Here is a 288,358-nt window from a genome sequence, read left to right on the forward strand (position 1 = left end):
ATTAAATGCACTCCCATCATTAATGCGGAAAAACTCTCGAAGTACTAAGTTTCTTGCTCACTGTGAAAATAGCATAATTTTAAATGCTACACGCAGCCCCCAGTTTCACAAACAATACCGGAGTCAGAAATGGTAATCTAAACTAATTTGATCTACCTGACTCCAGCTTTTTTGCATCTTCTGATAACCCAGAAGATGAGGCTTGGCTAAGAAACCTGACTTTGTGCAGTGCAAGGGACTTTCAAGGTAAGCATGAATGGGCTGGAGGATTGGCTAGTTACAGAAAGAATATTTTTGGCATTTCATTACTGCTATTGGTTACATGTGGACCATCAGTGAAATATCATATCATTGCTGGTTACCAGGGCAACTCGGGTGTAAATGTGGATCCAACACAAATGGTGAGACAGAAAACACGAATGATAAAAGATGATCAAAAAGGAATGCTGGCTATTATATCTAAAGGACTAGAATATTAGGTTGCAGAAGATATGCTGCAGTTATACAAAACCCTGGTTAGACCCACTTGGAGTACTGCCAGCAAATCTGGATACCACACCTTCGGAAGGATAAAATGGCTCCAGAGGCAGTACAATGTAGATTTACAAGAATGATACCTGGACTTCAGGGATGGTGAAGAGAGATTACACAAAATTGGGCCTGATTTGTCTAGAATTTAGGAGGTTAAGGGGTGATCTGATCGAAGTCTTCAAAATATTAACAGGAAAAGGCAGAGTAGATAAAGATAAACTATTTCCAGTCGGGGATTCTAGAACTAGGGGCGTTGTCTGTGAATCAGAGCCAGACAATTCAGGAGAGATGTTAGAAAGCACTTCTACACACAAAGGGTGGTAGATTCAGGAACTCTCCTCCACAAATGACAGTGGATGTTAGAATAGTTGTTAATATTAAATCTGGGATAGATACGTTTTTGTGAAGCAAAGGTATTAAGGGATATGGACCAGAGGCAGGTATATGGAATTCAGATCAACTACGATCTCATTGAATAGTGGAACAGGCTTGAGAGGCTGAATGGCCTACTCCTGTCCCTGTGTTCCTATGTCACATTTCCTTGTGAACAGAGGTTATTAACTGCTCATTCTTACAGCTCAGTCCATTGCCAACCTTTCTGTTACCTTCTAGAATGTGCCAATTAATTAATCAATCGTCTCCAATGGCATTTTCAACTACTTACTGTGTTAATACCTAATGTTATCAGTGTTGTTGAATTATTACAGTAGGGTGGTGGAATTAAAATTCCTCTCACCTCAGGTTTCCCACTGTGAACCCTGCTCCTTCCTTTGATTTCCCTGCTAGCTTGGCTTCAATAATCCTTCTTCATCTTCAAACAGAAGAGCTGCTAGAACAAAACTAGATAAGAGTCTATGTCACACAGGAAAATAAGAATACAGAACAATGACGTTGAATCCACAGTTTCATCCCTTTGGTGTTCATGAAAATGTGCTGAAGTCAGGAATTTGGTGCAAGTGGAAATTCAGTGCAAAGAGGGAAAGAGAAGTTGATTTTGTAGTTGGTGAATGTTTCACTTTTGTCTTTAAACTAGAAGATTGTAACTGGCTATTGCTTTATTACAATGATGGGGATGTCATAGAAACCTATAAAATTCTAACAGGACTACACAGGACAAACTCAGGAAGGATGTTTCTGATGACCAGGGAGTCCAGGATCAGGGGTCACAGTCTAAGGTTATGGGGTGGGCTAATCAGGACTGAGATAAGAGAAATTTATTGACTCAGAGAATGATGAGCTTGTGGATTTGTCTGCTACAGAAAGTGGTTGAGGCCAAAACACTGAATGTTTTCAAAAAGATGATAGATATATAGTACTTATTAGAGCTTAAAGATCAAAGGTATGGGGAAAAAGTGGGAACAGGGATGATCGGCTATGGTCATATTGAATGGTGAGCAGGCTTGAAGGGCTGAATGGCCTCTCCTGATCCTATTTCCTATGTTTATATGTTAATCTTCACAGGAGATTGAATTTAAGTTATCCCAAATTCAAACAAACAATCTTAGTGGGTCATGATGTCTGTTGGCTGGAGCAAGATACAATCCCAGAAAGAAGGTACAGTGTGCAGAATCCTTATTGAGCTGCAGCATCACAGATGAGATAATTGTTTCACTGTCACATCAATTCTTTCATTCACCTTGATGTAAAGGGTTAGGCACTGAATATTTAACAGTAAAATTATCGAAAACCATGCTGCCAGCATGGCCAGGTTTCTATTTATGGTTTAGGTTTCACATTTAGGTGACGAAACATCTGGAAATGAACCTTCCAGCTCAGTGAGCAAATCTAAATCCAGAACCTCAACCTGAACTACAAATCTTCTCAAAACCCAGTAGATAATGTTACTGTGAGTAAATTACAGAGGAATCTCGATTATCCGAATTACACGGGCGGGGAGTATTTTGTTTGGATAATCGAATGCCAGATAACACAGTTTAACCAAGCATCAGGACCTTGCAATCTTGTTCAGATAATCCGAAATTTGGATAATTGGATGCCGAATAACCAAGGTTCCTCTGTACACTAAATCTGATAAGTTTGGTTAGTCAATCACTGGATGTACTCACAAGGCTGCCAATCTAACAAAAGAACATGAAAGAAGTTTTAAAAAAGCTATCGGTAGAACAATTTTGGAAAATCTTATCATGAAAAGTAAAATGATTCAAATCTTTTTTTCCCAACAATATCCTTTCAATCCCAGTGAACTATAACTCATGGTTTAAACTCTTTAATTTCTTACTGTACTGACAAGGTTGCAAGCTTTTCCTTTTGGACTTTCTGTGCATTTCCCAGATGCAATTCTTTTAGTCTCTCCCAAAGACACAAAAAAAATGCACATTAACATATTCATGTTTTTCACTGATCCTTAGGAGAAACTGCGTGTCTTTGCCAGCCCTTCTCCTTGGATTGTTAAAAAAAGGTTACTTTAGGCAATAGACTTCCACAATCTCCCCACTTTTCTGTTGATGTCAACTTTTTTTTGTTCTAAACTAAACCTGCTATTGACCAGCTATTCCTCTGCAGGCCATAAAACACAATTTAGCAAACATTTACAGAGGAACCTCGATTATCCGAAAATCAATTACCTGAATTTCAGATTATCTGAAGAAGACCTCAACATCCCGCAAAAACGTTACCTCAAAGCGGTAAGTGTATTCAGATTACCTGTACTGAAGAAGATGTGAAAACGCTGGCAAAAACAAAGAAACACAAGCACCTCAAGCATCAGCGACTGGATATTTTTTAACTAACGGTTAGTTATACAGCCTTTTGCAAAAGTATATGTTTTACAGTATTCCCGATACTTCACCGGGCCGTTCATGAAAAGAATAGCTGAGAGCGTAAGCACATGTGTGAGGCGACACGTCTGTCTTTCTATTGCGACACTGAGCTCCCAGAAACTGACAAATGCTCTTGCACTTGTAGAAGCTGTTCAGGACTTTGCTTAACGCTGGAATTTCATATACAGCGTTTATGTGATGGTAAGGGTTTAGTCCTTCTCAGTTTAACCTGTCATTTGCAGAATGCAAAGATTAGTTTGTTTAAATTACAGACTCAAAATTATATATTTAAACAAATTCTTTGGTAGAGCACAGCGTTAGATCAGTATGGTTTTCCTTGTTTAAGCGAATAATCAATTCTCTGAACGAAATAGTGCCCGCCCATCTCGTTCGGATAATCGAGGTTCCTCTGTAGTCAGTTAACTTCTCAAGTAACTTGCTAGTCATTTTGACTGAAGTCACATGCTTTCTTGAAAATGATGTTTGAACTCACTGTTTAAAAAATGACTTTCTGCCCTCTTAAACAAAAATGAAACCCCTTCACAGAACTAACATCAAAAACCCATTTACCTCTATTTCAGAATCCAAATCTCCACATTACAATAACACATTATAAACCTTTAACACACTGCACAGGGACTGACCTATTAAGCCATGGAATGAAAATGTCATATCTTGTTGCCTTATGAAATAATTGCTAGCAGTTTAAGATACACCCCTTTAAAGGTTCAAGCACTTCAGACCACAACAATCAGAAGCAAAACATTTGAGAGATGTGTTATTAGGGATGTGGTAACAGGGTACTTGGCATATCATAATGGTCCAGAGAGTTACTGAAGCAATGTAGACAGGACTCGGGTATCACAACCATGTGGAATCCCTGATGCAACTGACTCCATGAGAATTGCGTGGGATATTGAATTTTATGTTGGATAATTCCACTCCATAGCGTCTGCTTTTCCCCGAAAAAGTCCTTTAAATTTGGAGAGTACAGAGAGTTCCGAATCACTCTAGCTTAATATTTACCTAGGAAATTTTTAGATGATCAGAAATCTATCTTGTAGTATAGTAATTTATTGTTACATGCATTTATGAAAATATAGTAAATTGTGTATAGCTCACCGTAATTAACCTGGCACCATATTAATTATGTAAATTATTTTTAAAATGCATACAAAGTTATACAAATTTCATTTGTTATTCCAACCTTGACTCCTTGATTCCACAGGTGGCTAGGGGTCATTGCCGTACTCCACCAAAGCTAATTCCAGGGCAATTATTTAATTAAATCCCGACTCACCACTGATAAACCCTCCCAAAAACAATTATACTTGCCCAACCAGTGACACCTCCTGGATCAGATAGTCAAAGACCTGACCCTGATACTATACTCCCCCATCCAACTCTGCCAGACCCAACATCTACCTATGGTTGACCAGACACAACCCGTGGGAATTAACACATTTCACCAGAGATAGTTTCCTGAACCAACATCCTCCCTTGGCCTAATCGAACAAACCCACCTTCAGAACCAAACTAACATACCTCCCCCTGCTGACCTGAACTTCACCGCCCACCTCCACAGGCAAGCTCTCCCCACTCCCACTAGTCTGTTGGACCATGAACACAACAACTCCCACCACCCCCTTCTGTTTATATCTGACACCATGACCAAAACCCAACTTTATATACTTACCCTTTCACAGGAGCTCTCAAAGCGGCTGCCGGAGACACATCAATTCTCTTTACTCCTGGACTTGTGGATTCCTGGACAGGTTGCTAACAGGAGACTCCTTCCAGGCATCTCAGCCGATATCACGTCGAGGTAAATGATTAATTTTTAACCAATCAAGGTTGAAAATGGGGTCTCCAACCTGACTGGAATCATTTGGGCCAATATGATTTGTTGAGTCGACATAGAATTAAGGAAATTATGTTTGACAAATTTATTGTTTTTTTCATTTGTTCATAAGACATGGGCATAGTTGGCAAGGCCATCATTTATTACCCATCCTTAATTATTCTTGAGGAGATGATGCTTAGTTACCTTCTTAATCCAATTCAGGTACACGCATAGTGCTGTTCAGGATGGAGTGTGAGGACTTTAATCCAGCAATAAGGAAGGAGCAGTGATATAGTTCCAACACAAGATGGTGTGTGATTTGCAGTGAAACCTGCAAGAGATGATGTTCTCATCTATCTGCTATTGTCCTTCTGGATGGTACAGCTCACTGGTTTAAAAGGGCCTTGTTGAGTTCCTTCCAAATTGTAGGGATGGCATTTTGAGGGCATAACAAGTGTTATAAAGATGTTTATCAAATGGAATTTGAATTTAAAAATAGATGTAGTTTCAGTTCTGTGAGGTGTTTCAAAAGAAGGTCAGAAATCATTTTGAATAATGAACTAAAAATGTAATTTTCAAGAAGACATATGACTTATATAACTAACACAATGCTGTGGAGTTAATTGATGAAGTGTTTATGAAGGGGAATTTTTATGACACAGAGAAAACAGCCCAGTATTTTACTTCAGTTCAGATTCAGGTTTTAGTTCTGGTCCAAAAACAGAAATTGCTGGAGAAATGCAGCAGGTCTGGTAGTGTCTGTGGAGAGAGAAACAGAGTTAACATTGAGTCCAGTGTTCCTTCTTCAGAACAGCTACTTCACCCGAGCAAAAGTTAAGTTTAATTATGTGAAGACTTCAGGCTGTAAGAATTGGTGTAGAAATTTTTCAGCCTTCAGAACTGAAAAACACTCTGGGTGAAGAAATTCCATGTCAGTCCTAAATGGCCAACTTCTTATTCTGACTGGTGTCCTCTGGTGATAGGCTCACCAGCTCAGGGAAACATCCCATATAATCCACCTGATTCATCCTGTAATTGTAAGTTTCAATGAGATTGCCTGTCCTTTTAAACACTAGAGAATAGAAACCCAGTTTCTTTAAACTTCCTCATAACAGAATCCCACCATCCAATGCATTAGCCTGTTGAATCTGTGTTCTACCATCCCACAGGAAGTATATTCTTCAATAAGGAGACTGAAATTAAATACAATGCTCTCGATGTGGTCTCGCCATGACTCAACTCAAGACAGTTTATTCCTCTAATCAAATCCCCTTGTGATGAGACAACATACTACTTGCCTTTCTGATTGTTTGCTGCACCCATATAGAGTGACTCATGATCAAAGACACTCAGATTCCTTTATATCCCCTTATTTCCAAACCTCTTATTGTTTAGGAAGTTTTTAGTCTTCCGGAGATCTTTTTTGACCGAAGTGGATAACTTCATACTTATTCAAATTATATTCCATCTGCCACCTTCTTGCCCATTTGCAAATGCTTGTTCCAACCTCCTTGTGCCTCCTCACAACTTACATTGCCACCTGGTTTGGTATTAGCAGCAAATTTGGAAAGATTACATTTTGTCCCTAAATCCAAATCACTCAGAGACATGCCTCTAGCACTATGGTCCACAATTGATTTCTGATGGTATCTACCCATGAAAATGACCTTGCTCCTGAGCTATTTGTTACAATTAGACTGAAAGAGAGCCTATATATTGTTACTATATTAGACAAAAGGTTAATTTTGTCTTACCTTGATGACTATGATGACTTAAGAAAGGTTCTGGTGCCATAAATATCCTTTATCTGAATATTTTTTCTTGATTTCATTTCACCATGAGGTTAACTTCCACAGTCAGGATAATCTTCCATCAGAAACTTTACACTTTCACACAACTATTTCTCTGAGGAATATAAATCAGCCAAAAATGAAAAATTTGTTGCAATATTTTCATATCAAATTCATTTTCAGTGAATCATATAGCAAAAAAGGATTTCACTCAAAACCTGGGGGAAGAAAACACTTCCTCAGTATTACATGCAACATCAAAACTGACCTTTCTTTTTTCTTTTACTCATTCTTTTATTTTTACTCAGTCTACATCACTATAATAAAACAAACAACTGTGGATGCTGGAGATCCAAAACAAGCAAAAACAGAAATCGCTGGTGAAACTCAGCGGGTCTGGCAGCATCTGTGGAGAGAGAAACAGAGTTAACACTCCAAGTCTAATCCAGTGAACCCTGTAGTCTACACCTGAACTACACCTCCTCCCACCCTGCCTCCTGTAAAAACACCACCATTATTCCCAATTCCTCCGCCTCTGCCACATCTGTTTCCATGATGACCAATTCCACCATAGTAAATCCCAGATGGCCTCCTTCTTCAAAGACCACAATTTCCCCTCCCATGTGGTCAAAAATGCCTACTAGCATATTTCCTCCACTTCCAGCACCTCCTCCCTTGAATTCCAGCCCCCCCCAGCGCAACAAGAACAAATAACCCCGGTCCTCACCTTCCAACCTGCCAACCTTCATATACATTCCACCATCCTCCCCCACTTCCACCACCTACAAACAGACCTTTCCACCAGAGATATATCTTTCCCTCCCCACCCCTATCAGTGTTCCGGAGAGACCATTTCCCCCCACGACTCCTTTGTCAGATCCATGCTCTCTACCTGCCGCCGCCCCACTCCAGACACCTTCCCCAGCCAATGCAGGAAGTGCAAAACCTGCGCCCACACCTCCCCCCCATCACCTCCATCCAAGGCCCCAAAGGATCCTTTCGCATCGGACAGAAATTTACCTGTATTTCTACAAATGTCATCTACTGTATCTGTTGCACCCGGCGTGATCTCCTGTACATCGAGGAGACAGGACGCCAACTTGCAGATCGTTTTAGAGAACATCACTGGGACGCTCACACCAACCAACCCCACCACCCCATGGCTGAACACTTCAACTCCTCCTCCCACTCTACCAAAAACATGCAGGTCCTGGGCCTCATCCATCGCCAAACCCTAACCAGCCTATGTCTGGAGGAAGAATGTCTCATCTTCCACCTTGGACCCCTGCCAACCAGATGGGATTAATGTGGATTTCACCAGTTTCCCCATTTCCCCTTCCCTCTGCTTTATTCCAGTCCCAAGCCTCCAACTCGGCAAGACTCTCTTGACCTGTCGATCACATTTCCCCTCTATCCACTCCACCCTCCTCTCCAACCTATCATCTTCTCTCCCACCTTAGGCTACCTATTGCACTCGCAGCTCCCTCCCCCCCAGCCCCACCCCTCTCCAATTTATTTCTCAGTCCCCTGGCCCACAAGCCTCATTCCTAATGAAAAGCTTATGACCGAAACATCACAGCAGGTCAGGCAGCATCTGAGGAGCAGGAGAATAGATGTTTCGTGCATAAGCCCTTCATCAGGAATGTGTGCCGAAACGTCGACTCTTCTGCTCCTCTGATGCTGTCTGACTGACTGTGCTTTTCCAGCACCACTCTCTTGAACTCTGATCTCCAGCAACTATGGTACTCCTTTACAGTTACTGCCTGGATAATCCAGCACCATGACAGCCACACTTTCACTGCCGTGCTTTTTGAATTCATGGAAAGTTAGAAAGTGTGATACAGGAAAGCCATCATTGGGTAACATGCATCCTTGAATATCAATTAGTTGGTCAACGTCTGAAAGACCTGTTGTCGAGTCAACAGGCAAGCTGAAAAGTCCTGCCCTTTTCAAAATCTTCCAAAATCGATCCTCTTACTTTTTCAATCATAAACTGGATGAGCACATTTTTTTAAAGATCTTGTGTCAGGCTTTCCAGATCCACTGCTTCCATCATGTTTCACACAGCTGGCTTCATTAGTTACATGTCTGCATGAAAATAGTCAGAAGTCACACAACACCAGGTTATAGTTCAACATGTTTATTTGACGTAACTACAAAAAAAATCAAAAATAAAATGATGTTAGAAACAAACCAAATGGCTGGAATAACATGATAGGTATCAGAGTCGAATGATGAAGGTCTAACCAATGTAACAAGTAGCATACTTGATTATTTGTAACTATCTCTATGCCTTAATTAATGGGTTCATGGGTCATCCCTTCACTTGCTATTCAGCTGTTGACACTTTACTCAGACCGTTTGACACTTCTGATCACCTGTCAACACTCCACTTATTGTATTTGTACTTATCTATTGACACTCCTAATTACCTGGAATTATCTTGCTATTATCTCTCCACCTATATATTCTGTGTCTGTGCGTTTCCTTCCATTTCAATTAATGAAGGAGCAGTGCTCCAAAAACTTGTCATTTCAAATAAACCTATTGGTGTCATGTGACTTCTGTCTTGAATATAGATGATTTGGAGTTGGGGACCACGTGTAGTATGTCACAGTTTGCAGGTGACACAAAATCAAAGTGTGCAGAGGACTGCGAAACTTTTCAGGGGAACATAGATACTTTAAATGAGTGGACAAAGGTCTGGGCGATAGAATACAATGTTAATAAATGTGAAGCCATCCAACTTGGTAGGAGTAACAGTAAAAAGGACTATTAATTGTATGGTAAAAGGTTGCAGCATGCTGCTATGTAGAGACATCTGGGTGTCCCTGTGCATGAATCACAGAGGGTTGGTCTGCAGCTACAACAGGTAATTAGGAAGGCAAATGGAATTTTGTCCTTCCATTGCTAAAGGGATTGAGTTTAAAAACAGGGAGGTTATGTTGCAGCGTACAGGGTGCTGGTGAAGCCACACCTGGAGTATCATATTCAGTTTTGGTCTTCTTACTTAAGAAAGAATGTCCTGGCACTGGAGGGGATGCAGAGGAGGCTGAGGGGTTTGGTTCATGAGGAGAGACTGAGTAGGCTAGGATTATATTCATTGGAATTTAGAAGAACGAGAGGGGATCTTATAAAAACATATCAAATCATGAAGGGAATAAATAAGATAGAAGCAGGGAGGATGTTTCCATTGGCAGATGAAACTAGGACAAGAGGAAAGAGCATCAAAATTAGAGGGAGTAGATTTAGGACTGAACTGAGAGGAACTTCTTCACCCAGAGGGATACAAATCTATAGAATTCCCTGGTCAGTGAAGCAGTTGATGGTACTTCAGTTAACGTTTTCAAAGCTAAGATTGATTTTTTTTGAATAATGAAGCAATTAAGGGTGACGGTGAGAGGGTGAGTAATTGGAGCAGAGTCCACCAAAAGATCAGCCATGATCTTATTGAATGGTGGAGCAGGCTCGAAGGGCCAGATGGCCGACTCCTGCTCCTAGTTCTTATGACTTTGTCCACCCAGTCCAACACAGGCACCTCCACAGCCTGCATGAAAATAGAGATAGGTCTTAAAGATTAGTTAGCAATTCCATTCCATACACAATTTTGGTCCCATCCCTGTTTTTTAAAACTTGGGCAGTAAGTACACAAAAATTGCCACCAACATGTCAAAATAAACCTGCAAAGCATGTTCCAAAAGTACATTTAAGGATAATAGGTTGACTTAATCATGAGAAGACAAAACTAAGGCTCGTGACTCAAACTAGATGCTGACTTTCTGACCATTCAAAACTAAAAAAACAAAATAAACTACGTTGTCAGTCTGGGTTTCAGGGAAGAGGGACAGTGAATCTACTATATTCAGCATTAAAAATTGAAAAATGTTAACTTTCAAATTTTATCTTTTAAATTTAGAATTATTTACGGATTTTGTTAACTCCACTTTAATAGCTCTAAAATCATACAATAGTCTTAATTTTAGTCACAGATCTAATATGTCACAGCATTTTGTTCAATTAAAAAATACATTTTGCATTCATATTCTATCAAATTCACTTTGTTTTAAACCTAAAGGAAATCCAGATAGTTATTACTTTAAGGGAACTTTTATTCTTGGCTGCTTCAAACTGATCCAGATTCATGTTATGTACTTTCCCTTGTACTAAAAAGCAATAGGAAAACCAATGTTAGAATCCGTTTTTTTTTAAAAAAAAAGGCCATTTGAACAAATGTACAGGAAAATGTTACATTCCCAAATATGTTATCCAGATGGGCTGCAGGAATAAGAATAGAGTTAAAAATGAGGTCTGCAGATGCTGGAGATCACAGCTGCAAATGTGTTGCTGGTCAAAGCACAGCAGGCCAGGCAGCATCTCAGGAATAGAGAATTCGACGTTTCGAGCATAAGCCCTTCATCGGATTCAGGAATAAGAATGTCTACTAGCTATCAGTGGTTGAAACATTATACGACTTCTCAGTCTCATTGGTCTCCAGGCAGACTGGTGACAAATGTTTTATTAATTCTCTCCTAGGTTTTATGATTGGAAGGCCAATCAAATACTCGCTTGAACAAAATAGGGAATACAATCCCAGTGACCTGTTTACCTGTGCACCGAGGTCTGAGAGCAGCTGCTGTATCTTCACCACAGGTAGACTCTATACTGACAATGTAGCTTAACTCATTAATTTGGTATTCTATAGCCCTTGTTATAACAGTACTTCACAGATCGATGTATGACAGTATTACAAATATAATGTCTGTGTGTAGCTGGAAGATGACACATCATTTAACTAGCTGTTAGTTACAGCAGACTGTGCGGGAGAGTTTAGTTACATCAACTGAATGTTTTTAATATGTAAAGTTCAATTTGGCAACTCAAGTTTACAGATCTAGTGAGCTTTCCCTTGAAATGAAATGTGTGAGAACTTATTTTGTGACTATTGCATGTAGTAATGTTTTGAAACAGATATGATGCTAAAATGGAAGTGTGCTAGAACAAATTTCAATTACTTTCCTACATCTTTACCTAATCATTGCACCATCTTTGACACAGAATTGCAATGACGAAGTGAATATGCTTTTCATAAGAGTTGGTTCTTTGAATGAAAATTTCCATGTTTTTAAGGATTACATTAGTTCCTTTAATAGCCACAGGTAATTGCATAAGGTCCTATTTGTAAAGACAATTTTATTTCCACCTGCTGACAGAGTAAACAGTAGAAATACAAACACGTAATGTAATACTACAGATCTGTTCCAAGGTGAACTGCTGTTTCATGTGACAAAGTCGTAGGTCACTTACCTCTAACTTTTTTTTAAATGTACTCCACCTTCCTTTTATGATCATGGTACTTTAATTTTATTTTGTTGAAAGCCCTAATTTAAATTTATGTCTTTTGGGGTTTGTTCTTCCTGTTTAATTTCCCTACATTTAGAACCCTTAGGGTTTCACAAGATCAATTTGATGTGTTATTCAAGTTTATTTCTTCTTGAGTAAATACCTTTCATTATTTGACAGCTGCTTATTTGCTGAAATAAAGGTGCTTTGGGAATCAGTTCAGTCTGTCTTCTGGGTGAAGTTTTGAGGAAGGGTCACTCGACCTGAAAAGTTAACTCTGCTTTCTCTGCACAGATGCTGTCAGACCTGCTGGGCTTTTCCAGCAATTTCTGTTGTGTGTCTTTTGGGTGGACTGCATGAATTACATCAACCAGCATTGTTGGATGAAATCACATGAGATTTTCGAATGTGAGCTGTACATTTTGTCATGATTTCAAAATATAAATTCTGATGAGAAAAAAGGAAGGGTTTTCAAAATAAATGCATCATTCTGATAAATAAGGCACCGGGGGTCCCTGGTTTATGGGCGTCTGACTTACAAATGTAAGAATGTAACCGTCCCATACACGGTTTCAATTTTTAAAGACCTGACATATGAACATTTCCTGTACTTACAAATGGCTGCTTTCCATTATCTGCATTCTGCTCCAACCTGCGCACAAATTAATTTGCAGAGTCCAGAACAGAACTTGTTTGCAACCCTGTAGTTAATGGAAGTATTAAATAGAAGGAATCACTGTATAAATCTGCAAAGATCAGCGATACATCAGAGAAATGGGCAGACTTTAAGAACTTGGATAATTGAGAGCTGGAAAGCAGAACACTAGAGAAAGCTGCTAGTGATAAAAAACAGATAGGAAGAATTGCTACAAGTATTTGAATAGAAAAGATGTGACTAAAGGTAGTATCGGTCCTCTAGGGTGAATCTGGGAATCTAAAAATGGGAAACAGTGACATAATGAAAGCTATCATCACATATATTGTGGCGAAACTTCCCAAAGATAATTGAAGATCGAGAGTGATGGGAAGCGTTGAGTAAACACTATCACCATTGTAAAGGAGCTAGGAAAACCATTAGACCTAAAGGGTGACAGGTCGCCAGGACCAGATGACTTGCATTCTCGGGTCTTAAAAGAAGTTGGAGATGAATTAGTTGCAATATTCCAAAAATCCTATGATTCTGTAAGGGCTGCAGAATATTGGAAATTACCAAACGGAATACATTTATTCAAGAAGGGAAGGATTCAGAAAGCAAGAAACTACAGGTCAATTAGTCTAACATCTGTCACAGGGAATGTGCTGGAATCCATTTTTAAGGAAGTTGTGGCAGGATACCTAGAAGATCATGATATATGCTACATGGTCACCTGAGCAGTCATTGATGGATTGATTTTCATCCTTGAGATAGTAGTAGGAGTTGGGAAATTTCTTAGCTTGGTGTGCCCATCTTAGAAGAAAGTACCCACCAAGATGGAAGTTTCATTGTAAGGAATAAGGTTTGTGGAGGGGAGACACTGGCTTTTGGTCTTCCCAATATTTAGTTGGAGGCACCCTCTTGTCATCCAGGATTGGATATTAGAAAGTAGTACGTAAAGTCAGGTACAATGAAAAACAAGAGACCTGGTGGTTCAATGTAACAGTGTGTCATCAGTGTTCACATGTAAACTATGAGAGTCAAAGGACCCAAGCCATTCAGTAGAAAAACACACCCATGTCACAATATGCTTTCTGTAAACTCAATCTCAATCAAAACCCTGCTGCCTGTATTTCCATACACACCATTCCCTGCATTACGAGTACTTGCTGCCCTACACTGGCTCCAGCTTATGAAAAATCTCAACTTTACAATTCTCATTCTTGTTTCCAGGACGTCATCCTCCTGTTTCTGTAAACTCTTCCAGTCAGCAATCCCCCACACTACTCTAATTCTCATCTCTTCAGAATCTCCCCATTTTATCATTCCACCATTGTGAGCTATGCCATCAGCTGCCAAAACCTTAAGATTTGGAATTTCCTCTCTTTACTTCTTTTTCTTCTTTCAAGAAACTCTCTGAAACCTTTCTTTGACCAAGATTTGGGTCATCTGCCCTAATGACCTAGCTGAGTGTCAAACTTGTTTAAGATTACTCTTGTGAAATGCCTTGGAATATCTTATTGTGCTAAAGGTGCTATATACATACATAATTTGTTGTGTAGTAAAAGAAGCCATTTCATATAACTTTTTAAATTTAACCACAAGGATTGGTGCTGGGTCCTCTACTTTTCGTCATTTACATAAATGATTTGGATGCGAGCATAAGAGGTATAAAGAGTAAGTTTGCAGATGATACCAAAATTGGAGGTGTAGTGGACAGCGAAGAAGGTTACCTCAGATTACAACGGGATCTTGATCAGATGGGCCAATGGGCTGAGGCATGGCAGATGGAGTTTAATTCAGATAAATGCGAGGTGCTGCATTTTGGGAAAGCAAACCTTAGCAGGACTTATACATTTAATGGTAAGGTCCAAGGGAATGTTGCTGAACAAAGAGACCTTGGAGTGCAGGTTCATAGCTCCTTAAAAGTGGAGTCGTAGGCAGATAGGATAGTGATGAAGGCGTTTGGTATGCTTTCCTTTATCGGTCAGAGTATTGAGTACAGGAGTTGGGAGGTCATGTTGCGGCTGTACAGGACATTGGTTAGGCCACTGTTGGAATATTGCATGCAATTCTGGTCTCCTTCCTATCGGAAAGATGTTGTGAAACTTGAAAGGGTTTAGAAAAGATTTACAAGGATGTTGTCAGGGTTGGAGGGTTTGAGCTACAGGGAGAGGCTGAACAGGCTGGGGCTGTTTTCCCCTAGAGTGTCAGAGGCTGAGGCATGACCTTTATAGAGGTTTACAAAATTATGAGGGGCATGGATAGGGTAAATAGACAGTCTTTTCCCTGGGTTGTGAACACAGCCCAGTCCATCACTTATGTCAACCTTCGATCCATTGATTCCATCTTTCATGCCTTATTAAATGTTGCAATTGTACCAGCCACCACCACTTCCTCTGGCAGCTCATTCCATACACCTTCTATGTGAAAAAGTGGCCCCTTAGGTCTCTTTTATATCTCTCCCCTCTCACCCGAAATCTATGCCTTTCAGTTCTGGACTCCAATGAAGGACGCAAAACAACATGTGGAAAACAAATCATGTAGTGAGTGGTCAAGGGCTGGAATACAATGCCTGAGAGTATCATGGAGACAGATACAATTGAAAAATAAAGTAGATTGTTATTTGAAGAGGGATATTGTGCAGGGTTACAAAGAATGAGTGAGAAAATTGCATTAGAACATAGAACATTACAGCGCAGTACAGGCCCTTTGGCCCTCGATGTTGTGCCGTCCTGTCATACCAATCTGAAGCCCATCTAACCTACACTATTCCATGTACGTACACATGCTTGTCCAATGACGACTTAAATATACTTAAAGTTGGCGAATCTACTACTGTTGCAGGCAAAGCATCCCATATCCCATATCCCATATTAGGGCGGCACGGTGGCACAGTGGTTAGCACTGCTGCCTCACAGCGCCAGGGACCTGGGTTCAATTCCCGCCTCAGGCGACTGACTGTGTGGAGTTTGCACATTCTCCCCGTGTCTGCGTGGGTTTCCTCCGGGTGCTCCGGTTTCCTCCCACAGTCCAAAGATGTGCGGGTCAGGTGAATTGGCCATGCTAAATTGCCCGTAGTGTAAGGTAAGGGGTAAATATAGGGATATGGGTGGGTTGCGCTTCGGCGGGTCGGTGTGGACTTGTTGGGCCGAAGGGCCTGTTTCCACACTGTAAGTAATCTAATCTAATCTAAAGTCCACATGATCAATTGTAATCTAATCTAATCCTTACTACTCTCTGAGTAAAGAAACTACCTTGGACATCTGTCCTATATCTATTACCCCTCAATTTAAAGCTATGCCCCCTCATGCTCACCGTCACCATACTTGGAAAAAGACTCTCCCTGTCCACCCTATCTAACTCTCTGATTATCTTATATGTCTCCATTAAGTCACCTCTCAACCTTCTTCTCTCTAACGAAAACAGCCTCAAGTCCCTCAGCTTTTCCTCGTAAGACCTTCCCTCCATTCCAGGCAACATCCTGGTAAATCTCCTCCGCACCCTTTTCAAAGCTTCCACATCCTTCTTATAATGTGGTGACCAGAACTGTACACAATACTCCAAGTGTGGCCGCACCATTAATTAGTCATAACTAAAACCAGTCCAGATATGGTGGCTGAATTGCCTCCTTCTATGCTGTAAAAATTCACAGATTCTATGAATGAAAATATCTTATCAATGAGACTAGCATCTTGAAATTCAGTTCAATATTTCTGTCACTATCACTGCTTACTACTTTCTTCAGCTGGTTCCAGACAAAAATCCATCTTCCTGAAATACAAGCTGATTTATGTACTTCTATAAAAGCAAAATCCCTGCGGATGCCGGAAAACTGAAACAAATACAAAGAATGCTTGGAGAGACTCACGAGGTGTTTTCTGAGTCATACCAGATTCGAAACCTTAACCTTTCTCTATACAGATGGTGCCAGACCTGCTGAGTTTCTCCAGCATTCTCTGTGCGTGTTATGTATTTTTGTGAGTGAATTTACTGTTTTCTAGTTTGATAACTGGAAATGATGGCTTTTATCTCCAATATATGAAATTTATCAAACGTGTGTAAATCAAAGTAGGAGACAAAGAATTCTTTATTAAAACCAAAAGGACTGCTGATGCAGAGACAAAAATAGAAATTACTAGAAAAGCTCAGCAGGTCTGGCAACATCCATGGACGGAAATTAGAGTTAACATTTTGGGCCACGTTACCCTTCTTCAGAACTGACCTACAACATTAAATCTAATTTCTCTCTTCAGATGCTGCCAGCCCTGCTCAGCTTTTCCATCAATTTCTCTTTTTGTCAAGGATTTCTTTATACCTGAGAAGGTTGACTGGTTTCAGTGCCTTTTGTCAATTTCAGGCTGCCTTCCTTTCTCATGACTATTTAAGTCAGTGTTTGTTTACTTTTTTTTCAAACCATTTCATCTATGGACGTTCCAGCTACTTGACGCCATATGATATAGGAGCAGAATTAGGCCAGTCAAATCACACAGCCATACTCCTCAACCTCATTTTCCTGGCCTCTTCCCATAACGCTCAATCCCCTTCATGATCATTAAGCTATGTCTCACTGTCTTAAATATGCTCAATGATTTGGTTTCAAAAAAGTCCTGCGGCAATGGGTTCCAAAGATTCAACACCCTTGGGTGACCATATAGAGGTTTACAAAATCATGAGGGGCATGGAAAGGATGAATAGCTAAGGTCTTTTCCAGAGTAGGGAAGTCCAAAATGAGAGGGCATTGGTTTAAGGTGAGAGAGGAAAGATATAAAAGGTGGCCTAACAGGCAACTTTTTCACACAGACAGTGGTGCATGTATGGAATAAGCTGCCAAAGGAAGTGGTGGAGGCTGGTACAATTACAACATTTAAATGGCATCTGGATGAGTATATGAATAGGAAGGGGTTAAAGGAAAATGGGCTAAATGCTGGCAAATGGGACTAGATTAATTTAAGATATCTGGTCGGCATGGACGAGTTGGACCGAAGGGTCTGTTTCCATGCTGTAGAACTCTTATGTCTCTGGCTGAAGAAATTCCTCCTCATCTCAGTTATGAAGGATCATCCCTTCCCTTGAGCCTGTGCTGTCAGGTCCCAGTCTCTCCTCCTAGTGGAAATACCTTCTCCATGTCCACCATATCCAAGTCTCTCAGTATTCTGCAAATTTCAATGAAATTCCACCCCTCCCTCCCATTCTTCCCAATTCCAAGTACAGACCCCGGGTCCTCAACTGGTCCTTATATGATAGCTGGACAAAAAACCCAAAGAACTGTGGATGCTGGAAATCTGAAACAAAAACAGAAATTGCTGGAAAATCTCAGAAGGTCTGGCAGCATCTGAAGAGAGAAATCAGTTATTTTTTTCAGGTCCAGTGACCCTTCTCTTATTTTATTTCTGTTATTTTATTGTTGGGATGATCAAGATGCCACAGTTAAATGAGCATGGATTTCCTCGATTCTTCGTTCATGGAAGATGGCGGTCACTGGCAAGTGTAGCATTTAATGCCCATCCCTATGCCTTTGAACTGCGTGGCTTGTTCAGAGGGTGTGAACAGGCCCTGAAGTCACATGTAGGCCAGACCAGGTAAGCATAGATTTGATTTGTTGAAAGGCATCCATGAACCAGTTAGGTTTTTACACCAATCAAGAAAAGTTTTTGTAATTTCATTTTATTCCAGCATTAATCAAGCACTGTATTCCAGATTTGTTAATCAAATTTAAATTACACCAGGTGTTGCAGGGTTTAAAACCCATGTCCCTAGAACACTAGCTTGCATTCCTGAATTACTAGTCCAATGGCATGACTGTCTTTCCTCCTTGGAGGTTTGTGGAACTGGAGCAGATTAAAGAGAGAAGGAGGAACAAGGCTGCACATGGATTTGAATTCACCGATAAGAACTTTAGTAATGAAAACTGTTGCTTGACCGAGAGCCAAAAAAGCACAAAGTCATAAGTGACAGGAGTTTCCAATAACCTCATGCTTAGAGGGTAGAATGTGGGAGGCCAGCCTGTAATGGGTTAGAAAAAGGAGGTAACAATGGATTTCAGCACAGATTGGAAGAGACACAGAGAGGTAATGTTATAGCAATCAAAATAAGTGATCTCAGTGATGCCTTAGTGATCAATACGTAGCAATGATTTGAACCACTCAGACAAAATAAGATATGCACTTTTTCATGCGTCAAAGAGATTTGAAGTGTCAGCCAACAGATTGAAAGTGTGACACACATAGAATTTCTAAGATCTTTCGTGACAAAGATTGATGCGTTCTTTCTCTTACAAAATGATGGTTGACCCAGATAAATAAATTAATGCACAAGTCTGAATTTAATTAAAATTTTAAAAATCTCGATCTTTCCAGTATATTGTTTGATTTCACAGATAAAACACAGGATTGTATTATTTTCATGTTTAAAAATACAGTACCTAATTCATGATGGTTGTATGTCAAGTCATACATACATTTATTGTTTGAGCAATCTTGGCTCATAGTTGAAATTGAGTTGAGACCTCTTGTGGCACAATAATATCTCTGAACAGGTTGATTAGAAAATGAACTAACGGTTCTTGCGGCACAACATTACCAACCTTTGAGCCAGGAATCCTGGGTTCGATTTTCACCCTGCTCCAAAAGTGTGGAACAACATTTCTGAACATATTCATTTCAAAATATTTACCCAGAAGAACTAAAGGCACTTTTAGCACAGTGATAGTGTCTGTAGTCCCAGGTTCAAGTTCCTTGCTGGACTGATAAGAAAGTATCTTGAAATTCAGTTGAGTTGGGAGGTGGGGGGTGAGTTGAGGGGAGCGAGCTGAGGTGCGAATAGGTGTCAGTTAAATTGTTAGTGCGATGAATTGATGGGGGGAGTAGGGAGAGTTGAGAGTTATGGGGGTGGGGAGATGAGTTAAATTGTTAGTGGGGTGAGTTGGGGTGATGAGGCAACGGAGTAGGGAGATTTGGGGTTCAGGAGATGGATTTGTGGGGTCTTAGCAGGGAGAGAAAAGAGTTTTCAGGGTGAGTGGGGGTTGTGGAAGGTGAGTCAATTGGGGGGTGGGGAGAGTTCAGTTTTGGAGGTTGGGGGTGAGTTATGGGGTGTGGGAGAGGAGTCAAGTTGGGGGGTTGTGGGGAATGAGTTGTGGTGTGAGTTGGGAGTGAACTGAGATGGCGGAGAAAGCAGAGGGATTTTGGGGGTGCTTGGACAGCAAGTTGCGACGGAAAAAATGAGTTGGGGTGGGGAGAGTGAGAACTCAACTCATGGAGCAGTGAGTTGGGGTGGGGAGAGTGAGTTGGGGGTGGGGAGAGTGAGTTGGGGTGGGGGGGGATGGATTAATGAATTGGGATGGGGGAATGGGGCAGTGAGGTGGGGGTTGGGTAATGGGGAGTGTGAGTTGGGGGTGGGGGGAATGGGGAGAGGGAATTGGGCTGGGGGGAAAGGGGAGAGTGAGTCGGGGTGGGTGGGGAGGGGAATGGAGCAGTGAGTCGTGGTGGGTTGGGGGGGGAATGGGGCAGTGAGTCAGGGTGTGGGAATGGGGCAGTGAGTTGGGGGTCGGGGGTTGGGGCAGTGAGTCAGGTGGGGGGAATGGGGCAGTGAGTTGGGGGTGGAGGGTTGGGACAGTGAGTTGGGGGTGGGGGTGGGACAGTGAGTTGGGGGTTGGGGTGGGGGGGTTGGGGCAGTGAGTTGGGGGTGGGAGAATGAGGCAGTGAATTGGGGCTGGGGGGTTGGGGCAGTGAGTCAGGGTGGGGGGAATGGAGCAGTGAGTTGAGGGTGGGGGGTTGTTGGGTTGGGGGATTGGGGCAGTGAGTCAGGGTGGGGGAATGGGGCAGTGAGTCAGGGTGGGGGGAATGGGGCAGAGAGTTGAGAGTGGGGTGGTTGTTGGGGTGGGGGAACGGGGCAGTGAGTCGGAGTGATGGGGAATGGGGCAGTGAGTTGTGGGTGGGGGGGAATGGTGCAGTGAGTCAGGGTGGGGGGTTGTTGGGGTGGGGGAATGGGGCAATGAATTGGGAGTGGGGGTTGGAGCAGTGAGTCAAGGGTGGGGGGAATGGGACAGTGAGTCAGGGTGAGGGGAATGGGGCAGTGAGTTGTGGGTGGGGGGTTGTTGGGGTGGGGTTGGGGCAGTGAGTCAGGGTGGGGGAGGAAACAGGGCAGAGAGTCAGATGGGGGAGAATGGGGCAGTGTGTCTGGGTGGGGGAATGGGGCAGCAAGTTGGGGGTGGGGGGGGTTGTTGGGTTGGGAGATTGGGGCAGTGAGTTGGGGTGGGGGGGAATGAGGCAATGAATTTGGGGTGGGGGGTTGGGGCAGTGAGTTGTGAGTGGAGGGTTGTTGGGGTGGGGATTGGGGCAGTGAGTCAGGGTGGGGGGGAATAAGGCAATGAATTTGGAGTGGGGGGTTGGAGCAGTGAATCGGGGATGGGGGGATGGGGGAATGGGGCAGTGAGTTGTGAGTGGGGGGGTGTTGGGGCAGTGAGTCGGGGGTGGGGGGAAATGGGGCAGTGAGTCGGGGGTGCGGGAGAATGGGGCAGTGAGTTTTGAGTGGGGGGTGTTGGGGTGGGGGTTGGGGCAGTGAGTCGGGGGTGGGGGGAAATGGGGCAGTGAGTCGGGGGTGCGGAAGAATGGGGCAGTGAGTCGGGGGTGGGGGAGATGGGGTAGTGAGTTGTGAGTGGGGGGGTGTTGGGGCAGTGAGTCGGGGGTGGGGGGAAATGGGGCAGTGAGTCGGGGGTGCGGGAGAATGGGGCAGTGAGTTTTGAGTGGGGGGTGTTGGGGTGGGGGTTGGGGCAGTGAGTCGGGGGTGGGGGGAAATGGGGCAGTGAGTCGGGGGTGCGGAAGAATGGGGCAGTGAGTCGGGGGTGGGGGAGATGGGGTAGTGAGTTGTGGGTAGGGGGTTGTTGGGGTGGGGGTTGGGGCAGTGGGGTGGGGGGATTGGGGCAGTGAGTCAGGGTGGGGGGGTGGGGCAGTGAGTCAGGGTGGGGGGGTGGGGGCAGTGAGTCAGGGTGGGGGGGGATGGGGCAGTGAGTCAGGGTGGGGGGGATGGGACAGTGAGTCAGGGTGGGGGGGGATGGGGCAGTGAGTCAGGGTGGGGGGGATGGGGCAGTGAGTCAGGGTGGGGGGGGTTGGGGCAGTGAGTCAGGGTGGGGGGGGTTGGGGCAGTGAGTCAGGGTGGGGGGGATGGGGCAGTGAGTCATGGTGGGGGGGGTTGGGGCAGTGAGTCAGGGTGGGGGGGGTTGGGGCAGTGAGTCAGGGTGGGGGGGGTTGGGGCAGTGAGTCAGGGTGGGGGGGGATGGGGCAGTGAGTCAGGGTGGGGGGGGTTGGGGCAGTGAGTCAGGGTGGGGGGGATGGGGCAGTGAGTCAGGGTGGGGGGGGTTGGGGCAGTGAGTCAGGGTGGGGGGGGATGGGGCAGTGAGTCAGGGTGGGGGGGGATGGGGCAGTGAGTCAGGGTGGGGGGGATGGGGCAGTGAGTCATGGTGGGGGGGTTGGGGCAGTGAGTCAGGGTGGGGGGGGTTGGGGCAGTGAGTCATGGTGGGGGGGTTGGGGCAGTGAGTCAGGGTGGGGGGGGTTGGGGCAGTGAGTCAGGGTGGGGGGGTTGGGGCAGTGAGTTGTGGGTGGGGGGGTTGTTGGGGTGGGGGTTGGGGCAGTGAGTCAGGGTGGGGGGGTTGGGGCAGTGAGTTGTGGGTGGGGGGGTTGTTGGGGTGGGGGATGGGGCAGTGAGTTGTGGGTGGGGGGGTAGGGGTGAGAAGTGTTGGGGTGGGGGGGGTGAGTTATGGAGTGGGGATCGCGGGTGAATTCAGTTTGGGGGGGGGGGGGGTCACTTCCACCTTGTTCCTCGCCCCGGGCCCTGCAGGGAGTCTCACCCTCCGCCCCCCTCTCCGCAGGCTCAGGGGGTTTGGGGCCCCCTCCCCTCGGGGAGCCTGGGGCCGGGCCAGCGGGAAGTCCCAGGGGCAGCAGCCTCCTCCCGCCCACACACGGGGTCTCTCCCGCCTCCTGTCAATGACTGTAATGAAAACATTTATCTGTTTAACGGTTTATTTACCTCAGGGTGTTGAGGAATTCCAGGCGGACACTCTCTGTCTCTGTCTCTGTCCCTGTCCCTGGGCCGGTTAAAGGGGGGTGTCACCGCGCGCTCTGTTTAAAGGGGGCGGTTTCCATCCAGAACATTCCTACTCCCCCCCCCAGGGCCTAGTAACTACTGCTTCACTACCTCATCCTTCACAAACATAAAAAAACAAACATATGAACTTTAACAAGCTCTGTACTTATGGGTGTTCATTTTTTTGTGGGAGCCAATCTGCTAATTGAGGTCATTTTTACAATTCACAGTCACATAATTCTGTTAAACTGACATGTGAAAACTTCCCACTTGTCATTGTTGCAGCCAGACAAGTATTGGGTCTGTTGGTATCTTTGTTTAAACTGTTAAATACATCGTCCTGTTTTATTTCTGTCTGATCACAGCTCCATGGAATTGGCCTCACGAACTTAATTATTGTTTTTCAGAATTCTGGTAAAGGCAGACTTAAGTTAAAATGGCTGAACAAAGACAACGTGCACTTTCTACATCTGGAGAAGCACTTTATCAAATTCTAGGCCTCGAGAAAGGAGCTTCGCATGAAGAGATAAAAAAATCTTATAGGTATGTAGAGCGGTTCACCAAATTCCACATCCAAGTCTTGTATACATGGAACTAAAGTTGAAAATGTGTTGCTGGTTAAAGCACAGCAGGTTAGGCAGCATCCAAGGAATAGGAAATTCAACGTTTCGGGCATAAGCCCTTCATTACATGGAACTAAAGTTTGGGTCAATGGTATCTTTCATCAGACATAATATAAATAGCTCAAAATAAAACCTCTTTTATAGGTGTACAGGATGAATCAGATCAGATGGATGAGAAAACAATAAATAGTGGTTATGTGTTCAATTGCATGATCAGAAAACTATTTGGAGCAGTAGCATATTGCATATAAAGTTTATGATGTGGAGGTGCAAGATTTGAACTGGGGTTGACAAGATCAGAAGTCACATGACACCTGGTTATGGTCCAACATGCATTTGAAAGCTTGTGATTTCATATAACCTATTGGACCATAACCTGGTGTCGTGTGACTTCTGACTTTGCAGTTTGGAGTTTTGGTTAGGGTCAGTATATGCTGGCAAAAATCGACATAAACATCACTTTCCTGCTTCTCAATGCTATGCTCTCGTCCAGTGATGCTTGTATCTAGGTCTAGCTGAAAGACCAATCACTCACTGCTGCTAGTATTCGTCTCTAGGGAACTATAGCGTACAAAGATCCAGTATTCCTCATCTTTGGTGCTAATAGCAATTTGGATGGAGACTCTGGTCTGATGTGTTAATAATCAGAGTCAGTTACAAGAGCATAAGAATTAGGAGCAGGAGTTGATGACGAATCTGGGTGGAAGGGTGACCTGTGAGGAGGATGCAGAGATGTTGCAGATGATTTGGACAGGAAGAGTGAGTGGGCAAATGCATGGCAGCTACAGTATAATATGGATAAATGTAAGATTGTCCACTTTGGCAGCAAAAATAGGAAGACAGATTATTATGTGAGTTGATGTAAGTTGAGAGAGAGGAATGTTCAACAGAACCTGGGCATGTTCGTGCACCTGTTGCTGAAAGTAAGTGTGCAGGTGCAGCAAGTTGTGAAGAAGGTGAACTCGATGTTGGCTTTTGTAGCAAGAGGATTCAAGTACAGGAATAAGAATGGTTTGGCTGGTTATACTAGGCATTGGTGAGATTGCACCTGGAGTATTGTGTGCAGTTTTGTGTGAAAAATAGTCTTGCTGTAAAGGGAGTGCACCAAAGGTTTACCAAATCGATTCTTGGGATGGCAGCATTGACATATGAAGAGAGATTGAGTCAGTTAGGATTACATTCACTGAAGTTTAAAAGAATGAGGGGATCTCATAGAAATGTATGAAAATCTAACAGGACTAGATAGGTTAGAGGCAGGATGGATGCTTCCAATGGTGGGGAGTCCAAAACGAGGGGTCATAGTTTAACAATGAGGGGTAAATCATTTAGACCTGAGATGAGGAAAAATCTCTTCACCTTGAAACACCATAAGCTCAATTTCCTACCCACACTGCCCTATCAATTTCCTCATTCTCACACCTACTACTGAGTTGATAACAACATTTCTTCCTCTCTCCGTCAATTCAACTAGATATCATCCCCTCCAAATCAGCTAAGCATTTCATACACTCGTCCAATTCAATTCGACATTACCTCTTCACATCAGAGTTCATGCTAACACTGCCACCTTCCTCAGTTCATTCTTAACTTGCCCACTTTGAGGATCTGAAATCTGGATACAGGCTGAAGTAACTAGTTGTGGTCAGAAACAACCATTTAATACATGCTCTTGCTTACATAGGCAGCAATAAAATGGCTTTTTGATGCATAACAAAGTGGCTTCTTGGCTGCGAATTGATAATTCTGCTTAAAGCTGTTTTCCTGAACTAACCTTATTGTGCCTCAATAAAGATTAGCAGATAATGCTTCCTTTATAGTATAGAAATAACTAGACTAGATAAGACATTACTAGCCATTCTAACTGATCTTGCAAGTGCAGGTGCAAAGAATAGTTTTGCAGATAGGGGTGTTTCAATGTGGAAAGTAAGGTTGGATCCCAGGAAATACCATTGGGCTGTGAATAAAGTCATTTTAGTAAAATTGATTGGTAATTGTCTAAATGTGCTCTGGAATGATGCCCTGTACTTCCCTCAAAAAGTGTATAAAAATCTTTGTCTGAAGCCATTTGTCTTAAGCAGTTTCTCCTAGGACACAGAAGTGTTTCACCTCTGTGTTATTGGACAACCCATGCCCAGCTGAGATTGAATGAAGTGTGAAATCTTCCAGAACCAGACCGAATTGCTAGTGTTTATGACCCATCGCAGGAAAGAGAGAGACCATGCCCCCCCACCGGGGCTCCAGATCGTCAACTTCATTCTGTTAATGTTGACATTTCCCTTTCTCCCTTCGCCAAAATGCTACTCCAAGTTTCTCTCACTTGTGCATCTTTCCTGTTCTCTTCATTACCATTAATGTTTTTACTTTATTTGATATTTTTTACATCCAGCAGTGCTTTTACACACAACTGAACATTATTCCCCCATCACCAATTCACCCATAGCACTTTTTTTCATCTATTACCCATCACCAGTAAATCACCCGTGCTTCACAACTGATTAATTTACATGCACAGCCCATTAAAGGCAATGCCTTATGACCGTTAATTTATCTCATCTTCAGTTGCTAACCACTTCCATGTCATTGCCCTCTACTTTTCCATTTTAGTAACCAGCTAAGATCCTCAATGAGTGGCAAGTTGAGAAGGCAGTCCATTGTCTTTACAGGCATCCTCTTACTTTCCATCTGGGACTTGGGATAGAGGATGCTGCATGCAAGAGAATCATGTAACTGCAGATTGTGGCACTTCACCGGCTCCCAGGCCAACTGTTTACTTTAGGGTGCAGTGGAGTCTGTGGGTCATGTTTATGTTGGTTGTGAGCATTTGCCCAACCTTTTTGATTATTTGAGAAACCTTTTGTTGTGTTTCTGATTGCACTTCCGTCCTGTCCTCCTGATCTTCGGGCATCTGGTACGGAGGGGTGTGGGCAGATCGAAGGACCTCCTTATGGGTCTGCTCCTGGGTCTGGCCAGCGGGCTATAACCAGGTCCAGGCAGCGGGCTGATGGGGGGGGGGGGGGGGGGAAGGATCAAAACTTGCTGACTGCCTGCACATTTACCGCAGTCACGTTTGAGCTTGGGTGACATTGGAGAGGGAACTTAGGGTGTTTATCAATGTTCTCAATGCCTTTATAGGGAGTGGGCACCTCAGGGGATACTGCTTTATTTCTTCCTCCAAGTCCATTTTTATTTAGCCCCTTCCTGCACTCCCTACCCCTCCTTCATGTCTGATGCTTCATATTGTCTTTAATACACTTCATGTCTCAAATCCAACATCAGACTGAAGCTCTTCATCACCAGAACTATGCTTCTGCACCCTCTCTAATGCCTTCACAACCTTCCTAAAAGTGCGTATCCAGAACTGGATGGAATATTCTGGTCGAACTGGTATTTTATATAACTTGATAAACATCTTGCTCTTGAACTTGATGCCTGTACCCTTTATTTTCTATTGTATCTCTCATGGTGTTACACACTTCTCTGCTTTGAACGTCCTTTGTCACCTTTGTCAACCAGCAATTAATCTATTCCTGATAAAGTTCACCACTTAGGTTATAATGCTTACAAATTTTAAATCATCCACAAATCAACGATCTCTGTTAGATCAACAAAAATTCAAGTAAGATTATTAAGATTCTCAAGGACTAGAGGACATCAGTTTAAGATTAGCCGAGAAAGAATCAAAGGGGACCTGAGGGACGATGTTTTTACACAGAGGGTGGTACACATGTGGAATGAGCTGCCAGCGGAAGTGGTTGAGGCAAGTACATTAACAACACTTAAAATGCATTTGGACAAATACATGGATAGGAACAGTTTAGAAGGATATGGGCCAAGTGCAGGGAAATGGGGTTGGCGTTGATGGACATTTTTGTTGCTATGGACCAGTTTGGGCCAAAGGGCCCATCTCCGTGCTATAGGACTCTATGACTCTCTGACTTTCCTTTGCAAAATCCATGCTGGCTTTCCTCAATAAATCCACTTTCGCTGATGTGACTATTAGCTTTGTCTCAAATTACTAATTTTCTTGAAGTTGCTCAATTAACAATGTTAAGCTGACTGGTACATAATTGCTTGGCCTAACCTTATACACTGTTTTCTGATCAAAGGTTTTAAAGTTTACATTTCTCCAATCCTCTCAACTTGGAGTGGAAAATTAATGCCAGCGTCTCTGCAATTTTCTTCCTTTTTGTTTTACAAGATCTGTGAATGCATCTCATCCAGCCCTGTATATTATCAACTTTAAGTACAGACAACCATCCATTTTAAACCCTTCCAGTGACAGCATTTCCTTCTCTTTTATCATGGCCTGGGTAACATCTTCCTCCTTGATAAAGACAGATGCAAAGTATTTAATTAATACTTCAGTCATGGCTTCAGGTTTCAGGTGTAAATATCCTTTTTGGTCCCTATTCAGTCCCACTCCTCCTTTAACTATTCTTGTATTATTTAAATGCCTATGGAAGACTTTATAATTATCTTTTATGTTCAATGCCATATGTTCATTTCTCTTTTCATATTCACTGGTAGAATATTACAAAAGGGTATAGGGACCGGCAGACACTGTGATATCCTATAAGTCCATTGAACACTGGATTGATAAAGTCCCACCTTCTCAATATCTCTATTAGAGAGAAGTTCTAGGAGAATATGGTGACTTTACCTCTAAGGATCACCACACCTTAGGTAAGGGGAGAGGTTAAGAAGGAGAATCCTTCATGGTAATCTCAGCCAGTATAGGAATTGAACCCATACTGTTGGTGATACCCTACATTGCGAAGCAGTCATTCATTCAAAAGAGCTAACCAAACCCCCAGCATCAGTTTACACTTGCATAGCTAGTAATGCTGTATAAACAAGTTTGGTTCACTAATGCCTCTTAGAGAAGGAAATCTGCTATCCTTACCTGGTCTGGTCTACATGTGACTCCAGACCCACTGTGTGGTTGATTCCTAGCAATTTAGGATGGGCAATAAAGGTTGGCCTAGACAGCGATGCCCACATCGCATGGACAAACTTTTAATAATGACCTTGTCTAAATGCTGCAATGAAAGCTTTTGGGTGATTGATGATTGTGTTGAAATCAACGCTTCAATATCACCCATTATGGTTGGGTCTACAAGTAAAGCAAATGTGTTGCCTAAGCTATAAGCCAGGTTCTATGCAAAGATTGGCACTGAACCTGTTCATGCTCCTGGACATTAACTACTGTTTTCTGGCAGCCTTCCCAATGTACAACTTCTCATTGTACAGGCACATGAGCCCTCCCATGAATGCTTCCCATTCACCATCTCATGTGACTCCTCTGCAGTGGGCCATCTGGCAAGCTGACACTTGGACTATCCCTGCCCTCTGCCCTGGTTATACCCCTCATGCCCTAAGTCCCACCACACAGAAATCCCCAGCTTAATCTATCCCCTAAGATTAGTGTCAGTGTCATTTGGTGGCTGTGAATGTGAAATCACGTGATTGTGGTGTCTCCATCATCACTGGCTTCCATGTGCTCCCCCAATGCCTGGCCAGAATGAATCTTTCAGATAGCAGACACAATGGCAGCATTCAAGAAGCACCTGGGAATAGAGGGATACGGATCCTGTAAGTGACAACAGTTTTAATTTGAAAGGGCAAAATATATTGGTACAGCTTGGAGGGCTAAAGGGCCTGTTCCTGTGCTGTTTTGTTGTTTGCTTTTGCTCTTCGTTCTTGATCTGAAAGTGCAAAGGCACAAGGGTGATAATTATATATTAAATGGGTGTTTGTGTATTTAGGTCACAGGTCATCGTTGGTGGATTTAGTCATTCTCATATACAAGTGCAGGTTGTAAGACAGGTTGGAGGAGAAGGGGAAGGTTTGATAGTTGAATGACCACAAAACACACATGTCCCTTTAAATAAGTGAATAAAGACTAGACTCCAGCATTCTGCCTCTCCAAGTTCTAAAAATTAGCAAAGTTGTGGTGTGGGAAGAAGTATATACGTGCCTGCTTATACCATCTTCATCTTGCGAATCAGAAGGGGTTAGGCTGGAAGGATAATTAGGTTTGGAGTTTCCATCACTTTCAATGGTTTCAGTCCTGCCTATGCCCAAAGCCTCAGCAATGACTGCCCCAATATTATCTAGCAGCTTGTCCTCCATCCTGACATTAGCTTAAAAATGTGTTGCTGGAAAAGAGCAGCAGGAATTCTCCAGCTTTCTCATTTCCCCTCCCCCCACATTATCTCAGTCCCAACCCTCAGACTCAGCACCACCTTCTTGACCTGCAATCCTCTTCCTGACCTCTCCGCCCCCACCCCCTCTCCGGCCTATCACCCTCACCTTAACCTCCTTCCACCTATCGCATTCCCAACACCCCTCCTCCAAGTCCCTCCTCCCTAACTTTTATCTTAGCCTGCTTGACACACCCGCCTCATTCCTGAAGAAGGACTTATGCCCGAAACGTCGATTCTCCTGTTCCTTTGATGCTGCCTGACCTGTTGCGCTTTTCCAGCAACACATTTTTAACCTCTGATCTCCAGCATCTGCAGTCCTCACTTTCTCCATCCTGACATGCCTGGCCCACTTTGGCTAGCTCCTTGTATGTTATCTTGTCCTGCAATCCACTGGAGTACAAGGATTATAAGGAATACAAATCAGAAAGCAAAATAAACTAATTAGGTGTGCTGTGCAAATACTGTGCAAAGATTACCCTGACAATTATTACAATTGACACAGTAACTAAGAGGCGGAAAGGCAAAAGAAATCGCAGAGATGCCAAGGATCAGGCAAGAGAAGACATCAGAATAAATGCAAATTACTGTGGATGCTGGAATCTGAAATCAAAAGAGAAAATGCTGGAAAATCTCAGCAGGTCTGGCAGCATCTGTAAGGAGAGAAAAGAGCTGACGTTTCAAGTCTAACTGACCCTTTGTCAAAGCTTTGTCAAAGACATCAGAATTGTCAATCTTCTAAGTTAAACATCACACAACACAGGTTATAGTCCAACAGGTTTATTTAGAAGCACTAGCTTCTGGAGCACTGCTCCATCATCAGGTAACTGTAGAGCAGGATCATAAGACAGAATTTAGAGCAAAAGATCATAGTGTCATGCATGCAACCGATATAATATATTGAACAAACCTAGAATGCTGTTAAGTCTTTCATCTTTTAGAATGGGTTGCAGGTTTCGGTTCATTAATACATAAATCCCAGGACTTCTTTCAAGTCACATTTTCAAGATAACTTAAAGTTTCATTTAAAAAGGTGACACCTCAGCTCAGACAATGCATTAAAGGTTTGGAGTTAGAGTCTGTCTGTATTCTAATCTTGAATCAGACTGGTTCCATTTCCAAAACAGGAATTTATAAAATGTTACATGGATTGACTGCCTGCGGATTGTGTGCTTTTTGAGCAAAATAGAATGTATCTGCAAATACAATTCTACAAATGCAAATTCACCCTATAGACTTATATGTGTGTTTGGGTGCTGTGTGGGGGGGGGGGGGGGGGGGGGGGGAGAGAGAGAGAGTGTGTGTGTGTGTGTGTGTGTGTGTGTGTGTGTGTGTGTGTGTGTGTGTGTGTGTGTGTGTGTGTGTGTGTGTGTAGTGGAGTCACCTGTAGTGTGACATGAACTACTCAACTCCTGGTTGAGGCCATTCTCATGGATAGTAAAAAGTGAGGTCTGCAGATGCTGGAGATCAGAGCTGAAAATGTGTTGCTGGTTAAAGCACAGCAGGTCAGGCAGCATCCAAGGAACAGGAAATTCGACGTTTCGGGCCAGAGCCCTTCATCAGGAATGAGGAGAGTGTGCCAGGCAGGCTAAGATAAAAGGTAGGGAGGAGGGACTTGGGGGAGGGGCGATGGAGATGTGATAGATGGAAGGAAGTCAAGGTGAGGGTGATAGGTCGGAGTGGGGTGGGGGCGGAGAGGTCAGGAAGAAGATTGCAGGTTAGGAGGGCGGTGCTGAGTTCGAGGGAATCGACTGAGACAAGGTGGGGGGAGGGGAAATGAGGAAACTGGAGAAATCTGAATTCATCCCTTGTGATTGGAGGGTTCCCAGGAGGAAGATGAGGCGCTCTTCTTCCAACCGTCGTGTTGTTATGTTCTGGCGATGGAGGAGTCCAAGGACCTGCATGTCCTCGGTGGAGTGGGAGGGAAAGTTAAAGTGTTGAGCCACGGGGTGGTTGGGTTCGTTGGTCCGGGCGTCCCAGAGGTGTTCCCTGAAGCGTTCCGCAAGTAGGCGGCCTGTCTCCCCAGTATAGAGGAGATCTCATGGATACCAAACTTGGCTATCAGCCTCTGCCTGGTCACTTTCATTGTTGCCTGTCCAGATGTCTGTGGTGGAGGATGGTCACCCAAAAATCCGAGGCCGAATGTCCCTGACTGCTGAAGTGCTCCCCGACTGGGAGGGAACATCCCAGTCTGGCGATTGTTGCGCAGTGTCCATTCATCCGTTGTCGTTGCATGGTCTCGCCAAGAAACCTTGCCTACAGCGTATGAGTTAGACAATGTTGGGCAACTCCACGATCTTCTAAGTGGCAAGGTATGAAATGGAATAGCCTCCTGGACATAGAAATTTGACAGATGCAGTAGCAACAATGTAGTAGCAAATGAATGCTATTTAATGACAGACATGCTGTAAATCAGTGAAAATATCCTGCAAAAACAATCCACGGAAATAATTTTCATGGAGAAAGGCATGCTTTCTAAAACTTAATGTGCTTAGAATCTCCTGTAGTTCTTAATACTGTTAAAACCTAGCAACAACATAGTTCCATAAATATTAAGATGTTAAATGTAAATAAAACTTAACAGTGTTAATAAATCTTATTATCTTTCAGATGCTTCTAATCAACATCCTGCTTCAAATCCCTTAAAAGTATCTTTGAGTTATCAAGTGAGATTAACTGATTTCAGAGTTTTTTGTAGAAACATGGGAAATGTGCCTCGAATTGTAAAATGGCATTTGCTTAACTAATTAATGCAATGAATTACTAATATGACACAGCTTTCAAGTGACATGGGGATTGGTACAATCAGTGGAATGCATGATTATCCATGCATGTGAAATTGATCATACTGGGTGCATCAGAAGCAAGATCTATAATAGCTAATAATTTTCTTTTCTCTTTTATTGAGTTTTTTTGTCACTGCCAGTTGCTTTCAACTTGATCATGATTTAGTTCAATTATATTTATCTTTATACATTAGTTTCCATTTTTCCAGACACATTCCGTCACATACTGCATTAATTTCTCCTCATTCTTCACCATTCCTATTAGTCCTGAATTGGAGGAAAGATACACTGGCACTGGAGGCAATCTAAAGAAGGTTCTCTAGGCTGAATCTCACAATTAGGTCGCCTCTCACTTTTCTATATTCCACAAATACAAGCCCAATTTAGTTGACCTATCTTTATAAGACAGTCCGTCGATACCTTCAAAAACACATTAAGGTCACTCAGTTAAGACTTCTCCCTCACAAGTTTATGTTGTCTCTGTTTGATTTGTTCATGCTTATTCAAATGCTCAGTGATGATAGATTCCTTCTGTACAAACTGCATCAAACAACAGAAACCATAGTTTCATGATTCTCCCTTTCTTCTTTGTTAAATAATGGTGTGACTTTTCCAATTTGCCAATCCAAAGGCGAACTTGCTGAGCTTTAGAAATTAAGAGAAGAAAGAATTGAGGAGAAGATTGTTTTCCTCATGGAAGCTTGTGAGTCCTTGGAACTCAAGCAAAATCTGTGAATATTTTTCAGATCGGGGTAGGTAAATCCTTACCAAGTAAGGGCATGAAGACTTATTGTGGGTTGGTGGGAATGTGGTGTAAGCAGATTAGCCAAGGTCTAATTGAACGATGGAGCAAGCTGAATGACTGAATGGCCTACTTCTACCATGAAGCATAATTTCCTCAATTTGGAATTTCAGCTCCCTAAGCCAGAGATTAATATTACATTAAGCCTTTTTGAATTTTTTATGTACCTAAACACAAGCTTTTACATATTTTTGACACCAATCATTTTTCTTCTTCCTATCTCCTAGTATTTCTCCATTTAAAGTGATTTGATCTGGCCATCTTGGATCCAAAATGGATTACCTCACACTTCCCAACATTGAACTCCATTTGCCAAAGACCTCTCTTACTTAGCCACTTAATCTTTCAATATGTTCCTTGTAACTTCATGTTCCCATCTCAATAGCTGAGTGTTCCTTAGTGTCTTATGCAGAGTTTGATAGATAGCTCTTCAAAGTTTGTGAGAAGGTTTGTAGCTCGTTGTTGTGGTTCTGTTTGCTGAGCTGGGAGTTTTTGTTGCAGACGTTTCGTCCCCTTTCTAGGTGACATCCTCAGTGCTTGGGAGCCTCCTGTGAAGCCAGGATAGCTCTTTCTTCTAATTCATAAATTATAAAATCATGGGTTTAGTGGTGCTAGTCAACAGAAGCCCCAAGGAAATTCTTGGCAATGGATTCACAGTTATGATTTTGTCTAATTTTGAGTCATAGAGATCCTACACCACAGAAAAAAGTCCTTTGACCTATTGAATCTGTGCTGGTCAAAGTCAACCACCTAACTGTTCTATTCCCACTTTCCAGCATTTAGCCTAAAATGTTGCATGTCTTGGTATCACAGGTCCATATTGTACCTAAGATGGCACTGTAAGTGGCAACTTGTAAACTTTTCACGGTACTCATGTGAGTACGTGATAATAAAGCTAATTCTAATTATAAATACTTCTTAAATGTTATAAGGATTTCTGCCTTTACCACCCTTACAGCCAGTGAGTTCCATATTCCCACCGTCCTCTAGGTGAAAAGGGTTTTCCTCAGATCTCCCCTAAACCTTCTGCCCCTTACCTTAAATTTATGCCCCTATCAACGATCCCTCCAGTAAAAGGAAATGTTTCTTCCTGTCTACCCTAACTATGCCCCTTACAATTTTATGCATCTCCACCATGTCTCCTGTCAACCTTCTCTGCTGTAAGGAAATCTTTCTTCATAACTGAAACTGTCCAGTCCAGGCAATATCCTGGTAAATCTCCTCTGCACCCTCTCCAGTGCTATCTCATCCCTCTTATAATGTAGATTCTAAAATTGCATATAAGACTATAACTGTGGCCTAACTAATGTTTTATGCAGTTCATGCATAACCTCCCTCCTCTTTGACACAATGCCTCAGCTAATAAATACCATATGTCTTCTTAACAGCTTTATCCACCTGTGCTGATACTTTAAGCAACCAGTGGACATGTATACCAAGGTCTCGCTGATCTTCGATGCTTCCCAGGGCCCTACTGTTTCATCATATATTTTATTGCCTTATTTGTCCTGCCCAAGAGCATCACCCTCGCATTTATCTGGATTGAATTCCATTTGCCACTGATCAGCCCATCAAACTAACCCGTCTATATCCTCCTGTAATCTAAAGCTTTTCTCCTCACTTGGTCCTCTAGTCCTTCATTCCTATGAAGGGATCAACTGAAATTTCTCCAGAAACAGCAAAGGAAATATTACCTTTAAGTTCTTTTCAATTTGGATCTGCCCTAAGAATGGCCAACTTGACAGAAATCTTTGAACAGGTTGTAATCCTCTTATAGCGTGCTGCATTGGGAAAATGTGAAAAATTGCAATAAAAATTTTTAGTATGCTTGAATAGTTTACACTATTAAGATATGCACTGTTCAGCAGTCTTGAGACAAATTCAAATCTCTTTGTTATTACATTCCACAGAAAACTTGCTTTGAAACACCATCCAGACAAAAATCTTGATAATCCAGATGCGAGTGATAAATTCAAAGAGATCAACAATGCTCATTCAATACTGTCAGATATAACCAAACGAAACATTTATGATAAATACGGTTCACTGGGACTGTACATCGCTGAACAGTTCGGTGAAGAGAATGTGAACACATACTTCATGTTGTCTAGCTGGTGGGCAAAGGTAAATTTGATTTCTGTTTTATTCATTTTCACGAGCAGTAACATTTTGTGGTGCTGTAAGTTGCAGTTCGAAAAAGTGAGAATCCAGAAAATTGAAAACTGAAACTTTCACAGTAAAAGTGTAAGCAATGTGTTAGAAAGGTTCATTGTTCTGCATATGTGTTATAAAAGTCTCTTGCCTATTCTGAATGTATCACTTGACTCAATCCTTTTTTTTTATGTAAAACAATACAATTTTACATTAAAGATTTAAAAGACTCTAGGTGATTTTCTAATGCACGTATCACAGGATCTCTCCTAATCTCTTGCCAAAATTCTAACAGGAGGCCAATGGAACCTTTGCAGAAAGTGAGTGGGGGGGGGGGGGGGGGGGATGGTGGTGAAGAGGTTCCATTATGAACTGGTACCTGGCGGTTGGTGAGCTCATCGATCAAGTGGCAGGGTTGGGTAACCTCAGCAGAGGCCTCAGCCATTTTCAAAGTCAGTCTCTTCCGCATTTGAATTGGAAAGAGCAAGTCCAAACAAACACTGCAAGTTGGCTCACAATCCGGGTATGGGAGGTGCAGGAATTTCACCAGATCTCCCATGAACCAGAGTCAGGCATTATCTCACTTCCCAAACTCTAATCATGGAAGGTAGATGGGAAGATATTTTAGGGGCCAAGAAGATTATTCATGCTGCTCCTGACAAAATGCCTGCCTTAAACTAGTGTGATCTGTATGCCTGTTCGCATGACCAACTGGTAGTGGTGACCAATTTTTAAAGTGGGTGGAGATTCAGGTTCGTTTAATATCTCAGTAAGTTGGGTAGTAACGACATATAATGAATGTAGGCCTTCTGCTACTGTGCAGGAGATTTGACTGTCCATTAAGCTCTTAAGAAATGAGTAACACATGCCGTTGGATTTCTTGGATCCAATCTTTCTACTTGCATTAGCTAGTGCTCACTAAGGAGACCATATTATCCTTCCTACAAAGAAAAAGTATATGTTTTGAAAAGGGTTTGGACAATGTCACTAACAAAATTGCAAAGAGAAATGGTCTTTGAATGTGGACCTCTGCAATCCATCTATTATACCATCTCAAACCCCTCTTTTCTCTTGATGTATCAGTTCTGTGCCCATCTCTCCAATCCAATTTCATTATATATACCAGCAGCAGCACTAAGACTGCTTTGGCCAAAGTTGCAACCTACACCCTTTGTGAATGTAGCCTTGGGTCATTATCTTCCTTGATCTCACACAGCATATCATTTGTTTACTGGATGATTCTTCAATGACTGCCAACTCTCTCTGCTTTGTTGCACAGTTGTGCTAAGCTGATCTTGTATGTTTCCACTTCTACTCATCCAATTCATTCAGCATATCATCTGCAATAGTTATTCTCACGTTTCTTCGCCTCTGGACACCAACTTTTAGGTCCCACATATTTCTTCATCTGTGTGCCACCCTTCTCTGCCATTATCCACAAGTATGTATTTGATTTTCATGTATATGCTGTTAACATTTTCCACCACATCTTTCAACCAAACGGCTACCTCATTGCTTTCTATCTGATGCCTATCTGAGCTCAAGTCATGGATGATTCATAATTTCCTTTGGTTATTCATCAGAAGAACTGGAGGCATCATTCTCCATGCTCATTACAAAACCTTACTACAGCGTGCAAGATTGAGACTAATCTGAGGGATCTAAACAGTAACAGATAGTAGTTTTATAATTTTTATCATAACAGCTCACCTGGGAATTTTAGTATTTGTAAATAGTGTAATAGTATATTAGCATTTTCTACATTTTTATGAGCTGATTGCATGGCAAATCTTGTCCACTTTGTACAAAGATCAAACTTTTTGATTGTGAAACCATTGAAGAGTTATTTCATTCTGTCAGAAGTGATAGAAGAGCATTGTACTATTGTGTCATTGTCCAGTCTTCTTGGTAAAGGGACTACAACTTGACCAGTACAATGACAACCACTCACCATTTTCACTATAAAATTGTCAACACTTCTTTAGTAAAAGAGAGAAATTAATTCTCGCAAGGTTATTGATTGTCAGTAATGCAGTAAATTATTACATTATTTTAATTCTGTCTGAGTGCACAGTGAGGTATATTTAGTAGCAGGCTGGCTTCCATTAAAAGGAACAGGAAATTTTGAGAAACTGAAGGAAAAGAGAGATTCAATTTTTCATATTGACAACCCGCCCTCCACCCTGAGTCAATTTAAGCTATAGCCTTGAGCCCGAAAAACTTGCATAAGCAAAATATACTCTTTTAAAAAGACTTAAATAACCTGTGAAATAGTAAACTAGACATTTGCACAGGAATATGCAGGACAGGTCATCACAAAGTCTGCTGTGCACCCTTCCAATTGCTAGATTTCAACCAATGGAAAGTCCATAACTCTCAAAATCAACAGCCTAGAAGGACCATGCAAATTCTACCTTCACTTCTAGGTAATTGTTTTTGTCTGTTCTCTGTATTTTACTCAGGGCCTTTTTGTGTTCTGTGGGTTGATCACTGGCTGCTACTTCTGCTGCTGCCTCTGTTGCTGCTGTAACTGTTGCTTTGGTAAATGCAAGCCCAAGTCCCCAGAGGGTGAAGAATATGAGTACTATGTCTCACCAGAGGACCTGGAGGAACAAATCCGCACAGACATGGAGAATGGTAAGTGCTAAATTCAAGGTTGAGCTTTCCACAAAGAAAAGGCTTTTGGGTTGTTCCCACATCCGTGGTTGGCGTGCAAATGCATATAATTATGGCCCTGCTATTTGTCATCTTAGTGCCCAGGGAATGCAACTGGAGAAGTCATTGATTTCAATTGCAAAATACAACACTCATCACATCCCGACAGACAAAGTCCCATTTATGCATACTCTCTGTTTGCTGCGTGCCAGCCAATCTTCTATCTATGCTAATATGTTATCCTATACACCATGAGCTTTTATTTTCAAAATAACCTTTGATACATAGAAACACAGAAGATAGGAGCAGAAGGAGGCCATTTGGCCCTTCGAGCCTACTCTGCCATTCATCATGGTCATGGCTGATCATCCAACTCAATTGCCAAATCCTGCTTTCTCCCCAAAACCTATGGGACACATGTCCCAAGTGCTATATCTATCCATTCCTTGAATACATTCAATGCTTTGGCATCAATTACTTCCTATGGTAATGAATTCCACAGGCTCACCCCTCTTTGGGTGAAGCAATGTCTCCTTATCTCCATCCTAAATGGTCTACCCCGAATCCTCAGACTGTGACCCCAGTTCTGGACACACCCACCATCAGGAACATCGTCCTGCATCTATCCTGTCTAGTCCTGTTAGGATTTTATAAGTCTCTATGAGATCCTCCCTCATTTGTCTGAACGCCAGTTACAACAATCCTAACCTAGTCAATCTCTCCTCATATGTCAGTCCTGGCATCTGGCATCTCATCAAATGTCTTCTGGAAATCCGAGTTTTCTGTATCTACAGGCTGACCTTGCATGGAAAGAACTCCAGTAAACTGGTTAAATATGATTGTCCTTTGATGAAACTATGCCAACTCTTCCACAGTGGCACAGTGGGCAGCACGGTGGCACAGTGGTTAGCACTGCTGCCTCACAGCGCCTGAGACCCGGGTCCAATTCCCGACTCAGGCGACAGACTGTGTGGAGTTTGCATGTTCTCCCCGTGTCTGCGTGGGTTTCCTCCGGGTGATCCGGTTTCCTCCCACAGTCCAAAGATGTGCAGGTCAGGTGAATTGGCCATGCTAAATTGCCCGTAGTGTTATGTAAGAAGTAAATATAGGGGTATGGGTGGGTTGCGCTTCGGCGGGTCGGTGTGGACTTGTTGGGCCGAAGGGCCTGTTTCCACACTGTAAGTAATCTAATTATCTCAAGTTTTTTTTAAGTGTGCAGCTATAATCTCTTTAATCTTTCTCCACAATAGATGTCCAATTAACTGGCCAGCCTGTAGTTTCCACTTTTCTGCCTCCCTTCTTGAATAAAGAGGTTGAATTTGCTACGTTCCTATCCAATGGAATGTAAGGAATTTTGGAAAATTAATACCAATACATCTAGTACCTCGTTAGCAACCTCTTTTAACACTTTAGGATGAAGTCCATCTGGGCTCAGAGATTTGGTACTCCACAGTACCATCATCAACTTGCTTTGTACCTGTTCCTTTGTGGTTGTAGTTCTGTTAAGTACCTCTAGCCTTAAGACTCCCCAATTTACTGCTATTACTGGAATGTTTTTTGCATCCTCAGTAGTAAAGACATAAGCAAAATATTTTATTTTATCCACCATTTCCTTACTATCTACTACCAATTCCTCATTCTCATTCTCCAGAGGACCAATACTTGCTTTACTTATTATTTTCCTTTGTAAGTACCTGTAGGAATTCTTGCTATCCATTTTTACATTGCTAGCTAGCTTCTTGTCACATTCTAAATTTTTCCACCTGATGAGTCATTCTCAGCTGTTCTTTACATTCTGACCCGTCATCTGACCTGCCACACATCTTTGCGTAGTTATATGGTTTCTCCCTAAAGTATGGTACTTTCCCTAACTTTTATTTTAATTAACCAAGGGTGGTAGGACCTCCCTGTAGAACCTTTCTTTAGTGCAAGCATCAACTTATTCTGAGTATTCTGAAATATCCTCTGAAATGTCTGCCATTGCTTCTCTATTGATCTATCCCTGAGCATAATATATATGTTCATTTAAGCTAGTTCAGCTTTCATGCCTACACAGTTGTCCTTAGTTAGCTTTAAAGTGTTAGGGCTTAGAACCAAACCTCTCACTTTCAAAGTGGAAGTCAAATTCAATGATCAATTAATCCTGTCACATTGCACAATACCAAGTCGAACATAACCTGCCTTCTTGCCAACTTTGTGAACAATATAGCGTAGAAATGTGGAGAGAATGGAATGAATTTTGTGTCTAAAAGAATGGGCCCAAGCCCATTTTGATCCCAATTTTGTCCTCAAGCCTCATCATCATTGAGCTTGTGTACAATGAATCCCAAGCTGCTTGCCAAGAAGTAGCCTTGCAAAGGTGGCAATAGCCTTTGAGTGAGTTTTTAAAGAAGAGAGATCATAAAGGGTAAGAAGGTGAATAACAGTGACCACAATTTTAAAGTTAAAAAATCACACAACACCAGGTTATAGTCCAACAGGTTTAATTGGAAGCAATTCCAATTAAACCTGTTACACTATAACCTGGTATTGTGTGATTTTTAACTTTGTACACCCCAGTCCAACACCAGCATTTCCAAATAACAATTTTAAAGAGTGGGTGATAGTATTATGGGTCTTTAGCACTGGGAAAGGCAGTGACAGGATTGGGGAATGCACAAAGCAATCAGATTTAGGGGGGAGCGGTGGATTGGTGATGTAGTGAGTAGTGGTGGCCTTCTTTGGAATGATGTAGAAATTGTGTTAAAGGTTATAGAAAGGTTGAATGAGTTACCTTCATTTTGAAGCAGACAGGAAAACCCATCCAGGATCCATAGCAGAAACACGACTTACTTGAATATGGAAAGAACCTGAAGCTGTTTCAAATGAGATAATTATTGATTTTTTTTTGTCTAGTTATGATGTCAGATGTCCAACATCTATCTCCCTCTGATCTCTTTCTCTCTCTCTCTACCTTTGTGCTGTTAGATTGTTTGTCCAACACCAAGGCTTGGATAATCTGTAATTTCTACCAGGTGAACATCAGAAGATGAGGGGTTATAAACTGGATAAGACACTGAAACCCATGGCACTAACAAGCCATCCCTTTATCCATGAGGTGTTACCTTCAGGTCCCACCATAAAACCTGTACCTGAGCTACCAGTTACATCAAACTCCAGTATCATAATCTGGTTCAGCCTGCAACAGTTCATATCTTCTGTATTGTATTCATTTCTGAGCAGAGTTTCGGGGCCCATATCTGCTCCACCAAACAGACTGTCTCTTTTTTTTTTGCCTCTGTGCTCATCTCCACCTTTCCACAGACAATTGACTGATAGAGGCTTTACTTGTGTTTGGTCACCTCTGGGCTCAACTATTCCATCCTGTCATTTAGCCTTTGTAAACAGCAAACCAGGGAGTCTGTATGCTATCCTGCACTAAGTCCCTAAGTCCCCTTCATCCATGTCCTCGTTGACTTACATTGACTCCAAAACCATCGATCTGAAATATCATTCTCACATTTAAATGTCTTTAATGGTGTACTTCCCTGGATCTCTGAAACTACATTCCCATCCTGCCTTCCTCTCACTCCGGCTTATTCTGTATTCACTCTCACTTTGCTGTGACATTGGTGGACATAAAAGGTCTCACATTCTCTAAACTAGCCCCCGTCCCGACATCCTTCTTCACTTTTAAAACTATCTTTTTGACCAAGTTTTTAGTTGGTCCTCCGATTGCCTATTTTGTCTTGGTACCAATTCTTGTTAGATTTTGCTTCTGTGAAATGCCTTGAGAAGTTTTTGACAATAAAGGTGCTAACTTCAGGTTGTTGTTAAAGATAATGGAATGCTGCAGTGAATATGATGAGCTGGATTTTGAAGTCTCACCCATCAATCAGAGAACACCCCCATTGGTTATAAGGGAGACCAGCAGATGCTATTAATGTTGCCACTTTTCGGCCTCACTGTAGTTGAGATTGTTGGCAATGGAAGTCCTGCCCACTGAGTTGCTAGCCAGTCAGAGGTCAGCAATTGCTTGTTGCCAATAGTGGGAATAGTGGCTGTGGGTACCACTAACCCACCAGAGGCCAGGAACGATGAGGGAGTCCAAACCACAGGTTGGTGAGTGCAAAACGAGGCTCACTGGGAAAGGGGCTCAAAGGCAAGTACATGGGTGGTTTTCAGCACACCCCAGTCATGACTGTCTGATAATAATGGAGTTTTCACCATCCCCTCAGACCTCTCCCTCACTGAGGATGAACGATCAGTCCTCCACTCTGTCTGCTACAATCCCGACCTCACCATCAAACCAGCAGATAAAGGGGGTGCAGTGGTAGTTTGGCGCACTGACCTCTACACCGCTGAAACCAGACGCCAACTCGATGACACCTCCTCCTACTGCCCCTCGACCATGACCCCACCCCACATCACCAAACCATCATCTCCCATCACCTCAGGAGATCTCCCACCCACAGCTTCCAACCTCATAGTCCGGGAACCCCGCACCACCCAATTTTACCTCCTTCCCAAGATCCACAAGCCTGACCACCCTGGCCGACCCATTGTCTCAGCCTGCTCCTGCCCCACTGAACTCATCTCTACCTACCTCGTCACTGTCCTATTCCCTCCTAGTCCAGGAACTCCCCACATACGTTCGAGACACCACCTACATCCTCCACCTCCTCCAGGACTTCTGTTTCTCTGGCCCCCAATGCCTCATCTTCACCATGGATATCCAATCCCTCTACACCTTCATCCGCCATGACCAGGGCCTCCAAGCCCTCCATTTCTTCCTCTCCTGACATCCCCAACAGTATCCTTCCACCTACACTCTCATTTGTTTGGCTGAACTGGCCCTCACCCTTAACAATTTATCCTTCAAATCCTCCCACTTCCTCCAGACAAAAGGGGTAGCCGTGGGTACCCATATGTGCCCCAGCTATGCCTGTCTCTTTGTTGGCTACATAGAACAGTCCATCTTCCATAGTTACACCGGCACCATTCCCCACCTGTTCCCCCGCTACATTGATGACTGCATCGGCGCCACCTCGTGCTCCTGCGAGGAGGTTGAGCAGTTCGTCAACTTCACCAACACATTCCACCCCAACCTTAAATTCACCTGGATCATCTCTGACACCTTCCTCCCCTTCCTGGATCTCTCCATCTCCATCAATGACAACCAACTCGACACTGACATTTTTTACAAGCCCATCGACTCCCACAACCCTACCTGGATTACACCTCTTCCCACCCAACCTCCTGCAAAAATGCTATCCTGTATTCCCAATGCCTCCACCCCCGCCGTATCAGCTGTATCCCAGGAGGACCAGTTCCATCACAGAACACAACAGATGGCCTCCTTCTTTAAAGACCACAATTGCCCTTCCCACGTGGTTGAAGATGCCCTCCAACGCATCTCATCCACGTCCCACACCTCCACCCTCAAACCCCACCCCTCCAACCGTAACAAGGACAGAACGCCCCTGGTGGTCACCTTCCAACTCTACCAACCTTCACATAAACTGCATCATCCGCCGACATATCCGCCACCTCCAAAAAGACCCCACCACCAGGGATATATTTCCCTCCCCACTCCTTTCCGCTTTCTATAAAGACTGTTCCCTCCGTGACTACCTGCTCAGGTCCACGCCCCCCCAACAACCCACCCTCCCGTCCTGGCACCCACCCCTGCCACCTCATGAATTGCAAAACCTGCGCCCACACCTCCTCCCTCAGCTCCATCCAAGGCCCCAAAGGAGCCTTCCACATCCATCAAAGTTTCACCTACACATCCACCAATGTCATTTATTGTATCCATTGCTCCCGATGCGGTCTCCTTTACACTGGGGAGACTGGACGCCTCCTAGCAGAGCGCTTTAGGGAATATCTCTGGGACACCCGCACCAATCAACCCACTGGCCATGGCCCAATATTTCAACTCCCCCTCCCACTCTGCCAAAGACATGCAGACCCTGGGCCTCCTTCACCACCACTCCCTCACCACCTGATGCCTGGAGGAAGAACGCCTCATCTTCCGCTTCAGAACACTTCAACCCCAGGGCATCAATGTGGACTTCACCAGTTTCCTCATTTCCCCTCCCCCACCTTACCCCAGTTCCAACCTTCCAACTCAGCACTATCCCCATGACCTGTCCAACCTGCCATCACCCTTCCCACCTATCCACTCCATCCTCCTCTCTGACCTTTCACCTTCATCCCCACCCCCATCCACCTATTGTACTTCTCCCTAGCCCCATCCCCCTCCCATTTATCTCTCCACCCTGGAGGCTCCCTGCCTTCATTCCTGATGAAGGGCTTTTGCCCGCGACGTCGATTTTCCTGCTCTGCAGATGCTGCCTGACCTGCTGTGCTTTTCCAGCTCCATTCTAATCTAGACTCTGATCTCCAGCATCTGCTGTCCTCATTTTTGCCTAGTTGATAATAATGGAGCCCCAGCCCATCCCTGGACTCACCGAATTGTAATGGGATCAGGGATAATGGGTGCCAGTGTGCTGATTTAGTGAGGCCCATTGACATACCAGCTGGGAGACCTATGACAGTCCCATGCCGGGGGAGCGGGGAGAGGTGGGGGGGGGGGTTCTCCCTTTACTGGCAGACTAAAGGAAGGCCTCTCTCATGACAACTGAGTCGAGCCATCGTGGTTCTTGTTGCAATGGGTAGCATTGAATCCAGCTGTGTATGTGAGAATTCAAAACATTTGGAACCTTTTCACTAGTGAGAGCCTCATGATAAACCTACTCCCCTGTTTCCAATCAGTCACACCTATGAAGCAATTACATTTGATTCAAATTCCATTTATAATCGCTTTCTTTGAATTCTCTTTCTGTTCTGAAATCCAAGTCACACCCTGAACTGTAAATGAAAAAGGTCTGTTTTCATGGCATGTATAAAAGACTGGTCGGATTTTTGAAAAAAAATCCTAGCAGTAATCAACCAACATAAATTAAACACACTGGGAAGAGTTAGTTCACTGAAACACACTCAACCCCAATAACTGAAAGGGAACAAAGTTCTCACGGTGGCTTGGTTAGAAAAGTACATCACCCAGTACAGATTCCTGCGATAAATGTACTGTCACAATGTCTATGAACCCAAGACATCTGTACAGTTCGGGATGTGTTGCTGCTTTGCTGAAAGATTTGAAATATCTTCGGCAGCTTGCCACACTGCCTTTCTATTTTTAAATGTTGGAAGGTTATCGCAGCACTGACATCTTCAAATCATCCTGGATTTCAAAGGCATTCAGAGGTCAGTGGGCAGAGCTCCATCTACAAGCTTGAGTAAGCATGCACAGATATCCATTGACTGAATAGGATGAGAAACTATGGTGTGACTATGCCCGTATAAACTCGTGCTGCTTCTACGGATGTCTGATTTTGCTATCTAAAATGCATACATTTTATGATGTACATGGTTAATGAAAGTATCTTTTGATCACTCTTTCAGAATGACATTTGTGCCAATTGCTTACCATTTTTGAGAGTAATTTTTTTCCTACACCCCCAACTCCCAGTACTGCTTCACACTGAGTCTGGGAAAATGTCTTCACTGAATTCCAATTTCACAGCAGCTGGCAATTCCCTGCCCCCAGTATTTGTTCAGCACACGTGAACCTAGACAGTGTATATCAGCAAACCCTTCTAATATGAGGACATCCCTGGAAAACTTAATCCTGTCCTGATCAAACATACATTCAGAGTTTCCAACAGGGTTAATGAAATGGGGGTTTCTTTCAAGAACAGACCAAACGTTGAACTTGGGAATTTGGTGGCTGGAATTTAATCAAATGGTAAATACACTTGACAAATCACATAAAGAAGCAAAGTAATGTATTTTTAAAGAGGCATCATCTAAAGATAGCAACCATGGAGTGCAGCTTATCATATTCCTTCCACTGGAGACCTATGTCATCATGTTCAGCTGATCACATTTCAGTATTCTGAAAATCCATTTGAATTTAAATTCTGTTTTCCTAATGCACTTATTGTTGAGACACTTTAACAACCGCACATTTGTTGATGCTGATCCAGCATAGTCCTACTAGTAATTTTCATATATTTCAAATTATGTGAGCATTTCCAAAATAGGAAATAATATTCCATTCTGTAATATACATTTCACTCAGCAGCTGATTCGAGAGAATGTTTCTCCAGCTGCCTCCCTCTGCCAAAATAAATTCTATCAATGGTTCAGCAGTGGACAAACACTTGAAAACTTGGAGAACTGTTTGCACTGTGTATTGTTTATTTGCACAGTGAAAGCATAATGTTTTTCTGACAAATTAAATGCACATTTATCACATACATAATTATTGCTAGTTTCTGGTTTCCAAGAGGTGAACTGAATTAATTAAAGATCAAATAATGCCCATTTTTGGGGAACAAAAGGATGTACATGCCATAAAACAGAGCAACAGTAACCAACTTGCTAATTGATCAGAAGGACTGAAATTTTCAGAAATATATGTTCAAAATGGTGCCATATGCTCTTCTGTAAAGTTTTGGTTTGTGTTTTCATTGAGTTGGGTTAAATCAGGATGGTTTTAAAAATTTTAAAAAATAAATAACTGTGGATGCTGGAAATCAGAAACAATATCAGAAATTGCTGGAAAAGTTCAGCAGGTCTGGCTGTATCTGTGGAGAGAAAAGTCAAGTTTAGAGTGTTGCTGGAAAAGCACAGCAGGTCAGGCAGCATCCAAGGAGCAGGAAATCGATGTTTTGGGCAAAAGCCCTTCATCAGGAATCCCGCACTGTCCACACATCAATGAATTCAATATGCGCCATGACGTAAATTCCTGCTCTTTGGATGCTGCCTGAACTGCTGTGCTTTTCCAGCACCACTCTAATCTTGACTCTAATCTCCAGCATCTGCAGTACCCACTTCTGACTTCTGTAGAGAGAAATTAGAGTTAGCATTTTGGATCCAGTGACCCTTCCTCGGAATAGCCTTCAGAAATGCTGGGCAGGTCCTAATTCTCACCGCTATTCCACTTCCCTGGAATTTTCTTTCTGGCATGAGATAAAGGTGTGATATTGAACATGCACATAGCCCCCCTGCTGTTGCAGACTCCATTGTGAGGGTGGGTATTGTAGAACCCCAGCATGTTTGATGGAGTTGGGCCTGTTTTGTTTATAGATGTGGTAAATGCAAATTCAAAGGAGTCATTAAACATGAGGAAACCCTACTTCTGAATTCGGAATAATGAAAAGAAACTGCCATTCACCAATTTCTCAAATTATATTGTTGCTCTTACCTTCTCAAAAAGCTGTCAATCCTGCATGCCCCCTCCCCCCTCCAACCCAGGCTCTGTCCAGGATGAAAATATGGCAGGCAAGGACCTTTTCGATGGAAATGTGTTGGCAAAATTGGGAACTCACCTACTTCCTTCTCCCACCTCCTCCAGTCATGGAATCATACAGTTTAGAGGAGGCCCTTCAGCCCATCAAGTCTGTGCCACCAAAAATATAATACTATCTAACACTAGTCCCACATTCGTTCACGAGGCTCAGGGCCTTGAATGTTATATTTCAAGTGCTAGTCCTCATACTTTTTAAAGGTTGTGAGGTTTTCCACCTCCAATGCATTCCCTCTGGGTGAAAAGATATTTTCCTCAAATCTCCTCTAAACCTCCTGTCCTTCACTTTAAAATTATCTCCCCATACTATTGACCCTTCAAGAAAGGGGAACAGCTGCTTTGTACTCCTCCATCCATTTTTTTAAATTTCAAAAATATACTTTATTCATAAAATAATTTGATGGTCTGTACAGTTGGTCATGCCATACATATGTAAACATTTACATACAGAGATCAGAATTTATCATTTTTATACAGGTCTGTGCATTTCTCATTCATATGCCCATATATTTAGCTGAGGCATCAGCAGAGTCCTAAACGACTGCATGGGCCCTCTGTTCTTCTTTAGGCAGGCAGATGTTACACGGTGGTCTTTCCCCACCACGCCTTGGCGGCAGCTGCCCCAAGCTTCAGCGCATCCCTCAACACGTAGTCCTGGACCTTGGAATGTGCCAGTCTGCAACACTCAGTCGGGGTCAACTCCTTCAGCTGGAAGATCAACAGGTTTCGGACCACCCAGAGAGCGTCCTTCACCGAGTTGATGATCCTCCAGGCACAGTTGATGTTCGTCTCGGTGTGCGTCCCGGGGAACAGGCCGTAGAGCACAGAGTTCCATGTCACGGCGCTGCTCGGGACGAACCTCGACAAACACCACTGCATTCCTCTCCAGACTTCCTCTGCATAGGCACATTCCAGAAGGAGGTGTGTGACAGTCTCTTCCCCCCCGCAGCCGCTTCGAGGGCAGCGTGCAGTGCGGCTGAGAGTCCGGGCGTGCATAAAGGATCTCACAGGCAGAGCCCTTCTCACCACCAGCCAAACCATGTCTCGGTGCTTGCTGGAAAGTTCTGACGATGAGGCATTCTGCCAAATGGCTTTGACAGTCTGCTCAGGGAACTGCTCGATAGGATCCACCCTCTCCTTTTCCCGAAGGGTCTCGAGGACACTAGTGCTGACCACTTCCTGATGGACTTGTGGTCAAAGGTGTTTTTCTTCATAAACTTCTCCACGAAGGACAGGTGATACGGAACGGTCCAACTACTCGGAGCGTTCTGCGGTAGTGAGGCCAGGCCCACCCTTCGCAACACCGGGGACAGGTAGAACCTCAGTACGTAGTGACACTTGGTGTTTGCGTACTGGGGATCCACGCACAGCTTGATGGAGCCACACACAAAGGTGGCCATGAGGGTGAGGGTGGCATTGGGTATATTTTTTCCCCCATTGTCCAGATCTTTGTACAGTGACTCCCTTCGGACCCAGTCCATCTTTGAACTCCATACAAACTGGAAGATGGCCTGGGTGACTGCAGCGGCGCAGGTTCTGGGAATAGGCCAGACCTGTGCCACGTATAATAGCAATGACAGTGCCTCACAGCTGATGACTAGGTTTTTCCCGGGATGGAGAGCGACCGTAGCTTCCATCTGCCCAGTTTATGCCTCACTTTGTTGATACACTCCTCCCAAGACTTGGCGCACGCCCCAGCTCCCCCAAACTAAATACCCAGCACCTTCAGGTGGTTTGTCCTGACGGTGAAGGGGATCGAGGATTGGTCAGCCCAGTTCCCGAAGAGCATGGCCTCGCTCTTGCCTCGGTTTATCTTGGCCCCCAAGGCCTGTTCGAACTGGTCACAAATGCACATGAGTCTGCGCACGGACAGCGGATCCGAGCAGAAAACGGCGACATCATCCGTGTACAGGGAGGCCTTAACCTGCAGGCCCCCGCTGCCAGGAATAGTCACCCCTCTCAGGCTCGCATCCTTCCTGATGGACTCGGCAAATGGCTCTATGCAGCACACAAACAAGGCAGGAGAGAGAGGGCAGCCCTGCCTGACTCCAGATCTGACTGGGAAGCTATCTGATTCCCACCCATTGATTGAGACTGCACTGACAATGTCGGTGTAGAGCAGTCTGATCCAATTGCAGATTCCCCCTATCCATGGCCTTTGTAATCTCATACACCTCAATCAGGAGTCCCCTCCACCTATACTGTTGTAAACAACCTGAGCTTATCCAGCCTCTTTTCGAATCAGATAATGTATTTTTGCTTCAGAACTTCAGGCCGAGACAAATTGAGACAGTATTTTAATGTATTGATTCAGACTTTGTTTCAGACTTCCTGTTGCTTTGTTGTTGCAGATGGGGACATTCCAGTTGTGCTGCAGCCTACAAATGCAAATGAGAAAACTCAGCTCATTGGCGATGGCCGACGTAGCTACAACACAGATGGGTAGAATTTAAAAGAGCAACAAGTTGTGCTGAAATTCTCAGCAACTGTTACGATGTGGACATGCCATGGAGCGTGGTTGTATTTTCTGTTTGGTAAATAACATTATCAACTATGGTCTTGATATTACACAAACAACCACCATCACTAGTTACCACACGGTAAAAAGCAATTTGAAAACCCTATCTTCAAGCAAAGCCCAGTATTGTTGTAAAAGCTTTAAATTATATTCATTTTTTTTCCTCATTTTACTTTATAACATCATCTGGAATCAAACACTTCATTATTTGAAAAACTGCTGATTCTCTTTAATATGTTTTCTCTGTCAAATATGTCATATTTTGTATACCATGTAACCAGATTTCACCTTGGATAAGCAGATGTATTTTATTCAATAAACTCCATCTAACATGTGAGGCTGGAGATGAAAATTAACTCTCATTTCCACTTTATTAGCGATTCATTGCCTCAACAATTAAAAATTAGAAATAATATTTTACTACAAAATTTTGCAGTAATTCTGATACTTGCTCCTGAATTGTTTGTGGTTGAAACATTTTCATTGCACATCTGAAAGTAATAGACTCACTGACCTCGTAACCACTGTGACAAAGTCTGGGTGACAACAAGGAGTAAGGCAAGCACTTTTATTATTTATAGCTTATCAACTCTTTGTGGAATACAAGTGAACTGTGCTAGAAATTTTAGCAAAGTGTCTTAGGTCAAAAAATCATTAAAAGTACTTGAATAGATACTGTATGAGAATTGTTTAATATTGAATAGAGGGTGTAATATATTTCCAACTTCTCTGAATCATAACTTCAGATTAGTCATCTCCATTTTAGCTTTCTGATTACTGGGTATACTTTCATAACTTGAATAAGATATGTATTTCTCAAATAAACACCACCTCATTAACCAAATGTCTATTTTAGTAAGCAACAGAATTACAGAAATCTATAAAACTATAGCACTCTTGGAAGTAAAAATATAGTTTTGTTAGTTTATAGTGGTACTGCTTTCCGCTTGCTAATGGACCAGATGTAGATATATAATAAAATTGTACTGAATTGTCATACAATCCTCAATTTCTTTCCTCACACCCACTGACATCAAAAGCACTGATAACCAGATTGCACTGTAGAATATTTACAAACCACTTCAAGCACAAAGTTGTAAAAGAATCCCTTTTGTACAAGTTCCCCAGCCTATGAAATTTTTCAATTTGTACCCTACATTGAAACTGTAATTCTAAATGTAATTCATCATACATGATGTTGATGGTACAGAAATTATGTCACAATGAAAGTTTCCATTTTTAATGTGCCCCAATCAGCAGAAAATCTTGATGTCCATGAACACATATTAGACTTGTACTGGGGGTAAGATTCCCCACTTCAAGCGTTCAGATAATCTAGCTATTTTTGTCTCCTCACACGAAACAGAGTAACCATGTTTGTGTATATCTCACAAAAATATAACATTTTGGATTCATGGACAATTTAATTACTTCCTACTTAAGACAAGACAAACAAATATTATAAATTAGATCCTCAACCCTTGAGTGGTAAAGGTTACTAAATAGCAATATGACGTTTTTAGGAAATAAATTACAGGAAGTTTTTCTCAAGACAAATAAGCAATCTTAAATGTATATTTCACTTTAGAAGATGATCTGTTTAAAAATAAATGGTTTAGAAATGAGCAATTGATCTATTTAGTTTTCACTTGCAAGTTGCTGTAGTTAATGCATTAAGATATAATAGCTGTCTGTGTGTGATGCTACTTAAATTTTGCACAAACATTTTACTTGGTAAAGACAAAAGCTTTGCATGGTTAACCATTTTCCTTTGTTAAGTCCTCTGTGACAATATTGTTTGCACGCTGCATTTAAATCACTTGTGAAGAAAGTGTAATTTTAAGGTTTGATTGTTTTGATATCAGCCTGGTTCATATTTCAGGTAGTTTCAGGTGTTCTTTGTTCTAAGTTACTACCTTTGGCAACTGTACTTGCCTGGAACAAATATATATGGCATTCAGGTTATCTAGTTTCTCCTTACTTACCTAAATGTACTGAAGTGAAACTCTTGAATGTATATGCAAACTCACAGCCTGCACTATTCTTGACCACTTCCTTGGCATAATTTCAAGGTTCCAATGATCAGGAACTGTTGTATTCGATAGAGGTTAACGTCACCTTCATTTTTGCAGGCCCCCTAAGATTCCCTTACTTGTTTGTAACCAGATACAAAGTGCCCTACCAATATCTGTCACTGTTGAGGGAATGTTAGCTGACTACTTGATTTCTTTCTTGTTTGCCCATCACAGTAGGATACAATGTGTAGGTGGTGCGAATGAGAAATGTATGGGAATATAAGAAAACATTATTGTGAACTATAATGTTACCATTTTCTCCACGTCTTGCTGTGAAACCACAATATTAACAATGTTCTTTAAGAACAACCTAAACTCTGTCCATTACTCAGAATGATAAAAGAAAAATCAACATTCCTTTTACCTTTTGTATTTTATGATTTCCTCATTTTTCTTTATGTTCTTTTTGACAATGTGTATGAACCCAAATGTGCTGAAAGAAAAAATACAATAATTGATTGAGAAAACCTCTGAAAGTGTATCTTTGCACTGGAGCTAAACAAAATGAAAACAAGCAAAAGTGTTAGCAGAATGTCTGCAATCAGAAAAGCATTTAAAGTTTGTTTTGTGTATACACTTGTCAATGTAAAAGAAACAGTATGTTATTAAAAAAATGTACTGTTCTAAAAAAAATGTCTGCAATTGATGAATGGTGGCTTGATGTCTGATTTTCCAACATCTATACCTCTGTTTTAGGGTCATAGAGTCATAGAGATGTACAGCACCGAAAGCCTTCAGTCCAACTCATCCATGCCGACCAAATATCCTAAATAAATCTAGTTCCAAATAGCCAGCATTTGGCACATATCCCTCTATACCCTTCCTATTCATATACCCATCCAGATGCCTTTTAAATGTTGTAATTGTACCAGCTTCCACCACTTTGTTTTGATTAAGGTATAGAGTAAATTTTATGAATTTGCTTTCTCAAGTCTCAGCTCCAAGTAGAAATACATATTGGGATTTAGAATTGAAGCTTTATTCTCTCATCCTCTTGTGGGACTGACTGGGCCAGCATTGTTGCCCATCCCTAGTTGTCCTTGAGAAGGTGGTAGTGAGCTGCCTTCTTGAACTGCTGAAATTCACATTGATATAGGAGTAGGAGTAAGCCACTTGGCTTCTTAAACCTGGTCAGCCTTTAATAAGGTCAAGATTGCTCCACCTTCCCATCTACCCCTGATAACCTTTCATGCCTTAGCAAGAATCTATGTGTGCTGAAAATGTGTTGCTGGAAAAGTGCAGCAGGTCAGGCAACATCCACGGAGCAGGAGAATCGACATTTCGGGCATGAGCCCTTCTTCAGGATCTGCAGTCCTCACTTTCTCCAACAAGAATCTATGTGTCTCTAGCTTAAACATAGTCAAGGTCTTTTATTCCATCTCCATTTGAGGAAGCAGTTCAAATGACTCACATTCCTCAGTGGGAAATAACATTCTCCTTATTCTTTTAAATGAACGACTCCTCATTTGTTGACTGTGACCCCTAGCTCTAGATTCTCCCACAGAGGAGATATGCATTTCACATGCACCCTGTCAAGACTCCTCAGGATTTTAAATGGTTCAATCTAATCACCTCTTACAAAGCCCAAGGGTAACTTGTCTTTGGCTGACCCTAAACATGAGTAGATGGAAAAATTGTGTGAATCCTCCGACTTTAACCTGCATTTCTAATGCCTAGTGCAAATTTCTGAAACTTGCTTTTGTGTCTTATCTTTTGTTATTTTTTCACCCAAAAAACTGAGAAAATGTTCCAGACAAAAACAGAAGTTGCTGGAAAAGCTCAGCAGGTCGAGCAGCATCTGTGGAGAGAAATCAGAGCTAACGTTTCAGGTGGAGTGACCTTTCCTCAGAATGAGAAAATGTTCCATTCTGCGTGAGCACTGTACCATTGTGAAATGGATGAACGTGGCTAAGCATTTGATTAGAGGTTCATTTTGCAGGACAATCCCTTGTGTTTGTTTTTCTGAACAAAAATGTAGAAGCTTGCACAATTTGCAGAAGCACAATCCCAATTTTCTTCCAGGAAATTCCGAGCTCAGATCATCCGTATGAAACTTGTTAGCCTGATTCAGCACTGGTGAGAAGTAGTTTTCTCCAGGAGCACCAGTCATATTCTTGCCAGGATTACATCCTCAAAGCAGATGTTAAAGAGCCAGCTTGGCAATGAATATACGAAAGTGACAGGCAGGAAAAGACTCGCTGGTCAATCACGACCGATATGTACATCGGGCCTGCCATTGACAAGAATGCAAATATTTTTACAGGCCATATTTGGCTGTTTTACCATTTGTTTTGGGCCAGTTTCCAACATTTTTATTCTACAAATTAGTACTGTATCTATGAATTCCTAAGGTGGAATTCATTTTGTGTTATTTAGAAGGTACGAACAGGTGAGAAGACTGATGGGAGGTGGACACTTCACAAGTATAAGTCAACGCCCTGATCTGAAAATATCTGAGGAACACTGACTCATTTCTGTTTCATCATCGAGGGAGTGGTGTCATCTATTAGAATCCACAGATAACCATCAGAGAATGGCATTGTCAGTGAAATTCAAGGAAATCACAGCTCTGAACCTGTACAGTGTAAACTCACTAAAAGTTACAAAAACAAACGTCAATGAACTTACAACACGCCAATGCAACAAACAGTTCACTGAAGCATTGTTCTTTCATCAGTCCCCCAGAGCTTATCAGGATATACCCTGAGCATTTAATTCCACAGGGAGTCAGCTGAAAATGACCATATCTGTGATGCTTCTTTTTTGATATACAGAATTTATGAAGATAGCTGGAGGTTTCCTGCACTCAGCTCCAGGTGATATTTTTGACTCGAGCCTCAGGGTCTATGGAAATTAACAGGCTGCTGTGAAAGAAGATTCTTGCAGGCATTTCTAACTTTAACAAGTTTGCGTGTACACTTGGTGAATCATTTTCTGAAAGATTTTGCTTTTTCTGTGTTATGTTACACTATCTTACTGAAGATGTGGAGGTACCAGTGTTGGACTGGGGTGGACAAAGTTAAAAATCACACAACACTAGGTTATAGTCCAACAGGTTTATTTGGAAGCACAGGTAAGCTACCTGACGAAGGAGCAGCACTCGGAAAGTTCGTATTTCCAAATAAACCTGTTGGATTATAACCTGGTGTTGTGTGATTTTTAACTTTATCTTACTTAATGCATTCCTCTCTGATGAATGAAGAAAAATTGCATTGAAAATGGTAACTAATTTATTTGAACAATTTGATGTGTTGGCTTTCTGGGACTTAATGGTCATTTAATATTTGCTTTGAACAACATCTAAAGGATTTTATTGTTTTGATTTCGGCTATTTATTGTTCCTCATTAATATATTCGGTTTACTCACATTCATTTTCAGATAATATATAATTTAATTCATGGAAACCAGTCACTCAATTTCTGCTTCATAGATTGCACAGAATTGCACAGAAACAGGTCTTCTGGTGTAAACTTTTAGATCTGGTGCCAGACAAATAAGTATTTTTTACATCTTCTCCAATTTCTCTACATACTTTTAGTAATATAGACACATAGAAGGTAAACGCTGGACAAGACCCATTTAGCAAACATGAGGCTTAGAATGCATGATTACCTCATGTTGCTAATCCTCCTGTACAGCAACATTGTGTTGCAGGAGAAAAACACTCAGGAGCACTCCATCCAAAGCAATGATAGTCTGGATGCCTCCTTCAGCCTGCTACTCCTCCTCTACTACAGTGTTCACTGAAGGCCGTGTGTATGGGCCGAGGCTTTATGATTAAAAGAAAAGTACTGCGATTGCCGTAAATCCGAAACAAACACAGAGAATGCTGGTCTAGCAGCATCCGAAGAGAGAGTTTGAGTTAACATTTTGAGTCTGGTATGAGTCTTCTGCTGGATTATGTACAGCCCACATCACAAGACTTGGTCCAGTGGGTGTTGAGGATCGGTAAGCCTTTGGAAACGTCCTTTTGAGGACACTAATAGTTTGCAACTGAATTCTCCTATCTGCAGCAAGGTGGACATTGTAGTGGTGTTAGACACTTGTTGGAGTCAATATAACCTCGTGCATGTGAGTACGTATTCCTTGTTAGCAATCTTCTGATTCAACATTAAAATGTTCAACAAAGAACGGAGGTAGTGGAAATCTGAAACAAAGTCAGAAATTGCAGAGAAAATCAGCATGTGAAGAGATAGAAACAGAGTCAACATTTGGAATCCAGTGACATTAACAGAAATTGTTGAAAAAGCTCAGCATATCTGTGGAGAGATCCACCTGATTCCCTATCCCTGCATCCCAAGCTATCTTCTGAATAATCATGATTTGGCGATGCTGATGTTGGACTGGGGTGGTCAAAATTAAAGATCACACACCAGGTTATAGTCCAATAAGTTTAATTGGAAGCACTAGCTTTCGGAGCGCTGCTCCTTCATCAGGTGGTTGTGGAGTATAAGATTGCAAGACACAGAATTCATAGCAAAATTTATAGCTATTTATAACTATTCTTTGTTAATTGCTATTTATAGCTATAAATTCTGTGTGCTTCCAATTAAACCTGCTGGACTATAACCTGGTGTTGTGTGATTTTTACTTTTGTACACCCCAGTCCAACACCGGCATCTCCAAATCATAATATTTTCCTAGCTACTGTCACTTCTGAGGAAGGGTCACTGGACCCAAATATTAACTCTGATTTCTCTGCACAGATGACCTGCTGAGTTTTTCCAGCAATTTCTGTTTTTGTTTCAGATTTCCTGCATTTCTTATCGTTTTTATTCGGAGTTCAGTGACGCTTTTTTCTGATTCAACATGGTGGCTCAAGAATGGGGGTTGATAAATGTAATTTATACCCGGGGGGCTAAAGAAACTCAGCAAGTCTGCCAGAAAAATAAAAAGCGAGTCAGGCAGGAGTCGAACCTACAATCTTCTGATCCGTAGTCAGACGCGTTATCCATTGCGCCACTGACCCATGTACCAAATATGTTTTTGTAACAGAACATTGCAACAAATTGAGCTACTTTGATGTATTTCCTACAAGTTTTTGCATTTACCCTTTTACTGAATCCTCAGAAGTCCCACCACTGAAAGGCTGCTGACTCTGGAAATGCAAGTTTACGGGAACAGAATCCGCAATTAACACGCAAAAAAGTGCAACAAAAAGAGCTGCGGATGCTGAAAACCTGATATACAAATAAAAAAAACCCACAGAAATTGTTGGGAGAATTGCAGATATAAATTCAAACAGAGTCTAGCAGCATCCGAGGAGTGAGAAAACACGGTGGATCCTGAAGAAGGGCCACTGGACTCGAATTATTTTCTCAAACACAGCTGCTGCAGACCTGCTGAGTCTCTGCAGTAATTTGTGTTTGCAATTTTTAAAAAACATTATAGCTAGTGAGCGCCTGGACCCCAACTTATTGGCAGCTTAGCCCGGACAGAGAGTCTTCCGTGAGTCACAGACTGTACTTTGTTATTTTTTGCAAATTAATGCCGGGTGACTGATAAGTGCAATTCTTTTGACATGATTATTTGGAGTTAGAGGAATAGTCTGGCTTTACAGGAACACTTTCTGTTTGACTTGGGTAAGGGATTTGAACTCTAAAGTGAGGGAGCGCGCTGGAGTGTTCATCAAGAAAACAAAACCGAAAACAAACACCGGCATCTCCAAACAAGTATTCTAACTCACCCTCCCACAGCCTGTTCATTTGTTACTGGGTCCGGTAGGGTTAGGTTTCCAGCGCCTTCGACAGCTCAGCTGGTAGAGCGGAGGACTGTAGAGGCTGCAACTGCAGGGTATCCTTAGGTCGCTGGTTCGATTCCGGCTCGAAGGACGGTGTGTTTTACTTTCGGTTTCTCGATATTTTCTGCTGAGAATAAAGCCAGTTTTTAAAAAAAAATTGCAGGCGATAATTTACATTTCTGCAACAGCAGTCGTCTTCACAAGATTTTTACACAGGGGAGGGAGATGGACGAATAGATTTAACCCAGAAAGGAGCTCTTGTATAACACAGGGACTCGGCACACACTCATTGTGTTTACATGTCCAAACATCAAAACCCTATTCTCTGTCTGGCCGCTGGGTGTGTGACATGGGAAGGCTAGGTCCAGATCAACTCGGAGACTCACAGCTCAAGAATTACCAGCTCCAGCTGGGATCTAAGCCTGACCCAGAATCATAAGGCTTAGAGGAGGCTATTCAGCCCATCTCTCTCTGTCCAATTTAATTGCAAACCCAACTTCTTTGCTCATTGCGTTGAAAATTATACCCATATATGTACATGCAAAACTGACCACCAGATTTAAGGCATATTCCAGATCTCAAAAACCCACCTGCGTGAAAATTTATTTCCCTTCAGTTCCTTTAACTCTGATCACTGACTCACTAGCCAGAAGAAAGAGGTGTCCCTTTACTTACTTGATCAAAACTCCTCAGAATTTTAAATCTCTGCATCAGATCTCTTGATGTTCCTTGGTCTAAGGAAATCAATCTCAGTTTCTCTAACACAAAAACATAAAGTGCTGGAGAACCTCAGGAAGTCCAGCAGCATTTGTGAAGAGGGATACAGCGTTAACTATTGAGTCCAGTGATGAAGGACTTTGCTTTATCTCTATAGATGCTGCCAGACCTGTCGAGTTTCTCCTGCACTTTATGTTTTTGTTTCAGATTTCCAGCATCTGCAGTTCTTGTTATTATCCCTCATTTCTCAAATCTCTCCACACAACTGAACTGTCTCCTCCCTGGCATAATTCTGTTAAATCTCTCCTGTATCTTCACCAAGGTGTTAATATTCTGGTGGCCAGAATTGAACACAATGCTCCACCTGAAACCTAATTGGAAACTTTATAAAGTTTTGTGATTGGTTTTTATATTCAGTAAGACTACTTACAAAGTCAAATATCCGGTGCGCTTAACCTCAATTAGCGTTGTCACCTTCAAAGATTTGGGGTTGAGGTTTCCCTTTTCTCAACCCTTCCTTACTAGTACCAATTAGATTATACCACCCTGACTGACCATGTTATTTTACTCAAAAATGTGTCACTTTACACTTACATGTATATATATATAGTTCTATGTCACTCGCCTGTCAATTCCATCAGTCTGTTAGGACCTCTCCCGAAGTCTGCTACTATCATAATCTTGATTTTGTATCATCTGCCCGTTGTATTTCCTAAACTCCAGTTCAGATCACTCAGAAGGAGAGCAATGGTCCTAGTACATTGTTCTTTACAGTCAGTAAAACATGTAATGGCAATTCCAGATCTCACATGATTAAGAATCACATGACCACACATGATCAAGCTTCCAGGGATGCATCCAACACCACTGGGAAATACTAATCATTACATAGAAATGTAGAAGCTAACAGCAGGAGTAGGCCATTCACTCCCTCGAACCTGCTCTGCTACTCAATGTGATCGTGGCTGATCATTGAACTCAATACCCTAATCCCACCCTCTCCTCATATCCTGACCCCTCATATCCTGCCTCCTTCTTGAAAGCATATGATGTTTTGATTTCAACCACTTTCTGTGCTGGAGAATTCCACAGGCTCACCACTCTCTGGGTGAAGAAATTTCTCATCTCAGTGATAGAGTCATAGAGTCACAGAGATAGATGTTCAGCACGCAAACAGACCCTTCGGTCCAACTCGTCCATGCTGACCAGATACCCTAAATTAATCTAGTCCCATTTGCCAGCACTTGGCCCATATCCCTCTAACCCCTCCCTATTCATATACCCATCCAAATGCTTTTTAAATGCAGTTATTGTACCAGCCTCCCCACTCCCTCTGGCAGCTCATTCCATCACACACCACCCTCTGCATGAAAACGTTGTCTCTTAAGTGCCTTTCAAATCTTTCCTCTCTCACCCTCAACCTCTGCCCTCTAGTTCTGGACTTCCCCAGTTCAGGGAAATTTACCCTATCCATGACCCTCTGGTTTACCCCTTATCCTTAAACTATGACCCCTGGTTCTGGACTCCAGCACCACTGGGAATGTCCTTCCCCCATCTAACCTGTCTAGCCCTGTTAGAATTTAATAGGCTTCTATGACATACCCCTTCATTCTTCGGAACATCAGTGAACACAATCCTAATTGACTCAATCTCTCCTCATATGTCAGTCCTGCCATCCCAGAAATCAATTGGGTGAACCTTCGCTGCACCCCCTTCAGGTTTTCATAGATCTTGTCAACATAGTTGTCTTGCTTTAGTAATAATACTATCCAGATCATACAGTCATAGAGTCATATAGCATAGAAACAGACCCTTTGGTCCAAACAGTCCGTGCCAAACATAATCCCAAACTAAATGAGTCCCACCTGCCTGGTCCTGGCCCACGTCCCTCCAAACCTTCCTATTCATGTACTTATCCAAATGTCTTTTCAATATTGTAATTGTACCCATATCCACGACTTGATGCTGCTCCACTGTGATGCTCCTGAACTAAACCGATTTTAATTCTGTTATCTTACCTACAACATCATTCCAAACATTGCTTATTGTGTGTATAGGTGCTTCCTGACTTTCACGCTGAGTTAATATTTTATTAATATATTAACAGATTAGATTCTGTTACTAGTGTATCCCTATCAGTTTTCAAATAATTTTGACTTTTGATCCAATAGCTGTGAGCAATGGTGAGGCACTTCAGTGATAATGAAACTTACAAAATTATCTACACGGTTTTTCAAAATCACCCGCTACTCCAATGAAGTCCAATGAGAGGTCACTGTTTGCGATACTGTGTAGTGCACTGCTAGCATTCTACCAACATTCTTCAGGATACATTGCAGAGCACACATTAACCTGATAATGTTTTTGCTAATTTACTATTGTCATACTCCTAACGTCTACTTAAATTCATTGCATATTATTTTGTCTCTCAAAATGTCTTCCTGAATGTGTCACATTACACTGATTATCTGCATGGGAATGACAATTCGGCAGATCCGTGATTGTATCTGCAGTAGACCACTCCTCATTGAGAATGCTATGATATGTAATTCAGAATGAACTGCAGTGACACAAGAAATTTGTGTTTCAGACACGTTTGAGGACCACAACAAATCTAATTTAAAAATCACTAATGAGCTGCTAAATGAACAACACTAATTAGCTGCCAATGTCAAATGAACACAAAACTAGAGGGCAATGGTTTAGGGTGAGAGGGGAAAGATTTAAGAAGGACCTAAGGGGCAACTTTTTCACGCAGAGGGTGGTGCGTGTATGGAATGAGGAAGTGGAGGAGGCTGGTACAATTACAACATTTAAAAGGCATCTGGATGGGTATATGAATGAGAATGATTTAGAGGAATATGGGCAAAGTGCTGGCAAATGGGATTAGATTAATTTCGAAAATCTGGTTGGCTGGCCTGAAACATCGATTTTCCTGCTTCTCGGATGCTCCCTGACCTGCTGTGCTTTTCCAGCACCACACTAATCTAGAGTCGGACTGAAGGTCTGTTTCTGTGTTAGATGGCTCTGTGACTATGACCACTGCAATAGTTTGCTGGAAACATGACCAGATCCTACACTGACTAAGATGTGGAGGTGCCAGTGTTGAACTGGGGTGGACAAAGTTGAAAATCTCACAACGTTAGTTTATAGTCCAACAGACTTATTTGAAAGTACAAGCTTTTGGAACACTGCTCCTTTGTTAAGTAGCTAGTGGGGAAGGATCATATTTGGATGCTACTGCTTCCAAACAAACGTGTTGGATCATAACCTGGTGTGTGTGATCTGTGCTGACTAAGCCAGTCAAAGAGACTTGTCGATGTGGGTTTCGAATACACTGGTTCCCTCTGTTAATGCTCAACTATTCCAATTTCTTTCTGACCAACATCCACTCCACATCAACCTGTATAAAGATCAGTTCATCCACACCTGGACTGCTTATACTCTATCCTACTGCAAATCCTACTCAATCAACACTTCTTGTTGGATTACATTTGGCTGCCAGTTTCTCAGATCTTGCAATTCTGATGCTTCCGTTTTAAGTTCCATAAAGGCCTTGGCCCTTTCTGTCTTGACAACTCAGTGTTTTCTGTGTTATATCTCCCTGCAACCCACTAATCGCTGCTGTGTTTTCAAGCCCAGTGCTCCAGAATGCTTTCTCGGTCAGTGAATTGATGGGGAATGGAATGCACTTGAAAAGATGGTTGCAATCAGTCCAATTACTGCATTCACCGTGGGCGGCACGGTGGCACAGTGGTTAGCACTGCTGCCTCACAGCGCCTGAGACCCGGGTTCAATTCCTGACTTAGGCGACAGACTGTGTGGAGTTTGCATGTTCTCCCTGTGTCTGCGTGGGTTTCCTCCGGGTGCTCTGGTTTCCTCCCACAGTCCAAAGATGTGCGGGTCAGGTGAATTGGCCATGCTAAATTGCCTGTAGTGTTAGGTAAGGGGTAAATGTATGGGTGGGTTGCGGGTCGGTGTGGACTTTTTGGCCGAAGGGCCTGTTTCCACACTGTATGTCTAATCTAATCTAAATCGGGCATTGGATGTTTTTAATTGGCTGGTAATGGTATGTAGGGACATGGGGAAAAAGCAGCAGATTGACACTTGGCAATAGAGTCAGACTAGATCTTAGAGGTGGGCAGGGACAGTGGACTGAATGACCTCCCTCTGCGCCATAATGATTCTGTGAATTCTATTCTTAACCCTGACCACCTCCTTCACCAGCCTGCAATGTACACCTTACTGCTTTCATTTTACCATGTTCTAGTCCCTCTTTCTAATATCTCTGGCTCAGAGTCAGGATAGCACATTTCCTAACATACTTTTAGGCAAAGATAGATAGATGGATTTATACAGTAAATGAATTAAGGGTAATGGTGGGAGGGCGGGTACGGGGAGCTGGATCCACAAGAAAGATCAGCCATGATCTTATTGAAAGGTGGATCAGGCTGGGAGGGTCAGATTACCTATTCCTGCTCCTATTTCTTACAGAGTCACAGAGATGTACAGCACAGAAACAGACCCTTCGGTCCAACCTGTCCATGCCGACCAGATATCCTAACCCAATCTAGTCCCACCTGCCATCACCCGGCCCATATGTTTTTATATTTCTTAAATACAAGTTGCTGTAACATTTCTCAGGTCATGAATAGACATTTTCAGAACCTGAGCACTGAGGGAGTAGAATGCTATTACAAGGAAGGAAATCCATGAGTTTGGTACAAAAACTTCATCAGTCGCACTTGTGCTTTGGGGAATCTAGTTTCGGAGAGAGTCAGGACTACAGACGCTGGAGATTCAGAGTTGAAGAGTGAGGCACTACAAAAGCAGAGCAGGTCAGGCAGCATCCGAGGAGCAGGAGAATCAATGTTTCGAGCATAAGCTCTTCATCAGGAATGCCTGATGAAGTCAGAAGAATACCCCCTATGTCTCATTAAAATACTTATTCATTTTATTTCAAACCAACAAGTAAGTTATACCAGATCATGGATGCCCAGTTTGTGGTTTAACCTGAGGCCTTCAGGTGATGGGAGAGTTTGAGAAAGAGAGTCCTTCACAGTTACCTCAGCCAATGCAGGAATTGAACCCACACTGCTGGTATCACTCTGCAATGCAAGCCAACTAACTCACCCCTACCACTCCCACATGCACAGAGTATTGAAAAGGAACAAAAGCAGCAATTGCTAAAGAAACTCAGCATGTCTGACAAACTCAGTGGACAGAAAGCAAGGTTTATATTTCAGAAATCTGCAGATGCTGTAAATCAGAAGCAAAAACCGAATTTGCTCCAAAATTGCTTGCAAAGGTCACTCGACCCGAAACATTAACTCTGCTTTCTCTCCACAGATGCTGCCAGACCTGCAGAGCTTTTCCAGCAATTTCGGTTTTTGTTTGAGAGCCTTCTTCAGAACTTTTCTGGAATGCTGAAACGTTACGTCTGATTTCTCTCCACAAATACTGCCAGACCTGCTGAGTTTCTCCAGCAATTTCCTCTTTTGTTTCAGATATTCAGCCTCCACAGTTCTTTGTTTTATTCAGTAGGATCAATTTCATCTCTTTATCTGTAAAATAAAAAGTGTGTTCTGTTTCATCGTGGAGATAAGTACAAGCTACGTGCTGCACTTCTTTTCTATTTTAAACTTTGGCTGGGGTTATAGTTTGAGTGAGTTTGGACAGAGCTATCAACGTTGTCAGCACTCATTGTCATGATCCTGAGCTATTTTAATAAAACACAATTTACATATTACGGCATTACTACTTTGAGAGTCTGTGAATTTGGCAAAAGGCATTCTATTTGACGTTGTTTGTTTCAGCTTGGTTAAGGAACATTTCTTGCTGAATGCCAGTGTCCAGAGAAGCAGCTGTTTTGAGCATGAGTGCTGACAGGTGTTAAGTTTGGAGATAAAGAATGAGACAGGCAGCGGCTTTGGCAGTCAGTGTCATTTAGTGTCAGTTTCATATAAGGCCATAGCTGTGCACAGCAAACATAGCAACAGCTGACATACTGCTGCTAAAAGCAACATTGAACCCACCAATCCAATCCCAGACAATGTCAGCCATGCAGAAACAGTAGGATGTGTTCCAATCAATCGGGTCAAAATCTCAGACCAAGCTCGGCAAAAAAAAACAAGAGAAGAAGCTGGGAGGTAGCTTCATTTCTGAACGTAACTTTAATAGTTAGCCCTGATTTTGTAAGCTTTCTGTCATGACCACTTCCATGGACTACAACTTTCTGGCCAAAGATCGGCAAACCATGGACAACTTGGAAAAGCAACTGATTTGCCCGATCTGTTTAGAAATGTTTTCCAAACCCGTTGTTATTCTCCCATGCCAGCATAACTTGTGCCGGAAGTGTGCGAGTGACATGTTTCAGGTAAGTTAAGAGCTATGTGCGGGTCATGTCTGAGAGTGAGAAAGCATGAAGTGAACTGATTTGTTGAGCTGTGACCAGAAAGTGAGTTTTGTACTCCTGACCCAAAGGAGAGAATGGCCTCACCCATCAGAAAACAACTCAGGAGCATTTACCCCAGCAACGGGCTGGAATGGCATATGGTTTTAACTGACGTGCTGTGTAACATTCTTCTCATTATACAACATTTTTGCAGGAATTTCATGGGAAAATGCCTTTCTTGGTAACGTGGTTTAAGGAGGTTTGTTCAGGGGAATAGATTGATAAGCATCACACTTGAGCAACTTAGGCCTTTGGAGAGACATAGCTACAGGAGAAGGCCATTCAGCCCATCGAGGCTCAATGAGTTCACAACTGATTTATTGTCTAACTCTATATCCCTGCCTTTGGTCCCTATCCTTAAATTCCACTGCTTAACAAAAATTTATTTATGAATTCTGGATTAGTGGTGCTGGAAGAGCACAGCAGTTCAGTTCAGGCCTGATGAAGGGCTTTTGCCCGAAACCTCGATTTTACTGCTCCTCGGATGCTGCCTGAACTGCTGTACACTTCTAGCACCATTATTCCAGAATCTGAATTCCAGCATCTGCAGTCATTGTTTTTACCTAAAAATTTATTTATGTCAGATTTAGATTAACAACTGATCCATCATCCACTGCCACTTGCGGAAGAGAGTTCCAAACACTTACCACCCTGTGTGTAATATTGCTTCCTAATATCTCTCCTGAATAATTTGGCCCTAATTCTCAGACAATGCCCCAAGTGCTAGATTCCCTTGTCAATGGAAATGTCTATCCTGTCATTTCCTGTTGATATCTAAAGACTTCGATTAGATCATCCCTCAAACTACTAAATTCTCAAGAAAGCAGGTATAATTCATACAATCTTTCCTGAAGTCCAGCTATCATTCTTATAAACTTACGTTGCACTCCCTCCAAGGTTCAATGTATCTTTCCTGAGGAATGACACCCAGATCTGTTAATAGTACGACAAGTGAGCTCTTGGGGATCAGTGCTTCAGTCACCCTGAGGTTTGATTACTCAGTATTCCTGGATAGTGTCTCATCTTCTACCTTTTGTAAATTTCAGGTCATCCAAATCTCCACTGTCCATATTCTAAAACAGACTGCTGACCCATTATCCCGTATATGCTGGGGGCTCTCAGTTAAGATTTTAAATTTCTCAGCTTCCTATATAAATCGCTCCACGTCTTAACTCTCGCTCGCTCCACAACCTGGGAAAACAACCATCTGATTCACTGATTTCTGGTTCAGGGAAGGAAGCTGCCATCCTTACCTGGTCTGGCCTATATGTGACTTCACACTCACCATAACATAGTTGACTCTGACACGCCCTCTGGGCAATTAGAGATTGACAATAAATATGGTGGCCTATCCAGTGACACCCAATTTGAGTGAATGAATGCAAAGTTGCCCAGGCTACAAACTCTGGCATTCTTGTCCTATATATCTGTAGCCCACTCCCGTCCATTGAAGATGCTTTGTAAAAACCCAAGTCACCTGCTCTGATGTTTCTTTATGTGGTTTGGTGGCAAGTTTTGTTTCATAATGCACCTTCGAAGGGTCTTAGAATATTTAGCTGAACACACCAGGGACCTGGGATCGATTCCAGCCTCGGGTCACTGTCTGTGTGGAATTTGCACATTCTCCCCACATTCTGTCTGCGTGTGGGTTTCCTCCGAGTGCTCCGGTTTCCTCCCACAATCCAAACACGTGCATGTTAGTGTGGATTGCCCATACTAAATTGCCAATAGTGTCCAGGAATTTGTAGGTTAGATGCATTAATCAAGGGACATGGAGAGTAATAGGGCAAGGGAATGAGTCTAGGTGGGATGCTCTTCGGAAGGTCAGTGTGGACTTGTTGGGCCAAGTGGCCTGTGTCCACACTGTAGGGATTGTATGATTCTATGAAATATGACACAGTATTAATGCAAGCTATTTATGGTTTTGAAAATGTTTGTCCATTTTCTTGTGGCTTGATACCGTGTACTGTACTTTATATTACTGGACACAGCATTCCAAATGCTGATCCAAACACTCCTCAGGACATGACCTGAACATTTTGAGTGCGATTGAATTTCCTGCCAGAATTCCAGGCTCACTAGAAAGACAGACTTCATTACACATTAATCCCTGATACTGTCGACCCCCAGCCAGTGGGTGAGCAGGCTGATGACCATTCTCCATCAGCCTCATGTGTGACAGCACATGGTCACTTCTCCTGGTGCGGGAGAAGTGGGGTCAGATCTTTGTCTTGGAGACCACCCACTGGAAGTCATTTCCAATCCAGTGGAGACTAATAAAATTTGACTCTCTGCAATTACTAACTGCCAAGATGTCTGAATTCCAAAAGAGCTGATAGGAAGAGTACTCTTGGTGTGGGGTTTCCCTGTCTTGCCTCTTTAGCTCAATACCATTTGTTGTAAAAGCAATTTCATCTGTCGTGAAATCCGTTGAAAGGGGCTGGTACAATTGACTCTTCACCATTTCATCTACGAGACTGTGATGCTGGAAACATACAGCACGTCAGGCAGCATCCGAGGAGCAGGAGAATCGGCATTTCGGGCATAAGCCCTTCATCAGGAATCCAGATTCACTCATGCCTGAAACGTCGCTTCTCCTGCTCCTCGGATGTTGCCTGACCTGCTGTGCTTTCCCAGCACCACATTCCAGCATCTGCAGTCCTTACTTTCTCCCATTTCATGTACGTCAATTGCCATAACTATGATCAGAAAACAATGAAGCCTCTGAGAAATTTTGTTACTGCCGGATCTTAAGGAGTTTCTCACATGCAGCCCATGGCATATTTCACTTTTCCTCTGAGTTTAATGTGAAACCTATTTCCATCATTAAACCATGCACTGGGTTCTGAGACCCTTTCACTTAACCCCATGCACACCATCGCCATAAAACTCACTTATCCCCAACAATGGAATGAGCTGCCAGAGGATGTGGTGGAGGCTGGTACAATTGCAACATTTAAGAGGCATCTGGATGGGTATAAGAATAGGAAGGGTTTGGAGGGATATGGGCCGAGTGCTGGCAGATGGGACTAGATTGGGTTGGGTTATCTGGTCGGCTTGGTCCGAAGGGTCTGTTTCCATGCTGTACTCTCTATAACTCCATGAGCCTAATACAATCGCCCATACAACTTACCTACCCCCATGCACACCATTGCCCATGCAACTCACTTACCCCCATGCACACCATCGCCCATACAACTCACTTACCTCCAGGCACACCATCGCCCATACAACTCACTTACCCCATGCACACCATCGCCCATACAACTCACTTACCCCCATGCACACCATCGCCCATACAACTCACTTACCCCATGCACACCATCGCCCATACAACTCACTTACCCCCATGCACACCATCGCCCATACAACTCACTTACCCCCAGGCACACCATCGCCCATACAACTCACTTACCCCCATGCACACCATCACCCATACAACTCACTTACCCCCATGCACACCATCGCCCATACAACTCACTTACCCCCAGGCACACCATCGCCCATACAACTCACTTACCCCCAGGCACACCATCGCCCATACAACTCACTTACCCCCATGCACACCATCGCCCATACAACTCACTTACCCCCAGGCACACCATCGCCCATACAACTCACTTACCCCCAGGCACACCATCGCCCATACAACTCACTTACCCCCAACAATACCACCCTTGTTACACTCCCCGCTCCCCCAGACATACATCATTGTTACAGCTTATAATCCTGCCATCAAGCAAACACAAATATTACATGAAGAATGCAGAGCAGATGTTTAAATCAACATTATTGCTATGATTCTCAATAAAATTAATATATACATGTTTTTGTATCAAGTTTGCTCTCTATCTTTTTGTATTTCCTTTTACTGTTATGTACTCATCTATCATATTACAACTATTCTAAATAACATGCTTTTCTCTTCTGCTTCCTGCTCCAGCTAACATTTTTGAAATCAATACAACTTTTCAAAACGATACTAATTGTTTGTCCACGATCTGCCTCCAAAGCCGATTTCCTCAGCCAGTTAAAAAGTAAACAAGTTGACAGAGTCATAACATAGATATTATCCCAAGTCATCCTGCTAATCCTAGAAATGGACAAATGCCAAACCTTGTCCATGAATCTTGTAGGAATAATAAATGGTGCCTTATTATATTGATAATGTTGTTGGCAGTGTTACTACATGAATACTGAAGTGCTTGTATCAGATTTATAGAATCATAGAATCCCTACAGTACAGAATCAAGTCTTCCAGTCCAACGATTCTGCACCCACTCTCCAAAGAGCATCCCATCCAGACCCATCCCTGTACCCTATCCTTGTAACCCTGCATTTCCTATTACCAATCCACCTAACCTGCACATCATTGGAGTGTGGGAGGAAACCGGAGCGCTGCGAGGAAACGCACACAGACACGGGGAGAAAGTGCAAATATTTTCTCTCCATTTTTTTACTAGAGGTATTAAAACAGTTAAAATAAATGGCTTGAAGCATTGTTGCATGATTAAACAAGGACTTTAAGTAAGCATAACAAGTGCTTGTATACTTGCCTTACCAACAGCTCCATAATGCCTTTATATTAAATGTGCAAAATAGCCTTTAATTTCTTCTATACAAGAATCATATGAACTAACCTAACAAGGAGAAATTATCCACAGTAGTAACTGAAATGTTATTCATTCTCCTGCTATTCATGTGCACAGTATCATGATTGTTTATTTTCTTTCTGTACAAGATGTTTAAAATTGAAGGAGAATTCTGATATGGATTCATTTTAAAGATGGTGTTAGAACTTTGATTTATTATTGTCACACGCACTGAGATACAGTGAAGAGTATTGTTTTGCTTGCTATCCAGATAAATCACACCTTAGATAAGGAAAGCAGGGTAATAGAAGAGAATGCAGAATATAGTGTTACAGCTACAGAGAAGGTGCAGAGAAAGATTAACTCTAATACATGAGAGGTCTGTTCAAAGGTTGGATAACATAGAGTCATAGTCATAGAGATGTACAGCATGGAAATGGACCCTTTGGTCCAACTCATCCATGCCGACCAGATATCCCAACCCAATCTAGTCCCACCTGCCAGCACCCGGCCCATAACCCTCCAAACCCTTCCTATTCATACACCCATCCAAATGCCTCTTAAATGTTGTAACTGTACCAGCCTCCACCACTTCCTCTGGCAGCTCATTCCATACACGTACCACCCTCTGTGTGAAAAGGTTGCCCCTTAGGTCTCTTTTATATCTTTCCCCTCTCACCCTAAACCTATGCCCTCTAGTTCTGGACTCCCCAACCCCAGGGAAAAGACTTTGCCTATTTATCCTATCCATGCCCCTCATGATTTTATAAACTTCTATAAGGTAACCTCTCAGCCTCCGACGCTCCAGGGAAAACAGCTCCAGCCTGTTCAACCTCTCCCTATAGCTCAAATCTTCCAACCCTGGCAACATCCTTGTAAATCCTTTCTGAATCCTTTCAAGTTTCACAACATCTTTCCGATAGGAAGGAGACCAAAATTGCGCACAATATTCCAACAGTGGCCTAACAATGTCCTGTACAGCTGCAATATGACCTCCCAGTTCCTGTACTCAATACTCTGACTGATAAAGGAAAGCATACTAAATGCCACCTTCACTATCCTATCTACTTGCGACTCCACTAGTGGGGAAGAAGCTGTTCTTGAATCTGTTAGTATATATTTTCAAACCTTTATATCTTTTGGGAGAGGCTGGGAGGTGTCTTTGATGATGTTGGTTGCTTTCCTGAGCAACGGGAAGTGTAGATGGAGTCAATGGATGGAAAGCTGGTTTTGGTGGTGGACTGAGTTGTGTTAACAACTCTCTGTAATTTTGTGTGGTCCTGGGCAGAGCAGTTGCCATACCAAGCTGTGATGCATCTGGATAGGATGCTTTCTATGATGCATCTATAAAAATTAGTGAGAGCCACTGTGGCTGGCTGAATTTCCTTAGCCTCCTGAGGAAGTAGAGGTGTTGCCGTGCTTTCATGACCGTAGCATCAATGTGGGTGGACAGGGACAGATTGTTGCTGAGATTTACTCCTTGGAATGTGATGCTCTCAACTACCTCCACCTCAGCACCACTGATTCAGACAGGGGAGTGTTCTCCACTCCTCTTCCTGAAGTCGATGACCAGCTCCTTCACTTTGCCAACATTGAGAGAGAGATTGTTGTCTTTACACAATGTCTATCTTCTTCGTGTGTTCTGTCTTATCATTGTTTAAGATCCGACTCACAACAATCGTATTGTAAATGGAGTTAGAGCTGAATGTGACCACGCAGTCGTGAGTGTATAAGGAGTACAGGAAGGGTGTGAGTACGCAGCCCAGTGAAGCCCTGGTGTAGAGTATTATTTTGGAGAACGTGTTGTTGCTTACCCTCACTAATTGCGGTCTGGGGCCTCATAATTTAGAGGTATGTTTGGTTGGAAATAGGATGTTGAAGGTGAAAGCAAAGTCAATAAGTTGTTCCAGAGATGAGCGTAGGGCTAGGGGTTTTGGCACCTGCCGTGGACCTCTTGCGACAGTAGGTGTTTATGGAGGATCTGGGCAATCTGGGAGTTGATGTGTGCCATGATTAACCTCTTGCTTCATAATGATGGATGTCAGAGCCACTGGGAAATAATCATTAAGGCATGTGGCCAGGTTTTTCTTTGGCACTGAGATGATGGTGGTCTTCTTGAAGCAGATGGGAACCTCAAATGGGGATAAGGAGAGGTTTAAGATGTCAGTGAATACTCCCACTGGCCAGTCTGTGCAGGATCTGAGTGCATGGCCGGGAACTCCACCCAGGCCTGTCAATTTCCATGGTTTCACCCTCGAGAAGGTTGACTTGGCCTCTATGGCAGCGACTGTGAGTACCCTAACTTTTGTTATGAGAGGAATTTATCCGAGATGTTATGTTCAGTTATATAGTACTACATCTCAATTCTGGTCACTTTTTTTTTAGATTAGACTTACAGTGTGGAAACAGGCCCTTCGGCCCAACAAGTCCACACCGACCCGCCGAAGCGCAACCCACCCATACCCCTACATATTACCCCTTACCTAACACTACGGGCAATTTAGCATGGCCAATTCACCTGACCCGCACATCTTTGGACTGTGGGAGGAAACCGGAGCACCCGGAGGAAACCCACGCAGACACGGGGAGAACGTGCAAACTCCACACAGTCAGTCGCCTGAGTCGGGAATTGAACCCGGGTCTACAGGCGCTGTGAGGCAGCAGTGCTAACCACTGAAGAAAGGACGTAAATGCATTGGAAATGGTGCACAGGAGGTCCACTAGATTGATCCATGGAATGAATGGGTTGATTTCTGAGGATGGGTTGCTCAGAGGCTGAGCTTGGAGTTTGGAAGAATGAGGGGTGACTTTATTGAGGTGTCTAAGACCCTGAGTGATCTTGACAAGGTGAATGTAGGAAGGCTGTTTCCTCTTATGGTTCATTCTAGAACAAAGCCCTTTCAGGACCGAGATGAGAGGATTTTTTTTCTCTTTCAGACATCTGTGCAACTTTGGAACTGCCTCGGAATGCAGTGTCGATAGGGTCAGTGAATGCTTTCAAGAGAGAGATGAACCTATTCTTGTTACCCAGAGGGACCAAGGGTTATTGAAGATAGATAGGAATGTGCAATTCAGATCAGAAGCAGATCAGCCACAATCTTATTGAAAGGTGGAGCAGGATGGAGAGGCTTCATTGTCTACTGCTGCTCATATTTCATATGTTTGTATGCACACCCCCTTCATAATCCTGTCAAAAAAGAATGACATTCAAAAGGTCACATGGAGTAATTTTTAAGTGAACAGAAGACAATTTAGTTTATTTTGGTGTTTATTGTCCCATTTATCTGTTTGGTTTGGAGCTGGAAGGTGGAGTATAGCAGAAACAGAATTCGCGTTGGCAGAACGCTGCATTATCGGTTCATTAACCATCAGCACAGCCAACTACTCCCTTCCTATTCAGGTAACAGGAAAAGATTTGGATGCTGTGATTTTCAGGGCAGAGAGTTTTCTTCTATTCGCTTGATCGATGTTCCTCCCTCAGCCACTAAAATGGATTAACTGCTCATTCATCTACTTTGTGGGATTTTGCTGTGTGCTACTCAGGGTTTCCTGAATGTGTTAACATACTGAAGGCGATAGTTGGGATTTGTTGCGCTTTGGAATGAAATGACACAACATTTATACTTATAGTCTTTCTTCACACCTACTTTTTAAGTCAAAACTAGGTTTATCAATTTTCTTGCACCTATTTAAATGTGGGACAGAGAATTTCTCTTGGCGTTTAGTCTCCTGTTCAGAGATCAGAATGCAATGATTTCATGGCCTTCAGCATTTACATGGCCCAGGGGTGTTCAGGAGCAGGTACAACTCTTGCCTGGGTCTGGATTAAATGAAACTGTAAGTGGGCCTGCAGTTGTAAATCGAGCCTCCAAGATTGAAGTCTCCTACCTCCTGCCTTCTGTGGTGTCTCATACAGCAATCAAAACCTTACTGGAAACAACCACAGGAAGCCCTGGAGAAACTCGGCAGATCTGACAATATCTGTGGACAGAGAAACAGACTCAATGTTTATGAGTCAATCAATGATAGGACCAGGAGAAAGTGAGGACTGCAGATGCTGGAGACCAGAGTTGAGAGCGTGGTGCTGGAAAAGCGCAGCAGGTCAGGCAGCATCCAAGAGGCATTTTGCTCATGCCCGAAACGTCGACTCCCCTGCTCCTCGGATGCCGCCTGACCTGCTGTGCTTTTCCAGCACCACACTTTTGAATCATTAAGAGTGTTGGCAAAGACAGGTTAAGGAGGGCAGCTGGGATTTACTCCTTTCATTGGCAGTTAGCTGACGTTGAGGGGGTGGATCAGGGTCAGGCGCTAACTGAAGGATCTGGGTGCCAACATTTTTTAACACTCATTCGTGAAATGTGGGCATCCCCAGCTAGGCCAGCAATTAATGCCCAGACCGCAATAAGAGTCAGCAACATTTCTTACATGTAGTCCAGACCAGGTAAGGACGGCAGTTTCCTTCCCTAAAGGATGTTAGTGAACCAGATGGAGTTTCCTGACAATCAACAATGGATTTGTGGTCATCATTAGACTCTTAATTCCAGTTTTTATTGAATTTAAATTCCACCATCTGCCGTGGCAGGATTTGAACCAGGATTCCCAGTACATTACCTGGGTCTCTGGATTCAAAGTCCGGTGATAATGCCACAAGGTCACCATCTTCCCTTATGCTCTGGGCAGTCCCTGATGTTGGCATTGTTTACCCGGGTGGAGATACAACTAAAGACAATCCTGCAGAAGGTGTTCACTCTCTCTTTGCATCCACAGGGGCTGATCACTCTTCTTTCATTGAGATTTTTAAAAAGCTGGGTGGGATAGACCCAGCTGGTTGACCCTGCTTGGTTACATATCTTAAGACCTAGCCACAGGAATAGGCCATTCGGCCACTTGAGCCTGTCCCACCATGGCTGATCTCATCTCAGCTTCAATTCCACTTTCCTGCTCTCCATAACCTTTCAACCTGTTACTCATTAAAAAACTGTGTATGGCCTCCGTAAATTTACTGAATGTTCTAGCATCCACTGCACTCTGGGGGAATGAATTCCACAGATTCATGACTCTCTGAGTGGAATAATTTCACCTCATCTCTGTTTTAAATCTGCCCTTTATCCTAAAACTAAAACCTTCCATTCTAGATTGCCCGACATGAGGAAACATCCTCCCTGCATTACTTTCTGATTATTTTTAGTAGCTTGTACGTCTCAATGAGCTTTCCTCTCATTCTGCTAAACTACAGGCCTAAACTGTTCAACCTCTCTTCATAAGACAAACCCCTCATCTCTGGAATCGAACCAGCGAACCTCCTCTGAACTGTCTCCAATACAACTACATCCCTCCCCAAGTAAGGGGACCAAAACTGTAGGCAGTATTCACTAATGCCTTGTACAGTTGCAGCAACCCTTCCCGACTTTTAGACTCTGTTCCTTTAGTAATAAAGGACACAATTCCATTCACCTTCCTTATTACCTGCTGTTCCTGCCTACTTTATGCTCCAGTTAGCTGATCCTCTGAAACTCAATGGTCTCTGCTTTGAGAACCCACCCCCCTCCCTTACTAGTCTCAATGTCAATTAAGGGGCACACTTGGTCAAAACTCTGAATGACTGGGCATGGGTCTGAGACCTAGATAAGTAGTTCTGACTCCTGTTTCCCACCCCCCGTGTGGCAAATCAGCCCAGTGGCTCTGATATTTTATTATAGACACCCTGTTATAGACAAATTGTTGATGCTTGGAATTTCTCTAAGACGCAAAACAAGGACTGAAACACGAGTTAGTGCACGCTGATTAGCAGAAAGACAAACTCACGTTGATATGTAGCACCTCCAACATCCCATTGTGCTTTACAAACAGTGAATTATGTTGGAGATGATATCAGTGTGAATCTGTCAACAGATATAGTCACCAAATTTGCTATATATATACACTTGGATGTTTTGCGTAATCTGTAACTTGCCCTGATGAGAGGGAGGTGATGGCTTGGTGGTATGATTGCTGGGAAGTTAATCCAGAGACCCCGGAATGGCCTTTGTTCAAATCCTGCCACAGCAGATGGCACAACCTGAATCCAATAAATATCTGGAATCAGACTCTAATATGACCACGTGTTAATTGTTGGGAAAAGCCCATCTGGTTCATTTTAGGGAAGGAAACTGCCCTCCTTACCTAGTCTGGCCTACATGTGGCTCCAGACCCACAGCGATTGTGGTTAACTCTTCACTGCCCTCTGGGCAATTAGGGATGGGCAATAAATACTGGTCTGGCCAGCCTCATCCTGTGAATGAATTTTTTGGAAATGCTTCCACCAGCAGCAAAAATGGACTATTAGCCTGTTTTGAATCCTACAGCTGAAATACTCAAGTGTATCCTTCCAGCTAATGCTTTCCTGACCTTCAATTCCTGGGAGTGTGTCTGATTTACCAGGAACGCTGAATTGTAGAATCAGTCCATTATATAAACAGTGACCTTGAATTTCCTTGGGCCTTTTGTAGCTGTAACTTTGCAGAAAATTGAGCAAGAATCATGTTTCACCAAAATTTCCAATGCCCTTCAAAACATTTCTATGCCAAAAATTCCAAGGAAATTCAGAACCTTTGAAATTATTCTGCTTTTACCCATCCGTCTTTTGCTTCATGAGACTTTTAAAAAAGCCTACATTAACATTCAGAAAACATAAACACCACAAGTTTAAATAATAATTTGATACATATTTATTTTAAATGAAGTAGCCTTGAGTATCCTTGGACGAATGCTGTTGTGCTGTGCATGAAGTGGAGATGCTGCTGAGGGACTGTGGGAAATTCTAACAAGTCCAAGGCCAATCCCTTCAGTAGTAAATGTGACAGCTGGCATGTTCATTCACAAATACATTTTTTTTGCGTCTTCTGCCACATTTTCACACTTTGGTGAGTCAGGATTTGTTATAGATGATACAATATCTGCAAAATTCCAAATCACCACTGGGCAATACTTGAGAAGTTTTATATACGCATGAGCGCAGTTGGATTTCTTCCTTGGATAGAGACTTACCTCATGCAGGGCTGAATAAGAAACCCCGTAATTTTCTGTGTCTACTGCACATTGTATATTCATAGAATTCCTACAGTGTGGAAGCAGGCCATTCACCACATCAGATATTACGAGGGGGCATAGCTTTAAATTAAGGGGTGGTAGCTATAGGACAGATGTTAGGGGTAGATTCTTTACTCAGCGAGTTGTGAGTTCATGGAATGCCCTGCCAGTAACAGTGGTGGACTCTCCATCTTTATGGGCATTTAAATGGGCATTGGATAGGCATATGGAAGATAGTGGGCTAGTGTAGGTTAGGCGGGCTTGGATCGGCACAACATCCAGGGCCGAAGGGCCTGTACTGCGCTGTATTTTTCTATGTTCTATCAATTCCATGCCAACCCTCCAAAGAGCCATCCCATCTAATCCCTGGGCCCCTTGCATTTCCCATGGTCTAACCTGCACATCCCGTGACACTATGGGTAATTTCCCATAGCCAATCCACCCTAACCTACACATCTTTGGACTATGGGAGGAAATCAGATCATCCCACTCCGACACAGGGAGTATGTCTGCATAGGCAGTCATCCCGGGCTGGAATTGAACCCAAGACCCTGGCACTGTGAGGTAACAGTGCTAGCCACTGAGCCGTCCCATATTGAACATGTGTAGAGCTGACTCAGACAGAGCTTTGCTGAACAACGGAGACAAGGGGTAAGGAAAATGATTCTAGGCCATGGGAGCTGGGAGAGGATGGTGTCTTCCATTCCATCTCACAGAACATTCTGGATCCAGCACTTCCTCACCAGGAAGATGAAGCAGAACTGGCTGATCCCACAGTGGTCTGCATGAAAAACTGGGATCAGGTAGAACTCTAAGAGGAGATCCTGGAGAAGAGCCAAGCTGACCCTATAGAGGGATTCACCATTTCCAGTCACCTTCCCTGATCCGTCTCTCCTGCAGGAAGGAGTCATGGAAATGCAGAAGGTTGACTTTTATACAGTTGCATTTTTTTAATTGTGGAAAATAAATATCGAGATTGATTTTTTTTAAAAAGTGATATTAAGGCCACAGTCAGATCAGCTGCTTATCAAATGGCAGAATAGGTTCAATGGGCCAAATGGCCAACACCTGCTCCCATTCCTAATGTTCTTTATAAAAGCAGATAGGAAGAGGTTTTGATTTTTAACTTTATTAGCTGTCTCTCCTCTGATTAAAAACTCCCTGTGTCCCCTCTAGTGTCCAATTAGATACATTACACCCTTCCCTTCCCTCCACCAACGACAAATTCATTTTTGATAAAGCAGACTTTCCAAAACATAAGATACAAACATTTAGACAATATAGTCATAGATATCTACAGCACAGGAAAAGGCCCTTTAGCCCACTGTGCCCACACCCAGTCAAAAACAACCCCCTAACTATTCTAATCCCATTCCTCAGCACTTGGCCCATTGTCTTGTATACCTTGGTGTCACAAGTGCACATATGAACACTTCTTCAGCGTTCTGAGGGTTTCTGTCTCTGCGACCTTGACAGACAATGAGTTCCGGGTTCCCACCATTACTGAGTGAAAACATTTTTCCTCATATCCCCGTTAAACCTCCTGTCCCTTACATTAAACATAATTGTTCAGGTACAATGAGGATCTTCAAAAGGTGTGCCATACAGTCATACAGCACGGAAACAGACCCTTTGGCCCAACTCATCCATGCTGTCCAATTTCCTAAAATGAACTAGCCCCATTTGCCACATCCGTCTAGATCTTTCCCATCCATTCATCTGTCCAATTGTCTTTTAAATGTTGTATCTGCCTCCACCACTTCCTTTGGCAGCTCATTCCATATGTGCACTACTTCCCCTCAGGTCCCTCCTAAATCTTTTCCCTCTCACCTTAAATCTATGCCCTGCAGTTTAGGACTCCCTGACCCTGGGGAAAAGACCTTGGTTGTTTACCTTATCTCTGTTCCTCATGATTTTATAAACCTCCATAAGGTCATCTCTAAGTCTCTGACACTGCAGGGAAAGAAGTCCCAGACTATCCAGCCTCTCCTTATAACTCAAACCTCTCAGTCTTGGTAATGTGCTTCTAAATCCTTTTTTGCACCTTTCCAGTTTAATAACATCCTTCTTACAGCAGGGTAACCAGAATTGTATGTATTACTCCAAAAGTGTTATCACCATGTGAATAGGAGCCAGTTAATCTCTCATTATCACCACCTGGTATGGCAACTGTACCATACAAGATCGGAGACGGTTACAGAGAGTGGTGAACTTGGCCTGGACAATCACAAAGGCCAACCTCCCATCTATAGAATCCATCTACTAGGCCCCGCTGTCAAGGAAAGGTCGCTAGCATTCACTAAGATCCATCCCAGCCTGGCAATGCTTTTCTACAACCTCTACCATCGGGGAGAAGGTACAGAAGCCTGAACACACGCACCAGCCGGTTTCACAACAGTTTCTACCCTCCTGTTGTTAGAATACTGAATGGACTCTTAATATTCCCCTGTACCTGTGTTTTTGTTTTTGCCTCTGTTTACCTATTATTTACTTATCTCTGCTATTTAACCCTGATCTGCCTGTATCGCTCACAGGACAAAGCTCTTCACTGTGCCTCGGTACACATGACAATCAATTCAATTCAATTTAGTTCAATTCAATTCATTAAAGCAGAGTATCACTGATTCAGAGGCAGTAAAATCAATGTTGTATTTAAACAATGTGGTACATAGTATTGCCTATATTTCAATAAGAAAAGATGCATTGTTGGTCATTTCATGGTCACCCTTTTTGAGGAGTTCTGTCATAACTACATGCCTTTCTTACATCCTTAAAAATTGCAAACCATTGGCCTGAACTTCTGTCTCAATCTAATCATTGGCTATTTAAGAATCTGGGAATTTTCATTTGTAAGTGAAGGGATTCATTGGTTGTACTTCGTATAGCCCCCCTGTACCAAACCTCCCTGTACTTGGTGGTTTCCTTTATTTGCTAAAGTTGCTGTTGCTGCACCCCTGGCGATTGCCTTGACCTGGCTGCTGTTTGCTGTTGTCACATGTCATTGGTAGGTTCAGTAGACGAGGCTGACATTGTGGCTGCAGCAACTGATGGCAGCCCCTCGGTAAATGAACCTGAGAAGAGAAACATTGAAGAGTAGTACAATGGAAGACAGACTGAGCTCCAAGGTCTTCAGGAGGCCAGTGGAGGCCGTACAGATGCCCTATTACTGGACTGGGCTTGGGCATCCTCTAGACATATACTCAGGTGACAGCCCAAGCAGTTAGCAAGGAAGGTTACTGCCAAAACTTCCCACAAGAAATTAATTACCTTAAATGACCTGGATGGCAGAATGAACCCAATTTACCTTTTGCCCTCACCTTGAAGGTACTGATGTAAGCCCATGGCCAGAGTGAATGGACACTAAATTCAGCAATTACTGGGCCACATTGCTTGTGGGACAGTCTCGATGCTCAGGTAGTTACAGATACATAGAATTTATTATTCATTGACTCACTCCGTAACACACACAGGGCTGAACCATGTCTGTGGAAAGTGTAGGAGAAAAATTAAGCTATTAATGTGCCCTGGATTTAGCCTAACCTTTCTTCAAATTATTTTAAAGTTCTTTCCAATTCACGTGAACACTTTCTAATAATGCCAGCACCATTTTTGTTTCAATATAAAACTTTCAGATCAAAATGTGTTTCTCTGTTAAAATGAATACACTATCATTTTCATAGCTATAACCATCATAAAAAAATCCACAGGGTAAGAAATGTTATAGGCCTGTTTTTGAGAAATGCCTGAGGTCCATATTACAAACAAAATGGCAAATTGTTGTCACAAAAACCTCCTGCAAGCATTAAGTATATCATATCAATAGGATTTGTATTTGAATATGTATTTTCAATTATTATTAGGCATCGAATCCATACTGGTCAACTCGTGGCTGTTCCACAGTTGGATCAGGAGGTCGTTTCCACTGTCCTTCTTGTCGACATGAGGTAATTCTGGACAGACATGGTGTTTATGGGTTACAAAGAAATCTTCTCGTTGAAAACATCATTGATTTGTACAAGCAGGAGTCGATCAGGTAAGCCTCTGTTTGGATGTCAGGTTGTCCTGTCAATCATCATTAAAACCTGATACTTGAAGTTGAATATAATGTAATTATAAACTTGAGTTACCATTTCTTTTTGGGTGTTTTAGATTAACGAAGCTTTCAGTGAAATGCACAAGAGATTTATTCAATGGTATCTCCAGCTATCTTTTGTGCATATGATTTGGATGTGCAGGTATTGGACTGGGGTGGACAAAGTTAAAAATCACACAACACCAGGTTATAGTCCAACAGGTTTATTTGGAAGCTCTAACATTTGGAGCACTGTTCCTTCATCAGGTGGTTGATAAAGGAGCAGAGCTTCAAAAGCTAGTGCTTCCAAATAAACTGTTGGACTATAACATAGAACATAGAACATAGAAGGATACAGCGCAGTACAGGCCCTTCGGCCCTCGATGTTGCGCCGACCGAATCCTACCTAACCTATACTAACCCAATAACTTCCAAATGCCTATCCAATGCCCGCTTAAATGACCATAAAGAAGGAGAGTTCACCACTGATACGGGCAGGGCATTCCATGAACTCACAACCCGCTGTGTGAAGAATCTACCCCTAACATCTGTCCTATACCTACCACCCCTTAATTTAAAGCTATGTCCCCTAGTAACACCTGACTCCATTAGCGGTAAAAGGTTCTTAGTATCTACCCTATCTAAACCCCTAATCATCTTATACACTTCTATCAGATCTCCCCTAAACCTTCTCTTCTCCAATGAGAACAGCCCCAAGTGCCTCAGCCTTTCCTCATAAGATTTTCCTACCATTCCAGGCAACATCCTGGTAAACCTCCTCTGCACTCGTTCTAAAGCTTCCACATCCTTCCTATAGTATGGCGACCAGAACTGCACACAATACTCCAGATGAGGCCGCACCAGAGTCTTATACAACTGCAACATGACCTCAGGACTCCGGAACTCAATTCCTCTGCCAATAAAGCCCAGTACACCATATGCCTTCCTCACAGCACTATTTACCTGGGTGGCAACTTTCAGAGATCTGTGTACATGGACACCAAGATCCCTCTGCTCATCCACACTACCAAGTAGCCTACCATTAGCCCAGTAATCCATCATCTTGTTATTCCTACCAAAGTGAACGACTTCGCACTTAGCTACATTGAATTCCATTTGCCACATTTCCGCCCAGCTCTGCAACTTATCTATATCCCGCTGTAACCTACCACTTCCTTCCTCACTATCCACAACTCCACCGACTTTCGTGTCATCCGCAAACTTGCTTACCCAGCTTTCAAGTCCTTCCTCTAGATCATTTATAAAGATAACAAAAAGCAATGGTCCCAAAACAGATCCTTGTGGTACACCGCTAGTAACTGCGCTCCAAGATGAACATAATCCATCAACTACTACCCTCTGTCTCCTTCCAGCCAGCCAATTCCTAATCCAAACCTCTAATGTATCCTCAATGCCATACCTCCGAAGTTTTAGCATTAGCCTACCATGGGGAACCTTATCGAACGCCTTACTAAAATCCATATACACAACATCTACTGCTTTACCCTCATCCACTTCCTTGGTCACCTTCTCAAAGAACTCAATAAGGTTTGTGAGGCACGACCTGCCCTTCACAAAACCATGCTGGCTATCCCTGATCACGTTATTCCTACCCAGATGTTCATAAATCTTATCCCTTACCATTCTCTCCAAGACTTTGCCCACCACTGAAGTCAGACTCACTGGCCTATAGTTGCTAGGGCTATCCCTACTCCCTTTCTTGAACAATGGGACCACATTCGCTATCCTCCAGTCCTCTGGTACTATTCCTGTTGACAACGATGACATAAAAATCCAGGCCAATGGCTCTGCTATCTCCTCCCTAGCTTCCCATAGGATCCTGGGGTAAATGCCATCAGGCCCAGGAGACTTATCTATATTCATCCTTTCCAATATTCCCAAAACCTCTTCCCTGCATATTTCCAGGGCATCCATTCTAATTATTTGTGATTCCATATTCACATCAGCAACAGTGTCCTGTTCCTGAGTGAATACTGATGAAAAGTACTGATTTAATGTCTCTCCAATCTCCTCCGCCTCCACACACAACTTCCCACTACTATCCTTGACTGGACCGATACCTACCCTAGTCATCCTTTTATTCTTGACATACCTATAGAAAGCCTTTGGGTTTTCCCTAATCCTACCAGCTAAAGACTTTTCATGTCCCCTTCTCGCTTTTCTTAACTCCCTCTTTAGCTCCTTCCTGGCTACCTTATAACTCTCAATCGCCCCTACTGAACCTTCACGCCTCATCTTTACATATGCCGCCTTCTTCCCTTTCACAAGGGACTCCAATTCCTTACTAAACCACGGCTGCCTCACAAGGCCCTTTACACCATGCCTGACTGGTACATACCTATCGAGGACACGCAGTAGCTGCTCCTTGAACACTCCCCACATCTCATTAGTGTTCTTCTCTTGAAGCCTGTTTTTCCAATCCACACATCCTAAGTCATGCCTCACTGCATCATAATTTCCCTGCCCCCAGCTATAGCTCTTGCCCTGCGGCACACGATTATCCCTCTCCATCACTAAAGTAAAAGTCACCGAGTTGTGGTCACTGTCCCCGAAGTGCTCACCTACCTCCAAGTCCAACACCTGGCCTGGTTCATTACCTAGAACCAAATCCAATATAGCCTCCCCTCTTGTAGGCCTGTCGACATATTGTGTCAGGAAACCCTCCTGCACACATTGTACAAACACCGACCCATCTAATGAACTCGAGCTATAGCTCTCCCAGTCAATATCTGGGAAGTTAAAGTCCCCCATAACAACCACCCTGCTACCTTCACTCTTTTCCTGAATCATCCTCGCAATATTATCCTCTACTTCTCTAGGACTATTAGGAGGCCTGTAGAAAACACCTAACAGGGTGACCTCACCTTTCCTATTTCTAACCTCAGCCCAAACTACCTCAGATGGCAAGTCCTCTTCCATCGTCCATTCCACTGCTGTGATACTGTCTTTGACAAGTAATGCCACGCCTCCCCCTTTTTTACCCCCATGTCTGATCCTACTAAAACATTTGAACCCTGGAACGTGCAACAGCCATTCTTGTCCCTGTTCTACCCACGTCTCTGTAATGGCCACAACATCGAAGTCCCAGGTACCAACCCACGCTGCAAGTTCACCTACCTTATTCCTTATACTTCTGGCATTGAAGTATACACACTTCAATCCACCTTTCTGGTTACAGTCACCCTCCTTAGAGATCGCTGCATTATTCCTAACCTCCCTACACTCAAGGTCCTGTACCCTAAAGCTACAGTCCTGGTTCCCATGCCCCCGCGGAGTTAGTTTAAACCCTCCCAAAGAGCACTAGCAAACCTCCCCCCAAGGATACTGGTGCCCCTCAGGTTCAAGTGTAGACCATCCTTTTTATAGAGGTCCCACCTTCCCCAGAAAGGACCCCAGTTATCCAGAAACCGGAATCCCTCCCTCCTGCACCATCCCTGTAGCCACGCATTTAACTGCTCTCTCTCCCTGTTCCTCGACTCTCTATCACGTGGCACGGGTAACAAACCAGAGACTACAACTCTGTTTGTTCTAACTCTGAGCTTCCAACCTAGCTCCCTGAAAGCCTGCCTTACATCCTCACCCTTCTTCCTACCTATATCGTTGGTGCCAACGTGGACCACGATCTGGGGCTGCTCCCCCTCCCCCTTAAGGACCCGGAAAACACGATCAGCGATAACCTCGTGTTGTGTGATTTTTAACTTCGTGCACATAGTGTGACTCCACCTAAAGCAACTTAATTAATAATCATAGATTGAATAAGAAAGATTACAGGAATTCTTAGGTTAATGACAAAGTCTAGGAGAAAGTAAGGACTGCAGATGTTGGAGATCAGAGCTCAAATATGTGTTGCTGGAAAAGCGCAGCAGGTCAGGCAGCATCCAAGGAACAGGAGAATCGACGTTTCGGGAATAAACCCTTCTTCAGGAATGAGGAGAGTGTGCCAAGCAGGCTAAGATAAAAGTTAGGGAGGAGGGACTTGGGGGAGGGGTGTTGGAAATGCGATAGGTGGAAGGAGGTTAAGGTGAGGGTGATAGGCCGGAGAGGGGGTGGGGGTGGGGACGTCGGGAAGAAGATTGCAGGTCAAGAAGGCGGTGCTGAGTTTGAGGGTTGGGACTGAGATAATGTGATGGGAGGGGAAATGAGAAAGCTGGAGAAATCTGCATTCATCCCTTGTGGTTGGAAGGTTCCTAGGCGGAAGATGAGGCGCTCTTCCTCCAGCCATCGTGTTCCATGGTCTGGCGATGGAGGAGGAAATGACGTCACCTCCAAACGGACCCCATCACCAAGGATATATTTCCCTCCCCTCCCCTATCACCATTCCGGAAAGACCACTCCCTCCGTGACTCCCTCGTCAGCTCCACACCCCCCACCAACCCAACCTCCACTCCCGGCACCTTCCCCTGCAACCGGAAGAAATGCAAAACTTGCGCCCACACCTCCTCCCTCACTTCCCTCCAAGGCCCCAAGGGATCCTTCCATATCCACCACAAATTCACCTGCACCTCCACACACATCATTTACTGCATCCGCTGCACCCGATGTGGTCTCCTCTACATTGGGGAGACAGGCCGCCTACTTGCGGAACGTTTCAGAGAACACCTCTGGGTCACCCGGACCAACCAATCCAACCGCCCCGTGGCTGAACACTTTAACTGCCCCTCCCACTCCGCCAAGGACATGCAGGTCCTTGACCGCCTCCATTGCCAGACCATTGCAACACGACGCCTGGAGGAAGAGCGCCTCATCTTCCGCCTAGGAACCCTCCAACCATAAAGGATGAACTCAGATTTCTCCAGCTTTCTCATTTCCCCTCCCACCACCTCTTCTCAGTCCCAACTCTCGGACTCAGCACCGCCTTCTTGACCTGCAATCTTCTTCCCAACTCTCCGCCCCCACCCCCTCTCCGGCCTATCACCCTCACCTTAACCTCCTTCCACCTATCGTATTCCCAACTCTCCTCCCCCAAGTCCCTCCTCCCTACCTTTTATCTTAGCCTGCTTGGCACATTCTCCTCATTTCTGAAGAAGGGCTTATGCCCGATACGCCGATTCTCCTCTTCCTTTGATGCTGCCTGACCTGCTGTGCTTTTCCAGCAACACATTTTTAAGCTAATGGCAAAGTCTGTTGATATTGTTCTGTTCCCTACAAGATAGAATGGGCACTATTTCTCTGTATTCCCTTGTTTCTATGTTTCTTATTTCTATGTTCCCTTGTTTAGTACAATGAAGTTATTGGAAGTTGTTGACAAGCAACAATATTTTTAAAATCAAAAAAAGCCAAAATGTTAATAGTAGTCATATCTTTCCCAACATTTTCCTTTGTATTCAAGGACCCCTACAGTGTGGAAGTAGGCTATTCGACCACATCGAGTCCACGCTGACCCTCCAAAGATCATCCCACCCAGACCAAACCCCTACCCTATATTTCCCATGTCTAATCCACCTAGCCTGCACAATCCTGGACACTAGGGGGCAATTTAGCTTGGCCAATCCACCCTAACCTGTACATCTTTGGACTGTGGGAGGAACCAGACAAAACCCAAGCACAGATGGGGAGAATGTGCAAACTCCACACAGATAGTAACCTGAGGGTGGAATCAAACCCAGATCTCTGGTACAATGAGGCAGTAATGCTAACCACTGAACCGCCATGCCAACCCAAATGTATGAAGTATGACAGTGAGATGCTTGATCTTTAGAGAATATGAGATTTCTGATATAATCATAGCAAAGCTGTTGTGCCGGGTTCGGTAAACCAACATAAGAAGTATCTGAGCCAGCCAGAGCTGATCTATGGTGTGTGCTGATTACTAATCCCAACTGAAGCGTGACAATGGTGTTTACTTAAGTGTAAATGAAGGAAAAATAGTTGAAGGTTCTGACCCCCGATATCTGCTGGAAAATACAGGAACCTCAGGAATTAGAAACTAGATTTGGCTGTGATGTCTTCCATGGTAGAAAGCCTGTTCAAATTTACCATCAAGGCTTATAAATGAATAATGGTGGCTTAACCAAAGACTAATTGGGACTGGATCTTGTTGCCTAAGGTACTGGTTCTGAAAGAGTTAATGTTTATGATACAATTGGCTCCACCTATTCTCTTGATGTGACACTCAGTCTGTCGTTGGAGACAAGGTGTTCTATTTTAGCTTTTGAAAGTAGCATCTGTACCAACTCTGTCAGGTCATTGTAGCTATGTCTGACCAACTATATGTATTGCAATAATGCAATAAACCTTCTTGTTATCTAAGAACAGTATCTCTTCTGTAGATACTTTACAATGGTATATTCTTTACCACTAATCAGTAGATACATCTGAGACAAAAACACAGTGAACAGCCTCAAAATCTCTTACTCAGTGCACCATCTGGTCAGCTGGCAAAATGTCCCAGATCCCAATTAAAAGATAAGGGAGGAAGGAAGAGTAAACAAATGATAGAAAATCAATACTTATAGTGTACAATATAATATCCAGTGATTAAAATGATCCTGTCGATTGAGGATGATATGTTACAACCATAAAGGATAAAACTGATTAAATACTGTGTACAACTGGTGTATCTTTAAAGTATTTAGCTTATTGTAATGCATTATTGTTCTTTTACCAGCTAGCATGTCTCTCATTCCCATCCCTTCTCCATCCCTGTCAAAGTTTATTGACATTTGATACCCCAGTAATACTTCGTTCCTCCCTGGATCTTACACATCCCGTGTAGAAAACTATTTACAGTTTAAGTTCCAGCCTGCAGGTTTCCTTTTCCTCCATTATCAATGAAACCCCGATATTCCATCAACAATGCCAAGCTTCCAAAACCATTTTACCTCATTTTTTTCTTTCTCTGTTTTCAGAAACTGTTTAGAAATCTGTGTCTTTGATGTATTTATAGCTCTACGGAACAAAATCTCTTCATTTACTGACATAGTGCCCAATTGAAACAGTTAAGAGACCGTTAGATGATACTTTGAAGAGAGATAACGTGCAAGGATATGGGGACAAAGGAAGCAATTAGCACTAGGTCGTGGTGCCCATTTGAAGAGCTGGTGCAGTCATGATGGGCCAAATAGCCTCCTTCTGCTCTGTGACATTTCAGTAATTCTATATCAGGATAATAGAGAAGATCCATCTTCCTCCCTGCACGAGTGTGATGATGCTACTCCTTTAACAAGGTTATGTTGTCCTTGGGTATTTTTTCGCAGACTCCGAAAAGTCCAAGTTGAAAGGTTTTAGGGCCAATTTGATTATGTATACTGCCTCAGGCTTTCAGGATTTTGAAAATAAAACTTATAAAATGAAAGGGGAGTGGTCAGTTCTCCCAGCTCAGCTCTTCTCTGGTTTGGTTTGTTTAGCAAGCAGTAGTGTTTTAAAGCTGCTGGACCCAAAGAAGCAGGTCCATGCTGGTACTCTCTTCTCTCTGACATCTCTCCTGTAAGACCCTGTGTTTGATTTTGTGCCAAGGGGCATTTATGGGGATTGTTGCAAGTGTTTGGAACAGCATCATTAAGTTAGAGCTTGGAGGTCTCACAACCTTCTGCTAGGTGACTTGTTCCCCTGAACTGCAAACATTAATTTTTTGCCAGGAGGAGCCTGGTCTCTCTTGTAAGAGGACCATAAGAACTGGGAAGAGGAGTAGGCCATTCAGTCTGTCAAGCCTGTTCTACCATCCAATAGGATCATGGCTGATCTGAACTGAGCGTTACAAAGTCTGACATTTCTTTGGCTCAGTCAGTCAATAGAACTTGCCAATATTCTTTTAGTAAGTCAATTTTTGTGTCAAGCAGTGCTTATTCGATCACCTCACTGCAGCCCTCCAATTGTGGAATAGGATATGAACCTGCTTTTGTTCCTGCATTGACTTTGTAAGAATCATTGCAGAGTCTTTCTATTTTCAGCACCACTATTGCAGTTGAATTCCAACTGCTATAACACAGTTGTATCATTGTCCAACATGACCTTCATCTTTTCCCTCACTTGAGCTAAATTCTCTGGACTGAATCTGCAATGATGTTGCTTTTTGGATCCCATTCATTAACATAAAAGCAAATAAAATCAGAGCATGCTGGAGAATCTCACCTGATCTAGCAGCATCTGTGGAGAGAGAACAAAATAAATATTTTGTGGTTGATTTGACTCTTCAAGTTCATCGACATCATTTATAGCTTAAAGATGCTTTCTGGTCTAATCATTCAAATTAATTCATGAGTCTATGGTAACATTTATCTCTTCAATAGTTTTCTGGAAAATAGCATAACTTTTGAAGCAACTCTGTAATATCCAATCTGATTGTGGGAGGGTCAACTTTTAGAAATTGAAATTTCTGTTAATTTCCAATTATTCAGATATTTCTGTTTTACTCCCTATTCCTTTCACTACCATGAGTACAAGGACCAAATGCTGACAAACAGGACTAGATTAATTTAGGATATTTGGTCTGCAAGTTGGGCTGAAGGGTCTGTTTCTGGGCTGTACGTCTCTATGACTCTATGTTTCTTTTGATTTCTCGGTAATCGATTGTTTTCCAAATGGGCACGCAGAATGCTGGGGAACTCTGCAGCATCCGAAAATTTCTGAAGAAGGGTCATACCAGAGTTGAAACATAAACTTTGTCTGTGTATCTCTCTCTGTCTATCCGTGGATCCTGTAAGACCTGCTGATTTTCTCCAGCACTTTCTGTGTCTGTTTCAGATTTCCAGCCTCCGTGATTTATCACCTTTATCCAGGTGGTTTCTCAATGTTATGTTTTAACTGGGTACTGACTTTTGTGGTTGGAGGAGAGATGGGCAGGGAGAGTATCTTTCAGTTTTTATTCGCAGAAACATTTTTTTCCTTGTCTCTGTTCTGCTGCTCAGAAGATGTTGTTGATAAATGTCCATTTATTTGCTCCTGTGTCTGCTCCTTGTTTTCCCCAGCTGAATGCTTTATCTAACTATGCAACTTCCAGAACATGGACCATTACAGCGCAGTACAGACCCTTCACACCTCGATGTTGCGCCAACCTGTGGAACCAATCTGAAGCCCATCTATCCTATACTATTCCATTTTTAGTCACTGAATGTAATTAAGACAGAGATAATTAGGTTCTTGATTAGTAAAGGGGTCAAGGGTCACAGGATGATGGAGGGAGAATGGAGTTGAGAAACATATCAGCCATGATTGAATGGCAGAGTAAACTCAGTTGGCCAAATGGCCTACTTCTGCACCTTTATCTTATAATCTATACAGCACAAATTCTATAACGATAATCATCTAACTTAGGTCAAAAGGCACAGTAGAATAGTGAAGATTGATTTTTTAAAAATAAAATCACAACAAACCTTACGAGCTATGAATCAACTGGGGATACAGATCTGAGTTGTGCTGTCTCTTCATAATTATATTAATTTCAGCTTAGATTCAGACCCTTGTTTACTGTCAGTTTCATGTGAATGACAATCTAATCAGCAGTCATTTTAGGTCAGAATTTGTCCATGTTAAAATCAGTTTTACACCATGGAAGATTTCAAGTGTTAAAAGTAAATAAAAAAGTTGAATATCAATGCTTGGTGTCTATGACCAACGTAATATTTTCTCACCATGAGGAACACACATGCACGATAATCCTTCCCATTATTAATGGTGATTGTTCCATTACAAGGTCCATGTGAAGGTCCAATACAAAACTTGGCATAACCCACACAGTCATTTCTCAATCACATGCTTTGTCCTAACCTGGGCTCAAAATCAGCTTGGAACTATCAGTGGAACTTGTTTGCTCAGCTGTGTCACATTCGCCTCATGGCATTATCGCTGGATTGTTAATCCAGAGACAAAGGAATGTTCTGGGAACCCAGATTCAAATGCTGTCATGGCAGATGGAATTTGAACTCAAGGAAAAGTCTGGAATTAAGAGTCTAATGATGACCATGACTCAATTGTCAGGACAAAATGCATCTGGATCACTAATGCCCTTTGGGGAAGAAAACTGCCATCCTTACCTGGTCTACCCTACATGTGACTCCAGAACCACTGCGATGTGGTTGACTTTTATTCAGGATGGGCAATAAATGCTGGCCTGGCCAGTGATGCCCTCATCCTGTGAATGAATGAAACAAAAGTCTTAACCTTTCACAGTTCAGTCCCATAACCCATATCCTGGGTTCTGGTTTTTCCCAGTCTGACCTCTAGAAGGCTGTTGGGTGGCATTCTGAGGTATGCCTTGTCGGGTGTCTGGACTTGAATTCACTCCCAGGTAACTTTACATCAACCTGATTTGACTGGTTGAGTTCTGGGACTTGATTCTGTTCCTGAGATCTCCCAGTATTTAGCCCATGCACATTCTCTTTGTTGGTCTTGGAAATAGAGTAACATCTAACTGCAGATGTCACTGTACGCATTTTTTTTAGCAAGAGGGTATTGTTTGGAGAAATGCATTTGTACATTGTACACCCGAGGCTTACCATAGTCATGTGACCTCCGATGTAACTTGTTTTCATGTTAGAAGTGGTGGCCATTTCATGGAACAGAGGGTTTCTACACACAGCAGTACAGCACCAGCACAGTAGGATATGCACATCCATCGGGGTTATTTGGAGATGCAGGTAGAAGGACCTTGTACCACATGTACCTTGTCATTGAGCTTTTTAGTCATTTGCCAGCCAATCAATTTTAAAAGTGCCGCATTAGCTCCTATGAACAGCAATGTGGTAATGACAGGATACTCTGGTTTTGATGTTAATTCAGGATTAAATATTGGGCAGGATGCCAGGAAATGGGAGGTAATGCCCCAGTGGTATTGTCACTGGGTTATTACTCCTGGAAGACCCAGGTCATGTTATATAGAACATAGAACATAGAAAAATACAGCACAGTACAGGCCCTTTGGCCCTCGATGTTGCGCCGATCCAAGCCCACCTAACCTACACTAGCCCATTATCCTCCATATGCCTATCCAATGCCCGTTTAAATGCCCATAAAGAGGGAGAGTCCACCACTGCTACTGGCAGGGCATTCCATGAACTCACGACTCGCTGAATAAAGAATCTGCCCCTAACATCTGTCCTATACCTACCACCCCTTAATTTAGAACATAGAACATAGAAAAATACAGCGCAGTACAGGCCCTTCAGCCCTCGATGTTGCGCCGACCGAAACCTACCTAACCTACACTAGCAGAATAACTTCCATATGCTTATCCAATGCCCGCTTGAATGAATTTAAAGCTATGCCCCCTCGTAATAGCTGACTCCATGCGTGGAGATCTCCACATTTTCTGGAGATCTGGGTTCACATCCTTCCATGGTGGACTTTGAATCCAACAAAAATATCTGGAATTAAGACCCTGTTAATGATTGTGAAACGATTGTCATAAAAATCCATCTGGTTCACTAATGTCCTTTAGGGAAGGAAATCTGCCATCTGACATATGTGTGACTCCAGACCCACAGCAATACGGTTGACTCTTAACTGCTGTCTGGGCAATTAATGCTGGTCAAGCCACTGATGTTAGACAAATAAAAAAAACTCCCATGTTCTTCCCTCCACTGAACGTCAGCCTTTTATGTTTATGACTCCAATGTGAGCATAAAGTCACAAAGTTCTGACTCAGTGGCAAGAATGTTACCAACTGAGCAATAACATTGTCACTGCACAGATTGCACTGGCATTAAAGTTGGTGGGGTGTTAACACTCAGACACAGCCCCTCTGGTGAGTTACAAGCACCTTCTGTTTGTTCATTGCGATGGAGGGACGCTGTAACAGTTATGAGTTGAGTCCCTTTGAAGCCTCCTCCTCATTTTAATCCTCCGTTTGGTTTGCTCTGTTCTGTTCATGAAGTGTCCATAATGGGCATCAGGCTCTCTCTTCAAACAATGCATTGAATTTTACTAGCACCTCAGGCAATGCTGAGCCCTTAAGGAACAGTGAGTGTGGAGTTCCTGTTGTGTTCCTGACATCATTCTATTTTACCCAGGTCCAACAGAGGTGAAGTAGACTCTTAAGGACTGCATATGTTTTCCCACCAGCTTTTCACACGTTCTATGCCACGCAAGGGGGTCTCCTGTAGCAATATTGCTCCATGGCAACCCGCCCTCATCAGCCCCAATTGTACACCACTCTGGCACCACAGAACCCAGTGAGCTGGTTGGGGTGATGCTGTCCATGCTTTGTGTCCAGTTTGCCCATTGCCAGCGGTTTCCTGTACCCTGAGTGAAGGTGAACAGGCTGCCGAAGCTCTGACCACTGGTTTGCCTTCGGATCAGTCAGTATCTTTAATCAGGACATCTGCTCTGTCCCACACACCACTGAATTGGAGTTCTCTCAGCCAGCAAGCTTTTCCCACTGGGGAAAGAAAACCCATTTGGCCGAACGTCCTGGTTTCACATCACAATCTTTGATTCCTCAATGGTTGAACTTTGCGTTGACCCACTCAGTTTGTCGAGATGCCGTGTTACCGGAAAGTGTGAAGCTATTTGTTTTGTCAAGATTTTGACTCTGTTTGCAGCACTGCCTTGGTTGAGTAGGAGAAAGCGAGGACTGCAGATGCTGGAGATCAGAGTCGAAAAGTGTGGCGCTGATAAAGCACAGCCGGGCAGGCAGCATCCGAGGAGCAGGAGAGTCGAGCATTTCGAGCACAAGTGCCAGGGACCCAGGTTCAATTCCACTCTTGGACACTGTCTGTGTGGAGTTTATACATTCTCCCCGTGTCTGCATGAGTTTCCTCCAGGTGCTCCAGTTTCGTCCCACACTCAAAGGTGTGCAGGTTAGGTAGATTGGCCATGGGAAATGCAAGGTTACAGGGATAGAGTAGGGGGTATGATCTGGGTGGATGTTCTTTGGAGAGCCAGTGTGGAAATGATGGGCTTGCTTCATACTGGAGGGATTCTAAGCACGGATCTTTATTTATTATTAATATTACGTTGCAATAAAGGTGCAAGTGTACACTCCAACATTTCTCAACAAATTATTTCGTACTGTAGAGTTATGTAGATTCAGACCACAATGTTATGGGGTAAATAAAAGTCTTTTTCATAAATTTGAATATCATTTTGTAGGAGATAAGTCCAAAGGTACCTTCATGTAGATGGTCCATGTGTTTGAAGTTGTTGTGCTGGACTGCTTGAGGAACAGTGAAAGCAGCAACGTGTTTCACTTCTCACTCCCACCAACCAAGTGCAGCCCAGCCAGAATGCGTTCTCTGTTGTAATGGTATCAGAGCATGAATTAGGGACAGTTTATTTAAGACCAACTTACCTCAGAAACGTTTGCTACAGGTTGGAATGAGCTCAGTTTATGCTACTGACATTTTAATGTGTGACAAATTTACTAAAAATAATCAGTTTGCCTCCAGTTTTATTAAGGATCTATTTTTACATGTTGCTGTTAGCATCTCCCGTCAGCATGTACATGTGTATGACGTACTGAAGTAAACCAGACAAGGTGTTAATTTGGGCATCTGTCATACTGTTTAAGCTCTCTTGCATTTCCATTTTTGAACCTCATTGCTTCTGAATTGCTAGTCTCTCAAAAAATAATTTGTTGAAGTCAGTCTATTAAATCTTCAAAATAACGTTGGCTTCTCACTCATTCATAGCCAGGTTCCTTAGCTGCCAAGATGCCGAAATATTCAGAGTACCCTGCTGTACTTGTGATTAAAATGCACTAACTACAGTTGGATGCTCTTACCACAATACCTGCAGCATGTTTCTGAGTGCAAACAATGAAATCTTAAACTAGTTATGGTATATTTTCAAGCTTTAGTAAATATAAATTTGAAACCTTAGATTACTTACAGTGTGGAAACAAGTCCTTTCGCCCAATAAGTCCACACCGAGCCACAACCCACCCAGACCCATTCCCCTACACCTAACATTACGGGCAACTTAACATGGCCAATTCACCTAACCGGCACATTTTTGGGTTGTGGGAAGAAACCGGAGCAAACCCATGCAGACACGGGGAGAATGTGCAAACTCCACACAGTCAGTCGCCTGAGGTGGGAATTGAACCTGGGTCTCTGGTGCTGTGAGGCAGCAGTGCTAACCACCATGCCACCCACAAAATAGAAAGCAGGAATCATGCACAGTTCTTCACCTGGAGGCCCACTGAAGATAATATAACCTCTGGAGATAATATAAGGTTGACTTAGCATTAGCAGGGCGCGAAGACACCCTTTAGCTGGAAGGACCGAGCAGTGAGCTGTTTGATTGAATGAAGTAAAATCTCACAGTATTTTCAGAGGACTTGTATACTGTGTGCTGGTGATACATAATTCACTGTTCTAACCTTTTGAGAATTTGTTTCCACTGTCTGGGTGGTACTGATTCTTAATGCAATGAGATTTGAACACACAAACAGTGCAAATATCATGAAGCAGTGATTGTTTATTCAGCTGGCATCAGGTACTTACAAACATGAAAGGAGCTTTGAAAGATAATATGCAATAATTAGAAGGAATCAAACTTGTGGTTTACTTCTGCTTGAGGAAGTCCATTCTCTGTCTGATCCTCCTCCCAATGAGCTGTCCTCTCCTCTCCTCAAGTAACCCTTTCTGTCAGACATTGCCCCTACTGAAGTTCCTGGGACCTCCTCTCATCATCTGGTATACTGGAGGTGCTGGCTCCAGTTGCCCCTGTGACGATATTATGGCTTTAAGAGGTCTCTTTAGTTTTGGTTGTTTTTGAGATGGGGTGTTGAGTTGTCTACCAAGCTAATACAGTAAACAGCTTTACTGAGGCCCTGGATTCTTTTAAAAGTTAGAACAATAGAAACAGCGGGAACAGGTGGACTCAGGCTCTACAGAATCAGGGTTTTACTTTAGCTCTTTAGTAGTTGTTAGGGTTTTGAGGTTGGCTGTGGAAGCTGGTATACATCTCTCTCAGCCACAATAAAAAGTTGGAGTACTCTCCCTCTGCTAGAATTTTCTCGTGGTGTTCTTTCCTCCTCGACTGGAGAAACATTGCATGTGAGACAATCTATTTTACTGAATTTGCCCTTGCCAAGGGTGTGTTTATGGGACATTGTTTTTTGGAACAGTCGCTATTTAATAGTTAAATAATCTATTATTATGTTAAGTGTTCCAATAGAGTTATACCAATTCCTCTTTCTCTTGTCTGTATTTAACTGAGTGTAAAAATAAAGTGTGTTTTCCTTAAAGCTATGCGTATGACCAATCAAATTACATCAGGATCTCAGCAGCTTACACTTGACTTTAAATAAAATAAAAGTTAAGGTCTAGGCTCTCTCTTTGATATATTTGAAGGGATTTGGTTTGATCCATAACTCCCTGTTAGATGCACTCACTCACTATTGCCTCCTGCTGCTGGAGTTTCTGTTATAACAATTTTTAGCAATAACTTTCTGCCTGATCCTTAACTAAATTACTTCCTGCTATTTTAGCAATGGGGTTAATTGGAAATTATTGTTCTCCAATTCTATTCCCACAGCAATGCTGATAGCTGCTGTTGTGCAGAGGAAACAAATTGCTCAGCATAGGTTTCATTTTGATAAGCCTCTGGGACTGATGGACTTGAAGCAGGAAAGGATATTAATGTTTCTTTACTGGACCACAGTACAATTTTTATCAAATTAATCAAGTTCCAGTTCTAGAAGCCTTTTTAACCAGGTGTGGGTAGATCCACAATGCCCTTAGGGAAGGAATTCAAGAATTTTGACCCAGCAACAGTGAACAAACAGTGATATATTTCCAAGTCAGGATGGTGAGTGGCTCAAAGGGGAACTTGAAGGTAGTGGTGTTCCCATTTATCCGCTGCCCTTGTCCTTCTAGATGGAAGTGGTCCTGGATTTGGAAGGTGCTGTCCGAGGATCTTTGCTGAACTTCTGCAGTGCATCTTGTAGATAGTACACACTGCTGCTACAGAGCGTTGGTGATGGAGGGGGTGTGTGCTTGTGGATCTGGTGCCAGTCAAGTGGGCTGCTTTGTCCTGGGTGGTGTCAAGCTTCTTGAGTGTTGCTGTACCGACACCCATCCAGGTCAAGTGGGGAGTATTCCATCACATTCCTGACTTGTGCCTTGAAGATGGTAGATAGGTTTTGGGGAGTCAGGAGGTGAGTTACTTGCTGCAGTATTTGCTCTTATTTGCTCTGATTTGTTCTTATTGCCGTTGTGTTGGTCTGGTGCATCAAGTTGAGCTCCTGGTCAATGATAAGTCCCAGGATGTTGATAGTGGGGGATTCTATGATGGTGACACCACTGACTGTCAAGGGGCAGTGGTTAGATTGTCTCTTATTGATGTTGCTGAAAATGTGTTGCTGGAAAAGTGCAGCAGGTCAGACAGCATCCAAGGAACAGGAAATTCGACGTTCCGGGCATAAGCCCTTCTTCAGGAAGCTGCGCTTTTCCAGCAACACATTTTCAGCTCTGATGTCCAGCATCTGCAGACCTCACTTTCTCCTCTTATTGGTGTTGGTCATAGTCTGGTATTAGTGTGGCGTGAATGTTACTTGCCACCTGTCAGCCCAGCCTGGATGTTGTCCCCTGCCAAGAGGCAGCAGCTGGAAAAGGCAGACCCTTGTCTCCAGGTGGAAGGTTTTCAAAGACCCTGGAGCCAGAATGTTGTTACCAGCCAGACATCTCTTTTACTCATTGACAGGATGTGGGTGCTGTGCACTCATTGCCCAGAGGGCAGTTAGGAGTCAGCCACATTACTCTGGGGGTCTAAGGTCACAGTTAGGTCAGGCCAGGACAATGCATTCCTTCCCATTAGTGAACATGATAGACCTCTCCATGACATTCATCAATGGTTTCATTCAGATCTTTGTGGCTTTCAACATAGCAGGATTCAAACCCAGGTCTCTGGATCATTATTTGGGTCTCTGGATTAACAGTGGGTGACACAGTGTCTCAGTGGTTCGCACTGCTGTGTCATAGCGCCAGGGTCCCAAGTTCAATTCCAGCCTCGGGCATAGATTTAAATAGTGATGGAAAAGGATAGACTAGATCTAAAAGTTGAAGGTCTAAATTGGAGAAAGGCCACGAACTTTCGAAAGCTGACTGGGGGCGGGTGTTCGCAGGTAAAGGGACGGCTGGAAAATGGGAAACCTTCAAAAATGAGATAACGAGAATCCAGAGAAAGTATATTCCTGTCAGGATGAAAAAAAAGGTACAGGGAATGCTGGATGACTAAACAAATTGAGGGTTTGGTTAAGAAAAAGAAGGAAGCATATGTCAGGCATAGACAGGATAGATCGAGTGAATCCTTAGAAGTGTATAAAGACAGTAGGAGTATACTTAAGAGGGAAATCAGGAGGGCAAAACGGGGACATGAGATAGCTTTGGAAAATAAAATTAAGGAGAATCCAAAGAGTTTTTACAAATACATTAAGGACAAAAGAGTAACTAGGGACTCCTCAAAGATCAGCAAGGCAACCTATGCGTGGAGCTTCTGGAGATGGGGGAGGTACTAAACAAGTATTTTTCATCAGTATTTACTGTGGAAAAAGATATGGAAGATATAGAATGTAGGGAAATAGATGGTGATGTCTTGAAAAATGTCCATAATACAGAGAAGGAAGTGCTGGATGCCTTGAAATGCATAAAAGTCGATAAATCCCCAGAACCTGATCAGGTGTGCCCTAGAATTCTGTGGGAAGCTAGAGAAGTGATTGCTGGGCCTCTTTCTGAGATATTTGTATCATCAATAGTCACAGGTGAGGGGCCGGAAGACTGGAGGTTGGCAAATGTGGTGCCACTGTTTAAGAAGGGCGGTAAGGACAAGCCAGGGAACTATAGACCAGTGAGCCTGACCTCGGTGGTGGGCAAGTTGTTGGAGGGAATCCTGAGGGACAGGATGTACATGTATTTGGAAAGGCAAGGACTGATTAGGGATGTGCAGGTTAGGGTGGATTGGCTGTCATAAATTGCCCATAGTGTTCAGGGATGTGTAGGTTAGGTGGGAAATGCAGGGTTACAGGGAGGAGAGGTGGATCTGGGTGCGATGTCCTCAGAGGGTCAGTGTGGACTCAGTGGGCTGAATGTCCTTCTCCCACACTGTAGGGATTCTATGATAAGCCATCAGCTCTCCCAATGTCCTAATAGGAAGTGAATGTCTCTTCTCCTTTCTGCTTTCTTGCCTGTTCCCACTCAATTGTAATTAGAATTCTTAAAAAAATGTGTCGGGGCATATGTATGAACCATGTGATTCAGCAATGAGTAGGTTTCTTGTTGTTCAGCTGGTAATGCATTGTCCAGAAGGCAATCTGTTCAAAAGCATTAGGGTACAGGTGATGTAATTGATGGTTACTCTGACATCAACAGGAAGTGGATTGAATTGAATGGAATGAGCTTTATTGTTACATGTACTCACATGAGCCGAGTGAAAAGCTTACAAGTTGTCACTTACAGTGCCATCATAAATACATGATTTGGAGGAGCGTCGCTCCGAAAGCTAGTGTGCTTCCAATTATAACCTGGTGTTGTGTGATTTTTAACATCATAAATACCAGTTATCTTGGTACAGATTCTTCAGTACAGGTTCTTCACAAAAAAAAATTGGGGAAAATAAAGAAATAAACAGTCCAGCCTTGCAGATCATGGCAATAAATTACAAAATAAAGAAATTTAAAAGGTTGAGAACAAAGGCCTTACTAACTCAGTCCATACAGGCACCCCGACTCCAGTCCATGCTAGTCCTTGACTCTAGACTGTGTCAGACTTCACCTTGAGGATCTCAAGACCGGGAGACTGCTCCAGGATCACCTTGATCCATGCTGAGGCCACGCCAGGCTGAAAGACAGCACCAGCTGCCAAAAGACTACCACACTGCACCAGGAGACCATCACACCGGGCTAGCAGACCACCATGCTGGGCCAGGAGACCACAACACCGGGCCAGGAGACCATCGCACTGGGCCAGGAAACCACAACACTGGGCCAGGAGACCACCGCACTGGGCCAGGAGATCACCGCACTGGGCAGTCAAGAGATTTCCAAGCCAGGATGCAAGATTGCCAGGCAAGGCTGGGAATCCAAGGCCGAGAAGAAAGAAGAAAAGGAACACAAAAGAGGGAAAAATAATCAGAAAAAGAAATGGGTGGAGCGGACAGGCTCTGACTGAAGTGTCCTGCTCTGCTGCCATCTTTGAAGTGAGTGGAAGTCATTAGAATAGAGAGAGATGAGAAAAAAACACAAGAGGAGAGAGGTCTGTGACATGACACTAGGGAATCACCCGCAATGTTGTGAAGAGAGGTTGGACAGACTGGGGCTGTTTTCGTACAAATGTTCCAGGGACCTATGATCTATCAACACGAGCAGAGGGGTTTGGAGAGAGAACATGAGTGACATGTTCAAATTATGAGCAGTCCTGACAGAATGGACAGGAAGAAAACGCTGGCCAAGCTGGAGGGAGCAATGGCAGAGATTGACGGTGAAGGGCGGAAGGTTGAGAGGAGATGTGAGGAAAATCCTTTTCACCCAGAATGCAGTGGGAATCCAGAACTCACTGCCTGTAATGGTAGAACTTTGGTAACATTTATGAATTGTTCAGTGTTGAGACAATCAAGGCTGAAGAGCAAGTGCTGGAAAATGGGTTCAAATAGTTCGATGATTATTTTTGACCGGTGCGGACTCAATGGGATGAAGGGCCATAGACCTCTCTGACTCTAATGTATAAATGTATATAAAGAGTATTATAGTACTGAAGACAAGAGAGCAATACTCTTGGATAAGGGAGGTCAAATGGAAGCAAATGGCAGGACCCTAAGGATCATTTATATACCGAGGGATCTTGGAGTGCAGGTGCATAGTTCCCTGAAATAGAAATAAAGTTAGAAGTTATAGTGGGGATCGATCTAGTGAGCTCCCCTGTTCCAAGGTTAATTTCAAGTGCTCATCCAAGTACTTTTTAACGTTTGTGTGAAGTTTCCCATCTTAGCTACCTTCCAAGGCTGTACTCCAGAGCTCCAACACCCTCTGGGTGAAAACGGTTCCCCCCCCAAAACCTCCGGCTTTTCACTTTAAAATGATGCTCGCTTCTACCCTCACAGCTGGGGGACGAAGTGATAGTTGATGGGAGGAGTGCTGGCGATCAGGCCTTTGCTGAGCCCCATGCTGCTGGTCATTGTGATGGGAAATCTGCTGGACATTCTGCAGAGGCGATGGGGAAATGTTGGGGAGCATGCTGCGGACTATATGCGCAGCTTTCCGTGGGCTATGGAGTAGTCTATCCGCACTATGAGGTCTGCTGTATGTAACAAAACCAAACACAGGACCTCCTCCATATAGTTTTCCTCCTCTCTCTACAAGAATCTCAGGGAGTCCCTCTCCCACTGCAACTCCCAAGTATGCTACTCTCTCCCCACCCCCACTCCCCTCTAGCTTATCTCTCCACGCTTCAGGCTCACTGCCTTTGTTCCTGATGAAGGGCTTTGCCCGTAAGGTCGATTTCGCTGCACTTTGGATGCTGCCTGAACTGCTGTGCTCTTCCAGCGTCACTAATCCAGAATCTGGTTTCCAGCATCTGCAGTCATTGTTTTTACCTCCTCCATGTATAGCCAGATACAGCAATCTGCATTGTTTTGCTCCCCAGCCATGGGTTCCAGTGGCTAGTCAAGAGGATTTGAGGCATCTAGAACCCTTCCAGGGCTCGACCTGGTGCCGGGAGACAGCACAATGTATTGGCGCAGCCTGAGGAAGAACATGTGCTAACTGTCCTTTCAGCACCCCTCTCCCCCCCACCCCACAGGGTAGTGATGGCTCCTTTTCCCCTCCACTGTAGACCTGTCGAGCTCCAGTAGGTGAGGGAGGGGAATCACAGAGCCAGTGCAGGAGACAGTGAGCTGGAGCTCTCGAGATGATTGTCCAGCACCTACCACAGACATCAAAGGCATTGGAGTGTGACACTGAACAGACGGACACTACCTCAGCTGCTAGTGACAGGATTACACTGAGACACAGTGGACCGAAGACGAAACCTCCAAGAGGAAACAAAGAGCACAAGTTCATGCAGCGGATTTTTCCTTATGGCTTTCCCTTGTAAATATATGCCCAATGTTATTATATCTCTGCAATTGTTTGTGGTCATTGAGATTTGTTGATTGCATTGTGAGGACTCTGTGCAGTTTGGGTCTCCTAGTCTGAGGAAGGACATTCTTGTTATTGAGCAAGTCCAGTGAAGGTTCACCAGACTGATTCCCGGGATGGCAGGAGTGACATATGAGGAAAGACTGGATCGACCGGGCTTGTACTCACTGGAATTTAGAAGAATGAGAGGGACAATCTCATGGAAACATATAAAATCCTGATGGGACTCAACAGGTTCCGAATGTTTCCCGATGTTGGGGAAGTCCAGAACTAGGGATCACAGTCTAAGAATAAGGGGTAAGCCATTCAGGGCTGAGGTGAGGAAGAATTTCATCACTCAGAGAGTTGTGAACCTGTGGAATTCTCTCCCACAGGAAGCTGATGGGGCCAGTCCATTAGATAGATTCAGGAGGGAGCTGGACATGGCCCTTGCAGCTGAAGGGATCAAGGGTATGGAGAGAGAGTGGGAGTGGGATACTGAGATTGCATGGTCAGTCATGATCATATTGAATGATGGTGCAGACTCGAAGGGCTGAATGGCCTACTCCTGCTCCTATTTTCTGTGTTTCTATGTTTCTATTACGGAAGGATGCATATACAGTGTTTGAGAGAGGGACTGAACAGTCACATTCATGTTGTATTTAGCGTAAAACATCCAAGAACTGAAATTCAATCTGTGGTGTTTGCAGACCAGAAAAGAAGAGGGAGCAACCCATGTGTGAGGAACACGACGATGAACGCATCAACATTTACTGCCTGACGTGTGAAGTGCCGACATGCTCCATGTGTAAAGTATTTGGAGCTCACAAAGACTGTGAAGTAGCTCCACTCAACAATATTTATAAAAGGCAAAAGGTAGGTCTTAGTTTCTTCTTGCCACAGTTTCATCTTGTTTTGAGAAAAGCTCTCCGAGTAAAAAATGAGGTCTGCAGATGCTGGAGATCACAGCTGCAAATGTGTTGCTGGTCAAAGCACAGCAGGCCAGGCAGCATCTCAGGAATAGAGAATTCGACGTTTCGAGCATAAGCCCTTCATCAGGAGGGGACAATGATGAAGGGCTTATGCTCGAAACGTCGAATTCTCTATTCCTGAGATGCTGCCTGGCCTGCTGTGCTTTGACCAGCAACACATTTGCAGTTGAGAAAAGCTCTGTCTGTCGTTCTCATTTAAGGGATAGAAGAATAATCCATTCCTGGGCCTACTCTCCTGTTACCCAACGGAGCAGCCTAGACTTATTTTCATCAGTTTTCAATTTAAGACTTGCCCTTCATAAGACGATAGTCCTATCACACTTTTGTTGGTTATTTTTAAAGGGAACAAGCAACAGGAATAAGAATGTTAGAAATGCTTCAATTTGGGCTGCAGCTTTTCACTGAAATATCCAGTAATATCTGGTTTGAACTTTGTTAAACCAACACAGCACTGATTTCAGCCTAGATATGGTTTGGGATTTCAGTTTCCACTGCCATGGTACTGTTAATGACTTACTGGCCAACTATCATATACTAAAGGCAGCAAGCAACATCCAAAAACCTTTAGTGGAATCAATGTTATGAATCAGAACTGAAATCCTTTGCCAATATATCAGTTGAGTTCAGAGAGACTAAATACTGGTTAAAAATCCCACAGACCAATATTTATCTCTTCAGGGGATTGGTTATCATCTTAAAACTTTTTAGTTTTAAGTCTGAGATTAATAAAGTCTTGTTAAGCAAAGATATTAAAGGATATAGGCCAAATGCAGCTATATGGAGCTAGGCCACAGAGCAGCCATAATCTCATTTAACGGTGGAACAGGAACAAAGGCTAAATGGCCGACACCTGTTCCAATGTTCTTCGATATGGTAATACATTGCTCCCTGTTATCTACATCAATTACAATACAATTAGTGACTTTTGAGAAGATTTGTAGCTCAAGTTTAGGTTCTGGTGGTAGGTTTGCTCGCTGAGCTGGAAGGTTCGTTTACAGACATTTCATCATCCTACTGGGTAACATCTTCAATGAGCCTCTAGATGAAGCACTGCTGGTGTAGCCCACTTTCTATTTATGTGTTTGGGTTTCCTTGGGTTGGTGATGTAATTTCGTCTGGTGAGATCATTTTTTTTCTTTTTCTCAGGGGGTGGTAAATGAGATCCAAGTCAATGTGTTTTTTTTGATAGAGTTCTAGTTGGAATGCCATGCTTTTAGGAATTCTTGTGCGAGTCTCTGTTTGACTTGACTGAGGATGGATGTATTGTCCCAGTCGAAGTGGTGTCCTTCCTCATCTGTATGTAAGGGTACTAGCAAGGATGGGTCTTTTTCTTTTGTGGCTAGTTGATATTCACGTATCCTGGTGACTAGTTTTCTGCCTGTTTGTCCAATGTAATGTTTGTTACGGCTCTTGCAAGGTATTTTGTAAATGACATTCATTTTGCTTGTTGTATAGGATCTTGCAAGTTCATTAGCTGCTGTTTTAGTGTGTTGGGGCGTTTGTGGGTTACCATGATGCCAAGGGGTCTGAGTAGTCTGGCAGTCATTTCCGAGATGTCTTTGATGAAGGGGAGAGTGGCTAGGTTTTCTGGACATGTTTTTTCTGCTTGTTTGGGTTTGTTTCTACAGGGAAACAATACATGTGGACCAAATACTGAACTACAGAAGCAATCATCCCAACACCCACAACCAAAGCTGCATCAGAACATTATTTCAACGAGCCACCATACACTGCAGCCCAGAGGAACTATGAAGCGCAGAGGAAAATCGCCTATACAGTGTATTTAAAAAGAATGGGTACCCAATGAACACAGTCCGCCAATTTCTCAGCAACAAACCCAAACAAGCAGACAAAACATGTCCAGAAACCCTAGCCACTCTCCCCTACATCAAAGACATCTCAGAAATGACAGCCAGACTACTCAGACCCCTTGGCATCATGGTAGCCCACAAACCCACCAACACACTAAAACAGCAGCTAATGAACTTGAAAGCCCCGATACAGACAACAATCAAAACTAATGTCATTTACAAAATACTGTGTCAGAACTGTAACAAACAGTACGGAAAACTAGCCACCAGGAACATCAATTAGCCGCAAATAAAAACCCACTCACACTAGTATCCTCACATATGGATGAGGAAGGATACCACTTCGACTGGGACAACACATCCATCCTAGGACAAGCCAAACAAAGACATGCACGAAAATTCCTAGAAGCATGGTATTCTAACCGGGACTCTATCAACAAACACATTGACTTAGATCTCATTTACCACCCCCTGAGAAAAAGAACAGGAAATGACACCATCATAGGGAATGACATCACCAACTCAAGGAAACTCAAGCATATAAATAGAAAGCGGGCTACACCACCAATACTTCATCCGGAGGCTCACTGAAGATGTTACCTAGTATGGTGACGAAACATCTGAAAACGAACCTTCCAGCTCAGCGAGCAAACCAACATCCTATAATACAATTATTGCTTTATGTTACTTCCTAAAAATAAATAATTACTTTTGCTGCCATAATACATAAAATATAAATTACAAATGCATGAATAATTTAATCAAAGCTATCAGTGTTCACTGTTGTTACAATTGTGAAATTGACAGCAACTTTCAGTGTCCATATGTGTAATTAAATATAGATCCAAATGTTACTGTCAGTGATTCCCTACCTATCCAGAGGGAGTTCCTCAGGATAGGTGAAGTTCTCAGAGATAGAAATCTCGAAAATCTTGACAAATTTCCATTTTACATGTTAATAATTTCATTTTAAAAATCTTGAAAAAGCTACATCTTGTTGAAGAAACTATAAAGAGGGCTGCAACAATGTACTGAGTTACAATTATTGACAAATTCATTGGTCCTAAAAAATCTAGCTACATACCAGTGAGATGTCAATGTTTTTCAGATTTTAAAAATGTTTAAAGCTTATTTCATTTATTTTTTAATCCCATTTTGCTATCACAAGCTTGATGCTCCTTCAAAATGTTAATAAGTGAAAGACAATTAAGTCCTTTTTACTTCTGGTGTGCTGTTCGTAAGAATTCTTCATACAAATATCTGCTTTAAACTGCTTAATGTCAGTATCCGATATTGCAGACACCAGAATGTAATTAATATCAGGAAAGTGAAATCTACACCATGGCCTTTGCTAGACCGTTATGTACAACTTCCCTTGATCTTTGCAGGGATCGGTTGGCAGTAAGGAAAGCAATGTTAGCATTCATTTCAAGAGGGTTAGAAGACAAGAGCAAAGATACATCACTGAGGCTGTATAAGGCTCTGAGCAAGCCGCATCTGGAATATTGTGAGCACTTTCGGGCCCCATATCTAACAAAGGATGTGTTGGCATTGGAGAGGGTCCAGAGAAGGTTTTCAAGAATTATCCCAGGAATGAAGGGCTTGTCATGTGAGGAGCATTGAGGACTCTACATCTGCATTGTTTCATACAACTTAAATATCTTCTGTTTAACATCATGTAGTTTTTAGTCAGGAACTCTCAAATTTAATATCACTGTGGATACATGTTTATTGGCAGTCTGTAATTATTTATCTATCTGTTTCAAATCATTAAATGTACAAACGACTGAATGAAACTGTGAATCAAAAACAGAAATTGCTGGAAAAACTCAGCAAGTTGGGTAGCACCTGTGGAGAGTTACCGTTTCATGTCCAGTGACCCTCCTTAAGATTTCCAGCGTCTGCAGTTCTTTTACTGTTTTTAAGTTAAAACAGTGTGTCATTTTCATCCTGGCTTTGCTGTATGAGAGAAACCTTATTTGCGATCCTGATGTCTGATTCTGTGAATCAGGCTATTTCTGTCAATTCTGGCTGGGCCCTGAAAATCTTGTTCCTTACAATATCAGTCAAAATAGCATTAAAATCGGACACTGATCTCATCCTCATTTAACTAATTTAAAGTTATGTGTTTTGTTTTGTGCACAGTCTGAGTTCGGTGATGGAATTGCAATGCTAGTAGCAAGCAATGAGCGTGTTCAAACAATAATCACTCAGATGGAAGAGACATGCAAAAGTATTGAGGTATTTCCAATATTTGTGAATGCAAACAATTAGTATGCAAGTATTCCAGGTGTAATTTGATGTGACATTATTCCATTTTTAACAAACATATTTGTATCTTAGGAGCTGTACTTTTATATCTTATTCTGTTCTCTCAGGCCACAGTTTAGTTGTTCTTCAGGAACTGCTTACTCGCCCTCCAAAAATGCTGCTCTGAACTATTGGGACATCCAAACGTTCTGCAAATATGGAAAGTTCATAAACAGTTTTCCAATCGTTATGAAGGCAAAAAAACAACATCATTGGAGGCAGATACGATAGGGGTGTTTAAGAGACTTTTAGATAAGCTCGTGAATATGCATGGAACGGAGGGACACAGACCTAGAGCAGGCAGAGATGGATAGAGCTCTTTAAGATAGTGGAATCAAGGGTTCTGGGGATAAGGCAGGAACAGGATACTGATTGTGGATGATCAACCATGATCATAATGAATGGTGGTGCTGGCTCGAAGGGCCGAATGGCCTACTCCTGCACCTATGTCTATTGTCTATTGTCAGAAGGGATTAGTTTCATTGGTGTCATGTTCATCACAAAATTGAGGGCCAAAAGGTCCGTTCCTGTGTTATACTGTTCTATGTTCTATGTTCTATGTTTTATCTCCCTACAACATCAGAAGTCACATGATGCCAGTTTATAGTCCAACAGGTTTATTTGAAATCACAAGCTTTTGGAACACTACTCCTTCATAAGGTGAAGTCCCTACAACATGAGATTAAAACTCAGTTTGTGGCCAGTCAAATCTGCACCCATCACATCACAGCAAGTAAACCTGTTGGGCTATAAACTGGCATTGTGTGACCACTGATGTTTTTGGGAGATAAAACATAGAACATAGGGCATAAAACGGTGCAGCACAGGAATGGGCCCTTCGGCCCTCAATGAGATGACAAGAAAAGTAACTCTTTATCCCTTTCTTTATCATGGTGACCGATGTAGTACATTGATACACAGCAGAAACAAAGATTCAGTGCTTGAAGTCATCCCTTATGAATTTTTCCCTTCATCCATCATGGGACGTGGGTGTCATTAGCTGGGCCAATATTTATTGCCCCATCTCCATTGTTCTTGAGAAGGTGGGGGAGGGGAGCTGCCTTCTTAAACTGCTGCAGTCCATGTGCTGTAGGTTGACCCACAATGCCCTTAGGGAGGGAATTCCAGGATTTTGACCCAGTGACACTGAAGGAACGGCAGTGTATTTGCAAGCCAGGATGATGAGTTGTTTGGAGGGGAAGTTGTAGTAGTGAAGTTCCCATGAATCTGCTGCGTTTGTCCTTCTAGATGGAAGTGATTGTGGGTTTAGAAGGTGCTGTCTGAGGATCTTTGGTGAAATTCTGCAGTTGTAAATAGTACACATTGCTGTTACTGAGCATCGGTGGTGGATGGAGTAGATGCTTGTGGATATAGTGCCAACCAAATGCTTTGTCCTGGATAGTGTCAAGCTTTTTGAGTGTTGGTGGAACAAATATTAGCTAGCACTCTCTTAAGCTTTTATTTGAATGAAGTTTGTTCGCCCACTTAATATTTTCGATAGAAAAAATTCTAATATTCCTGTTAACATTGCATTTGAAGGGTTAATATTCACGGGACACGGTGCTAAAAGCCAGAAATCCTTTGTAGACGCTTTGTTTGTTTGTGGATGAAGGTGGATGGGATTTGAAAACTTTAACCAAAGTAATGAACGCTTCAATGTTGCAGGAAAACAGCCGCAGGCAGAAGGAACACATGTGTGAGAAGTTTGATGGTCTATATGCACTGTTGGAGGAAAAGAAAAAGGAAATGATGCAATATATCACAATGGAGCAAGAGGAAAAGATGCACCATATTCGCTCATTGATTCGGAAATACGCTGAACATCTTGAGGAGGTATCCAAGGTCATTCAGTCCGGATTGCAGTGTATGGAGGAGCCTGAAATAGCAGTCTTCTTACAGGTACTGAGTTAAACAATGTGACTTCCACAAAAGTGCATAAGAACTTGCCACATTGATATCAATATCACCACATTGATACCACCCCCTACTTTATCTTTGCAAAAAGTAATAGGTACTGACCTTCCATTTATTATTTGTCATAATAGTTAAACCTTTGATAGAATATTTTGTCACATTTGGGATTGCTACCAAAAACAGTAAAATAGGTATTTTAACTGCTTATCCTTTTGACTTAGTGGTGACTTTGGATCTCCACAATGTTGTAAATAAAGTAAAAGGAAGGTTCTGGTTTAAACCATTAAGAAAGAGCAGCTCTGAGGAGATATTATTCATGTATAGTCAAGCAAGAGTTTATATGTAACTGAACATAAATGTAGATGATAACAGTTTGGTTTCTGTGGGATTGGATTCATTTAATAATAGAATGGTTGCATTACAGAAGTCATTCAGTCCATTTTTCCACATCACCTGTCTGCAAGTGCAACTCAAACACCGCTTGATTTGTGCCCTTTCCCCGTGGCAGTGGAAAGTTTCCTCTTCAGAGATTTCTCCAATTTTGATTAGCACTGCCGCCTCACAGTGCCAGGGTCCCAGGTTCAACTCCAGCCTCAGGTGACTGTCTGTGTGGAGTTTGCACATTCTCCCTGTGTCTGGGTGGGTTTCCTCCAACAACCCAAAGATGTGTAGGTTAAGTGATTTGGCCATGCTAAATTACCCATAGTGTACAGGGATGTGTAGGTTAAGTGCATTAGTCAGGGGAAAACGTAGAGTGATAGGGGAATGGGGGCGGGTGGGTTGCTCTTCAGAGGGTCAGTGTGGACTTGCTGGTCCGAAAGGCTGATTTCCACACTGTAGGGATTCTAATTCTAATTCCTTTTGAAATCTGAAATCCATAATCGAATTTGCCTCAATTAAATTTTTAGGCACCATATTCCAAGTCCTGGCCACTTACTCATTTTTCTCCTCATGTCACTGTCATTTAAGACCATAAGACATAGGAGTGGAAGTAAAGCCATTCGGCCCATCGAGTCCACTCCGCCATTCAATCATGGCTGATGGGCATTTCAACTCCACTTACCAGCGTTCTCCCCGTAGCCCTTAATTCCTCGAGACAACAAGAATCTATCAATCTCGGCCTTGAAGACATTTAGCGTCCCGGCCTCCACTGCACTCCGTGGCAATGAATTCCACAGGCCCACCACTCTCTGGCTGAAGAAATGTCTCCACATTTCTGTTCTGAATTGACCCCCTCTAATTCTAAGGCTGTGTCCACGGGTCCTAGTCTCCTCGCCTAACGGAAACAATTTCCTAGCGTCCACCCTTTCCAAGCCATGTATTATCTTGTACGTCTCTATTAAGTCTCCCCTCAATCTTCTAAATTCCAACTAATACAATCCCAGGATCCTCAGCCGTTCCTCATATGTTAGACCTGCCAATCACATGAAACGGTCATCCTCTGGTTTTCCAACCCAATAGGAACAGATTCTCTCTGTCCAGACCAATGGTGATGTTGAGCATCACTATGGCATTTTCTCAAAACCTCCAGTCTATGGCCTTTTAGAATCAATCCCTATCCTTCTCACAGATTATTTGCAAAGTTTAATCTCGTGCCCTGTACAATCAAATCCACATCATTAATATATGTCATGACAAACAGTGCACCCAATACCAACCCATGGAAACCACACTATCCCCTACTCCAAGTCTAAGAAACACCATCAACTATTTTTGTTCTTTCATGTCATTCTGACAGCCTTGTATTTATGACATCTCTTGTCCTTTCATTCAGCAGGTTTCAAATCTCATGTCACCATTCTTATGTAGCTTTCTATCAAGTGTCCATTGGAAGTCCCTTTATAGCAAATCAACCTCATTAAACTCTCCAGTACTCCCTTCTCAATCAATTTATGTAAACATGTATTGCTTTTAGTAAATCTGCCTTTCCTTAATTAATTTATAATTACCTAAGTTGCAGTTTTTTCTTGATTAACAATTGTGAAACCTTCCCCACCACTGAGGTTACACAGATTGGAATTTTTTTGACGGATTTACTTTTGAAAAAGTTTCATATAAGGGTAACATCTGTAATTATCCACTCCTCCACATCAATCCCATATCTCAGGCCAAGTAGAAGATTATAACAAGTACCTCTGCAATTTCTTCCCTTATTTTGCAGAGTTTAATTGCGTGAAATTTCATCCAGTGCTGCTAACTTATCAATCTTGAGCTTACTTAAATTTTATTGTTGAGAAGTTTATAGCCTATTCAATTTCTTAACTATCTCTATTAGACATTAACAATATCTTCATTCTTGGTAAAGAGAAATGCAAATATTTAACAACTGAGCCGTGGATTTGTCTCCATGATCAATGAGGGAACTGTTTTTGTTCCCTAAGTGGCCACACTCCTTGCACCTTGTTACTAACATTTTACTGTTTATCTGTTTATCGAAACTTTGGGATTTCCTTTTGTGTTAGCTGCCAGTCTCTTCTCATACTTTCCTTGTGCCTTTCTTGTTTTTTTTACACTTCCCTTCTGGACTTTTTATAGTCAGTGTGATTTTCAATTCGATTGTCATCTGCACCTGTTTTCTGTTGTTTTCTGCTTCATCTCACTGTCTGTATCAATCACACTTCATCTCACTGTCTATATCAATCACACTTCATCTCACTGTCTGTATCAATCACACTTCATCTCACTGTCTGTATCAACCACACATCATCTCACTGTCTGTATCAATCACACTTCATCTCACTGTCTGTATCAATCACACTTCATCTCACTGTCTGTATCAATCACTCTTCATCTCACTGTCTGTATCAACCATACTTCATCTCACTGTCTGTATCAACCACACTTCATCTCACTGTCTTTATCAATCACTCTTCATCTCACTGTCTATATCAATCACACTTCATCTCACTGTCTGTATCAACCACACTTCATCTCACTGTCTTTATCAATCACTCTTCATCTCACTGTCTATATCAACCACACATCATCTCACTGTCTGTATCAACCACACTTCATCTCACTGTCTGTATCAATCACACTTCATCTCACTGTCTATATCAATCACACTTCATCTCACTGTCTGTATCAACCACACATCATCTCACTGTCTGTATCAACCACACTTCATCTCACTGTCTGTATCAACCACACATCATCTCACTGTCTGTATCAATCACACATCATCTCACTGTCTGTATCAATCACACTTCATCTCACTGTCTGTATCAATCACACTTCATCTCACTGTCTGTATCAACCACACATCATCTCACTGTCTGTATCAATCACACTTCATCTCACTGTCTGTATCAATCACACTTCATCTCACTGTCTGTATCAACCACACATCATCTCACTGTCTGTATCAATCACACTTCATCTCACTGTCTTTATCAATCACACTTCATCTCACTGTCTATATCAACCACACATCATCTCACTGTCTGTATCAATCACACTTCATCTCACTGTCTTTATCAATCACACTTCATCTCACTGTCTATATCAATCACACTTCATCTCACTGTCTGTATCAACCACACATCATCTCACTGTCTGTATCAATCACACTTCATCTCACTGTCTATATCAATCACATTTCATCTCACTGTCTGTATCAATCACACTTCATCTCACTGTCTATATCAATCACACTTCATCTCACTGTCTGTATCAATCACACTTCATCTCACTGTCTGTATCAACCACACATCATCTCACTGTCTGTATCAATCACACTTCATCTCACTGTCTATATCAATCACATTTCATCTCACTGTCTGTATCAATCACATTTCATCTCACTGTCTGTATCAATCACACTTCATCTCACTGTCTGTATCAATCACATTTCATCTCACTGTCTGTATCAATCACACTTCATCTCACTGTCTATATCAATCACACTTCATCTCACTGTCTGTATCAACCACACTTCATCTCACTGTCTGTATCAATCACACTTCATCTCACTGTCTATATCAATCACACTTCATCTCCTTTTTAAAGGCAACCCATTGTTCTGTTACAGTTCTATTTACCAATCTTTGCACCCAATTTAAATGGGTCACATCCATTCTTCCTGATGAAGGGCTTATGCCCGAAACGTCGAATTTCCTATTCCTTGGATGCTGCCTGACCTGCTATGCTTTAACCAGCAACACATTTTCAACACATCCACTCTTACCCCACTAAGATCAGCCCTCTTCCAGTTACATATTTTTACTACGTATTGCTTTTTCTCTTTTCCCATAGACAAGCTAAAGTCTTGACACGATAATCACTATTCTGCAAATATCCCACCATTAACACTTCGATTAATTCACCTCATTCTTTCCATTTGAGTCAGAGACACTCAGATAAAAAGGTCATAGGGTCATAGAGTCATATAGATGTACAGCACAGGAACAGACCTTTCAGTCTAACTCGTTCATGCCGACCAGGTATCCCAACCTAATCTAATCCCATTTGCCAGCACCCAGCCCATATTCCTCCAAATCCTTCTTATTCATGTTCCTATCTAAATGTCTTTTAAATGTTGTGATTGTACCAGCTTCCACCACTTCCTCTGGCAGCTCATCCCATGCATACAACACCCTCTGCGTGAAAAAGTTATCCCTTAGGTCTCTTTTACAATTTTCCCCTCTCACCCTAAACCTATGCCGTCCAGTTCTGGACTCCCCAACCCCGGGGAAAAGACATTGTCTATTTATCCTATCCATGCCCCTCATGGTTTTGTAAACCTCTTTAAGGTCACCTCTCAGACTCTGATGCTCCAGGGAAAACAGCCCCAGCCTGTTCAGCCTCTCCTAATAGCCTAAACCCTCCAACCCTGGCAACATCCTTGTAAGTCTTTGCTGAACCCTTTCAAGTTTCACAACATCTTTTCAATAGGAAGGAGACCAGAATTGCATGTAATATTCCAAAAGTGGCCTCACCAATGTCCTGTACAGCCACAACGTGACCTCCCAACTCCTGTACTCAATACTCTGACCAATAAAGGAAAACATACCAAACACCGCCTTCACTATCCTTTCTACCTGTGACTCCACTTTCAAGGAGCTATGAACCTGCACTCCAAGGTCTCTGTTCAGCAACACTCCCTTGGACCTTACCGTTAAGTTTATAAGTCCTGCTAAGATTTGCTTTACCAAAATGCAGCACCTTGCATTTATCTGAATTAAACTCCATCTGCCACTCTTTAGCCCATTGGCCCATCTGGTCCAGATCCTGTTGTAATCTGAGGTAACCCTCTTCGCTGTCCACTATACCTCCAATTTTGGTGTCATCTGCAAACTTAGTAACTGTACCTCTTATGTTCATATCCAAAGGTCACCTGAACAGACTTCAAAAACTCTTTGTACTCTGCATCTTGTAAACTATTACTGTCTCATAATTTTTAAAGAACACTCTGATCACTATTGTTTTTGAATTTTTCTGTGATTTACCTGTAAATCCGTTCCACTAGATCTTTGTGACTGTTTGTTGGCTATAATACAGGGTAAATCTAGAATACATTGCAATTATAAATTGCAATTATAAATATGAGCTCTAAGCCTAATTTAGGTCATGTTGCATTCCCTCTTATTCTGACCCATCCAACACCCATCCCGATACTTGCTCATGAGTGCTGTTGGTCTCTCTCAAACCTTCATGCACCCAGCTACCGTTGCATCCTGGTTTCCAAGACCTGCCAAGTTAGCTTCAACGTACCCCAGCAGGAGGAGGAAGTCACCTTGTGAAGACATTGCTCTTGGCTCTGTTGAGGTGCGAGTGTGTATACAGGGCTCACTTCCCCAAAAACAGGTGTCCCCCATATCCTGACAATCTCAAGCACCATTTCACCATCTCTGCATTCATCTGCTGTATCCTCAGTCTCTACACTCAACAGCCCTAGAATTTAATGAGTTTTTAACCAGTAAAACAGAGAAAAGAAACAAACTTTAGGAGTAATTTTATCATTTTAAGGGCCTTGTGTCATCTTCATCATACCGGAGGAGCCTTCAATCAATTGGACAGCAGTATTAATTAACTCTGTTCCTGTCAATTAATCACATTTCAAAATGTCACCCGTTATGGTTAATGAGACCAGCGTCCACAATTATCTCTGTGAGCTCATTCTGCAAAGAGATGGCTACAGTCGTTACATTTTACAAAATCATAGGACAGTATTTTCCCAGACCCTGAATGACACAGCCTCTTGGGAAAATTGGGTGAGATGCCCAGTCAGAATATCGTTGACATTGGGACAAAAAAGGTTGCATTTTCCAAACCGGATATTGATCGTCGAGATTTGCAGGACTGTGTGGATATCCAGCTCACCCTGAGGGAGCTCCCGGGGAGGGTACAGGACTGTGTGGATATCCAGCTCACCCTGAGGGAGCTCCGGGGGGGTACAGGACTGTGTGGGTATCCAGCTCACCCTGAGGGAGCTCCCAGGGGGTACAGGACTGTGTGGGTATCCAGCTCACCCTGAGGGAGCTCCCGGGGAGGGGGTACAGGACTGTGTGGGTATCCAGCTCACCCTGAGGGAGCACCCGGGGAGGGGGTACAGGACTGTGTGGATATCCAGCTCACCCTGAGGGAGCTCCCGGGGAGGGGGTACAGGACTGTGTGGGTATCCAGCTCACCCTGAGGCCCCTGCAGCTGTCCCTCCAAAGGCAGTCACCAACCTGTCCATGGAGACAGCCCGATGGTCACTTGCCAGAGGGAGCCGGGTTCCCACAACCTCGCTCCAGTCCCTGCAGCCTTTCTGTTTGGTTCCGTCGTGGCCCTGACAAACCTGCCTACTGCTCTGGGATCTTCCTGTGCCTGGCGATGGGCTCAGGAATCACCAACAGCACGGGCTCCTCTCCTGCCTGAGGGTAATCAGGTGCCCTGTCCCCATCAACCCTCCGAGTTCCAGCGACCTGGGGCATCTCTTCCTCAACCAGCTGCAGAGACGTGTCAGTGAGGTCCACCCCCTGACTGTACCCACCCAGGTGTCAGTGTCTGAGATGGGGGCAGGAACTGGTCTTACTGCTGCTTCCTTTGAGGGTCCCGTGCTCCCTCCATCCGAGGTAGAGGAGGAGATGTTTAGTGAGGCAGGCCTTTTCACCGTAGACACCATGAACATCCTACAGGCGACAGAGAAGGTGTTATTAGCAAAGGACTGATGATAATATCAGATTGATTGTGGGCTAACCGGGGGAGTAGCAGAACAAAGCACAATGCTTCTTTATTGCTTGCTGGGACTTGGAGGTTTTAGTGTCTCTCAATGAACTGTCCTGGGCTTTGCTGGCAAGGTCAAACTCCGTCCCCTGGTCGAGAGTGAGGAGCTGAATGTCAGACTGTCCCTTTGTCCCTGTCACATTATGCCCCAGTCTTCTAGAATGAGTCAAAGGGAAATTTTGAGTGAGGTGAAACCAGCCGAACACAGTCTTTGGCACTGGCACAAGTAAGGGAAAGGTGTTGAGGCATCTTGAGTGAGTGACTAGGCAATGCCGAGGACAGGTAGGGTTCAGGAAGGTAAAGGGGAGGGGTTATTTAAAGGGGTGAGAGCGAGTGAGGGAAGCTGCTGCATGCAATAGTGAGAGTGGTAGAGCATGGGGCTCAGTGGAAGGTACGTGGTGTAGCAGAGAAAGAATGAGTGTGACCTAACAGAGAGAAGGTAGTGGTGCCTACCACAGTGTGGTGGAGCAGGTCATTGACCTTCTTTGGCACCCATGGGCACTTCACCAAACTGGACTGACCCAGATGACCACCTCAGACCGGACTTGCAGGGTCTGGTGGGTTGCCTCCTCCTCTGCCAGTCACAGAGTCATCGAGATGTACAGCACAGAAACAGACCCTTCAGTCCAACTCATCCATGCTGACCAGATATCCCAACCTAATCTGGTCCCATTTGCCAGCACTTGGCCCATATCGCTCTAATCTCGTCCTATTCATACTCCCATCCCTCTCACCTTAAACCTATGCCCTGGACCTTATATATTTACCCTAACCATGTCCCTCATGATTTTATAAACCTCTATAAGTCTACTCCTCAGCTTGGAGTCTAGAAGACGAGGGCATCCATCTGTGTGTCACCCCATCCTCAACCCTCCAGTCCCTGTCCACAACATGTGGTGCCAACCTCTCCTTATGTGCTGTGCCCATGTTTAATATCTCCCACCCTGCAGAGCAGCTCTGGAGTGTCCGCACTTGACAGAGTGCACTCCAGCTTTTTAAAGATGGTTTAAGGATATTGGATTCAGTTCATTTCCTCTTGCGTTGTTTTAACTGAGCTTTATACAACCACGAAGGAGGGAGGAAGTAGCATTTGTTAATCAGTCATCCTGTAGTATTCCACAGTGGCATTGCAAAATCAAACTTCAAAATTATGAACTTAATCTTTGCTTTGAAGAGTACTTTGAGTATTTAACAAAGTTGCATTTTCTTTTTACAGAATACAAAACCACTGATTAAAAGGTAAGTACCCCATCTACACAAGCTTTGATAGTTAACAATGTTCTTCTGAAAATATGGACTGTTGTCTCACAACCAATTCTCAATGAATTTTTTTCTAGGATTTCCGAAGTATCTGAAATATCACAAATGGAAAAAATAGAACGTGACTTTGAGAATATGGATCACTTTTCAGTCGAATTTAAGGAAGAAGAAAAGCTTCTCAGGGAGATTGACTTCCAAAAATGTGAGGACATGTTCCAGAACAAAGTCAGGTTCTTTACTTTCCATCATAAACAGTAGGTGAAAACTTGGGCAGCGTAAGTGTATTTTATGGCTCAGTAAGATATTGGTAACAGGGAGTGCTGTTAATCAATACCAATCTAATTTAGGACCTGATAGGAAGTAAAACTAGAAAAAAGCTTTTTGATCAGATGGTAATAAGCTCATCTGTATCTCACTCCCCAACTGCCCACTGCCTGGACAGGATTTCACCGTGACAGCGGTAACCTGGCAGAGAAAATCCTCAACCTGACATTGAATTCTCACCCACCTCCTTTGTCCAGTTCGTTCCATTGGGATGATATCAGGTGAATTCTGTAAAGTGTGTGTAATTTGCTCCAGCAGATTATTGATCAGGAAAATTAACATATTCCCTTCTTTTAAATGTTCGCTGACTTGGTGGGGGTCAGTTTTGCTCAGTAGGATGAAAGGCTCTTTGCAGCAGCGTGGGTTCAGTTCCTTCAGTGGCTGGAGGAGGAGTCTCCTTCTCACCCCTTGCCTGAGATCTGGTGACCCTCAGGTTAAGCTCCGAGCAGTTGTCTCTGTTTAATGGGAAGGCAGGGCCGTGGTCTGGGAAAACTATGGTACGTTTGCAGTGATTGACTTGTACATTTTATGTTTCTGTCACTGATTTTCAATACAGGGGGAATGTATTGACAGGTTCACCTCACGGTGAACCAAGTATAAGGGGAAAGTGAATTGGCAACAGTTCTACAATCTTCCAAACCTGGTCCTCCAACATTCACGCTCTTCATGGCCAATTCTCTGTTTGGAGTGATTGAAGTGTAAGATTCATATTGTGTGCGTTTTATAGAGTCATACAGCACAGAAACAGGCCCTTCGACTCCCATCGTCCATGCTGACCAAGTTGCCTAAACTGCACAAGTCCCATGGATCTGCATTTGACCCATATTCCTCTAAACCCTTCCTATCCATGTGCCTGTCGAAATGCCTTTTAAATGTTGGAATTGCACCAGCCTCGACCACTTCCTCTGGCATCACATTCCATACACACACCACCCTCTGCATGAAAAAGTTGTCCTTCAGGTCCCTTTTAAATATTTCCCCACGCAATTTAATTCTATGGCTTGTGGTTTTGTACTGCCTATGCTGCGGAAAAGACCTTGGCTATTCACCCTATCCATGATCCTCATGATTTTATAAGCCTCTGGAAGGTTACCCCTCAGCGTCCTGCACTTCAGGAAAAGAAATCCCAGCCTAACCAGTCTCTCCTTATAACTGAAACCTTCCAGTCTTGGGATCATCTGTATGAATACTTTTTGCACCTTTTCCAGTTTAATAACATCCTTCTTATAACAGAGAGACCAGAATCGTATGCAGTACTCCAAATCTAGTATACACATGACATGACCTTCCAACTCTTGTACTCAATGCTCTGAGAGTGTGGCAAAGTTTTACCAAATTGATTCTTGGGATGGCAGATCTAACGTATGAGGAAAGATTGAGTTGGTTAGGATTGTATTCTCTGGAGGTTAGAAGAATGAGGAGAGATCTCATAGAAATTTATAAAATTTTAACAGGACTACACAGGTTAGACACAGGAAGGGTGTTCCTGATGGTGGGGGATCCCTGAACCAGGGGTCATAGTTCAAGCATAAGAGATAAACCTTTTGGGACTGAGAAGAATTTTGTTCACCTGGAGATGGTGAGCTTATGGAATTCAGGACCACAGGAAGTGGCTGAGTTCAAAACGTTATGTTTTCAAGATGGAGGTCATTTTGGTCTTGTGGCTAAAGGGATCAAGGGATATTGGGGGGATGGATGGGATTAGAGTATCGAGCTAAATGATAGGCCATGATCAATATTAACTGGGAGAGACAGAATAGATAAGGATAAACTATTTCCATTGGTTGGTGATTCTAAGTCTAAAGGGGTATTAGGACTGGACCATCAGGAGATTTGGCAGGAAGCACTTTTACACACAACAATACAAGACAGTACAATGGGCCTGACCTCTCAATGATTATTACTGTCAGCAGGTATGGATCTTTTATTGGGGTTTGAACACTCCAGAACTTGGCAGAATTCCCAGGACATGAGATATTTCCCAAAACATCTCCATTTGTTAAATGGAATAAACCCTAAGAAGTGGGGGAAATGCAGGGGATGGAACCCAATAGATCAGATTTGAATTGTTGGCATTCCAGAATTGTTCTGATTAAATACCCTCGCTGTCATTTAGAATGTTGGGCCCAAAGTCTAGAAGGTTAGGCTCCTTGAAAGTGGAGTCTCAAGTAGATAGGATAGTGAAGAAGGCGTTTGGTATGCTTTCCTTTATTGGTCAGAGTATTGAGTACAGGAGTTGGGAGGTCATGTTGCGGCTGTACAGGACATTGGTTAGGCCACTGTTGGAATATTGCCTGCAATTCTGGTCTCCTTCCTATCGGAAAGATGTTGTGAAACTTGAAAGGGTTCAGAAAAGATTTACAAAGATGTTGCCAGGGTTGGAGGATCTGAGCTACAAGGAGAGGCTGAACAGGCTGGGGCTGTTTTCCCTGGAGCGTTGGAGGCTGAGGGGTGACCTTATAGATGTTTACAAAATTATGTGGGTCATGGATAGGATAAATAGATAAAGTCTTTTCGCTGGGGTCAGGGAGTCCAGAACTAGAGGGCATAAGTTTAGGGTGAGAGGGGAAAGATATAAAAGAGATCTAAGGGGCAACTTTTTCATGCAGAGGGTGGTATGTGTATGGAATGAGCTGCCAGAGAATGTGGTGGAAGCTGGTACAAATACAACATTTAAGAGGCATTTGGATGGGTATATGAATAGGAAGGGTTTGGAGGGATATGGGCTGGGTGCTGGCAGGTGGGACTAGATTGGGTTGGGATATCTGGTCGGCATGGACAGGTTGGACTGAAGGGTCTGTTTCCATGCTGTACATCTCTATGTCTCTAAAGGGCTAAATGGCCTATTCCTGTTACGATGTTCCAATTAGGCAAAGTCCCTCTTTTTTAATGTGGGAAACAAAATGATAAATCCCTTGTAAGAAACATGCCTATGATCCTTGCTGAGCATTGGAGGCTGAGGGGTGCCGTTGTAATGGTTTATAAAATTATGAGGGACATGGATAGAACAAATATCAAGGTCTTTTCCCTGGGGTGGGGGGATTCCAAAACTAGAGGGTCAGAGATTTAAGGTGAGAGGGGAAAGATTTAAAAGGGACCTAAGGAGCAAGTTTTTCATGCAGAGGATAGTACGTGTGACAAGCTACCAGACAAAGTGGTGGAGGCTGTTACAATTACAACATTTAAAAGGCATCTGGATTGGTACATGGATAAGGAAGGTTTAGAGGGAGAGATATGGGCCAAATGCTGGCAAATGGGACTAGATTAATTTAGGATATTTGGTTGGCATGGATGAGTTGGTCCGAAGGGTCTGTTTCTGTGCTGTACAACTCTATAACAATCTACCAATGATTTTTGCTGAGCATAGCATACTGTGATGATTACTCTGTTGCAATCTGATTTTATTTATCATTGGGTGCTATGTTAGTGCCACCTGCTCCTGGCATGTGAGTTTGGTGACAACACAATTCTAGGATGTGGCCAGTGCTAGGAAGACTCAGCACTTTTGCCCTGGTTTTGCTGCCAGCTGATTAATATCCATGTATCAGAAGATGACAGCACTTGTGCAGGATTAACATAGACTAAAATACCTCTAGCATGAGAACGCGTACTCTTTAAACCCACAGTTGAAGAGGAGACAACTGAACTGGAAGAAGGGGAAGAAGTGGAAGAAGAACAAACTGAGGAGATTCACGCTGAGGTGGAGCAGTCCCAGCAGGAGGGTGCTTCTACTGGAGCTATTTCACCAGCTATCCATCCAACAGAGCCAACTCCCATAAATACAACGGCTTTGGCATCAGAAGGGGGAAGCGTCTGTTTGCAAACAGCTATTGGACAGCAGGTACCACCATTCTTCAAGTATTAATGTTAATAACTAGTGTCAAGCACCATAAATCAGAAACTAGTGCATTTTTATTTTTCTTAGAGCTGAGTTGATTGCTTTCTTTAACTGACAAATATTTGATAGTTTTTGGTGAAATCAATCGTCTTTCTTGCCAAGATCCTGCAAAAGTAAAAGGATAAGCTGTGACCAAGGACAACATTCAGCCTTACATTCCAAGCCAAGTTAATCTCTAGTCCTTGCAATATTGTCCTAGGCACTTCAGAGCAATAATAAGCTCCTAAAGATGGATGATGTCTGTATTTCAATTAACTGCAGTTCAATAGAATTGGTATGCAAGTAATTGTTTAATTTGGGTAAACAAATGTGAAAATGAGATTTAGTCTCACTTTCACAAAATAATAGTAAATAATTCAGAATTAGGGACTATTAGTTCTAGCTACAATTTTCATTACTTTTGTTTTACTGCAGTAGGAAACCTCACAATCACAGTGGTTCAGTCACTTAATGACCATCCAAACCAGAAGGATCCTCGGGCACTCCCATATCCTGTATCTCTGTGCAGTTAGCTGACCTCAAATGGGATAGCCAGCAGAGAATCAGTGTCACTCAGCTAGGTGGTGGAAACAGGGATAGAGTCTGCCTTCCTAATGGCAGTGAGCATGCTCAATTGTTTGTCATGCATGAGTATTGGATGGATTTTAACATTGGTTGTTACACCTCCTGCTGCAGGATGAAATGGCTTCTGACACCATAGCCCATCAGAGCAGAAGTGGGCTATTCAGCCCATCGAGTCTGCTTGATGGCGTGATCTAATCATTCTCAACTCCACATGCCTGACTTATCATCATAACTCTGCCTTCAATGATTGAGTAAGAAATCTGTCTCTCGCAGTCTTGAATATACTTAATCACCCCGCCTTGACAGCGTGTGGTAAATAATTCAACACACTCACTCCATTCTGAGAGGAAAGAGTCCTCCTCGTCTCTGTCTTGTGTGAGTGACGCCTTACTCTGGAATGATGCCCTTTGGTCCCAGACTCTCCCACAAGGAGATATAACTTGCTCTGTCAAGCCTCCTATGAATGTTGTTTCAGTAAATTCTCCAAGGAGTATAAGCCAAATCTACTCAACCTCTCCTCAAATGCAAGTCCCTCCATTTCCTGTATCAAACTAGTGAACCTCTTCTGGATTGTGTTCAACGCCTGTATACCCTTCTTCAGATAAGGAGCCGAAAACTGTTCACAGTATTCCAGCTGTAGTCTGATTAGGGTCTGTTTCCATGCTGTACAACTCTATGGCTAGTGTCTTGTATAGTTTTAGCAAGATTTCCTATTTTTACACAATATTCCCTTTGAAATGAAGGCTAACATTCTATTTGCCTTCCCTATTACCTGCTAAACTTGGATTCTAGTTTTTGTACGATTCAGAGACAAAGATTCCCAAACCCTCTGTTTTGTGCAGTCTATGCCCACTTAAATAATATTCAGCTCCTCTATTCTTCCTACCAAACTCCATATTTTCCCACATTGTATGCCATCTGCCAAGTTTCTGTTCTATCGCTTAACATGACCATACCCCTCTGTATCCCTCTTCAGGCTGAATTATTTGGTGTATTTGGCTAGGTTCATTGGAGGGATTCTCTCTGAGAAGCCAAATGAGTTTTCTCACTGAATCTCACCACAATAATTACTGTTCCCGCTCCTGTGGCATTGTATCAGGTTTGATTCCTGTCCTATCTTAGAACAGCATTCCCAGAGCAACTTACCACTGTTTAGTTAGTCCAGAATTGACCAGCAACCTAGAGCTGGCATCACATTTAAAAGGTGATGGTGCATAGACAAACACTGTCAATCCACAGTTCCTGAGATTTGCCTCAGGTCTGGCAGACGGGAGGGAAATTGGCACTGTGTGGGGAACTGGAGGTTGGGAGGGTGAGATGGGATTTCCTCTCCCACCCCAGAGTAGCAGATGAGGCCTCGCCTCCAGGCCATGCCCAGCCCACTCTGAGGTTTCCACCCAGGATAATGTAGTCTCAGCCGCCCAGAGCACTGTGGGAAAATGGCTATTGATTTACTCCACTCTATCTTCTCTCTGACACCTCACACTCGCTCTATCTCTGCTACTGTACCCACCTCCCGCTAAGGATCATGCTCCACCACTCTCACTGATGCCTGCAACATCTTCCACACACGCTCTGATTCACCCCAACTCCCAACACCATTAACCAGCTGTGCTGCCTGTTCACTCACTCGGGACACACCCCATCACCTATACCAATAGTAACAGCTGTGACACCCATCCCTCTCTCTCTCATCCCTGGAGGAAAAACACCCGATAAGAGGGTAGAAAGAGTCAGCCGGGTGGTGGCCTTCCTGACGTCTGACTCCCCGGCCACTACCTTATCCTGACCCTGTTAGCTGTGAACAGGGTCTGGGACTGGTGTCAGAAGATGCCCTTGCCCCCTTTGTCTGAGCCATGAGCAGATTATCATAGGTTAAGCAGCATGACAATGCTAAATATCTAAGAGACTCAAATGAGAGAAATGAGTTTTATTTTATAGGACACAGACACCAAGAGTGAGGTAAGAGAGAGATGTACTGCTGCAAAACCTGAACCACCCTGGGGCTGGTGTCTTGGCAAAATGTATAATCAGGATCATGTAGAGGGCTTTAAACTAAATAGAAAGATAGAAAATAGGAGCTGAAGTAAGCCATTCAGCCCTTCAACCCTGCTGCACCATTCATCTTGTTAATGGCTAACCATCCACTCTATTGCACGGTTGCTGCTTTCTCCCCATTCCTTTTGATCCTTTTAGCCCAAAGATCTATATCTATCTCCTTCTTGAAATCATTCAATGTTTTGGACTCAACCACTTCCTGTGATGGAAAGTTCCACAGGTCCCCCACTCTCTGGGTGAAGAAATCTCTGATCTCAGTCCAAAATGGGCCTACTCCATATCCTTAGAGCATGAGCCCTGGGTCTGAACTCCCCAGTCATCAGGAAGACCCTTCTTGAAATTACCCTGTCCAGTCCTGTCAGAATTTTACAGCTTTCCGTGAAATTACCCCTCCCCCCTCAATCTTGTTAACCCGAGTGAATATACTCCGCATCAGGTTAAAGACAAATAAAACTGCAGGTTCGGAATCAAAAGTAGGCAGCAGGAGGCTTGCTGTGTCTCCCATTGGCCAACTAGGTCAGACCCACTACCTGCATTCACCTATCACTGCCTCACCATTCCGCCCCTCTCCCCTTCCCACCTTTATCTGCAGTTCCTCCTATCCATAACGTCAATGTCTCCACCTCCTGATGCTGCCTGGCCTGCTGTGTTCTTCCAGCCTCCTGCTTGTCTACTTTATGGTCCTAACTAAAGCAGTCCCGTCTTCATACACCTGTCCCGTCTTCCCAGGAATCAGTCCGGTAAACCTTTGTTGCATGCTCTCCATAATCAGATTATCCAACCTCAAATAAGGAGACCAAATCTGCACTCAATACTTGTGTGGCATTGCCAAAGGCCTGTACAACTGCAACAAGATATCCTGGCTCCTGTACTCAGATCCTCTCGATATAGAGGCCAGCACGCTCCCACACCACCTGCTGCACGGCACGCTGATTTTTGGTACTTCTTCCTTCCTTGTAAAGGCATTAGCAGGCAGGCACCACGTGTAATTAGGAAGACAAATAAAATGTTGGACTTATTTGCAAGGAGTGGGGACGTAGGGAGTATGAAAATCAGGACATGTTGCTAAGGCTGTACAGGGCAATCTGATTAGTCATAGAATTACATTGCCCATGCCATCTCTACAGTGTGGAAACAGGCCCTTCGGCCCAACAAGTCCACACCAACCCTCCAAAGAGTTACCCACCCAGACCCATTTCCCTCTGTCTAATGCACCGACCACTATCAGCCATTTAGTCTGACAAATGCACCTGAACTGCATATCTCTGGATTGTAGGAGAAAACTGGAGCACCCAGAGGAAACCCAGGCAGTCACGGGCAGAATGTGCAAACTCTAGTCAGCTTTCTGTGAGATTACCCATCCCGCCCCCCCCTCACCCCTCAATCTTGTTAACCCCAGTGATTAAACTCCCAAATAAAACTGCATGTGCCAGGATCAAAGCTGGACAAGCAGGAGGCTTGCTGTGTCCCCTGAGGCTGGAATTGAACCCAGGTCCCTGGCGCTGTGAGGCAGCGGTGCTAACCCCGAGCCACCATGTCACCTGTCAAAGCCTTGTTGAATGATGGAACTGGCCTGAAGGCATGAATGGCCTACTCCAGTTCATGTTTCCCATGATATCATCATCCATTTATACTTTAGGTCTTGTCGGACCAAGTGGACTGAGAATGATCAGACACCTTAAAATGAAATTGTGTCAGCTTTGAGGAGATTGAACATTCCCTTTTATGACTTGGTGCTGCTGGTTACAGTTGGGAAGGGATCAAAAGTGAGAGAGTCTTTTTCTCCTGGGTTGGGCAATAGACCCTTTGAAGAAATCACACACAATCTTTGGAGGAAAATAAAAAAATGCCAGAAATACTTAGTATGTCTGCCACGATCTGTGGAAAGAGAAAAACAGAGGGCTACATTTTTAATCCAGGTCAGGGGCCAGCTAGAAGCAAGGGAGGGGCATACAATTTGTCAGGCTCAGCGTTTCTGCTGGGTCAGTGGTTAGCACTGCTGCCTCATAGCACCACAGTCTCAGGTTTGATTCCAGTCTCGGGGCGGGCCCAGAGTTACTGCTGGGTACTGTCATAACCCTGACTCGGAGCCATTTTGAAAGGGGTCAGGTTGGGGCTGGGTAAGCTGACTGACAGCAAATGGTGGGTAGATGATGGAAGCTAATTATGATGAATCGAGAAGCTATTGAGGCCCCTTTTCCATGTAAATTCCAGTCAACAACACACAACAAGGCTAAGGTGGTGGGTTCAGACTGGATAAGTGTGGGGTGGAGTGGAATGATGGGTCAACTGAAAATCACGTGACCTACAAGATCACAGCAGTAGCCATTGGCTGCCCTCCAGAGGGATGGCTGCTCCAGGATTGTGACCAGTCAGCTATAACAAAATTAACTTCTCAGTTCTATCCCTTGTTGTTTGCATCTTCACCCCAGTACCTCCATCCTCAATCAATTGGGGGTTCCTAATTCCTGAATACTAGTGGGCATTCCATTGGCCTTCCAGAATTAGCAGCTCACTAGCTGTTTCTGATTGGATGAGCAAGCCTACTCTCTGGTCCTTAATTGACCGGAGCTTTGGAAATTGAGGAAGGGGTGTCAGAAGCTGGAACCGAGCCCTGATTAAATGTTCATCTGAATGTTAATGATCTGTGATCTTCCATCAGACGCGTTGGAACAGCAAAGAATTCTGCCACGCAATGCCCTACAGTCAGAACCTAATTCCTTTTAAATTCACCCACCCACACACTGTCAGTGTTCAGCTGGCTGTCTCAAGTTGTCGATGGAAAATATAGCAAATTGGCAATCAGTCATCTGCTTCTTGCATCTGCATAGAATGGATTGGATAATGGAACAGATGCTTTGGTACCACCTGATGAGTAAGTTCATAGATGGTGTGGAAATTGACGGGGTGGCAAATAGTCAGGAGGACACCTTAGATTACAGGATGACATAGACAGGCTAGTCAGATGGGCTGATCGTGGCAAGTGGAATTCAGTCGGGATAAGGGGATGTCATAAGATGTACTTGGCCAGACACATATAGCAGGGGAATGCATGTAGGACCCTAGGAAGTATTGAGGATCAGGGGGACTTTGGTATGCATGTACATTGATCCCTGAAGGTAGCAGGACAGGTGGATATAATGTTAAAAAGGCATATGGTTTACTTACTTTTATTGGTCAAAGCATAGATTTTAAGAGCAGGGACATCGTGCTGGAATTGTATAAAAAGTTGGTTTGACCACAGCTAGAGTATTGTATGCAGTTCTGGAATCCATCTTACAGGAGGGATGTGATAGCACTGGAGAGGCTGCTGAGGAGATTGACAAGGATATTGCCTGGGCTGGAGGGTTATGTCAGTTATGTCAGTTATGACAAGGATATGGACTTGGGTTATTTTCCTTACAGCAGAGGAGATTGAAATGCTTAAAATTCTGAGGAGCGTAGATATGGGAGACAGGAAGGAAATCTTCCCTTACGGGGGCACGTATTAAAGGGGCAGGAGGTTTAGTGGAAATGTGAGGAAAAGTAACCAAGGTTTTGTCCAGTTCCAGTATAACCTCCTTGTTCACAGATGCCTAATCTGGAGTTGCTAAATGTTGCTGAAAATCTATCCCATTCAGCATGGTGTTAGTGTTACTCAATACAAGGGGGAGTATCTTAAATGTGAACATAGTCTTTTCAAAGACCAAGTCCCATGAGGGGGTTACTCTCTCTCTAGTCCTGTCAAACTGATGCGTTTACCAGAGGTACATTGGATGAGGTGAAGTAAGTTTTACCTTGTTGGTTTCCTCATAATCTGCCAGAGGCCACTCAAACAGCTATGACCGTTAGGACTCAGTTACCATGATCAGTAGCAGTGTATTGATCAATAGGATCCAGAGTCAATGATGAGGGAAACTCCCACCTGACTGTGTAACCTTTGTGCTGCCTCTTCTGCTGCCTCTGTCCTGCCAGCAGGTCAGAACACATGCAGTAATGGTGATGTTGGCATCTGGGGTCATATCTGCTAGAGTGTGGTGAGTATGACCATATCAAGCTGCTGTTGGATGAGCCTTTGAGACCGTTCTCCCCATCTTGGTTCAAGGCCCAGTTGTCAGTAGGGAGTGTTTTAAATGGTTGGCAGAGCTGGCTGCATACTGCTCCTGTTGCCGGTTCCTTACTCAATGCTAAGTGGGTTTGCCCAACTTCAATCCGTGTTTTACATTTTTAGCCTGTTAGGCGGGTTAAACCATCAAGGATAAATGTGAAAAGCAGCAACAAGACTGGACCATGTGATCCCTGAAATTTGCTGCCACAAACAACACGACCATGACTGACCTGTCTCAGCCTTTTGCATTAGTTCATCATAGTCCTCGACTCCCCAACATTTCAGAAACTTATTTAACTCCTCTTTAAATATTATCTAGCCCCCACAAGCTTCTGGGATGGAGACTTCCAGATATTCATTATCCTCAAGGAGAAGAAATTCCTTCGCATTTCTGTTTTACATCAGTGTCCTCTCGTTCTGTTACCATGTCCCCATTTCAAGATTCCGTCACTATCAATATTTATCTACTCAGCATTTTCCCTGTCAAGCCCCTCATAATCCTGTATGTTGTGATAAGGTCACCCCTCATTCTTCTAAACCCCAATGAATTCAGGTCTAACCTGTTTAGCAGCTCTTGATAAGTCAACTTCTTTATCCCAGGAATTGGCCAAATGAAACCCTTTCAAACTGCCTCAAATACCAATAGATCCTTTCTTAAAAATGGACACCAAAGTAGTTTGTAGTATTCACAGTTGAAAATGTGTTGCTGGTTAAAGCACAGCAGGTCAGGCAGCATCCAAGGAATAGGAAATTCGACGTTTCGGGCATAAGCCCTTCATCAGGGATTCCTGATGAAGGGCTTATGCCCGAAACGTCGAATTTCCTATTCCTTGGATGCTGCCTGACCTGCTGTGCTTTAACCAGCAACACATTTTCAACTGTGATCTCCAGCATCTGCAGACCTCATTTTTAACTGTAGTATTCACAAGCTACCTGTACAGTTGTGATAAGATGTCTCTATTTTTAAACTCCAAACCCCTAGCAATAAATGCCAAAATTCTATTTACCTTCTCAATAACTTACTGCATCTGCATACTAACCTACCGTGCTTTATGCACAGAACACCCAGATCCCTTTGTGTTGCACTTTTTTGGAGTCTCTCTCCATTTAAATAACTGTATGCCTTTTGATTTTTCCAACCAAAGTGTATGTCCTCACAATTTCATACATTAAGCTTCATCTGCCAAGTGTTTGTTCACTCACTCAACCCGTTTCCATCCATTTACACATTCCTTATGGCGTCATCACAACATTCCCACTCATCTGTTTTTTTATCATCACAAAATTTGGATATGTTACAGTCCAGCCCATCCATTAAGTCATTATTGGAGAGATTTCACCGATGATAGTGTCACTGAAGACAAATGATCATTCACTCTTTGTTGGAGCTGGTAATTGCTTACCAGTTGTGTGGTGCACATGTGTCTTTACACTTGTCAAGGGGAGAGTGAGGATCACAGGTGCTGGAGAGTCAAAGTCAAAATGTGTGGCACTGGAAAAGCACAGCAGGTCCGGCAGCATCCGAGAAGCAGGAGAGTCGATGTTCCGGATATAAACCCTTCATCAGGAATGTGGAGGGGGAAAGGAAGCTGAAAGATAAATGGGAGGGGTGGGGATAGGGCTGGGGGGGATCTTAGCTGGGAAGGCAATAGATGGATATTGGGGGGGTAATTGGAATAGGTCGGTGGGGAGGGTGAAGTGGATAGGTGGGAAGGAAGATGGACAGGTGGGACAGGTCATGAGGGCGGTGTTGAGTTGGACGGTTGGATCTGGGATAATGTGGGGGAACGGGAGATTTGGAAACTGGTGAAGTTGATGTTGATGCTGTGGTTGGAGGGTCTCAAGGCAGAAGATGAGACGTTTTTCCTCCAGGTGTTGGGTGGCTTTGACTCCAGTGTGGAGGAGGCCCAGGGCTTGCATGTCCTTGGCAGAGTGGGACGGGGAGTTGAAGTATTCGGCCACAGGGCAGTGGGGTCGTTTGGTGTGAGTGACCTAGAGATGTTCCCTGAACCTCCACAAGTTGGCATCCTGTCTCCCCCATGTAGAGGAGACCACATCGGGAGCAATGGACACATAGATGATGCACTTGGATGTGCAGGAAAATCTCTTCCAGATGCGGAAAGGTCCTTTGGGGTCTTGGACAGAGGTGAGGGGAAGTATGGGCGCAGATTTTATATCTCATGCATGATCAACAATGCCCTCCAGCACATCACCTCCACTTCTCACTCCCAAACCCCACCCCTCCAACTGCACCAAGGACAGAACTCCCCTGGCCCTCACCTTCCACTCCACCAACCTTCAGATACATCGCATTATCTTCCGCCATTTCCGCTACCTACAAATGGACCCCACAACCAGAGGTATATTTCTTCCCCACCCCTTTTTGCATTCCGCAGAGACCATCTCCTACATGACTCCCCTGTCAGGTCCATGCCTGCCCACCCTCCCACCCGGCATCTTCCCATGCCACTGCAGGAGGTGTAAAACCTGTACCCACACCTCCCCTCTCACCTCCCAAGACCCCAAAGGATCCTTCCACACCTGCAGAGATTTTCCTGCACATCCAAATACCTCATCTACAGTGTCCGCTGCTCTCGATGTGGTTGCCTCTACATTGGGGAGACAGGATGCCAACCCACGAGTGGTTCAGGGAACATCTCTGGGATAACGCACCAAACAACCCCACTGCCCTGTGGCCGAACACTTGAACTCCCCTCCCACTCCCTCAAGGATATGCAAGTCCTGGGCCTCCTTCACCACCAAATCATAGCCACCCAATGCCTGGAGAAAGAAAGCCTCATCTTCTGCCATGGACCCTCCAACCACACAGCATCAACATCGACTTCACCAGTTTCCAAATCTCCCCTGCTCCTACCTCATCCCAGATCCAATCCTCTACTTGGCACCACTCTCTTGAACTGTCCTACCTGTCCATCTTCCTTCCCAACTTCCAGTTCTACCCTCTGCTCTGACCTATCACATCACCCCACCATGCGCATCTACCTATCACCTTCTTACCTGACTACCTTCCCCCCAGGCCCACTGCCACCCTCCAATTTTTCTCTCAACTCTCTTCCACCTCCACATTCCTGATGAAGGGCTTACACCTGCGATGTCGACTCTCCTGCTCCTCAGATGCTGCCTGACCTGCTATGCTTTCCAGTGCCACACTTTTCAATGCTGCGTTTGGACACGGAGTGCTTCAGTTCCCCACCAGCAACAATCCTGGGGGTTACCATTGACCACAAAGCTGAACTGAACTCTCTATGTCAATACTACGGCTATCAGAGCAGATCAGAGGCTAGGAATATAGCACCATAACTCACCGCCTCACTCCCAAAGCACAATCTACAAAACACATTAGAACTCCCCACTTATTTGGACAAGTGGAGCAGCAACAACATTGAAAATACCATCCAGGGCAAAGCAACCCACCTCACTAGCATCATATTCACAAACATCCACTCCTTCCACCACTGACACTCAGTCGCAGCAGTGTGTACCATCTACAAGATGCACTGCAGAGATCCATCAAGTTTCCTGAGATAGCACTTTCCAAACCCATAGCCATTTCCATCTTGAAGGACAAGGCAGCAGATACATGGGAACACCACCACTTCCAAGCCCCTCACCATCCTGACTTGGAAATATATCACCGTACCTTCAATGCGGCTGGGTCAAAATCCTGGATTTCCCTCCATAACAATAATGTGGGCCAAACTACAGCACACGGACTGCAGGGCACAAGAGGGCAGCTCCCTACTTCCTCCCTATGGCAACTAGGGATGGGCAGTCAATGGCCAGTCCAGTGACATATACATTACATGAAAGAAAAGGAATACTAAATGAACTGTTTGAAATGATACTTTTTAAGGAATGATGCCCTGAAACCCAGTTAATTAGTGAATGACTGTGTCAGCCAAAGCCCTTCTCCTCCTGGGAAAGTCATTGTTGATACTTTGATCCAATTTACAGGAATTAACAATGGACCCACATTTCAAATGACTGCAAAACCTTACATCAAAATGTTGTAAAATACCTCAAATGAACTATTTAAAGGAAATGTTTCTGGTTAAAAATTCCCCAAGTTCCAAAGTGTATAATGTATCCATTTCTGAAATCGGAAGTGAGACAATACCTATGTAATTATCTTTAAGGAGAGAAGAGGGAAAACAATGTGGAAACAATCTATCATTTCTACAAGTAAGGGTAATAATGGAGGATGGTGCAGTGGCTCAGTGTTTACCACTGCTGCCTCCCAGCACCAGGACCGGAGTTCAATTCCAGCCTCAGGCAACTGTCTGTGTCCAATGGTGAGCAGGGTAGGTGGATTGGCCATGCTTATTTACGCACAGTGTCCAGGGATATGCAGGCTAGCTGCATTAGCCATGGAAAATGCAGGGTGGTGAGGTAGACAGGTGTATCTGGGTGGGATGCCCTTTAGAGGGTCAGTGTGGACTCAGTGGGCCAAATGGCCTACTTGCACACTGTGATTCTCTTCTATAATGCAGGAGTCATAAATTCTGAGCATCTCATGGTAAAGAACTGATTGCACCATATGTTTGTTTTGTTTGAATTTAAGAGTCACATATATGTTATAACCATTCACAAGAACTAATAATCGAATTATAAAATAAATTTCTAGAACCTTGCATGAGTTCTATATTAGCAGTGAGACAGTGGTACAGTTAGAATAGAATCTCTACAGTGTGGATACAGGCCCTTCGGCCCAACAAGCCCACACCAACCTTCTGAAGAGTATCCCACCCAGACCAATTCCCCTACATTTATCCCTGACTAATGCACCTAACCTACACATCCCTGAACACTATGGGCAATTTAGCATGGCCACTTCACCTAACCTGCACATCTTCAGACTGTGGGAGGAAACTAGAGCACCCAGAAGAAACCCATGCAGATACAGGGGAATGTGCAAATGCCACACAGGCAGTCACCCAAGGCTGGAATCGAGCCCAGGTCCTTAGCGCTGTGAGCCACCATGCCACCCTGTCAGTTGTGACCTCAACAATGATATATTCACTTCAGATCATGGATGTTATTTAGTTGATCACAAGCATTTTTATTCACCAAGGATTTAGATGATACTTCAACTGAGACTGGTGCAGAAACATAAGTATTTTCCAAAAGGGTCCTTTTGATAGGACAGAACTCAATAAGGAAAAGGTATTTGTTAATATGCTCCCTTCAAAACAACCCATTTATTATTAATTAAGTATGAACAATGAACCACAATTCACATGGCTAAAAGGATACTGAATATTCTGTTTCGCTCTGTCTATCCTTATCAAGCCTATGGTTAATTTTAATGAGGCCTCTGAACTCCTGGACTCTGAACCTCAGTTGCTGTCATCAGCAACAACTGCAGACCCTGCCTTTTACCCAGATTGGCACAAAGCTCACACCTTGGACGAGATCAGCCCCAGTTCGAACCTATTAAGCGACAGTTCGGACGATAGGAACAGTCAGATTGGATCAGCAGTTTCCATTGCGAAAGATACAAAGAAAACAGCAGCAGACCAGAGTTCAGCTAAATTGGAAGTGGATGGCAATGAAGATAGTTCAGCTACAGGTTTGTCACAGGTCAGTGAAGATTTAAATATTTGCAAAAGAATTCTGTGGTGGACCAGCTGAACAACAATATTCCTGTACCACATGGCCTTGCTCAGCCCTGCAGCCAAGTCAGTTTTGTGCATGGAGGCAGCAGCCTGCAATATTTTTTGCTTATTACTAATTAAAAATGTCTTAATGAGGCTGTTGGAAAACTGCTTCCTGATAGATCATAATAAATCGTCATTGCAGGAGAAAGTGGTGCAGGCAAATTAAGGAGAGCATAAATGTAATCCCTAGTTTGTTCAACCAGCTGATTTCAATCCAGGGCAATAATGGTGAGAGTATTAAAAGTCACTGCTTCCTTCTCTTTATATAATTATGTATGGTTCCATTTGAAAGGTATACATAGATAGTTCTGATGTGTGGATAAGGTCAGTTTAGTTTGTAATGACCTGCATAGTTAAACAGTCTGATCATAATTCAGTCTTGGTTTTTTTGGTTATTAAGTAGATGTAAATGAGTTGACACTATTTTTTAAATAATTGTGGCCACAAAGTCTAGACTTTGCTGTCTAGGCTTGCAAAAAAAGGGAAACAATACACTGGGCAGTGAACGTACCTATTGAGCTTCATGAATCACTGTCCCTAGGAATGCTGAGCAGCAGGAGCTCTGAAAAACTGTTACTGTTCCTTTGATATCACTCTGAAGGATAGTAATTTAAATAAATCAGTAAACAGAAAGACTGTTCTATCTCTGAATGAACAATTGCTGTCTGCTACTGTGTGCTGTCTTCATGTACTCGTGCTGAATGCTTCACTTTTCATTATTTAATGTCATTCCCTTCTCACCCCCACTCTGCGTTAACTAAAGAACTTAAACGATCAGTTGTGGACAAAAGTGCAGACCCGGTGTATCTTATTTTCTGACAGGGTCTAGCGTTCTTCATTTCAGTTTTGGTTTTGATGATCATGCTTCGTCATCTTTGGAATCAGATTCAATCCATGATCTTTTCTTTTCTGGGTAGGAAGAATATTTTTCAATACGGTATCATAAAGACATAAAGTAGTTTCTCCTACTCTCAGCTAAAACTGTAACCTGTAGATTATTTTTCAACTTGGAGTAAATGAAGTTTCTTCACCTGTTTACCTCTGGAACACATCAAGAATTGGACTCCCACTCTATTCCCCTGTACATTTACTGCTTTCATTGCTCCCCTTCGTTTGACTAACAGAAAATCAGCATCACAGATTCGGATTGGTGATGTCAGTTTTTCCTTTATATCCTTGAAGTTATGAAACAATGAGAGGAAATGTGAATGAAATTACAGATTGGGAATCTATTTTGTCATTACTCAGGCCATCTAGTCATTGCACAGTCTGGTGCAGAATATTATTTAATTACAAAGATTCAGGGTTTAAGTTTTTATAAGCTGACAATTGCTGCCTTTTAAATTCTCGCTAAATACCCTTTTCCTTCCACATTTGCCAAGCCATTGCAGAGTGACTTGGGAAATCTTTGCATGCTGATTGATAATCTCGCTGCTGGTTTCATTAACTTCAGCCGCTTGGTTCCTGCTGCTGAGCTTAAACCCTGTTGATCAATCCTCATTCAAATTTGTTTTTGTGAGAGTGAGAGACTACTTTAATGTGGCATATAAAGCAATCCCAAATTTAATGAGTGAGTGGTGAATTAAAGTCCTAAAGATCTCCTCTGGATGAATAAAGTGTTTTCCTTTCTGAAAATGTTGCATTTTATAATCAGTGTTGCTCATGAGATTCACATACATTTGGAACTTGACTCATATGAGTATGAGTCACTGATTTGTCCATTAATTTTGATAAATATAGAGCATATCAAAAATTATATTTATAAATCGTATAAACATTGGTTACCAAAAAAAAACACACTGATAGCGCAGCTGGATGAAGGCAAACTCACTGCCTCCTTCTTGGAGTTAAGTAGGGATGCCCAATAAATGTTGCCCCAGTCAGTAGGGCTCATGTCCCACGAGTGAATAACAGAAAAGGAACTGCAACTTTTATTGCTATGCCTCATGCCAGTAAACTTATTAAAGTAGACCCCTTTTCTGAACATATTTTTCTTTCTATCTCTCTTCCTACCTTCTGCTGTTCATGCAGCTGACATGTCAGGGTGGACAGGGACTCAAGTTCCTGCCCATCAGTGCTGCTTCAAACCTACTCCAAGAACAGGTAGAACTCTGCAGGAGCAGACAACCAAAGGTACTCCCAGGTTACATTTATATCACAAGGTTAGGACAGATATGATCCATTTACAGCTCTGCATTTGTTTAAAAAACTGGGGATCTCGTGGCTCTGTGGTAGTGTCCCTATCTCTGAGCTAGGAGGTCTGGGTTCAAGTCCCACCTGCTTCAGAAGTATATAATAATATCTCTGAAAGGATTAATAAGAAGATATGTGTGCGTATATTATATATATAATAGGGGGAGGGTTAATAGCAGCACTATTTCATGCTTGTATGAACTAAGTAAAACAGGGAATAGTGCCGGAGGACTGATGGAGAGTCAATGTTGTTCCTAATTTTAGGAAGGAGGGTGATATAATTTCAGGCAGCAATAGACTAGCTAGCATTGCATCAAGGAGAGGAAGGATTCTATTTCATTTAGTGAATGAAAATTTCCATAGCCAAGCAATAGCCTCACTTTTAGAGTCATAGAGTCTTCGAGATCTACATCCCAGAAACATCCCTTCAGTCAACCCCGTCCATGCTGACCAGATATCCCAAACCAATCTAGTTCCACCTCTGTGCCCCTGACCCATATCCTTCCAAACCCTTCCTATTCATATGCCCATCCAAATGCCTCTTAAATGTTGTATTTGTACCAGTTTCCACCACTTCCTCTGGCAGCACATTCCATACACGCACCAACCTCTGCATTAAAAAGTTGCCCCTTGGGTCCCTTTTATATCTTTCCCCTCTCACCCTAAACCTATGCCCTCTAGATCTGGACTCCCCCAACCCAGGGAAAAGACTTTGTCTATTTATCCTATCCGTGCCTGTCATGATTTTCTAAACCTTGATATGGTCACCCCTCAGTCTCCGACACTCCAGAGAAAACAGCCCCAGCCTGTTCAGCCTCTCCCTATAGCTCAAATACTCCAACCCTGGCAACATCCTTGTAGATCTTTTCTGAACCTTTTCAAGTTTCACAACATCTTTCCAATAGGAAAGAGACCAGAATTGCACGCAATATTCCAACAGTGGCCTAACCAATATCCTGTACAGCCACAACATGACCTCCCAACTCCTGTAGGAGAAAGTGAGGGCTGCAGATGCTGGAGATCAGAGCCGAAAAATGTGTTGCTGGAAAAGCACAGCAGGTCAGGCAGCATCAAAGGAGCAGGAGGATCAACGTTTCGGGCATAAGCCCTTCTTCAGGAATCAGCCTTCTCCCAATTCCTGTACTCAATACTCTGACCGATAAAGGAAAGCATACCAAATGCCTTCTTCACTATCCTATCTACCTGCAATTCCACTTTCAAGGAGATATGAACCTGCACTCCAAGGTCTTTTTGTTCAGCAACACTGCCCAGGACCTTACCATTAAGTGTATAAGTCTTGCTAAGATTTGCTTTCCCAAAATGCAGCAACTGAATTAAACTCCATCTGCCACTTCTCAGCCCATTGGCCCATTTGATCAAGATCCTGTTGTAATCTGCAGTAACCTTCTTCACTATCCAGTACACCTCCAATTTTGGTGTCATCTGCAAACTCACTAACTGTACCTCTTATGCTCACGTCCAAATCATTTATGTAATGACAAAAAGTAGAGGACCCAGCACCGATCCTTGTGGCGCTCCACTAGTCATAGGCCTCCAGTCTGAAAAACAACCCTCCACCACCACCCTGTGTCTTCTACCTTTGAACCAGTTCTGTATCCAAAAGGCTAGTTCTCCCTGTATTCCGTGAGATCTAACCTTGCTAACCAGTCTCCCATGGGGAACCTTGTCGAATGCCTTACTGAAGTCCATATTGATCACATCTATCGCCCTGCACTCATCAATCCTCTGTGTTACTTCTTCAAAAAACTCAATCAAGTTTGTGAGACATGATTTCCCACGCACAAAGCCTTGTTGACTATCTCGAATCAGTCCTTGCCTTTCCAAATACATGTACTTGCTGTCCCTCAGGAATCCCTCCAACAACTTGCCCACCACCGAGGTCAGGCTCACCGGTCTATAGTTTCCTGGCTTCTCCTTACCACCCTTCTTAAACAGTGGCACCATGTTAGCCAACCTCCAGTCTTCCTGCACCTCACCTGTGACTATCAATGATGCAAATATCTCAGCAAGAGGCCCAGCAATCACTTCTCTAGCTTCCCACAGAGTTCTCGGGTACACCTGATTAGGTCCTGGGGGTTATCCACATTTAACGGTTTCAAGACATGCAGCACTTCCTCCTCTGTAATATGGACGTTTTTCAAAGTGTCACCATCTATTTCCCTACAGTCTATATCTTCCATATCCTTTTCCACAGTAAATGCTGATGCAAAATACTCATTTAGTATCTCCCCCATTTTCTGTGGCTCCACACAAGAGCCGCCTTGCTGATTTTTGAGAGGCCCTAGTCTCTCCCTAGTTACCCTTTTGTCCTTAATATATTTGTAAAAACCCTTTGTATTTCCCTTAATCCTATTTGCCAAAGCTATCTCATGTCCCCGTTTTGCCCTCCTGATTTCCCTTTTAAGTATACTCCTACTGCCTTTATACTCTTCTAAGGATTCACTCGATCTATCCTGTCTATACCTGACACATGCTTCCTTCTTTTTCTTAACCAAACCCTCAATTTCTATAGTCATCCAGTATTCTTTAGTCATACACCTAGCAGTCTTTCCTTTCACCTTGACAGGAATATACTTTTTCTGGATTCTCGTTACCTCATTTTTGAAGGCTTCCCATTTTCCAGCCGTCCCTTTACCTGCAAACACCTGCCTCCAATCAGTTTGAAAAGTTCTTGCCTAATACTGTCAAAATTGGCCTTTCTCCAATTTAGAACTTCAACTTTTAGATCTGGTCTATCCTTTTCCATCACTATTTTAAAACAAATAGAATTATGGTCTCTGGCCCCAAAGTACTCCCGCACTGACACCTCAGTCACCTGCCCTGCCTTATTTCCCAACAGTAGGTCAGGTTTTGCACCTTCTCTAGTAGGTACATCCACATACTGAATCAGAAAATTGCCTTGTACACACTTAACAAATTCCTCTCCATCTAAACCTTTAACACTATGGCAGTTCCAGTCTATGTTTGGAAAGTTAAAATCCCCTAGCATAACTACCGTATTATTCTTACAAATAGCTGAGATCTCCTTACAAATTTGTTTCTCAATTTCCCCCTGACTATTAGGGGATCTATAATACAATCCCAATAACGTGATCATCCCTTTCTTATTTCTCAGTTCCACCCAAATAACTTCCCTGGATGTAATTCCGGGAATATCCTCCCACAGCACAGCTGTAATGCTATCCCTTTTCAAAAAAGCCACTCCCCTCCTCTCTTGCCTCCCTTTCTATCCTTCCTGTAGCATTTGTATCCTGGAGCATTAAGCTGCCAGTCCTGCCCATCCCTGAGCCATGTTTCTGGATTTACTATGATATTCCAGACCCATGTTCCTAACCATGCCCTGAGTTCATCTGCCTTCCCTTTTAGGCCCCTTGCATTGAAATAAATGCAGTTTAATCAGTCCTACCTTGTTCTCTGCTTTGTCCCTGCCTGCCCTGACTCGCTTCTGTTCTAACTGTATCAGTCTCAGATTGATCTCTTTCCTCACTATCTCCCTGGGTCCCCCCCACCTTACTAGTTTAAATCCTCCCAAGCAGTTCTAGCAAATTTCCTTCCAATTTAGGTGCAATCATAAATGTCCTTCTTGTACAGGTCACTTCTACCCCAAAAGAGATTCTAATGATCCAAAAATGTGAATCCTTCTCCCATACACCAGCTTCTCAGCTATGCATTCATCTGCTCTGTCCTCCTATTCCTGCCCTCACTAGCTCGTAGCACCAGGAGTAATCCAGATATTACTACTATCAAGGACTTCTTTTTTAAATTCTTGCCTAACTCTCTGTAATCTTCCTTCAGAATCTCAACCTTTTCCCTTCCTATGTCTTTGGTTCCAACATGGACAATGACTTCTTGCTGACCCCTCTCCCCCGTGAGAATGTTCTGCACCCTCTCTGAGACATCCTTGATCCTGGCACCAGGGAAACACACTATTCTGAGTTTTCACTGCTGGCCACAGAAACGTCTGTCTGTACCTCTGACTAGAGAGTCCCCTAACACAATTTGATCTCTTGGAACCTGACGTACCCCTCGTTGCATTAGAGCCAGTCTCAATACCAGAAACCTGGCTACTCGTGCTATGTTCCCCTGAGAATCCATCACCCCATGCATTTTCCAAAACAGCATACCTGTTTGAAATGGGAATAGTGACAGAAGACTCTTGCACTAACTGCCTACCTCTCTCCTGGAGTTAACCCATCTATCTGACAGTATCTGCAACATTTCTCCCTTCCTATAACTGCCATCCACCACATACCATTGCTGTTGCAAATTCCTCATTGCTTCTAACTGTCTCTCCAACCAATCCATTTGATCTGATAGGATTCGCAACCAACAGCATTTATTGCAGACATAATCCTCAGTAACCCTAAACTCTCCTTAAGCTCTCACATCTGACAAGAAGCGCATATCACTGCAAAGGCCATTTTTGCTCCTTCACAATGTACAGACCCAGAAAATAATACCTTCTTATTCCTCTGCAAAACACTGCTCCAGCTTAAATTAATAGTTATGGCTTATATTTTAAGTTTAATCAAGAGACATATCTCAAAAAATATATAATCAAGGAAGGACCCACACTACTCACTACTGCAGACTTTCTTTAGGCTACACTTAAACGGTTGACTTTTCTGATTCTGTGCTGTGACTTCACCCAGTTCCTCCAAAATCAGTTGTGAATTTCTCTATTTGTTAATTTTCCCAGAAGCACTCCTATGTCCAGCAATACATGAATTCAAACAGTGTCCTCTGAACTGTCCAAATACTTTCCAATCTTTGGATTTTTTTGTGTTCAATTCAATCCTTCATTACTTTCCACCTAGAAACAAGCTCACATCTTTCAGTGTTTTCTGTCTCCTGTCATAAAACCCACAATTTAACCAAGTTCCCATGAGCACTCCAGATGGTCTTGCCACCCTGTCTTCTGACAGGTATTAATGCGAAATCACAGGTTCAGAAAGACTAACCCAATTATTGGTTAGAAATTAACCAACATCCATATGCCACTTGTTTAAAATCTAAAATTTACAAAATTTATTCATAAACATGAATCACACTTCTCATCACAAAGTTTACCAACTCAGTTCAGACTTACTTCAAGATCCAAAGCAAGCAGAAATGTTTGACAAAAATTAGAGTTCTGGCAGTAGGCCTATATAATAATAAATTTAATAAAACCCAAAAGAACTGTGGATGCTGTAAATCAGAAACGAAAGCAGAAGTTGCTGGAAAAGCTCAGCAGGTCTGGCAGCATCTGTGGAGAGAAATCAGAGTTAACGTTTCGGGTCCAGTGACTCTTTCTCAGAACACTGAGGAATGGTCACTGGGCACGAAACATGAACTCTGATTTCTCTCCACAGATGCTGCCGGACCTGCTGAGCTTTTCCAGCAATTTCTGTTTTTGTTTTTGACATTAATAATCTTGTTGGTTGATAATGTAATTGACAAATGAATTTTGGTTATAGATATGTGTGATTTGACACAATTTATTGGAAGAATGTGGAGGCAATTAATTCCTTGGATAATAAGAGACTAAATAGGGAAGAAGAAAGAGGAATCTAGAGTATAGATAGACAAATTTCTGAATGTAGCAAAGCAAGTTAATTCAGTCATAAAATAAAACAAGCACCATATTCATTTGTAGACAAGAGGTGTTCAACTTGTACAGAGAATTGGTTAGACCACACCTTATTGTGCACTGCTCTAGTCTCCATAGTATTTAAATAATAGAGTGACACTGAAATATTTGCAAAAGGATAATACCAATATTGAGATGATGCACTTAACAAGAAAGACTGACTAACTGAGATTCTTTTCAGTGGGACATAGGCTATTGAGGAATGACCTGTTGGATGTATTTTAGATTACGTTAAAGTTTGATAGACACAGAGAAAATCTGTACAGTTGTGGTAATTCCAAAGTTGAAGTTTTGGAAAGATAATCACTGGCAAACCAGTAGAATATTAAAGAAATTTCTTTACCCAAAATATGGTATAATTGTGGAGCTCTGGCTGTATGCAGCTGTTGAGGTCAATGGAAGGTACATTTAAGGGGAAATTAGGTAAGCATATGAGGAACAAAAGCAATAGAAGATTCCGATAAGGTGAGATCAAGAGTGCAAGGAGGCTCTTGTGAAATGTAAGCATTCTGTGGACCAGTTGGGCTGTGAAACTGCTTCTTATGCAATGAACACAATGATATAACTCTAATTGAATGGTAAATAGTACAGTGTGCATTACGTATTAATATCCAAACTGATTCCAGAGCAAAATGAAGTGAGATTCATTTTCCATGGAGTCTAGCTAGACATTGTTCACCTGATTTCACCTGACAAAGGAGCAGCGCTCTGAAAGCTTGTGATTTCAAATAAACCTGTTGGACTATAACCAGGTGTCATGTGACTTCTGATTTTGTCCACCCTAATCCATCATCTGCACTTCCACATCATGTGCTTGTTTCACCTCTTAGTTTCAGTTCTGACTGTTGATGCAGCCTGCATTTACACTGTAAGTGTAGGTTCATTGCAAAGTGAAACAACTTGAAGCCATAGTGCTGTTCTCGTGTAAACATATCCTTAGATTGTTTCTCCTGGAAGCATACCCTGAGATTGTTTCTTCACTTTCTGCGGATAGTGCTTGTCCTCAACTTTATTTTTTTCTCATTGCATGGGAATCACTTCTCTCCATTGGTAGATTAGTATTCCAAAATGTTCCTCCAGCATGTTATCTTCCATCCTGGCAATAATGCATTGGAAAAGGTTTATTTGAAGATATGAGGTAGTGCAAGAAATTAAACAATGCTTTGCTCATCTCCAGTCACAACTTTCAGTAAAGAACACTACCACTGAAGAAAACCCTTTTCTCGATCCATTACATCTTTAGGACTTTGCTTTACTTTTTTCCTGCACTGATACAATAGCCGTAATGTGTTTCAGAGATTGGTTGCTCAGTTCAAAAGCTGTTGTGCTTTTTCTTGTTCTAAAATATAACTTTATCTGAATATAATTATGTCAAGATAATTACTAGAAATTGCATTTTATTCTTGTTTCATATGACAAAGTTTTCTATCAAAGTATGCTGACAAACATTAACTTATTCTTTCATTTAAAGTCTTTAACACATGGGACTTAAAAAAAACCCAGCAGTATGTTGATGCTGAGTAAATGAATTCATGACAAAACAATGAAACAGCTAAAATGCTGTTCTGTTTAGTCTGTTGAAGGAGAATGCCATAACAGTCAATTATCCAACAATTATATAACAATGTTTGTCTTAAATTATACTTCGACAGAGACAGTGTTTATAGAAACAGAATTGACTGGTTCAGCATGTTTGCTTCCTAAAATATTGCAGGATAATTCTAAATTGAGAATGTTTCAATTAACAGAAATATCTATGATTATATGACCTCATGATAAATTTGCTTTTTTCCATTATACCTTAATCAATATCTTTAATTTCATATATCAATCCATCTTCATTAAATATCATCAGGACCTGAGCTTTAAACTTTGGAATCCAGTACAAATGATTCCATTTTTTGTTCCATTATTATACCCCCGCAATGATTTTTGTTGTTCCCAAAATACTTGTTACACTGAAAACAGCAGAAATATTCAGAGACTCAAGTCACCGTGATAATAAATTATTGCAGGCTGAGAACTAAATTTCATTGTTACACAGATAGATGTCCAGTGCCAAGGCTGCATCATGAGGATGTGTTACAGGGAAAACAATAAGATGTGCTAATGTGACACAGATAGGGAATTGACACAGAAAAAATATACCTCAGAAAATCCAGTATCAATCAAAGAAAACATAACCACTTGATTTGAGAAGTACAAACTGTCCGGTTAAAGTGCAACTAAATTTCAGCAGAGCTATAATTTCTTTTGTAACACCTTTTCAATATAGTATCTGAAATTGAAGTTACAACAGATCTGTAATCTCCCAGTGGAAAGATCAAAGTCCACAAGTTGGACATAGCTGAGCTTATATTTCATGTTTTCCATTGGATTGTCTGACGGGCAGGCATTTTTCACCATTGATTCAGCAAGAGATTTTCTGTCCTTGGCATCAGTACAGGTTGACACTTGTCTTGCTTAATGTTTGTTGTAATGTTCTCGGACGGTTTTGTTTCCATCCTTTCCTGTCCTGAAGATGGTGATTTGTTCTCCATTACCTTTCCATGGAAATTAATGATACTCCCCAGCAACTCACTCTAAAAAAATTCTCCATAATTTAAATCCTTTATTAACTATTGCTGCATCAATAGGAGTAATCCCAGCATTTCATGTTAGCCCATAAAATATGGAAGCAGAAGTAGGCCATTCAGCTCATTGTGTCTCCTCTGCTATCCAATGAGAACATGGTTAATCTTCATCTCCATGAAGATTAATGAATCTCTTCATTTTCTGCCTTTTCCCCTAAAAGCTTGGGTACCCTTACGGATCAAACATCTGTCCATTTCAGCACTGAATATATTTCATGACACAGCCTCTACTGTCCTCTGTGCTACAGAATTCTTTAGATTCATTACCCTCTGTTGAAAAAGAAAGCCTCCTTGTTTCTGTCTTAAATGGGTGACACTTTACTCTGAGATTATGCCCTCTGGTCCTAGGGAAAACAATTACTCCATATCTACTCTATCAAGACCCTTCTCTCATTTTTCTAAATTCCAAAGTCCATAACCTCACATCTTCCCATATTATATTCCATCTGCTAAGACTTTTTTCCCACTCACTTAACCTGTCTGTATCCCAATGTAGACTCTTTTAGTGCCATTCTCCCCACTTACCTTTCCCATGTTTTTGTGTCATCTGCAAACCTGGCAATAATATGTTTACTTCTGTTATCAAATTGTTTATATGTGTATTGTAAAAGTATTGTGGCCCGAGCACTAATCCACTAATTCAACACTCCACTAATGACAGACTGCCATTCTGGTAATAACCCCTTTCCCTCAATTCTCTGTCTTCTATAGCCAATCCTCAATCCATGTTCTAACCAATACTGTGGGCTCTTCTCTTATTAAGTAGCCAATGTGTGATACTTTATCAAAAGCCATGTTTTGCTCCTAACTTTATTTATCTATCCAAGGCATCACTCTTTTTAATCTATGGTATAAATTTATGTCACTTTCATGTCCTTGATTATTTATCCCTTAACGATCTGCTCCCATTCCTGTGCTTTTCTTCCTGAATATATTACCTCGCACTTACTCATATTAAGTTATATCTGCTGCCTCCTGCCCTTTCCGCTAACATCTCTGCATCATCCTTAACGTGTGTCAACGTTTCTATATTCAGCAGTATTTCAGATTGTGTTTACTGTGCTCAAATCCAAATAATCTATATTAACTAAGAACAAAGATGAACCCAAAGCTGAGTCCTGGAGTCGATCATCTGCAATGCCCCCACCCCCCCCACCACCCACAACCACCGCCCCTCCCCCCCTACCCTTCCTCTCCATTCGGAGTGACCAGCACTAATTTACATTCATCCTGTCTATCTGATAATGTTCCATTCATCAATTACTTACAGATTAGTTGCTGGTCCTTTCTTTTTTCTCTTGCAGTTGCTTTGATTGGCTGAGTGTTTGCTGCTGTCTCTAGTTGTTTAATATCTACACAGCAGTGTGCCTGGTGGTGAAGGCGGTTTTGTTAACTTCAGGACTTCTGTACAAGCAACTGCTTGGGACATGTGGGTGCACTTCGATTCCTCCAGTTTACACAACCTCACCTCACGAGGGGAAGGGATGAAGAGGGTCAGTCAGTACATGGCTGATGTAATGGCTGAATGGTTGGCAGTGTGAATAAGCTGTGAGCTGTTGTTGTCAGACTTGATGAGCTGAGGGTGCAGTGGAAAGTTTGAGTCTCAGCTTTGTGTCCTGACTGACAGGGAACGTTGATAGGCGAGTGGTGGGGGTGCAGCACTTGGCAGGATATGACATTTAAGGATGAATTCAATTATCCTGGCCACTCACACAAGCTTATTGAAATTCACAGTGCTGCATGTTGTCTTTGAACTTGTCCTCTGGAATAACCCTCCACAGGTGTGAGCCTTCTCAGTATGTGGGTGCTGCTTGTTCAGTTCACTTGAGGACAGCCTGGTGCCTTTCTGCCTTTCATGAACAGGTCCCCCATTGTAGCTTCCAACAACTTTTGGAGCTCACTTTCTGTCCTGCTGTGCCATTCTGCAGTATTTCCATAGTGACTGCCACAAACAGGTGAGGCACTGAGTGTGTGTATACACCAGGAGGAGAGTGTCACAACGAGCTGCTGTTACTGGTCAAGTCCGGGTAACTGGAGGTGAATCTGGGCAAGGGTGGAGTTGTGGGTGGGGGTATGGGGGGGTAGAGAAAAAAACAGCAGCAGCAACTGCCCCATCCCCCACCCCTAACTCTGGGAAGGACCCATCCTCATGCAGCACAGTGACTGGAGAGGGATAGGCAGGGAGTGAGTTTGGCAAAGCAGAATAAATCATAGGAGTGGAAGTAAGGCCATTTGGCCCATCAAGTCCACTTCACCATTCAATCATGGCTGATGAGCATTTCAACTCCACTTACCAGCACTCTCCCCGTATCCCTTAAGTCCTTGCAAGATCAAGAATTTATCAATCTCTGCCTTGAAGACATTTAATGTCCCGGCCTCCACTGCGTTCCGCGGCAATGAATTCCACAAGCCCACCACTCTCTGGCTGATGGAATGTCTCCTCATTTCTGTTCTAATTTGACCCCTCCAATTCTAAGACTCTGCCCACGGGTCCGAGTCTCCCCACCTAATGGAAACAACTTCCCAGCATTCACCCTTTCTCAGCCTTGCATTATCTTGTAAGTTTCTATGAGATCTCCTCTCAAATTCCCCTCCCCTCAACAGTCAGTTTGGATTAAGAATTTCTAACCAAAAACAGAAAAGATTTCTCTTTTAATGTTTGGACCAAACCCACCCCAAAAAAGCAGAGTATCCAAAAAGGCCGAAACTAATTTCTTAGGCCTTAGAACACTTGTGGCATGTCAGCAGGTCTGTCAGCAACTGTGGGGAGTGAAGGCTGGGGAAGGGTCACTGGGCTCGAAAAGTTAACTCTGAGTTTCTCCAACAATTTATGTTTTTCTTTCACCCCCTTCCCAGGGCAGCTTTTTTAAAACAGAGTCAGTCCCTTAAACTGAGGAGATTCTCAATCTCCTGGTTATATTTTTTCTTCTTTTTTTCTTTTTTTCCCCACTGTTAGGCGGTCGTGCTTATATTTTTACCAGCGCTCATTCTGTGCGTACAGGTGTGAGACCCAGTGAAAGACAACAGGTGTATAAATCTTTATTCATTTCACCACCACCAGGAAGAAAGGAAAGACCCAGGTGGCCAGTGACAAGCAGTGCCCTTCACATCAAAGGGCAATGCTGTGGGATCAAACTGTGAAGGGAGAGCACCTCGGGCAGCTTTACTCCCTGCCTGACTGTCAGACCCATTTCAACCACTACACACCTCCCCTCTAAGAGGTACACGGTACCTTTCATTGGCGCTGAATAAGCAACATGTTGCTAATGAATCAATAGCATTGTTAGCCCAAGGTTCATGTTAAACAGGGTGAGCTCGATGTTAAATGGTTGGGACTGCATGATGTGCAATCCCTGCTGTGCTCTGGATACTTGCACATCACTTGTTTTTAGGCACTATTAACCCCATTGAGGACAAAAGACAGGAAGTTAGATAAATTATTCCCATTGGTTGGGGATTCTAGAACCAGAGGTCATTGTCTGAGAATTAGGACCAGACCTTTCAGGAGAAATGTCAGGAAGTACATCTACACACAAAAGGGTGGCAGAGGTTTGGAACTCTCCACTTGATGCATGATCAGATGATAATTTTAAATCTGAGATAGATATTCTTTAAGAAATGTATTAAGTGATACGGTCAAAGGCGGGCATATGAGATTGAACCATAGATCAACCACATTTCATTGAATGGTGAAACAGGCTTGAGGGGCTGAATGGCCTCCTCCTGTTTCCGCGATGCTATCTTATATGAACTAGCTCAGTCCCAGCTGGAGTACAGTGTCCGATTGGGATCCCACATTGTGGCATGGATGGGAAAACTTTGGCTAAGGTTTAGCGTAGAGGAAAATCATTGGATTCATTCTGGGAATGCGGGATAGATTGGAGAGAGTAGGCCTGCCTCCCGAGACCAGGGAAAACTAAGAGATTGGATGGAAGTATTGGTACAGTGAAGGCTTCGGGAAGGATCAAAGGAGATAATGGACCGTTTCATTGATGGAGCCAAGCGCACAGTTTTAAGGCGTTTAGTGTTTCCACATGGACTGTACTCGCTGAGTAAGTCATTACCCTGAGAAAGGGAGGATGAAATACAGGTACATGAGATAAGCGGAGGAGTGAGATTGACTGAATGAAGATGAAGCACACATTGTGGCCGAGTGGCCCCTTCCTGTACAGCACTATTTCCTAATTCTAGCAAATAATACTCCAACTCGTCTCTGCAATTCCAGCCTTCAAGGTCATCACCAACTTGGTTGTTACATTTAGCTTCGCTCAGTCAGAACGTTCCGCGGGAAAACTAAAATTCCTGGAGACTTTAGAAATGCAACTTGGTCCTGCAGGCTGGGCGGAGCCGCTCCCTGTAGCGGGAAGGTGTGAACAGCTGGAGAAATGGGAGCAGGAATCGAAAAAACGTGTGTCTTAAGTCTGGTGTTCCGAAGGAAGTCGAGGCAGGGAGTTATTGGAGTCAGTGTGGCGGTCTCCCACCCAATGTCGGGTTTTCACGCGAGGGGATGTTATGGCAGAAATAGAGAAATGTTGGAAACAGACACAGCAATTGCTGGAGAAACTCAGCGGGTCTGGCAACCTCTGTACACACACAGAGAGAGAGAAGAGAGTTAACGAGAGGACTTCGGAAAAAAACGGTCAATGGACTCTCCACATTAATTCTGCTTCCTCTCCAGACCTGTTGAGTTTCTCCAGCAATTTCTGTGTCTGCTTCCGATTTGTCGAATTGTTGCTTCAACGTTGTTACAAATGCCCAGAAGCTGTGAGATAAACGAGCTGTTTCAGCTCCAGAGTTCAGCAGCGCCCAAAGCCCTCTTTTAGCCCCAATCCCGGGTCTCACCCCCTACTATCCTCTGGTGGGTCTGGCCCTGAGGGATAGTGCCAAGGCGCTGGGCTTGGTGTGGTTGGAGGGGGAGGAATGGGAGATCCAACTGCCAGGCTCCAGGGGAGCTATTAATGGCCACTGAAGTAACCAAATGTCTTTGTGTCTCCCCATTACAGACTGGTTCTGATAGCTGTGTTACCGGCCAAGGCGAAGATACAAGCGGCGGGGGACAGAAAGCGGGAGAGGGAAGTCGCCACGTCTTCTCCTTTTCCTGGTTAAACTCGCTGGCGAAATAGAGAGAGAGAGAGAGAGAAAACACCACATCCAGGCAAACAGCGGAACCCTTCCAAAACAACAGCGGGGACTCATTGCGAAGCTGACCCCTGGGTCCCCTGCTCCAAGTTGGATAACTGTTGGGTCTTTGTGCTTTGGTGACCGAGGGCTTGTTTAATTCCGATGGGAAGTACCTGCCCAAACTCTCCGATGGGACAGTCTCCGATATCATTCCCCACCTCCCCCCCCCGCCCCGCCCCGGGCTCGGCAAATACTAACCCTTTCAATCGCCCCCTTTAGCCGGAGGCCAGGGAGCGCCAGAAGTCAGGCAGAGAAATTGGGAGTGGGGGGCTGGGGGAGGGAAGGGGAGGTGGGAGAGTGTGGGTGGGGAGCTGGGGGGTGGGAGAGTGGGGGTGGGGCAAGGGGGGTGGGAGAGTGGGGGTGGGACAAGGGGGGTGGGAGAGTGGGGGTGGGACAAGGGGGTTGGGAGAGTGTGGGTGGGACAAGAGGGTTGGGAGAGTGGGGGTGGGACAAGAGGGTTGGGAGAGTGGGGGTGGAGAGCTGGGGGAGATGGGAGGGGTGGTCGCCTTCGGACAAAACGTGGGACGTGCGATTGGCTGGATCGCCTTCCCAGGGGTTGCCTGAGGGTTGAGCGCACTGAATAAGTGCTTCCTTGTCGCTACAAGCCTCGGAAAATGCAAACAACTCGACGCAAGAAAGAAGCAAAAGGGCGATTTTTATTCAGGGTTTCCGTGCCCGGGTGACCCGCGGGCACCTCCCTCTGCTACGACCAGGAGAATTGAACAGGACATTGGCTCCACAATAAAGCATAAAGCAGCTTTTATTAAAAAATATAAATATCAGACATTCTCTTACACATGAAACATGATTGAGCACCGATACGTTTATTCACTACATTTCTACACTGGACTGTCAGCTACAGGATTGGGTTGGTGGAACTGCACACTGTAACAGTTTAGCGCTATAAAAATAAACACTAGTGTCAGAGCAGCGCTGTGATCGATGTTCCTGGTGGGGACACCTCCCTCCCCCTCTCTCTCAGCCGATGAGCTCCATTATTTTGCGGTTGGTGTGAGCCTGTTGTTCCATTTGCTCAGCCCTGGCCATTTCCAGCACTTCCCGGAGAAGGTGGAATGTTAGATCCAAGGAGATCGGAGGGTCGTCTAACCTCTTCTCTCTGTCTAACATCCCACCCCTCTCAGCCTGGTATCTGCTGCTAACTCGCTCCAAGTCTCCAACTGGGTCTCGCAGAATGTGCTTCGGGAAAGTCGGCTCAGAGAGGACCATCTGCCAGCGGGCGGGGGAGACCCCAGCGCTGTCCTTGGAATCTTTGCCCGGGAGCATGAGGTATTCCTCCCCGTCGCGGATCCAGAATGGGCCAAGGGACTGTTGGAGTGCTGCCTGGGGATCCGGGCGGGTCCTGCTGGCTGTGGAGCTATCCAGGGCTCGGCAATGCCCACTGCGGAAGAAGAGAACAAGCAGGATAACCGTGTAGGACAGCAGCGGAGTCTTCATGACAGGGGGCTGCCAGTCTGCAAGACAGAACCAGACAAAAACAGTCACCAAATCCTAAACTGTCACCAAATTCTAAACTGTCACCAAATCCTAAACTGCACCAAATCCTAAACTGCACCAAATCCTAAACTGTTACCAAATTCTAAATTGTCACCAAATCCTAAATTGCCACCAAATTCTAAACTGCACCAAATCCTAAACTGTCACCAAATCCTAAATTGTCATCAAACCCTAAACTGGCAACAAATCCTAAACTGTCACCAAATCGTAAACTGCACCAAATCCTAAACTGTCACCAAATTCTAAACTGTCACCAAATCCTAAATTGTCATCAAATCCTAAACTTGGCACCAAATCCTGAACGGCACCAAATCCTCAGCTCCTGTCACATTTATCCAACCACGGGCCAGAATTAGGTAGCATTTCGTTTTTCTTTCAGTGAGTGGGGAACGGATCATTGAGGGGATCACTTCGCTGACTGGAACTTAACGTGAGCTCACAGCCCTACCACAGGAACTGCACCCGGCGCCTCTCAGACTCTTTGCCTTTTTGCTTAGTTGACTTTGACCCATCATTTCAGGAGAAATCATTGACAGCAAATTAAACAGGGGAAACTGGCGAGTCACTTCCGCGTGAGAAATGCGGAAATGTAAACGTTGCATGAGCAAGAAATTACACATAAACACACACACACGCACACATCCTGCATGGCCAAGTCTTTACATCTTAACATTAAAAACTCCATGTTTCCAATTAATTATCTGAACCAGTTTGTAAACTTTTTTTTGTTTTATTTTCCTTCTCAAAAACCCAGCCGCCTCTGTAACCCAGTGTTAACGAGAATAAATCACACAGAGCAGTCACAATCATGTTAACACGACACGAATCGAGTTAACAGACAGCAAAATAATCCGGAAATCTTGGAGCGAATATTGGAGACATGCTGCGTTTCGAATAGAAAATGCCAGTCAAAAATTCTGTCGAGATTTTCCTCGCGTTCTTTTCTTTTGAAAAACAAGTCCCTAATCTTTGAGGCAGGATAAGAATCAACTTCAGATTGCATTTTGTATTTAAGTAACAAATGGTTGGAGAATGATGAGGAAATACATACCGTGTAACTTCTTAACGGCAGAGGATAGTCAGGCCAGTGCCGACGTTCGCTCCCTGCAGATGAGATTGCAAGCTGGTAGGAAGTTATTTGGGGGGACAGACTGATTCCTGGACTTTTATACTTCCTTCTCAGCTTTGGGTATCACGTCTGTAGCCTGTTTAATGACGCAGAGCATGGGAGCCTGGTGCCGGCTCATTTATGAATGAAAAGGGAGGGGGAGGAGACCACTCTCTCTCTCTCTGTCTCTCTCTCTTTCTCTGATATACACATATACACACACACACTCACTTTCACACAGGCACACATACACACACTTTCACACACACATACACACATACACTTTCACACAGGCACACATACACATACTTTCACACACACATACACACATACACTTTCACACAGGCACACGCACGCACACACTGTCTCTCACACACACTCTCATACACACACTCTCTCACACACACACACACTCATACACACATATTCTCTCTCACACAGACACTCTCACACAGTCTCTCTTACACACACACACTCACACACACACTTTCACACAGGCACACATACACACGCACTCTTTCACACACACATACACACATACACTTTCACACAGGCACACGCACACACACACTGTCTCTCACACACACTCTCATACACACACTCTCTCACACACACACACTCATACACACATATTCTCTCTCACACATACACTCTCTCTCACAGTCTCTCTTACACACACACACACTCTCTCACACACACACACATTCTCTCTCACACAGACACACTCTCTCACACAGTCTCTCTCACACACACACACTCTTTCTCATACACAGACACTCACTCTCTTTCTCTCTCTAACCGCGGGGTGGGGGGGGGGGAACTCCACTCCCCAGTAATCGGTAATTTGTGAAACCCACAGGTTCATATAGAGAACCAGCCCCCTCCCCACCCCACCCCGATTGAAACCAGGTTAACAGACAGCAGACTGAAGGCGAGAATGAAGCCCAGATTATCCAATTCTGAGGAAGGGTCACCGGACCCGATACGTTAACTCTGATTTCTCTCCACAGCTGCAGCCAGACCTGCTGAGCTTCTCCAGTAATTTCTGTTGGTGTTTCTGCCCAGATTATCGTCCATTTCAAAACCTTCGGGATTCGTTTTGAGGAGTGTTACAGGGAGCCCGAGCTATTGAAATTGGATTCAGAGGGGAAATTTCCAGTTGTAAGGGAATTAGAGCTTGCTCGAGGCTATTAGGGCTAAGGGTGGGTTTGGAGATTTCCCGTATTCACAGTTGGGGGGGCGGGGGGGCTCTGAGTGAGTTTGCCAGAGAGACACAGCGGCTTGAAGTGGAGAGAACTGTCCAAGGTGCTGAAATCCCCAGCCCGGCCAATTCTCCCTGAGCTAACTGGGTGTCTCTCGTTTCCACTGCTGCCGAGGCTGTTCCCCCTTTCTGGTTTTTAGGAAAACATTTGCAAAGAGACAACTACTTCACACGAAAAGATTCTGTGCAGAAGGAAATGTATATTCTGAATGAAATGTGCGCCCTAACGAATTTCGCGGAATGTTGCTACTCGGCTAGTCCAGAAACAAATAAACACAAACAGAAAACTTTGCTGAATGGTTTTCCCACGCATTTTGAGGTGATGGTGATTTGAACCAGTTTGCTGGGCATACCTTGGAAGATCTCTCACAGCGTTACTCCAACACTGCCCGTCTGTAAGAGTCAGATTCCTTCCTGTACGTTTTGAATCATTTCTTGTCCAGCCGAACAAAACAGACCCCTCTCCTGTTCCGATCAGTCTGTCTGTGAATCAGGGTCACTCTCAATTTTACTGGGTTGATTTTTGAGAAGGAAATCTACGCAGACAACCAATCTTTAGGAATCTAGTGCTGCGAATCACTTTTAAAGTTTAATTGTGGGGCAACTGTTTTAACATAAAATATAATCTCCAACACCTGGAGGAATACCATGCGAATAGAGGGATATGAATCCTGTGAGTGAAGACAGTTTTAGTACGGAATGGGAAAACATGTCGGCGCAGACTGGAGGGCCGAAGCGTCTGTCCCTGTGTTATTTTGTTCATTGTTCTTTGTTAAATTGTTCATTGCGATGGTTGAAGCTCCAGAGTTTATAACGCGTGCGTGATATGCATTTTCTCAATACGCTTTTCTTGTTTATTATTTCCAATATACGGTTTTATGTTGAGGGTGTGTTGCTGGAAAAGCGCAGCAGGTCAGGCAGCATCCAAGGAACAGGAGAATCGACGTTTCGGGCAAAAGCCCTTCATCAGGAATTTTATGCCCGAAACGTTGACTCTCCTGCCCCTCGGATGCTGCCTGACCTGCTGCGCTTTTCCAGCAACACACTCTCGACTCTGATCTCCAGCATTTGCAGTCCTCACTTTCTCCTAATATATAGTTTTATGCCGAACATTTGCATCTTGCCCAGTAATGATGACCAAGTTGTTGCCACCCTGCTATTCTGCATCTCCCTCTGATACACTTCGTAATGAATCCCAGGAAAGGCATGCGGTTTCCTCTTTTTTACCCATTGAGGAGGGTACTTTGGATCATTGGAATCACAGAATGGCTGCACCATTGTTATTTAAAAGTTCACCATGACATTGTGATTTAAACTCTGTGCCCTTATTGATAAAGCCGTGTTCCATATATCATCAATCAGAGAAATTGCTAGAAAAACTCGGCAGGTCTTGGCAGCATCTGTAGAGAGAGAAAAATAGTGGAACATTGGGACGGAGTTGTGAAGAAGATTCCCGGACTCAAAAGGTTGACTCTGTTTCTCGCTCTCTCCGAAGGCTGCCAGACCCGCTGAGTTTCTCCAGCAATTTCTGCTTTGGTTTCTGATATCCAGTATAGGCAGCTCTTTGTTTTATTCGATTGTCTCGTTAGTTATTTTCTTGACCTAGCTTGCCAAAACATAATTAAAGTTTGGAATCACAGAATGGTTGCAAAGCAGGACAGACCCTGTCCCTGCCTGCTCCCGAACACTAACTTACCCTTCCTCTTACAAGCTAACATCTGTCTCCACCGGTAATTATATAATTTCTCCTTCACAACAGCAGTGGAAGCTGCTCCAGCACCTTTCAGACAGGCTTCTCCAGACCCAAAGCACCGGCTGCATTAAAAATTATCCTCCTGTCACATTTTGTCAGGAAGCTTCAATCAGTGCCTTCTCAATTCTTTATTTAAAGCAATGTCTTCATGCCTACTCTCTCTCTCTCTCTCTCCTGATTTGGCAGATCACTACTCAATCTCTTCTTAGAATCCCTACAGTATGGAATTAGACCATACAGCCCATCGAGTCCACACCAACCCTCTGAAGAGCATCCCACCCAGACCCACCCCACTACCCTAGCATCCGGCATTTCCCATGGCTAACCTACCTAGCCTGCACATCCCTAGACACTATGGGCAATTTAGTATGGCTACTCCACCTAACCTTCATATCTTTGTGCTGTGGGAGGAAAGTTGGACATCCAGAGGAAAACCACGCAGATATGGGGAGAATGTACAAATGCCACAGAAACAGTTGGCCAAGGATGGAATTCAACACAGGACTCTGGCATTGTGAGGCAGCAGTGCTAACCACTGAGCCACTGTGCTGCTGAGAGGAGTTCCAGAACCTACATCATATTTACCAACTAAAGTCTCTCAATTCCAAACCATTCTTGTTTTTACACACACTTCCTAATGTCTTCACATTCTCCCTAAGGAATGGTGTTTTAGAACTGGACAAAATTATCCAGTTGTGACTGTACCAATGTTATTTAATGCTTCACTATTATTTTGTGTTTTTGAACTCTGTATTAATGATAAAGCTCATGTCCTATGCATCATATTAATCACTTTCTTAAGCTTCCTGAAACAACTGAAACATAATTTGTACAGATATGCACCCAATGATCTTACAACCCTTTTAGACTTGTATTCTTTTGCTGTATATCACACTTCTGGTTTAGCTCAAATTACCCTGGAAAGGTAAAGAATTTTATACATTTGAACAGCAAGTTAAATAAACCATTTCATGTTGCTCATATGCAATGGCTTCTCAAGTAATACTTTCCACCAGCAGGATACTAACATCACAATTAAATGAGCTCATGTATGAATTTCAGTGAAAGTATGATGCCAGGCATGTAGGCAGTAATTCTCAATCACCGATGGATAGAATCAAACAGGATGTTCCCTGACAGGCAGAGCACATCCCAGGCTCTCAAAACTCAAAACAAATAGCTTTGGTTGGGTATGGTTGGACGACACCTACAGAACAACCCTCAGTGTCTTCATGGATATATTACCAATTCAAGCTAATCAGCCAAATTCTCAACATAGCTCAGTGGTGCTTGCTAGAAGTGACTTGCATTCACGCACAGGAACCAATTCCCTGCAAACAAAATAAAACGTTCAAGCCACTGAGCTTGTTTTGAACTATCTGATGGCTTATACACCGTATATTTCCACATTATTTAATCGCTGATTGTCCACTCTTTTATCCACATTTTTAAAATGAAGGCGCAGCACATGGTCAAGAAAACAAATGGACCTTCAGAGTGAGAGTTTTTCATCACAGGAGCAGGAATGTCTCGCTACAATTATAAAGACCTTAGTGAGACCACACCTGGAATATTGTGTGTGGTTTGGCGTCTTTATCTGAGGAAGATAATCTTGCTATAGAGGAAGGGCAGCTAAGGTGTACCAGACTGACTCCTGGGATAATGGGACTGAGCATAAGGAGAGATCACAATAATTAGGATTGTATTCACTGGAGTTTAGATGAGTCAGGGGGATCTCATAGAAACCTATAAAACTCTAACAGAACTAGGCAGGGTAAATGCAGGAACAAAATTCATGATGACAAGAGAGTCTAGAACCAGAGGTCACATTCTAAGGATATGGGGTAAATGATTTAAGAGTGAGATGAGGAGAAAAGTCTTTACCCAGAGAATGGTTTACCTGCGGGATTCATTACCACAGGGAAAGCAGCAGAAGCTAAAGCAAGAAGGAGTTTGAAACAGCATTAGGGGATAAAGAGGTCAAAGGTTGTGAGGGAGAATGCAGGAACAGGCTATCGGGTTGGATGATCAGCTGTGATCATAATGAACAGCACAGCAGGCTCAAAGGGTCAAATGGCCTCCTCCTGCTCCTATTTTCTGTTTCCATGCTACTGCCTTAGCCAATTGGACTAAACTTTCCAACCAATCAGCATTCTTTTCTCCAGAGGTAACAATTTTTGCAATTGTTCGAAATTAGGCATTCCTGCAATTGTTCTGATAGGTTCAAGATAAAAATCTTCAGCATGATACAAGTTCATCAATATTCACATTACCACAACGGAGTACAAAAAAAACCTAGAAAAGGGGGAGATCGAACAAAAGCTAACAAACCTGATATCTCCCGCCACATTGCAGCATGAGTTGAGTTTGAGGTGTTCTGGTGGAAACCCAATACCAATGGCCCTGAAAGTCACTGTGCCTCAAATTATATGTCAGTGGCTCTTTCAGGGATCCACTGGAGGTATGTGTGGGACTTCCCAATCTGCGCCCCATTGGTGAATCAAGGATGTGACTAATACCATGTTCATGTGGGCTAGCGATGTGTGATTCTACAATCATCTTCTTCATCAGGAGGAGAGATCAATCAGATTTAGAGGCATCTCAGGACTTCCCCAGGTGCAGGGTGTCATTGATTGCGTGTATGTGGCCATCAAGTCTTCAACAGAAGAGCCACTCAACGTGAAGGGCTTCCACCCGACGGTGTACAAATCACATCTTTCGGATGTTTGCACAGTTCCCAGGAAGCAGTTTGCAACATAATCATCTAAATCTCAAGAGGTTTGTGTTTCAAGCTACTTGGAAGATGAAGCCAACATTGTGGTACAGCACTAGCAAACACTACAGTGTCAGAAACGTTGCCTTTTTGATGAGATATTAGACTGAGACCTGACCTCTTAAGCAATTGGCAAAATGGTTCCATGGCACAGTTGGAAGAGCAGAGAAAGCAATGTTCTGACCAACATTTCCATCTCACCCACTCCCAGTGAAAGCAGTTTATCTAATTATTTATTAATACGCTGTTTATAAGACCTATTGCACAAGCCTGGCTAATAGCCAGTCTGTATTTCTAAAGTAATTTGATAATTATAATTTGTTTATTTTTGTATTTTTTTGAGAATGTGGGCAAAGCTATCAAGGCCATCTTTTACCACCATCCCTTTATAACTTGAACCAATTCTGGAGAATCTTGTTGAAGCATTGCCATGTGTGTGGTATAGATAAAAACAAAGACTGCAGATGCTGGAAACCAGAGTCTAGATTAGAGTGGCGCTGGAAAAGCACAGCAGGTCAGGCAGCATCTGAGGAGCAGGAAAATCGACATTTCAGGTAAAAGCTCTTCATCAGGATTCCTGATGAAGGGCTTTTGCCCGAAATGTCGATCTTATTTAGGTACAATCAGACATGAAGTTTAATTATTTAATTAACATTTGCCTCATGCATGTTCCTTTGTAAAATATTATTTCTGCTCAAGGAAAGTTGAAGATTTATTCCAGACTTTACCCCCACTCTACATTCAGCCATGGGGAGGTGGGAAACATTATCTGGGTGAATGAGTGCACATGTGTGGCTCATATATCATTACAAAGAATTCTGAATATAAACCTTCAGTAAATCTGCAAGACGGTCATTCAGTAGCATGTCTTACAGTGTTGGCAAGTGAAATGCTATGCATTTGTGCTTGAGTAGTTCCAGGTTGTTCCGTGGATGGATGATCTGAGTAATTGTATTTAATAAAACATTGAAGACCTACAAATTGTGTTATGAGAATGTGGTGAAAGAGGTTAGGAAGCAAAACTAGGTAATTAGATATGAAATTACAAATACAGTTCTTAGCTTGTAGAAGACCTTTGCTCAGCTGTACAGGGTACCTCGAATATTGCGCCCGAATATAACATCCTTATACAGAAGATGTCATGTCCTTCTGAAAGGTTCAGAGGAAATCAATTTGCTTGACACCCTTACTTATCGTGATAGACTTAGAGCAATGATCTTTTTCACTTTGAAAGAATACAGCCTTCAGTGAAGTATGACTACATACTTTAAAGTGGGTGCAGTTTCCCCAAAGTCCACTCCGATATTTGTACTTGAACTAATGTCAACGAAACTGATTATCTGTTTATAATTGCATTGAGGTTTCTGGGACCATACTGTCTATAAATTGCATTTTCCATTCTGTTCATTGAATAATTTCTAAAATGCTTCAGTGGTTGTAAGGCAGTGGAGGGTATCCAAAAATCTAATAAAGGATATGTGGTGTTTTTATCCCTTTTCAATATAGAGGGATTAGATTCTGATAGATTATTTTAGCAAGATAGTTAGAAAAACATAGAGTGAGTCACCAGTGCTCATCAGTAAAGCATAGAGAAAATATTTATTTATTGCAAACAACTGGTAGCTGTTGAAATAGGTTGCATATTTCAGCAGGAATTAATTCATTGGCGGCTTTCAGAAGGAAGCTGGATGGATAGGGAAGTTATCAACATGATTTTGAATTAGTGATACCAGTAACAGTGACATATCAGGACGTATTTGATTTCCTTTGAGTTTCAGCAAAAGTTGTTGTGGTTCTGTTCGCCGAGCTGGAAGTTTTTGCTGCAAACGTTTCGTTCCCTGGCTAGGAAACATCATCAGTGCTATTGGAGCCTCCTGTGAAGCGCTGCTGTGATGTTTCTCCTGTGGTATTTATAGTGGATCTCACCCACATCTTCTGCCTCCAAGTACAAGTTCCCTCCTTTATCCTTGAGAGGTCCTATCCTCTCCCTAGTTACCCTCTTGTTTTTAATGTATCCATAGAATGCCTTGGGATTCTCTTTAACCCTATGTACCAAGGTCATTACATGGCCCCTTGTTACCCTCCTAATTCCCTGGTTGAGTTCTTTCCTGCTTTCTTTATATTCATCAGGGACCCTGTCTGAGCTTAGCTTTCAAACCTTCCTAACCCAGCTGTCCTGCAGCTGTGTGGCACTACACTTGCCTAGTTACATTTTTAAGCATCTAATCAGGGCCAGAGGCAGAGGATTATTTGCAATGACTTCCCTTCTTGTTCTTGCTCTGGTGTTCCCCAAGCATCTGTCCTTCACCCTTCGCTGTTTCCCAGCTCTGTTCTTCCCCTTGATGACATCATCCAAAAGGGTGGCATTGGCTTTCCCATGTGTACTGACAATACCCAGCTCTACCTCGTCACCAACTCCATTGACCACCTCCAATATCGCTAACTTGTCAGGCTTTAATACAGGATCAGCAGATATTTAATTCAATTAAATATTCTGACAGCCTAAGTTATTATTTTAGGTTCCTGCAAAAAACTCTAGAACATAGAATATTACAACGCAGTACAGGCCCTTCAGCCCTCGATGTTGCAACGACTTGTGGAACCAATCTGACACCCATTTATCCTACACTATTCCATTCTCATCCATCTGTCTATCCAATGACCACTTATGTGCCCTTAAAGTTGACGAGTCTATTACTGTTACAGGCAGTGTGTTCCATGCCCCTACTACTCTCTGAGTAAAGAAACTACCACTTACATCTGTCCTATATCTATCACCCCTCAATTTAAAGCTATGTTCCCACGTGCTAGCCATCACCATCCAAGGAAAAAGGCTCTCACTGTCGAATTTATCTAACCCTCTGATTATCTTATATGTCTCAATTAAGTCATCTCTCAACCTTCTTCTCTCTAACGAAAACAGCCTCAATTCCCTCAGCCTTTCCTCATTAGACCTTCCCTCCATACCAGGCAACATCCTAGTAAATCTCCTCCGAACCCTTTTCAAAGTTTCTACATCCTTCCTATAATGTGGTGACCAGGACTGTACACAAATACTCCAAATGTGGCCACACCAGAGTTTTGTCCAGCTGCAGCATGATCCCTAGTTGCTGATTCCAGCCCCACCTCCCTGGCAACAGCCTGACACTGTTTGCAATCTTGGTGATCATTTTTGATCATATTTGAATTAAGCTGCTGACCACATATCAGCACGTTCCTAATGCTGCTCATTCCAACCTCGAGAACGTGACCAGTTCCACCTGGGTCAGCCCATACGTGTCCCACATTCAAAATGCTATTTGAGGCCATCCCAAACTCTGTCACACATGTCCCTCTAATTCCATGGTAGATTTACCATCTCCCTCATGCTTGCTCAGCCTGATTTTAACAGTGTCTTTCTTGATTTCAAGATCTACCACAGCATCATCCTATCCGAGCTCTGCAACTTCCTCCAAACCCCCATGCTCAGAGATCCCTGCACTCATCTGATCCTAGCCCCTTGGGAATTCCTGATATTAATTTCTCCACCAGTGATCACTGTGCCTTCAGCTGTCCAGACCCTAAATTTTGAAATCCCTTCTGCAAACAGTCCAGCCTGCCTTGTCTCCATTACGACACCCCTTAAAACAATGTGGTAACAAATTACTACAGCTGCTGGAACCTGTACTGAATACAGCAAATGCTGCAGAACACAGCGGGTCAGAGAACATTCATGGAGCGTGAGCAAGCAAACATTTTGAATTTAGATGACTGTTCATCAGAGCTGCAACCTTTCACCATCTGCCATAATATTGGCTTATATCAAACTAACATTCAGAAGAATTTACCATATTACAGGTGCTGTATAAAGCCAGCTGTTTCTTTTAGGCTGCATTATTCACATGTGCAATCTTCAGGCCGGGATAGGCATGATAGATAAATCGACTTTTCTTTACCCTTTCATATTCATCTATAATTAGTTTTCATCTTTCCAAAATTTTCAGATCAGATTCCCTACAGTGTGGAATCAGGCCCTTCGGCCCAACAAGTCCACACCGACCCCCCGAAGAGTAACCCACTCAGACCTACTTCCCTCTGACTAATGCAGTTAACACTATGGGGCAATTTAGCATGGCCAATTCACTAACCTGCACATCTTTGGAGTGTGGGAGGAAACCAGAGCACCCGGAGTAAACCCACGCAGACACGGGGAGAACGTGCAATCTCCACATAGACAGTCACCTGAGGCTGGAGCTGAAGCTGGGAGCAGGTGCTGTGAAGCAGCAGCGCTAACCACTGAGCCACCGTGCAACGGGGTAATTAATAAGTAGAAGTCTGTTATTGCTGTCGATGTTGTGACTGCTCCACATATTTATTCATTGGTCATTTATAAATTATGGACTAGAATCTGCCCCTACTGACCTTGACTGGGAAATTTAAAGAAACATTCCCTCCAATTGAAGTGATAATTCAGTATTAAGCATCTGTGGCAATCTTTCTTAACGCAATTTCTGTAATGATTCCTTTGAATTTAACATATCTTTTAAATCTATTTAAAAGCATCACGCACAATGGAGCACTGCTACATGATTCATGAATTTAACTGTGCATTTATGTGAACTATCAATCCCCTGGGAAGTAAGTCTTTAAGTAATGTATGCAAATGAATAGAATAAAGATATTGATGTTCTTGTTCCCTTGTGTTAAATACAATGTTCAATATGAAACTTAGTCATACAGAGAGAATCAACTGGACTCTATAATTAAAAGGTGATGGGTAAAGTTGTCATAGTTCACTGGACCATAGTGCGGCTGTCTCTTTAGAGAGAGAGAGAGAAAAAAGAGAGATAATTGGCACTAAAGACATAAGAAAAGGGATGGAGATTTAAGGCAGAAATTCAGGGAGCTAGGATGGAAGCTGAGAGCTAGAACCAACAGAACTGTTATCTCTGGTTTGCTACCTGTCCCATGTACTAGCGAGGTGAGGAATAGGGAGAGAGAGGAGTTGAACACGTGGCTACAGGGATGGTGCAAGAGGGAGGGATTCTGATATCTGGATAATTGTGGCTCATTCTGGGATAGGTGGGACCTCTATAAATAGGATGGTCCACACCTGAACCAGAGGGGTACCAATACCTGGGGGGGGGGAATTTGCTAATGCTATACGGGTAGATTTAAACTAATTGAGCAGGAGGATGGGAACCTAAATTGTAGTTCCACTGTCCAGGAAGTTGAGAGTTGTGAGGTCAGAAATAAAGTTTCAAGGTCGCAAGCATGCACCAGCAAGCAGGAAGGCGGTTTGAGGTATGTCTACTTCAAAGCCAGGAGCATCCAAAATAAGGTGGGTGAACTTGCAGCAGGTTTATACCTGGGACTTTGATGTTGTGGCCAGTTTTGAGACAAGGATAGAGCAGGGACAGGAATGGTTGGTGCAGGTTCCAAGATTGAGATGTTTGAGTGAGAACAGAGACAATGGTAAACATATATAATGTGGCACTATTAATCAAGGACAGTATTATGGTGGCAGAAAGGATGCTTGAGGACTTGTGTACTGAGATAGTATGGGATGAGATTAGAAGCAGAAAAGGAGAGGTCACCGTTGCAAGTCTTCTATAGGCCTCCAAGTAGTTCCAGAAGCGTTGAGGAAAGGATAGCAAAGATAATTCTGGATAGAAGCAAGAGTAACAGGGTAAATGTTATGGGAGACTTTAACTTTCCAAATATTGTCTGGAAATACGATAGTTTGAGTACTTTAGATGGGTCTGTTTTTGTCCAATGTGCGCAAGAGGGTTTCCTGACACAGTATGCAGATAGGCCAACAAGGGGCGAGGCCCATTGGATTTGGTACTGGGTAATGAACCCGGCCAGGTGTTAGATGTGGAGGTAAGTGAGCACTTTGGTGATCGTGACCGCAATTCGATTATTTTTGCTTTAGTGATGGAAAGGGATAATTATATACTGCGGGGCAAGAGTTATAACTGTGGGAAAGACAATTATGATACAATTAGACAAGATTTAGGATGCATAGGATGGGGAAGGAAACTGCAAGGGACGGGCACAATTGAAATGTGGAGCTTTTTCAAAGAACAGCTACTGCATGTCCTTGGTAAGTGTGTACCGTCAGGCAGGGAGGAAGTGGTGGAGTGAGGGAGCCATGGCTTACTAAAGAGGTTGAATTTATTGTCAAGAGGAAGAAGAAGACTAATGGTAGGATGAGACATGAAGGCTGAGTCAGGGCGCTTGAGGGTTATAAGTGAGCTAGGAAAGACCAAAAGAAAGAGCTAAGAAGAGCCAGGAGGGGACAGAAAAAGTTGTTGGTAGATAGGATCAAGGAAAACCCTAATGCCTTCTATAGATGTATCAGGAATAAAACAATGACTACAGTAAGATTAAGGCCAATCAAGGACAGTAGTGGGAAACTGTGCATGGAGTCCAAGGAGATAGGGGAAAACGTTAAATGCATAGTTTTCATCAGTATTCACACTGGAAAAAGACAATGTTGTTTTTGTGATTGAGGTTCACAAGGAGGAGGTGTTAGCAATTCAGGAAAGTGTGAAAGTAGATAAGTCCCCAGGACTGGATGGGATTTATCCTAGGATTCTCTGGGAAGCCAGGGAGGAGATTACAGAGCCTTTGGCTTTGATCTTTATGTTGACATTGTCTACAGGAATAGCGCCAGAAGATTGAAGGATAGCAAATGTTGTCCCCTTGTTCAAGAAGGGGTGCACAGATAACCCCGGTAACTATAGACCCGTAAGCCTTACTTCAGTTATGGGTAAAGTGTTAGAAAAGATCATAAGAGATAGGATTAATAATCACTTAGAAAGGATTATGGTGATTAGGGATAGTCAACATTGTTTTGTGAAGTGTAGGTTGAGCCTTACAAACCTTATGGAGTTCTTTGAGAAGGTGACCAAACAGATGAATGAGGGTAAAGCAGTTAATGTGGTGTATTTGGATTTCAGTAAGGTGTTTGATAAGGTTCCCCACAATAGGCTGTTGCACAAAATATGGAGGCATGGGATTGAGGTTGATTTAAAAGCTTGGATCAGAAATTGGCTGGCTGAAAGAAGACAGAGGGTGGTGGTTGATGGGAAATGTTCTTCCTGGAGTTCAGTTACTAGTGATGTTACCACAAGGATCTGTTTTAGGGCCACTGCTGTTTGTCATTTTTATAAATAAACTGGATGAAGGCATAGAAGGATGGGTTAGTAAATTTGCAGATGACACTAAGTAGGTGGAGATGTAGATAGTGCAGTTTAGATTAGAGTAGATTGCCTACAGTATGGAAACAGGCCATTTGGCCCAACAAGTCCACACTGACGCTTTGAGGAGTAACTCACCCAGACCCTATATTTTCCCCTGACTAATGCACCTAATACAATGGGCAATTTAGCATGGCCAATCCACCTGACCTGCACATCTTTGGATTGTGAGAGGAAACCAGAGCACCCGGAGGAAACCCACACAGACCCAGGGAGAATGTGCAAACTCCACAGACAGTCACCCGAGGTGGGAATTGAACCTGGGTTCCTGGCACTGTAAGGCAGCAGTGAGCCACTGTGCTGTACATTACAGAGGAGCATAGATAAGCTGGGCTGAGAGGTGGCAAATGGAGTTTAATTGGAAAAGTGTGAGGTGATTCACTTTGGAAGGAGTAACAGGAATGCAGCATACTGGGCTAATGGTAAGATACTTGGTAGTGTAGATGAACAGAGAGATCTTGGTGTCCAGGTACATAGATCCCTGAAAATTGCCACCCAGGTTGATAGGTTGGTTAAGAAGACATACAGTACGTTAGCTTTTATTAGTAGAGGGATTGAGTTTCGGAACCATGAGGTCATGTTGCAGCTGTACAAAACTCTGGTGCGGCTGCACTTGGAGTATTGTGTACAGTTCTGGTCACTGCATTACAGGAAGGATGTGGAAGCTTTGGAAAGGGTTCAGAGGAAATCTATGATGATGTTGCCTGGTATGGAGGGAAGGTCTTATGAAGAAAGGCTGAGGGACTAGAGGTTGTTTTCATTAAAGAGAAGAGGATTGAGAGGTGACTTAATTGAGACACATGAGGGTAATCAGAGGGTTAGATAGGGTGGACAGTGAAAACCTTTTTCCTTGGATGGTGATGGCTAGCACGAGGGAACATGCCTTTAAATTGAAGGGTGATAGATATCGGACAGATGTCAAAGGTAGTGTCTTTACTCAGAGAGTAGTAGGGGCATGGAACGCCCTGCCTGCAAGAGTAGTAGACTCACCAACTTTAAGGGCATTTAAATGGTTATTGGATAAACATATGGATGAAAATGGAAAAGTGTAGGTTAGATGGGCTTCAGATTAGTTCCACAGGTCAGCACAACATCGTGGGGCGAAAGGCCTGAACTGTGCTGTCATGTTCTATGTTCTATGTGGCTGTGGTTTAATCTCAGGGTCATCATGCCTCAGGCAAGTGGAGAGATTGAAAAGGCGAGGAGGACCATCAACACAGTAAAAGATGCTCTTCGGTCTGCCCAATACTTGTTGTTCTTTCAGAGCAAGTAGTTGGCTCTGACTGAGTGTTACAGACTGGCTCATCCCAAAGCTCAGGAATCCGTGCTGAGAGACGCACTAAAGCTTGGGCCAGCTGGTGCCAAGGTGTCTAATGTCTTTCTGCCACAGTTAAATGGGAGTCCTTCAGTTATCAGAACCCCCTTCGCCTCAACTATATGTAAATACAATGTTAAACAAGTAAGAGATGCTTTTGGGTTTGTTTGTTGGATAGAGTCAAACTCCACTGGTTGTTTGTTCCTTCATATGCCATTGTTAAGAACTGAACTGCTATGTATGTTTATAAAAATATTTTTATGAGTTAATAAATAAAAGTCCTTCATGATAATCTGATCCAGTGCAGGAATTGAACCCTCTCTGTTGGTATTACATTCTATTGGGGTTAGAATAGATGGATGTTTGATAAGCATTATGGACACAATTGGCCGAAGGATCCTTTCCATATCTCTCTGACTGTGTTTGACCTGATAAAAACTCATTGCTCTGAAATATTGGGGCAAATCTACTGTTTGTTTGATTTGGTGCAGGGCAGGACGTGCTGACTCGTGCTTCTGCCCTGTGCAGACATCAGTTCAAACCTGTTACAGCCGCTGGTGAGAATCTCCCCCACAATGAGAGCTACAGGATAAACATACTTCCCAAAACACAGCACGTTCCCTGTGTTCCCTTCCTAGCTTGCAGTGAGCAGCAAGACCAGTTGTGCATGCTTGCTTTTAAATGTCATACCATCATCAGCTCTGGTTACTTGAGTTAGGTCATTTTGGCATAATGCGTGTTTCGTTAACATGAATTGGCTATAATGCGATTGATGAATTGTGGACAATGTTTGGATAATGCAAGCTTTCTACTGAATGGGTATAGTGATTTTCAATGGCGATCTTGTTAAGTGCAATTTTCCATTGTGGTTTTCTATAGTGCCGGGTTACAGAGGAAAACAACTGTCTCATTATAGCAGAACGACCTGTATAATGGTGAATTTTAATTGCAGCAATTCAACTTGTAACATGAATAACACTTTGGTCATGCAGAGAATTTTAAATAATCCCTGTATATAGTGTTTATTACTAATTTTGAAAACACAAAATGCATATTTTTAAATTAAAAATCAGATAGACATTACCAGCTTTCCCAGGTGAATCTGCGAGTACCCAAGGTCCAGATGGCTGGCATTACCTTTAGCTCTGTGCCACCTCACTTTAGCTGGCATGGAGGACACGTGACTCCTTTTCTTAGATTCGATGCTCACAAAATCTAAAGGGTCACAGAAAATTACTGAAATCACTCTGACCTCTCTGTTCTCAGGGATTGGTCTAACGGGGAGCAGCTCTGGGAACCATACTTTAGGAACAACACATTAACTTTGGAGGGAGTCATGTCATGAGGAGAAATTACACAAATTCGGCCTGTTTTCTCTAGAACGTAGAAGGTTAAGGGGTGAGCTGATTGAAATCAACAAGCTATTAATAGGAAAAGACAGGGTAACTAAACATAAACTATTCCCACTGACTGGGGATTCTCGAGCTAGTGGGATAGTCTGAGAATTAGGGTCAGACTGTTCAGTCGAGATATGAGGGAAGGATTTTTACACACAAGGGGTGGGAGATGTTTGCAACTCTCTTCCACTAATGGCAGTTGATGCTGAATCAGTTGTTAAGTTTAAACCTGAGAGTGATAATTTTTTGTTAATCAAAGGTATGAAGGGATTTGGGTCAAAGGTCACAGGTTAGTCCTGGTTTTCATTAAATGATAAGACAGGCTTGAAGAATGAAACGGCCTTCTCCTACATCAATGTTCCTACGAGTAATGGTCAGAGATTTTCATTCCCTGTCTGCACTGAATTAGGTGATTGTAACAGGACTAACAGGGGTTTTCTCTGCCTGAGCCCCATTCTCAGCTGAAACCACCAGACTGTGAAATCACTACTACAGATGTATGGTGGAAATCTGAAAGTTCTGATGAGAGGGTATCAACCTGAAACTCTCTGTTTCTCTCGACATTGCCACTTGCTGAGATTCGAGTAAAAAATGAGGTCTGCAGATGCTGGAGATCACAGCTGCAAATGTGTTGCTGGTCAAAGCACAGCAGGCCAGGCAGCATCTCTATTCCTGAGATGCTGCCTGGCCTGCTGTGCTTTGACCAGCAACACATTTGCACTTGCTGAGATTCTCCAGCATTTTGGTTTTGTTCTTATTTCAGTTACAAAACCATCCCTTTCGTTGCTGTGACATGATCAATTTGCTTCTAGATTTCTTCATTTATTAGGTTTCAAGCATGAAAGATGTTGGTGAAATAATAAAATACCCCATTAAAGAATTTCGTACATATTTAAAACCTCATCCTAAATGTGAATCATTTCACATCTAATTACTATTTCTGTATGCATGACATAGAGTCATAGAATCATAGAGTCATGTAGCATGGAAACAGATCCTTCGGTCTAACCAGTCCATGTCGACCAGAATCCCAAACCAAACTAGTCCCACCTGCCTGCTCCTGGCCCATACCCCTCCAAATTTTTCCTATTCATGAACTTGTTCAAAAGTGTTTTAAACATCGTAATTCTACCCACATCCATCAATTCCTCAGGAAGTTCTTTTCACACACAAACCCCACTCTGTGTAACAGATTTGTCCCTCGTGCCTTTTTTAAATCTCTCTCGTCTCACCTTAAAAATGTACCCCCTAGTCTTGAAATCCCCTATCCTAAAAAAAGACAATTACCATTAACTCTATTGCCTAAGCTCCAGTGAAAAGGTCCCAGCCTATTCAGCCTTTCTTTATAACCCAAACCTTCCATACCCTGCAACATCCTGACAAATCTCTTCTGAACCCTCTCCAGTCTAATAATACCCTTCCTATAACTGGGCAACAAGAACTGGACGCAGTATTCCAGTACAAGCCTCAACAATATCTTGTACACACTCAGCATGAAATCCCAATTCATATACTTTATTGATCTTTTTAAATAAATCATGCAACATGTTATTAAGAAGACAGCGAATGGGGCAAAAAGTGTAATTACATGGATTGAGATTAAATCTACGACATAGAAAAGACAGCTTGTCTATTCAATCATTTGCATTTTAAGTGAACTTCCCCACCCACCCCCCAATCCATTTAACCTCACCCAGCAATGTGTTGGTTAACCTGAAGCTAACATATGGCTGTGTCACTTCATGTTGGTACAGCCAACAAGAAGTAGCTAGTTAATTGTTCATTGATTTTGAAGATAACCTTACATTAATGTTGAATTGTAATCTTGGATAGAACAGTTGCCAAACCAAGCTGTGATTGATCTGGACTGGATGCTTTCTATGGTGCCTCTATAAAAATTGAATAAGAGTCATTATAGACACGCTGAATTTCTTTAGCCTTCTGAGGAAGTAAAGGTGTAGAGGTGTTGACATGGATGGGCCAGGACAGATTATTGGTGATACTTATTCCTAGAAATTTGAAGGTCATGACCATCTCCACCTCAGCACTATCAATACGGCATGTCCTCCACTCTGCTTCGCAAAGTTGATGACTAGCTCCTTTGTTTAGTCGACATGAGGGAGAGATTATTGTCTTTACATACTAGTAAGCCCGATGCTCATTAATGGCCTTGGGTAGGTGCTGCTGAGTATCCTGCTTAACTACTGTAGTCCATGAAGTAATAGCATTTCCAGAGAGCTGTTAAGGAAGGAGTTCCAGGATACAACCCAGAAACAATATTATATTTTCAAATTAGAATGACTTATAACATAGAGAGGAACTTGGTGATGTTGGTGTCTACATGTAACTGGTACACTTGCCCTTCTAGGTAATAGAAGTCTTAAAGGTATTGTCAAAGAAGTATTGTTGAGTTACTGGATTGCACTTTGTAGATCATAGACACTACTCCCATCATGCACCAGTGATGGAGGGAGTGAATGTTTAAGGTGGTTGATTCAATGCCAATCAAAATAGCTGCTTTTATTTTCAGAATGTGTTGAGTCTTCTATGAATTGTTGGAACTGCACTCATCCCAGCAAGTGCAAGGAAGGATATTATTAAATTGGAGAGAGCGTAAAAAAGATTTACAAGAATGTTACCAAGACTAGAGGCTTTGAGTTATAAGGAGAGGCTGGATAAGCTGGAATTTGTTTTCCCTGGAGTGTAGGAGGATGGGGAGTGATCTTATAGACGTTTATAAAATCATGAGAGGCATGGATAATAGCAAAGGTCTTTTCCCTAGGATAGAGGAATTCAAAACTAGAGGGCAAAGTTGAGGAGAAAGATTTAAAAGGGACCTGAGGGGCAACTTTTTCACACAGCGGGTGGTTTGTATTTGGAATGAAATGCCAGAGGAAGTGGTGGATGCAGGTTGAGTTATAACATTTATAAGACATTTGGATTACCACATGAATAGGAAACATTTAGAGAGGTATGGGCTGAATGCAGGCAAATTGGATGAGTTTAGCTTGGGAAACCTGGTCAGTATGCAAGAGTTGGAGCAAAGGGCCTGTATCTGTGCTAAATGACTCTATAACAATGCTGTCAGGTGCCCTGTAGATGGTGGACAGGCTTTCCATGGAATTCCCATCCTCTGACATGCTCTTGTAGCCTCAGTATTTATATGGGCGGCATGGTGGCACAGTGGTTAGCACTGCTGCCTCAAAGCGCCAGCGACCTGGGTTCAATTCCCACCTCAAGCGACTGACTGTGTGGAGTTTGCACATTCTCCCCGTGTCTGCGTGGGTTTCCTCCGGGTGCTCCGGTTTCCTCCCACACTCCAAAGATGCGCGGGTCAGGTGAATTGGCCATGCTAAATTGTCCGTAGTGTTAAGTAAGGGGTAAATGTAGGGGTGTGGGTGGGTTGCGCTTCGGCGGGCCGGTGTGGACTTGTTGGGCTGAAGGGCCTGTTTCCACACTGTAAGTAATCTAATCTAATACCAGTTTCAGTTTAATGGTAAGCTCCAGGATGTTAACTGTGGGTGTACAGCAATGGTAATACCTTTGAATGTCAATGGGGGACGGTCAGGTATGTCCTTATTGGCGATGGTCACTGCCTGGCACTTTTGTGCCACAAACGTTATTTATCACTTTGCAGCTCGATCCTGAGTATTGTGTCCAGGTCCTATTGCTTACTGGCATAGACTGCATCAGTATCTGAAGAGCATTCAATACTGTATAGTCTTCAGCAAGCATTTCCACTTCTGGCCCCATGAGAGAAAGAAGATTATTGATAAAGCAGATGAAGGTAGTTGATTAGATTAGATTCCCTACAGTGTGGAAACAGGCCATTCAGCTCTGAATCTAGGCCATTCCCCTGAGGAACACCTGCAGTGATTCCCTGGGTCTGAGCTGATTGGTCTTAAAGAACTGTAGCTATCTTTCTTTTTCCAAAACTATAACACTGACTATAATTCCCAGTGACTTTAATTTCACCAGTGAACCTTGGTGCTACTTTTGTCAATTGCTGCTTCAAAGTCAAGGACAGTTTCTCAAACCCAATGGGTGAAGTTGATAGTCACTGTTGAGCCCTAGGATGTTGGAGACTCAGCCATGGTACAGACCCTAAATACCAAGGAGAGGTCATTAGATTGCCCCTTGTTGGGAGATAGCCATTGCTTGGCATTTGTGTAGCACAAATATTACTGTATTCAGTTCAACTCCAAATATTATCCAGGTCTTGATGCATGTGGGCACAGACCATTTCATGAACAAAAACTTTAACTGGGCAAAAACAACAACTAACCCAAATTTCTCAATACTCAAATATTTTCAGGTCATGAATTTCAAAAGCTGTAAACTCTCCTGTAAGTTTCTCTTTTCTAAACCACTAACAGAAACGACAAAAATTATCAAAAGTGATTTCCATGTTTTCTGGTTGCTTCAGTTTGTCATTCTGCTTTGTATTAATTAAGATTAGAAGTCTGTCTTGAGTTGAACAAATAGTATAAAACTACTCTGAACTTAGAAATCTTAAGGGTTCCATAAGGCAAACGAGAACAAATGGTGCAAATTATTTTATACTTTTCATCTCCTTCAGGTCCCTTTTTCTTAGCTGAGAAGACAAGTTGACTAGACACTGTCAAAGTGAATCAGTTCCCAATTGTGGCCACTATGAGGCGTATAAGAGCAGCTGGAGTCACTCACCTGGCTCCCTCCTTCTCTGGGAATGTGCATTCCCTTGATTGCTCCAAGTGGGAGCTTGTCATGTGAAATAGTGGATGTGAAACTGAATCCTGGCACTGCTAGAGGAAAGGAATATCAGTTTATATTTCAGGAATGTTCCAACTCTAACACAGACCCAATAAGAAAAGTGGAAGGAACTAGCTTGTGCAAAGTTCTTGAAAAGACACTGCAGATGTTGTAAAGCTTGAGAAATCCTCTATTTTGCTGAACTCCCATAATAAATAAATTATAACAATTACAAAAGTCCTTTACATTGCCAAAGAACTTCAACCTAGCCTTTGTTTACTTCCTTAGCTCTTCACTATGTAAAAAGATACTTTCTAAACTGTTGACAAATTGGAATAACTTATTCTAGCTGCTGATACACCGCAGTACAATGTTTTACAAATGGAAACATTTCTGATATAAATAAAATATTGTTCAATTTTCTTGCAATGTGACAATCTTTTACAGCAGACATGCAAAAATATAACTAAATGTTAAATGGAAACTCATGGAACCTTGGAAGCCTGGATGGTTGCAACTACATACCAAGAGGCTTGACTTTGGCAACAGCTCATGGGGTATATATGAGAAGGTAGATTTTGTAAAATATACGTCCCAAATGTTAATCATTTCTGAGAGAGCAAACTACTGAAGTTTGGAAGTGCAGTGGGTGAATATTGATTGAGAAAGGAAGCTAAGAGAGAAATGACAGACCCAGAAACCCCTCTGAGTCTAGCATTGTCTAACAGGGGTGGAATGACAGGAAGCTGCAATACGGATAAGATTGATGTAATATCAAAGACTTGGGTGTCCTTGTCGTTGAAGGGTTATACCTGAAACATTGATCTCCACGCTGCCAGGCTTGCTGTGATCTTCCAGCCTCCTGGAAGTCACTAAAGGCTAACATGCAGATGCAGCAAACTGTTAGGAAGGCTAAAAATATTAGGAATGCTAATGGAATGTGATGGGATGCTCTTCAGGGCAGTGCAGATTCAATGGGCTGAAGGGCCTCTCTCTGCACTTCAGGGATTCTATGAGTCTATTTATTGCAAATGGATTTGTGTACAGGAGTAGTGAAAACTTGTTTCTCTTGTATAGGAAGGTGCTTAGACAATGCCTGGAATGCTGTGTGCAGTTTTAGTCTCCTCAGCTCTGGAAAGATGTTATTTCCACAGAGCCACTGCAATACAGGCTCACCAGACTTGGTTCTGACATGGCAACCATGTCCTATGAAGACAAATTGGGCAAATCTGGGCCTGTAGTCTCGGGTATTGAAAACTGAGCAGTGATCTCATTGAAATCTATAAATTACTACAAAGGGATGGACAGGTTAGATGCAGATAATATCTTTCCCCTGTTGGGGGAGTCTGGAACCAGGGAGAACTTGGTGAAATAAAGGGAGATGAGATGAGGAGAAATTGTTTTTCTCAGAAGCTGGTAAATCTTTGGAAGTCTCTACCAGAGAGGGCTGCGGAAGTTCAATCTCTGAGTGCTTTAAAGTCTAGGTTGTTTTTTTTATTATCAGTAGAGTAAAAGGCTATGGGATAGATGGATTAAAAGGCAATGGTGTGTTTGAACAACCATTAACATGTTAAAGTTCAGAACAGGCTTGATGGGCTGAATGGTTAGCTCCTGTTGCTGTGTTTCTACCAGTTTGTCTTTAAGATATATGCTAATGATATCACCTTTGCATGTGATCTGAGAGTGTAAAGGTCACATACTCCATCTTGTCCAAGGGTCACTTGAAGCATGACATGCTATGAAAGATGGATCTCTGCTTTAATCTAATTACTTAATATTCACAAAGTCTGTTATGTGGTCTGTGAATGTAATGTTTGTGCATAATATCAAACTGGAATAAATGTCTTTTGGAGTTTTCAGTACCTCAATATCCAGACCCAGTTTTGAGTGTTACAGGAAATACATAAACATTGCTGTATCAGGTAACAGCAAACTATTGAAGCAAACTCATATCAAATGAAGCGAAGGATATTAGCCATGAGTCAACTGTTTATTGACCATGGAAAAGGAAGTAAGCACATTCTGAGATTTTTATTAGCAGCAATTATGAGCCAGATAGGAAGAGAATGTTTGTTTTTGAACCCTGAGAGAGAGAGTGTGTTGTCTTGCCTCCCAGTCAAGGGGAACACATATAGAAATTGTTGGAAAAGCTCAGCAGGTCTGGCAGCATCTATGGAGAGAAATCAGAGTTAACACCTTGCCTCGAGTTACCCTTCCACAGAGCTGTTCAGAGGAAGGGTCACTCGCCCTGAAACATTAACTCTGCTTTCTCTCCACAGATACTGCTAGACCTGCTGAGCTTTTCCAACAATTTCTATTTTAGTCTCTGATTTACAGCATCCACAGGCCTTTCAGCTTTTATTATAGGGTAAGGGGAAAGTGGAAGTATTTGAAATATTTCAGGAAAGGAAGCTTTAACGTGCAGAAACCATTGACCCATCAATGAGGTAGTAAACGATAGGATAAGACTCTTGTGACAATTTGAGGAGTTGCAGAGAATTACATAGAATGTACAGCTCGTCAACAGGCCATTTCCCTGGAATATCTTTTTTGCCAGTGTTAGAGATCACATGCACCTCTTCTAACCTTTCCAGACCACATGGGAAATAGCTATAAGCCAGTGTACAACTAGCACTTATTTTTAACTCGTGTTTTTCTTGAACATAACAATTAAGCTTAAAACATTATAAATAGCAGCAACAGCTGGCCAGCTGACCTTTGACCCTCCTCTGCTCTTCAATAAGATGATTGTTGATATTTTACCTCACTTCTTCATTCCCACATTGTCGCTTTATCGATGATTCCTTTATTAGTCAAAATCTACTAATACGTACATAAATCACAGAGAATCACCATACAAGTATAGTAAACAATCAGAAAGGCAAATGATACATTAATTTTTGTTCAGAAGAGTAAAGAAGTCTTATTGCAATTATACAGGGTATTGGTGAGGTTATTCCTGAAATATTTTGTGTACTGGTTTCCCCTTTATCCATTCCATAAGTTACATCCTGAGAAAACGCAAAAACATAGGTTCCTTTTCATAAATCCACATTTGCTCCACTTAATCATATTTTCATAAGTGCCCTGTAACCATGTCCATACTAATAGATTCTAGTATTATGTGCATAACTTACAATAGACTTGCTGACCTATAATTTCTCTTTTTCCTTTTCCTCTGTGCTAATGTTTGATGCCTTTGAAGCCTTGGGAAACATTACAAAGATGCGCACATTTAGAATATGAAATACGCTATGCTCCCACTAACTCTGCAGCTGTTTATTTTAAAAGTGAAATACTGGAACTTTGAAATCAAAACAGAACACACTGGCCATCTTTATCAGATCTGGCAGCATCTGTTCAGAGAGAAGCAAAGTTAATCTTTCAGGTCATGATTTTTCCTCTGGTGAAAGGTTGGAATGATTAGATTAGATTCCCTACAGTGTGGAAACAGGCCCTTCAGCCCAACAAATCCACACCAACTCTCCAAAGAGCAACCCACCCAGACCCTATATTTTCCCCTAACCAATGCACCTAACACAATGGGCAATGTAGCATGACCAGTTCACCTAACCTGCACATCTTTGGACTGTGGGAGGAAACCGAAGCATGGGGGAAAACCCAGGGAGAATGTGCAAACTCCACACAGACAGATGCCCGAGGCGGGGTTGCCCACGGCAGGGATTGAACCCGGGTCCCTGGTGCTGTGAGGCAGCAGTGCTAACCACTGAGCCACTGTGCCACTCCACACTGAGCCACCGTTAACTCTGTTTCTGTTTTTACAGAATCACAAACCCTTTAGCCTATCATATCCTTACTGGCTCTCCGAAAGTGAAGGTCACAAAGTGCCATTTCCCTGCTTTCTCCCTGTGCCCTCTCCAAAAGCCCATGGGTGCAGCTCGTCAGTCAGAATCATAGAACCCCTACAGTACATTTAACCCATCGAGTCCACACTGATCCTCCAAAGAGCATCTCACCCTATCCCTGTAACACTACATTTCCCATGGCTGAACTATCTAGCCTACACATCCCTGGACATTACAGGGCAATTTAGTATGGCTGCACATCTTTGGACTGTGAGAGGAAACTGGAGCACCCAGAGGAAATCCACACAGACATAGAGAGAATGTACAAACTCCACACAGACAGTCACCCGAGGCTGGAACTGAACCCTGGTCCCTGGTGCTGTCAGGTAGCAGTGCAAACCACTGAGCCACCATACAGTCCAGGAAACTGTAGGAAATCTGAAATTGCATAGCCCCATTACTTTTTCCAGTTGTACTTATTTAACTAGACTGATTCCTTTAAGTTTTTCATTCACACTTGGGGCTTGGTTTCCCATAATTTGTTTTATTTGCTTCTACTATGAAGACAGATTGTTATTCTCCATTATATCTCCACCTATCCCTGTCTCTAATGGGCCGATATTTACTTTCACTAATCTTCTTCCTGTTTACTTACCTATGGAAAGCTTACAATCTAGTCCTGTGAGTCTACACTCATATTTTCTTTCCTCGTCAATTTCTTGGTCCATCTTTGCTGAATTCTAAAAATCTTCCTATTCCTCAAGCTTATGAGGCTTTTAAACATTAGCATAAGACTCCTCTTTTGATCTAATTCTAACTCTAACTCCTTTTATTACCTATGGCTGGACTACTTTTATATTGTGCTTTAGTTCCTCTAAAGAATTTAAGTTTGCTGCAAATTTTTTTTGGTGTACTGACTACTACTTTATTAGAATCATTCAGTCATACAGCACAGAAACAGACCTTTCAGTCCAAACCAGTTCATGCTGAGCATAATTCCAAACTAAACTAACACTACCTGCCTGCTCCTGGCCCATATCCCTCCAAACCTTTCCTATTCATGTACTTATCCAAGTATCTTTTAAACGTTGTAATTATACCCACATTCACCACTTCCACAGCAAGTTCATTCCACGCACGAACCACCCTCTGCGTAAAAAATTTGCCCCTTATGTCTTTTTTAAATCTCTCTCCCCTCACCTTAAAAATGTGCCCCCTAGTTTTGAAATCTTCCATGCTGGGGAAAAGACAAACTACCATTAACTCTATCAATACCCCTTATTATTTTATAAACTCCCATAAGATTGCCTTCCAACCTCTTACACTCCAAAGGAAAACAGTTCCGGCCTTTCTTTAAAACTCAAACCTTCCATACCCGGCAACATCTGGTTACATCTCTTCTGAACCCTCTCCAGCTTGATATCATCCTTCCTATAACAGGGCGACCAGAACTGGACACAGTATTCCAGAACAGGCCTCACTAATATCTTGTACAACCTCAACATGACGTCCCAACTCCTATACTCAATAATGTCGTATTTTTTAATGTAGTTTCTCAATCTTCCTCAGTCAACTCATCCCTCATTGTTTACTTTGCTTAGATTAAAACTGATATCGCAGATTTCACAATGTCACTCTCAAATTCAATGTTAATTTTATCATATTAGCATCCTTTACTGCAAGTTATTCAACATATCTTCTGATTAAATCTTAAATAGCCAATATGCTGTAGTTGGCTCCTTGACTTACTGATCTACAAAAATATCTTACATACATTTCACAGGATTCTATTCAATGTTGTAGAACACAAGCTATTTATACATTTCCTGACTTGTTATTTGGTGATTTCAGTTTCAGTGAAGTATATGGTCTTTTCCTATTTATTTCCATCTTTTGAAATAGCGTTTGTTCAAATCAGGTGCAAGTAGAACTCAAACATAAATGTAGAAAGAAATATTATTAAAGGAGATACTGAAAGATACCTGAGATACAGAGTTCAGATTTATAGCTTATATTATTATTGAGATTGGTAGATGTATGGATCTTTGACTATATTGTTGAATGAAATTAAATATTTTACACAGACAGCATTTCTACTATAATTATAGAAGTCATAGAATATTTATTTCATGAGTTGCCTGCAAAAAAATTAAGAACATGCATTTTTGCAAAATGTTTGATTTTGACACTGAATTACTTCCGCTAACCTCAAAGCGACCTTCTATACTGATTAAAACAAGTGGGTGATTAATCTAAGTGACAGACTCTGAAATTCCAACCCAATGGCTGTATCAGACTGTCATTATGACTTTCTTTCTATAGATTGCTTTACGTATGTTGCTAACCGTCATCTGTTTTAGCAGTGATCATGGGCAGCTTTAATAGAAATAAAAATCCATTTTAAAGTTAGAGATAACAAGCTAATCATGAAATAAAAGAAACTTATTTTGGTCAAATGTGGTGAAATTTAATCATGAAAATATGTGTAGGTAAACTCAAAATAATTTGGTTTATTTATTGTTACGTGTATTTCATTACAAAATACAGTTGTCTGGTGATCATGATATCTCAGCAAATCTATAAGAAGCAGAATATCTATATTGTTTCAAATCAGCTTGATGATTATCTCTTCACTGGTGCAATGGTACTTCTTGTTTAGCAAGACTGCATTTCCTGTTATCTTGAAGTTAATTTATTTCTGGTTCCAACATTTCTGTGTTTTAGTTTAGAATCAGTTTGTAGCAGTTCTCAGACTAGCTGTATAAGTGATTTTGGTTTGTTTTCCTTGCCTGTTTTCTCTTCCTTCTTTATCAGGGAACATTGCATTCCTAATAATGTACAGCTCGACTGGTGATAGGGATGCATAGGTTCCCTGTACAAATGGTCATCACTGATTGACAATTAGTACAGTGGACAACAGGGACATCACAGTCCTAAACAACATTGCCTCCATCCAACAGCTACACTTTGGGACAGTAACTATGAATGGAAACTATGTCTAATTTACATAATCCCCAGAGCTGAGGCAATAAGGAGAATTTGAACATTACTCCTTCCACCTCAGTTCAGATCAGTTCATGCAGCTGTGGATCGAGTCAATGACCTTCGTGGTTTCTATAGTTTAGATTAACTGCTCACTGGATAAATTTAATGAGTAATGTGGCCTTTTAAACTCCATCTGCAGTGAACAGTGTGTTTATCATGATGCTCTACTTGCTCTCAGTTGAAGTCAAATTGTAGCTAAATTGAAATGGATCTTGAGGATGATGACTGTGTACAAAATATTTTCACGTAACTCTTGAAGTGACATGTGACTAAATGTAACATTTTCACATCCATTTAATGCAACGAATGTAATAATCAGTATCCAATAATTTAGCAGGATTGGAATTAAACCATTGTAAAGTGGCCAATGTCGTCAGGCAGACTCTATCAACTGCCTAAATAAGAACAGTTCTCATTTTAACATTGGAGTGAGCTTCCTGAGTCCATTCCGACCAGAATAATTAAATTTGTTAGCACTGGTCACAACCTGTGACTAGTCCTTCTAGGTAGGATCTATGTGCACCATCAGGCCCTGTCTGGAGGTTGTTAAAACAATCCTAAACCTAGAGGAGATTAGTTTAGGAAGTCTGGGAAAAGTTGGAGTGGTTTTTGTCGAGGTTCATCCCGAGCAGCTCTGTGCTCTCATGTCTGTTCCACAGGACACTCTCTGAGACAGACGTCGACTGTGCCTGGAGGACCATCCATCATGATCAGTGAAAGACGCTCTCTGGTCTGCCCGAAACATGTTGCTCTTCCAGAACAAGGAGTTGACCCTGACCGAGTGTTACAGACTGGCACATTCTAAGGTCCAGGACTACGTGCTGAGGGGCACGCTAAAGCTTGGGGCAGCTGCCACCAAGGCAGACTGGGGAAAGACCACTGTCTGAGGTCTTCCTGCTGAAGGTAAATAGGATTCCATTCAATTATCCTCAAATATATGCAAATATTAGTATTGTATGTGTAAGAGAGATCTTTGGTTTTTTGGGATAGAGTGAAAATCCAATATTTTGTTGGTTTCTTGATGTGAAACTGTACAAAACCAAGCCACATTTGTGACTATGTACATAGAGTCCCTACAGTGTGGAAATAGGCCATTCAGCCCAACAAGCTCACACTGACCCTCCAAAAAGTAGCCCAACCCCCCTAACCTATTAGTAAGTTCTGAAAATGTGTTGCTGGTTAAAGCGCAGCAGGTCAGGCAGCATCCAAGGAACAGGAAATTCGATGTTTTGGGCACAAGCCCCTAACCTATTACTCTATACTTATCCCTGACTAATGCACCCAACCCACACACCCCTATGGGCAATTTAGCATGGTCAATCCACCTAACATGCACATTTTTCGGACTGTGGGAGGAAGTTGGAGCACCCGGAGGAAACCCACACAGACATAGGGAGTAAGTGCAAACTCCACACAGACAGTCACCTGAGGCTGGAATCAAACCCAGGTCCCTGGCATTGTGAAGCAGTAGCACTACCAACTGAGCCACCATGCCACCCTACACATACAAAGAGTTTTTTTATGAATGACGTATATTTTTGAAATAAAAAAAGATTAGCTTCTTTCCATACTGATAAGAGATGGAACTCTCCGTGTGGCTCCATAGACTACAATGGACCATTGTTGACATCTTCTTGCTTCTCCCCTTCTGACCTCCCACAACCCATTTAACACTTACCTGTGGACCTCAGTGTAGGATATTGAGAGCATCCATTTCTTAATTCCAGGATTAAGAAGATGTCTCTCTTTGAGCTTGAACGCCACCTATGGTTCAGTTGGTAATAATTCCACTTTGGAATACTACAGTTCTAAGTTCAATCCTCACTCCAGGGAATGTACAAAATCAACACTAATATAGTGAAGGAAGGATTTACCTTGAAAAAAGCACTTGTAATAAAGCATTTTGATATATCCAATGATTTTATAAGTGCAAGTCATTCTTTATGAGTTGATCATAATTAAAAAAGATATAAAGTGTTATAACACAGAAGCCCATGTACGTCAACAGAATTTTGCCAATGATTATGCTCCACATGCCCTCCCACTCCATTCATTTTACTCATCCAAAAATCTCCCTTATGTGCCTGTCTAAACTTCTCATTAAACGTGTTCACCTGGGCTATTCACCTCAACTTCTCCTTTCGGTGGTACGTTCTACAATCCATCCATTCAATACTCATACAATTTCCTCCTAAATTCCCAAGTGGATCCATTTGTGATCATTGATTCATGTTTTGATTTGATTTGATTTATTATTGTCACATGTACCAAGATACAGTGAAAAGTGTTGTTTTGAGTGCTAACCTGACAAATCAGACCTTACACAAGTACTTCAGGGTAATCGAATAGAATGCAGAATATAGTGTTAAATCTACAGAGAAGGGGTAGAGAAAGATCAACTCTAATATATGAGAGGTCTGTTCATAAGTCTGATAACAGCGGCGAAGAAGTTGTACTGGAATCTGACAGTAGGTGTTTTCAAATTATGTACTTTCTGCCCAACTGAAGAGAGCTGAAGAGAATACAACCAGGGTGGGAGGGGTCTTTGATTGCATTGACTGCTTTCCTGAGGCAGTGGGAAGTACAGATGGAGTCAATGGAAGGAAGGTTGGTTTTTGTGAAGGACCATATCTTGGTGATAGTGTAGTGATAGTGTCACTAAGCTAGCAGGTTCAAGGAAGCTTACATGTGACTCCCAACCCACAGTAATGTATTAATCCTCAATTGCTGTCTTACACCCTTTTCAAGGGTAACTCAGGAACAAATACTGACTTCAGCAATAATGATTACCTTCCATCAAAGAAAAAATAAGTCTTTTTGTATCTTTGCCTTTTTATAATTTGGATGCCAAAACTGTTGAGAGTACTTGAAGTTGTGTCTAACAAAAGATCGATACACATTTAACATATTTTTCTTTTTCAATTCCTTCCTCACCTGCTTTATGCAAACATCAGTTGGGTTATCCCTTTACCTTTTAAACTTCAGTGAACACAACCCCAGATTCTGTAATCCCCCTTCACACCTTAACCCTTAACCATTCACGTCCACTATCTCATTCCCAAGATATGGTTGCTGGGATTGCTCACAGTGCCTCACATGGATCTAACAGGCTTTGTATAGCTGGAGAATACTGTCTCCCTCTTCTCTAGGTATAAAGCCAAGATTTTACTAACCTTTCTATAATTTCCTGTACCTGTTATGACATTTTAATATATATAGCTAGGCAACATCTCAATGGATTTCCACTATTTCTAACATCTCACTATTTAGGGGGTATCCTGTTCTGGACAGTTAACCTCGCATTTGCTGACATTGAAATCCACTTGCTCTAGTTTTTCCTATTCACTGAATCTATTGAGAAGACTTTGTAATTTTACACTTCCATCTGCACTGCTTATATTGCCATCTAATGTGTCATTGGCAGTCCTGAATATGTAGTTTTCTATCCCATTGATCCATGTTGATTTTTTTACAAAAAGCTGAAAATTTTCAAAATGTTCAGTAATTTTGTGGAATTTTCCCCTTCCTAGTATACCATGGGCAGTAATGAGAACATTGGAAAACCACAGCAAGAAGGAAAAAAATTAGGATCTCAGTGTTAAAAAAAGGAAGTCTAATTTCCCCCTTAAACTTTAAATGGTAACTTCAGAATCTCACTATTGAGTGGTGACCACTTCAGTTCCATGCTTTGGCATCTCATTAATAGCTCAACTCATCTCATGTGTAAGTCACTGCCAATTCTCCTCCCTTTCTTCGAGAAACTACGTGGCACATTTCTTGTCAGGTATGTCTAAGAGGATACCTGGCAGTTGCAACTCATCAGTTGGTTGTTCCATTGATCATCCAATGGAGTCCTCAGATCAATGCTCCATAGCCACCATCTTCCTTGGAACCTTTGTCCACACAAGGGGGCGCCACCAGCCTCACCACAATATCATTGGACCAATTCTCACACCATTTCATCCCTTCAACATTGAAGTGGAGCCTTTTGATTAAGCAACCCTGCAGCCTTTCTTTATAATCTCAGGCACCAGCTCCTTTTTCTAGTTGCCACTAAATACTCAGCTGTCCTCTCATAAGCTTCCAAGCAATTCTGTGGACTGCTCTCTGCCACAAGTCTCCAGGAGAGCTATAGTACATCTCTTCCTCCAGCTCCAAACTAGACAAATCCTCTAGTTTCATTCCCTTCACAAATCCCAAACTGTGCACCAGTCCCCAATCTCTTTATTCAGGAACTATGTACGTAATTAAAAACTTATACTGAAATAACATAACACCTTCTGGCTCTACCAAAACCCCAGTGATGGGTCATGCATGATTCTAGTGTTCCCACTGTCAACTCCAGCCTTATTACCTAAGCACTGACTGCCCTCCAAGTGCCATAAATGCAGACTTGTGAGGAATCATGCAGAGCAGAGGTGTGTTCCCTAGTTTCTTAGCTAGTCTTTTTTTTCCCAGGGTTGGGGAATCAAGGACTACAGGGCATCATTTTAAAGTTAGAGGAGAAAAAATAAATGGAAATCTGAGGGGCAACGTTTTTACACAGAGGGTGGTATGCATTTGGAATGCCAGTGAAAGGGTTGAGGCTAACAACCTTTAATAGGCATTTGGACAAATATATGGGTAGGAAAGGTTTAGAAGGATATGGGCCAAGTGCAGGGAAATGGGGTTAGTTTGGATGGACATTTTGGTCGACAGTTTGGGACAAAAGGCCGGTGTCCGTGCTGTAGGTCTCTATGAGTCTAGGTGTTTCCATTTATCTTATATTTAACCCTCTAATTCCTAAAACTATAAGTTATATTTTAGATTATCTCAATAGCAGCAAGTGTTAGGCTAACTTGATTATAATTCACCCATTTCCATTTGTTACTTTTGAAGCTGAACTCTAAGTGTTTAAGTAATTTTTATTGCTGTCATGTACCAAGAATGTTCCTCAAATTATTATAAATTAGTCTCATTTTCATTAAAAATGATCATTAGAAACACATTGGCATAAATCATGTTGAAATATATTATTCTACCATGTGTGTGTAATGCTATCATAAATATTCAACTGTCCTGCATCAATCATGGATACTGGAATTGATTTTCACTTTGCCTATTTTAAGAGCTACCGAATTAAAACTCAAAGACCGCAAATGTGCGCATATCTTATCCTAACAAAATAACATTTGTCTTCACATTCTGTAACCTGCAATTCTGCAGCTACACAAACTGATTTAATGTTCAGAAAGAACAAAATTCATGCTGCATTTCTTCACAATAGAGTGCACAATTTAAATTAAATTGTTATTAAGTGGGATGGCAGATTGCACATCTACAAAATTAAGTTTGGATTCCTCTTGGAGAAGCATTAAAATGCTTTTCTCATATAATATTTAATTTTGGGATCAGTGGACAATTACAATAAAGCTTAAAGTGCTATGATATTCTTCCAATTACTCAGTTATATCACTAATGAAGGGGTTTCTAAATAAGAGGCTGACTTTGCTGAGCAGAATACTCTGCTAATAACCAACATAATTGTAAATTCTGTTGTGAGACCAATAATCGATAACCTTGCATTAGCTCTGAGAAAAAGTTTTAGAATTTATTCAGTAAAGGTGAAATTTGGATATTAAATAAAATCATTTAGGTCATTCTCATGAATACGGTTTTTTTCAAACATAATTGCTATTGTTAGTAAGAATAATAATCGTTTCAAAGACAGAATAATGAAGACATTTTCTTTAAAAAGCAGCAGACATTGGTGACCAGACTGATTTAGGAAAACAACAGGCAATAAAATGTGACCACAGTAACATGGACAAGTGCACACTTAACAGATACATCAGGAGAAATGTTTCGACAGAATAATGGTAAATTAAACTAAAGTGCAGCAACTTAATTGTGTAACTGTGGTTAAAAAGAAATCAAATTATTTTCAAGAACTATAGTTACAGCTCTATAGAGCTTGAGAAAGTGGCAAGGTGTGTAGGTTTAGTGATGTCACTGATGTGAAAGGTTTCCAACTTAAAAGACTTGCTAATGGAAATCAGTTAGATGAGTCATACTCGCTCCATCATAAATAATTCTGCACCACTTCAATTATCTATTTTCATTTTTTAAATACTATGGACTGTTTGCAGCTTTAAAAATGAAATTACATTTTGCAAGTATATCTTTGAAAGAATGGTCGTCATCTTCTTCGAAGTGAGGGATTGTGAATAGACAGCTCAAGGCACGAAAGTGCTCGAGATGTGAGGAGCATTAATCATTGCAATTCGCACATTGTTCGTACAAGACAGACATCAGAGACCATCCAATAAATACAATGGTAAAAAGCTAACAGTATTCGTGTGTAACAGCAGCATATATTTGGAGTCATAGAGATCCATAGCACAGAAAAAGGCTCTTTGACCCATCTCATCCATGGTGGTCAAAAGTAACCCCCTAACTATTTTAATTCTATTTCCCAGCACTCGGCCCATCACAAGTGCACGCCTGCCTGAACACTTCTGCAAGGTTCTGAGGGTTTCTACCCCTATCATTTTTACAGGCAGTGAGTACCAGGTGCCCAACACCCTCGGGGTGAAAACATTTCTCACGTTCCTCACAGCTCCTCGAAACTTTCTGTCCCTTCCCTTAAATCCATGCTCCCCTCCCCACCCCGGTCATTAATCCCTCCATCAAGGGGAAGAGTTCCTTGCAGTCGACCCTACGTACACCCCTTATAATTTTATACATCTGAGTCATATCTGCTCTCAATCTCCTCTGCTCTAAAGAAAACAACCCCAGTCTGCCCAATCTCTCTTCATCACTGAAACGCCCCAGCCCAGGCAATATCCTGTTAGATTTCCGCTATAGCCTCTCCAGTGCTATCTCATCCCTCCTGTAATGTGAGTTCCAAAACTGCATTCAATACTCTAGCTGTGGCCTAACCGACAGTTTATACATTTCCAGTAGCACTTCCCTCTTAATCTCCATGCCTTGGCTATTAAGACTAGATTCCACACCGTAAGTAATCTAATCTAAATTACTTAGTGTGGAAACAGGCCCTTCGACCCAACAAATCCACACCAACCCTCCGAAGAGCAAACCACCCAGATCCATTCCCCTACACCTAACACTAGGGGACAATTTCCCATGGCCAATTCACCTGACCTGCACATCCTTGGACTGTGGGAGGAAACCGGAGCACCCGGAGGAAACCCACACAGACATGGGGAGAATGTGCAAACTCCACACAGACAGTTGCCTGAGGCGGGAGTTGAACCCAGGTCTCTGGCACTGTGAGACAGCAGTGCTGACCACTGAGCCACCCACTACAAGGCAACTCTTTACTATTTTATCCAACTGTCCTCATACATTAAGGGACTGATGGACACGTACAATCCGGCCCCTTTGATCTTTGGTGTTTCCCAGGGTCCTACTATTCATCACAATTCCTTTGCCCTTTTTGCCTGGGTAGATCACTCATTATTTCTGGATTGAATTTCATTTGCCCCTGGTCAACCCATTTGTCCAGCCCATTTATACTCTCCTGTATGCTAATGCTTGCCACCCACCAATTTTTGTACCCATTTGCCCTGAGATCTGACTTTAATATTTCATATCTCAAATGTCTGTCGGTACGATTTATGCATGGAAAAACAAGACATTGGTTAGGCCACTCTTGGAATACTGCATTCAGTTCCAGTCTCCTTGCTATAGGAAAGATGTTGTTAAAAATGAAAGGCTTCTTAAAAGATTTACAAGGATGTTGCCAGGGTTGGAGAGTTTGAGCTATAGGGAGAGGCTGAATAGGCTGGGGCTGTTTTCCCCGGAGTGTTGGAGGCTGAGGGTTGAGAAGTTTATAAAATCATAAGGGGCATGGATAGAATAAATAGTCAAGGTCTTTTCCCGAGGGTAAGGGAGTCCAAAACGAGAGGGCATAGTTTTAAGATTTAAAGAGTGGGGAATGATTTAAAAGGGAACTAAGGAGTAACTTGTTCATGCAGAGGATGGTGTGTGTATGGCTTAAGCTGCCAGAGGGACTGGTGGAGGCTGGTACAATTACGGCATTTAAAAGTCATCTGGATGGGTAAATGAATAAGAAGGGTATAGAGGGATTTAGGCCAAGTGCTGGCAAATGGAACGAGATTGATTTAGGATGTCTGGTCAGCATGGACGAGTTGGACCAATGGGACGATTATGTGCTGTACAACCCTATGGCTCTCTAACTGCAGATGCTGGAAGTCTGAAACAAAAACAGAAATCGCAGGAGAAACTCAGCAGATCTGGCAGCAACTGTTGAGACAGAAGCAGAGTGAATACTCTGAGTCTACCACAACTCTTCTTCAAAACTATCGCTGCTACCTTTTCTCTGGGAAGCAACTGAAACATTCATCTCTATCCCTCATTTATGTCCCTTTAAATATAATCCACCTGATACTACTGATGTAAAAAGCTTCAAATTGCATAAAACTGTATGATGTACACCACAAGTCTGGAGAGACATCCATTGGTGCATGATCCCTGAATTGGGGGGTTTGTCTTTTGAGCAAAGTTAAACAGGTTGGGACTGTAATCATGGGAGTTTAGAAGAATTAGAGGTGATCTCACTGAAACATATGGGATTCTTCAGGGTCAATGTTGAGAATGGCAGAGTCTAGGACCAGAGGCACAGTCTCAGAATAAAGGGGCACCAATTGAAAACTGAGATGAGGAGGAATTTCTTCTCTCAGGTGATTGTGAGTATTTGGCCACAGACGGCTGTGTAAATTTAAAACTGAGATAGATAAATTCTTGATCAGTCTGGAATTCAAGTTTTATGGGAAAAGGGCAAGAAAGTGGACATGAGGGATGTCGGATCAGCCATAATCCTATTGGATGATGGAGCAGGATCGAGGGGCTGAACGGCCTCCTTCTGTTCCTACTTCACACGGTCTTATGATTTATTGTGGTGTTGCTTGTAAAATCTCGTGTATTCAGTATAAACTTTCATAAATAATAATGTGATAGACCTGAGTGTCAGACCAAATTTATGAATGGAAGAAGCCAAAATGTACATAAGTTTGTGATTGATGAATCATGTCCAACACAGTTCTAGCCCTTAAACTGTACCAACTGAAAGACAGATGACCTTTAGATTTGTCTGATAGGAATAATGTAATTCCAACTCTGTGATTCTCTTTCAAACTAGGTGTGATCTAGATGTGGAGGAGAGCTTCCAGCAAATGACTTCACAATTAGCAAACTCATGGTAAATGAAGTTTACCTTTGGGCTAAATAACAGTCTTAAACTGCCTGAGACACATTTTGACATACTTGATTTGAAGTGGAAAAAGCATAACTAAGCAAAAAAAGAGATAAATGCCACATCGTTACATGCTGTAGATGAAGATGGTGGTCACTGAATGGATATAGCAAATTTTAAAGACTCAACTCATACGTGTTGAACAAGATAGTGAACTCAATGGGAACCATTCTTGTGGTGATTGATGGAGTTAATAAACTCAATGGAAAGATTTACTCTGGTCAGCATACAGATGCTAAACACAATAATAGAGTCTCTCTGGTCACTGTAGATAGGTAACGCATGACAAAAAAATTGCAAATGATTGAACCATGTTCCCAAATGGCCTTTAGTTGCTTACCTTGGTCTCCTTCCCTTTTTGATCAGAATTGGCACCTGAGCTGTTTTCCAATCCACTGGAACCTCTCCAGAACATAAGAGTTTTCAGGAGATTTATCCAATGTACGCAGTATCTCTATAGCTCTTTCCTTTCCTATCTAAGCATCGAGTCCAGGAATCTCTCACCCCAATAACTTCCCAACTCTTCTCTAATAACAGTATTGTATTTCTTTCCCTTGGTCTTGTGGGTGCATTTACATCAACCCTCTGTCTTGTGTCACCCTGTTTTATAAATCTCTGTGTAACACAGGCACTGATGGTTCTCCTTCCAGAGGACGCAACATGGAGTTAATTCCAAGTAACCTCCCTCCCCATCCCCCAACTCCCTTCCCAGCCCCTCCCCCTCCCTTCCACTGCTCCCTGCCACCACCGGATTCATTCCCCCCATTGACCAACCAAGTCGTACCCTCTACCTGTCTTCAGCTAACCCAACTTTGCCACCCCCATTATCTGCAGCTCCCCCCACACCCGCCCCCAGTCCTGAAGAAGGGTTCCACCCAATATGTCGACTTCTCCACTTCCTGATGCTGCCAGGCTTGTTGTGTTCTTCCAGCCTCCTGCTTGTCATCCTTCCCTCTGGCCAATCTGATTGACCCTCCCACTTCCTATGTTTACTCATACATGGCTACTTCCCATCAAACTGCACTTGTAGTCATGGCATTGACAGAATGACGGCACGGTGGCACAATGGTTAGCACTGCTGCCTCACTGCGCCTGAGACCCGGGTTCAATTCCCGACTCAGGCGACAGACTGTGTGGAGTTTGCACGTTCTCCCCGTGTCTGCGTGGGTTTCCTCCGGGTGCTCCGGTTTCCTCCCACAGTCCAAAGATGTGCAGGTCAGGTGAATTGGCTACACTAAATTGCCTGTAGTGTTAGGTAAGGGGTAAATGTAGGGGTATGGGTGGGTTGCGGGTCGGTGTGGACTTGTTGGGCCGAAGGGCCTGTTTCCACACTGTAAGTAATCTAATCTAAGTGGAGTCAGAAGCAGGAAATGGTGTCCATTTAAAAAATGTCAAGTGGAGAAAATCCCCACCAAAGAATTTGTGAATGAATATAGATTTGGTCAAGTGAGTATATACGATATGGCAAATGGTAAAAAAATGAATTATTTTCTTTGATAAGGGTAGGTAACTATTGTCGAGTAAAAAGTGAGGTCTGCAGATGCTGGAGATCAGAGCTGAAAATGTGTTGCTGGTTAAAGCACAGCAGGTCAGGCAGCATCCAAGGAACAGGAAATTCGATGTTTCGGGCCAGAGCCCTTCATCAGGAATGAGGAGAGGGTGCCAGGCAGGCTAAGATAAAAGGTAGGGAGGAGGGACTTGGGGGAGGGGCGATGGAGATGTGATAGGTGGAAGGAGGTCAAGGTGAGGGTGGTAGGCCGGAGTGGGGTGGGGACGGAGAGGTCAGGAAGAGGATTGCAGGTTAGGAGGGCGGTGCTGAGTTCAAGGGAATCAACTGAGACAAGGTGGGGGGAGGGGAAATGAGGAAACTGGAGAAATCCAAGTTCATCCCTTGTGGCTGGAGGGTTCCCAGGCGGAAGATGAGGCGCTCTCCCTCCAACCGTCGTGTTGTTATGTTCTGGCGATGGAGGAGTCCAAGGACCTGCATGTCTTCGGTGGAGTGGGAGGGAGAGTTAAAGTGTTGAGCCACAAGGTGGTTGGGTTGGTTGGTTCGGGCGTCCCAGAGGTGTTCCCTGAAGCGTTCTGCAAGTAGGCGGCCTGTCTCCCCAATATAGAGGAGGCCACATCAGGTGCAGCGGATGCAATAGATGATGTGTGTGGAGGTACAGGTGAATTTGTGGCGGATATGGAAGGATCCCTTGGGGCCTTGGAGAGAAGTAAGGGAGGAGGTGTGGGCATTGTATTGTATTTTCTAAATGGTGATTAAATGTATTGATAGTCAGAGGAATTTTGATATCCTTAAACAAGAAACATAAACTTAACAGGTAGAGCTAATAAGTAGTAAGGGAAATAATATATTGACCTTGATTGCAAAAGGGCAAGAAAATATGAATAAGGAAATCTAGCCATAATTATACAGGACATCGGTGAGAGTGTATTTGGTGTAATCTATACAGAATATTTCCAGTCACAAGGAAGGCTACATTTACTTCAGAGAGGATACATAAAGGTTCTTTAGTTTGGTTTCTCAGCTGAACGTTATTCTTTGAAGAGAGATTGAGTAGAATAGACATATAATCTCTGGAGAGACTGCAGATGCTGGAGATCAGAGTCCAAGAGAGTGGTGCTGGAAAAGCACAGCAGGCCAAGCAATATCCGAGGAACAGGAGAATTGATGTTTCAAGCAAAAGTCTTTCATCAGGAAGGAGGCTTGTGGCCCAAGGAGGTTGAGAAATAATTAGGAGGGGGGTGGGGCTGGGGGGCGAGCAGGAAGACAGCTGGGAATTTGATAGGTAGATGGAGGTGGGGGTGAAGGTGATAGGTCAGAGAGGAAGGTGGAGCAGATAGGTGGGAAGGGAAATGGACAGGTAGGACAAGAATGCCTCATCTTCCACCTTGGAACCTCCAACCACACAGGATCAATGTGGATTTAACCAGTTTTCTCATTCCCCTCCTCCCACCTTATCCCAAATCCAACCTTCCAACTCGACACTGACTTTTTGAACTGTCCTACCTGCCCATCTTCCTTCCCACCTATCCACTCCACCTTCCTCTCTGACCTATCACCTTCACCCCCACCTCCATTTACCTATCATATTCCCAGCTACCTTCCCCTACCCCCCCCCTACCCCCGCCCTACCCCCCTCCTGTTTATCTCCCAGCCCCCTCGGGCCACAAGCCTCATTCCTGATGAAGGGCTTATGCTCAAAACATCAATTCCCTTTCTCCTCGGATGCTGCCTGACCGCCCGTGCTTTTCCAGCACTACACTCTTCGACAATAATCTCTGAAGTTGAAAATTAAAATAAATTCGCCGTGGTCCTACTGCTCACTCCTCAGAGAGAGATGGTTGAAAGTGGCTTAACCTAAGGCTCACCAAGCTTCAAGTGATGGAGAGAGGTTGAGGAGGATAGTCCTTCATGATAAATTAAGATGAATGAGCAAGAGCTTCTTTGCAAACTTATAGACTCTGAATAAACTTCAAAAGATGAATTTCCCTGATTGGGAGTATATAACTGGGAGACATCGTCTCAAGATAAAGGACTGCCAATTCAGATTGTGATAGGTAGAGATTTTTTCATGTAGAGAGTTATGAAGCTAGCCTTTGAATATTAGATTGCTGAATTTATTCAAGACTGATTGATGAAGTGTGGACTCTTATGGAATCAAGGGGATATGGGGATAAGTTGGAAAAGCGAATTTGAGATCAAGGATCAACCTTAACTGTGTTAAACGGCGGAATTGTCTCCTATTGCACATGCTCTTTGGTCCCTAAATGGGGTGCATGAAAAATTGAAAAATAATCAACAAGCCTAATTCTGTTACAAAAACAGAAATTGCTGGAAAGGCTCAGGTGGTCTGGCAGTATCTGTGGAGAAAAATCAAAGTTAATGTCTCAGTTTGAATGACCCTTCCTCAGAACTGATAGTATCTAGAAAAATGTTGGTTTATATGGAAAAGATAGAGCGGGGGAAAGGGGTAAGGAGTAAATGGCAGAGCCCAAAGGAAAAGAAGAGAACAGTTGGACAGACAAAGGAGTGGATGACAATCTGGCTGAGAGGGTGAATAGCTGTTAATAGGAGCTATTAGTGACTAATAATGGGTTGTGTGTGATAATTGACTATGTGATAACAAGGCCTGGTGTTGAGGTAAGGACATGGGAGAACTCAAATCCTAAAGTAACTGAATTCAATATTGACTCCAGAAGGCTGCAGGGTCCCCAAGTGGAAAATGAGGTGCTGTTCTTCCAGCTTGCCCTGAGCTTCACTGGAGCACTGTAGCAAGCTCGAGACAGAGATGTTGGCCAGGGAACAGGGTGGGGTGCAACTGGAAGCTCAGGGTCATTCTTGTGGACAGAGCATAGGTGTTCTGTGAAGCAGTCACCCAGGCTACACTTCATTTCCCCCAGTATAGAGGAGATCACATTGTGAGCAGGGAATGCAGGAGACTAGATTGTGGGAAGTGCAGGTAAAGCATTGCTTCACCTTGATGGTGGGTTAGCTGTCTAAGAGTTAATTACGTGTATTTCTGTTTAGTATATTCTCAAATGATAATTGATTTTCTAAACCAAATATAGTCTGCAGTACTGATTAGTGTAGAAATTTAGTGATAATTTGGACTATAAATAAACAATTCTGTGAATATAAATAACCGTGACAAATGAGCTTGCAATTTAATAGGAAATAGTACAGTTCTAACATTAGTTGAAATGATCCATTAAACTTAATAATTATGCATGAAGACTTGCAATTAACATATTATGTTATATTTAATTGTACTGTCACCACTGAAGTTATTATGCAATGTAAATTAAGCAGCTTTAAACATGAAGTCCTTAATCACATTGAGTGCTGTACTTACATGTCTTCCTCAGAAGACTGAATGAATTATCTATCATAGAATCATATCTAGTTATGGTTCCAGCTCCACCTTCCTGTCTGTGCCACATAACCCTTGACTCCCTTGTCCATTAAATCTATCTTAGCCTTGAATGAATGGGAAGTCCTACCCTCCACTACCATCTGGAGCAGAGAATTTCATATTCCACTAACCCTTTGAGAGAAAGCATTCTCCTAATTTCTATATTACAAGGGATTCTTCAATTTTATCAGCTAGTTTCAGTGTCCTCCTATAGAGATACCATTCTCCTGGCAGTTCTCTTCCCAGTCTGGTTAGGATCTCATAATTTTCAAAGAGATCACCTCTCATTCTTCTAAATTCCAATTGCTAAAAGCCAAGTCTTTTCAACTTTTCTTCATAAATAACTGAGCATGTGGATGAGCCAGTTTGTCACGGTAATCTCAGATCAATTGGAACTGGAGCCTGAATCTGTAGACGTCCTTTCTTAACATTTCTAGTAATGTTCAATAAAGCTCGTTAACATTCACTCACTTGTGTTTATTCAAGCATGGCCTTGCAGAAGGAGGCAGAGAAAATGTATCTGACCATAACTTCAAACAGGACAGTGATGTCATTGAAAACCTATTGAATGGTAGAAGGGAGGGGGTATAAAGAAAATACTTGATAAACAACTCACTGCTGCAGCTGGCTAGTGTGATGTGGTCAGCTGCTTTGACATTGTTTCTGGAGATTGCGGATAGACCACCTGAGACAGACTCTGGGTCATGGAACTTCTAAGCAACCAGTGTCATTGTCAGTATGGCCTTTTACTGAGTAACATAATAAAGGTGTATTACATTAACTGGAACTGTATCTAGGTTTTGTGCCATTGATATTTGAATCAACTGAATTGAATGCAATTCAATTTATTGCCACGTGTACCGAGGCACAGAGAATAGCTTTGTCCTGCGAGCAATACAGGCAGATCACAGAGTTAAGTAACACAGAAAGTAAATAATAGGTAAACAGCAGCAAAAACAAAAGCACAGGTACAGGAAAATGTTAAGAGTTTGTGAGTCCATTCAGTATTCCAGCAATAATAGGGTAGAAACTGGTTAGTATGTGTGTTCAGGCTTCTGTACTTTCTCCCCAATGGTAGAGGTTGTAGAAAGACATTGCCAGGGTGAGATGGATCGTTGAGAATGCTGGTGGCCTTTCCTTGACAGTGGGCCTGGTAGATGGATTCTAGAGATGAGAGGTTGGCCTTTGTGATTGTCCGGGCTGAGTTCACCACTCTCTGTAACCGTCTCCGATCTTGAGTTGCTATACCAGGTAGTGATACATCCAGACAGAATGCTCTCGATAGCGCACCTTTAAAAGTTGGCAAGTGTATCCGCCGTCATGCCAAATTTCTGTTTTGGCAGCAAATGAAGGCATACTTGAATTGAATGATCACATTCTTGTTTTGGGATTCCTTATTAAAGATGTTTCAGCAACTGTTAATTATTTTAGGATAAACAGAGTAATTAAATACAGTTGGTTCTGCCACAATGCGGTAGTTCCATTCTCATGTAATTCCATGTTATAAGAAAATCCCGTAATTGCATACATCATTTAAACTAATGGGGTCGGGCCTGAGTTATAATCATGCTTTAAAAGTTCGCGCTTTAGAAACTGTGTCCCCAATTTGTCAATCTCGTTAGAGCGAATTCGCATTAACGAAACACACAGTTCAGCAGAATGACCTGTATGCTTTAGCCGAGCATTGTTATTAGTTAGATACTTTTCACGAGTATTTCTGGGCTGTGGGTGTCTGCACTGTTATAAACCAGACCAAACCCCCTCAAAGCATTTCAAGGAGATAGCCGAGATCTTTCATCGTATTTCAAAGCAAGTGTATGGTGCTGGCTTCCAGATGTGATTTGATTGGTCATAACACCCGGCTTTAAACAAAACACAGTTAAAAGAAAATAAGCATTGACATAACTTTAATTCTATTGAAATACTTAACAAAATACTATTATTTAATGACTACTCATCAATATTTTCAATATAGCTGCATCCCTTAAACACACCCTTGGCAAAGACAAATTCAGCAAAACAGATTTTCCCCCATTTGCTATCTCTTCCAATCCAAGAGAAGGAACAGTGACAGAATGAATCAAGCAGCAGAGAGAGATCTGTATCTTGCAGCTTCAACTCCAAAAAGATCCAACTTCAACAACTAAAAGCAAATCTAATCCCCTGGGTCTATATGTGCCTGACTCTATCCACTCTTACGTCCTTTGTCTACTTTTAAAAAAACCAAACCAAAGCTATTTACTCAGCTTTCCATGGAGTAGACACTTCAGCACCAGATTTACAACACCTCTCCTCAGGAGAAACAGGACAGAACAAATCCCTCTTAAATGCACATATCCTCTCGACATATACGTTCTACCTGAGGCTTGAGTAATACTTCCATTTAAGATGTACAGTAATATTTTTATTCACGCTTATACATTACAGGTTATTAATCTCAGCGTTTTATTGTTCATGACTTCTCTCTCTAGATATTTCTTCTCTGTCTGGTGTTTTCTCCTGATTTCTCTTACGGATATCAGAGTCACACTATCATTGATGTAGGTTCTGGTTATGCCCGCACGAGCGATCTGAGACTCTATTGGAATTATAATGCTGACTTTAGTTAACTAACATATACCCTCAAGGTAAGTTCACCATCAGCAGCCCTTCTTATTGGCTTTAATGCACATTATTGAAACTAACTGGGAAAAACAATCAACTTAAGTCTTCAGTAGAAGATATGGCCAGTCTCACTAAACAGTTTGGCTAATTCCATGTCACCAGTAGCTTGTCCCCTTACGTTTGAGATGCAGGAGTTTTGGTAAGATTTCAGACAACACTTAAGAGTAAGTTAATTCCTGCCACAGAAACAACCAGGAACGCAGTAGAAGATGGGTCAACACACCATTGATTAGTGCTTCCCAGGAGCAGCCTTTACCCTGACGGTCACTGCTTATCTCCTGCTCTCAGCTAACCTTTCCGATATGCAAACAGTATCAATCATCATTTGCATCTTTTATTATATGATTACATTGAGCTGATTAGTCAACATTTAGCAAGAAAAATGATAAGATCATATTTACAAACTAAGAATGAGTGTAAGTGGGCTGAATAATCCTACTCTCAAATACTCCCTCACCATCCATCACTGCAGATATTGGATGACTGCATTTCTTGTAGTACCTTTCGGTTTCCAGCACTTTCACTATTTTTCTTTGAATTTGTGCTGTTTAATGTAACTTTCTAATGTTTACTAATAACTAAATGAGTTGTGGAAGGAAAACTTTATATAGATTTTCCTCATCAGCAGAGATTAATATCTATAGTATTTTAATCTTTGGAAATATAATACGCTTTATTGTTTTAAATCACAGCAGGAAATAACTGTCTTTATTGGATTGATAGAATTTCTTTTCAGTTTCATGTGCTCTCATATAGTCCTGATGTTTACTTTTAATATAGGCGCTAGGTAAGATATCTTAATTGTAAAGCATTTAAATTCATACCAAAATTAACCATCTATCCAGCATCAATGGACTTTCAAACATAGTCTCTTTGTTTATTGTGGACAGGGATGAACAGAGGGTAAAAAATGAGGTCTGCAGATGCTGGAGATCACAGTTGAAAATGTGTTGCTGGTTAAAGCACAGCAGGTCAGGCAGCATCCAAGGAATAGGAAATTCGACATTTCGGGCATAAGCCCTTCATCAGGAAGGGCTTATGCCCGAAACATCGAATTTCCTATTCCTTGGATGCTGCCTGACCTGCTGTGCTTTAACCAGCAACACATTTTCAACAGGGATGAACAGATCTTGAGTTGATTCAGTGACTCGTTACATTGTTATTCTCAATCTGTTGAGTGAATTAACTAATTTAAAAACCTTTTAAGCTGAGCATTCCTTCACTGTGGGTTAGGTCGATTAAGAATATTTCAATTTGTTCTTCTTTAAGTTATGCAAATACTCCTTCTCCCTTTGGTCTGAATCTTGAGGTATGGGAAATGCAGTGACGTTACACCTTTGTGTGCTCATGCATTTAAAAGAGCAGCAATCAAAGAGAAAAAGATTGAGTTCAGTTCCAGAAGGATAAAAAGCTGAGCAAGTAAAGCTCGCTTGTTATCACTGATTGAGCAATGCTATCAGGGAACAGTTTCTTGTGTTTTAATGCACTACTGGAATTATAATGCTGACTTTAGTTAACCAACATATACCCTCAAGGTAAATTTAGAACTCAACATTCTGGCAACTGGAGTGAAATTTATATTTTATTATTAACGACATGATGTGGAAGTGCCGGTGTTGGACTGTAGTGGACAGAGTCAAAAATCACACAACACTGGGTTATAGCCTCGCTCCTTCTTTAGATAGCTAGCCTTTTCATATAAACCTATTGCACTATAACACCATGATATGTTAAGCCAAGGTGCACCTTGATTCTGTTCAACGTGCTGTTACATTGTTTAATTCAACTCTTAAATATTCAAAAACCAAAAGAGAAAATGCTGGAAAATCTCAGCAGGTCTGGCAGCACCTGTAAGGAGAGAAAAGAGCTGACGTTTTGAGTCTAACTGACCCTTTGTCAGCTCTTTTCTCTCCTTACAGATACTACCAGACCTGCTGAGATTTTCCAGCATTTTCTCTTTTGGTTTCAGTTCCAGCATCTGCAGTAATTTGGTTTTATCTTAAAAATTCAAAATTTACTCACAAATTCATAATTATAGAAACTGAATAAATTGCTCAGTTTTTAATAATAATATAATTGTAAAGAGTATATCTTTTTCACTTTTCTGTGTTTTTGATTGCGGACAGAAATGGAACAAGAAATGTTTTTGGAAAGCATGGATTCTGGAAAGGATTGCTGCATTTTCTTTGGAAATGATATTTATACAGTTATTTGTACAAGCAGTGGGTGGGGGGGGGTTACGAGGGAGGGGGGGATGTGATGGTGGACGGATGAGCTGGAGCCAGAGTGTATGCACGGGGGAAATTTGGCTGGTAACAAGTAGCTGATTGGTCCATGGAGGGGTGACGAGTAGTTGGTGACAAAGGCCTTCTGCCTGCCAACAGCTCCATGATTGGCTCCCAGGTAATTGAACAGTTGGTAGGTGTGAATGTTCGTTAAAAGCCATCAGGGGCTCTCCTTTCTTCACAGGAACAAAAAGTCCTCTAGCCTGGGGAAAGCCACTTTATTTTCCCTCATCAGTTACTGTAGGCTTTTAACCAATAAGTCAGAGACTTTCCAACCTGTGAACCAGTCACCCTGTATCTCCTGCAAACGGGTAAAGTATCAGGAGAAGGAAGACTGAGGGGCAACAAGTCTCGACAAACAAAAAGAATGATCACAGCAAACCCCGTGGCCATCGAACTGACTTCCTAGAGTATCCTTTTAACGCATATCACCCAGGCCTTATGGGTCAGGTAGTAAGATCTGCGAGAAACAAAACTCACATATTAATAAATTTCAGTCCGAGTCAAATTCTGAAACTGCGAATTTTATTGAGACGGGTGCCTAATGAGTAAGCACCCCAATCTGAGGGTTACATTCTGATTTATGCTGTTCAGCTGCATCTCTCGGTCCTCCCCTTTCACCCCATTGGTTACTTTTACTGTAGCGCGTAGCCTATCACAAGCTCTAGCTTCACTCCACCTTTGTCTAGCTTCTCTCCGCCTCTGTTTACTTCTCCCATTACTCTAAGCCTGTCGCCCCTGACTCTTATTTATCTCATTCCTTATATGTGACTACCCTGGCAGAGTTTGCTGTCTCCGTGCGATCATCCTGCCAAACTAAATTCCATCCGTTGACCACATCCCTCCTGAGACTGGCACACTATTCTCCTGTTACTGGTACATCCTGCTACACGGTTGCTCTGCCCTATTAGTCATAGATAATTCAGCCTGTTTTCGCTTCTCACTGTTTAGTATTTGCATGCGCAGCCTAATTTTATAATGTAAGCTTTTGCAGAAACAACACCTGTTCCCTTATTCTGCACTATTTTAACCCTATATCTTACAATCCCCCCTTTTTCTTCTTGGCTACTAAATGTTGTCTTCTGCATTTGTCTCATATGTTGCCTTCCAGTTTGCTAGCATCATCCCTGAGACTTTATTTATCATGGCTAATTCCTTAAGGTCACCCATCCCCTCATTGTTCAGGAGATTGGGTCCCTCTGCCTGATTACCTTTTAGAGGCATTTGTTTTGCCAAGGCCGTCTCAATTAGCCGCTGGGTTAACCCTCGTACACAAGGTATGATACAACAGCCAATTGCTGTCAGTACCCCTGCTACCACTATCAGGGAGGTGAGGATGGAGACTACCACTCCCTTCCATTTCCCAAACCGTGATTCCAGTCATCTCGTGAGTGATGTGTCCACTCCTGAATTCTCAGCCAGTTCTTCAGCCAAGGTGATCAATCCTCGCAAGGCACAAGAGATTGACCGACCAGGTGCTGTATTATTTGGAATAAAGGTACAACAGCTACCTCCTAACATCATACATGAACCCATTTTTTCAGCTAGGATCATATCTAAGGCCAGTCTGTTTTCCCAGGCCATTCTGCTGGTTGCATCAAGTTGCTCGGAAATACCCTTGACTGCATCTCTGGTGTAATTGATGAACCTTTGCTGGTTGTAAAAAAATATATAGTTTATCCAATCCACATCCTTGTTGACTATTACCCACCAAAATAGGGCCGATTCAAAACCTGTTGCAATCTGGTTCCGGGCCTTGAACTGATCGGGGACCCTTCTAAGAAATTCTATAGAGTCGAGATAAATCCTATCATCAAAGGAAGTATCTAATAATGACCTTTTACTCCTCTCATTCTTTATTACTGCCACCTTCTCCTTCTCAAATGCCAAGGTGAATGGGATTGCCAATTGCACAATTGCATATATCCCTCTCCAGTCAGGAGGTAGGGTAGGTCGCAATATTCTGCCTCCACATTACCACCAGGGATCCGCCCGGGGAACCCGGAGTGCTGAGTAGTTCCCTCCTTTGTCCATTTCGGTGTCATTCTGAGTTTCTATACATAATCTCAGCTCCCCCAAGTCTCGATGTGTGATTCCCGACCGTGGTCAAAAACAGGGAGGGAGCTTTCAAATCTGTCTTCTCCAAGGGATATTAGAGATAGGGATATACAATTCCTATCATTCCACGCAGTGTTATCCTGATACAGGGCTATCATACATTCCATGCCCTTCCTGTTTTCGTTTCACCCGAGCGGAAAGGTGATCATGTGGGCAACTGGTCTACCGGAGGCACGTGCATTCAACCCAGGCATTTACATCCCCATATTCAGTTTCTACTTCAATGGTCTACTTCAAGTCCTTCACCTCTATAATTTTTAACCACCTTTGGATCATTAGGAGAGGCAAAAGGATGTATCTTATTATCAAGTTGTTTGCTCGTTTTCTGTTTCCTACGGGTATTTGGAAACAACTGCCCGAAAAACACTTCCCAGTGACAGCCATTACTATCTTTAAATCATTACTAAGGAGTTGAGACCCATTTTTATGGGGAAAGAAGTCTTCAGAGGAGGCGTTTTTGATGATGAGATTTATCAGGTGGCATTTTTTGTCAGGACTGTCTAGGGCTGGGCGAAAGGGGGCTCTATGCATAGTGATGCCAGGTGGCGGTTTTTGCACATCATACCTTGTGTCCGGTAGGGTCTTAAGAAGGATTTCGGAGGAAATATACCCCCTCTGATACTGTACATCTGCACATTTTACTAGATGCAAGCATCGACCTCTATTACTTGTGGATATTCAGACTCAGGGACTGTTAATAATAAATATGGAGATGACAGCATCGTTTGACGAAATCCCAATACTAAGTAGGTTTAATATGTTAACTCTAAGCGTCCCCAGCATCCTACAATAGTATAATAGTATTGAAGGACCGAGAGATTTAACATGCAATACCATATACAGATATCAAAAAGAAACTATCCCACATCCGCATAAATATCAGTTACTTAAAGTCTTTTGAGTCTGATTTTCAGTGGTTCTTCTGTTGATTCGGCTGTCCAGGCTTCTTTCTTAACCGAGAATTCTACCGGTCCTTTAATCCTGGTGTAGTGAGTCCAGCCTTTCCCCGCCGTGCGTATCGCTGTTTCAGTCGTCAAAAGAGCCTGGTGCGGTCCCTCCCAATCCAGTTGCAATTAGGACCCAATCTCCCGGCTGGATGGGATGAATAGCGAATTCAAGGGGTGGAGTCTGTGCCAGTAATCCTTGTTTCCTAGGAAAAGACAAAGATGAGGACAAGCCCAGTATATACTTCTTTAAGAACAGATCTTTAGTCTCCAGGGTTGGCAGTTCCCCTTCCATTCCCAGATAGGGCAGGCCAAACAATATCTCATAAGGGGACAGCCCCATATCTTTCCTTGGGGCCGTTCGCACCCCCAAAAGGGCTATAGGTAAACACTTAGTCCAAGGGAGTCTGGTTTCTACAACTAATTTAAATAACTGCTTCTTAAGCGTCTGGTTCTTTCTCTCAACCTTTCCTGATGAAGGTGGGTGCCAAGGGATGTGGAACTCCCAGGAGACTCCTAACCCCTTCATCACTCCCTGGAGTACCCTGGAAGTAAAATGAGTTCCTGATCTGAATCTATACATCCCACCATCCCGTCTCTGGGGATTAAGTGTTCAAGTATTATCTTGGACACCCCACTTGCGGTGGCAGTGACTAAAGGGTACGCCTCCACCCATCCAGATCGGTGATCAACCATCACCAGCATATACCTCAGTCTTCCCACTCAGGGTAATTCGGGATAATCTACCTGAATGCTCTGACATGGTCTTAGCCCAGGTTCTCTCCCTCCTGGGACTTGTTTCCTCAATACTTACTTGTTGATGTTCTTGCATGTTATACACCCCTCACATATCTGTTTGGCTATCGTATAGATCCCTTTGTATCCATATTTCCTTAAGACCAAATCACACATTGCTTGCACTCCTCAGTGACTTCCCTGGTGTAAAACAGCCATAATTTCTCGCATCATCATCTTATTTAGCATCTCCCGGCCATTGGATAGCATCCAGCGTCCCTCTACTGTCTGAGTAGCTCCCAGTTCTTCTAACTCTCTCTCTTCCTTAGTGCTAAATATCGGTCTCACCCCAGGTTCCTGTACCATCGGTACCAAAATACATATATTGTAGCGAGCTGAGGGTTCAGAGCTGCCTCCTTAGTGACTTCATCCGCCAATCTATTTCCCTTTGCTTCGGGATCATGTCCCTGCTGATGTCCAATTATGTGGATTATTGGTCTTTCCGTTGGCAACAAAAGGGATTCCAATACTTGCTTTACCAATTCCTCATGAGCCAGTTCTTTACCCTTACTGTTTATCAGTCCCCTCTCCTGCCATATTTTCCCAAATGTGTGTGCCACCCCGAAGGCAGACTTAGAATCTGTGTATACAGTTCCTTCTTTGCCTTCCAAGGTCTTAAGGGCCCTTCCTAGTGCATAAAGTTCGCAAGTCTGTGCCGAGCAATCATTGGGTAGTCTACTAGCCTCAATAACACTCCCCTCTATTCCACCCACTATTGCATGTCCATTGTTTCCTTTACCTTCAATCACTCTGGAGGACCCATCAATGAACAGCCTGGCCCCTGCATGGAGAGGGATATCTCTAAGGTCCATTCTTAGTTAGTCTGATATTCTATAATGTCAAGGCAGTCATGTTCTGGGTCTGAGGGAGCTTCATCCTCCCCTTTCCAGAGAAAGGTAGCTGGATTCAGACAAATGTCTGTGATCAATGTAAGGTCATCCCTCTCTTTTAGAATTGCTTCATATTTTAGAATTCTAGAGTCTGTGAGCCATCGTCCTGCTTTCTGATTTAGTATGGTCCGAACCTGATGTGGGGTGCTGACTATTAAGGCTCCCCCAAAAGTAAGTTTCCAACTTTCTTCTACCAATAAGGCTGTTGCTGCCACTGCCTGCACACACTCTGACAGTAATGTAGCTTTCCATTCTTTAATTAACAATGAATTAATGCTGTCATGTTTTAAATTAGCTATGAATCAATATGACAGGTCACTGAGGATGTGTGAAGGAATCCTGTCAATTAGTATTGAGTCAGGCTAATACAATTGATTTATTATAAATATTAATTATTAGATATATAAATAAAATAATCATTATCTGTAATTCAGGATGGAAACGCAACAAGTGACTAAAACATTTTAAAAACTGTAATTGCGCAGTTCTGTTTGTTTACCAGTCACTTGAGACTTTCTCATTCTGTTTCTGTAATTGTTTTGCTCGAGCACATTCATTTTTAAAAACCTCAACAGATTCCATAGCACCATTTGCAGTTAATTCAGTCCCCAATTTGGTGGCAGTATCTTGCCATGAGCCCAAAACTGATTCCTCGTGCCTCTTATCACAAAACTGTCGCCACAGTCCAATTAACTCTTTCGTTCCTGCTCCCATGTTACGTTGCCAGATCAATTGCTGACCTGATTTAACCAATTGAACAGCTTTAGGGCCGCCTAATGACCATTCTTCATCACCCAATGTTTTGTTTAAACCTTTACTTTTTTTAAAAAAAATTGCAATATTTCTTGCTCCCTATAGCTTCAAATACCAATTTATCAATTTATCAATTTATGCTTGTCTAACTTTCAAGCCTGTTCCTAACTATACATTTTGGAATCTTACTTGTAAATATATATTAATACATTATAAATTCATTTATTCAGTATTTAAGCTCCAGGAAACAAAGCACAAACATTCAATCACCAACAAACAAATGTGCATTCAAACTGAATCACAAAAGGTTAAACTTTCTATTAGCTGTACAGCTCTTTTCACACACACACACACACACACACACACACACACACACACACACACACACACACACACACACACACACACACACACACACACACACACACACACACACACACACACACACACACACAGTATCTCACAGACACTTTTGGACCTTCCAGCAACAACAACTCTAAAGGCTTCCTGCTCCACTCCTCTAACTTTTGAAATTTGTTTTTTGGATGTACCACCCTGCTTGTTGGGGTCTCCACTTCTGTGCTTGTCCCTGTTAACTGGACCCTACGAAAGGTCCTCTTCGTCCTCTACCCCTTCCTCTATGTTCTACGTGCTGCCACCCTCCACTCCGGTTGCTAGTCACTGATTCAATTATTTTCTTGACTACTTCGTCAACCGTGGCTACTATCATTTTTGCCTTCTGTTTTTGCTTCTCATCCTCTCTCTTTACAAACACTTTCTGTGCCTCTCTTAATAATTCCTCAAGTGATTTCTCAGTCCACCCATCTATTTTCTGAATTTTATTTTCTAGATGTCTGGCCATGATTTAGTTACAAAGTGTATCCTCAGTAGCTCTTCACCTACTAGCCCTTCCAACACGAAGCATAATCTGATCCCTCCTGACTGAAAGACTGTTTTCTGTTGACATATAAATTCAAATATTTATAAACACAGTCTTTGTCCGACCCGTACTTTGGCCAGAAGACGGGACGAAGAATAGATTCCTTAGTCCATATAAAGCAACAATATTTAATCATCTTTTTGCTTTTTTCCCCTTTGTACAGCTATTACTTTTCCAATTCCACAACATCCTGCCCAACGGACTTTCTGGAGGAATGTTGTCAGGGACACCGTCTCCATTTCCATTTTACTTTTGGAGGCTTATACTTTACCCTCGGCACAGCCCATATTGAGTTCTTTCGTTGAGACACTTATTAACTACTAGAACTCAATCCCAGCCACCAAGGCAGTACTTAAAAGTCAATTTTCCTACCGTGGTCCATGTACGGAGTTGCCTGGCTCCCTGTGCCTATTTACTTTCGCCTGATTCAGATAGACTCTCATCGGATCTCAATCAGTCAACCCAAAGGGGGAACCCACCGCTGAGGAACACAGGACAGTTCTAAAAGGAACGGGATGCGTCTTCCCAGACATCGACGGTGCCTACCCCACTGGTGATGATGGACATCCCGGACGAGCCCCCAGATTGTGAGAAACAAAACTCACATATTAATAAATTTCAGTCCGAGTCAAATTCTGAAGCAGCGAATTTTATTGATACGTACTTGCAAGAACGGGTGCCTAATGAGTAAGCACCCCAATCTGAGGGTTACATTCTGATTTATGCTGTTTAGCTGCATCTCTCGGTCCTCCCCTTTCACCTCACTGGCTACTTTTACAGCAGCACGTAGCCTATCACAAGCTCTAGCTTCGCTTCACCTTTGTCTAGCTGCTCTCCGCCTCTGTTTACTTCTCCCATTACTCTAAGCCTGTCACCCCTGACTCTTATTTATCTCATTCCTTATATGTGACAACCCTGGCATAGTTTGCTGTCTTCGTGCAATCATCCTGCCAAACTAAATTCCATCCGTTGGCCACATCCCTCCTGAGACTGGCACACTATTCTCCTGTTACTGGTATATCCCACTACACGGTCACTCTGCCCTATTAGTCATAAATAATTCAGCCTGTTTTCACTTCTCCTATTTTCCTATGCCTGGTACATCCTGCTACACGATTGCTCTGCCCTTTTACTCATAGATAATTCTACCTGTTCTCGCTTCTCACTGTTTAGTATTTGCATGCGCAGCCTAATTTTATAATGTAAGGTTTTGCAGAAACAACACCTGTTCCCTTATTCTGCACTATTTTAACCCTATATCTTACAGATCTCTTTAAAGCTTTATTGAGATCATTTGTATCAACGCAAACTCTCAATGTTCCAACTCTTTTTGCAGCTGCCAGTTTGAAAAAGATGTCTATTTCTGGATGATTCCCTTCTCTTCTAGCCCTTCTGTCTTGTTTGTCTGGGTAGAGTTGAGGGCAGTGGTGTTGGACTCAAAAACTCTTAGCCACTTTGGGATAAGATATCATAAAACATTTTAAATCTATTAAAAAACCTCTGCAATCCTGTAAGATCTGTTGGACGGTTAAAGGCTTAATGATGTGTGAATCACTGCAAATTTCTTCTGGCCCATTTAATGTCACCAGTCCAAAGCTGGTTCAATTGAGTGTATTTTGTTTAACAGCTGAAAATGTGTTGCTGGTTAAAGCACAGCAGGTTAGGCAGCATCTCAGGAATAGGGAATTCGACGTTTCGAACATAAGCCCTTCATCATGGGGCTTATGCTCGAAACATCGAGCATTCCTGATGAAGGGCTTATGCTCGAAACGTCGAATTCCCTATTCCTGAGATGCTGCCTAACCTGCTGTGCTTTAACCAGCAACACATTTTCAGCTGTGATCTCCAGCATCTGCAGACCTCATTTTTTACTCGTGTATTTTGTTTAACAGCTACTATCTGGTATTTCAGAACTTCATCCTTCCTGCTTTGTTGGGCTTTCTGCTTCATTTTCACCTCTTGAAATGAGCATTAGTCCCTTGTGTAGCTTCAACTTTACTTTGAGGACTTCAATTCTGTGGCACAACCTTTAGTGACTTCACACTGATGTGTGAAAAGAATGATGCACAAAGCACCAGTTTGTAGTTGACATCTTCAGCTTTGACAGAGGGACAGTTAGACTCGAAACGTCAGCTCTTTTCTCTCCTTACAGATGCTGCTAGACCTGCTGAGATTTTCCAGCATTTCTTCTTTTGTATTTGACACCTCACATTTACCGGGTGTTCCCTTTCTGGAGCTGCCATTCTAACAGGAATGGTGGCTCAGTGGTTAGCACTGCTGCCTCATAGCACCAGGGACCCAGGTTCGATTCCAGCCTTGGGTGACTGTCTGAATGGAGTTTGCACATTCTCCCTGTGTCTGTGTAGGTTTCCTCCCACATTCCAAAGGTGTGCAGGTTAGATGGACTGACCATGCTAAATTGTCTGTAGTATGCTGGGTTGGTTAAGTAAATTAGTCAGCAGTTAATGTGGGGGAATGGGTCTGGGTGGGTTACTCTTTGGAGGGTGGACTCGTTGGGCCAAATGGCCTGTTTCCATACTGTAGGGATTCCATGATTTGAAACCATTGATCACCTTCCAACCTGACAATGGTAACCTGTTGTGTGATTAGATTAGATTACTTACAGTGTGGAAACAGGCCCTTCAGCCCAACAGGTCCACACCGACCCTCCAAAGAGCAACCCACCCAGACCCATTCCCCTACATTTACCCCTTCACCTAACACTATGGGCAAATTAGTATGGCCAATTCACCTGACCTGCACATTTTTGGACTGTGGGAGGGAACCGGATCACCCGGAGGAAACCCACACAGACACGGGGAGAATGGGCAAACTCCACACAGGCAATCACTTGAGGTTGGAATTGAACTCAGGTCCCTGGCACTTTGGGGCAGCAGTGATGTGTCACAATTACCATCAGTCTTGTTTTACTTCCTTCCAACTGAACACTTGAGTGTAAAGTGATTCAAGATTGTATAGTTAGAGCACTGCTTTCCACAGACTGAACATGCTTCTTTCATGTTCATATTGCTCCTGTGGTTCTATTGGCTGAAATTGTGGAGTTGAAGAACATATTCTGTGATACCAGCATTTGCAATTGCCTTTTGTTTGCGATTAGTTTTGCTTTCAGGGCCTTTGATGTTTTTCATTTCCAGTGGGGGCTTCAGGAGCTCCAGTCTCTTAATAAGTGGCCCATTGTGATTCTTATCCTGGTTTCAAAGGTATTATCATTTCAGTTATCTATTTGGGAATACAGGAAGTTTGATTTCCTTTTATAATTTCAATGCAGAATTGTTGGCAGTATTTTTCAGGTGTTTGTTAAAATAAAGGTGGGCTAACAATATACCAGGATCTCAAAAAAATACTTCCAACAAAGGCAAAGCAGACGTAACAAATAAGCAAAAGTGAGGACTGCAGATGCTGGAAGCCAGAGTCTAGATCAGAGCGGTGCTGGAAAAGCACAGCAGGTCAGGCAGCATCCGAGGAGTAGGAAAATCAAAGGGCTTTTGCCCGAAATGTCGATTTTCCTGCTCCTCGGATGCTGCCTGACCTGCTGTGCTTTTCCAGCACCACTCAGACGTAACAAATACTCTTCATAAGAGGAAATTGAGGAGTGAGGGGAGAGTAGGTTGGGCCTTTTGATGAATGAGCAGGTTAAAAAAGTGAGTTTTCAATACATTGCGAAGAAATCTGGAAAGGTAGAAAAGAAAGATAAAGAGAATTTTGGAGGACAGAATTTAATCAGCTGAATTCTTGTAATTGATGCAGATTAAGAATGTGATGGGCATTTTTTCTGAATTTAGCATCTGAAGAATAAATGGTCAACACTGGATAAATTCACACTTAACCATTTTTATTCTGAATGGCACTGCCTTTGAGTTTCCTGCGTGTTTTCTCAGGCGATTCCATTTGACTGCTCCTGAAGACTATGCATAAAACCTCCCATTCGAACACCAGGTGCAATACCGAAGCAAACTGTTCTCCTGAATAAATGGGCTCTTTTCCCAGTTAAACCTCTATTTATCGAGACACAGAGCTGGATGTTAACAGTAGCATGCTGATACACAATGAATTTTGAGTGGGGAATCAAGAAAAGTGGTTATGGTAGGATGTGATGGGTGAGAAGAGATGAAATTTCTTCTGTCAGAGGGTTTGTGAGTCTATGGAACTCAGTGCCGTTGAGAGAAGTGGGGGCAGAGTCCTTGTGTATATTTAACGCTGAGATAGATTCCTGATCATCTGGGAATAAAGAGTTATAGGCAAAGGACAGGAAAGTGGACATGAGAAATGTAGAAGGAGCCATGATCCTACTGAATGGTGGAGAAGGTTGGAGGGGCAGAATGGCCTATTCCAGTTCCTATTTCCGATGGTGTTATGGTGACACATACTCTCCCTGGAGGCTGCCAATGATGAAGCATGCCTTTCAGTTGGGGGGTGGGGCGGGAGCGGGAGGCAATGGCAGCCCAATGTGGACAATGTCCAACCAGCTGCAGGGATTTCGACAGTGCCTTCAGCAAGAGGAAGCGGACTGCCTTTGAAACAAGGAAAGCATTAGCAGAGACATCAGTTACCAGGAAATGTCTGGAAGGACTTGGTGATTGATCCCCTTTGTGAATTACTGCTGGCAAATTAAATTTGAATCCTCCAATAAGTCACAGCTTTGACCTCCCATCTTCAATCCATGTCTGACCTCCTGACACAGTCGGACCTTTGTTCCAGATGGCTCTCTTTCATCTGGAAAAACTGACTTACTTTTTCACTACGTCTTTTATTGACACTTAACATCTTATGAACCTTTAGACGCTTTCTGTTTTTCCTGCACCTCTGTGTCCTTTGAAAATCTTACGTTGTCTCATCTTCACATAACGTGTTGATATATCATTCTGCAGGAGAAAAAAAATGTTCTATACCTTCTCATCTAAACATTCAGGGATTTGACTCTGTTTTTCCTATTAATCTCACTAAGTTCCCTGAGGATTTGCCTCTACCCATCATTTCTAAATCTGGAAAACAAACCACTTTGGAAACTTGTGATGTTTTTGCTGGTGTTGTAATGGTCAACAGATGTCAACAGGAAAATGAAGCTCAGATTGTAATTATGCTGTCAATCTAATATGCTGTGCTTATCAATAAGAAGGGTAAGTGTATCAAAAGTGTATCCTTCCTGAAGAAGGGCTCATGCCCGAAATGTCGATTCTCCTGCTCTTTGGATGCTGCCTGACCCGCTGTGTTTTTCCAGCAACACATTTTCAGTAGGTGTATTAAAAGCCAATATAATAGAGCCGTATTAAAATATTCATAAATAAAACTTGATTAATTGATTATCCTTTTCTGAATCCTGCATCGTTATTTTGTGATTATCATCTCTTTATCTAATTTTGATTTTAAAGTTAAAGCCAGAGACGGTTAATCACATCTGCTAAAGGAGAGATGCAAGTTAATTCAAAATATGCTCAATAATTTCTCCTTGACCTCCTTAGTGTGTGCTGTTCTGATTTTCTCAGATTTTCTTTTGGAAGTGGGAAAGGTGCAGTGGATGATTAGCAGCTGCCACAACATTTAAAACAGTAGATGCATTATCCCATTAGTTGTCCGCAATATTTCCAAGATATCCTTCATACAACCACAGCAGGTCAGGCAGCATCCGTGGAGCAGGAAAGTTGACGTTGAATTAACTTGCATCTCTCCTTTAGCAGATGTGATTAACCGTCTCTGGCTTTAACATTAAAATCAAAATTAGATAAAGAGATGATAATCACAAAATAACGATGCAGGATTAAGAAAAGGATAATCAATTAATCAAGTTTTATTTATGAATATTTTAATAAGGCTCTATTATATTGGCTTTTGATACACCTACTGAAAATGTGTTGCTGGAAATGCGCAGCAGGTCAGGCAGCATCCAAGGAGCAGGAGAAAGAAAAGGAGCAGAAAAGTTGATGTTTCTGCACATTCCTGATGAAGGGCTTATGTCCAAAACATTGACTCTCCTGCTCCTCGGATGTTGTCTGACCGGCTGTGTTTTTCCAGCGCCACACCTTTTGATTCTGACTCTCCAGCATCTGCAGTCCTCACTTTCCCCTGCATTCGAGAAGACTCAAAATCACATTACCTAAAGTACCATCTATTATATCGTCATGTGATTTAGTGTAGAAACAGCACCCCAATTCGTCAATCATGTTACAGTGAAGTTGTGTTGATGAAACACGTTACAGCAGAACAGCCGAAAGATGTTGTGAAACTTGAAAGGGTTTAGATGAGATTTATAAGGATGTTGCCAGGGTTGGAGGATTTGAGATTTAGGGAGAGGCAGAATAGCTTGGGGCATTGGAGGCTATGGGGTGACCTTATTGAGGTTCATAGAATCATGAGGGGCATGGATAGGGTAAATAGGCAAGGCCTTTTCCATGCGGTGGGGGAGTCCAGAACTAGAGGGCATAGGTTTAGAGTGAGTGGGGAAAGATATAAAAGAGACCTAAGCGGCAACTTTTTCACACAGAGAGTGATACATGTATGGAAAGAGCTGCCAGAGGAAGTGGTGGAGGTTGGTAAAAATGCAACATTCAAGACGCATTTGGATGGGTATATGAATAGGAAGGGTGTGGAGGGATATGGGCCGGGTGCTGGCAGGTGGGACTAGATTGGGTTGGGATATCTGGTCAGCATGGACGGGTTGGACAGAAGGGTCTGTCTCCGTGCTGTACATCTCTATGACTCTGCTACCTGTACTCAGTAGCATTATATTATATCATTATATGAATAAGTTAACTGATTGAATCAACATCCAAGTAGATTGGGATTCAAGTTACTGCTTTAATTATAATCAGAAGTAAAATATGATTCTCCTTCACTGTCAGATAATAAATTACCCCAACTTCATTTATTTCACTGGTTCCCAAGATGGCGGCACAATAACAGTGCTACATCTGAGCTCCTGGTCCAGAACTTGTCTGCTTCCATCTGCTGTCTATGATTCTTTTCCTTTCCTGTTATTTTTACTTGTCTCTTTTGCTCTCTTTCTTTTTTTTCCCTTGAAAAGGTTTTTCAGCATTTTTGGCAAGATGGGAGGAGCTTCCCAAGCCTGTGTTTCAGCGGTGGCCAGAGTTGGCTCCTCAGGGGGTGAATGAGCGACGGCAGCGAGTGGGTGTGGGCCCAGCGGAGAGGTGGTGCCGGAGCACAGGGGGGGCATCCATGTTGGTGAGCCCAGTGCGAGACTCGAGGCAATAGTTTTCAAGATGGAGGCGACAACAAGGCAGCCTCTGTAGCTGGCACTGGTCAGCTGTGGTGATGTGTTAGGCCTGAATGGGTACTCCTGGCATATCGATGGGAGTGGTGGTTACATTGGCCGCAGTGTGACAGGCCCGGGGTGGTACTACTGCAATACAGTAACGGTGATGGTGGTGCCAGAATGGGACTCCCAATGGGATTAGATTAGATTAGATTAGACTTACAGTGTGGAAACAGGTCCTTCGGCCCAACAAGTCCACACCAACCCGCCGAAGCGAAACCCACCCATCTCCCTACATTTGCCCCTTACCTAACACTACGGGCAATTTAGCATGGCCAATTCACCTGACCCGCACATCTTTGGACTGTGGGAGGAAACCGGAGCACCCGGAGGAAACCCACGCAGACACGGGGAGAACGTGCAAACTCCACACAGTCAGTCGCCTGAGGGATGTGGTGCAGGGCAATGGAGGGCATGGAGCCCATTGTGGAGACACCACACCCTACCCCCTGATGTCAAGCAGAGCACAAGAAAGAAGGGAGGAAGAACTCTGTTTGTATTTATTTTTTTCGTTAGCATCTTAATATCTTCTGTAACTCAAAATAGCACCAGAGCATGGTGACATCTTCCATTTTTCATGCATTTATTTGTAAAATACAAATGACAATAAATCATTCCATTCAATTCAATTCAATTACAGTCCATTAACCCTATTAAGGTGGTGGCATGGTGGCTCAGTGGTTAGCCCTGCTGCCTCACAGCACCAGGGACCCAGATTCAATTCCTCCATCGGGTGACTGTCTTTGTGGAGTTTACACATTCTCCCCATATCTGCGTGGGTTTCCTTCCACAATCCAAAAATGTGCAGGTTAAGTGAATTGGCCATGCTAAATTGCCCATAGTATCCAGGGAAATGTGTGGTGGGGGTGTAGTTGAGTCTGGGTGAGATGCTTTTCGGAGAGTTAGTGTGGACTTTTTGGGCTGAATGGCCTGTTTCCACTCTAGAGATTCTATGAGCAAAGCTGTGATTCTCTGAATACAGATGTATTAATGGAATAATTATATTCCATTCAGACCATAAATATTATTTCAAATGATTAAGACAGAAAATAGTAGAATAACATTCATATCTTGTGATTCAACTCTCTTCAACTCTCAGAAATTGGTTAGCTCAGTTGGCTGGACAGCTGGTTTCTGTGACAAAGTGACACTGACAGTGCAGGTTTGATTCCTGTGTTTTCTGAGGTTAGCTTGAGGGTCCTGTCTTCTCAACCCTGCCTGAGGCCTGGTCATCTTCTCTGTGAGGTTTCTCTCTCTGTCACGAGAGAGCAGCCGCTGGGATAATGGTGACTTTCACTCCTCAGAGGGGTTCTTTTTTGGTACTGCATTTTTTGAAGATTATTAAGCACTTTAAATGAAATTTACCATATATTTTTCAAACAGTGGATTCAATGCTGCATAAACATAAGTTTGCTGGATATCGTGTCCTGAATTTAACATTTTAACAAGCAGCAGAAGATTAGATTAGACTAGACTAGACTTACAGTGTGGAAACAGGCCCTTCGGCCCAACAAGTCCACACCGACCCGCCGAAGCGCAACCCACCCATAACCCTACACTTACCCCCTACCTAACACTACGGGCAATTTACCTGACCCGCACATCTTTGTGACTGTGGGAGGAAACCGGAGCACCCGGAGGAAACCCACGCAGACACGGGGAGAACGTGCAAACTCCACAAAGTCAGTCGCCTGAGTCGGGAATTGAACCCGGGTCTACAGGCGCTGTGAGGCAGCAGTGCTAACCACTGTGCCACCGTGCCGCCCTAATCATTGTTACAAAAAAAAAGTTTGTATAAAAGAACTGAAACCGGCGTTCGCAAAGATGAAAGACTCAACAACTAGGTTTGTTCAATGTATCACTGTAATCTTTTGCTATAAATTCTGTGTCTTTCGATTCTGCTCCATAACCACCAGATGAAAAAGCAGTGCTCTGACAGCTAGTGCTTCCAAATAAACCTGTTGGACTATAACCTGGTGTTGTGTGATTTTTGACTTTGTACACTCCAGTCCAACACCGGCTCCTCCAAACCAGTGTTTGAGAAGTTATTGCCTGACAATATTTGACACTATCCCAAGCAACTTATGGACAATTCAGACCCTTTTAAGGCTTTAGGTGCAGGTTCAATCTAGGATCAGTTCTGCAAGACAGTGATGGGGAAGCTGTTTTCACATGAAGAACTACATCCCCAACCATGTGTGTTGACAGTTCTGCCTGTGGCTATGTGAGTGACACTATATTCTTTCGTCTTCTGTGTACATGACTCCCAGGTAAACAGAGTGATGTCTCATTTCATGCCCTAGACGATATTAGACAGTCTTCTTTAATCTCATTGTGGTTTCATTAATGAATGAGGCAGAATTTTCTGGAAATGCTTTACCAGCTGTAAAGCCCTTTTGCTACTCTTCATCAGTGATTAGCATTTGTTTTAATCTGTTATTGATTCAATCAAGTAAAAATCAATTTCCAGTTCCAATGTGTAAGAGCCAAGCTGTTCCATCTGATACATAAAAATTAAACTTTCATACAGCAGGTCAATCTGATAGATCTGAACATTTGAATAAATGTCTGTGATTTAACTTCCATTCAGAAAGTAGAAGCAATGTCTAGTCAGGTTAACAGGATACAGAACTTTCATGTGGAAAGCATGACAACAGAAATTAATTTTAATGCTTTCAGACTCATCATCTTCTATGACCACCTAACTCATGTCGCCATTAATTAAGTTATCCAAAGGGCTCTGTGGAAATTGCATGATTGTAAATGTCATAAAGTGCAACACAGGGCACTGTTTCAACAAGTGAAATCAAACTTGGATTATCAGTGTGACAAAATTCTTGGTAATGAATATTTTTTTCTGGCTAGTTTGACTTACGTAGAACTTGAGTTCCCGGAAGACAATGAAGTGATTACAAGTGAAGAATATGAAGCCCAATTCAATGTTACAGAAGTCACTCATCAAGGACAGTAAATACAATAGATCTATAACAATAAAGGGTCACTAATACACAAATAATAGAATCCTTTTCATCAATACACCCTGTGTGTAGTCTTAATATTAATTTAAAAAGTACAAAATGTGGTTGGGAAGAGTCTCTAGCAAGGTCCAGATTGTTGTGGTTCTGTTTGCCGAGCTGGAAGTTTTTGCTGCAAACGTTTCGTTCCCTGGCTAGGGAACATCATCAGTGCTATTGGAGCCTCCTGTGAAGCGCTGCTTTGATGTTTCTTCCGGTATTTATAGTGGTTTGTTCTTGCCGCTTCCGGGTGTCAGTTTCAGCTGTAGTAGTTTGTATGTGGGGTCCAGGTCAATGTGTCTGTTGATGGATGTTCTTGCCGCTTCCGGGTGTCAGTTTCAGCTGTAGTAGTTTGTATGTGGGGTCCAGGTCGATGTGTCTGTTGATGGATGTTCTTGCCGCTTCCGGGTGTCAGTTTCAGCTGTAGTGGTTTGTATATGGGGTCCAGGTCCATGTGTCTGTTAATGGAGTTTGTGGATGAATGCCATGCCTCTAGGAATTCCCTGGCTGTTCTCTGTCTGGCTTGTCCTATGATGGTAGTGTTTCAGGTCCAGATTTCTGAAATATCTTCACAGATTCAAAGTCAGAAGTCACACACCAGGTTATCTCCAAGCAGATTGCTTCTCTCAATTTCATCTGACAAAGGAGCAGCTCTCCAAAAGCTTGTGATTTCAAAGAAACACTCTCACCTGGTGGTGTGTGACTTCTGACTTTGTCCCCCTGCCATTCCAACACCAGCATCTCCACATCACAATCTTATAGGAGCCAGCTCGATCTTTGCTATGATGAGGATTGTGGTCAAATCTTGTGAGAAGTGTGACAAGGCCAATCTCAACATCGGGAGCAATCCACTGCATGGTTTATACATTTACCAAATGGTAAGGTGTGTTTCTCACTAGGCAACAAAGAGCTGCCAATTAAGGGGGAGTGCTGATTCTTCTTAATATTTTATTAATGGCACAACTCACCTCATTAATATCCAGCTTCCTTTCTTGCAATCCGATGGGACAAGTTAGAGAATTCTTGATATGGGCATCAGACAGATACCAGGTGACATCAGCTCACTCCATGCTCCAGAGCACCTCCATAGGAAATACTCCATAGTCACTGAACGCATGTACCCTCATCCGCAGACATTGGCATCTGATGTGTGCCAGCCTCTAAGAACCCTCATGGTACATCTCAGAACCACTTACGGGTCATTTCTGCCCTTCAATGCTGTACCTGAGGTTACCTTGGTAACTCTAATTGTAACGCTGCAACAAGGACACACTGTGTGTTCAGGGATACACTCGCAGCTCACTGACTGTACTAGGCTGCACCTCTAATAACGGTGCTTTAGAAAATGAGATGAGAATTGAATGAGACGGACACAGACCTCCTAGACTGATCATTATGCACTCCTTCATCTGTGTTCTCCTCTCTCTTTGGGCTCTATCCCCACCTGCCATTTACTCCTTACCCCCTCCCATCACCCTATCTTCTGCATATAAACCGACATTTTCCTCACTACCATCAGTTCTGTGGAAGGGTCAGGATACACAAAACATTAACTCTGATTTCTGTTCACAGATGCTGCCAGACCTGCTGAGCTTTTCCAGTAATTTCTGTTTTTGTTTCTGATTTAGAGTCACAGAGATGTACAGCACAGAAACAGACCCTTCGGTCCAACTCGTCCGTACCGACCAGATATTCTAAATTAATCTAAGCCCATTTGCCAGCATTTGGCCAACATCCCTCTAAAACCTTCCTATTCATATACCTATCCAGATACCTTTTAAATGTTGTAATTGTACCAGCCTCCACCACTTCCTCTGGCAGCTCATTCCATAGACGTACCACCCTCTGCGTGAAAAAGTTGCCCTTAGGTCTCTCTTAAATTTGGACCTTGGAATGCAGGTTCAGAGTTCCTTGAAAGTGGAGTCACAGGCAGATAGGATAGTGAAGAAGGCGTGTGGTCAATGCATTGACTATAGGAGATGGGATGTCAAGTTGAGTTTGTGCAGGACATTGGTTAGGCCACTTTTAGAATATTGCGTGTAGTTCTGGTCTCTTTCCTATCGGAAGGATATTGTGAAACTTGAAAGGGTTCAGAAAGGATTTACAAGGATGTTGCCAGGATTGAAGGATCTGAGCTACAGGGAGAGACTGAACAGGCTGGGGCTGTTTTCCCTGGAGCGTCGGAGACTGAGGGGTGACCTTATAGAGGTTTACAAAATTATGAGGGGCATGGATAGGATAAATAGACAAAGTCTTTTCCCTAAGATTGGGGAATCCAGAACTAGAGGGCATAGGTTTAGAATGAGAGGGGAAAGATATAAAAGAAACCATCATGAATGGAGGAACTTTGGACAAGCTGATCCCAAATGGTATGTTAGCCTTCATTGCAAGGTCTTTGAGTACATGAGCAGGAATGTGTTGTTGCAGTTATACAGGACCATGGTGAGGCCACACCTAGAATATTGTGGGCATTCTTGGTCTCCTTTTCTGAGGAAGGATGCTCTTGCTCTCTCTCTCTCGAGTGCAGCGAAGGTTTCCCAGGCTGATCCCAGGGATGATGGGACTGACATATGAGGAGAGATTGACCAGGTTAGGACTGTTTTAGCTGGAGTTCAGGTGAGTGAGGCGGGGGCATCTCATAGAGACTTATAAAATTCTAACAGGACTAGACAGGTTAGATGCAGGGAGAATGTTCCCAATGGTGGGTGTGTCCAGAACCAGGCATCACAGTCTGAGGATGTGGAGTGGACCACTTAGGATGGAGATGAGGAGACATTGCTTCATCCAAACAGTGGTGAGCCTGTGGGATTCATTACCACAGGATGGAGTTGATGCCAAAACATTGAATGCATTCAAGAGGTGGCTAGATATAGCACTTGGGGTGAATGGGTTCAAAGGTTATGGGGAGAAAACAGGATTAGGCTATTAAATTGGATGGTTAGCCATGATCATGATGAGTGATGTAGACTGGAAGGGCTGAATGGCCTCCTCCTGCATCTATCTTTTTTATTTAAATGAGAAACTCTGTAAATTGTGACATTGATAAAGCTGTCAGATCCCTCAGCTCAAGAAAAGCTCCATGTTCAGAGTCTCTGCAGCTTCCTACTCAACTCAGACAATTATTTCCCAGAAGGTGGGATCAACAAATCATTCCTCAGGATGCTATGATTGTTCTCATGTACATCTCATGAACAGAATTAAAATCTGTGGGTGCCAACCATTCAGGAATCTTGCTGCTTATTGATATCAGGTAAGATTCCAGCAACAGTTCCACTCCACAGATTGGGAAGCTGCATAGCTGGATTTACATCACCAGGAAGTCACCATGGCTTTCAGAGAGATAGAGCCATGAGGGACATGAGCTTCACTCTTTGGTGAATACAAGAGAGCTGGTATAAATAACAGATGAGACTCTACTGTCCCTTTGTTCACCTGACAATGTCTTTGAAACGGAGGAAAATTATAACCGAGAGATCCAAGATGGCGGCGATCCAGTAGGTCTGCCTGCTGAGTTCTGCACCATAACCCAGGCAAGGTGGTGCATTTACCCTCCTGTTTTTAGCTATTGTGGTAAAAATCGGCAGTCTTAGGTCCCCAGAATTGCTGTGTATTAGTTTTGCTGATCAGGGGAGATGACCCAAAGGAAAAGGACAGCGAGGATTGCAACAAGCAGGGCACTCCCCTGCAGCTACGGACACACCCGAGGCCACAGCATCAGTCTCTGCGAGTATCCCAGGGGACTTACCTGTGGAGCAGAGCCTGGTCTCGGAGTTTGTGAAACTCCAAGAGAAGATCGATTCAGCAACGGAGGAGACCTGGACCAGGCTGGAACCGATCTCGGCCATGCTGCAGAAGCATGACCAGGAGATCCAACGTCTCAGGCAGCACGTGGTGGATGTGGAGCCGCAGATCGCGGCTCCAAAACTGTGGCAGAATCCTTAGTGGGTCGGGTCCAGGCCCTGGAAAGGCAGGTATAGGCTTTAGTGGAGCAGATCGACCACCTCGAAAATCAAGGCTGTTGGAAGAACACTAACTTGATCGGGATGCTAGAACAGCAGGAGGAAGGCCAGCTAGTCAGTTGGCTCCCGCAGTTTTTGAAGCTGGAAGTCAGGGCAGGCTGGGAGCGGGTCGAGTGGGCCTACCAGGCCGCAGTGCGCAGGCCCGGATCAGACCAGCACCACCACCTGGTCCGAGTGCGACTCTAGTGCTACAGGGATAAGCAAATGGGGCTGGAAGGCCTTTAGAACACTGGGGAAGGAGCTACAGGCCCTCATATACAAGGGATCAAGAATTATATTTTTCCAAGATGTTTCTGTGGCTGTGATCCGCAAGAGAAAGGCCTTTGATGAGGTAAAGAGGAGGGTGAGGGAGTTAAATATTCAGCACTCTGTAAGACATCTGGCAGTGTTACGTTTCAGCCACAGAGGGTCCAGGTATAATTTTGACTCATCAGAAAAGGCAAAGGACTTCCTAGACACCTTACAGTGGACTGGCTGGCTCAAATAATACAGACAATAGTGTTTCCTTTGTTTTCTCTGTTGTTTACCTTGTTTACCTTGTTTTGCTCTTTTTTCTCTTCTTTACCCTTCTTTCTCCCCTCCCGTTGCTTTTTTTATTATTCCCTTTTTTTTCTCTTTCTTGGTCTGGAGTGGAAGGCGGTTTGGGATTTTTTAGATCAGTACTGATGGGGTCAAAGTACAGTGGAACGGTTTGAATGCCCACTTCTAATTTTCTTATTATGAGATGTTTTTTTTTACTTTGTTTTGCCTGGATTTGGGGAGTGGCTTCAGCTAGAAAGAGCCATGGAGGGGTTAGTGGGTAGTGTGAGTGCCCCCTGTGGGCAAGGGGGCAAATCTCCTCTTATTTGTTTCATGTGTTGGTTCATTGAGAACTCATATCTCTATGCACATGGGTAATCGTTCTCTCTCCCTCCAGGACTTAGAAGAATTGTACATGTTCAACCTTGGCCTGGCTAACATGTTTATAAACTCCTTATAAAACTCAATCTGGAATCCATCTGGGCCAGGCGCTTTACCGCTCTGGAGTTGCCTCACCATTTCCTGTATCTCTTGGCAAAAGGGCATTCGAAAGGGACATCTGCTCTGAAGTTACACTTGGTGAGAATGTTATCGGGTATAAGTGGGCAGGGAAAGAGTTAAGTTCTGATCTTAACTTCTTACCTGATCTGAATCATGCTCAGCTGAACCTCTTGTTTCACAAAACTCCAATTCTGGGCTTGGGGGTAGTCTCCCTGGATGCAGGCAAAGCGTTTGACCGGGTGGAGTGGCCGTACCTCTTTTATGTCCTGGAATGGTTTGGTCTTGGAGGGTGTTCACCAGATGGGTGGCAGTGTTATATAGTGACTCTAAGGCAGCAGTTCTCACTAATGCATATGGTCTGACAATTTTAATATTGGTAGAGGCAGCCGACAAGGGTGTCCCTTTCACCATTGCTGTTCACATTAGTGATTGAGCAGGTGCCAGAGGCTATCTGCAGGAACCCTGATATAATTGCCCTGGAGTTGGGATCGGGGGGGCATAATGCCACCCTTTAATACAGGTGATTCATGTATTTGGTTCTTTCTCGGGGTATAAAATCAATTTTATGAAGTCAGAGGCCCTGCTTGTGGGAGGTCTTGTTAGAGTATCCAATCTTGGGGGTGGAATCCTACCCCCTTTCAGGTGCTCACAGGGAGGTTTCCTGTATTTGGGCATTTTTATCACCCCAGCCTTCGATCAATTATATAAAACTAACTTTGTGTAGTTGCAAGAGAAGCTGAGACAGGACTTTAGGCGCTGGGAGGATCTTCCGATATTCTGGTTGGATAGAATAGCACTGGTTAAAATTACTGTTGTTCCTGGTTTATTATATCCTTCGTTAATGCTCCCTTTGACACTGTCTGGGCAGGCGCTACAAAGGCTTAACAGTTGGCTCGATTCTTTTACCTGGCATCATAGGCAGCCTCTTATTAAACTGGCCAAATTGAAGCTGCCGCAGGGGATGGGGGGGCGTGGACTTTCCAGGTTTTAAGAAAGATCATAAGTTCCCTATTATCGTACGTGACTCTTGCCAGGACCGGAGGTCAATTTGGAGGGATATCAAGGCCTCCCAGGCAAAATGCCCCCTCATTAATTTGGTATTTATGGACAAGCTGAGAATTGTTATGGACCGCTGCAGAAACCTGATTGTCGTTAACACGGTTAAAGCATAGAGAATGATGCAACAAGGTGGGGGCAATTCACAAAAAACATCCCCTTTTACTCCCATAGTAGGAATGCCAGGATTCCGGCCGGGATTGATGGATTCTGGCTTTAGGCTTTAGGAATCTAGAGGAGTTTCCTATCTAGGAGATTTATTTGATTTTTTTTCTTTCTTTTTTCTTTTTTTTTGCTAAGCTCCTGTTTATTTTTTTTCACTCCTGTTTATTTATTTTTTTTAATTTTTCTCTTTACCCCCACACTACCGCCTAACTGCAGTAGTGCTTATTATTTTTATCCCCAGCACCCATGGTGTGTGTGTGCAGCTGTGAGACACAGTGAGAGACAAGGTGTACAAATCTTTATTCAATTTCCACCACCAGGAAAAGTAGGAAAACACCCGAGTGGCCTGTGACAAGCAGTGCCCTTCACATCAAAGGGCAATGCTGTGTGAACAAACAGTGAAGGGGAGGGCAGGGACTAAATCAAAATAGAGTTGGAGGGGGAAATGATGCACTCCACTCCCTGCGGCACCCACCTCTCCCTGAACAACTCCAGGGTGTTGGTGGACACCGCGTGCTCCTTCTCCAAGGACACCCGGGCCCTAACGTAACCGCGGAAGAGGGGCAGGCAGTCAGCCCTAACGACCCCCTCCACAGCCCGCTGCCTGGACCTGTTTATGGCCAGTTTGGCCAGGCCCAGCAGCAGACCCACGATTTTTTTAGGGAGGTCTTGATGTCTTTTGAGTAGTTGAGCCAGAAATAAAAGGAGGGAGCTCTTTCGTTATTTTCAGATTAGGGACTTTACACAGAAAAAGACTACATTACCGGTTAGCCCCTGTAAGTCTGGAGAGGAGAGTACTTCAGTCCACAGGTACCTTCAATCAGTACTCTCTAGCATTTACTAGGAGGTAATGTCTCAAAGTATGTTGAGCTTCTGTGCAGGATTTAGACTCAGAAATTGGGGATGGAGATCTCGTCAGAGGTATGGGAGGATATTTGGGAGAACGTAAGGAAGATTTTGATTCCCAATAGGACACAGACTATGCAACTGAAGGTACTAAACAGGCCTTATTTGGCATCGGAGCAGCTTACAAAATTTAAGACAGGAGAATCTCCAATGTGCCCCAAATGTAAAATGGGTATTGGTATCTAACTCATTGCTTGTGGTCACTGGTATTAGGGCGCAATAGCAAGTGTTTTGGAGGGGGTCTTGGAAACTGAGGTCAAGGTTGCTCCAGTGTCCCTCCTCTTGGGTCTGCCAAGTCTCCCCTCTTTGGATGTGCATGGGGACAAACTGTTTAATATCCTTTCACATTGTGCGAGAAAGAACATTCTGATGAGCTGGGTATCGGAGAATCCCCGAGGGCTCTCAGGGTAGCGTAGGTTAGTTATGGAGCACATCCCCCTGGACTTCCTTACCAGTATGGAAGCAGGGTAAAAAATGAGATTCCTGATGAAGGGCTTATGCCCGAAACGTCAAATTTCCTATTCCTTGGATGCTGCCTAACCTGCTGTGCTTTAACCAGCAACACATTTTCAGTATGGAAGCAGCCCTTTTTGAACTATATAGACGCAGACTTGTTGGCCATATTGGACAGGGCCTTTGTGTATCCATGAGGGCTGTGTCTGGCAGGCCGGGGAGGAGGAATCCCGAATAAATATGGGTATGCCAACTGATGCTCCTGGTGATGGGGTGCTTTGGTGGGGTAGCGCTGAGTTTTGTAACTTAACTTAATTTGCCTAGGTTCAATCCGATCTAATTTAGTTTTTTTTGTTTAATTATTTGCTGAATTGTAGCATGGCTGGTTTGTTTTTAATTTTTTTAAAAATTGTTTGTGAAGTAAAGTAGTTCGATTATTGCTATTGTTGTTACATCATAAGCTTGTTGTAGTAATTTTGTAGTAATGTTATAATTTTGTAAAAAAACTTTAAAATCTTTTTGCAATAAAAATATTTTTAAAGAAGTTATAACCAAACTTGGATATCCTCATAAAAGTGTAAATCTGACAGAGTAATTCAGCCATGGGATGAGAAGCAGAGTAGCTGCCAATAAGTGACTACACTGACCCCTGTGACTTACATCTGTCATGGCGTCTCACTGACCCCTGTGACTTACATCTGTCATGGCGTCTGTCCATTCTTTTCTGAGGAATTTGATGGAAACGTTGATGGAATGTGCATTCAATTCAGAGCAGAAAGCAACATTCTCAACTTCAAGCAACTAATACCCTTAACAAACACTGCAGAGACAAGGAAGCTGTTTTCTGATGATCGTGTCTCTGTGTCACTGTGTTTGAAAACTGACCAATGACAATGAGTTAACCAACTGATTAAAGAAGACAAATATAATCCACTGACATCACCGGATTCAGACTATACCCCACCTTTTATAACTGTCAATGAGATAAGCCTGAAGGCCACAGATAACTTGTCTCAGAAACACAATCTCCAGACTGCTTTTTGGGTGAGGTGACAAATCAAATCGTCAGAACAAGCTTCAATCACCAATTCATGGAAGAGACTGTGGAGGAAATCAGTATCAACCTTACAACAAAGCTGTGACAATATCCACCTTCCTTATACCAATGAGACATGGACCATCTATTCAAAAATATTATGCAGCTGGACAGGTTCTGACATGAGATGAAGTTGAAACATCATGGGCATGAAATGGGATGACTAAGTGGTCAACACTGATGTACTTCAAAGAGCAGAAATTAAAGCATTTCTCCAGTAAGCCCAGCTCTGATGCAGGGGGCACGTGTGATGTGTGAATGATCAGAAGATGCCTAAGATAGCCATGGATTCACGACTTCAATTTAGAAACTGTCTGTGAGATTAAGATTCAAGGACTCCTTTAGGGCAAGCGTCAGGAAATGTTTGTGATTGACTGGGAGAAAAATATCCAACAAAGTTCCAGGTTCAATTCCAGCCTTGGGCGACTGTGTAGAGTTTGCACATTCTCCCTGTGTCTGCATGGGTTTGCTCCGGTTTCCCCCCACAGTCCAAAAATGTGCAGGTTAGGGGTGAATTGGCCATGCTAAATTGCCCCACGGTGTTAGGTGCATTAGTCAGAGGGAAAATGGGTCTGGGTGGGTTACTCTTCGGAGGGTCGGTGTGGACTTGTTGGGCCGAAGGGTCTGTTTCCACACTGTAGGGAATCTAGGGAATCTAATCCAAATATTCTCAAGTAGTGGTGTCTCTTTTAAACAGCAGAGAACATTAGCAGCAAAGGGCTAAAGTTAAGCTGGGCAGTCCCAACAAAATCAGTCCACATTGTGGAAAACCATGCATCCTCACTGTCAGAGTATAGAATAGTACAGCACAGGAACAGACCCTATGGCCCACCATGTTCAGCCAAGCATGACGTCCAATTATATTAATCCCTCTGCCTGCCTTTGGTTCATATCCCTCCATTACATTCATAATCATGCGCTTATTTAAAAGTCCCTTAAATGTCTCTATAATATTTTCCTTCACTACCACCCGTGGAAGTGCTACCAGATTCCTATCATCCTCTCTGTAAAAAACTCTCACATCTCCTTTGAACTTTCCCCTTCTCACCTTAAATGCATGTCCTCTAGTTTTAGACATTTCAAATCTACGAAAAAGATTCTAACTGTCAACCCTATCTATGCACCTCGTAATTTTATAGACTTCAATCAAGTCTTCCCTCAGCTTCCTCTGCTCCAGAGAAAACAACAGTTTCTCCAGCCTTCCCTTACATTAAAACACACAACAGATGACTCTACGCACACAAGAAACTGTCATCTTCAAAAACAAAGGAAAACCGATTACAATGATATCTTTAAATATGTTTTAGACTATTCATGTTTGCCAACTGTCTGAAGCCCCCGTTTCCTGAACCATATATTATTTATTCTAATGCTACACATCACTCTTGTCATCTATACATTTCATTTCTCATTTCAGGTCTTTTGTCATGCCATTTGTTCCCTTGCCAAAGCAATCTAAACCTGCCTCCACGGTACTAGTTAGCAATCCCTTGAGTACTCAGTCCCAAACCATACATGTTGAATAGTTTTTCCTGCCCTAGAATTAACAGAGACGTGACAGATACACCATTTCTACCAGCTCTTGATAATTTAATATTCTTATGCTCACCCCCAGTCCGGATAGTGGGTCTAAACAAGAGATTCCCACCTTTGATGTCCATTGTTAAAAATCCCACAACACCAGGTGATAATCCAACAGGTTTAATTGGAAGCACATTAGCTTTGGGAGCAACGCTCCTTCATCGGGTGGTTGTGATCACAATCACCTGATGAAGGAGCGACGCTCCGAAAGCTAATGTGCTTCCAATTAAACCTGTTGGACTATAACCTGGTGTTGTGTGATTTTTAACTGCGTACACCCCAGTCCAACACCGGCATCTCCAAATCTTGATGTCCTTTTTTTAACTAACTGCTCTAGCTCTTGAAACCGTGACTGTGGGAACCTTAGCTCACTTCCCTGCTATTCCATGCTTCCCACATGGATTCCTATTTAATACAATTTTGGACCTTTCTAGTGTTGGCACTTTAGTTCTCATTAATTCATTGCACTTTCTATTCATCCAAACAATAGAAAGCTGCTTAATAATATAATTGAAATGACATGCATTAACAATGCACTGAATCAAGTGTAACATCTTTAGAGTAGTCAAGTGCAATGATCTTTATGGTGAAGGAACCTACTTCTAAAACAGCAAAATGTCACCGAGGATGACAGGTGTGCACTCACAGGTTATGTCAAAGAATGAGGTCAGTTAGATTGAAAAAAAACTGCTTAAAACACTAGCTTCTTGAATTTTTAAAAATTCTATTGAAGGCAAACTTTACTCTTTTGGGTTTTAGATAACATTGCAGTAATTTCACATCTTGCCTTCAGGTAAAGGGATGTGTAACTTTGCTCTGCTATATGCTCGAAACGTCGAATTCTCTATTCCTGAGATGCTGCCTGGCCTGCTGTGCTTTGACCAGCAACACATTTGCAGCTGTGATCTCCAGCATCTGCAGACCTCATTTTTTACTATTCTAACAAGATCACCTATTGTAAATTTGAAAGACAGTACAGAGAGCTTTAGCATGTATTGTCAGCGCATCTATCAGTAAACGGTGTTTGTAATGTTCGGGATTCATGGAATTATGTCAATTCAGGGAGACAGTTGGGAAAGATTGCATCTTGAAGTTTGTTACCGTTGGATACTTCTAAAATGTTTTCTATAAGGATTACAGATTATTTCAGAAATGAATAAAGGTAATTTATCAAACTCGGTGAAACTGAAATCTAGCAACTGCCTTGCAATCCTTGCATTTGATTATACTAATGGATCTCACTTGATACAAACACAGGAAATGCTCAAGAAACTCAGCAGGTCTGGCAGCAGCTGTTGAGAGAGAGAGAAAAACAGAGTTAACATTACAGGTTGCAAATGTGTTGCTGGTCAAAGCACAGCAGGCCAGGCAGCATCTCAGGAATAGATGCTGCCTGGCCTGCTGTGCTTTGACCAGCAACACATTTGCAGCTGTGATCTCCAGCATCTGCAGACCTCATTTTTTACTTTAACATTACAGGTTATAAACACAGAAAGTGCTGGAGAAACTCAGCAGGTCTGGCAGCATCTGTTGGGAGAATTTCTTCTTAGTTCTGAAGAAGTCGCACCAATGAAGTTGAAGCTTTGAAATTCCAGTGTATATACATGGAAAAGCAAAGTGCAAATGGAAACTGCAGTAATGTAACGTGCCTTCGATGCACAGTTCCCTTGTGATGCTCCTGTGCTCCTCTACGTGTGGCTAGTTTCTGCATCATGGTGGATGCATCAACTATGAAATACCCACATCTGGTCATCAATCTGCAACCAAATTATCTAGAATTACTCCATTTGGAACTTTTGGCACAACTATGGACCAAGGGCAGATCAGATACCCAACATGTGGCCTACGTTCTGAAGTTGCCCATTTCTACTCTCTCCTGCTCCTTTGATGCTGCCTGACCTGCTGTGTTATTTTCCAGCTCCACTCTGACCCATCAGCATCTGCAATAGTATCATGGCTGAAGGTCAAAAGGCAATGCTTGGATTGTCTCTTGTTGGAGATGGTCATTGCTTGGCATTTGTATGGTGTGGAAGTTACTTGCCACTTTTCAGCAGAAGTCTGGATATTGTCTTTAAACATGGACTGCTTCAGTATCTGATGAGTCCGAATTGTGCTAAACATTGTTCAATCATCAATGAACATCTCCACTTCTGACCTTATGATGGAGGGAAGGTCATTGATGAAGCAGCTGAAGATGGTCAGGCCTAAATCACTCCCCTGAGGGACTCCTGCAGAGATGTCCTGGAGCTGAGATGACTGACCTCCAACAACCACAACCACCTTTGTATGTGCCAGGTATGATTCCAACCAGCAGAGAGATTTCTACCAGATTCCCATTGACTCCAGTTTTGCTGGGAGTTAATTCTGTTGAACTTGCATTTTTTCAGCATCTGGCATCGGCCTGAGCCTATTCATGACTCATTCACCACGCTGTGTTCCAATCTGAATGACTTCCAGTTACAATTCTTCAATGAGCTCAAATGAGGCCCGCTGTGCATTAGCTCTCTCATCAGTTCTGTTTCCTCACAAATTGGCCAAATCTTGCAGCCTGAACTATCTTCAGTGTTTATTGGAGCGGAAAACACTTACACAACCCCCTGTAATCACGTGACCAGTATGAAACAATTCTCTGCTGACAACACAGTTCAAGTCAATGGATTCTGCCTACTGTTTGAGTTCCGTTTCTGTCGAGGGAGCCCTACAAAATCCTATAATGGTTGTCCCTTAGTCAAAACTTCTTTGACTTTTTGGTGCAAATCAGATGTCATCTCAAAAACCCTGAAGCCCTCAGCAGGCTCAGTGTCAATCAGCACTTCTTAATAGTTAAACTGGTGTGTCAACATTTTGCATTTTCACGTAGAGGTATAAGATGATAAATCCTTGTTTCTAATTCATATGTTTCTATGGACTTACCCTTCTTGGAGATCCTGGCACTGCTAGCACATCAGAGTAACCATGGGAATCGAGTGGCTGTTGTTGGCTAATTCTCGAAACAGCAAGGATTTTGTGCACACAGGGCCTGAGTCCATTGCAGTGCTTTAAAACTTTCTCACCCCCATTTGTCCCTCTTCTGTAGGTTCAAAGATGCTGATCTACCTCTGCAATAGGGTCTGCAACTCCAGGGAGTTTCAGCTTGAGTTAGAAGGATGAAGTGACACTTCTTGTTCTGTAAATGGAACTGGGTCCTGTAATTCTTTGCAAAATAAACTGGGATCAGCTTGTATTTGTTTTTCAGTAAATGGAGCAGGGATTGAGTATCTGCTGATAGGCACCTAGCAATGCCACTTTATAAGTTCCAGATCAGGATATGTGACAACAGAAAACATGTGCACGCGGTCTTCCAAACTAAGGCCAGGAAGTCCAAAAGCAGGGACAATCCAAAATCCAGCACGGTCTTAGTGCCAACGATGCCCACTTTCAGTGTGTCAAAAATATTGTTCTCAAAGAGGGTGCCAGGATTCACCAAATGTCTTGGGAAAATAAGATGAATTTTGCTATATTTGGTTATAACGAACCATTTACTGTTTGGATGGAAAGTTGAATAAGTTAACAATTAATTGTAATCTGCAAATGCACAAATCACTTATTACCTTGGAGTAGGTTGTAGACCCATGACTATAAAGCAGATCAGGCTGCTGCATTTTCTTTAATTACATTTACTTACCAAGCAGAAAAGGTGCAATAGTAAGCCTATTCTAAAATGATTGGCGTATTGGGAAAAGTTGTTAATAATATCAATGTTCTGATGAGGTTCTTCAGACTTTTACAGATAATTTGGGCTTATAATTAATCTTATTCAAAAATGTTCAATTATTACTATAGTCAATGAAGTAATTGTTACTATAAATATATTTGCGTCAATAAATTGCACATTCCTGCAATCATATTTTAGTGTCTTAAATAAGGTAACTAAAAGCAGAGTTTAGGTAGCATTCACCTCACACACTATATAGTTAAACATTTCATTGTTTTTTAAAATGGAAATAAAAGCACAATATAAGCTGCTGAATAGTTTCCTTCATTTGAAAACACAAAATATGTCCATTTGCATTTTCTAGATAATGCATAAATTTGAATAATTTGCATGTTGAAATAGTGGGGCATTATTGAGAAATATCTGTACACCTTACTGTATCACTCAATGTTCTGGGAATACCACTCTGGATACTAATTTAGAAAATCAGCAGAATTTTCAGCAAAATACAAAATGAAATCTTCAGCATAATTGATATATTACCAGTAAAAAAAATGCAATCTAACCCAAATGAACCATATACTTGTTCACTTCAGTATTTGAGACAAAAAGATTTTTTTTTGACTAACTGGATTTAAAGGGCTTTCATTACTTCCATTTCTATCTTAAGCAGACATATCTCTTTGCCTTGTCCCTAAGAGTGGAAGGTAATGGCAAACCACCATTTAAAAATAGTTAGGAAACAGCCCAAGATGAAACATCAGTTAACAATGAGCAAAGATCCTGCCTTCAAGCAGAGCACACATGAATGAATGAATGAATGAATGATCTATTGTGATGATACTATGGCATTAAGAGATGTGTTTAGAGTCATAGAATCATGGAGATATACAGCATAGAAACAGACCCTTCGCTCCAACTCATCCATGGCAACCAGATATCCTAACCTAATCTAGTCCCATTTGACAGCATTTGGCCCATACCCCTCTAAACTCTTCCTATTCATATAACCATCCATATACCTTTTAGATGTTCTAATTGTATCAGCCTCCACCACTTCCTTGGACAGCTCGTTCCATACACACACCACCCTCTGTGTGAAATAGTTGGTCCCTAGGTCCCTTTTAAATTTTTCCCTTTTCACCCTAAACCTGTGCCCTCTAGTTCTGGACTCCCCGCCCCCAGGGAAAAGACTTGTCTATTTATCCTATCCATGCCCCCCATGATTTTATAAACCTCTACAAGGTCACCCCTCAGCCTCTGATGCTCCAGGGAAAACAGCCCCAGCGTATTCAGCCTCTCCCTATAACTCAAACCCACCAACCCTGGTAACATCCTTGTCAATCTTTTTTGAACTCTTTCAAGTTTAATAACATTTTCTTATAGCAGGGAGCTCATAATTGAATGCAGTATTCCAAAAGTGGTCTAACCAATATCCTGTACAGCATTGACCTGTTTTTGTTGATTGACGTTGGTAGAAGCCAATCATCTCAGCTCCAGGATATTGCTCCAAGGGTTGCTCAGGACAATATCCCAGGCCCAAACATCTTCAGCTGCTTCATCACGAGCTTTCCTTTAATTACAAGGTCAGAGGTAGGAATGTCAGCTCATGATTACTATGTGTATGTTTATAACTTCTCAGATGCCCAGCTGTCCTTGCAATATTCAGCAAAATAAAGTCAACATAAGGAGAGGGTTGAAAAGTGGCAAGTAACATTTTCACCGTACAACTGCCAGACGTTGACCATCTCCAACAAGAGAGCAATCTAACTATTGCCTCTTAACATTCACTGGCATTAGCAATGCTGAATTCATCACAATCAACATCTGGGAGTTACCATTGACCAGAAGTAGAGCTGGACCAGTCATTGTAAATTCTGTGGCTACAAGAGCAGATCAGAGGCTAGGAATTCATTAGCCAGTTTCCTGATTTTCATTAGTGAATTCCTGACTTTGCAAAACCTGTTCGCCATCTGTTAAACACAGTCAGAATTGTGGTGGAATAATCCCTATTTACTAAAATAAATACAGCTGAATAATCTTTCTGAAGCTTAACACCATTCAGGACAAAACATCCTATTGGATTGGCACATTACATTAAATAGTCACTCAGTGGCTACTGTCTACAGCAGAACCTCACCAATGCTTCTCCAGCTGCATCTTCTAAACCCATGACTTTTAACATCTCAATGGACAGGGGCAGAAAATGCATGGGAGCACCACCACCTGGCAGCTCTCCACTAAATCAAACCGCAACCTGAAATGGAGCTATATCACTGTTCTTTCACTGTCACTGGCTCAAAGAATCTGCACCACCCTTCCACCAGCACTGTGGGTGTGCACCATCACCACGTGGACTGCAATTGGTCAAAAAAATAAATTTAAAAATAATTTCAAAATGTATTTAAAAATAAACACAGGCCCCCAACACTAAAACTTCTTAACAAGCTGAAATGACTCAGAATTGCATCAGAGCTGTGCCTTACTTTGATGTATTAGATTCCCTACACTGTAGAAACAGGCCATTTGGCCCAACAAGTCCACATCGACTCTCTGAAGTGTAACCCACCTTCTACATTTACCCCTGACTAATGCACCTAACACTGTGGGTAATTCAGCATGGCCAATTTAACCTAACCTGAAAAATCTTTGGATTGTGGGAGGAAACCAGAGCAAACCCACACAGACACAGGGAGAATGTGCAAACTCCACACAGACGGTCGCCTGAGGTGGGAATCAAACCCAGGACCCTGGTAGCTGTGAGGCAGCAGTGCTAACCACTGAACCACTGTGTTGCTCATTTCACTGGAGTTGTGGCAGAAACCAATCCACATTAAAGGTGCAAATAAGTTTCTACTCCCCTTCTGGTAAAGTTCTAGCAGCAGAAAAGGAGGAAATTGGAGGAATTCCAGGCTAATACCTTTTCTCGAGGCAGCAAGCCCTGCCAGCATTCCCCAATGCAAGCATCCACTCACAGTTGCCCATTGAAACATTCAACCTTGTTTTTCATTCCACATTGTGAAGACAAAAGCTGTTTCAAGATCATTTCTAATGAAATTGAAATAGAAATCAATGTGCAAATGCAATTGGGAAAGGAATGCAGCTATGACCGGCTTATAGGATCTATGAAATATTGAAGAAGTGATTCATGATTGCAACCTGTTTTGTGAAACTCACATTTAAATGACATTTGGAGGCTGTGTGAATAGGAAAGGTTTAGAAAGATGTTGGCCAAAAGAGACTAATTAAGAGTTTTTGAAAAGATTTGTAGCTCGGATTGTGAGAGAGGCTGTAGTTTCGTTTGCCAAGCTGACGTGTTTTGCTGCACCTTGCTAGGTGACACAGTCAGAGCACCTCCAATGAAGTGTTGGTGCTCTGTCTCACCTAGTATTGATGTGTCTCTATTTTCTGGTACTTCTGCTGTTGTATCGGAGTTATTTGTATATGGGATCCAGTTCAATATGTTTATTGGTTGAGCTCTGATTGGAGTGCCAGGCTTCAAGGAATTCTCTTGCGTGTTTCTGTTTTGCCTGTGCTAGGATGGTTACATTTAGTTTGGGAAACTTGGTCAACATGGACAAGATGACTCTAAAACCCCATGCCATATGACTCTAAGACTCTACGAACTCCTTATAAGAATCTAAGAGCCCAATATTGCATTCACATTACACCAGCAACACATGCGAGGAGGAAGGCTTTCTATCAAGCTTGGCAGAAACGCACCACAGTGCCCACCATGACATGACACATGAGAGTCATCTACTGATTGAAATATTGTAACATTGTTGACAGCCATGGAACAAAGCAGGAGTTACAGTCCTCCAGAGAAGGACGAAAATTGGAAGACAATACAACATAAGAAATTAACAAAGAAAGCAAACTCATGATTCAATCAGCTCAAAAACAACCTGAAATTTGTTTTACAGTCAACTTTTAAAAGTATTTACCCATCCCTACAGTGTGAAAACAGGCCCTTCGGCCCAACAAGCCCACACCGACCCTCTGAAGAGTAACCCACCCGGACGCATTCCCCTACTCTATTGTCCCATATTTACCCCTGACTAATGCACTTAACCTACATACCCTTGAACACTAAGGGCAATTTCACATGGCCAATCCATCTAACCTGCACATCTTTGGATTGTGGGAGGGAACTGGAACACCCAGAGGAAACCCACACAGACAGCCACCCAAGATTGGAATTGAGCCCAGGTCCCTGACACTGTGAGGCAGCAGTGCTAACCACTGAGCCACCATGCCAAGTCTTTGCACTACCTTGAAATGCAAATTAAATATTTAGGTTCATTCGATAATTGATTGCACCGTGTTCTATTTGAAAAATTAGCGATAAATCTGATTAGTTTCATACTGACACACAATATTAACAAATTGGTCTACTTTTTATTGTGTAGAATCGTAGAGGATACTGGAATGTATCATAGATTTGTCAAATTGTTTGGTCACAGAGTCACAGAGTCATAGAGATGTACAGCACGGAAACAGACCCTTCAGTCAAGGCCGAGATGTTACTGCTGGTAGAAAGTATTACTCTAGCAGGCATTTAGCAATAATAAGCTGAAGCATTCAGATTGTAGAGGAACACATACATACTTCACATTTTTGATATAAACTTCCCTTCAGAGGGTGGAGAGCAAATGAATGCTACTGTTCTCATGTTATGAGGTCAAAGAGCCAAATTGGGAATTTAGGAGAAAGTGAGGACTGCAGATGCTGGAGACCAGAGTCGAAACGTGTGGTGCTGGAAAAGCGCTGCAGGCCAGGCAGCATCCAAGGAGCAGGAGAATTGACGTTTCGGGCATAAGCCCTTCTTCAGGAATGGGATTGGGAATTTACCCCATTTTGCTGTTGGAATGAAATACTCACACAGTTTTGTTTTATGTGTTTATTTCCAATAACCATTGATTCATCAGACCATAGGGAATAGGAAGAGGAGTAGGCCATTTGGCCCTTCGAGTCTGCTCCACCATTCAATCGGATCCCGGCTGATCTGACATTCCTCACATCCACTTTCCTGCCATTTTCCAGAACCTTCAATTCCCTGACTGATCAAGAATCCATCTCAGCCTTAGATATACACTCGGTGTCTGCACTCACAGCTCTGTGTGACAAAGGGTTCCAAAGACTTCCAACTTTCTGACAGGAGATGGAATATAAATTGAGAGAGAGTATTGAATTACTAATTCAAATGTAAGTAGACTGATTGCTTCTTCATAGTTTTTGATTTCTGGCTACTGCAACAAAGACTCATCATAGAAACCCTACAGGGTGGAAACAGGCCATTCTGCCCAACAAGTCCACACTGATCCTCCAAACAGCATCCCAGCCAGACTCATCCCCCTGCTCCCCTACATCTCCCAGTCTAACCCAAACATCCCTGAACATTATGGGAAATTTGCCTGGCCAATCCCCTCTAACCTGCACATCTTTGGATTGTGGAAAGCCACACAGACAGAGAGAGAGTGCACAAACTTTACATAGAGAGTTGCCCAAGGGTGGGATTGAACCCAGGTCCCTGGCAGTGAGTCACTGTGCCACCACTCCAGTAGACAAGTAATATTACCTCTGGGAATCAATCTCCTCTAGCAACAGCCACTTAGTAAAAGCAATGCAATGTGTTTAAAAAGGCTGATGTTTAGCAGGGAACAATTAGCAAAGCTCCTTCATGCAGATATCTGCACACAACATGACATCGGTACAGCAATGAAATAGTCATCAAATTCAACATGGTGTTCCATATTAATGAATCCTGCCCTGTCATAGATAGTATGGGGAACATCTGCAGCTCCAGTCAGTCTGTCACTCACAGATAAATCAAGGGCATCAGAGATGCATTATTCAACAGAATAATGACTACATTTCTTCCACCTCTGACCAACAACATCCAATGCACACAGAACTGTTGGCTTTTTCAGGAGTAGGGATGGTTATCATGTGGATTCTTATCATTTGGTTGCTGGAAGTTTGCTGGAGAGTCTAGTATCTCTAGACTCAGGATAATATCTTCAATGCTTGCATCATTCACAACACCTTCATGTTAGATATTCATCTGTGTGCAGTATATTTTAAGAGGAAGGAAAATGGGAAGTTTGGCACCAGGAGAATGAAAGAAATCTAGGGCAGCCATAAGTCAGAATGACTACATGTTAATGATGGATTGACATGGTCTATATGTACAACAAATTTCATAGCCACCATGATGATCAAATACACATTGCCACAGCTGGTCCCATGTCTGAGTAATCAAGAGATGAGGAGAGACTTCTCGCAGAGGGTAGTGAATCTGTGTGATTTTTTTTACCACAGAAGGCTGGGTTGCTAAGTATATTCAAGACTGAGATAGACACATTTTTAATCAGTGAGAAAATCAAAGGTTATGGGGAAGACGCAGGAAAGTGGAGTGAGGTGTATCAGTTGAGGTTATTCCTGATGAAGGGCTTTTGCCCAAAACATCAATTTTCCTGCTCCTCGGATGCGGCCTGATCTGCTGTGCATTTCCAGCAATACTCTAATTTCCAACATCTGCAGTACCCACTTCCTCCTTGAGGTATATCAGACCAGCCATGAACTCATTAAATGGTAGAGCAGAACCTTTGGGCTGCATGGCCCACTCTTTTGCTTCTGGCTCTGATGATTTTATGGTCCAACATCGCAGAAGAAATTACTTCTATTAAATGCTTCATATCTACTGAAAAGAAGCATCATTTGCAGAATACCAAAGCCATAGCAGAGGTTAAGAGTGACAATGCTAACAAGAAATTGAGAACAGGGCCACCTGTTAGGGCAGCACCTTGGCTCAGTGGTTAACACTGCTGTCTCACAGCACCAGGGACTTGGGTTCGATTCCATCCTCAGGTGACTGTTTGTGTGGAGTTTGTATATTTTATTTCAGGATGTCCAAAAATGTAGGGAGGCTGTGAAGAAGGTAGCACTGACAGGGAATACTTGCGGACACAGAGATGGGTTCAAGTGTGTATACTTCAACGCAAGGAGTATCAGAAATAAGATGGGTAAACTTAAGGCTTGGATCGGTACTTGGGACTACGATGTTGTGGCCATCATGGAAATGTGGATAGAAGAGGGACAGGAATGGTTGTTGGAGGTTCCTGGTTACAGATGTTTCAGTAAGATTAGGGAGGGTGGTAAAAAAGGAGGGGTGTGGCATTGCTAATTAGAAATGGTATAACAGCTGCAGAAAGGCAGTTCGAGGGGGATCTGCCTTTGGAGGTAGTATGGGCTGAAGTCAGAAATAGGAAAGGAGCAGTCATCTTGTTGGGTGTTTACTATTGGCCCCCCAATAGCAGCAGAGATGTGGAGAAACAGATTGGGAAACAGATTTTGGAAAGGTGCAGAAGCCACAGGGTACTAGTCATGGGCGATTTCAACTTCCCAAATATTGATTGGAAACTCTTTAGATCAAGTAGATTGGAAGGGGCGGTGTTTGTGCAGTGTGTCCAGGAAGCTTTTCTAACTCAGTATGTAGATTGTCCGACCAGTGGGGAGGCCATATTGGATTTGGTACTTGGTAACGAACTGGGACAAGTGATGGGCTTGTTAGTGGGTGAGCGTTTTGGTGATGGTGACCACAATTCTGTGACTTTCACCTTGGTTATGGAGAGAGATAGGTGCGTGCAACAGGGTAGGTTTTACATTTGGGGGAAGGGTAAATACGATGCTGCAAGACAGGATCTGAGGAGCATAAATTGGGAGCATAGGCTATCAGAGAAGGATATCATTGAAATGTGCAACGTTTTCAAGGAACAGATACGACGTATCCTTGATATGTATGTACCTGTCAGGCAGGAAAGAGATGGTCATGTCAGGGAACCTTGGTTGACGAGGGAGGTTGAATGTCTAGTAAAGAGGAAGAAGGAGGCTTACATAAGGTTGAAGAAACAGGGTTCATACAGAGCGTTGGAGGGATACAGGATAGCCAGGAGGGAGCTGAAGAAAGGGATTAGGAGAGCTAAGAGAGAGCATGAAAAATCTTTGGCGGGTAGGATCAAGGATAACCCCAAGGCCTTTTATGCGTATGCGAGAAACACGAGATTGACGAGAACGAGGATAGGTCCGATCAAGGACAGTAGTGGGAGACTGTGTATTGAATCGGAAGAGATAGGAGAGGTCTTGAATGAGTACCTTTCTTCAGTATTTACAAATGAGAGGGACCATATTGTTGAAGAGGAGAGTATGAAACAGACTGGTAAGCTAGGGGAGATACTTGTTAGGAAGGAAGATTGTTGGGCATTTTGAAAAACTTGAGGATAGACAAGTCCCCTGGGCCTGACGGGATATAACTTAGGATTATGTGGGAAGCAAGAGAGGAAATTGCAGAGCCGTTGGCAATGATCTTTTTGTCTTCACTGTCAATGGGGGTGGTACCAGGGGACAGGAGAGTAGCGAATGTTGTGCCCCTGTTCAAAAAAGGGAATAGGGATAATCCCGGGAACTATAGGCCAGTTGGTCTTACTTCTGTGGTAGGCAAAGTAATGGAAAGGGTACTGAGGGATAGGATTTATGAGTATCTGGAAAGACACTGCTTGATTAAGAAAGCCAGCACGGATTTGTGAGGGGTGGGTCTTGCCTTACAAGTCTTATTGAACTCTTTGAGGAGGTGACCAAGCATGTGGAGGAGGGTAGAGCAGTGGATGTAGTGTACATGGATTTTAGTAAGGCATTTGATAAGGTTCCCCATGGTAGGCTTATGCAGAAGGTCAGGAGGCATGGAATAGCGGGAAATTTGGCCAATTGGATAGAAAACTGGCTAACCGGTCAAAGTCAGAGAGTGGTGGTAGATGGTAAATATTCAGCCTGGAGCCCATTACAAGTGGAGTTCCGCAGGGATCAGTTCTGGGTCCTCTGCTGTTTGGAATTTTTATTAATGACTTGGAAGAGGGAGTCAGAGGGTGGGTCAGTAAATTTGCAGATGATATGAAGATTGGTGGAGTTGTGGATAGTTAGGAGGGCTGTTGTCGGCTGCAAAGGGACTTAGATATGATGCAGAGCTGGGCTGAGGAGTGGCAGATGGAGTTCAACTCTGTCAAGTGTGAGGTTGTCCATTTTGGAAGGACAAATAAGAATGCGGAATGCAGGGTTAATGGTAGGGTTCTTAGTAAGGTGGAGGAGCAGAGGGATCTTGGGGTCTATGTTCATAGCTCTTTGAAAGTTGCCACTCAGGTGGATAGAGCTTGTAAGAAGGCCTATGGTTTATTAGAGTTCATTAGCAGAGGGTTTGAATTCAAGAGTCGTGAGGTGATGTTGCAGCTGTACAGGACCTTGGTAAGGCCACATTTGGAGTACTATGTGCAGTTCTGGTCGCCTCACTTTAGGAAAGATGTGGAAGCTTTGGAGAGGGTGCAGAGGAGATTTACCAGGATGTTCCCTGGAATGGAGAATAGGTCGTATGAGGATAGGTTGAGAGTGCTAGGCCTTTTCTCATTGGAACGGCGAAGGATGAGGGGTGACTTGATAGAGGTTTATAAGATGATCAGGGGAATAGATAGAGTAGACAGTCAGAGACTTACCGGGTACAACAGAGTGTTACAAGGGGACATAAATTTAAGGTGAAGGGTGGAAGGTATAGGGGGGATGTCAGGGGTAGGTTCTTTACCCAGAGAGTGGTGGGGGCATGGAATGCGCTGCCTGTGGGAGTGGCAGAGTCAGAATCATGGGTGACCTTTAAGCGGCAATTGGATAGGTACATGGATGGGTGCTTAATCTAGGATAGATGTTCGGCACACCATCGTGGGCCGAAGGGCCTGTTCTGTACTGTTCTATATTCTAGGACCAGAAATGCACCAGGACCATTGGGGTACTGTCAGACAGCTTCCACAGACTGCAGAAGACATTGATTAAGGGAAGCAAATTTTATCTGGTATTTTACTATGGTCAAATAAATTTCTCCTTCACTTTAATAATCAGTTATTCAAATATCAGCAATGAACATCTTCTGCTAGATTCTGTGTGTTTGAAATAAATGATAAAACACAGCAAATCCTGATGTCAATTTTAAGGTATTCAATTTTTTTTTCCATAATGTGTAAATAGATGTTGACAACTTGTGGATTAGTGTGTCTATTTTAATTGATGCATATACACTGTGCAAGTTGTGTGACACATAAGTTGTGAATGATTACCTTTGTGTAATTAATGAAGCGTCCTGCTACAATGCTGGTGATATTCACCATCCAGACTTGGAAATATACCTCCGTTCACTCAGCGTCGCTGGGTCAAAATCCTGGAACTCCATCCCGATGAGTATTGTGGGTGTAACTACTGGACTGAAGCTGTACAATTGGACAGCTCACCACCACCTTCTCTAGGTAAGCTAGGAATGAGCAAACATATTGTTCCAGCAATAGATATTGGTACATATTGATGCACATCCCATGAATGAACAAATAAAACATAACCTTCATTTTTCATATATATCAAGGGTGAACAGCCACATACAAGACTCTCGTCCTAACTGGGGGTATTTCCTGCATGAAGCCTTTTTTGTCTAGTGCAGTGAACTGCTTCTCCTGCTCCCCCCATCCCATGATCAATATTTGGAGAATTTATCCTAATGGGTGGGCATCAGTCTACCATTCCCTCTCCAGCTTAATGAGGAAAAGCTTCTTGCTCTATATGTCATCCTCACTCTTCTCAGCCAATATTGCAAAAAGCTGCAGTGCTACATAATCAGTAGTGCTGACTTCTCAACGCTACTCAGGTATTTAATTGACCCCTCAGTGTTTTAGATGGTTGCTGCTAATCCCCTTTTGCAGCTAGTACTCTCTGTGGAAAAAAAATGTCGACAGTTTTGCCTATGGGCTGAATCTGACAGCTTTGTGGGTAAGGTTCGATTCTTCCATATAAGTAGTACAATAACAACCAAATTCTACATCAAAAGTGTGGGATAAACAGGCATACAATGGAAAGTTGTCCAAATCTACCAGCTGTTTTATTTACCTTCCCTTCTGGTCATGGAATAGTCATTTTAAAAATACTATTCACTTAATGGCTTTCCTTTAATTGATGTGAGAAATACTCAGTTGAACTGATAATGGATTATCTGGATTACCAATTGTCAATGGATCATGGAAATCTGAAAAATGAAACTTTAAGCTAAGTCTTCTCAGCATTTTATGACTCAAAACTACAAAGAAGTCATTTCTGATCAATAGGATAAGTTAAACTGTATTTGCATGTTTAGAATATATGTGGCAAAGATAATATACAACTATCAACAATGTAATTACAATGTGGTGGACAATAGAGTTTCAAGAAAATTTTTCAGTATGTCATAGTTTTAGGGGTTGGTTGGAGTAGTTTGTTTGCAGGTAAAGGGACCTCTGGCAAGTGGGAGACCTTTAAAAGTGAGATAGCTGCAGTTCAAGGTCTATATGTTCCTGTGAGTGTGAAAGGCAAGGTTGGCGGGATTAGAGAACCCTGGGCGACAAGAGACATTGATCAAAAGGAAAGAGGTGTAGCTCAGGTATAGGCAGCTGGGATCAAGGGAATCCCTGGAGGTAGACAGGGGATACAGGAGTTTACTGAAGAAAGAGATCAGGAGGGCAAAAAGGGGGCACGAGATAGCCTCGACTGAGAAGACTAGGGTGAATCCAAAGAGGTTCTTTAAGTATACTAAAGGAAAAAAAGAATAACTAGAGAGAGAATAGGACCTCCTCAAGGACAAAAGTGGATATATGTGTGTAGAACCGCAGGAGATGGGCGAGGTCCTCAATGAATATAGCTTTGGGACAGTCTATATCACAGTGGATGAGGTGTTTTATGTATTACAATGTATGAAGGTGGATAAATCTCCTGGTCCTGACCAGATATATCCAAGAACACTGCAAGAGGCTAGAGAAAAAATTGCTGGGGGTTGAGGAATAAAGAGAAATCAGGAAGGAACTCAAACAGGACATTAGGACAGCAAGAAGGAGCCATGAAATGACCTTGGCAAGTAGGGTTAAATATATCCATATATTAAAGACAAGAGGATAACTAGGGAGAGGGTAGGACCTCTCAAGGATAAAGGAGGGAACTTGTACTTGGAGGCAGAAGATGTGGGTGAGATCCTAAATTGCTTCAGTATTCACCCAGGAGAAGGATATGGAGGATAGTGAGATAGTGTGGAACATGCCAATATATTCGGCTACTTTGAGATCAAGAAAGAAATGGTTTAGATTAATTACAGTGTGGAAACAGGCCCTTTGGCCCAACAAGTCCACACCAACCCGCCGAAGCACAACCCACCCATACCCCAACATTTACCCCTTACCTAACACTACAGGCAATTTAGCATGGCCAATTCACCTGACCCGCACATCTTTGGACTGTGGGAGGAAACCGGGGCACCCGGAGGAAACCCACGCAGACATGGGGAGAACATGCAAACTCCACACAGTCAGTCGCCTGAGTCAGGAAATGAACCCGGGTCTCAGGCGCTGTGAGGCAGCAGTGCTAACCACTGTGCCACCGTGCCGCCATGGTGTTGCATCTCTTGAAGAGCATTAAGGCGGATAGATCCCCAGGGCCCAATGATATCTACTCCAGGTCACTGAGCGAGGCAAGGGAGGAGATAGCTGGGGCCTTGACCAAGATCTTTGTATCCTCACTAGCCACTGGAGAGGTCCTGGAGGACTGGGGAGTCGCAAAAGTTGTTGCTTTCTTCAAGAAGGCAAGTAGGGATAATCCAGGAGACTATAGACCAGTGAGTCTCACATCGGTGTTTGGTAAGTTATTTGGAAGGAGATGTGAGGGGCAGGCTTTTTACACAGAGAGTGGTCGGAGTCTGGAGCTCGCTGTAAGGGGTGGGGGGCGAAGGGGTATTTAAAGGACTTTTAGATAAGCTCATGAATATGCATGGAGTGGTGGAATATGAACCAAAAGCAGACAGAAGGCATTGGCTCAACATCGTGGGCCGAAGGGCCCATTCCTGTACTGTACTGTTCCATGTTCTAGGTTCATTACACCATCACCTCATTGTTAATGTCACTGGATTAGGGGTTTGGGTTCAAATCCCACCAATAATGAATAAAATTTGGATTTCAAATTTGATCCCAGCGATGACTGAGGATGAAACTATCATTCATGGTTATTAAATGCCCACTTTATCCAGTCTGACCCATATAGTGACTCCAGGCCCACAGCACTTGAACTGAACTACTCCAATTAGTGATGGAAAACAAACACATGCCTTGCCAATCCCATGAAAGAATAAAAGAAAATGTATAACCTCATTCAGTTTTTTTTGCAGCATCCTTTCTGAGGGAAAGCTGCACGCATGAAATGTATTGCTCTGATATCGCCTTGTTGGTCTTTATGACTGGTTGGAGGTGTCTGGGAATTTACAATGGCAATTTCCCTGGTAGTTACATGATTCAAGCGAGCACGGTTACTATTTTGAAATTGTCATCAAGGTTCAGTATTACTCAAGTGAAGAAATGTTCTAATGCGCCGAAGCTGGAAATAATTGGATTCCAGTTAGAAAGTAGCAGCATTTCCCTTTTCTCTGGGTTGCTGAGATGATCCTGCCTCTCAATAGCATTAGCCCACTTCCTGTTACAATAGGTAAGGAAAAAGACCAAACATCTTTCCATTTAACTTCTCGCTGGATAGGCTGGGACTTTTCTCACTGGAATGTAGGAAGTTGAGGGGTGACCTTATAGAGGTTTATAAAATCATGAGGGGCATAGGTAAAGTGAATAGCAAAGGATGGGGGAGTTCAAAATTACCAGGCATATTTTTTTAAGATGAGAGGAGAAAGATTTAAAAAGGTTACGAAGGACAATGTTTTTGCACAGAGAGTGGTTGGTGTGTGGATTGAACTGCCAGAGGAACATAGAACATAAAACATAGAACATCGAACATAGAACATAGAACATTACAGCTCAGTACAGGCCCTTCGGCCCTCGATGTTGCGCCGCCCTGTCATACTAATCTGAAGCCCATCCCACCTACTCTATTCCATGTACGTCCATATGCCTGTCCAATGACGACATAAATGCACTTAAACTTGGCAAATCTACTACCGAAGTGCTGGATGCAGGTACAGCTATGACATTTAAAAGACATTTGGATAAATAGATGAATAGGGAAGGTTTGGAGGGATATGGGCCACATAGAGGCAGGTGAGACTGGTTTAACTTGGAAACATGGTTGGTGTGGATGAGTTGAAGCAAAGGGTATGTCTCTATGTTGGTATGATGCTATGAGTCTATGACTCCTGAGTCATAGCTATGAGTCCTGAGCACGCTCAGGAAGGAGAGATCACAACACAGAGGGAGACACAGCCAAAGTGAGGAGATAATTTCGGGAATTTGGAGGCAGTGAGGGATTTCACCACAGAGAGGAGGAGATGGTTTTTGCTTACTTCTGTAAGGCTTTTTTTAAACAGGATTAACTGACGCCCAGGCTCAGGGGCCCAGCTCAAAACAGTGATGTCACAGATAAACCATAAGCTTATTGGATGGTGATAGCTATTAATTTGGCAATTATAGGTTACTTCAGATTGAAGGCAAAAATAGGGGAAATATTCCGGTCAATTTTGGTAAATATGCTGGTCCAACAGAACAGTACAAAATGTTTAAGAAAATGAATTAAGAATATTTAAGTAAATTGGGATGCATGGCCAGACGATGTGTTGTACCCGCATGATGTGGGAGTTGGTGGACCCTATTCTGGTTCAGAGTGACCACATTGTAGCGAGTGTTGGTTATTTGAGGAACTCCGGTTCAGAGTTGATGAGGTGGAATCTGAACTTCGAACGATGCGGTACATCAGGGAGGGAGAGAATGACCTGGATACTGTGTTTCAGGAGGCAGTCACATCCCTCAGGCTAACTAACTCGAATTCAATCAGTGGTCAGGAATGTAAGGGTGTGACTGTGTGTGAGGCAGGTAGAGGGATCTAGGCGGTAGTGCTGATGGAGCGTCAGCCCTTAAGCTTGTCTAACAGGTTTGAGATTCTTGCTCCCTGTGTGGATGAGAGTCTGGCTGTAGAATGGATGAGAAAACTGACTAAAGCACAGTGGTTTAGATTAGATTACTTACAGTATGGAAACAGGCCCTTCGGCCCAACAAGTCCACACCGAACCGCCGAAGCGCAACCCACCCATACCCCTATATTTACCCCTTACCTAACACTACGGACAATTTAGCATGGCCAATTCACCTGACCTGCACATCTTTGGACTGTGGGAGGAAATCGGAGCACCCGGAGGAAACCCACGCAGACACGGGGAGAACGTGCAAACTCCACACAGTCAGTCGCCTGAGTCGGGAATTGAACCCGGGTCTCAGGCCCTGTGAGGCAGCAGTGCTAACCACTGTGCCACCGTGCCGCCCACTAAGGGAGGGAGGTATAGGGAGCAATCCAATAAGTTAAGGAAAGAGAAATGTGATTGTAATCAGGGATAGTATAGTTGGGGGAATAGACACTGTATGGCATGAGCTGCCAAAGGAAGTAAGTACAATTGCCTGGCGGGGAAGACAATGGAGCAGAAATGGCAGGAGTTTCTGGGGGCAATTCGGGAGGCACAGCAGAAATTCATCCCAAGGAGGAAGAAACATAGTAAAGGGAGGATGAGACAACCATGGCTGGCAGGGAAGGTCAGGGACAGCATCAAAACAAAAGAAAAGGCATGTGATGTGGTGAAGATTAAAGCCTTTAAAAACCAGTAGAGGACAAATGAAAAAATAAGAAGAGTGCAGAGAAGATGAAATATGAGAGTAAGCTAGCTGGTAATGTAAAAGAAAATTTCAGATATGGGTAAGGTAAGAATGAGGCAAGAGTGGACATTGGACCGCTGGACAATAAAGCTGCAGAAGTAGCAAGAGGAAACAAAGAAAAAGCAGAGGAACCAAACAGATATTTTGCCTCAGTTTTCACAGTGGGAGACACCAGCAACATACCACAACCTCAAGAGGGTCAGGGGCAGAGGTGAGTGCAGTGGCCATCGCTAAGGAGAAAGTGCTGGGAAAGGTGGATAAATCTGCTGCGCTTTTCCAGCAACACATTTTCAGCTCTGATCTCCAGCATCTGCAGTCCTCACTTTCTCCAAGGTGGATAAATCACCCAGACCAGATAGACAACATCCAGGATTCTGAAGGGATTGCTGTAGAGGCTTTGGTGATATTTCAGGAATCACTGAAGTCAGGGATGATCTCAGAGAAGTGGAAAATGTTTTGTTTCTCAATCCTGACATGTTTCTCAACCCTATTCTTCCACCTTGTACCCATAACTCTTGACCCCCCCCCTTTACTAATCAATAACCTATCTACCTCTGCCTTAAATACACTCAACCAGGGTCTCCACAGCCCTCTGTGGCAATGAGTTCCACAGATTCCGCACCATCTGGCTGAAGACATTCCTCCTCATCTCTGTTAGAAAGGGTCATCCCTTCACTCTGAGGCTGTGCCTTTGGGTCCTAGTTTAAGGGAGGGGACAGAAAGCCCTTTGTACGAGAGACTGCAGTTGTTGGTCATTTTTAGAGTCCATTATTAAGGATGAGATTACAGGATACCTCAAAGTGTAATATAAAACTGAGTCAGCACTGTTTCATTTGTTAGAAACAAGTTAGATAAAGGAGAGCCAGTTGCGGTCTACTCATTCTGAGAACATCATAATGACTAACAGCACAGAGCTATCCAGCTATGCTTGACTCCTCACTCAGTTCCCTGCATGGAAGCTGTCTTGTTGATCTGCCTTCCCACCAACGCAGCCAACTTCAGCACTCCTGAAATGGAGTCTTTTCTCCTGAAATGGAGTCAGGATCTCTTGTGCTTTGTTTTTTCATCCGTTACCTTCCAGATTTGTCTTTATGTCTCAGCCTTCAGCTTCGGAATGCTGCTTTCTTGACTCGCAACCTTGAGTAATCCGACTCAGAAAACAGTTTCCTGTTTTCTTTCCAGGAGGTCACATACTTGAACATCATCTTTGATGCCAATTTGGTCAAACCGAATGGTTCAGCTCCAGGATGAAGTCTATATTATCTCACTGTTCCAGAGTTGGGTTGAACTGCTCTGTTGAGCACAATTACATCATCTCCCTGATGATTTCTGAATGAATCCACCTTCTGAACTATGATGACCTGGATCGTCATATTCACATTGTCAGCTTCTCCATCTGAAATATAATCTTCATCTCTCTGAAGCTGTTGAATTCTCATCAGGCATTTTTATTTCTAAATATTGCTTCTCTTCATGTTCAGCTTTTTTAAAATTCACTCCTAGGATATGGCTGGGACAACATTTATTACTCATCCCGAGTTGCCCTTGCGAAGGTGGGGGTGAGCTGTCTTCATGAACGCTGCAGTCCATGTGCTCTGGGTAGACCCACAACACTGTTAGTGAGAGGATTCCAGGTTTTTGACTTAGCGACACAGAAGGAACTGCGATATATTTCCAAGTCGGGATGGTGAGTGGTTGGGAGATGAACTACAAATAGTGCTGCCATTACTGCTCCATGCTTCTGGAATATTGATATAGGACGGCAACAATGCATATTATGTCTGTTTGTCACTGATGACTTTAATTTACAATTAGCAACAGAATCAAAGGTCAGTGTAGCCAACTTGATGGGAACTGTAGACTGATTGTGGTATGAAATTATCCAAACTGCCATTAATGTAAAATTAACCTTCACATGCTTTAATTAAAGCTGAAAATGTGTTGCTGGAAAAGCGCAGCAGGTCAGGCAGCATCCAAGGAGCAGGAGAATCGACGTTTCGGGCATGAGCCCTTCTTCAGGCTCATGCCCGAAACATCGATTCTCCTGTTCCTTGGATGCTGCCTGACCTGCTGCACTTTTCCAGCAACACATTTTCTGCTCTGATCTCTAGCGTCTGCAGACCCCACTTTCTCCCCGATGCTTTAATTAAAGGATCTCTAAGTTGTACAATTACTTGACGAGTGCTTTTGATTGTGATTTCGATGGTCACTTGAATAACACAAATTCTTAAAGGGGCAGTGAGGTAAACCACACTTGCACCATGCAAATTGGGAACTAATGACAGACTGAGACCTCCACACCCTGATTTTTAAGGTGGAAGGTCATGTGTTCAGGTTGTGTAACTTTAATCACGTAAGTGTAGGTTGACAACATTGATAAAATACTGCATTAATGGGTGTACAGCCTTTTCGGGGAGATATTAATCAAGGACGTGTCTCCTTTTTTGTGAAGATGAAACATCCCATTTATAGCAGAGGAATTATCAGGTCGTTTGAATCGACCAGCTCAAATATGTTATGACAAACCTCTGGGGAATGTGGGACATGAAAGCAGACAGTCCGGGTGGGATACGACACCCCAGCCTTGATGCTCTCCATATTTCCATCATCTTGTTCAGACATGTTATGCCACCTCGCTCAAGTGTAAGGAACTTGATCCCGGGCCTTGCAGCCCAGGAAGGGACACTACCACTGCACAACAAGAGACCTTTTTAAAAAGAAATTACAAGGTAAACCCTGGAACATGTTATGTTTCATCCCTGGAGCACCTCTCTGTACCTGGGCCTCCTGATCCAGAGGCAGGGATATTACCACTGACCCATTGATATCATTGCTGTTAGTACAGTGTGCCTGTTGTGTTTCCTTGCTGCACTTTAATAAGAAACTATTGGGTAGGAAAGTGCTTTGCAGCACCATGGGAGTGTGCAAAAGGTTTTATTGAGTTCCAGTTCTTTCTTTTATCATTTCCACAGACCTGGAAGGCATGTCAATTTGTGCTGGTGATTTAAATATGATTGACTGTTTCAACTTTGATGAGGCCTATTACCAGTTAAATTCTTAATCATAGAGATCTAGTATTAAAAGAACTGAAAGCATATTGTCTGGTGCAGTAACTGCTCTGCCCAGGCCCGGAAGTAACTACAGAAGATGGTGTGCACAGCCCTGACCATCACGGAGGCCAACCTCCCATCCATGGACTCCATTTACACTTTTTGTTCCCTTGAGAACATCATCAAAGAGCCCTCCCACCCTGGTAATCCTCTCCTACAACCCCCTCCATCAGGCAGAAAATACAGAAGCCTGAACACACCCGCTCCCACCAGCAGGTTCAGGGACAGCTTCGTCCCAGCCGTTATTAGATAATGGATGGGCTCTCGCGCCTCAAATAATTGTTAATCTTGGTAATGCTGCTCTTGCCCTGTGCAATGTAACCTGTCTGCCTCTGTCTAAGTCTTTTTGATCTTTGCTTACTACAATCTGCCTGTATTGCTTGTACTTCAGTACACGTGACAATACATCAACCAATCAATCAAACCATGTCAGGGAAAAGCCTTAAAAGAGTTGAAAGGAATTCAAATTGCCATGGTCTGGAAGTCTTAAATTGTTTATGTCTTTTATTTCAAAAATTAATTCCAGTGAAGAGATTTACATGTGCAATTCAACTCAAAGATGATTAATGTTGTGTTCTTAAAACTGATGGATTGGTTCGGTGATGGGAGCCAGAATGGAATAGAGAGATAAATAATGACAACCTTGAGTAATCGATCATTTTTTAAATGTCAGGCACCGTGTAATAAACTATTCTAATGACGCCTTGCATGTACTGTTTATTAAAATTGTATATTAAGGAAAACAACTAAACCTATCAGCTTTTTGTACCTTTAGCCCAGTAAAGAAAAGCAAACATTCAATAGCATCTCCACAGACACTGTCAGAACTGCAGAGTATTTTCAGCCTTTTCTGTCTTTATAACTACAGTTGAACATTGGTTTTAGGGAAATTATTTAACCAAATCAAGTCTAGTGGGCTGACAATGGGTGGATTTTTCACACGGAAATAGAGGACAAAATAATATGGTCACCTGGTTTGCCAGTTCCTTACTGTCGTTGACAAAATTTAACTGGGCAGGGAGAGGATGGTTTTGTGAGCCCACTTGATGCATTGGTGATGCAAATTGGAAAGGTTAAAGAGTTCTCTAAGGGGCATATTCTCATTTTTGCAAGTGCACATGAGCTGCAGATATTATTTTCGGCAGAGCAGTTGGGTAAAGGAACCCTTTATCTAAGCAAAGATGCACTGGTGTTAGAGATAATTCAGAGAAGGTTCACTGGGTTGATATTAAAATTGTTAAAAAGGTAGGACTAAAACTGTGCCCTTGAAGACAGAAATGGGTGAATTTATTATGGGGAACAAGGAAATGGCTGAAGAGTTGAATAGGTACTTTGGATCTGTCTTCACTGGGTAAGACACAAGTAATCTCCCAGATGTAATAGTGGCCGAAGGGCCTAGGGTAAGGGATGAACTGAAGGGAATTTATATTAGGCAGGAAATAGTGTTGGATAGACTGTTAGGTCTGAAGGCTGATAAGCCCAAGGACTTATGACCTAATGGTCTACATCCCAGGATACTTAAGGAGGTGGCTCTAGAAATCGTAGATGCATTGGTAATCATTTCCCAATGTTCTATTGATTCGAGATCAGTTCCTGCGTGAAGAGTGGCTAATGTTGTCCCACTTTTCAAGAAAGGAGGGAGAGAGAAAACAGATAATTATAGCCCAGTTAGCCTGACATCAGTGGTGGGAAAGATGCTGAAGTCAATTATAAAAGTTGAAATTATGACTCATTCGGATAGCAGTAACAGGATAGGCCAGAGTCAGCATGGATTCACGAAGGGGAAATTGTGCTTGACTAATCTCCTGGAATGTTTTGAGGATGTGACTATGAAGATGGACAAGGGAGAGCCAGTGGATGTAGTGTACCTGGACTTTCAGAAAGCCTTTGATAAACATGAAAATGAACCTTCCAGCTCAGTGAGCAAACCTACATCCAGAACCTCAACCTGAGCTACAAATCTTCACAAAACTCGCGAGCCTATGATAAAGTCCCACAAAGGAGATTAATGAGTAAAATTAGTGCACATGGTATTGGGGGCAAAATACTGACTTGGATTGAAAACTGGCTGGCTGACAGGAAGCAGAGTAGTGATAAACGGCTCCCTTTCGGAATGGCAGGCGGTGACCAGTGGGGTACCACAAGGTTCGGTGCTGGCACAGCAGCTGTTTACAATATACATCAGTGATAAAGATGAAGGTATTAAAAGTAATATTAGCAGATTTGCTGATGACATAAAGCTGGGTGGCAGGGTGAAATGTGAGGAGGATGTTAGGAGATTACAGGGTGACCTGGACAGGTTAGGTGAGTGGAGTACACCTGGAGTATTGTGTGCAGTCCTGGTCTCCAAATTTGAGGATGCATGGCAGATGCAGTTTAATGTGGATAAATGTATGGTTATCCACTTTGGTGGCAAGAACAGTAAGGCTAATTACTACCTAAATGGAGTCAAGTTAGGTAAAGGGACAGGACAACGAGATCTAAGTGTTCTTGTACATCAGTCAATGAAAGCAAGCATGCAGGCACAGCAGGTAGTGAAGAAAGCTAACAGCATGCTGGCCTTCATAACAAGAGGGATTGAGTATAGAAGCAAAGAGGTCCTTCTGCAGCTGTACAGGGCCCTGGTGAGAGTGCACCTGGAATATTGTGTGCAGTTCTGGTCTCCAAATTTGAGGAAGGACATTCTGGCTATTGAGGGAGTGCAGCGTAGGTTCACAAGGTTCACAATTCTCAGAATGGCAGAACTATCGTATATTGAAAGATTGGAGCGACTGGGCTTGTACACACTTGAGTTTAGAAGGATGATGGAGATCAGATTGAGACGTTTAAGACACTTGGGAGGCAAGAAGCATGTTTCTGCTGATGGGTGAGTCCTGAACCAGAGGACACAGTTTAAAAATAAGGGTTAGGCCATTTAGAACAGAGTTGAGGAGAAACTTCTTCACCCAGAGAGTGGTGGCTGTGTGGAATGCTTTGCCCCAGAGGGCAGTGGAGGCCAAGTCTCTGGATACTTTCAAGAAAGAGTTGGATTGAGCTCTTAAGGATAGTGGAATCAAGGGTTATGGAGATAAGGCAGGAACAGGATACTGATTGTGGGTGATCAACTATGATCATAATGAATTGCTCGAAGGACAGAATGGCCTACTCCTGCACCTATTGTCCATTGTCTATTATCCCCCGCACACACCCCACTGTCCAGCACACTCCCCCACACACTCCCCCACTCTCCCACTCACTGTCCCACTCACTGTCCCACAGACACCCCCACTGTCCCACACACTCCCCCACTGTCCCGCTTACTGTCCTACACATTCCTCCACTGTCCCACACATTCTCCCACTGTCCCACACACTCTCCCACTGTCCCACACACTCCCCCACTGTCCCGCTTACTGTCCTACACACTCCTCCACTGTCCCACACACTCCCCCACTGTCCCAGTCACTGTCCCACACTCCCCCACTGTCCCACACACTCCCCCACTGTCCCACACACTCCCCCACTGTCCCGCTTACTGTCCTACACACTCCTCCACTGTCCCACACACTCCCCCACTGTCCCAGTCACTGTCCCACACTCCCCCACTGTCCCACACACTCCCCCACTGTCCCAGTCACTGTCCCACACTCCCCCACTGTCCCACACACTCCCCCACTGTCCCACACACTCCCCTACTGTCCCGCTTACTGTCCCACACACTCCCCCACTGTCCCACACACTCCCCCACTGTCCCACACACACCCCCACTGTCCCGCTCACTCCCCGACTCTCCCACTCTCCCAGTCACTGTTCCACGTTCCCCCACTGTCCCACACACACCCCCACTGTCCCACACACTCCCCCACTGTCCCACACACACCCCCACTGTCCCGCTTACTGTCCCACACACTCCCCCACTGTCCCACACACTCCCCTACTGTCCCGCTTACTGTCCCACACACTCCCCCACTGTCCCACACACTCCCCCACTGTCCCACACACACCCCCACTGTCCCGCTCACTCCCCGACTCTCCCACTCTCCCAGTCACTGTCCCACATTCCCCCACTGTCCCACACACACCCCCACAGTCCCACTCACTCCCACACTGTCCCACACATTCCCCCTGCCATCAGTCCTTTTCCAGCTTCAGACCTTTTGAACAGAACACATTAATTATTTTGCTTTTTTCTGACCTGAGCTTTCCCCACATCGTCATTCCGTGTGGAATGATTTTGAAACTGTCTTCGTTCATCCCTACTCTTTTCAAGCATTTCGTTAAGTTGTACGTTGCACCCTGTCAGCATCTTTGACACACATTATTAACTGTCCTTAGTTGAGATAGTTGATATTCCTTGGGACAGTTTTGCTTACTCTTTAATGCACTGAGAGGTTTTCCCCTGTGTACTGTGAGAAAGGTGTGCCACATTTGTGTGGAATTGAAATAACTGTTCAGAGAGCTGTATCCCAGCACCAAGTCACTCCTTATTCCCATCTACATTGTACCTGGGCTATGGCCACCCAGCTCAGAGCCAGTGCTCAGGCTGAGAAGATCTTCAGAATCTCCTGTTTATCTTGGTGAGCCAGGGCTCCGTGATTGGCCCAGGTTAACAAGCCCAGTCAAGGATCTCATTGTCAATCAGCTCCCCCGATCCAGTTGCGACAAGAATAAAGTAAGCAGAAAAGCAATACGTCACTAAACATCTGTTTTTTGGAAGCAGAGTTGGCAGATATGCAATGAATTATTCCTTTCACAATGGACAGCTTCACCAGGAGTGAGCGGGACAGTGTGGGAGTGTGTAGGGCAGTGGAGTAGTGTGCAGAACAGTGGGGGAGTGTGCGGGACAGTGGGGGAGTGCGGGACAGTGGGGGAGTGTGCTGGACAGTGGGGGAGTGCGGGACAGTGGGGGAGTGTGCTGGACAGTGGGGGAGTGTGTGGCACAGTGGGGGAGTGTGTAGGGCAGTGGGGGAGTGTGTAGGGCAGTGGGGGAGTGTGTGGGACAATGGGGGAGTGTGTGGGGCAGTGGGGAAGTGTGTGGGACAGTGGGGGAGTGTGTGAGACGGTGGACGAGTGTTTGGGACTGTGGGGGTATGTGCAGGGCAGTGGGGGAGTGTGTGGGATAGTGGGGGAGTGTGTGGGGCAGTGGGGGAGTGTGTGGGATAGTGGGGGAGTGTGCGGTGCAGTGGGGGAGTGTGTGGGGCAGTGGGGGAGTGTGTGGGACAGTGGGGGAGTGTGAGGGACATTGGGGGAGTGTGCGGGATAGTAGGGGAGTGTGCAGGACAGTGGGGGAGTGTGTGGGGCAGTGTGGGAGTGTGTGGGGCAGTGTGGGAGTGTGTGGGGCAGTGGGGGAGTGTGTAGGGCAGTGGGGGAGTGTGTGGGACAGTGGGGGAGTGTGTAGGGCAGTGGGGGAGTGTGTGGGACAGTGGGGGAGTGTGTAGGGCAGTGGGGGAGTGTGTGGGACAGTGGGGAAGTGTGTAGGGCCGTGGGGGAGTGTGTGGGACAGTGTGGGAGTGTGTGGGGCAGTGTGGGAGTGTGTGGGGCAGTGGGAGAGTGTGTGGGGCAGTGGGGGAGTGTGTAGGGCAGTGGGGGAGTGTGTGGGGCAGTGGGAGAGTGTGTGGGGCAGTGGGGGAGTGTGTGGGGCAGTGGGGGAGTGTGTGGGACAGTGGGGGAGTGTGTGGGGCAGTGGGGGAGTGTGTGGGACAGTGGGGGAGTGTGAGGGACATTGGGGGAGTGTGCGGGATAGTAGGGGAGTGTGCAGGACAGTGGGGGAGTGTGTGGGGCAGTGTGGGAGTGTGTGGGGCAGTGGGGGAGTGTGTGGGGCAGTGGGGGAGTGTGTGGGCAGTGGGGGAGTGTGTGGGACAGTGGGGGAGTGTGTGGGGCAGTGGGGGAGTGCGTAGGGCAGTGGGGGAGTGTGTGGGACAGTGGGGGAGTGTGTGAGGTAGTGGGAGAGTGTGTGGGGCAGTGGGGGAGTGTGTGGGGCAGTGGGGGAGTGTGTGGGCAGTGGGGGAGTGTGTGGGACAGTGGGAGAGTGTGTGGGGCAGTGGAGGAGTGTGTGGGACAGTGGGGGAGTGTGTGGGTCAGTGGGAGAGTGTGAGGGACAGTGGAGGAGTGTGTGCGACAGTGGGGGAGTGTGTGGGGCAGTGGGGGAGTGTGTGGGACAGTGGGGGAGTGTGTGGGACAATGGGGGAGTGTGTGGGTCAGTGGGAGAGTGTGTGGGTCAGTGGGAGAGTGTGTGGGACAGTAGGGGAGTGTGTGAGGTAGTGCTTACAGGGCCAGACCAGATTTGTCCCAGACTGCTCCAAGAAGCAAGAAAGAAGGTTGCTAAGCCGTTGATGAAGATCTTTGGTTCCTCACTCTCCACGGGAGTCGTACCAGAGGATTGGAGGGAGGCGAATGTTGTTCCTCTTTTCAAGAAGTGTAATAGGGAAATCCCTGGCAATTACAGACCAGTCCGTCTTATGTCTGTGGTCAATAAGGGTTTGAAAATAATTCTGAGGGTTAGGATTTCTGACTATTTGGAGAAAAACAGCGTGATTTAAGGCAGTCAGCGTGGCTGTGTGAGGGGCAGGTCTTCGAGTAAAAAGTGAGGTCTGCAGATGCTGGAGATCAGAGCTGAAAATGTGTTGCTGGTTAAAGCACAGCAGGTCAGGCAGCATCCAAGGAACAGGAAATTCAACGTTTCGGGCATAAGCCCTTCATCATTCCTGATGAAGGACTCTGGCCCAAAACGTCGAATTTCCTGTTCCTTGGATGCTGCCTGACCTGCTGTGCTTTAACCAGCAACACATTTTCAGCTCGAGGGGCAGGTCTTGCCTAACTAATCTTATTGAGTTCTTTGAGGAGGTGACAAGATAGGCCGAGCAGTGGATGTGCTGTATGTGGACTTCAGCAAGGCATGTGATATGGTTTCCCATGGTAGGCTCATTCATAAAGCCAGGAGGTATGGGATACAAGGAGAGTTGGCTTTCTGGATTCAGAATTGGTTGGCTGACAGAAGGCAGAGAGTGGTTGTAGATGGAAAGTATTCTGCCTGGAGGTCAGTGATGAGTGGGGTCCCACAGGGCTCTGTTCCTGGGTCTCTGTTCTTTGTGGTTTTTATAAATGACTTGGATGAGGAGGTTGAGGGGTGGATTAGTAAATTTGCAGAAGGTGCTGATGATAGTATCGAGGGCTATTGCAGGCTGCAGTGTGACATAGACAGGATGCAGAGCTGGGCTGTGAAATGGCAGATGGAGTTCAAACTAGATAAATGTGAAGTGATGCATTTTGAAAGGTCGAACTTGACTACTGAATATAGGATTAATGACAGGATTCTTGGCAGTGTGGAGGAACAGAGGGATCTTGATGTTCAAGTACATAGATCCCTCAAAGTTGCTACCCAGGTGATAGGGTTGTTAAGAAACCATATGGTCTTAGCGAGTTTTGAGAAGATTTGTAACTCAGGTTGAGGTTCTGGATGTAGGTTTGCTCGTTGAGCTGGAAGGTTCATTTCCAGATGTTTCGTCACCCTACTAGGTAACATCTTCAGTGGGCCTCAGGTGAAGCACTCTGATAATTCCTGCTTTCTATTTATCTGTTTGAGTTTCTTTGGGTTGGTGATGTTATTTCCTGTGGTGATGTTATTTCCTATGGTGATGTTATTTCCTATTCCTTTTCTCAGAGGGTGGTGGATAGGGTCTATCTCGATGTGTTTGTTGATAGAGTTCCGGTTGGAATGTCATGCTTCTAGGAATTCTCGTGCGTGTCTCTGTTTGGCTTGTCCTAGGATGGCTATGTTGTCCCACTTGATGTGGTGCCCTTCCTCATCTGTATGTAAGGATACTAGTGAGAGCGAATCATGTCATTTTGTGGCTAGCTGATGTTCATGTATCCTGGTGGCTCATTTTCTGCCTGCTTGTCCAATGTAGTGTTTGTTACAGCCATAGACTCATAGAGATGTACAGCACGGAAACAGACCCTTCGGTCCAACCCCGTCCATGCCGACCAGATATACCAACCCAATCTAGTCCCACCTGCCAACACCCGGCCCATATCCCTCCAAACCCTTCCTATTCATATACCCATCCAAATGCCTCTTCAATGTTGCAATTGTACCAACCTCCACCACTTCCACTGGCAGCTCATTCCATACACGTACCACCCTCTGCGTGAAAAAGTTGCCCCTTAGGTCTCTTTTATATCTTTCCTCTGTCACCCTAAACCTATGCTCTCTCGTTCTGGACTCCCCAATCCCAGGGAAAAGACTTTGTCTATTTATCCTATCCATGCCCCTCATAATTTTGTAAACCTCTATAACGTCACCCCTCAGTCTCCGACGCTCCAGGAAAAACAGCCCCAGCCTGGTCAGCCTCTCCCTGTAGCTCAAATCCTCCAACCCTGGCAACATCCTTGTAAATCTTTTCTGAACCCTTTCAAATTTCACAACATCTTTCCGATAGGAAAGAGACCAGAATTGCACGCAATATTCCAACAGTGGCCTGACCAATGTCCTGTACAGCCGGAACATGACCTCCCAACTCCTGTACTCAATACTCTGACCAATAAAAGAAATCATACCAAACACCTCAGGCGACTGACTGTGTGGAGTTCATAGCGCCAGGGACCTGGGTTCAATTCCCACCTCAGGCGACTGACTGTGTGGAGTTTGCACGTTCTCCCCGTGTCTGCGTGGGTTTTCTCCGGGTGCTCCGGTTTCCTCCCACAGTCCAAAGATGTGCGGATTAGGTGAATTGGCCATGCTAAATTGCCCGTAGTGTTAGGCAAGGGGTATATGTAGGGGTATGGGTGGATTGTGCTTCGGCGGGTCGGTGTGGACTTGTTGGGCCGAAGGGCCTGTTTCCACACTGTAAGTAATCTAATCTAAAAAAAACCTTCTTCACTATCCTATCTACCTGTGACTCCACTTTCAAGGAGCTATGAACCTGCACTCCAAGGTTTCTTTGTTCAGCAACACTCCCTAGGACCTTACCATTAAGTCCTGCTAAGATTTGCTTTCCCAAAATGCAGCACCTCGCATTTATCTGTATTAAACTCCATCTGCCACTTCTCAGCCCATTGGGTCATCTGGTCCAGATCCTGTTGTAATCGGAGGTAACCCTCTTCGCTGTCCACTACACCTCCAATTTTGGTGTTATCTGCAAACTTACTAACTGTACCTCTTATGCTCGCATCCAAATCATTTACGTAAATGACAAAAAGTAGAGGACCCAGCACCGATCCTTGTGGCACTGCACTGGTCACAGGCCTCCAGTCTGAAAAACAACCCTCCACCACCACCCTCTGTCTTCTACCTTTGAGCCCGTTCTGTATCCAAATGGCTAGTTCTCCCTGTATTCCATGAGATCTAACCTTGCTAAGCAGTCTCCCAACGGGAAGCTTGTCGAACGCCTTACTGAAGTCCTTGCACGGTATTTTGTAAATGACTATTTTTGTTTGATGTCTGTGTAGAGTCTTTCAAGTTCATTAGCTGCTGTTTTAGTGTGTTGGTGGGTTTGTGGGCTACCATAATGCCATGGGGTCTGAGTAGTCTGACAGTCATTTCCGAGATGTCTTTGATGTAGGGGAGAGTGGCTAGGGTTTCTGGATGTGTTTTGTCTGCTTGTTTGGGTTTGTTGCTGAGAAACCGGTGGACTGTATTCATTGGGTTTAGATTAGAGTGGTGCTGGAAAAGCACAGCAGGTCAGGCAGCATCCAAGCAGCACAAAAATCGACGTTTTGGACAAAAGCCCTTCATCAGAAATGAGGCCGGGAGCCTCTGGGGTGCAGAGATAAATGGGAGGGGTGTAGGGTTGGGGAAACGGTAGCTAAGCTTACAATAGGTGGATGGAGTTGGGGATGAAGGTGATAGGTCAGAGAGGAGGTGGAGTGGATAGGTGGGAAGGGAGATTGGCAGGTAGGACAGGCCATGGGGATGGTGCTGAGCTGGAAGGTTGGAACTGGGGTGAGGTCCGAAACGTCGATTTTCCTGCTCCTCGGATGCTGCCTGACCTGCTGTGCTTTTCCAGCACCACTCTAATCTACACTCTGATCTCCAGCATTTGCAGTCCTCACTTTCACCTGTGTTCACTGGGTACCCATTCTTTTTGAATACATGGTATAGGTGATTTTCCTCTGCACTGCATAGTTCCTCTGAGCTGCAGTATGTGTTGGCTCATTGAAATAATGCTCTAATGCGGCTTCGTTTGTGGGTATTGGGATGATTGTTTCTGTCGGTTCAATATTTGGTCCTTATGTGTTGTTTTCCTGTAGACTCTGGTTTGAAGTTCCCCACTGGCTGTTCGCTCTACTGTGACATCTAGGAATGGCAGGTTGTTGTTGTTTTCCTCCTCTTTAGTGAATTTTATGCCATTAAGGGAATTATTGATGGTCTTGAAGGTTTCCTCTAATTTGTTTCATTTAGTGATGACGAAGGTGTCATCCATGTAGCAGACCCAACGTTTGGGGTTGGACGGTTGGTAGAGCTGTTTGTTCATGTCTCTGCATTACTGCCTCTGCTAAGAACCCTGACATTGGGGATCCCATGGGTGTTCCATTGGTTTGACCATAGGTTTTGTTGTTGACAGTGAAGTATTGAAGGTAAGGCATAGGTCCACTAGCTTGTTGATGAAGTTGGTGGTGTTTGGTGTGTGTCTTTGGGTCTTCTAATAGTGTAGTCAGTGTTTTCTTGGCCAGGTTAATGTTGATGGATGTGAACAGGGCTGTACGCCAAAGGAGACCATTATTTCATCCTCTTCTATGTTAGTGTCTTTGATGGTCTTCAGGAATTCTTGGGTGGAGTGAATGGAGTCTTCTGCTAAGCGTTTTAGTTCTGGATGTAGGTTTGCTCACTGAGCTGGAAGGTTCATTTTGTTACCCTACAAGGTAACATCTTCAGTGGGCATCCAGGCTGATAATTCCTGCTTTCTATTTAAATGTTTGGGTTGGTGGCGCCATTTCATGTGGTGATGTTATTTCATGTGGTGAAGTCACTTCCTATTCCTTTTCTCGGGGGGTGGTAGATGGGGTCTATCTCGATGTGTCTGTTGATAGAGTTCCGGTTGAAATGCCATGCTTCTAGGAATTTGCGTGCGTGTCTCTGTTTGGCTTGTCCTAGGATGGATGTGTTGTCCCAGCCGAAGTGGTGTCCTTCCTCATCCATATGTGAGGTTACTAGTGAGAGAGAGTCATGTCTTTTTGTGACTAGTTGATGTTCATGTATCCTGGTGGCTAGTTTTCTGCCTGTTTGTCCAATGTAGTGTTTGTTACAGTCCTTGCATGGTATTTCCATAATTCTATATTCAGTCTGGCTCTCAGTTGTGTTTTCTACTTACCTGTATCAGTTTGCCCTAGCTTTCCCTTTCTAAGGGCCATACCTTAACTGGGCCTTCAAGTCTTTGAAGGTAACCCACTGTCAGCAACTCATTCTCCTGCAAACTTGATACTCCAATTTATTCAACTCAGATCCGTTCCTATTCCAGTGAAGTTGAATTTTTCCCAATTAATTATTTATATTTTATGGAGCAAAAGACCTTTCTCATGTTCAATATTTCGATGGAACTTACAGGCTACCCACCAAAACCTGCAGTCTTTCTCCTCTGTTGCATAGTAAGCTTGTACTGTGGACGTAGGAGAAGAAACTTATTCATAGAATCCCTACAGTGTGGAAGTAGGCCATTCAGCCCATTGAGACCACACCGACCCTCTGAAGAGCATCCCAGCCAGACCCAGCCCTATCCCTGTAACCCCACATTTCCCATGGCTAATCTCTACATTGGGGAGACAGGACGCCAACTTGCAGAACGTTTCAGAGAACATCTCTGGGACACCCACTAAACAACCCCCACCACCCTGTGGCCAAACACTTCAACTCCCCCTCCCACTCTGCCAATGATATGCAAGCCCTGGGCCTCCTCCACTGCCAAACTCTAGCCACTCGATGCCAGGAGGAAGAATGCCTCATCTTCTGCTTTGGGACCCTATGGGATCAATGTGTATTTCACCAGTTTCCTCACCTCCCCTCTCCCCACCTTATCCAGATCTAACCCTCCAACTCAGCACCGCCCTCTTGACCTGTCCATCTCCCTTCCCACCTATCTGCTCCACCCTCCTCGCAGACCTATCACCATCAACCCGCCCACCTACATCCACCTATCACATTCCCAGCCACCTTCCCCCCCAACCCCAGCCCCCTCCCATTCATCTGTCAGCCTCCTTGGGCCCCCTCCCCACCCCTACTCCCACATTCCTGATGAAGAGATTATGTTCGAAACGTCAACTCTTCTGCTCCTCAGATGCAACTTGGCCAGTTGTGCTTTTCCAGCACTAAACTTTTTGACCAGGGCTAACCCACCTAACCTACTCATCCCTGGACACTATGGACAATTTAGCAAAGCCAATCCACCCTAACCTGCACACCTTTGGACAGTGAAAGGAAACCCATACAGACACGGGGAGAACAGGCAAACTCCACACAGACAGTCGCCTGAGGCTGGAATCAAACCCAGGTCCCTGGCGCTGGGAGGCAGCAGTGCTGACCACTGAGCCACTGTGTCTCTCTCAGAGCACTCCAACTCAACTGTTGTGAAAGAAACTAACTTGTCCCCATCATGGTAAGCAGCTGTTTCTAAGACAATTCCAAGGATTTGGCTGCCAACAAAGTTCATTTTACGTGTTGATCAATCTTTGCGTAAATATATATAAAAATTAATTCAATAATTTAAAAAGATTAGTTACAATTGCCCCCAGATCTGCTATTGTATCTCCAAATGTAATAAACCCAATTCAAGGAAAATATATTCCTGTCCCAAAAGGAAACAGACAATTTAATATTGTAATTGAATAGTAAGATCATAATACGTATTTTTCCTGAAGGCCAGATTAAAAAACAAAATAGGTTTTCTCTATTTATCTGCTTTCTTCAAAGTCAGAAGTCACATGACGCTAGGCTATAGTCCAACCAGTTTATTTGAAATGACGAAGGTGAGGAAGGAGCAGCGCTCCAGAAGCTTGTGTTTTCAAATAAACCTCTCGGACTATAACCTGGTGTCCTGTGACTTCTAACTTTGTCCACTCCAGTCCAACACCTGAACCTCCACATACTTTATTTTCATTTTAAGTTACAGTACTTGCTTCCTGTTACTGGAATCTCAGCACAAAGGGGAATTTTTATTCACTCTGAGCTCATTATATTGCTTCATGGAGTTACTGATTGTGAGGACCACGTCAATGAACAGCAAAACTCCGACAGAACATGTCACAAAACAGTATGATTTTCAAATTCAGCAAAAGCCAAGAGGGAACTATTGATTCACTCTAAAAGTCCTATCAATATCACCACGAACAAAGAATTGCATTAAAACTGGCAGAATTCATAGAGTCATACAGCACGGAAACAGACCCTTTGGTCAACCAGTCCAGCAGACCATGTTCCCAAACTTAAACTAGTTCCACCTGCCTGCTCCTAACCTTTATATCTCTCCAAACCCTTCCTACTCATGTACTTATCCAAGTGTCTTTTAAACATTGTAACTGTACCTGCATCCACTAATTCCTCTGACAGTTCATTCCATGTGAACCACTCTCTGTGTAAAAATGTTGCCCCTCATGACTTTTTAAAAAAACTCTTTCGCCTGTCACATTAAAAATGTGCCCCCCCCCCCCAGTTTTGAACATCCCAACTCCAGGGAAAACACCCTTGTTATTCACCTTATCTTTGCCCTCACAATTTTATAAACTTCGATAGGGTCACCCCTCAACCATGTAGGCTCAAGTGAAAAACATCCCAACGTTTGGCAGCAGTGGCTCAGTGGTTAGCGCTGCTGCCTCACAGCACCAGGCTCCCGGGTTCGATTTCAGCCTCGGGCTACTGTCTGTGTGGAGTTTGCACATTCTCCCCGTGTCTGCATGGGTTTCCTCCGGGTGCTCCGGTTTCCTCCCACAGCCCAAAGATGTGCAGGTTAGGTGAATTGGCCATGCTAAATTACCCGTAGTGTTAGGTGCATTAGTCAGAGGGAAATGGGTCTAGGTGGGTTACTCTTCAGAGGGTCGGTGTGGACTTGTTGGGCTGAAGGGCCTGTTTTCACACTGTAGGGAATCTAATCAAAACCTCAATTCCCGGAAAGTCAACTGTCTTTATCAAGGTTAACTTAAGAATAGGTTTGTTCTTACTCTGGAAAATAACAGCTACAGTTTTATTATGACTTTTTTCAATCTTGTAAGATGTTGGATTACACCGTGATAGTCAACTGTTATTAAAGATTAATGTAAAAAAAAGCTGAAATAAGGTCACTGAATCTAAAACATTAACCCTGGTTCTCTCCCCACAGGTGCTGCCAGACCTGCTTGAGTTTCTCCAGCAATTTCTGTTCTTGTTTCGGATTAAGGATTGCCTAATGAGGGGAGGGGCCACAGGGGCTCAGTGGTTAGCGCTGCTGCCTCACAGCACCAGGAACAAGGCTAATGTTACAAAGAACAAAAAAAGGGAAGACAGAAGAATTTAAGTCAGTGCCAGATATAAGCAGAGTGGACATGAGCCGGAACGTGGTATTTGTGGTACGTGCAACACTTGAAACATTGAAAAATTAAACGTGAATTATTTCCCCATATCTCCTGCCTCTTCTGCCCATTATCTCATTTGGTCTTTGGAGACAGGAAGGCCGCAGCTGCTGGAAGCCAGAGTCAATAGCTTTAAAGTTGGAAAAGCACAGCAGGTCAGACAGCATCTGAGGGGCAGGAAAGTCAATGTTTCAGGCTGAACCCCTTTATTGTTGGGCCGAAGGGCCTGTTTCCATACTGTAGGAAATCTAATCTAATCTAATCTGATCACACTAGGCTCATTCAGTCCATTCTCTGCTCCTCAAAGCTGCACAACTCCTGTTGACAGCTGAACAACTAGTATTAATGAGGGAGCAGAACGGGGAAATGGGCATATTCTAACAAAAAAAAATAAAATTATGAAAAACATTCTGAAGAAGAGTCACTGGACTCAAAAGATTAACTAGTTTCTATCCCTACAGATGCTACCGGCCCTGCTGAGTTTCTCCAGTCATTTCCATCCTTGCTTCAGATTTCCAGCAGCTGCACTTCTTTGTCTCAAGGGAGAAACCATTTGTTTGGAATTAACTGTTGGGCATTTGACTTTCAACATGAATCTTTCAGTGTTTGTAATTTTGTAACGCAGAAACAATGTGCTCAGTTTACATTAAGACAGTTACATTGGCAGGTGGGGAAGGTGAGGTAAGACCCCACACCACAAAGATAATAAAGTGAATCACAAAGTGCATCAGAAATAGAAACAAAAATTGCTGGAAAAGCTTAGCAGGTCTGTGACAGCATCTGTGGAGAGAAATCAGAGTTAATGTTTCGGGTCCGGTGAAAGTTTCTTAATGGAACAAATTCAAAGGCAAGTTTGGTGCAATATTCCTAAAATTCCAGTGCATAAAGGCTGAAAATCCTTCAGCTCATTTTTATCAAGCTACATCGGTTACTATGGGCTGAATCTTCCCAGAAATAGGCTTTTATTTCTGGTGAGTCCCATGCAGGGTTTCTCTTGTGCTATCTTCCCAAACTCACCTCATTAACTATGTACCACACCCTATGGCACCTCACATAGCGTATTCCCCACTTGCTGCGGACAGAGCTAATGGATTTTGGCACGGCCTCCAGACTTGCCTGGCCCAGGCCCCATCTTTAAGTCCCAGTGGTACACCTGACCCAAGCATCTGCTCTGCCCGTTTTTGTTTCATTTGCCCCAACATGTTGGACATGGGGGTAACTGGCACCCTGCTTTGCTGACCTCAGCCTCAAGTTCCTGCCAGTGGAGAGCTGCCCCTGGGGCACGTTCTGAGATTTTGGTGACTGACAGATATTCTGGAGGAGTGGTGTCCGGACGGGGGCACTTAGCTGGAGTCACCAAGTTCCTGCACTGACTTTCATGTTGGTAATTGGCATCCTCCAGTTTCTGTGTGGTGAATGGGAGAATGGATATCAATGAGGTGAGGTAATATAATAGTGATGTTAATGCATGCTGATGCAGGAAAATAAGCTTCTTGTGTTCACTGGTGAGAATGTCCTCTCAGCGTTCAACTCTAGGTTGGAAAATGGCACTATGGCAGGGAGCGTCTCACTGATAATCTCTCATGATTCTCCCAACTTCTTTGTCCTTGCCCACAATATTCAGGAATATAAACTAATTGCAGAACTACTGAACCGGGTTTGAATCCTGATAATGTCTTCTTTACACTGTTAAAAATCACACAACACCAGGTTACAGTCCAACAGGTTTAATTGGAAGCACTAGCTTTCAGAGCGCTGCTCCTTCATCAGGTGGTTGTGGAGGACACAATTGTAAGGCACAGACTTTATAGCAAAAGTTTACAGTGTGATGTAACTGAAATTATACATTGAAAAATACCTTGGTTGTTTGTTGAATCTTTCATCTGTTTGAATCTGTTTCATGTGTAAGTCACAAAACGTTTTTTAAAAGTTGCATTCTCAGGTTAACAATTGGTGTTAGCTAGACAATATGTTGAAGGTGTTGCCCCCCCCCCCCGTGTTCTCTGTCTGTGCCATGATGTTTAGATTGATTGTAATCTAAAAAGTGAGATAACAGAGTTTCACATGAATTCATGCAGTTTTGAGCAAAGTACAATGTAACTCTGCAAGTACAAATTCACCCCACAAACGTATATGTATATGTGTGCGTGTGTGTGTGTGTGTGTGTCTGGATTGGGGGGTTGTGCATGTGACAGAGTGTGTATGTGAGTGTAGAGTGTCTTAAGTCTGTGAGGGGGTGCATGTGTGAGTATGGGAGTGAGTGTGTGTGTCTGGGGTGGGAGGTTGAGTGTCTGTGAGAGAGTGTATATGTGTGCGCGTGAGTGTAGAGTGGTCTAAGTTTCTGAGAGGATGCCTGTGTGAGTGTGGGAATGTATGCGTCTGTAAGGGTGTGTGTGAGTGTCTGTGTGTGTCTGTGTATATGTGTGTCTGTGTGTATAGGAGTGCCTGTGTGTGTGTGCGTGTGTGTGTGCATGTGTAGGAGTGTGTGCAGGAGTGTCTCTGTGTGTGTGTAGTGCAATGGTGATCACCTGTAGTGTGACATGAACCCAAGGTCCCGGTTGAGGCCCTCCCTATGGGTATGGAACTTTGCTATCAGCTTCTTACAGAGTCAATGCCATTGAAATATATGTTTGACAAATCAACTTTTAAATGTCCTCTTTCCCATTCTCCAAGCCCTCAGTGAATTGCAGTAATCCTCCTCATCTGTACATCCTGCCCCTGTTTCTGCAACAGCAGCTCATTCCTCACTTCCTAACCTCTCTGCTGAGACCAGCAGCTGCTCCAACAGGCATTCTCCCTCTGCCTTTTGAAATGCTGTTATTAAACACCCACAAATTCTCACCACTCTCTCTGTTCTCAGGGCTTTCCCAAAGAATGTTCTCTTCACTTGAAGATTCATTTCTCTCTGTCCACCCCTTGCCTTTCTCTCTCCAGTTCAGCATTGCATTGCTCAGGGGGGTTTTGGCTGCTATTTTTTATTTCCATCGATTTCAATAAAAGTGGAAATTGGGGAAATGTGTAACAGGAACTGATCTGACTTGCCCATTTTACACTTATAGCCAAAGTCAAAATGATGCTCCATTTGTCAGTGTGTTGAAATACCTTGCTTTAAACGAGTGCCATATAAATACAAATTGCAAGATAGCATGTTACAGGATTCCATTGTTGCAAAGAATATTTGTCAAACTCAAACAGGTCCGTTTATTTCTGTCAGCATCCCGTGTTACCCGTGGCACTTAAACCCAGAATACAACAGTAGCTGGTTTGTACTTGACAATACCCGAAAATGCCTCAAGTTCTGCCAATTATCCTCTACACCACAAAGAAAAAGAAAGTGGTTTTAAAATGTAACTAAGATAGAACATTTACAAAAGAAATCTCTGTTGCAAGCAATTTTTTTCCCTAAATGATAATACTCCAGAGGACAATTATATAAAAAAATGTCTTGAAATATGCCTTTAGATACATTTAAATGTTTAAATTGAAAGACAGGAAACAACAGAGTAGAAGCTTATAAGGAATAACTAATAATATTTTAACAACATTGATAACTTAGGTAACAATACATCTCGAAGAAAATTATTTTAGTTTGACACCATGATTCAGAGCTTCTAACTTATCTTATACAATTAGCTTGAAGGAATCATACTGACCTTTCTGTTTTTAGCGAGCAAATCAGAGATATCATCTCTGGGCAAAACTAGAAAACACGTTTTACATGCATGACTTGTACAGGAGTATAACTATTATTTTTATATCTCTCCTATGGTATTTATTTATGCAATCTTTCTAATTTATTCTCTATTTTCCCAGACTGGAAGTCACCCCTCTAACTTCTTGATTAATATTCACCCCGTTCAGGCAGGATGGTCTTATCCAGGAAATTCCCTATAGCTGCTGTCAATCACAGTTATTGGTTAACCCTAGGGTGTAAGCTCAGGCAGTAGGATGTCAACTCAGCCTGTGTCAGTCAACTTTCGGATGACATTTCTGCACTACAGGAAGCAAAATTTGAATTCAAACATGAACAATCTAGTCTGAAGTTCTACAATTATACCTTTGCATTAACTAGATAACCATTGCCACTTTATTTTGAATCAAAGGTTGTTTGATCGAGCAGTGTAGAGCTCCCAGCTACCAAACAGTGGAGGCCAGCACAGATTGCTGGTATGGGGCCACTCAAACTGGTTCTAATAGACTCTGATGAAAAGGCATCTAGACTCAAAACATTAGCTTGCTCTCTCTCCATGGATGCTGCCTTGTGACCTCCAACATTTGATGTTTTCACCTAGATGTACCATTCACTCACTGCACCTTATCATTACAATGGCTGAGTGTCAGGGCCTGAAAGAGTTTAATAACAAAGAGAGCTGGGACTTTACTTCGGAGGCAATTGCTTATTCATATCCAAAAAAAAACCTTCAAGGAAATCTCATTTCAGGATTGGTTCCCACACTCACCTGGCGTCAGGCAGAATTCTCCCAGGATCCCAGGAGAGTAAAATCTTGACAAAGCTGCTTTCTGATGTGAACGGGCTCAGGAAAAAAAAATGCCTCCCAAGAAAATGAAATGTCAGTCAGGTTGAATACCAGAGGATCCAAGTCTTGCTCCACATTGTTCCCTATGACGTATGTCTCTGCTTTGTGACTTGCATGTTGGAAATTTACAAACATTGGTTAAGCCAGGTTTCCCATTCCCCCCTGTCACCATGGAGTATGCGCCAGGTTTCCCCTTCCCCCTGTCACCATGGAGCGTGCACCAGGTTTCCCCTTCCCCCTGTCACCATGGAGTATGCACCAGGCTACCCCCTCCCACCCCCCCACCCCCCTTCACCATGGAACATGCACCAGGTTTCCCCTTCCCCCTGTCACCATGGAGTATGCACCAGGCTACCCCCTCCCACCCCCCCACCCCCCACCCCCCTTCACCATAGAACATGCACCAGGTTTCCCAATCCCCCTGTCACCATGGAGCATGCGCCAGGTTTCCCATTCCCCCCCTGTCACCACAGAGCATGCGCCAGGTTTCCCCTTCCCCCTGTCACCATGGAGTATGCACCAGGCTACCCCCTCCCACCCCCCCACCCCCCCGTCACCATGGAACATGCGCCAGGTTTCCCATTTCCCCCTGTCACCATGGAGCATGCGCCAGGTTTCCCATTTCCCCCCTGTCACCATGGAGCATGCGCCAGGTTTCCCCTTCCCCCTGTCACCATGGAGTGTGTGCCATGTTTCCCATTCCCCCTGTCGCCATGGAGCATGCACCAGGTTTCCCATTCCCCCTGTCACCATGGAGCATGCGCCAGGTTTCCCCTTCCCCCCGTCACCATGGAGCATGCGCCAGGTTTCCCCTTCCCCCTGTCACCATGGAGCATGCGCCAGGTTTCCCCTTCCCCCCGTCACCATGGAGCATGCGCCATGTTTCCCATTCCCCCTGTCACCATGGAGCATGCACCAGGTTTCCCCTTCCCCCTGTCACCATGGAGTGTGTGCCATGTTTCCCATTCCCCCTGTCGCCATGGAGCATGCACCAGGTTTCCCATTCCCCCTGTCACCATGGAACGTGCACCAGGTTTCCCATTCCCCCTGTCACCATGGAGTGTGTGCCATGTTTCCCATTCCCCCTGTCACCATGGAGCATGTGCCAGGTTTACCATTCCCCCTGTCACCATGGAACGTGCACCAGGTTCCTCCCACTGAGAAAACTTGCTGGGCTTACAATAGTAGCATCTCCAAACAAAAAGCTCGACCTACCTCAGGTTTTGCCAAAAAGAAATAAGATTCCCCCCAGTGTAATATATTATACAGAGACTAGAGTTACTGTTAGCAGAGATATATTTTACATTTTCTTCCAGACAGAATAAGTAAAGAACTTGTCAGAACCAATAACTGTGAAATGATAAAAAGCAAAAGAATTACAGATGCAGGAAATCAGAAACAAAAACAGAAATTGCTGGAAAAGCTCAGCAGGTCTGGCAGCATCTGTGGAGAGAAATCAAAGTTAATGTTTCAGGTCTGGTGACCCTTCTTCAGAACTATGAAATGGTCATTTAAATGTCCCTGGGCTTTGGCGAAAAACATAACAAATACTAAATATTCAAATTACAGCTTGATTGTAACATATATATGTGAAGTTGCTCTAATTTCTTTAAACTCAGACATTGATCTAATGCCCCAGGTGTTGATTAATAGCTGAATTAATGCAGCAAATTAAGTTGTTCAATAAACACCAACTGACATCTCTAAGTTATACATGGATAAGTGCCAGTCACCAGCAGCATTCTCTGCTTGACCTTTCATAATGAATTTTGGAAATGAATAAGTCACAGACACCACTTTGAGCAATTAAATAATCCAAAAGCAGCACACAACAGCACAGATCATCTAGGATCCCACGACCTTGATTAGAAGAGAGGGTATAGATTGGAAGGAGGTACCTGGAGTAAGACATAATCGCCACTTATTACGTGGAGCATGAAAAACAGCAACAAGAACTTGAATAATTCCAGATTTTGTGAATATCCAAAGAGCGAATGCAATTGTTTTAACTGTTACTGATGCAGAGCAAATTACAATTTATTTGTTTTAATTCAGGGTGGTACTGGCCAAGCCAGTGTTTATCACCCATCCCTAACTGCCCAGAGAGCAACCACATTGCTGTGGGTCTGGAGTCACATGGAGGCCAGACCCAGATAATACCTCAGTTTCCTTCCCTAATGAACATCGGTGAACCAGATGGGTTTTTCCAACAATCGACAAGGGATTTGTGGTCCTCATTAGTTTCTTATTGAATTCAAATTCCATCATCTGCTGTACTGGGACTCAAACAGAAGCACCAAGAACATTACTCACGTCTCTAGATTAATAGTCTAGTGATAATACGACTAAGTCATTGCCTCCCATCAATTATTTAGATTGTAATAAATTGAAAGTGATTGCACAATGATTTAAAAAGCTGTTAAGCTAAATATCAGACTTACTGATACTGACATCAATGTCCCAACTTCAAGTCTGTTACAATCACTGAGAAAACATTGACCAAAATGAAAACACATAAACCCAATCATGAGTTACTTCACAGGATGTAAATATTCAAAACATCCAATAAAATCATACTAAATTCAATCTGTACTGTTACATTATAAAACAAAATAAAGAACATGCTGAATTGTCTTTAATCAGTCAGCTTACTTAAATCAAAACAGGATTTTCCAATGAATTGACGGTTGTTAACCCAGTGGAGGAGAGAGTGGTGCATGAGGGACCGACAGAAACTTTATTGTAGCAAACTCTGATGAATTGATTGATGTATTGTTGTCACCTGTACCAAGATACAGTGAAAAGTGTTGTTTTGCATGCAATACCGGCAGATTGTACCATACAAAGTGCGTCAGGGTAGCAGAACAGAGTGCACAATACAGTGTCACAGTGACAGAGAAGGTGCAGAGAGAGATTAACATTAACATAGAAATGTCCATTCACAAGTCTGATAACAGCAGGGAAGAAGCTGTTCTTGAATCTGTTCGTATGCGTTTTCAAACTTATACAGATGTAAGAGGGAAGAAGAGAGTATAACCACATTGAGAAGTGTCTTTGATGTTGTTGGCTGCTTTCCTGAGGCAACAGGAAGTGTAGATGGAGTCAGTGGATGGAAGGCTGGTTTGCGTGATGTAGCATCAATAAAAATTGGTCCTTGTGAACATGCCAAATTTCCATAGTCACCCAGGAGCCAAAACAAACTACACCATGTTTTTTGCAGCCTGCAACGCATTATCAATGAGAATGTGCACCGTGTCAAGACCTTCCCCACTTCTTACCTTTAAACAACCACCAAACCTCAAACAGATCATTGTTCACTGCAAACTGCCTAGCTTTCAGGACAACACCATCCAACACTGTCACGGCAGAACTGCAAGATGTGTCAGAATCTCAACACTGATACCACCATTTCATGTGGGGACACCTCCCACCATGTATGTGGCAGGTACTCATGAGACTCAGTCAGTGTTGTCTATCTCATACACTGCAGGCAAAGATGCCCTGAGGCATGGTACATTGGTGAGACCGAGCAGAGGCTATGAAAATGGTTGAATGGACACCGCGCAACAATCAACAGACAAGAGAGTTCCCTCCCAGTCGGAAAACACCTCAGTGGTCCGAGACATACGGCCTCTGACCTTTGGGTGGCTGTCCTTCAAGGTGGATTTCGGGACAGGCAACAGCGTAAAAGTGGCTGAGCAGAGGCTGATAGCCAAGTTCAGTATCCATGGGAACAGCCTCAACTGGGCGGCACGGTGGCACAGTGGTTAGCACTGCTGCCTCACAGCACCAGAGACCCGGGTTCAATTCCCGACTCAGACAACTGACTGTGTGGAGTTTGCACATTCTCCCCGTGTCTGCGTGGGTTTCCTCCGGGTGCTCCGGTTTCCTCCCACATTCCAAAGATGTGCGATTCAGGTGAATTGGCCATGCTAAATTGCCCGTAGTGTTCGGTAAGGGGTGTATGTAGGGGTATGGGTGGGTTGCGCTTCTGCCGGTCGGTGTGGACTTGTTGGGCTGAGGGGCCTGTTTCCACACTGTAAGTAATCTAATCTTGGATTCATGTCACATTACAGGTGACCCCACTGCAATTCACACGCACACACCCACACACACTTCCTACAGACCCATACACTTATGCCGACCCTATCTCATACACAAGCTCTCTCTCGTACACTCCCATACTCCCACGCACACACGCACCCTCTCACAGAGTTATACTCTTTTACACTTACACTCACACACATACACATATATACACTGTCTCACAGACACTCATACTTCCACACCGCCCCCCCCCCCCCCAACACACACACGTACAGACATAAGTTTGTGGGGTGACTTTGTACTTGTAGAATTAAATTTTATTTTCCACAAAAACTGCATGAATCCATGTAAAATTCTGTAAATCCTTCTTTAAGATTAGAATTAGTGTGAACATTGGGGCACAGACAGCCTCACACAGGGCACCTCACACCTTCAATGTATTATCTGAGCAGACATGGCATCTATTGTTAAAGTTCACTTGAGAATGTAACTTGTTAAAGGAAAGTTCTAGGATTTACATATGAAAGAACTGAAACCAGACTTAAACAATCTAGGTCTTTTTCAATATATAATTTCAGTTACATCACACTGTAAACTTTTGCTATAAATTCTGTGTCTTACGAACTTTATGCCACAACCACCGAATGAAGGAGCGGTGCTCTGAAAGCTAGTGTGCTTCCAAATAAACCTGTTGGACTATAACCTGGTGTTGTGTGATTTTTAACTTTGTACACCCCAGTCCAACACCAGCACCTCCAAATCATGAGGACGAAGAGATGTTGCTGTGATTTCTTGACCATTGCACCAGTGTGGGTGGGCCAGGACAGATTATTGATGATCATCCCTCCCAGGAACTTGGACCTGTCGACCATCTCCACCTCAGTCCCATTGATGCAGAGAGGGGCGTGTCCTCCACTCCACCTCCTGAAGTCAATGACCAGCTCCTTCACTTTGCTGACACTGATAGAGAGATTGTTGTCTTTATACCAACCCACTAAGCACTCATTCTCTTTCCTGTATCCTGTCTTGTCATTGTTTGAGATCTGACCTACAATGGTCATTTCATCGGCAAACTTGTAAATGGAGTTAGGGTGGAGTTTGGTTACTCAGTTGTGTGTTATAGTAGGGGGCTGAGTATGCAGCCTCGGGGGGCACCAAGTTAAAAAATCACACAACGCCAGGTTATAGCCCAACGGATTTAATTGGGAGCACTAGCTTTCAGAGCACTGCTCCTTCATCGCTCCGAAAGCTAGTGCTCCCAATTAAACCTGATGGACTATAACCGGGTGCTGTGTGATTTTTAACTTTGTACACCCCAGTCAACACCGGCATCTCCAAATCTTGAGGGGCACCAATGTTGAGGATAATGGTGGAGGAGGTGTTGTCTGGTTGCGGTCTGCAGGTCAGGAATTTCAATGGCAAACCAGCATTTACTCCTTATGAGAGGAGAGTGCTGATTTGTTGGTAAGTGGAATCCGATTGGTCGAGGTCTTGCCATGGCGAATGTTCCAGTTAATGATGGTTGACAGTTAACCACCAGGCTGTGTTTATATTTTAAACCAAGCAAGTTGATTCTGTTCATTCAATAGATTCGCCCAGAAAAAGAATCAGCAATGCTGCCATCTATCGCGCTGACTTGATGCAGACAGAGTGTGTGTACATGTTATTCCAGTCAGGGAGGAAAAGGCCATGTGTCTTAATGTATATAACATACAGCACACATAGATGTGAACCCAAATAACTATTCAAAATAGATCTTCAGCCTAATTTTACATGCACTCAGGCTTATCAGCAAATGCTGACCAATTGCAGATCATCTTAGCAATGCTCAAATTCTGCATTAGCGAGCAGCTACCTGGACAATTGAACGTGTTAGTGAGCAAACTAAAGATATATAAGAGTGCCAGGAGAGATCAGAAATTACACCCCCAGCCAGGCTCTCCAGGATGATCATGTTTGCTGTGTTTCCTCAGCAAAGTGATTCAGACCTACATAAGGATCAAGGTACAGAGTAGGAAACACGTTGAGTGAATTGCCAATAAACTGACAGCCACCTAGCTTTCCTTCCTGGCCCAGTCATTACCTGATATTGTTAACAGCTATTTCTCTTTTGCTGTTGCACCATTACATACAGTGTCTCCAAGGAGCTGACCTTGGCACCTGCTATTTCTTATCCACATGCACTGGTGACTGGAGCATTTAACAAATACACAACACTTGCAGTGTATTAGTTGGTAAGTCATAAAGGGACTGGTCAGCTTTAGTAATTAAATGGCTAGTACGTGGTTCAGAAAAATGTTAATAACGCGTGCATTTGATTCCCATTCTGACTGAGGACTTGGCACCCTACCTTTGTGGGTGGCATGGTGGCACAATGGCTAGCACTGCTGCCTCACAGCGCCTGAGACCCGGGTTCAATTCCCGACTCAGGCGACTGACTGTGTGGAGTTTGCACGTTCTCCCTGTGTCTGCGTGGGTTTCCTCCGGGTGCTCCGGTTTCCTCCCACAGTCCAAAGATGTGCGGGTCAGGTGAATTGGCCATGCTAAATTGCCCGTAGTGTTAGGTAAGGGGCAAATGTAGGGGTATGGATGCGTTGCGCTTCGGCGGGTTGGTGTGGACTTGTTGGGCCGAAGGGCCTGTTTCCACACTGTAAGTAATCTAATCTAATCTACCTCTGAGAATGTAAGGCAATAGCAAATCATGAATGACAAAGCCCCAAAGAAAATGGGACTTGGGGTGAAACAGCAGCAGATGATGAGCCATGGACCTGTTTTCAGACACATGCAGGAATGACAGGATACAAGGGGTCAAATTTGTTGAACCCCAAATTGCCACAGGGGTCACAATTCACAATTAACCTGCACCCATTCAATAGAATGCAGACAGCACACAACAGAGCAGAGAGGCAATTCTAGTGCAGGGTTTCAAGAACCTCTGTAGGGCTTACTTAAAATTTCATGATTTAGCAAAAAGAAAGCAATTAAAGTAAATCTGACTGCATTTAGTTCGAAACGAAAGATTTTTCTTAGAAAATAAATTTGTCAAAAATGAAGGAATGTTATTGAAGCTTTTCATCTTGTAATGATCAAGACAAACAGAAGAATGGCAAATTTCAAAATAACAACGACAAAGACCACAGGAGAAAGGCAAAAGTAATTAAAGGACAGGCTGCACGTTATTAGTTCAGTGAAATCCGAATAAAAATTCTCTAACTTTGCAAATCTACTTGTTTAACAATTATTGAAAAACATTGCATCAAATTCAGCCAGCAACAACTAATTAATTTCTTGATTTAATTAAATATTCTCTGTCAAGCATAAATGTTTCAAATAAATTTCAATTAATAGAATTTATAGTTTGAATAACAGTAAGTTAAAGAATGATCCCCTTTCTCCTGCCCTACTTGAACTGTTGCGAAACTTCATGTCAAATGGCGTCTATGAATGGTGGTGTAGATTAGATTACTTACAGTGTGGAAACAGGCCCTTCAGCCCAACAAGTCCACACTGACCCATTTCCCCTACACCTAACACTAGGCGCAATTTAGCATGGCCAATTCACCTAACCTGCACATTTTTGGATTGTGGGAGGAAACCAGAGCACCCGGAGGAAACCCACGCAGGCAATGCACAAACTCCACACAGAGAGTTGCCTGAGGCAGGAATTGAACCCGGGTCTCTGGCGCTGTGAGGCAGCAGTGCTAACCACTGTGCCACCATGATGCCCACCTTCTGTGTAGTTCTGTTCTTTAAATAAATCCTGCAACCCTGTCTGATTTAGACAGGGGACCATGGCAGTTCAGCCTGTCAATGAGGACCCTCACCAATTTTTACAGATGCACCATTGAGAGCATATTGTCCGGGTGCATACTGGCCTGGAACAGTGACTGCTCTGCCCAGGTCTGTAATAAATTACAGAAGGTGGTGTGCACAGCCCAGACCATCACGGAAGCCAACCTCTCATCCATGGGCTCCATTTACACCTCTTGTTGCCATAGAAAGGCTGCCATTGTAGACCCCTCCCACCCCGGTAATTCTCTCCTACAACCACTTCCGTCAGGCAGAAGATACAGAAGCCTGAACACACGCACCAGCAGGTTCAGGAACAGCTTCTCCCCAGATGATGAATGGGCCTCTCCAGTCTCAAATAATTGCTAATCTTGTTAGTGTTGATCTTGCTCTGTGTATCTCCTGTGCAGTGGAACCTTATGTCTCACTCTGTCTAAATACACCATGATCTGTATGTCCTTGTTTGCTATGACTTGTCCTGCTCACAAAACAAAGCTTTTCACCGTACATGTGATCACAATAAATCAAATCAAATCAAAGGCAAATTCAGTTTTAGCCTCACAAACGGTTAAACAGAGGGGTGACCAGAACGCAGTTTATAGTCTCGGGATGTTTCTGCCAATTATAGTACAGCTGTGATTGGCAGGGACCAATGCTAAGCCTGGGACCATCTGGGTTGATACACCCCATACCAGCGTTCGATCATTATCTACAAACAGCAGGTACATTGATCCCAGCTGCTCATTAACAACATGTCTAGCAGACATGGTGTGCACACTGTATCCCTTCAACATGAAACTCTGAGGCTGCTGCATTCACAGAGCACGTATAATCATGAAATGGTAACAATAGAGGATTTAATCTGCTAAAATGCTTTTAAAAGGAATCACCGCACATTGAAATTATCTTCTTGTAGGATATTCTCTTTAAAATTACAAGCTACCTTTATTTTATAACTTTTGTCACAAATTCAGTGAGGCATTAAATGATATGTATTAGGAGTGCTGACTGCAAGAGAATAAAAAAACCAAAAGTAGATTTAATTCTGTCTAATCAGACATGCCGTTAGAGCAAATTCCACCTCCGTTTCCTGAAGCATAAAATAATCTATATATGGTATGACTTGTCACCAAATTTATTAAAAGTTAATTGGAGAATGTCTGGAAGCCTAGAAATTGGAGGGTAAAAGCAGCTTGCTTGCTTCAGAAAGCGGGGAAATGATAAGATGATTGAATGTTGAGTCAGTGTCAATGTTTTATGCATATTGCAGCTCAAGACTGTAAATATGCATGGAGAGATGCCTGATTGGGTTATGCTAGAAGGGCATTTTGATAAAAAAAAATGCTTGTGAGAAACCTGACATAAGTTGGCCAAGTCTAATAAGAACTTTGTTTGAAGGCAGGAGAATTTGGCTGACAAATTCTAATTTAAAAGACATAGATGTTCCAATTGTGAAAATGTAGTTTTATTTGAGGTATCCCAGATTAACTAATCTTACTTGTGAGTGTATTGTCTTACAATCAATGATCTTACATCACCCGGTGAACTAGCATAGAGATAAACAATCTGTTGACTGCTACAATTTGTCTCAGCCCTTGGTGAGTAAATCAGTCTTCACTAAACATGGGTTGAGTATCCGTTTCCCATGTGTAGTATCCCTAAGTAAATAGTTGCAATTTTTGAAGGGATTTTAAATTGTAGAAATATTCTCAAAGTTCTTAAGAATTCTGTCCCACAAAAACAATTTCAACACAATAAATTTGGGTTGCTTTTTTTGTCACAATAGGTTTAATTTATTCTCATGACATGTCATGAATCAATGGACACAATGAAGCATTGATGATGAATCAGAAGACGCAATTGATTTAATGTATTGCATCTGTTGCTCAACTGACTCACATGCTTAGTAAGATAATTACTGAACATCTCCTTACTACTCAGTTCACTAACAAAGAAGGCGATTCAACACTATGGATCTTTTGAATTTACATGACATCGCTGGTTGTATTCAGGCAATGAGATGGCTTTTAGGTTCTTAAAAACGTCAACCTTCGCATCGCAAACGGAAATTGCTGGAGAAACTCAGCAAGTCTGGCAGCATCTGTGGAGATAAGCAGGTTTAATGCTTTGGGTCCAGTGACCCTTCTTCAGAATTGGACTCAAAACGTAAACTCTGCTTTCTCTGTCCACAGAAGCTGCCAGACCTACTGAGTTTCTCCAGCAATTTCTGATTTTGTTTCAGATTTCTAACACCTGCAGTTTTTTTGTTTTATCACCCTCAGTTCCTCCATCTCTTTGACTTGGGCTCAGAAAGTGTAAGTGGTCTGACCTCCCTTGGTGGTTCATACCTCTGTTTTATTAGGTATCACCATTCCTACAAAAGAATTGACTAGCCAATATTAGTGGCCTGAAGTCTCCAAATACTAATGTGAAGAATAAAGTGTGAAGCTGTCTGTGGAATCACAAGCTTTCAGAATGTTGTTCCTTCACCTGAGAAAACAGCAGCACTCCGAAAGCTTGTGATTTCAAATAAACCTGTTGGACTATAGCCTGGTGTTGTGTGACTTCTGACTTTGTCCACCCCAGTCCAACACTGGCATTTCCACATCCTGATAATGGAAGGAAAAGGTCATTTTTATCCATTAAGATTATATATAATATTTCTAATCTAAGTTCATGAAAAATTACTTCTGTGAAAAGTGATCAAAGCTTCTGAAATGTGACATTGAGTTCACCATTTGGATGATTTCAAATTTTATCGACATCCACCAAGTTGTAGCTGACCATTATGACAGAAGGGTTACACCTAAACATTAATGGTTGCTGGGAGTTGTTTCATATCTGTTGGAAGGACAGCAGCCACTAATACACTCAAAGGCTCCCACAACCACAGCAATGTACATTCATAGATTTGCCTTTGATGTAACAGGACATCCCAAGGCACTTTTCAGGAACAGTACAAAACAAAGTATGGCACAGAGCCACATAAAGAGATGTTAGATGAGATTACCAAAAGCTTGGTTAAAGTGAGAGATCTTAAGAAGTGTCTTTAAAAAAGCAAAGTTTTTTTTGACTTATTCATTTGGGGGATGTGGACATTGCTGGCTGGGTCAGCATTTATTGCCTGTCCATTGAGAAGGTGGGGGTGAGCTGCCGTCTTGAACGGCTGCAGTCCACCTGCTGTGGGTTGACCCACAATGCCACTAGGGAGGGAATTCCGGGATTCTGACCCAGCGACTCTGAAGGAAAGGCGATATATTTCCAAGTCAGGATGGCGAGTGACTTGGAGGGTAATTTGCAGGGAGTGGTGTTCCCATGGATCTGCTATCCTTGTCCTTCTAGATAGAAGTGGTTGTGGGTTTGGAAGGTGCTGTCTGAGGATCTTTGTGAATTTCTGCAGTGGATCTTGTAGTTCGTACACACTGCTGCTCCTGAGCGTCACTGGTGGACGTTTGTGGATGTGGTGCAAATCAAGTGGGCTGATTTGTCCTGGATGTTGTCAAGCTTCTTGAGTGTTGTTGAAGCTGCACCCTTCCAGGGCAAGTGGAGAGTATTCTCTCACACTCCTGACTTGTGCCTTGTAGATGGTAGACAGGTTTTGGGGATTCAAGGGTGAGTTACTTGCCGCAGTATTTCTAGTTCCACAGTATTACACAGTTTATGAGATGAGCCCAGTTGAGTTTTTGGTCTATGATAACCCCCCGGAATGCTGACAGTGGGGGAATTCAGTGATGGTAACACCTTTGAATGTCAAGGTGCAGAGGTTAGATTGTCTCTTACTGTTGATGGTCATAGACTGGCATTTGTGTGGCATGAATGTTACTTGCTACTTGTAAGCCCAAGTGTGGATATTGTCTAAACCTTGTTTCATTTGCTTCAATATCTGAGGAGTCGCGAATGATGCTGAACACTGTGCAATCATCAGTGAACATCTCCACTTCTGACCTTATGATGGAGGGAAAGTCATTGATGAAGCAGCTGAAGATGGTTTGGCCTAAATCACTAGCCTGAGGGACTCCTGCAGACATGTCCTGGAGCTGAGATGACTTACTTCCAACCACCACAACCATCTTCCTATGTGCCAGGTATGACCACCAGAGAGTTTGCCCCTGAATTCCCAGGGAAAAGCAAAAAGCTGGAAGCTTGGGGCTTAGGCAATTGGAGGCTAAGAAATGAAAACTGGGAATGCACAGGAGGTTATGATGTGGAGACGCCGGTGTTGGACTGTGGTGAACAAAGTCAAAAATCACACAACATCAGGTCCAACGGGTCTATTTGGAAGCACTGGCTTTCAGAGTGCTGTTCCTTCTTCAGGTAGCTAGTGGTTGCTACTTGATGAAACAGCAGCTCTCTGAAAGTTTGTACATGCACAGGAGGGCAGAGTTACCTCAGAGGATTGAAGGAAATTACAGAGATTGGGAAAGACTAGAATATGGCTCAATTTGTAAGCAAGAATAAGAATTTAGAGTGAAGACACTGCTTGATCAGGAACTAACTGGGGCCATGGAGTGCAATGGTGAGAGGCATACAGAACTTGCTGCAAAATAAGACATGGTCAGCTTACTTTCTAATGAAGTGTGTGCTGACAACCCAGAAAATCCATGACTGTAATTTCACTCACTTAGGCCCATCCATTAATCTGAAATGGTTCAGATGAATGCAGATCACAGCCTAATTGTTGTGGGATTACCCATGCCCACACAACATGGGATCAATGTGGTGGTGCTCCTACATCTTTGAAAGCGGTGAAGGAAGACTCCATGTCTCCCTGTTTGGATCTGGGAATCACGTTGGCAAATCAGAGGGTTTTGATTCGGGTTGATACAGGTTTCACCTGTTTATGAGGCAGAGTGAGATTTACCACAGCACCCTCCAGCTGGTTTTGGTCTCTGTCACTCTACATTTGCAGGACAAACTCCATCTCCCGGAAATCTGGGAAACCCACGTTCTTCTCGGACTTAGATAAAACAAAGAACTGCCAACGCTGGAAATCTGACCAAAACAGAAAATACTGGGGAATTGCAGTGGGTCTGGGATCGTCGGTGGAGAGAGAGTAAGTTCTATGAGACTTTGTCAGAACTGAAAGCAGCTGGCAATGGGTTGTCCTAGTGCTGATGATAGGGTGGGGTGGGGTGAAGGGGAGAGGAATGAACAAAATACATGGAGATCGTGCTGAGGATCAAAGAAAGAGGCAAATTAAGGAATCGCTGAAGACAAGCCGAGAGGGAGATAAATACTGAGTAAGGAGTCAACACGAAGTGTGAATGTTTGATGATCATTAGCTAACCCCATGCCCATCGGTCCTGTTTGCCATAGGCTATTCCCAGTATAGCCTACCTCATTTTCAACTACTGTGCACTCAGGAAGCAGATACAAAATGCCTCAGTCCATGTAGCAGAAGCTAACTGGCAACAATGAATCTGACATCCCTTGTGTTATTCCCTTGTTAATGTTAACACAGCCCCTCAGCATGGATACCTGAACCATTTACATAGACAACACCAGAAGTCCTTCTACTACCGGTCCACTCACACGCTCAGATCTACATCTTATCGTGGTTCATGAAGTAACAAAACCAACAATTTAAACAACAAAGGTTCCAGGCTGCAACAACGATCCATGACATGGATGACCTTTATCCAGAGTCATTTGACACTTTCAGCAACATGACTGGTGACGTTACATCTGTAAGACAATGCCTCAGACTTCCTCATAAGTGCATCATTCACATTGACGAAAATCTCTCACTGGAACTGGATTCAATGAGACAGAACAATATCACTTCGAAAAGTGAGGGTCTGAATGACCAGGGAAATTCACATACCTGTGTGTTGCAGAAAGATAGCACATTATGTGTAGAATCAAGACTTACAAATATATGAACATATGTGAAAATCCTGCGCTAAAAAATGTCCACATATGAGTCTTATCATGGAAGAGCTCAATTCCAACTTCTCAGAATTATTCCAACCTGGATGCAGAGGATGGCTATTAGTCCATACATCTTACCCCAAACTCACAGGAATCAACATCTCCTACAAAATTAGTCAATGCATCTTACCCCAGAGTCACAAAAACCAACATCTCCGAGAACACTAGTCCATACATCTTACCCCAAACTCACAGGAATCAACATCTCCTACAAAATTAGTCAATGCATCTTACCCCAGAGTCACAAAAACCAACATCTCCGAGAACACTAGTCCATACATCTTACCCCAAACTCACAGGAATCAACATCTCCTACAAAATTAGTCAATGCATCTTACCCCAGAGTCACAAAAACCAACATCTCCGAGAACACTAGTCCATACATCTTATCCCAAACTCACAGGAATCAACATCTCCTACAAAATTAGTCAATGCATCTTACCCCAGAGTCACAAAAACCAACATCTCCGAGAACACTAGTCCATACATCTTACCCCAAACTCACAGGAATCAACATCTCCTACAAAATTAGTCAATGCATCTTACCCCAGAGTCACAAAAACCAACATCTCCGAGAACACTAGACCATACATCTTACCCCAAACTCACAGGAACCAACATCTCCTACAAAATTAGTCAATGCATCTTACCCCAGAGTCACAAAAACCAACATCTCCGAGAACACTAGACCATACATCTTACCCCAAACTCACAGGAATCAACATCTCCTACAAAATTAGTCAATGCATCTTACCCCAGAGTCACAAAAACCAACATCTCCGAGAACACTAGTCCATACATCTTACCCCAACTCACAGGAATCAACATCTCCTACAAAATTAGTCAATGCATCTTACCCCAGAGTCACAAAAACCAACATCTCCGAGAACACTAGTCCATACATCTTACCCCAACTCACAGGAATCAACATCTCCTACAAAATTAGTCAATGCATCTTACCCCAGAGTCACAAAAACCAACATCTCCGAGAACACTAGTCCATACATCTTACCCCAAACTCACAGGAATCAACATCTCCTACAAAATTAGTCAATGCATCTTACCCCAGAGTCACAAAAACCAACATCTCCGAGAACACTAGTCCATACATCTTACCCCAAACTCACAGGAATCAACATCTCCTACAAAATTAGTCAATGCATCTTACCCCAGAGTCACAAAAACCAACATCTCCGAGAACACTAGTCCATACATCTTACCCCAAACTCACAGGAATCAACATCTCCTACAAAATTAGTCAATGCATCTTACCCCAGAGTCACAAAAACCAACATCTCCGAGAACACTAGTCCATACATCTTACCCCAAACTCACAGGAATCAACATCTCCTACAAAATTAGTCAATGCATCTTACCCCAGAGTCACAAAAACCAACATCTCCGAGAACACTAGTCCATACATCTTACCCCAAACTCACAGGAACCAACATCTCCTACAAAATTAGTCAATGCATCTTACCCCAGAGTCACAAAAACCAACATCTCCGAGAACACTAGTCCATACATCTTAACCCAGAGTCACAGGAACCAACATCTCCTGGAACATTAGTCCATACATCTCACCCCAGTGTCACAATAACCAACGTCTCCTGCAACATTAGTCCATACATCTTACCACAGTGTCTGAGGAACCAACATTCCTGGAACATTAGACCATACATCTTACCCCAGAGTCACAGGAACAAACACCTTCTAGTACATTTTTCCATACATCTTACCTCAGAGTTACAGGAACCAACACATCTGACAACATTAGTCCCTACATCTTACCCTAGTGTCTTAGGAACCAGGATCCCCTGGAACATTAGTCCATACATCTTACCCCAGAGTCTCAGAAACCGACACTTTCTAGTACATTTTTCCATGCATCTTACTTTAGAGTTACAGGAACCAACACATCTGACAACATTAGTCCATACATCTAACCCCAGACTCACAGGATCCAACATTTCCTGGAGCATTAGTCCATACATCTTACCCCAGTGTCTCACAAAACAACACCTCCTGGAACATTAGTGCATATATCTTACCCCAAGGTCACAGGAACCAACATCTCCTGGAATATTAGTCCATACATCTCACTCCAGTGTCACAATAACAAACATCTCCAGGGACATTAGTCCATACACCTTATCACAGTGTCACAATAAACAACATCTCCAGGAAAATGAGTCCATACATCTTACTCCAAGGTCTCAGGAACCAACACCTCCTGGAACATTAGTCTATACATCTTACCCCAGATTCACAGGAACCAACATCCCCTGGAACATTAATCAATACCTCTTACCCCAGTGCCACACAAACCAACATCTTCTGGAACATTAGTCCATACCTCTTACCCCAGTCTCACAGGAACCAACGACTTCTATTACATTAGTCCTTACATCTTATTCCAGTGTCACTGGAACCAACATCTCCTTGACCATTAGTCAATATAACTTACCCCTGAGTTACAGGAACCCAACCCTCCTAGAACATTAGCCCATACATCTAACCTCAGTGTCACAATAACCAACATCTACTGTAACATTCAGCCATGCAGCTTACCACAGAGTCACAGGATTCAACATCTTCTGGAACATTAGTCCATACATCTCACCCCAGTGTCACAGGAACCAACATCTCCTGGAGCAATAATCCATACATCTTATCTCAGAGTTACAGGAACCAGCAACTCCTGGAATGTTAGTCCATACACCTTACCCCAGTGTCTCCGAAACAACATCTCCTGGAACATTAGTCCATACAACTTACCCCAGTGTCACACGAACCAACGTCTCCTGGAACATTACTCCATACATCTTCCCCCAGTGTCACAGGAACCAACACCATCTGGAGCATTAGTCCATACATCTTGCCCCAAGATCACAGGAACCTATATCTCCTGGAACACTAGTCCATACATCTTACCCCAGAGTCACTGAAACCAATATCTCCTGAAGCATTAGTCCATACATCTTACTTCAGTGTCTCAGGAACCAACTCCTCCTGGAACATTAGTCCATATATCTTACCCCAGAGACACTGGAACTAACACCTACAAGAACAATAGTCCATCTTATCCCAGAGTCACAGGAACCAACACTCCCTAGAGCATTAGTCCATACATCTCACCCCACTGTCACAGGAACCAACATCTCCTGGAACATTAGTCCATACATCATACTCAGAGTCACAGGAACCTACACCTTCTAGAACATTAGTCCCTACATCTTACCCCAGTGTCTCAGGTACCAACATCTCCTGGAACATTAGTCCATGCAGCTTACCCCAAGATCACAGGAACCAATATCTCCTGGAACACTACTGGATGCATCTTTCGCCAGTGTCACAGGAACCAACAAATTCTAGAACACTATTCCATACATCTTACTCCCATTCACAGGATCCAACATCTCCTGGAAATTAGTACATACATCTTACCCCAGTGTCACTGGAACCAACATCTCCTGGAACATTACTCCATACATCTTGCCCCAGCGCCTAAGGAACCAACATCTCCTGGAACATTAGTCCATGCATCTTACCCCAAGATCACAGGAACCTATATCTCCTGGAACACTAGTCCATACATCTTTCGCCAGTGTCACATGAACCAACACATTCTAGAATATTATTCCATACATCTTACCCCAGAGTCACTGGAACCAATATCTCCTGAAGCATTAGTCCATACATCTTACCCCAAAGTCACAGGAACCAACAATTCCTCGAACATTAGTCCATACATCTTACCCCAGTGAAACAGGAACCATCACCTTCTAAAACACGAGTCCATATATCTTACCCCAGAGACGCAGGAACCATCACCTTCCAGAACATTAGTCCATACATCTTACCCCAGTATCACAGGAATGAACACCTTCTAGTACATTTTTCCATACTTCTTACCTCTGAGTTACAGGAACCAACATCTCCTTGAACATTAGTCCATACATCTTACCCCAGTGTCACATGAACCAACATCTCCTGGAAGATTAGTCCATACATCTTACCCCACAGTCATAGGAACCAACATCACCTTGAACTTTAGTCCTTACATCTTACCCCACAGTCACAGGAATCAACATCTCCTGGAGCATCAGTCCATACATCTTACTCCAGCATCACAGAAACCGACACCTTCTCGAACATTAGTCCATACATCTTACTCCAGAGTCACATGAATAGACAGCTTCTAGAACATTACTCCAGACATCTTACCCCAGAGTCACAGGAACCAACATCCCCTGGAACATTAGTCCATACATCTTAACTAGTATCACAGGAACCAACACCTCCTGGAACATTAGCCTATACGTTCTTATCCCAGTGTCACAGGAACCAACACCTCCTTGACCATTAGTCAATACATCTTACCCCACAGTCACAGGAACCAAACCCTCCGAGAACATTAATCCATACGTCTAACCTCTGTGTCACAATAACCAACATCTCCTGAAGTATCCGGCCATGCAGCTTACCACAGAGTCACAGGAATCAACATCTCCTGGAACGTTATTCCATACACCTTACCCCAGTGTCACAGGAACCAACTCCTCCTGGAACATTAGTCCATACATCTTACCCCAGAGACACTGGACCCAACACCTTCAAGAACATTAGTCCATACATCTTATCTCACTGTCATGGGAACCAACATCTCCTGGAACATTAGCCCATACGTCTTATCCCAGTGTCACAGGAACCAACACCTCCTGGAATATTAGTCCATACATCTTAACCCAGAGTCACAGAAGCCAATATCTCCTTGACCATTAGTCAATACATCTTACCCCTGAGACACAGGAAGCAAACCCTCCTAGAATATTAGTCCATACATCTAACCTCAGTGTCACATTAATCAACATCTACTGTAAATCCGGCAATGCAGCATACCACAGAGTCACAATAACCAACATCTCCTGGAACATTAGTCCATACATCTTACCCCAGAGTCACAGGAACCAAACCCTCCGAGAACATTAATCCATACGTCTAACCTCTGTGTCACAATAACCAACATCTCCTGAAGTATCCGGCCATGCAGCTTACCACAGAGTCACAGGAATCAACATCTCCTGGAACGTTAGTCCATACATCTTACTCCATATTCACAGGAACCAATATCTCCTTGACCATTAGTCAATACATCTTACCCCTGAGACACAGGAAGCAAACCCTCCTAGAATATTAGTCCATACATCTAACCTCAGTGTCACATTAATCAACATCTACTGTAACATTCGACAATGCAGCATACCACAGAGTCACAATAACCAACACCTCCTAAAACATTAGTCCATGCATCTTAGAACATAGAACATAGAAAAATACAGCGCAGTACAGGCCCTTCGGCCCTCGATGTTGCGCAACCGAAGCCCACCTAACCTACAATAGCCCACTTCTCTCCATATGCCTATCCAATGCCCGTTTAAATGCCCATAAAGAGGGAGAGTCCACCACTGCTACTGGCAGGGCATTCCATGAACTCACAACTCGCTGAGTAAAGAATCTGCCCCTAACATCTGTCCTATACCTACCACCCCTTAATTTAAAGCTATGTCCCCTCGTAATATCTGACTCCATACGTGGAAAAAGGTTCTCATGGTCAACCCTATCTAAACCCCTAATCATCTTGTACACCTCTATCAAGTCACCCCTAAACCTTCTTTTCTCCAATGAAAACAGCCCCAAGTGCCTCAGCCTTTCCTCAAACAATCTTCCTACCATACCAGGCAACATCCTGGTAGACCTCCTCTGCACCCGTTCCAGTGCCTCCACATTCTTCCTATAGTATGGCGACCAAAACTGCACACAATACTCCAGATGTGGCCGCACCAGAGTCTTATACAACTGCAACATGACCTCAGGACTCTGGAACTCAATTCCCTTACCAATAAAAGCCAGTACACCATATGCCTTCTTCACAGCACTATTTACCTGGGTGGCAACTTTCAGAGATCTGTGTACATGGACACCAAGATCCCTCTGCTCATCCACACTACCAAGTATCCGACCATTAGCTCAGTACTCCATCTTCTTGTTACTCATACCAAAGTGAATCACTTCACACTTAGCGACATTGAACTCCATTTGCCACCTTTCTGCCCAGCTCTGCAGCTTATCTATATCCTGCTGTAACCTGCCACATCCTTCCTCACTGTCAACAACTCCACCGACTTTCGTATCATCCGCAAACTTGCTCACCCAACCTTCTAGCCCCTCCTCCAGGTCATTTATAAAAATGACAAACAGCAGTGGTCCCAAAACAGATCCTTGTGGAACACCACTGGTAACTGCACTCCAAGATGAACCTTTACCATCAACTACTACCCTCTGTCTTCTTCCAGCCAGCCAATTCCTAATCCATACCTCCATATTTTTTGCAGTAGCCTACCATGGGGAACCTTATCAAATGCCTTACTAAAATCCATATACACCACATCTACCGCTTTACCCTCCTTAGTCACCTTCTCAAAGGATTCAATAAGGTTTGTGAGGCACGACCGGCCTGTGTCTCAGGAACCAACATCTCCTGGAACATTAGTCCATACATTTTATCCCGAAGTCACGTGAACCAACGTCTCCTGGAGCATTAGTCCATACAACTTACCCCAGAGTCACGGGAACCAACATCTCCTGGAAAATTAGTGCATTCATCTTACCCCAGAGTAACGGGAACCAACATTTCCTCGAACATTAGTGCATTCATCTTACCTCAGCGTCACAGAAACCAACATCTCCTGGAGCATCCGTCCATACATCTTACCCCAGTGTCTCAGGAACCAGGATCCCCTGGAGCATTTGTCCATACACCTTACTCCAGTGTCACAGGAACCAACATCTCCAGGAACATTAGTCCATACATTTTACCCAAGTGTCACAGGAACCAACATCTCCTAGAACTTAAATCCATACATCTCACCTCAGAGTCACAGGAACTAACACGTCCTACAACATTAGTCCATAGATTTACCCCAGAGTCACAATAACCAACATCTCCTGGAACATTAGTCCATGCATCTTACCCCAAGATCACAGGAACCAATATCTCCTGGAACACTAGTCCATACATCTTTCGCTGGTGTCACAAGAACTAACATGTCCTAGAACACTATTCCATACATCTTACCCCATTCACAGGATCCAACATCTCCTGGAAATTAGTACGTACATCTTACCACACAGTCACAGGAACCAATATGTCCTGCAACGTTAGTCTATGCACCTTACCCCAGTGTCTCAGGAACCAACTCCTCCTGGAACATTAGTCCATATAT

At 43.2% G+C, this 288,358-nt stretch overlaps 4 protein-coding genes, 1 long non-coding RNA gene and 2 other non-coding genes across 9 annotated transcripts; 4 read left to right on the top strand and 3 right to left on the bottom strand.

The window, feature by feature from the left end:
• Nucleotides 1-5,775: 5,775 nt before the first annotated feature.
• Nucleotides 5,776-23,002, bottom strand: LOC132815270 (uncharacterized). 2 transcript variants are annotated; one of them, XR_009644630.1, is made up of 4 exons: nt 22,942-23,002; nt 8,923-9,032; nt 6,909-7,059; nt 5,776-5,913 (listed from the first exon to the last, which is right to left on the bottom strand). It is a non-coding gene; the product is annotated as an uncharacterized LOC132815270 (long non-coding RNA). The 2 variants fall into 2 exon arrangements; XR_009644631.1 differs by lacking the exons at nt 5,776-5,913; nt 6,909-7,059 and adding an exon at nt 7,284-7,350.
• Nucleotides 23,003-23,423: 421 nt separating this feature from the next.
• dnajc5b (DnaJ (Hsp40) homolog, subfamily C, member 5 beta) lies at nt 23,424-50,205 on the top strand. Its single transcript, XM_060824092.1, has 4 exons — nt 23,424-23,541; nt 35,323-35,536; nt 38,026-38,200; nt 49,925-50,205. Exons 1-4 carry the CDS (start codon nt 23,435-23,437, stop codon nt 50,017-50,019), a joined length of 591 nt encoding a protein of 196 aa, XP_060680075.1. The 5' UTR covers nt 23,424-23,434; the 3' UTR covers nt 50,020-50,205.
• A 6,858-nt stretch (nt 50,206-57,063) lies between these two features.
• trnar-acg (transfer RNA arginine (anticodon ACG)) lies at nt 57,064-57,136 on the bottom strand. Its single transcript has one exon. It is a non-coding gene; the product is annotated as a tRNA-Arg (tRNA).
• Nucleotides 57,137-57,907: 771 nt separating this feature from the next.
• trnay-gua (transfer RNA tyrosine (anticodon GUA)) lies at nt 57,908-57,998 on the top strand. Its single transcript is given in 2 exon segments — nt 57,908-57,944; nt 57,963-57,998. It is a non-coding gene; the product is annotated as a tRNA-Tyr (tRNA).
• A 6,763-nt stretch (nt 57,999-64,761) lies between these two features.
• On the top strand, nt 64,762-149,833 carry trim55a (tripartite motif containing 55a). Of its 2 annotated transcripts, XM_060824093.1 has the most exons (10): nt 64,762-65,000; nt 80,599-80,771; nt 102,531-102,696; nt 106,769-106,864; nt 108,599-108,832; nt 117,273-117,295; nt 117,394-117,518; nt 121,267-121,481; nt 133,558-133,848; nt 149,408-149,833. In XM_060824093.1, exons 1-10 carry the CDS (start codon nt 64,833-64,835, stop codon nt 149,525-149,527), a joined length of 1,611 nt encoding a protein of 536 aa, XP_060680076.1. In that variant the 5' UTR covers nt 64,762-64,832; the 3' UTR covers nt 149,528-149,833. The 2 variants fall into 2 exon arrangements, with proteins under 2 accessions (XP_060680076.1, XP_060680077.1); XM_060824094.1 differs by lacking the exon at nt 133,558-133,848.
• On the top strand, nt 77,429-77,590 carry LOC132815541 (large ribosomal subunit protein eL39-like). Its single transcript, XM_060824550.1, is given in 1 exon segment — nt 77,429-77,590. A coding segment is annotated over 1 exon segment (162 nt).
• A 730-nt stretch (nt 149,834-150,563) lies between the features above and the next one.
• LOC132815160 (corticoliberin-1) lies at nt 150,564-157,135 on the bottom strand. The gene is made up of 2 exons (XM_060823973.1): nt 157,123-157,135; nt 150,564-151,057 (listed from the first exon to the last, which is right to left on the bottom strand). Exons 1-2 carry the CDS (start codon nt 157,133-157,135, stop codon nt 150,564-150,566), a joined length of 507 nt encoding a protein of 168 aa, XP_060679956.1.
• Nucleotides 157,136-288,358: the final 131,223 nt, after the last annotated feature.

This window comes from Hemiscyllium ocellatum, chromosome 4 (assembly GCF_020745735.1).
Source record: "Hemiscyllium ocellatum isolate sHemOce1 chromosome 4, sHemOce1.pat.X.cur, whole genome shotgun sequence".
In the NCBI taxonomy this organism is placed as follows: Eukaryota; Metazoa; Chordata; class Chondrichthyes; order Orectolobiformes; family Hemiscylliidae; genus Hemiscyllium; species Hemiscyllium ocellatum.

Coding starts and splice junctions, on each gene's coding strand:
- dnajc5b (XM_060824092.1), top strand. CDS start 23,435: ATGGCTGAACAAAGACAACGTGCACTTTCTACATCTGGAGAAGCACTT. Junction 23,542..35,322: donor GAGATAAAAAAATCTTATAG/GTATGTAGAGCG, acceptor TACATTCCACAG/AAAACTTGCTTTGAAACACC. Junction 35,537..38,025: donor TGTCTAGCTGGTGGGCAAAG/GTAAATTTGATT, acceptor TATTTTACTCAG/GGCCTTTTTGTGTTCTGTGG.
- trim55a (XM_060824093.1), top strand. CDS start 64,833: ATGACCACTTCCATGGACTACAACTTTCTGGCCAAAGATCGGCAAACC. Junction 106,865..108,598: donor AGACATGCAAAAGTATTGAG/GTATTTCCAATA, acceptor TCAATGTTGCAG/GAAAACAGCCGCAGGCAGAA. Junction 117,296..117,393: donor ACAAAACCACTGATTAAAAG/GTAAGTACCCCA, acceptor ATTTTTTTCTAG/GATTTCCGAAGTATCTGAAA.